At 40.9% G+C, this 219632-nt stretch overlaps 3 protein-coding genes across 3 annotated transcripts; 1 reads left to right on the top strand and 2 right to left on the bottom strand.

Annotated features, from left to right (window-relative positions):
* Positions 1 to 39388: 39388 nt before the first annotated feature.
* PPIC (peptidylprolyl isomerase C) lies at positions 39389 to 50497 on the top strand. The gene is made up of 5 exons (XM_038403247.2): positions 39389 to 39708; positions 43360 to 43473; positions 44303 to 44396; positions 46651 to 46835; positions 49348 to 50497. The coding sequence occupies exons 1-5, from the start codon at positions 39559 to 39561 to the stop codon at positions 49471 to 49473; spliced, it is 669 nt and encodes a 222-aa protein (XP_038259175.1). The 5' UTR covers positions 39389 to 39558; the 3' UTR covers positions 49474 to 50497.
* A 2577-nt stretch (positions 50498 to 53074) lies between these two features.
* On the bottom strand, positions 53075 to 198623 carry SNX24 (sorting nexin 24). Its single transcript, XM_038403586.2, has 7 exons — positions 198314 to 198623; positions 121659 to 121742; positions 110125 to 110229; positions 64731 to 64825; positions 62753 to 62785; positions 61310 to 61374; positions 53075 to 54070 (listed from the first exon to the last, which is right to left on the bottom strand). Exons 1-7 carry the CDS (start codon positions 198371 to 198373, stop codon positions 54000 to 54002), a joined length of 513 nt encoding a protein of 170 aa, XP_038259514.1. The 5' UTR covers positions 198374 to 198623; the 3' UTR covers positions 53075 to 53999.
* On the bottom strand, positions 189924 to 192392 carry LOC119856255 (biorientation of chromosomes in cell division protein 1-like). Its single transcript, XM_038403591.2, has one exon. It carries the CDS (start codon positions 191992 to 191994, stop codon positions 191530 to 191532), a length of 465 nt encoding a protein of 154 aa, XP_038259519.1. The 5' UTR covers positions 191995 to 192392; the 3' UTR covers positions 189924 to 191529.
* Positions 198624 to 219632: the final 21009 nt, after the last annotated feature.

Genomic DNA, 219632 nt, shown 5'->3' with positions numbered 1-219632 from the left:
CTTTCTACTTATTTCTTATTTCTTTCCCACCCTTGCAGAGCCTGGGAAAGCTGCTGTTTAGATTTTGTCTGTGTCTAAGGCAGGACATTTTAACACAAATTTGAACAGAGCTGGGACAAAAAATGTTTTGACTGGCGTCATTTTGACAAGGTCATTCGTCATGTGCTGTATAGATTGATAACACCTAAGTTAAGGCAAACACAACTAGGGGGAAAGAAGTGATTTTATGGGATATTAAGCTAGTCATAAAAAACTCCACTGTTTTTGATCAGTTCTATTGTGCCAGTTATAATGAAATCTCAGTCATTTTCCTCTATTGATCTACTTTTAAAAGTTCTGAAATGTTGCTATTTAGTTAACAAGAGAAAAGGGTGGAGAGGGAGAGAACCTTTTTATCACTTTCTTATTATTGTGTATGTAAAATGTTGATAGATATACAGAAATGCGTAGGGCTACAGGTTTTCTTTGTTCTCATTTTAACACTAAATATTACGCTTCATCAGTTCTTTCTTGATATAAATATTTTTATTTTCTCATTTGTTTTTACATGTATTTTATAAATTCACGTCTTTGAATGATGATTGTTTTTATTACGAAATGTCTTTACGAATGTTAAATGAGTTTTAATGGCAGCAATCTTTAAAAATTCGTTTCACACTCGAAAACGTGATGAAGTAGTAGGGAAATGCTCACAGCTAATGGGTTGAAGTGCATTATCAACATCTCCATTTGCCTTGGATTGTTACAGAAATAATGCCTGTAGTTTCATATTAGTAGATTTTTATTTGCTATTACAAAACTAGTGCAATCTCGTACTTGTAACGAGGAAAGTCTCCCTTTGAGTGATCAAGATGGCAGAAGGGGATTTGCAAGGGCACTGAATCTCCTACAGGAGGATCAGGTTCCTCCCGAGATTTCTGACAAATGAGAGTAGAAAGATCAAATCCGAAATAAAACAAGGTTAAAAAAAGTTGTCCTTTCCCTCCACCCCCTCAGGGCCGGCTGGAGAGCCTGGAAAGTTGGACGCCTAATGCAGCAGGGCTCAGTGGCAGCACTGTGGGCCCGATCCTTCTTGCACTGAAATCAATGCAGGGAGGGCGGGAGGATCGGGGTCCGCGTCTCTGTCTGGGATTGGAAGAGCTCCTCCGGGAAATATTGCCCCGCTGTCCCTGTCACTCACGCAGAGTCCAGCAATGACCAAGGGACCAATGAGCCTTGTCGATTGGATTTTTTTTTCCAAATGGAAAATAATCCAGTCGGTCTAATTAACTCGCTTCACTCTGGAAGACCGGGCAGGCAATTGCTGTTAAACTAAATAACCAGAGGGATCCCAGTGGTACTAAGTCACAGCGGGGTGATAGCTGCTCCCTGCCTCTTCAGGGATGGGGTTAAAGGAGCTGGCTTTGGAAGAGTCACCCACTTCTTGCGTTTCTCAGTCAGAACAGAAAACACTGGGACACGAGCTGAGCATTTAAAATAACAGATGTGGGGTCTGAAAGAGAAGATTAAGTAAGTGTCAGTCCTGGGGAACAGGGCTTACAGTTTAGTACCAGCTTTTCTCTGAGCTTTGCTTAGCCAAGTCCAGCCTCCGGTTTGTCTTTCTAGGGGGGGGTGTGTGTGTGTGTGTGTGTGTGTGTGTGTGTGTGTGTGTGTGTGTGTGTGTGTGTGTGTGTGTGTGTGTGTGTGTGTGTGTGTGTCTTTTTTTAACCCCTCTCCCCTCCCCCCCGCCGGTTGTCTCTGGAGGTTTATTTGTTATTATTTCTTGCTGTAACTTCTGTGTTTATAGAGGCGGAGAAGAGAGTTTTTAGCCCCCTCCCCCCCTCTGGGTTTTTCATTACTTAGAGGACGAGCACTGAAACAAATCACATTGACCGTTTAGAAACCAATCAAACCTTGATAAAAATCCATCGCTAACGAATCGATTGGTGAATATTTGCTAGGAATTTGTTCAAAAGAAATAAATGAGGGTAGTGTATTAAATGCAAAAGGGGAACACGGTGGTGTTTTTCTTCATTGATTAATGACCTCTAAAATAAAACAAGTAGGAAGAGGAACCAGGATCGATAAATTAACTATCCAAATTCATCATTTTTCCTGGGAATTAAAAAAAAAAATCCTTCGGAAGGTGGGGAACTAAACCCCTTAAAAGGGAGGGGTTGAATCGGGGAGCCCCTATCCGATATCGTTTGGCACACAATTAAAAAGTTTGCCTTTCATATTAATTAATTCTCCTGATCTGGGGAAGACAAATGGTCGGTTGCCTCTGACAGGAGTCCGATAAAGGATTCAGCAGCTTTCTTTCTTGCCCTAGGCGTCTCCTCATTCCAGTTTTAAGGTCACTCGCGGCTGAGTTAATAATTCATTAACATATAGACATTTATTCAGATGGGATTCACAGACATTCGCACTCCCCCTTGCATCGCAGCGTTTAGATTTAGTTTCCCTTGAAGAAGAGAAGGGGCTAGAGGAAGGAGACTTTAAACAATAAGTGGGCTCTTCCTACAGCCTATTCTAGCCAAAGATGGGGCATCCAAACCCAAACCGATCCGGGGCAGGAGAATCAGTTGAATCATCCGGCTCGAAACCCCACGCATTAGGAGGGTCAGACCTTACGCTTTGCCTCCTCGGACCTTTGCTTTGGATGGTACCGTTCTGCTCCGCGACACACTCTGTGCTGCGCTGGGGAAGGGCTGTGCTGTCTGCGCTCCCCACCTCCCGAAGGTTTCTTTCAAAGCCAAGAATTCAGGCTCTGCCCTTGGGGAGGGGATGTTCGCGAATATTACCTGGGGGCGAGGCGACCCACAAAGAAAGCAGCGGTAAAGGGAGCAAATTAGAACGGCCCCGGGCACCAGCCAGACTCACTGCTGTCCCATCTCCGAGGGCTCGCCATTGTTACTGGCTGTAATACAAATAACCCTACATGGCAAAACGTAAACAGCAAGGGCTACATTACAATCACTAATGCTCGTGGCACACGCCACGGGGAGGCGCCTGCCAAAGGAGATCCTGGTTCCGGGCACGGGGAGGAAATCCCACTTGTTAAATCCCAAACTCCGCGTGGCATATTCAGCCCTCGCTGGAGAGTCTCCTCGCTCGGAACACTCGTGAACAGGGTGAGCAGACAGCGAGTGTGAAAACCGGGACGGGGGGGGGGGTAACAGGAGCCCGTATAAAAAAAAAAAGCCCCAAATATCGGGACTGTCCCTATAAAATCGGGACATCTGGTCACCCTACTCGTGAAACACAGACTTGGTTTCGCGCCGCTACCTTCTGTGCCTAGCAGCAAATAGAATCGTCCGTTCTTTACAATACAGTACAGCGCCCTAGAAACGCAGGGGACACCGCAGAGAAAACAGGGAAGTGATGCCGAAGAAAATCAAGGCACGGTGCAAGTTACAAGTCCAGGGGAAAGAAAGGCAGCTAGGAGGCGGTAACAATTCCAGATAATGGAATAGCCCTTCCTCCCTGCTGCTCTCGGAATCAAGCGAGAGCCAGACTAACGCTCTGCTCAAGGCAGATTTGGAAGCTGGGGTTCCGAGCCCTGAGGAGCTCGCAAGGCTGCCCGCAGTGTGGCGTGTGCTTTGGTGAGGTGTAGCTGCTGCTGAGGGACAGAAACCCAAGAGGGCGCCCGTCCTCCTCCCCCCCGCCGGCAGCGCTGGGGCTAGGGGCCCTGGGGTTCTGTCCGATCCGATGCGCTCGCCGGCCAAACTTCCTACTGACTGCCGCAGACCATGAAACCTACCAGCCCCAGCTCCCCAGAGCTGCAGGAGAAAGGCAGTTCTAGGGAAGGGTTTGTCTGACCCCTGCACCTCAGGCTTTGGGATTGTTTTGGGGCAGGGCTCTCCTGAAAGCCAAGTGACGGTCTAGATTGATACATGGATCCTAGGGTCCCCTTTGCCTTGTTTCCAAGCACATATCAACAACCCAAGCTATCTCCTCCCTCACATCCCATCACTTCGAATTTCATACCATTGCCCCCGTTGACCTTTCTCTCTCCCCTTCAGCACCCACAAGGTCGGCAGAAGAGGCCACAAGCTGCCTCCCTGAGAACAGGGGACAAGGGCCCAGACTGCAAGACAAGGCTCTGTCAGAGCGCTAAGGATTGCTGGGTGGTGTGGGGGCAGCTGGTGAAATGGCCTCTCTCCCACTCATCCTAGAGTAAGTAAATAGTGGTTTTCCATCAGGGTAATCAACAACAGACCCTGGATTCTCTCCATTCTTGTCCAACACCACAGCAACTCTAGGTAGACAATGACATTCTGGTCAACCTGGTACTGGAAGGGTCACCTCTAGGGATGGGAGGGTAATTTAGTTCTGTATTCACACACCCCTTAGGTTACCTCTCTTCCCAGACTGTCAAAATATGTCAATTGTGAGCCTTTCCTTTTGGTGGCCTAGACAGCACCTGTCCTTGGAACTGGACTGGGACTATGAAATAATTTGACAACAGCCACCAAACAGATGCCAGACAAGTAATGACTTTTCACCACTATTGACCTGATACTGATGTGAACCAGTGACCTTAAAGGTGAAAGGTTCTGTAGCCTATTACCAATTCCCTGAGACAACCAGTCCTCATAAAACACAGATTAAAATATTTGCGTCCACCACCAAAACAAAATCTACTCTGAGTAAATGTCTGCCATGAGCACTGATAGTCAAATTAGAAAGCAAAAAGTGTTCAGCTGTAAAAAGACAAAAACATCAGACCAGAAGAGTTAGCAGTTAACCAAGCCAAATTAAGGCTAATCTGACTCTTCTTTCAGTTCATAATTCTCATATGGGAGCTCTGAACTGGGGAAGACAGAACAAATGATCCTTTGAAATGTAAGAAAGACACTTGGGAAAGAAAGAGCCTTGGAATTTACAGATAGTGGTGGGTTGTTTTTGTTTTTGTTGTTGTTGTTTTGCCAAAGGCAGGTTCTAATATTATTCCATAAACACATTGAAAACTTAAGAAACAAGAAAACCAATGAAAAAGTTATAAGTAAGAACTACATTATTCACCCAAAGTGTGTTCCATATTTCACACCACATGCATATGAAACACTTAATAAAATTAGTTTATTTACTGACCCAAATTTTCAAGAGTAATTATGGATTGGGTGTGCTATTTTAAATTCCTTGAAGACACTTGATTTTCAGAAAGTGCAGAGGACCAACACTGTTAAAAAAGGTCCTTTTAAAGTGACTCTATTAGATTTTCAAAAACTGAGGTTTCTAAAATTGCTAGTCACTTCTGAAAATTTAATCCACCATGTGCAGGTATTTCAAATAGCAATAGAAACAGGTGAGATGGTTTTTCCTATATTTTAGCTAAAACATGTTTTCATATGTCAAACATCTATGAAAATGATTGCTTGTATGTGATATTAAAATGACAAGGTCAATGTTTGATTCTGTCAGGTGAATACTGTGGTTTCTCCATTACAGTTGGTTCTGTACACACAGTAATAAAAGGGTCTTTTTCTGTTTTAGCTTGAAGTCATAATCATGTGTGGATGTTATTTAACAAAAATCTCACATTCCATCTTTCCCACTTTACAACGGCTTTTTTACAATAACATCACACACTTGCTTACTCCCCAGCTTGTTACTGGGTCTATGGTATGAATATTTTAAAAAGTCATTACAAATTTATTGCTGGTGAAAGGAAACAGATTGACAGCCCTGGAGACCAAAGTTTTTCTTGCTCTTCAGGCCAGGAACCCCATCTTCCTTGGGTTTGTACGGTGTTTTAATAGGCTGGTAGTGTATGTCTGAAACATTCCACCCTGCTAACAGGTTTGGATTCTGTGGGAAGAGGCTAAGTAGGTTCTGCTGACCTACTCAGACAAGTGACTCATTACCCGCTCAGGATATATGGGATTGTCTACACCTGGAAATTTACTGATATTACCCATATAAGACTTATACCAAATAAGCCACATTCCAGAATAAGAGCATCCACACAGGAAGTTACTGATTTCAAGGGGAGCAGTTCACCCTTCATGGCAAGCTGTATAATAATTTCCTATTTTAAAGGTCCAGTCTTGCAGCCCTTATGCATCTATAACTCCCACTGAAACCAATAGTTTTGATGGTGTATGTAATTACGTAACTTATCCCTTCCCCCCTACCCCCCGCATACCGCACCTTCTAGTGTTCAGCAGCCATTTTGTTTTCAGAATTCCTGCACCCTGAAACAGAGGATACGCACTTTCTGATTTCATACAGAGACCTCCCTTTCGTTCCTTCTCGGTTTTCTAAGTCAAAATAAAAAGTCTTTTTAGACTTCAGCACAAATGTACTTTGTGTATAGAACACAACAGTTCTTCTGCCTTCAGCTTCAACAGCACCTTCCTTCAAAATGTTTCTACAACCACTCTGCATCCTGGGGGAAGATTCAGGCTCCCTGGGCTCCCAGCTAGGAACACAGCTTGGCAGTTAGGCTGTGCATTGAATTACAGCATTTGGACCATACTGCGCAGTACTTTGAAAACTAACTATAATGGAGCTAAGAAAATCTGTTGCTTTATATCATTTTAATGAAAACCTAGTGTAAGTTTAAAGTCCGCAATTTAAGTAAAAATGAAACTAGGTAAAAGTCAACATATTTGAAAACTCATGGCGATCAGGGGACGTCCCGGACGACTGGAAAAAGGCTGATGTAGTGCCCATCTTTAAAAAAGGGAAGAAGGAGGATCCTGGGAACTACAGGCCAGTCAGCCTCACCTCAGTCCCTGGAAAAATCATGGAGCAGGTGATTTAGAGGAGAGGAAAGTGATCAGGAACAGTCAGCATGGATTCAACAAGGGCAAGTCATGCCTGACTAATCTAATTACCTTCTATGTCGAGATAACTGGCTCTGTGGATGAGGGGAAAGCAGTGGACGTGTTGTTCCTTGACTTTAGCAAAGCTTTTGACATGGTCTCCCACAGTATTCTTGCCAGCAAGTTAAAGAAATATGGGCTGGATGAATGGATTATAAGGTGGATAGAAAGCTGGCTAGATTGTCGGGCTCAACGGGTAGTGATCAATGGCTCCATGTCTAGTTGGCAGCCGGTATCAAGTGGAGTGCCCCAAGGTTCGGTCCTCGGGCTGGTTTTGTTCAATATCTTCATTAATGATCTGGAGGATGGTGTGGATTGCACCCTCAGCAAGTTTGCAGATGGCATTAAACTGGGAGGAGAGGTAGATACGCTGGCGGGTAGGGATAGGCTCTAGAGTGACCTAGACAAATTAGAGGATTGGGCTAAAAGAAATCTGATGAGGTTCAACAAGGACAAGTGCAGAGTCCTGCACTTAGGACAGAAGAATCCCATGCACCGCTACAGACTAGGGACCGAATGGCTAGGCAACAGTTCTGCAGAAAAGGATCTAGGGGTTACAGTGGATGAGAAGCTGGATATGAGCCAACAGTGTGTCATTGTTGCCAAGAAGGCCAATGGCATTTTGGGATGTATAAGTAGGAGCATTGCCAGCAGATCGATGAATGTGATCGTTCCCCTCTGTTTGACATTGGTGAGGTCTCATCTGGAGTAGTGTGTCCAGTTTTGGGCCCTACACTACAAGAAAGATGTGAAAAAATTGGAAAACATCTAGCGGAGGGCAACAAAAATGATTAGGGGACTGTAACACATGATTTATGAGGAGAGGCTGAGGGAACTTGGATTGTTTAGTCTGCGGAAGAGAAGAATGAGGGGGGATTTGATAGCTGCTTTCAACTACCTGAAAGGGGGTTCCAAAGAGGATGGATCTAGACTGTGCTCAGTGGTAGCAGATGACAGAACGAGGAGTAATGGTCTGAAGTTGCAGTGGGGGAGGTTTAGGTTGGATATTAGGAAAAACTTTTTCACTAGGAGGGTGGTGAAACACTGGAATGTATTACCTAGGGAGGTGGTGGAATCTCCTTCCTTAGACGTTTTTAAGGTCAGGCTTGACAAAACCGTGGCTGGGATGATTTAATTGGGGATTGGTCCTGCTTTGAGCAGGGGGTTGGACTAGATGACCTCCTGAGGTCCCTTCCAACCCTGATATTCTATGATTTCTTAAAAAAAGGAGTACTTGTGGCACTTCATCACATCCAATGAAGTGAGCTGTAGCTCACGAAAGCTTATGCTCAAATAAATTTGTTAGTCTCTAAGGTGCCACAAGTACTCCTTTTCTTTCTGCGAATACAGACTAACACGGCTGCTACTCTGAAACCTATGATTTCTTTGTCATTTATTTAGCTGTATCACACTGAAATATGTAACAGGGTCTTAGAGATCAAAAGGGCCAGCATACATTTATTTTCTCTGTGGACCAAATCCTGTGGTGTTCTTACACACACACACACACTCTCTCTCTCTCTCCCTCCCCCCCCCCCCGAAGTTAATGAAACTATTAACCTGTATAAAGTTAAGCATGTCCATAAATGTTTACAGGATCAGGGCCTAGCTTTGTTTGGGGGGAGCAGGGGAAAGTATTTCCAAACTACCATTGGGAAATGCTGCCTGGCAAAAAGATACTTATTTCACAGTGGAAGTGCTGTAAATAAAATTAAGAGTTAATCCTATAGGTCTCACTACATCTGGAAGTAGTGCTGATTACCTGTCTCACTTCAAATGAATTATTAATAAAGTATATACCTCTGTTGTAACCAAATGTGTCTCTCTCTGCTCCTTCCTGCTGCTGGACTACAACACCCACATTCCTCCCTCTTTGTACTTCATTCTCCCCCTTACCACAGTTCATGAGTTCTACCTCAAACTGAGGTCCCCTCCGCTCCCCCGCACCTGTTCTTCAAGATTGAGTGACAGGGTTTTCTGCCTCTCTGGGCACTGTGCCCGCTCCTGCTCATGTTGCCTATTAGAAGTGTTCATCTTAGGCCAAAATAATCAAATACACACCCACCAAGCATACCACAGAAGGCATGAAATAGGACATCATGGAGCTAAAGAATCCTACAGCCGTATATTAATGAGCAAACTAAAGCCTGAAAATTAAGAGAGAACTTTTGCTTCTCCCCTATAGTATTTTTGGTAATTATTGCACGTGTTGGGTTCCTGCAACTTTGTCAAGGAAAGTAATAATTTCTCTCATTTTATTTTAATCAGACATTTGGTATAATTCTTTTCATAGCCAAATATTTCCTAAAAATAAACCATAACAATTGGGTAATGGGAGAAAATGTAGACCCAGTGCAAGCGGTGCAACTCCATGGTCCCCAACATATAGTACCTACACTTCAACTATGAGGGTGTAAATCAGATACAGTAATTGGACATGCAAGTGCTAAAATACACACTTGCAACCAGGGAAGTCAGGTCTAAAACCAGGCAAGGAATTTTTTTTTGTTTGTTCTTATTCAGGCAAAATTCCCAGTGCATCACTGGGCCTGAAGTTAATAATACAAAAGGTGTCTGTTTCCACATCAGGTTCAGATATGCTAAATCTGGAGAGAGACAGAGAGAGGAAAGCTGTAGTACCAAGCCAGGTCCACGGATACTGTTGCTCAAAGTATGTATGGGTAGGGTCAGCAGGTGGAATGGATCAGTTGGCTCTTTAGTGAAGTTTTTCAGCAGCTTTCCTCCACAGGGTTTTATTCTTGATGTCTTCCAAGTGAACTATTTACAACAAGAGAACCAAAACAGTTTACATAACCTACTAACAAACAGAACATTACCCAGCATGGGCTAGAACCCAGCCTGCAACAACTGGCTATGGAGTTTTGCCTTCTCTCCTTCTGACTATCAAGAGACTTTTTTAGTTTCTTGTTTCCCTTCTGACAACCGGACTGGTATTATTACTTCACTCTGTGTAGCTATGCAAAATCTGCAGAGTGAGCTAACTTCCTTGTTTGGAAAAAACAAATAGGTCTTCTGTACCTCCGCACAGGCAATTACCCTATGCCCATCTGAGCAGACATATAAAAAAGAACTAATCTGCAATCCAGAGCACTCAAACATACCAATATTTTGTTGACTATTCTGCAATTTGGCTGAAAGGGGCTAGTTGTTCTGCTGAACTGCCAAAGTAGGTGATGTCCAATGGGGAAATGGAAGAGGGACAGATGGGTTGGTAAAAGAAAAAAGAGCAAGAGATTCCCATTGAGAACACTCTACAACCTAGGGAACGTGCATTGAACTGGGAGCTTGGAGACCATGAATACAAGTCTCAACTCTGCTGTTCGTATTTTTATGCACTTCATAGCCTTTATTATTTAGCAAAGCCTCCCATCTGATCCTAGAAAGAAGTCATATATATGTTCCCTATTTTACAAATAAATTAGTTGAGTGGCTGTACAAGATCACTTCAAGCAGAGCTAGTAATATAATCCTGTTCTTTAATATAGCAGATTAAAGCCTCTTCCATTTGGCCACACTATCTTTCAGAGTGAATGTGCACCAAATGTGTCTCCTTGGCTATAATCATTGCTGTAACCATTAGACCACAGTTCTCTCCCAGAGCCAGGAATAGAAAACAGAGTTTCTGTTCCCTTACATTTTACTACTACCTAGTAAATAGCTATATAACCCACTGGCAAAATATGTGTCATGCTTCCCTCCAGTGGCTGGTCCATAAAGAGGATAACAGTTAATCTTTTCGTTTAAGTGGTGAAAACCTATGCTGGAGTTCTGCAGATCCAGGATTCAAACCTGATGACTACTCTGGAGGATGGCAGGGGTCTGTGTGGTTGCATAATATAAAATATGTTTTTCCAGTTTTTGTTTTAAATTGATTTCATTCAAAATTTGAGAAAAACACCCTCAAAAAAGGTTTCATAGTTATAAGCCATTATAATCTATCATTCCTGTGGTAACATGACAAAACACAGGTGTTCCATATTTTGGTCATTTGCTATACATTGTGATTTGTTGTGTTACATACTGGCAAATTTGAAGGTTAAGATGTATACTGCAATCTGTCCAACCAAAAAAAAGAGATGTGGATATAAAGGAATCACCCACTGGACTACCTTCCCCCATACCCAGCAGGAAAGACATTTGGACATTAAACTTATGTAAAAAGAGAATTCTTATCAAAGATAGCATGTTTACCTACTATTTTAAAATGTGGCTATTGCTACTATGCTATAATTTAATTAATTATAAAATATTTTTTTTGCCCATTGTTTTATTTGCTTGTAAAAACGGCTGATTCCATTAAAATTTTAACAGTTTTGCATTTTCAGAAAGACCGCATTGTCATGCTATTCCTTATAGGGAATACCACAAATATGAAAGTTATGTTAATACTTGCAATGTATGGTGACCAATGCATGCAGATAAGTAGGGTTTTTTCAAATTTGGATTACCTCAAGCATAATAATGCTTTTCTATATTAAAAAGGTTAAGTTAACTATTCAATATTCATTATTTGTGTTGTTTCTTTTTAATTGAGGTTTGCAAATCTGTATTCTTAAAATGTGAGCAGGTTAGTGGATAAATAAATCTGAAATGGATTCATTGCAGTCTCTCTCTAGAAGTTATTACTATGTTTTGGTAGTAAAGCCATATCTTTAAATGTGTCAGCCATGTCAATTATAAAGTCTGATTTGGTCTAATAAATCTCAATCCCTTTAGGGCAATTTACTAACCCTCAGTTATGCTCCTGGGTTGCACAGATGATCTAGAATGTGCTCAGAGCTCTAAAGTAACATATTATTCACAATAAATGCTTAGGAAACATTAAAAATGTGCAAACATTAACAAAGATTTTTACTGCACTATGCAAACCTTGGCCCAAAAGATTCCCATTAAACTCATGGTTCAAGTGCAGTTCGTAGAGATTGTGAACTGGTTCATAAAAAAAAATAATCTGAACTACCTAAAACCTTAGACCCTTCCCAAGATTTCTGAATTAAACCCGTAATATGTTTAAAGTTCACATTGGATTCCAGAAAGAAACTGAACCCACTTTAAATTATGTTTTCCCCTTCATGCCACCCCTGCATAGGTCCTTCCCCCTACGTACAACAGATCTCAGTTACATCTTGATGAGGGGACTCTTTTCTCCTACCCAATTAACCTTCCCTTTCTTTCCTTGAGATAATCTTGACAACTATCTTTCAAAATGTCTCCCTTCTACTATTACCACTGTTGTCTTGAGCCATCTGCTGGGAGATCTTGCATTCCACAGAACTTCCCATTATTTCTCCAGTATGGGGAACCATACAAAAATGGAACCGCTTTCACAGAAGCAGCGTCATTAGCAGCTGAGCCAGGAAGTTTCTTCAGAGAGTAGGATCAAGAATGGATTAAAACAGTAGAATTTACTTGACTTACTACCTTTTATGCAAACAATATCCTACCATAAATGTTTTACAGAGTTAGATAATACATTTGCAACATTAAATATTAAAGGAGAGATAATAAGAGAGAGAAATGGGAGAAAATATTTTTTCAAAAAGTTACATTTACAATTTAAGCAAATGATTTACATTCTCCTCTGCACACCCACACAAAGGGATCTGATTATAAGCACACATCGGGAAGCTCCATTTCAATGCTACCATTTTCTTTTTTTCTGTACAATAAAGTATTTGATAAGCAAGATCTATGCAAATTTTCTTTAGGAGTAACAGGCCAAATTCTGCTGTCCTTAACACACAATACAACCCCACTGATTTCAGTCAGTGCAAAAGGTAGCCAGACAATAATTAAGTATTCAGAGTAACAGACACCTTCATTTTCTAAATGAAGCTTTTCTTGCTGATATCATTACTAGGATGCACTGGAGAGTTGCATACTTGGCTAATGTGACTAGACAGAATAAAACAGTAAGAGTAAAAACTGTGAAATCATTTTAATATAGATTTTCATCATGGCTAAAGATGTCGCTGATCTACACTGGGAACTTATATGGGCATAGCTATGTCTCTCAGGGTGTGAAAAATCCACGGTGTAGACACTGCTAGCCCAACAGAAGAATTCTTCTGTCAACATAGCTACCGCTTCTTGCGAAGTGGATTACCTACACCAATGGGAGAACCCATCCCATCAGCATCTGTGTAGATAGTGTCTCCATTGAAATACTACAGTGTAGCAGCTGCAGCAGTCTGCTGAGGCAGCGACTTAAGCATAGACACACCCTTTGATATGTAAGTAACCCCTTTAAGGCCCTTATCCAGCAAAGCACTTGAGAACATGCTTAACTCTAAGTGTGTGAACAGTCCCACCGATTATTTTCAACATTTGTTTTCTTTAATGTTCTACATAAGAAATAGTTTTCCAGGAAAGGAGAACGGCATATCCCCGAGACACTATCTTTTACACTGAATCCTGTTTGAACTGGATTCTCAAGCTGGGAAACAATATTTTCCCATTCACTTCAGCATACACTTACAGATCCATACCTATAACAGACCTGGGCTGATGTGATCTGAACACTGGGCCTTATCCTGCTGAGTATGATTTGGCCATTTTACCACAAAAACTAAATTATAAGCATGTTGAGAGCAAGTTTATGCATGTAATATAATATGTTCTTGAGTACGTTTATAGGAAATTTGGAATCTATTTCTGCTTAATAGAAGAATAATTAATATGTTTGAGAACGGGGAAAATCTGGTCAGATCTAGCACGTTCTAGAAGCATGTGCTTTTAATGGTGGAAATAAAGATGCTCAATTAATTACACTCATGCTTACTTAGTATCAACCACTTAATGGAAAACTTCACACCACATTGAAAATGTTTCTAAACCATTTTGCACTAAATCAGTACAATTGTATCTGATTAATATCAAGAGTTATTAAAATGTAGTTGGAAAAATAACCATGTAAAAATGGTGGCATCCAACAGATTTGCTCCCTGTGTGTACTGAGTCAGAGCAGCTTTTCCTTCTTTTGTTTTTTGTGACTAAAAATACATTTTACAATTCAACTCCTCTTTGGTGTGCAGAGTCAACACAGCTGTGGAAGTATGAACTGGATTCTCTTCTGGTTTGTGCATCATAAAAGAGATCTGTTAGCTACATTTCAATTACAGAATCTTTATTACATGTGATAATGTTAAATCTGAAAAAACACTGCTTTACTTTCAGACCGCAGGCTGGATTTGAAGGACTAGCACTAAATCAAAACCATCACTTTATTTTCAAAGAGAGCAAATTTAATATAAAACATCAAGAGACAATGAAACGTGGAAGGGAACATAGAACCCTCATTATGCTATTTTTACAGTCATTTAAAAAAATCACATTTTAAGCATTTTCCCATTTAATGTCAATTCAAAAATCTGTATTTATTTCTCCAAACAACACACAATGTTAATTACTGCACTCAGCACAAGTATCTTTTCAATTACCTACACTAATATTATTTTATGTATTCAGCCTACAACCATGGATTGCATGTAAAACAATGGCACAAGCAGATTGGAATTATGACTTCATTTTTTAAACTTTAAAAAAGTGGAAGGAAATGTCTCCACTTTGGTGATTTCATTTTCAGCTTGATAAAAGTCAGATCACTTATTGGAATATTCCGGATAAATTTCAAAATATTTTGGCAAACTGATGTTGACATTAAGAGGAGTTCACATTTAAAATAATCTAATCTTCAAGAGGAATGAATCAGTATTTTGGCAGTCCTTTCAAAAAAGCACAGCTCTAACTAAGGTCCCTAACGTAACCAAAAAGAGATCTAAAAATATTACCTATGCAAAGTCTACAGCATATAAATGTGAAACAATTGGGCACTTAATGGGACAGGAATACCTAGGTCAGCCTAAAATAATCTATGAAGAACGCAAATAGAAATTAGCAGCACTTGTTTCTGGAACCAAGGACTAAAAATTTAGCTTTCTATGTCTCTGTGAGGAGAGCTGAGTGAAAAAAACAATGCTAACAGAAACAACCTGGGAAGAGGAACAGATTTGTTACCTGCATACCAAAGCAGAAACGGCAAACCGTGTAGTATCAGAGTACATCATGAGGCAAATACAAGCCAGTATCGAACACACTTCAAAGAATATGGCCTACAATTGAACTTTGAAGAACATGCAAGACTTGGATTGAGGTAGACACAAATGATCCTACGAAAAAGAATTATATTGTATATCAACAGCTCAGAAAAAAAAACATGCCACAAAGTATATATGAAACTGTTGAGGAAGGGTGATTCAATGGACAGGGCATGAGACCGAGAGTCAGGAATTTGGATTGTGTTCCAGCTCTGCCAACTGACTCAATGTTTGGTTTCAGAGTAGCAGCTGTGTTAGTCTGTATTCACAAAAAGAAAAAGGAGTACTTGTGACACCTTAGAGACTAACAAATTTATTTGAGCATAAGCTTTCATGAGCTACAGTTCACTGTGTGTGGCCTTGGGCAAGTTCTCTGTGACTCAGCTTCCCCATTTATAACATGGAGAAAGTGGTACTTAACCATCTTTGTATCTTTGTAAAATGCTTTGATATCCATGGATGGAAAATCTCATGTGCTAGATATTAATTACACTATTATGATTAGCTCTATTTGTAGTATGGTGAATTAATTTATGTATTTTCTTGTAAGAGAGGATCATTAATCTTTAGACAATTGATATTACACAGACTCCTGTAATATTTGATTTTTGTAATTGTATCTTATAATGTTGTTCACTTTATCCTACATTGTATCCGGATTCTCTCTCTCTCTCTCTGTAAAAGAGATAATATATGTATACTAGACTCAACAAAAAGAAAAATTAAATCAATCTTGGTTTTCAAGAGACCCAATATTATGATCAAAATAACATCAGAGGTAGTAGAAAGGTCAAGCAGCAGCAGCAAAAAATTCATCAACCAGCGTCTGAAGATCAAAATAAACTCTTAAGAGGGGTGTTTCAAAGTACGGAGGACAAAATCCAGACTGCAAAGAAGCCTAGTAATCTTGATTTAAAAGATACTGCCACAGTTGCAATGTGTTACTATCACTGAGAAAAAGTAAAGTTTGACTATTGGATGGCAACTCATTGGGACTTCTATTAGTAAGGTTTTTTTCTTTAAAAATGGATTGATAATAGTTGTTTTATGACATTATTAAGCTCCCCACCATCAAATCAAGATAAACAATATAAGAACCCAGAGGGATTAGAGAATGAAGAAAAAACATAACTATTTACACCAGAGATCTGGCAAAGCATAATAGTGTCCTGAGGTGTTAGAGCATAAAATGCTGAAAGTACTTGTGGTTTGAGAATTGTGACAAGTTCAGTATTTGGTATTACAAAACTGTTAGTGTTGGCAGTGTCATTGGAGGGCAGCTGATTCTCAGCGATCTTAATTTTGTTCTCAATGCAGAACATGAACGGTTCATAAAGTTCTGTTGATGGAGGAAGAGCCAGATTAGACAGCTTCCCTGCAATAAAAAGTTACAAGAGAGCAGGGCAGTCTGCCCGTTCTGCAATTAAGTTGGAATAGTAAGCAGATCTGGTTTATTTCAAAGCATTTCTGTATGCATTTATATGGTCCAAACCTGTAAGTGTACACGAAGTCAAGAAGTCCTCAAACAGTGTTTAACTTATGGCCTGTAACCTTCACATTTTAAAGATGCCCATTGTGCCAAGAAGCAAATGAGAGTAATGGCAAGGGCAATTACAGGTGTAGTTAGGGTCAGTTATTTAAGAAAATGAGGAATTTCACTTGGTTGGGCAGTAATAGAAGCAAAGATTGTATTCATGTGGTGGACCACTGTGTTCAGTTAACAAGGAATATGAAGGTACTGAGATCCTTACTCACGTTTTACTCTGATTTTATTCAAGGTTTGGTCAAGAGTGAACAACTGAAAGTGCAGGTTACACAGTTAATTATATTTTTCACTTGAATAGCAATTTTTAAAATCTCCATAGCACTTTACACATATTAATTGATCCTCAAACTGCTCTCCACCAGATGGGGAAAGTGACATGTAGGCTTCAAGTCTGTCAGCATTATCGCATATGTTTGACTTTATGCACATGAATATTCCCCTTGAAGTCTGTAGAACTACTGAGATGTGCATAAATGTGTAAATGTTTGCAGTTTTGGGGCCCAAGAGATTTGTCCAAAGCCACAGAAGGAGTCAGTGTGAGTCACAAGATTAGAACTCTGAATTCATGACCCTGATTCTCTTGCTTTAACTGTTAAACTTCAGCCCTCTCTTTTACAATCAATTATAAATAGAGATTAGATTATCAGAAAAAAAATCCAAACAAACAACAGTGGTGAATATTACATTTACTAGCAACTAACATCACAATTTCTGTAAATTCTTATGGCACTGCTTAAGTAACATAAGTTCAAACAACTTTACTTTGTATAGTGTCTTTCATCTAAATGATCTCAAAACCAGCTAAATAATGTGAGTACAAAATTAAAATAAAAATTAGCAGCAGTGGGAGAAAGAAATGAAAAAATACAAGGGAGAAGAAATGTTTTCAGATGAGATACTTGATGGTATTCAAAATAAAATAGAAAATCAAATGAGGTGAGAAGGTAAATGAACTGCAGAGTCAGTGAGGTGAGAATAGCTCCAGAAAAGCTATTCTTCTTGACAGGAGCTGCAGAGGAGAAGGTTCTTGCAGCAAGAGCTAGATTATGTGACTTTTCATACAAGAAGTGCATAAACTAGCAGACTGAACAGGAAAGAGGTGAGTAGGCTAACACAGACCACGAAAAGGAAAGAAGGAATGCATGCCAAAGGGAAGCCTCAGTTTAAAACTAGATAAGAACAAATTCAAGGGGCAATACAAATAGATCACGAAAACGCAGACTGCCAAAATTACTTCAACACCATAGACGTATCTCCTTCTATCCCAGGGGACACTACACTCCATACGGGAGGGAGGCAGGATCCATGGCCCCAGGATATTCTGTGGCTATTCTGGCTTTGATGTTGCACCTGCAGAGGGTTAACCATAATAGTTATCTGTGAATTTATGAAGATTGTTCAGAAGAGGTGGGGCACAACAGCTTCTTCTAAAGGTGTGAGTGAAAGGAACCAACTGGGCATCTTACCTGATTATATGCTGGCAATAGCCAAAGAATGAAGTGGAGCATTCAGACTTGTTTCTCTTTTTTATGAATTTTGCTGTGGAAAGTCAAACTGGTCCAGAAATGAATGAATTTCCTTTGCCTGTGCCCTTAAATTTGACGAATAGAGCCACTGAAAGTCCTATTCATGGCAGCTAGGTCACCGAGTACAACGTTGTTCTTGGACCTACTTCTGAGAACAGGAATGGTAAAGATTTGGGTGTCAAATGGTGTGTTGCAAAATGTTTCTCAAATTGTCTCCAAATTCATATTGGGCTTTGTCTTGTTTGTCTTATGCTTTTTCCATGTTAATAAGTATCAGAATGTTCAATTTACTGCTGCATCCCGAAGAAGAGAATAAAATATTCCTGCTGGCCCCTATTTTATGAAACTTTCTGAGAAATTCACTTCACCATCCAATGGCTTCAGAGTCAATTTTCATAAGATTAAAGGCAATACAGATATGGTAGTAGCCCACCTGCCCCTGCTTGTGGATGGAGCAGATAGTGTTGTGGGGGATACTGAAAAATTCCACTATTATGAGTTTTATATTAGAAAAGCCCTCAAAGAACCAAAAGTTCAACCCTTAGCAAAGATTTAAATTTGTGGTACATCCCAATCCCAAAATTAGAGGATTACAGTGTTAGCTACAAGATGGATTCCCCTATCATTCATATCTCAATAACAGAAAAGATGAAGGGAATGCCACAAAGAGGGACTTTGAGGTGAATAGCAGAGGGAGACAAGAAACACCCTCAGCTGACTGTATGAACTATGAGTGCATAAGTACAGCCATATTCTTGAGCTCAACAACCTGAGCATTTTGATAACAGCACTGCCAACACTTAACATTTGTATAGTGCTTTATCATTTCAGTTCAGTGCTTTCCAATGTGGGGGGAATGTTCTCCCAAACCCCCCAGGATAGATACCACACTAGCCTAGGGGATGTGGGGCAGAGCGAAAGGAGCAGTTGTGTTGGGAAAAAACAGATGATCCTGAATGCACTGTGAACTTTCATTGTAAATGTGCTTCTGTGACTAACGGTGTAGGAAGCTTCTTGGAACCTACCTTTTCCCTCTGCTCCTTCAGCAGTCCCTAATATAGCTGGTCAAAGGAGCAGCTCATGTCCACAGCAGGAATAGGCTTAGGGAACAACTTGCTGGCTCTAGTCTCTTGGAACACACAAGTAGGATGGTCACTCTGACAATGAATGGCATGTAGCCTTCTGCAGCAGAACAACTAGGGAAGGGGAGCAAAAGTGAAGAGAGAGATAAAGCAGGGGGAAAAGAAAGGAAATATATATAAGATGAGAAGGAAAAAAAACTGTAAGAGACAAGAGGAAAGGAGAGAATGGCCAGAAACAAGTGGGAATGAGACAATAGCAAAGGTATTTAGGACAAGGAGATCCCAATCCTTCTAGCTAACACAGAGCTATCTGACAAAAAATGTTTGGGAATTACACTGTTACATTATTTTAGTGAATCCTCTTCACAACAGTGTTGACAGGAAAGTATAAAGCATTGTGAGGACCATTTTATGGAGGAGAAACAGGCACAGAAAGGCACATACTGAGCAATCACAAAACTGGGATTAAAACCTCCTAACTGTCCATCCATTCTTCAGTCCACTGGAACATAAACGAAACACAACACAAATCCAGCAGTCTGTAGTCAGGCCAAACTCCCACAGCAGCCATCAGGAAAATGGCCAAAGCAAGAATGGAGTAAAGACTGTAGGAACCTCGGGAAAGTAAACAGCTTTTTCACATTGTGGAAGAAGAGGACAACAATCTATTCTCATCAAGATTATTTATTGTCTTATCCTCTACTAAATGTAGCAACAATCAGGAGACTAACGAAAATAAGGCACTATTGTTAAGGGGAGTCTGAGGAAGTTTCTATGACAATTAAATATCTCCCCTCCCAGTCTGTATTTACCTCAGATACCTAAAGTTGAAGTATTTTTTGCATAAAGGGCCTGACCCAAAGCCCAATGAAGTCAAAAGGAAACTTTCCATTGACTTGAATGGGCTGTGGATGAGACACTATTATGACAGTCCTACCATTGGATATAAGCTTGATTAACAAAACCATGACACCTTTTATTCTGTTGCTGTCTTGCTGACTAGGTCTTCCCTGTTGGAAACAGTTACAAAGATTGCAGTGAGGCTACACTCATGAAGGGGAAAGTGATCAGAAAGAAACTTCAACACTCCAAACCAATTGTTATTCAGACAGTAAAAAATAAACAATCTGTAACTGACCAACAGATTACAACTTTTAAATCAAGCAGTTAACTTCACCTTTGTCTATCATTAGTTCATACTGCCATAATTCAGGATGCGCACTAAATCTTACAGTCCTTACTCATGTAGTCCCATTGAAGTCAAATGTGATTACTCATCTGAGTGACTGGATCCTTTATTTTCACTGTTATTTTACTTTCCATCTTTTTGCTTTTCAACATGATGGTGGCTTGATAACAGACAGGTAGCTTTAAATATCCCAACATAAAACCTATCCAATGTCAGCTGCTGACTACATTCTCCAAGGTAATTCTATCCTACACTTCTTCCAGATAAGGCTGTATCTCCATTATTGAGTTGATGATTTTTGTTGATTTCTGTGTGTCTGTAATTTAGAATGAGTGGAAACATCTTTCTCCAATGAGGAAAGGTCTTTTTGAAGAGGACTGTTTTGCAGTGTTTCCTAAAGACAGTCAGACTCTGGATTTGCCTCATCTCCTCTGCAGTTTGTTCCACAGCCAGATTCCTTTGATGGAGAATCTTTTCCCCCAGGTCTAGGACACTTTGTCCTGAGCTTTGTGATCTGCATTGTCCCAGAGGAGTGCAACTGTCTTGGTGGTTCATAGATCTATATTTGATCTTTGATGTAGATGGGGCTTGATCCATTAATTGCTTTGAATATCAGGACCAGAAGCTGGGATTGGAAGCTGACTGGGAGCCAGCGGAGAGACTTTAGCATAGGCCTGATATGCTCATGGCAGCCTGAGCCACGGAGAAGGCAGGCAGTCATACTCTGTACCAGGGGCAGCCTGTACGTTGTTGCAGGGATCACTATGCCATCTCTTCATCAGGGAGGAAGTTTCCTAGCAAACTGGAGGTGAAAGAAGGCATTTTAGATACTGATGCTAGCTGGTCAACCAAACTTAGCAAGGAGTCGAACAGGACCCCAATGGCACCACTGTGATGTGAAGACAACACCTTAGCCAGGTCTTCAGAGCAATGCCACTTTCCAACCAGCATCTCTCTGGTTTTACTAGGGTTCAGTTTGAGCCAATTGCTCAACATTCAAGAGCCTTTCTTATAGGGATTCTGGTATCTTGGTGGCAGTATTGGTTGCTTCAGTTGAGAATAAAGTATATAGCTAAGGGTCCTCAACATATTGTAGGCAGCTGCACCCAGGGTCTCTCTCTCTCCCCAAAATGGCTTAATGTAGATATTGAAGAGATTATGGGATAATATGTATCCCTGTAGGACTCTTCAGGTGAGGGACTTTGGAGAGAAGGAATTAGCTATCACCAGTCTCTGAGTATCAGGCAGGTATAATAATAATTACGTTTCCAGATGGGGAAACTGAAGCACAGAAAGGGGAAACTACATGCCCAAACCACAAAGAGAAAAGTGGGAAAATTTGGAAAAAAATTCAGAAGTCCTAACTCCATGTTCTCTGTTAAGTACTACTGTGTCTGAGTTTCAGGTTAAAATTGACAAATAATCTGCTTCCTGTCCCAAGTTTCCCATTCACAGAGGTGAGGGGGAAACCCTTCTGCTGAATTAATTTTTAAGCAGTGTTTAAAGTCTTTCCCTCTGGAGATGAAGTAGGTTGCCAGCTGTCTGGTTTTTGACCGGAATGCCCGGTCGAAAAGGGACCCTGGCAGCTCCGGTCAGCACCGCTGACCAAGCCATTAAAAGTCTGGTCAGCAGTGCAGTGAGGCTAAGGTAGGCTCCCTACCTGCCGTGGCTCCACGCAGCTCCCAGAAGCAGCAGCATGTTCCCAGTCTGGCTCCTAGGTGTAGGGGCAGCCAGGGGGTTCTGCGTGCTGCTCAGTCTGCAGGCGCTGCTCCTGGTGCTCCCATTGGTCATGAATCATGGCTAATGGGAGCTGCAGGAGTGGTACCTGCAGATGTAGCAGAGCCACCTGGTGGTGCCTCTGTGTAGGAACCGGATTGGGGACATACCGCTGCTTCTAGGAGCAGCTTGAGGTAAGCGCCACCCGAAGACTGCACCCTCACCTCCCCCCCCCGCATCCCAAACCCCTGCCCCAGCCCTGATCCCTCTCCCATCCTCTGAACCCCTCAGTCCCTCCCAGAGCACCCTCCTGCACACCAAACTCCTCATCCCCAGCCCCACCCCAGAGCCCACACCCCCAGCTGGAGTCCTTACTCCCCCCCGCCTCAGCCCTGAAACCCCTCCTGCCCTCCAAACCAGCCCGGAGCACCCTCCTGCATCCCAAATCCCTCATCTCCAGCCCCACCCCAGAACCCGCACCCCCAGCCAGAGTCCCCTCCCACCCCCGCTCCTCAACCTGCTGCTCCAGCTCAGAATCTCCTCCCACACTCCAGACCATCATCCCCAGCCCAGCGCCCCCTCCTGGACCTCAAATCCCTCATCCCCAGCTCCACACCAGAGCCTACACCCCCAGCCAGAGGCCTCAGCCAGGTAGGGAACCCCAACCCTCTGCCACAGCCAAGTGAAAATGAGTGAGTGAATGAGGGTGGGGAGAGTGAGCAACAGAGGGAGGGAGGATGGAGTGAGCGGAGGACATGATGCTGGAGAAGGGATGGGACAGAGGCGGGCAGGGGTGCTCAGTTTTGTGCGAGTAGAAAGTTGGCAACCCTAAGATGAAGATTGAAGCATTTATAGTCTCATTCATTTAGCCCCATATGATAACATCTTCTCTGGGGAAGACAGTTATTCTCTTATGTACAAAAGCCCCCTGCGCCTGAACGGAGAGAAAGAGGCCACAGAAGCCCTCCTTAACTGATGGGAGAGGCTGAAGTCCAGCAGTTGATCAGCATCACTTCTGAGCTGTGCCCCATGAAATCTATCTTCTCCCCCTCACATACAATGGCAGACAAGATCCTATGCAAAGGCTCACAGTCCCACCCCAATCAAGATCCCTTGCCAAATGGATGGGTACTCACAGACTACCTCAGACACGATCGAATCTAACAGACCTATTCAGACAAACAATGCAATTAATGGGGGAACATTACAGATAGATGGAGAGAGAAGATCAGCCAATAAGGATACCAGTGTTGGAAGGCTTCATAAATGCTCTTGAATAGCCTGCTCCCAAGATTGACAAATACCATTTTGAAAAAACTGAATTTATGTTGGTCTTAAAGGTCTAGTTTCTAATTTACATTTCAAACACCCATTTTGTTTTCCTAAATGGTTTTGCATCCAGTTTCCTAACAACATTATAATTTATGACCCATGTCATTAAAAAACAGTATTTTAGATGAGGATGACATTGTTTATCTTCCATGGGAACATTTGCTTTGTTAGACATATACACATAGCCAGCATGTTTATGAAATGATTACCAATTTTGTCTTCACATTCAAGATTTACTAGTTTTAATTTACAGATTGGTGTCCTGAGTGTGAAAACAGTAGTTTGCACTTCATCTGGTATTTTAGTACGATTTTATGGAAATGTATTAGCATAACAGTTATGAATATAGTCTGATTTACAAAACTACTAAACTCCCCTACCAAGAGGACACCAATAAAAAGCTGTCATTTTGCTGGCTATGCTGTCTGAAGTTAGGGAATTTTGACATAGAACACTGCTAAATCTTAGAAGGCATTGGATTTTACCTCAACTGGGAGCAAGACCAGGGCATTGCCCCAAGAAGGAATGAAAACTTTCTTGGAGTTGGTTTTAAATGTTTACTGTAATTTCTCCATCTTGAGCAGCATTCATTACTGGCAATTTTACGAAAGATTTTTTTCCCCCTCACTTGTCAAGTTGATGGAAGGAAAGATTTGAAAGGAAGAGATCTGTAAAAAGCTAGTTTGCTAGCAGTCTGCAATGGGCCAATGAAATGATAAGAATGTTAATGTTTAAAAAAGCTTGAACATTTTGGAACACAGCAGTATATGGACTTTATCAATCTGATGTTTTAATGAGGAGAAAAATGCCACCAGTTGTTTTGCCAAGCCAAAATCTTTCTGTTTCTAAGGATACCATTGACATGTCCCTAGATACAATCTAGAAACATCTGCTCTGCTTCTAGTCTGATGCTGCTGCTAGAAACCAGGGGCATATTTTAAGACATATGTAAAATGGATTTTGGAGTAAATCATCTTCCATGTAGTCATTTCAGATCTGGTTTGAGTCTCCAAATATCACCATTTTTTAACAGAAAAACCAATAACCGTTATAAGACATTAGGACAGGGCAGGATTGTCAATAATGGAATGGATTTGATAACAAAAGTGAGATTCTCTAGCCTTCCACAATCTAATGGTTTTACCTTCCACAATATAATTAAGGAATGCTTCAAGACATGAAGAAAACAAGGCACCCAGTAAAATATCCTCAATCTTAAGTGTTGGACTTCTTCTAGTTTTGTAAATGGCGTTACAATTAAACCAAAACATTTCAATGTATAAAATACATTGTGAAGTAGGTATCTATGAAAACATATTGCAATAAGAATAACTACATAAAACATAGCTGACTCTTGAGCTCATTATTTCAACTGTCTTTGTTCAAACCATTTAATACATTTATAAATCTCCTCAATTTCGTATTGTGTTTTAATGCCTCACATTAATGGATCACAGAAGTAACGAACAGTAACAAAACAATTTTAGTGGCAGTGTGTTAAGAGCAAATGTTAACACTTAAGGCTGCTCAAAGTTTGGCAGACTTGCCATACAGTAAATACAGAGAGCATGCATGATGGTTGGTATAATGGTTTTACCAGCTTAAGTTTGTGATAAATGAATTATTGAAAAGTGGCAATGACATGACAAGTTAAGCAAGTCATTACAGACACATCACAATTGCCTTCTATCACACTCCATCATTATCCAATATGTATATGCTACATATCTGTCAGAAATGCTATTTTAGAAATGTTTTAGATAGTTTGAAGGGATTTTTTTTTTTTTTTTTTACTGGTACTCTTTCCCACATGTTATCTCCTATATAGGCTCAGGTAAAATTTTCAACAGTACTGAAATGGCTTAAAGTCCCATTTTCAAAAGTGACTTAGATGCCTATGTCCCATTAACTTTCAATGATGCTTATGCCTAAGGGCCTAAGTCACTTGAAAATGGGACTTAGGTGCCTCTATTACTTGAGCACATCTGAAAACATTACTTGTAAGTTGGAAGTGCCTTACTACAAATCCAACTGCACAAGCTCAGAGTGAGAGAAAATTTTATAATTTATTTATATTTATGCATTTTAGAAACCTCTCCAAAAGGCTTAAACAACAACTGACTTTAAAAACATTGCAACAGCCGCCCTGTGTGTCTTCTAAGTGCTACTTCTTTACTTTACTGACAAAGCTAAAGTTGTATTACTGTCAGGATTGCAAAGTCAACATTGCAGCTGAATAGCAAACTACCATCTATCCATGTTTCAAACAAACTAGGCTCCATGGACACCACCACCCTCTTCTCAGTCACTGAGGCCCATACCCTTGGCTTCATTTTTGATATGGCTCTTTCACTGGATCCACATATTTAAGCCATTTCTAAATCTTACTATCTTTTCTTATGTCTAAAAGATGTCTAAAGTCTAGCCTTCCCCCTCTCTGTTCACACAGCCAGAACTCTTGCTCAAGCATGGTCATTTCATATGCTGGTTACTGCAACCTCCTCTTTTCCTACCTGGACTACTACAACCTGGCTCCCCTCAGTCTATTCAGACTGCTGCTGAGATCATCTTTATGTCTCATTGCTCACTGCTCTGAACACATCAGTCCCCTTAGCATCCTTCCATTGGCTCCCCATTCACCTGTGCATCCAAGGCCTTTTATAATTTAGCCCCATCCCACCTCATTGATTTATTAACCTATCATGATATTCACTGTCATCTTTACCTTCACTATATCAGAACTGCCAGCCTTTGCTTTCTGGAAGTCAGTTTCTTCTTTAAACACCTCTATGCCTTCTGCCTTGCTGTTTCTTGCCAGGCCTGCACCACTTCCCGCAGCTCCCATTGGCCAGTAACAGTGAACCGTGGCCACTGGGAGCTGCGGGCAGCTGTGCAAATGTAAACAAACGATCTGGCGACCAACCAGCAGATTACCCTGACGGGCTGCATGTGGCTCATGGGCTGCAGGTTGTCCACCACAGCTTTAGATGGTAAGCCTTTCAGTGTAGGGATTGTCTTTCCTGTCCGTAGAGTGCTCAGTATAAAGGGGCTCCATCCTGATTTGGGCCATTTTTACAACTATTAGTACTAGTCGCTAACAAAGACCCAGCTCCTCCAAACACTTAATGCATGTGCTTAACTTTAAACATGGGAGCTAAACTGATGTCAATAGGACTATTCTCATGATTAAAGTTAAGTATATGAGTATCCAGAGTGTCGAGGCCATAATTCAGATTCTAGAATCTTTAGTGTAAATGATAATAAGTCAGAGCAAAACACTCCTTGCAAATGCCAGAATGAAGTTTTAATTCATTTGTTTTGAAAACCAAGAAATCTGACTGTCTACACTTCCTGAGACCCACAGCTAACATTTTTGTAAGGAAACTTACCTAACTGTGGAGTTATGAGAAATATACTAAAGCACAGAATTCAAATGAATTAGTATATGCTAGATCATAGAATCATAGAACTGGAAGGGACCTCGAGAGGTCATCTGGCCAGTCCCCTGCACTCAAGGCAAGACTAAGTATTATTTAGACCATACCTGTCAGGTGTTTGTCCAATGATGGACATTCCACAATCTCCCTAGGCAATTTATTCCAGTGCTTAATCACTCTGACAATTAGGAAGTTTTTCCTAATGTCCAACCTTGTCCTTACTGCAATTTAAGCCCATTGCTTCTTGTCCTATCCTCAGAAGATAAGAAGAACAATTTTTCTCGTTCCTCCTTGTAACAACCTTTTATGTACTTGAAAACTTTTATGTCCCCTCTCAGTCTTCTCCAGCCTAAACAAACCCAATTTTTCAATCATCCCTCATAGGTCATATTTTTTAGATCTTTAATCATTTTTGTTGCTCTTCTCTGGACCTTCTCCAATTTGTCCACATCTTTGCTGAAATGTGGCACCCAGAACTGGACACAATACTCCAGTTGAGGCCTAATCAGCGCGGAGTAGAGCGGAAGGATTACTTCTTGTGTCTTGCTTACAATACTCCTACTAATACATCCCAGAATGATGTTTGCTTTTTTTGCAACAGTATTACATTGACGACTCACATTTAGCTTGTGATCCACTATAACACCCAGATCCCTTTCTGCAGTACTTCTTCCTAGGCAGTCATTTCCCATTTTTTATATGTGCAACTGACTGTTCCTTCCTAAGTGGAGTACTTTGCATTTGTCCTTATTGAATTTCATCCTATTTACTTCAGACCATTTCTCCAGTTTGTCCAGATCATTTTGAATTTTAATCCTATCCTTCAAAGCACTTGCAACCCCTCCCAGCTTTGTATGGTCCGCAAACTTTATAAGTGTCCTCTCTATGCCATTATCTAAGTCATCGATAAAGTTATTGAACAGAACCAGACCCAGAACCGATCCCTGCGGGACCTCACTCATTATGCCCTTCCAGTATGACTGTGAACCACTGATAACTACTCTCTGGGAACGATTTTTCCAACCAGTTATGCACCCACCTTATAGTAGTGCCATCTACGTTGTATTTCCCTAGTTTGTTTATGAGAAGGTCATGCGAGACAGTATCAAAAGCCTTACTAAAGTCAAGATATACCACATCTACAGCTTCCCCCCATCCACAAGGCTTGTCACCCTGTCAAAGAAAGCTATCCGGTTGGTTTGACATGATTTGTTCTTGAGAAATCCATGCTGACTGTTACTTATCACCTCATTATCGTCTAGGTGTTTGCAAATTGATTTCTTAATTATTTGCTTCACTATCTTTCCGGGTACAGAAGTTAAGCTGACTGGTCTGTAATTCCCCAGTTTGTCCTTATTTCCCTTTTTATAGATGGGCACTATATTTGCTCTTTTCCAGTCTTCTGGAATGTCTTCCATCTTCCATGACTTTTCAAAGATAATTGCTAATGGCTCAGATATTTCCTCAGTCAGCTCCTTGATGTAAGCAGGGGAATAGTCCCGCTATTGTGGGGAACTTTCATGGCTTCTGCACTTCCCCGATGAAGTGGGCCTGCGAAAGGATCCGAGTCCTCGCTCCCACTTCCTTTACCCAGAGGCCTCCCTGCCCTTGAGGATTCCCCTTCCACTCTCCTGTTTGGCAGAGGCCTTGTAACCCCAACAAGGCTGGGCCCAGGATTCCTGGGGGGCTCGAACCCCAACCCTGCTGTGGTCACCTAGGACAGGGGCTAGGGGTCCCCATTCCGGGGTGCTCTCTCTGCACTGGGCACTTCTCTGACCCACTGACCATTACATACAAGTTAAAGCAAATGCAAGTTATTTATTCAACAATTAATTTCAAAAAGAATAAGGAAAAATGGGAAAGGTTAAAGGAAACATCACCCCGCTCTGTGTCAGGGAACATCACAAACAGTGTCTCTGGAATGTCAGGGCAGTTCACAGTCTGTCCCTTGTAAGTCCCAGGCCTCCTTCTCAGGCCCTGGCTGTGCTGTAGGGATGCTGTGGGTTGGACACTCGCTCTGGTGGTGGCCACACGCTCTCAGGCTCTAGGTGGCAGGACCCTTCTTCCCAGCATTGCCCCCGCCCTGTCAGGGTTACCAATCCCCCCCCCCACGAGTCTGGCCTGCAGAGCCTCCTGGCTGAGGAGTCTCCCTGTGCTGGGCCCGCTGCCCAGGGTCCCCCTCACTCTCCCCCAGCTGCTCACGACACCCAGCTCCGGACTGCTCCAGCCCCAGCTCCAGCCCCACTCTGCCTCAGCATGACTGCTGCTCTGCCTCCAGCTCCCTGGGCTGCTTTTCTGGCCCCTCTGTCTCTGGTTGCTGCAGCTCTCCTCCCAGGGCAAGTCTGCTCTCTCTGGGCTGTGCCTCTGGCCTTGGGGCTGCAGCTCTGGTCCCAGGACAGGGTCTGCTCTCTCTGGGCTGCTTTTCTGGTCCCTCTGGATCTGGCACCGCTCTGCTCCCCAGCTCAGCTTGGGCCCCTGCTTTCTCCTTAGCTCGGCCCCACTCTGTCTGACCCAGGCAATTCCAGCTCACACAGAGGACAGGACCTCCCTGGCCTCCTGACTCCCTGATTAGCCTGGCCGCCCTGTCATTCAGGCTGACCTGGAGCATTGGCCTCTCCCCATTGTTCCTGGGGACTGTCAGTCTCAAGGTTCTGATTCTCCAACGATCCTTACCCCTTTTAGGATTGGGAGCTAGCAACTAAAACACCCCCACTGAATATTAGTAAGGGGCCAACAGTCCCCTTACATTGAGTATTCTAGGATGCATTTCATCAGGCCCTGGTGATTTGAAGATATCTAACTAACTATGCTCACAACTCCAGCAATGGGTGTAATTACAGATGGATCAGATGTTTTGTAAATAATTGTGCTCAAAGCATAAAGGTTGCTTGCTCCAGCTGCAATATTTTTGAAACATACTGCTTGGATCACCTAAATAATTTTTGACTATTAAAGGGGGAAGGGTGACAGCTAAAATTGTATATGGATACAGAACTTAAAAACCTTAATAACTATCCATGAGAAGGAAGGCACTCATCTGGAGCAAAGGACACATTTATTTTGCAGTAAGTGCACCAGATGACAGGAGAAGTCTAAGACAATTTATGAGTGATTTAGTAGAACAGACAGTAAGTATGATATATACCCCCACCCTGCTGAAGCCACATAAAGGAAAGAAAAAACCCCCACACTTCTTTCACCATTATCAATGAAGACCATATATAGTATCTTGGTTAGATTTTTTTTTCCCTATTGGTTCTTACAAGTATATAAAAAATATACTATGACCCTGACTTTTTACAGCTGTTATTCTTATTATGGACACAGAACATACATAAAAAGAAGTGGTGTTAACTTCTTAGGACCCAATCCTGCAAACACCCATACACACACTTAACTTTAACCACACGTGTAGCCTTAGTGAGCAATACACTAAAATCAAATACAAATAAGATGTAATATGGCAGCTTGAAATTATAAAAGGCGAAATTCATGACTGGAGTAAGCTGATACAACCCCACTGACTTCAAGGTTCAGAATTAAACCCACATGAAAGTTAGGAAATTCCACAATAAAGGCTTGATCATGGAAACACTAATGGACATAGTATTTTCTTTCAAGCTTTATTCCTGGCAGCTGTCAAGCAGTTAATGACGACAAAAGGAGCTATAGAAGTGCACAGTATTATTATTATATATGTTGTGCCCAGCATTCTTTTTACCTGTGTAATGTGATATATTAGTACATTATATATACAGTACATTAGTTTGTGTATGAAATATTCCTAAATCTCAACACTAAAATCATAACGCACTAGTATGCCATAGTACTGAAAGGAAGCCATGAAATTACTGCCAATACTAGTACTACTAGAAATCAAAATCTATCAGTTGCTATATGCTTAGCTCTGTTTACAAATTTTAAATTGTAAAAAAAACCAGTCAGATGCTATGAAACACCTCCTTCCAGTCCCGATTGGTTAAATTGAAGGATGTCAAGCAGTGGAAAACTATGTTTTTAAATGTTTCACTGATTGCACCAGAGGACAACAAGCACCAAAACAAAAGAACCAAAGTACATAGTGCACCTCCAATGAGAGTTGAAATGTATTCTTTCAACAGCCTACAGGATTTCTGTCTGGATAGTTTTATATGCCTTGATCAATTTAAAAAAGCTAGCAATGATAAAACATGTTAATATGAAAAACAATACTTCTGCCCACTTTTAAGACAAAAGGTGATATATAAACTAGGGCTTTCAAGCAATTAAAAAATTAATCATGATTAATTGCACAATTAAAAAAAATAATTGCAATTCATCATGCAATTAATCGTGCTGTTAATAACAGAATACCATTCATTTAAACATTTTCGGGTGTTTTCTACATTTTCAAATATACTAATATCAATTATAACACAGAATACAAATTATACACTGCTTACTTTATATTTATTTTTATTACAGATTTGTGCTGTAAAAAACAAAAGAAATATTATTTTTCAATTTACCCAATACAAGTAATGTAGTGCAATCTCTTTATCATGAAAGTTGAATTACAAACGTAGAATTATGTACAAAAAAAACTGCATTAAAAATAAAACAATGTAAAACTTTAGAGACTACAAGTCCACTCAGTCCTATTTCTTGTTCAGCCAATCGCTCAGACAAACAAGTTTGTTTACATTTGCAGGAGATAATTCTGTCCGCTTCTTATTCACAACGAAAGTGAGAACAGATGTTTTCATGGCACTGTTGTAGCCTGTGTTGCAAGATATTTACATGCTAGATGCACTAACGATTCATATGTCTGTTGTCCCTTCATGCTTCATATGTCCCTTCATGCTTCAACCACCATTCCAGAGGACATGCGTCCATGCTGATGATAGGTTCTGCTCGATATCAATCCAAAGCAGTGTGGACTAACACATGTCCATTTTCATGCCACCAGCAGAAGGCTGATTTTCTTTTTTGGTGGTTCGGGTTCTGTAGTTTCCACATTGGAGTGTTGCTCTTTTAAGACTTCTGAAAGCATGCTCCACACCTCATCCGTCTCAGATTTTGGAACTTCAAATTCTTAAACCTTGGGTTGAGTGCTGTAGCTATCTTTAGAAATCTCACATTGGTACCTTCTTTGTGTTTTGTCAAATCTGCAGCGAAAGTGTTCTTAAAATAAAGATCTGCTGTGTCATTACCTGAGACTACTATAACATGAAATATATGGCAGAATGTGTATAAAATAGAGCTGGAGACATACAACTCTCCCCCAAGGAGTTCAGCCACAAATTTAATTAACACATTTTTTTTAAATGAGCGTCATCAGCATGGAAGCATGTCCTCTGGAATGACGGCTGAAGCATGAAGGGGCATACAAATGTTTAGCATATCTGGCACATAAATACCTTTCAATGTCGGCTAGAAAAGTCCCATGCGAATGCCTGTTCTCACTTTCTAGTGATATTGGTAATAAGAAGCGGGCAGCATTATCTCCCGTAAATGTAAACAAACTTGTTTGTCTAAGCAATTGGCTGAACAAAAAGTAGGACTGAGTGGACTTGTAGGTTCCAAAGTTTTGCATTGTTTTATTTTTGACAAACAACAACAACAACAAAAATCGACATTTGTAAGTTGTACTTTCACAGTAAAGAGATTGCACTACAGTACTACAATACTTGTATGAGGTGAATTAAAAAATACTGTTTCTTTTGTTTAAAATTGCGATTAATCGTGATTAATTTTTTTAATAGCAATTAATTTTTTTGAGTTAATTGTGATTAGTCAACAGCCCTAACATAAACTTAAAAAAAATACAGTCAACATACTGAAGATCACACATTAATCTTGTATTCCAGGATCGGCATGAACAGTGCTTATGAAAACAAGATTTAGGGACCAATCCTGCAAAATATAGGCTCCAATCCTGCAATGGGATTACTTACAGTAGCAAATCATGTGCATGTTTGCAGGATTGAGCTCTTACATACAAGTTGCTTGACACATGTGAGCATTCCTGTTTAACTCAGTGGGACTACTCTATGTAAAGTTACTCTGCTGAGTGTTTGCAGGATTGGGGTCTTAAACTAAAATGCACCACAAACCTATGCCTTGATCCTGTAAATTCCTTTGTACAGAAGGACTCCTGTGGCTGTGTGAAGCCCCAGTGACTGCAGACTCAAGGGTCTGTCTGTACAAAACAGCTTCCAGGAAGGAGGCCCTGGAGGACCCCTAACTCCAAGAATTAGTTCAGAATAATCATGCCAGAAATTAGTCATTACAAATTTAAATATAATGATTTCTTTCTTTCCACAGACAATTACTACCAATCACATTTTTTTCTTTGCCTTTCTTGTATCTACTGCCAATTTGATAGTCATGACATACACATTGCCAGGAATTCTACATAGTTGCCTCGTCAGGACCAGAAAGGAATTTTCCGATAAAAAAATACTCCTTTTCAAATGGGGAAAATAAACTTTATGTAGCATCATAGGTTTTTACTTTAGGAGTCCCCCTCTTTAAACATTGTTTAAATTAAATTAATCTTCTTTCAAAAGTTATTTAGCTAAACCATCAATGCTGATAACATTTGCATGAGAATTTAAAACAGTCTGTATCATCTTATTCTTTCATCTCTCTAAAATATTAGATCTTATCCTAATGTTATCTACAGTCCACACAAAACTTCTCTCTTTTTTCTACAACAGTATTCTGTACGTGGATGATAGACACTTGAATATTAAAAAACATTGGCAACCCCTCTCCCTGCAAAAAAAAACCCTTTACTAAAAGGCATAATGAAAGAGTTTAGAGTAATTCCAGATACATAATATGAACACAACTTAGCTCACACTCAACTCTAACTTGACACAAAAACTTAAAAACTGAAAATATGGAAATGTTGCCCACGCTGGTCAAACCATCCTTTCTCCTTCAATGTCACACCAATCCACTGCACTGCCCTTTCTTTGCCCACAACAGTTATATGAAACAAACTACTTATGACGCATATTAAATAACTTTGAGAAAATAATGGTTCATTCGGTCATATTTCTGTTCTTCCAGACTCACACACTACAAACAGAGACTAGGTGGTATGGATTCTTTTTATTGTACTGTCAGCATTCTCCTCATCACTTGCACACATATGTATCTGGATTTTTTTTTAATTTATTTTTTGTTTTTACAGTTAAAGAACAATAATTCCCCTACAATACTTTTATTCCATACAGCTTTTATCTCAACCACATCAAAGCATAAAAACATTAACATCAAAAGTAGACAATAATACTATCAACCACCACTATAAAATTGTAACAAGGACAAAACATATCCAGCCTTGTTCCGTCACCAACATAATTCTTCTCAAAGTCCAACAGCCAACAACACATTTTATTAATAACTATCACTAATGGAAAAAGTAAGTTGAAGAAGATGGATACATTAAGTGATCCCTTCCATATTTTTAACCTTTAATTCTTTTGTGTGTAATTTCTATAGTGAAATTGATTCAGCTGGTGCTATCTGTTTACATTCTTTTTAACATTAACTATTCTGTAACAAAGCTAACATGGCATGGCTCACTGCTCTTTATACCTATGCAATGTAATAAACTAGTACAGTTTTTGTATTAAATTTTGTTATATTTCCACATAAATCCTAACTCAGTAGAAAGTCACATTGCCCAGTATTATATAAAGTAATGAACATAGGGCAGTCAGCTGAACTTACCTCTTTAAGGATCAATGGTTCTTACACCAACATAAAAAAGATGCACATATTCAGTTATTGTTTGAAGTTAAAGAACACTGGCAGAAAGGGCCCAATGTATGAAACTGTAAAGTTTCAAGCCTATTTTGATTTTTAAACATGAATAATAGTTTTGTGCATGTGCAGCAGAATTACCCCTAATGGTATCATTAACAAAATACTGTTACCACCTACAGGAACATTAACAAGTTACCATTTTGTCAATGAAACAAGCAAAACTAACAAGCACAATCCAAACCAAATAAATGTCTTGCCCCATGCACTGAAGCTCACTAGGAATTCTAATCCTCAGCTGATCTGCATGGGTGAAGCTCCTGTAAGAGCCCTGGGCTCTGCATAAGAGCAAGGGCCCACCCATCTTTCTCAGATTGGAAAATCAGGGCTTAGGCTAGTAAGTTTGTCATGGTGATTTTTCCTAAAAATTGTAAGTCATTCTCATTCACCTGCCCACTCCCCAAACTCAACCATTATCTGTAAACTGCAAGAGCCTTACAATCACCCTCACCTTTCATCACTGCAGGGGTCCAGAAGCAGCAGAATCTTCAGCTCACATGCCTTCCTCTCAGACACCTGCTCTCAATTACAGCAGCTCCTCCAGAAGCATTACTAGGAGAAACTGGCTCTCCAGATTCTGAGCCACTACTGTTTTCCCCTTTCCTGAAGAAATGAAGTTTTATGGATCAAATGGTCAGATAAATGTGATCATTTCTTTATGCTTCAGTTCTGCCTTGTAGTTACTGACAACCATTTTCTGTCATGCCAGCTAACTATATTTAGTACTCTTCTTGCTCTGTCAATCTGTTTCTTCACTTCAGCAGGTGGGTATTGTAGTTGTAGGAATGCATGATAGAGATCTTGTAGGTGTTTGTCTCTGTCTGAGGGGTTGGAGCAAATGCGGTTATATCGTAGAGCTTGGCTGTAGACAATGGATCGAGTGGTATGATCTGGATGAAAGCTAGAGGCATGTAGGTAGGAATAGCGGTCAGTAGGTTTCCGATATAGGGTGGTGTTTATGTGACCATCGCTTATTAGCACCGTAGTGTCCAGGAAGTGGATCTCTTCTGTGGACTGGTCCAGGCTGAGGTTGATGGTGGGATGGAAATTGTTGAAATCATGGTGGAATTCCTCAAGGGCTTCTTTTCCATGGGTCCAGATGATGAAGATGTCATCAATGTAGCACAAGTAGAGTAGGGGCATTAGGGGACGAGAGCTGAGGAAGCGTTGTTCTAAGTCAGCCATAAAAATGTTGGCATACTGTGGGGCCATGCGGGTACAGATTGACAGAGCCAGAAGAGTACCCAGAAGTCACCTACTACAGGACAGGCCCAACAAAGAAAATAACAGAACGCCACTAGCCATCACCTTCAGCCCCCAACTAAAACCTCTCCAACGCATCATCAAGAATCTACAACCTATCCTGAAGGACGACCCATCACTCTCACAGATCTTGGGAGACAGGCCAGTCCTTGCTTACAGACAGCCCCCCAACCTGAAGCAAATACTCACCAGCAACCACACAACAGAACCACTAACCCAGGAACCTATCCTTGCAACAAAGCCCGTTGCCAACTCTGTCTACATATCTATTCAGGGGATACCATCATAGGGCCTAATCGCATCAGCCACACTATCAGAGGCTCATTCACCTGCGCATCTACCAATGTGATATATGCCAGCAATGCCCCTCTGCCATGTACATTGGCCAAACTGGACAGTCTCTACGTAAAAGAATGAATGGACACAAATCAGACGTCAAGAATTATAACATTCAAAAACCAGTCGGAGAACACTTCAATCTCTCTGGTCACTCGATCACAGACCTAAGAGTGGCTATCCTTCAACAAAAAAAGCTTCAAAAACAGACTCCAATGAGAGACTGCTGAATTGGAATTAATTTGCAAACTGGATACAATTAACTTAGGCTTGAATAGAGACTGGGAATGGATGAGCCATTACACAAAGTAAAACTATTTCCCCATGGTATTTCTCCCCCCCACCCCACCCCCCACTGTTCCTCTGATATTCTTGTTAACTGCTGGAAATAGCCTACCTTGCTTGTCACCATGAAAGGTTTTCCTCCTTCCCCCCCCCCCGCTGCTGCTGGTGATGGCTTATCTTAAGTGATCATTCTCCTTACAGTGTGTATGATAAACCCATTGTTTCATGTTCTCTGTGTGTGTATATAAATCTCTCCTCTGTTTTTTTCAGCAAATGCATCCGATGAAGTGAGCTGTAGCTCACGAAAGCTTATGCTCTAATAAATTTGTTAGTCTCTAAGGTGCCACAAGTACTCCTTTTCTTATTGTGTGTGCAGAATTTCCTTTCTCCCACAGAAATGGGGTGCAGTGCTGCTAGCCACCACTAGGGGCTGCTGGACCTGGCAGAGCCCAGCTTGAACATAGAAGACACTGCAGGCAGGAGGAGAGGGAGCTAGAGCAGTGGTTCTTCAAACTTTTTTTTTTGTGTGGACCACTTGAAAATTGCTGAGGGTCTCGGTGCACCACTTAATAATCTTTCCAAATGTTGTTTGTACCATTAGCTAACTATTGTAAAGTGCTTTGGATAAAAGCACTTTATATATATAAATAAAATATCTGGTTTTATTCTACAAATAAAAACACACAACTTATATTTTAATATCAGTAGTCTTACCTTTTTAATGCCAGGGATGTGCCCTCCCTCCCCTGCTGCAGCAGCTCCCAAGCTGGGACTGGGAAGGAGGGGGTCTCTCCCCTCTACAGCAGCCACAGAGCTGAGGCTGGGTAAGGAGGGCCGTCTCTCGCCAGCAGCTGCAGCCCTGGAGCTGGGGAAAATCACCTCTTTCTCTGGCCTCCGCAGCCCTGCACATCCCAAATTCCCCCCACCCCCTCTTCTCACCCCACTGCCTGCTCCCACCGACCCCCTATTCCCCCCAAGGCCACCACCTCACCCTATAGGTGCGTCTTCTCCAGGGTCCAGGCACCTAATTAGTGGGGCCCCTCCTGCGCAGCAGGGGAGGGAGGGCACATCCATGGCATTAGAAAGGTAAGGCACATCCATTCATTCTCTCCTGTGCAGCCACCCAGGCGTGCACCTCAGAGGGAACTATCCGCAGACCACCTGAATGGAGTTCACCCAGGGACCATAGTTTGAGACCTTCTGAGCTAGAGGGCTCCTGGTAGCTGCAGATGCCAGCATGCCCTGAAGGAAATTCCAAGCAAGCCTGGAACTGAGCATCAGGCTGTTTCTACCTTTGGATCCCTGGGCTCTGTGGGGTGAAGGGGAAGGTAGTGGGTGTCTGGACAAGGGGGAAGCCCCCACGCCTGGGCTCTGGGGGGGAGGGAGTGTGGGTTTCTAGATGCCCTGCTGGGCTCTGAAAGAGGAAGGGGGTTCAGGTGTATTGGTTGGGGGGGCCCCGCTGCTGGGCTGGTGGGGGGAGAAGGGGGCGGAGAAACAGGAACTGGGTTGCCATAGGGATTTCCTTAACTCTCTACTCCTGGGGGGAAATTTTTGTGTGTCGATATTGTTACAAAAAGAAAAGAAGTACTTGTGGCATCTTAGAGACTAACAAAGGACTGAAGGTAAAAAAAAAAAATTGTTAGTCTCTAAGGTGCCACAAGTACTCCTTTTCTTTTTGCGAATACAGACTAACACGGCTGCTACTCTGAAACCTGATATTGTTACAAACATACTTGCTGAGAGGCATTTTGAAATAAATTACCAAAAAAAAAAAAAATTGAAAGTGGTGTGATGATGCACTGTTACTTTGACAAAATTTGCAGAATTTTTGGTGGAGAATGCCCCCAGGAACATAACAGGAGGGAAAATAAAAATTAAATTACAAAAACGTTTCCTTCATCTCCCTGGTGTGCATCTTCCCAAAGAGCTACACTGAACAGAAACAAAATAACCCCAAACCAGGGTCAGTTTTCAATTACATGCCTCCTTAAATTCTACCACTTCAGCCAAGCTACGCAAACTGAGGATTCCTCTGGAGCAAATTCGTTCCGCAGACAGATGTAGCCCCGTCTCTCAGCGAAGTCCATGGCAGGATGAGCCCGTCAGATTCCCACATAGGAGCAGCGGGGGCTCAGCGTCGCCATTGAAGGAGGTCAGTACGGTTCTCTTCTTTCTACTCAGCCATCACACCTATCCCGGCTAGGGATCACCTAGTCTGTGCTAGTAGCACAAAGCAAAGGAGGACTTGGGGCACCTTAGAGACCCACACATTTATGTGAGCATAAGCGAAGTGAGCTACAGCTGATGCATCCGATGAAGTGGGCTGTAGCTCACGAAAGCTTCTGCTCAAATAAATGTGTGGGTCTCTAAGGCGCCCCAAGTCCTCCTTTGCTTTGTGCTAGTAGCATCACTCGTTTTTATTCAGCCCTACCCCCCCAAGGCGCAACCAAGCGCAGGGTTCCTCTGTGCTGGGTGCTGTACAAACACATTGTAGGAGCCACTCCCTGCTCCCACGAGCCGAGTGTGAAGGCACCTACCCCTGCCCAAAGGGGTTTATACACAAGTTTCCAGCGCACTTGTATGGCTTTCAACAGAGCCTCTGCAGCTAAGAGCCCAGTTTGGCACCTAGCCGCGGCTTCCAGTCTCCGGGGCAGACCGCGGCGTCGCTGCTCAGCCTAAGCGGGCAGGGGCCAGTGCAGGAGCCGGCCTCCCCTACCCGGGCACGCGGGCTCCGCCTCACCAGCGTGGCGGGGCCCCTGGGCTCCTCGCCGCACAGCGGGGCCAGGGACTCCCGCACCGACAGGGCTGGGCGAGCACCGCGGGCTCCTCCTCTCACAAGGCAGCACCTGGAGCCCCAGGGCTGTGGGTGCTGCTGGGCAAAACACAGGGGAGGGGAGGGCCCAGCCCAGCCCGCCCGGCGCGCTCTGGCCGCGCGCCTGCCGCTTTGCCTCGCTCGCTGCCCGGCGCACGTGGGCCCGGCCTTCCCCGCCCCCCGCCACGGGGTCAGCGGGAGGAGCCGGCCCGGGAGCCGGGCGCAGGCGCCCCTAGACGCGTCCCACCCCTGCGGTCCCGGCGCAGCAGCAGCAGCAGCAGCAGGAGATGGGCCGCTCCGCCGCCTGGTCGCTGCAGGCTCCGCGCCGCCCCGGGCTCCGGCCGCCCCTTCTCTGGGCCCTGTTCTGCCTCTGCGTCTTGGCGCGGCCGCTGCGGGCTGGGGGCTTTAAGAAGAGGGGGCCCACCGTGACGGCCAAGGTGACTCCAGCCCAGCGGCAGAGTCCTGCCAGTTGCTGACCCCTCTCCAGCGCCGCCCCCCCCCATTAACCCCTACCCGTGGGGTGGGCAACGGGGGAGTTGCCCCGCTGACCCTTGGCTCAGTGTAAACCCGTCTTCTGCTGTGCATCTAGCTCAGGCTCCGGTGCCCCCTCCGCCCCAAGCTGGGGCTCCCAGCTGTTCTGTGCTTTAACCTGTAACTCGGGCGGAGCAACAGCTGGATCTGATGGGGGGTTGTAGCCCCAGTGCTAACTTCCTGCAGCCTGTCACAGCTCCACAGCCGAGAGAGGGGTCCAGCCCACTCTTGTCGATTAAGAAAGTTGGGAGAAAAGTAGGGAATGATCGTGCTTAGTCGCGGTTATTCGTGCTAAGATCGTGCACCGTGTCCATGCTCTAGCGCCTGTATGAGCTGAGCTCAGGGGTGGGATCTAGGGACTCCGAAGTTCTGTCTAAGGCCTCCTCACCATATAGCCAGCTCATGTCTGTTTCCCTAGTCTATAAACTGGGGATAATGATACTTACCGGTTTCATGCGGGCTGTTGTGAATATTAATCAATCTATTATTTGATGTTTATAAAACCTTATAGATGAATGCTACATATTGTTGTTAAGGATTAAATGACCTTTTTGATGTCTTATTTCTATGGGAGTACATCGCACTGGGTGGAACAGAGAGTAAATTTTCATGGGGTACCCTGAAGTCAGTGGGAGTCCATTGAAGACAACAAAGCTATGGTAACTTGCATTTGGGATCTGCTCCCAGGAGCCCTTCTAATGTAAAGCACTGTAAGAGTGCAACGTTAGCAAGATCCCTGCTGTGAATATGTGTTTGTACATGCAATGAACAGGCAAAATTGACACAGGAGTTAGTACTAGTGCCTGGTATCTCTTGTTGCTTCGGTGGAGCCAGGAAAACACAGGGAATTTCTGGATCAGATCAGTCCAGAAATCCTCTAGGCCAGTATGCTGTCTCAAGCATTGTCAGGAACTTCAGTGGAAGATGCAAGAAGCTCTGCAATGGAAAATTATAGAATAATTTTCTTCTTGGAGAATCTTTTTCCTAGCTCCAATCAGTTGGTGGTTAGCCTATGATTTGAACCATGGAGGGTTATAGCTATAGTTTATTTTACTTTGTATCTTATTTAATGGATGGTTTAATTATCCATATAAACGTTGACTCCTACCAAATGGTTGGCCTTTCGTGGAAATATTATGCAAGTGGAATGAAATGCATGAGGTTGCACTGGTACAACCTCATCTCAGCTTGTTATGGGGAATGGGAGGAAAAGCCAGGTACCTTTAGATATCTGACACAGCTGCAGTTCTTTAAGAATATTTTAATATTTCCATTATATGTGTTTGTAATAACTAGCGAACGAGTCCCAGAATATCCTCTTTTAGCAGCTACCTGCACCATTCAAACTGTCATTAGCTAAACATATTCTGCTCTTCATAATATTCATTTTATAAATAACTTTACAATACTTATTTGTATTCATGCTTTACTCTTCATTGAAGTACTATTTGGACCTGTTTTCTAGCATTTACAGTGACTTGACTAGTGTTTTAATCTGTGAGTCAGAGCTCAGTCCTTCCCTGCCTTCTCCCTCCAGGGCTCAGTTTTTTAAATCTTGCAGTATGAGAAGTTGGATCAGTTTACTGCTTTGCCATCTCTCCGTTGTGTTCTGTTAGAGTGGGTGGTTCTATTCTTACCCCTACTTGCCAAAACTTGAAAAGAAGGTACTATGAGATTAGCCAGATATGAATCAAATGTAAAATGTAGTAAAACACTGACATTCTGGTATAAATTAAGAGAACATTTATCTTAATTTAGTAGGCCTCTGTTGTTGCTTTAAAAGCAGTAGGCAGTCAATGAACTCTGCATCAGTTCTGCAGATCCTCCTCATAAACAGAAAATAATCTGCTTTAGACATGTGTAGGATGGAAGGTAAGTGGAGCTATCTGACAACCAGATGAATATAGCAAGCCATGTGGATGTCTCAGGATGCTCACACCTGTTGGAACTGGTGTACTTCATTGTATGATACATTTGTGCTTCCTTTAAAAAAAAAAAATTCTGTAGGAGCTGAAGGGTAGACAGCATTTCTACTCCATGATGATCAGAAACAAATGTGGAATAGATAATTGAAGGCAGTCATTGGAACAGGAGATAAAAAAAATCCACCCTTTTCTTAAATTTGTCATAGGGCCAGATTCAGAAAAGCGTGCAAACGCACCCAGTTTTCATTGGTACAGTTCTGAAAATCTGCTCTCTAACTAGTATTGAATAATGATTCTGAATACATCCAGAAACTAGGGTGTTCATGCCAAGTGGCAAAAAAATGGACTAGGTGGACCAAAGTCGTCCCCCCCCCACTCTTTGGACATCTCTGTAATCATAGTCAGTCTTCATATTCAAAAGCCCATGTAAGGTCAAGAGATATAACAGAAACAGCTAGTAAGAGAGAATGAAAGACCTATTCACATGGGAAAGAGACCATACTCATTTAATGTCACTACCAAGCTAAATTGTTGGCCAAATAACTTTTTGTTTCAGAGTAGCAGCCATGTTAATCTGTATTCGCAAAAAGAAAAGGAGTACTTGTGGCACCTTAGAGACTAACAAATTTATTTGAGCATAAGCTTTCGTGAGCTACAGCTCACACCATATCACAATATGACACGCAAATGTGGACGGGGGAGGGGCGAAGAGGACAGAATTTTCTTAGCAGGTGCAAGTCTTTATTTAGATTTTTGTGAACTCAGATAGCTCACTTTCTGACAGTTATTCCTATTTTTAATTCCTTTAGAATATCTGCTTATTCAAATAAAATTAATAGATTCTGAACTACATTAAAATACTCTAACCCATTAGCCGTCTTCAAGTGATTTTTATAGAAACATTCTTATGCTGCAGATTCTCTGAAGTGAGATGTCCAACTTCTCAAGTCAACATGTTTATTTCTCTAGGCAGACTTCTAAACTTGTGTTTTAGCAAGGCAACTGGCTTCTAATGGAAAATAATTCTCACCGTTAATTAGCCAAATAAACTACATTGTGGTCACTTTTGTCTAGATGACCAATTGCTTTCAGTGATTTAAATAGTGTCAGCTTTAGTGTAAGTGGGTATGCTTACCTGCAAGTGGATGGAAAACTGGCTTTTGAGAATCCCTACATTGTAATTCCCCGTTGTTGTCCACATATCTGGAATAGCAGCACTGGTTGTTTAAAACTTTCCCCCTACCTTGGTATTCATGAATGCTAAAAGTGAGCATATCTTTACCAGCAAACTGTGGTTATATCTCCATATACATTTCGGTATTGGCACCTGTGAAAAAAGCTCTTGGAAACATATCTACAGGATTGGTATTGTAACTTTATGTAGCTTTCTGTCTGAGCATTTTAAAGTGATGAATGAAACTCCAGAACTGGTATTCACAAAGTTTAGCACATTCTTCTGTATAATTTGTGAATAAAGTGGCTTTAAGAGGTTTTTCTTAAAAGTCATTCTTAAAATGCTGTTTAAAACTCCGTTCACATAATACCATCCAAAGACCATTTGCTTTAACACTTATAAAGTATAGTCTGTTTTTATCATATTTGTATAATTTTGTTTTCTTCTTAAATATCCAGGTGTTCTTTGATATGAAGATTGGCGAGAAAGATGTTGGCAGAATTGTAATTGGCTTGTTTGGAAAAGTTGTCCCAAAGACTGTTGAGAACTTCATTGCACTGGCAACTGGGGAAGTATGTTTGTTTCCTTTCTTTTACACAGTGTACAATTTTGGGTAGAGAATAAAAGGTGAAAAAGTACAGCTTTACAAAATGACATTTCAGTTGTGAACTTTCCACATTAATTGTCCACAAATTTTTCCTTCTAGGGATACTAATGTAAGAGAATCATCTTATGGGCCCATCTCTCCTACCTGTAATCCCAAACTCCTTTCACAGCTTTGTTCTCAAAATTTCATTGTGCAGGCCATTAGATAGGTCTCTGCAGATCTTGGTCCTTAAACTATGAAGTTAATCCATCCCTAGATTGTAGTTGGGACTAGTAAATTTGGGAGGTATAATCATTCAAATAGCAAATAAGGATCTCTTGAATTAGGAAGAATTTTGTAGCTTGCTGTCACTATCATGTAAATAGGTTTCAGAGTAGCAGCTGTGTTAGTCTGTATTCGCAAAAAAGAAAAGGAGTACTTGTGGCACCTTAGAGACTAACAAATTTATTTGAGCATAAGCTTTCGTGAGCTACAGCTCCCTTCATCGGATGCATTATATCATGTAAATAGTATGCTTCTTCCGTCCCTGATTCTGTGGTATCACAGCATAATATGAGCAGCACTCACCCACATCCTACATTATTTTGTTTCATGTATTTTTGTGTCTTGCTATGGTTTTGGAAAGCGGTGGTAGTAGCCTATTTCAAAGTCTTTTCTTGCAATTTTCACGTTATTTTGTTTATAATCTGTGAAACCCTAACATTCAGATTGATTTACTCTTTCCATCTGCCATAGATAAATCTCCTGCATAAAAATGCATATATACTCATTTGGAGCTTTATTGCTTTTCTTAGAAAGGATATGGGTACAAAGGAAGTAAATTTCATCGTGTGATCAAAGATTTCATGATTCAAGGTGGAGACTTCACAGTTGGAGATGGAACTGGAGGTAACATGCTTATTATCCTACAACTCTCCTCCTAATAGCTTTACATGCAAGTTCAGCACAGTGAAAGAATGAACAAAACATTTAATTGAGTTAAAATGGATGCCAAAGACATTGTAGATCCAGAAGTCTTTAGAACAACTGATCTGGTCTGAGGGGTCATGGGATATTAGCTACGAAAACTTCAGTTGCCAGATGTTATGTACAATTAAAGCTTCATAATATCAACTGAAATATGACCAGTTTTCTGCGGTGATAGATCTTAAAAAGGTATGTGCTGAGAATATTTTTTTAAAACAGTGGTGGCCTGCTCCAACTGGCTTAGGAGAATAGTATAGATTTTGAAAAGGATTCTTATGCAAATGCAAATATATGAGATCCATGATATTTGTGTATGTGGTGGGGCAAGGGGTTGCTCTTGTTCCCACCTCCCGCATAAGTATTTTCTTTTTAACTACTTTCTGAGGAAAACAGTTAAATGGCTCTGAACAAAGGCAGTATTATCTACAGGGAGATAAGGTGCAAAAGCCGTAATAAGGGCTGTATTCACATGAGGATGAGGTTACTATACAGCAGGTTTGCCACTTGAATGTTTGAATGCAGCCTACACTCCTGCCTCCATACTTCCGTCTCCTTGGGGCCTGTAGTAATGCTGCCACTTTGCTGTACAGGCTGCTTGGGGAATCTTTTGGAGTCTTTGGAGAAAACTTCTGATAATTTTGTTCATATCCTGGACTTGACCTACAGTACAGCATGCTGGTAGGCAAGTGCAAAGTCAGCACTGCAAGTTTCTGTACAGCTATATGCAGTTGATCATGTAGATCATCTAATTCCAAAAACTGATCCTTGCTCAGTGCTCCAGTGGAAGGTAAACTTCCCATCCTTCTCAGTCTCCTAGGGGAGAAGTTCCTTAAGGACTGCAAAAGGTGAGGCATGGAACTAAATTCTGCATTTTCAGCATCTTATGCCAATTTCTATCCTAACCCATTGGTACCCAAGTCATCCTTTTCTTCCTGTAATTGAGTAAAGTTGTTTGTGCCAATCACATTCTTGAGCAGAAGATTGAAAATGTTGAGGGTGAGAATTGCTTTAACCATTTAAAATAAATGTACCAGAATGGTCATACATCTTCCTGCTGTTACTTAGTTTATCAAAAGCTTCATGCCCAGGTCACTGTGATCGCCTTTAGTTACTTGGATTCGTTTCTGAAATGTGTCTACGTGGGGACCATCTCATACCAATGAAGGATGAAATGTAGGAGATTGTGTGTGGGTTTTTTTTTCTTATTTTTTTTTTTTCCAGCAGATGATCTGGCTATTCACATAGTTCAATCAACAGGAACAGGCTTTTTCTGGAGCTAGCACTTAACTGATAAAGGGCAGTCTCCCTTGTGAAGGATGCATTCTTTCTTCTAGATTTTCCTCTTCTATTGTCTGTACTTTCTCGCCTGCCTGCCTGCTCCTTCCAAGTACTACCCGTTTGAGTTGTCTATATAACAGTGCTAGTGATTCCCCACTAGAACAGATTTGGGGAAAGGGAAAGTACCAAAGATTAGAACACCAAAGACACAATCTAGCAACGCAGTGAGCACTGTCTACTTTCTCACTGTATTACCATTAATCATGTTTATTATAGTAGTGTCTAGAGAGGCCAGCTCTGAATGAGATCCTATTGTGCTAGGCACTGTATATACAGAGTAAGAGACGATCCATGCTGATCCATGTAGCTTTCTTTTCTCATAACAGTGGAGTTTAAACCTACACCAATTATTTTTTTCCCCTCTAAATTCTCTGTTTTCTAAAACAGTGCAGTCTTTTTGTAATTAAATAAATTCCCATGGATGGTAACTAAATTTGGGTTAGCCTAATGGACTCATTGTTTAAAAAAAGTGGTTCAGTTATAAAGTTACATGTTAAAAATGTCACAAGACATGGCTAATTTTTTTCACTAGCCCTTATTATCTTGTTTAAAATTCATTGTAGTGGGCCGAGCACACAGTTGTCACTAAACAAATAGCATTGTTCCACGTCTACTGGTATGTTTTTCAAAGATACTTCTTTGTACATATGAAGTGTTTTGGATCAGAACACCTTTACTGTGGTGTGTGAAGGAGCTGGGATTACCCAACATCTGAATCTTAATTACTAAAAATTTTACTGTTTTTCCTGCTTTCTGAACCAAAGGGAAATTTAATTCTATGGCTTTAATTATCTTGCTGCTGGTACATTTCTAAACCTGCTTTTGTTTTGTGTCACAGGAACAAGTATCTATGGAGAGAGGTTTCCTGATGAGAACTTTAAACTCAAGCACTATGGAATTGGATGGGTCAGCATGGCTAATTCTGGTCCAGATACCAATGGTTCTCAGTTCTTCATCACTGTAACAAAACCTTCCTGGTTGGATGGAAAACATGTAGTATTTGGCAAAGTCATTGATGGAATGGTAGGTTTAAAAAATATAGTATCAAAGTAGATAGATCTGACCAAATTTGGCTGTTGCAACAATGTAAATCTGATTTATACCATTATAGTTGACAGCAGAGTTTGGTCTCTATTATCTATAATGTATACAAGGCAGAGAAATGTAAAGCACTTAACTTTGAAATGTCCTATGAAAAAGCAAATGTTCATTGCAGAAATTTGAAACTAAGTAGTCACTTTGACCTTCATATTTCCTGATGCACGCGACTAGCCTGCTTCTGACTGACTCCTTTAGAGGCTGGTGGCAGGTAGTTAGTGCTATTAGACAGTGTTTGGAACTCGTAGACCTTTGGATGTCCTAAACTGGAAAGTGGTATCTGAGTTCATGTTCCTCTTCTACTAATCTTGCTATCCATTTAATAATGAATTTACTGGTTCCTCAAGCTAACACCCCAGTTTTGTAAAAATGGGTAATATTCTCAATGGTGATGTCTGCTATAATAAGGATGAATCTTAGAATGAAAATAAATTTATTCAGATATGTACTAACATCAGAATATTAAGTACACAGTTACAGAATATTTCATTGACACTTGATTACTGTGAAAAACCACAAAATGCCTAATTACTGTATACAGCACTGCTGTATCACCCTATACCTGACTTCACTTACTGCTATTTGAGTTTACCCTAACACTTTGTTTTCCCACTCTCCTCATTTCTGTTTTGAAGTAGACTGATGTAGAACCTATTCTATAGATATTTTCTATAGAAAGCACTAAGACTTCATTTGATCAAATCTTTTAAGAGCCATAATAGCAGTTGAAACTTTTCTGGAGGATTCAGAGTAAATTTTAAATCAGAACTTCGTTAACTGGCAAAAACATCTCAGACCAGATGATTGATAATCCTAGCTATATTCTGTCCTTCAAAACACTATTTTAAGTATGTGCTTGGTCTCAGGCTTGTGTTTTCCCCCCTACCCACCTGAGTGGATGTCATGACACTCGCTCAATACTTTGGAGTAATCATATAACTCCTTTCATACTCTGTATAAATCCTTTCTTACTTATCTCAAACACAAGTAGGGTTTCTGATGAGAAGAAAATTACTATGCAGTCTTCATGATACTAGGATTCATTTACTGATGATAGATCATGGATAGAATTGTGTGTGCTTGATCGGCTGGTAAAGATATTTTCAGTTCCTCCTTTGCTATGACATTAGATGTTGTTTTTTTTCTAAGAATGGTCCACCTTTGATACCAGGGGACATAACATTTGAGTTCAGGCTTCTCACTAGATGGTGGGTTGTTATCTAAGCAGGCAGCCTGGCTTAGCTTATGTGGGAACTAGTCCTGGGGGAATTCTGCAGCACTGTGCATGTGCAGAATTTATGTCCCTGCAGATTTCTTTACTTCTCTGCAGAAAAATAACTTTCTGATGGGGAAGTCACAAAAACAGGCATGAGATCTTCCCCAGCAGTATGTTTCAGGTGCCCAGGACTGCTGGCAGAGAGGTAAATCACAGTGGGGTAGGGGGAGGGACTGGGAAAGACCCAGCTGCTAGCTCCTACCCTGGGCCAGCCTCAGCTGCTAATCCTGGCTGGGCTGGGGAGGACAGGACTTCCTCTTCCCCTATATGGCAGCCAGGTCTGTGTCAGACCTACCCCCAGATTTCTCCCCTAACTATACAAAGCTCTGCAAACTCTCCCTCCGTGCTTCCTGCACCTATTGCTCTTCAGCTGCAGGAAGAAGGATCGCTGTACAGGGAGCTGCTCTTCCATTGCCCAACCTTTGTGCATCCAGACCCCCTCAATCCCCAGACCCCCTGCACCTGGACCACCCCAATGAGCCCCAACCAGCTTCACCTGGATCTCCATCACACTCCCCCAGCATCTGGGCCCCCACACCAAGATCCCCTGCCAAGCTCTATGTGCCCCACTTGCAGACCCTCCCTCCTCTGCTGAACCCCAACCACCTTCACCTGGATCCCATTGCAGAGTCCCATTACTGTTGCACCCAGAAACCCCCCCCCCCAAGGCTTTGTGCAGCCGGATCCCCCACTGAGCCACCCGTACCCAGATTGCCCCACAGAACCCTCTTAACCCATACCTAGATCCCTGCCCACTAAGCCCCTCCATATTTGGATCCTGCCTTGCTGAATCTGCCTGCTCACACCTGGCACAGAGGAACAGGGCCCTGGGGTGTTTGTGGGGCAGGCTCAGGTGCAGCCTCATCACTGAGTCTATGTGCCGGGGTGGGGAGCTGCATGGAGATCTCCCACCTCTATGTGGCCAGTGCTCCCCAATGCCACCCTGGAGCTTCCACATTTATTTGACAAATAACATTTGCAGAATCTTTCATTTTTGGTACAGAATGCCCTCAGGAGTAGTGGGAACTGAGCAGGAAAAGATCCAAGTACAAAAGCTGTAGAAAATTTATTTTTACATTAAGGTCACTTAGTCTTTTGCCTTGTGTTGGAGATTAGCAAACCTTGTTTTCTTTACTAAATGTAAGTGTTTTGTTTTAATAGTCTGTGGTGCATGCCGTAGAACTTCAGCAGACAGATGAACATGACCGCCCTCTTCAAGACTGTGTGATCGTGAACAGTGGCAAAATAGCTGTAAAAGAACCATTTGTAGTTGAAGTAGAGGATTGATGAACTTAACAGCTACCCTGGAAGAGAAAATATAATGGCTTTTTCTTTTGGGGATAAAATTCGGGTGCAGATATAGATTGTCCCGTGACTACTTCTATATAAATGCTCAATGCTATCAGCAAACAATGTGGTAAACTCAGCACTTGTAAGATGTGCAAAGCATCTATGTATTTATGTTGAAACTTCAGGGAACCAACACTTTTTAAATATAATGGACATCTCACTAAAACCTAGAGCTGATCGAAAATCACAAAAAATTATTTTCATTTAGCAGTGTTGGAAAATGGTTTCATTTTCTGTTTTGTCATGAAATTTTCCACATTTGTTACTGGCATTTTCATTGAAATTATTAAAGACCTGGTTTTCAGTATATATGAAACAAATTTTCAAAATGATTTCTGTAAGAATTTTAGTAAAATCAGGCAAAATTTTGTGAAAAGCAGATTTCGATTTCAATGATAAATTTTTTCAAAATTTTTTGAAAAAGCCATTTTAAATAAAATAATTCTGGGTGAAAATTGTCAAGTGGCTCTACTAAATACACATTGGTGCAGTTTTTCTAGAGATAAGGTCACTATACTAGAGATGGAAGTGGCTTACCAGTTCAAGTCCATCTCCTGAAAGTGCAGGATCAAGTTGTTCCCTTTTCCAGATAAAAGGTATATTAAATACAAGATTTAGCCAAGACACAGCAGATAACTTTGTATAAATAAACTGTGGTTATAGTAACACATTTTTAAAAGGATCCTTCTCTTAATGCATGAGAGATTTTATGTGCACAGCAATCCATGCCATGCAGACCAGAAGAAAACCAAAGTTTTCAACTGAAAGGTTTGCTAAAAGCTAAAGAGACCGCACTTTAGACTTGGATTTTTGTAACCCTTCTCAGCTATTGCTAGCAGACAAAACAAATCTGATAGTTTTTAAACAAGGTATGTACAAAAGCTCAATTAAAGATTGTTATATGGAATTTTTGATGAGCTATATATGTATGCATGCAATATTAAACTTTTTTGTAATATGAGGTAAATTGTTTTTTCCTTAACTTTCACAATCTGTTTTAAATAACACTGTCAAACAATTAAAAAATTGTGATTAATCGCAAGATTAACAAAATTGTGATTAATAGCAGTTTTAATCACACTGTTAAACAATAATAGAATACCATTTATTTAAATATTTTTGGATATTTTCTTTTTCAAATATATTTCAATTACAACAAAGTGTACAGTGCACACTTTATATTTATTTTTGGTTACAAATATTTTCACCATAAAAAAGATAAACAAAAGACATAGTATTTTTCAATTCATATCATACAAGTACATTATTGCAATCTCTTTGTGAAGTGCAACTTACAAATGTAGAGGTTTTTTTTTTTTTTTTTTTTTTAACATAAATGCACTCAAAAATAAAACTGTAAAACTTTAGAGCCTACAAGTCCACTGAGTCCTATTTCTTGTTCAGCCAATTGCTAAGACAAACAAGCTTGTTTACATTTACAGGAGATAATGCTTCCCATTTCTCACTTTCAGGTGACACTGTAAATAAGAACAGACGTTCACATGACACTTTTGTAGCCAGCGTTGCAAGGTATTTATGTGCCAGCTATTCTAAACATTTGTATGCTTCCAATCACCATTCCAGAGGACATGTTCCCATGCCGATGATGGGTTCTGCTCGATAATGATCCAAAGCAGTGCCGACTGATGCATTTATTTTCATCATCTGAGTCAGATACTACCAATAGAAGGTTGATTATCTGTTTTGGTGGTTCAGATTCTGTAGTTTCAGCATTGGAGTGTTTGTTCTTTTAAGACTTCTGACAGCATGTTCCACACCTCGTCCCTCTCAGATTTTGGAACACAATTCAATTCTTAAACCTTGGGTTGAGTGCTGTAGCTATCTTTAGATATCTCACCTTGGTACCTGCTTTATGTTTTTTTTCAAATCTGCAGAGAAAGTGTTCTTAAATCAAACATGTGCTGGGTTGTTCACCGAGACTGCTATAACATGAAACATATGGCAGAATGTGACGCATTATTTTTTTAGCGAGTGTCATCAGGATAGAAGCATATCCTCTGAAATAGTGGGCAAGGCGTGAAGGGGCATATGAATGTTTAGAACCACTAAAAAAGAAAATCAGCCTCTGCTGGTGGCATCTGACTCAGATGATGAAAATAAACATGTGTCACTCCACACTGCTTTGGATTGTTATCTAGCTGAACCTGTCATCAGCATGGATGCATGTCCTCTGGAATGGTGGTTTTAGCATGAAGGGACATACGAATCTAGTGCATGTGGCATGTACATATCTTGCAATACCGGCTACAACAGTGCCATGAGAACATCTGTTCTCATTTTCAGGTGACATTTTAAATAAGAAGCAGGCAGCATTATCTTCTGCAAATGTAAACCAGCTTGTTTGGCTTAGCGACTGAGGACTTGTAGGCTCTAAAGTTTTACATTGTTTTGTTTTTGAGTGCAGTTATGTAACAAAAGAAAACTACATTTGTAGGTTGCACTTTCATGATAAAGAGATTGCACTACAATACTTGTATGAGGCGAATTGAAAAATATTAGTTTTGTTTTTTACAGTGCAAATACTTTTAATCAAAATACACAGTGAGCATTCTACACTTTGTATTCTGTATTGTAACTGAAATAATATACTTGAAAATGTAGAAAAACATCAAAAAATTTATAATAAATTGAAATTGGTATTCTATTATTGTTTAACAGTGTGATTAAAACTGCCATTAATTACAATATTTTTTTAATTGAGTTAATTTGGTTCCAGTTAATGGTGATTGACAGCCCTAGTTTTAAACTTAAGATACAAATGTCTATTGTGAGCTGTGCTGTAAAACTACTTTAACAGAGAGAATGAATCAAGATACAAAATTATCAGCATGGCATAGTAGGTAATACTTTTGTCTCTGCTGCTAAGTTCTGGGCTCATGAGGACTACTGACAGTTCAGTACTTACTACAGCCACTGATGATTCTTTTATAGATCTGTGATTCACTTCACAGGAGAGATCGTTTGGATCACAGTTAAGAGTAAATTCTCAATTTGAGATGCACAAGGTGCTTTATAGGGCTTATACTTGAAAATATAATCTGAAATCAGGCTATTGGCTATTCATAAATACAAGCCGGGTAGAAAGTGACAGCTTTGCATGTACCTAAGTCCCAAATCTTGCACGGTCTCATCAATCATCAAAACAGCTTCAAAATCAGTTTAGTGTTTGGCAGGAGGCACTATTGCTCCCTCAGGACTACACTATTATGTTAGGGCCCAATTCTGCCATGATGACTTGTGCTGAAAAGTCCTTTACTCCAGTTAGCCCTATGAATTTATATATTATATTAATGAAGCAGCAATACAGCAGAACTGAATAATGTGATGTTCAAGACATATTTCTGTATAAACTTAACACATCAAGGGGATGGTGCTGAAAATTGCTGCTAACGAGGTTAAACATTTTCTTACTCTTCTAGTGTTTGTGGGGAGGGGGGAAGATGTGGGAGAAATAGCTGTAGTAAGAAGCTTTGAAGTGTATCCTGTTAGACTAGAAATGAATACAAATGATACATTCACAGTTCATATGCTCCTGTGTGCATGTTCTAGTAGTTTATTTTACAGTGTAATATCCAGTAATGGACATAACAAATTTCAAGTTTATCTGAACACATAATTTTTAGTTATTTTACTAGTAAATTATATCCTTCCTTGATCTAACCAAAAAGTGGTGTAAACTGTGGTCACAAAATATAAGAGATTAAACACAGAGTGTAAATTGGCTTGGAAATTAAACACACACTAGAAGTAACAACTGAATGAGGTTGTTACCATAAATGTTATGCCAAACTTCCAGGTGGTTAGAATGCCATACAAGTTCTCTATAACCAATATCCTGAAACAAAGCTACATTGCAGAAGGTGGAAACTCCCTATCACACAGAACTTGACACTGTTCTACCCAAATATTAAGGTGTAGATTTGAAATATTTACCTTTTGAATACTAATGCAATACTTTAAGTTGCATTTAATTTCCAGTTAAGCAACTTCATTTTTTAAAATTACTTTGTAGTCTCTCTCATACTGTCTTCAGTGCCAGCACTTTCAATGCATTCATTGCCAGCAATGGTTAATGCACTGGGACTATCCTGATGTAAAAAAAGAATTAGTGTAATTTGTAATAAAAAAACCCAAGCAATATTAGTAAAGCTTTTAATTCTTTTCAAAGATTAGTGTAATTCAGTGTATGACTGTCATTCTTTAGTATTAAATATTAGAGTATGTATATACATTAGTTTAAATATGGAAACAAAGGTCTTCAGCTTATCTATTTTTTTTAAAAGCACAAACTGTAGTGACACTGATTTTAAAAGCTATAATGTATGGAATTAAATTAAGTTGGTGACTTCCGCCTCTTAGAATTGCTATCATGCCACAGAATTTTGTTTATGTCAATTTTCTTTTCAAGACTTGCTTTAATTTCTTCTATCCATGCACCACTTCTACCTGGGCAGTAGATGAGGATAAAATATCCCATGGAGGACTCCTTCAATAACTACATTTGGAAAGTCATCTGAAAAACAGAAAAGAAAAACTGCTTTCTTATGTATGTCAATACCATATAAATGCTTTTGTGGAATTTAACAAGGTAAGGAGTAGTATAATTTAGGATATTGCATCACTATAGTGTTTATCCCTGTTGGGAATGTACTATTAGTAATGCTGTTTCAGCACTAAAGCCACTTTAGTATAGCATAGGGCATTGCATAAATGGGCTGCCAGATTTGTAGCTTATTGATTTAAAGGGATGTTCTAATACTTAATGCTGCTAGACTCCAGCTCTTTATCTGAATCTTTTCTCACAAGGAAGATGGATTACACTGGCAATTCAATTTCTAACAAAATCTCAATATACTTGAAGGAATTCCAAGATTGCTACTGGGAATACGTTACAGCAGTTTTTCCATTGTGGTTTATAGCAACGTTTAGTCCAAGTGGACTTGAAGGTGCCTGTGCCATCATAAAAGCTTCTCAAGAGCAGTGAGATTGTAGACTGGCTATTCAACATAAAAGGGCAAGTTCCTTACAAAAAGTGATCCTGTCAAATTTGAAGGGGAACAACCCATACACACAATATTTTCAGTGCAAATGCAAAGGAAACAAGCACCATTTTTTTCATGTTAAATTTACCGTAGTAAATAAAATTGAAACAGATTACCTGATGAAAGAAAGTAATAGACCCACACAGAGGCAGGAAGGCTATGTGTTACTAAAAGAAAAATATTCTCCAAATGTATTAACTCCTACCTGTCTAAAATAGAGTGACTGTCTTTACTCCCTTGACAGAAAGAGTCAGAATTTCTCACTCCATCTTACATTATTGCTTAAAATTGAGTTTCAAACTTGCAGTGCCAGCAAACTAAGAGGTGGGTTAAACTCAGAAGATACAGCTGAATAAACATCCACAGATTATTTCTTTGATGTTTCACACTTCCAAAGTAAGTTTCTCCTTCAGCCACCAGCCTACAGATATGCATGTAGGGCCAGATTCAACTCCATTAAAATCAGTGGAAAGATGATAGTTGACTTTAATGGGAATTGGATTGTGCCCATTAATAACTTTAGGGCCATCAAATAGATTAGGATGTTTTTGCAAATAATGCATTACAAACCTCTGAGTACCAGCATTGTAAATTACTAATAAATTAATTTGATTATATATCATAATTGATGTTAGAGATTTGACCAATAGACTCAAGGATATTTTTAGGTGAATGTATAACTATCAGAGACCTTTTCAATAAGCAGCATATGGGTGATTCTCCTGATTTCTGATGGTGGATAAAGCATTATTACAAATCACTCTGCCATTTTGAGGCCAGTAATGATTCTACAAGTCCTGAAAGCTCTGCACACTCAAATCACTTTTCTACAATAATTCCACAATATTGTTATCAGCAGTATGAGAATACACATGGTAAACGTGATCCAGTGGTTTCACTCTAAATCAAACACTGAGGTTTCAGAAACCTGTTTTTCTGCTAGTTCTATTATATACATGATATACAGTACATATGGGGAAATTGTTATTGATTTTATAAAATGATACCATTTTACAGTGTCAGACTCACTTTGAGGCTTTGTTGAATAAAGCATCTACCATATCATTTTAACTCTAGTATGTAAACATATTGAAACAATCCCACAGACACTTTTGAAAATGCTTGGCTTTAGACATCATTCACCGTTAGACCAATTTTCCATGAAGATATAGGAAGTTTAGGTCTATTATTCAATAGGAACTTTAGCAATTTGGTATATTAGGCTAGTAGTTTAGATTCTGGTCCTTTTAAAACCCCTTTCAACTTTTTGGGTAATAGATATTTTGCACTTTTTTAATTAAAAGAAGAGAACCCATCTTATATGAAGAATATGTTCAGAGAGTTAAACCAATGTTACATGCTTTATGCAATAATGATTCGGAGTCTGAAAGTCAAGACTTGTGATCCTAAATTCATTAGGCAATTTTGAAAATCTCCCTAACAACATTAAAATCCAGTGCTGATATAGAGTTGAGTTCAACATAGAACTATGTCATTATGTGCTATAAAGTTAAGTATATAAAAAGTGCCAATTTAATATTTTTACTGTTGGTTAAGACACAGGAGATTGTTCTCTGGTTTACAAGCCAACATTCTGCAAGAATCTTCAAATTCAAATCAATTAGGGAGTTTGGACAATATAAAGCACCTTGCTTTCTCAGGGTTCCTTTTCATGAATGAGAGAAATGGAAGCAAAAGTGGAGGAACTGAGGATGACTTCCTCCCTCTTCCAGAGAAGTAAGAAACATCTACAAAGAAGCAATCAACCGTTCCTGGTGCGGTTCAGAATATGCAGCTCCTCAGGGATGATTTTTGCCAATTAAAGCACCAATCCTGCAAATGGTTACACAAATGCTTAACTTTAAGCATGTGAGAAGCTCCTGACTCAATGCAGTCAGTAGGATTACCCACATGCTTATTGAAACATATGCACGTGTTTGCAGGATTGAGGTCTGAAGATACGACTACATTGCAAAAACAAAAAAAACAAAAAAAATCCCATAGCAGTGAGTCTCAGGCTACATGTACACTACATACCAGAGTTGGTGGTGTGTAGTCTATGTGTAGCTACATGCCGCCGTGAAAAGCAAGCTGTGTCCATACTGTGTAGTGTGTAGTTACACGTCAGTGAAAGACTCCAGCAGCCAGGAAGCATCAAGGAGAAGCTTCAGCAGCTCCTTGCTGCCAAGAGCCTCTCACTGGAGCAAAGAAAGGTTCTGGCAGGGGGAGGAGCAGGGGAATCCTCCTGCCAGAGCGTTTCCCCTCTGCTGGTTTTTTGCCCTGCGGTGTGGAAGGGCTCTGGCAGCAGGGAGCTGCTCAAGCCTTTCCCCGTTGCCTCCCCCCGCCAGAGCCTTTTCCCCCTACTGGAAACTTTTCCTGTGGTGAAGAAAGACTCCAAGAGCAGGGAGGTAAGCGGGACACTACACTGCTAAAAATAGCAGTGTAGACAGGGAGACATGGGTTAGGAGAGCCATGTAGGGTATGTACGCTAACATTTGGGTCATGTCTTTACTCACCTAAGCTGTGCCTCACCAGCTACTCTGCTATTTATACCCATGCTAGGTGGGCTGTGTGCATATATACACTACATGCTCCCAAAAGAAGCATGTACTGTAGATGTACCTTCAGAGACAAGGTCTACAGACTCAGGCTTGCACTACAGTGCTAAAAATAGCAGTGTAGACATTCCTGCTCAGGTTCTTAGACCCACCCTTTTACCAGGTTTCAGAGTCCATCTTCTAACTCAAGTGGGAACATCTACACTACTATTTTTAGGGCCATAGTGCAGATCTCAGAAGCCCAAGTCCGTCTCGAGACTCACTGCTGCAGGGTTTTTTCCCCCCATGTAGTCCAAATCACTTCTGATTCTGAAAGAGTTTAAGAGTTGTGGTTTATTCAAGGGGGAAAAAAATGAATGCATGTCATTTAACATTCATTTATGATGAGGAGAGGGCTGACTGTTGTCAGTGAGAGTACTAAGATTTATAAAAATCTTTGTAAATATGGGGGATATCGCTTTAGATTTCATTACTTTAGAGTCTCCCACCAGTTTATAGAGCTATGAGCCCCTTTGGGCAATTCACAGTGTTTACTAATTGTGCCTCTTGGCACGTGTATAAAAGTGTGATTTTTGAAAAGTCAAAGATCAAGCTGAAACCAAGAAAGCTGAAAGTCACACTAGTAGCTTCAAACCTTAATAACTAGTAAGTTATTAAAGTTTAAAGCTCTTGAGAGCCTTATTTTTTAAAAAACAAACAAACAAGCAATTCACGTGGTAAAGGTTTCTTTTTGGCAACAGAGATATGATAGCTCCCCTTCATAGAAATTTTAGGTACCTCCAAAAATTATAACAGGATTTTCCAGGTGAGTTTGGCTAGTTTGCAAAAATAAATCCCATTTATAGAAAAGACAGTCTGTAGAAACTGAGTCTAACTAAAATGGAGTCAAATGTTCATGAGTGGTGAGTAAACGGTGAAGTTAAGGTTGCCAACTGTCTAATAGCACAAACCCTTGCCCTGCCCTCCATGAGGCCCCACCCCCACTCACTCCATCCCCCTTCCCTCCATCTCTGGCTCTCCCTCACTTACTTTCACTGGGCTGGGGCAGAGGGTTGGGGTGTGGGCTCTGGGGATGGGGCCGAGGAGTTAAGAGTGTGGGAGGAGGCTTCAGGCTGAGCCTGGAGCAGCAGTTTGGGGAGAAGGAGGGGGTGCGGGCTCAGAGGGAGTTGGGCTTCAGGAGGGGGCTCAGGGCTGGGACAGCGGGTTGGGGTGCAGGAGGGGATGAGGGGTGCAGGTTCCAGGTGGCGCTTACCTTGGACGGCTCCCGGAAACAACGGGCATGTCCAGCTCTTAGGCAGAGGTGTGTCCAGATGGCTCTGCCCGCTGCCCCTGTCTGCAGGTACCACCCCCGCAGCTCCCATTGGCCGGGAACTGGTCCCATTGGTCGGCACTCAGGGCAGGGTTCAGTGGCAGTGCATGGAGACCCCCCTGGCCAGCCCTGCACTTAGGAGCTGGACATGCCTTCCAGAAGCCACACGGAGCCAGGGAAGGTAGGGAGGACAGGACAAACCAGGATATCATAATACTGAGCTTGTAATTTCTAAAACAGGATGGAGAAAATAGACTCTTACAGATTTTTTGAATAAAAATCATGTTCCACATTATGCTGATTCATAGTATGATAAATCAAAAATTGTTCTGAGAGGTGAACTGGAAGCAGCTAAGGGCTGCTGAACAATTAGTATAAATAAAAACTTGTTGCATTGACTTTTTTTTTTTTACCTGCTGTATGAAAACCTAAGATCTATGTTTCAAGGCCAAAAAAAGCGTTGGTGAAGCCCTGAAGAGTTCTTTGTTCTGAACGCCATTAACTAAATCTCAACACATCTCACGCATTAGAACACATTTCAAAAGAAATCACCACTTAAATTCAATATTAAATTCCCAATATTAAATATTTTAAGACAATTGTATACAATTTTCATTCTTTGTCTCTCAAGATTTTGCATGAAATTTAATAAGATTCAGAACTTTTTTTTTATTTTTTATTTTTTTTAAAAAAGCTTAACTTTCAAGTTGCTTATCCAGTTATCCAGAATGACTTTTAAACAAATCTTTGAGGAAATGAAGTGCAAAAAAATGAGGATCTGATTACTTTACTTCCTAGACTTCTTACTTGGCCCCAAAGTCAAAATAAGCTAATCTTATACAAGTATGTCGATAAAATGGAAACGGTGCAGTATAGTTAGGCTTGGAAGCATTTGATTTTTATCAATAAATGTTGGAAAATACTGATTTCACTGTACACACAGAGAAACCAATGAAAAATATTTCCAGATAGTAACTGAAACCAAAAGGCAAAGTAAGAGAAGTGCTGTTTGAAAACTTATTAGAGTTTGATTCAAGGATATTTATTTTGTATATTTTGACATGTGATGTTGACAATTTGTGTTTTAACCATTATAAAGTTTTAACTATTTTCATCTCACTGTCTAGTATCATTAAATAATTATTGTCTGACCCCAGCCAAATTTCCCACAATTGGCGAAAATTTAAAAAGAGAAAAATCTAACCCCTCCCCAAAAAAACCTTAAAATCTACATTGATACGTGTTGAAATGATCAAAAAATCAAAATCAAAATCTGCAAAGCCTAATTATAGTTTGTGGGGAAAAAAAAAAAACACTGTTGAGTGTTGGTTTAGCCATTCCACTCCTCCAGAATAAAATGAAAAAGGCAGAATTAGTTTTTAGCGTCTGCAAAATTCTTCTCCAGTTTTGGGGTGGAATCTTGGATCTCTTAAATTCAATGGCAAAACTTCCATTGACTTTAATGGGCAGCAGGATTTCACCCTTGATGTTTATTGGTATACTATACTTGCTACATACTTTATTTAGTAAACTCAAAGAATGAAAGCTTCAGTAATTGCACTCTGCTCTGCAGGAATTCAGGCCTGAAACTGGAGGTGTAGTATAAGATAGGAATCATGTACATAGCATTCTAGTTCCTATGATTTTATCATGAATGTCACAATATTTGATGTTTAGAGTCCCAGCTCCTGGATTCATGTGCCTTCTTGAGAATCTCAGCTTAAAAAAAAAAAAACTTTTTAGCTCTCATGGTTTTGGAAAAAAATCTTGAAAATGTGAAGGAAGTGCACTCCAAAGGTTGAGAAACCAAAGGCAAATACAAAGAACCCAACCTTTATTGTTATTATTTTAAATTTCCTGATTTAAGACAATCTTATGATTTCTTAATGCATGTTTTGAACACCTGGGGGATTTGAAGAGCCATGTGGGGAAACCTCCACAGTGTCATCTTATTTCCAAAGCTATCTGCTTCATTTTTGTTAGCAGCCTACATTCAGGCAAACAGAGCTTAATAAATAAATTAGAGCAATTTGTTAATTTTTTTTTCTCATGGGAAAATCCTAATTTACAGTTTAAGTGGAAAATTCTCATACTGAAATTTACATATACCCAAAAGTACATTTTCTTGTACAAAAGTGTGGAAAAGGCAAAAGATCTATCAATTCAAATGAACAATGTAGGAATACTGTGCAATATGTGCCAACACTATAATCTCTGAGAAGAAAACACAAAGAAAAAATCCTTGAATTATTTTTACAAAGGGGAGGGGAGAAGAGTAAAAGAGATGGTGGATTACAACTACCTCTTCCAAATGTTCTTTTGAAATACATATTAACCGATCAAGGGTAATGTAAATATCCTCTGAACACATCTAGTACACTCAAAACATACAATCTTTAAAAAAAAACAAACTACCCTACAGTTTAGAAATGAGAAGAAATGACAATAATCCAAGTGGAAATACAAACATGCTCACAGCAGCTTGACTGGTGTTTAGGGAAAAAGCTCTTAAAAAGGACTGTACCTTTAGATCAAACCCTGCAGGCAAAAGAACCCACACAGTCAACAAAAAAAGAGAAGCAGTATTTTAGATCTTTTTATGATTTGAATCTACAGTAGATTTGGTTAGGAGAACAACTGAGAGAAAAAAAATTATATCTTCGTATAAATCATCTGCCCCAATTAGGATTTTAAAGGGCTTTATATAAGAACTACTGGTTTATTGACAGATAGTAGAATTTGGACCAGTATCACTCGGCAAGGCCTGTATTAATAATAATGTGGTTTATGCGGTGCAGGGTCAGATCAGTAAAGTGCTGTTAACAGATGACAACTTTGATTACCGTTGGCTGTAGGCAAGACATATGGATCCCTTAGGAACAGCAGTACAGGCTGGTGGGACAGTTTGCTGGAAAGGTCAAGAACAGGAATGTCAGCATCAAGGGATGGTAAACAGGATATACTACAAACTACCTTTGATAAAGTGAGGTGACCCAAGCTGCTCAGGAATAACGTCAGTACGTTTATATGCCCAAATGCCATGGAAAGGAGAAAATTTTCTGGGAGCAAAGCTCACTATTGCTTATGATACTTAAAATGACAGCTTGAAATTTGAGGTGAAGAGGTCACACTCCACTGTGGTGATGGCAGTGGTGATGATGGCTTTAAGCCACATTGAGCCCTCCTGATTCTGGGCTGTTCTGTGGTACGTAAGAATATTTAGACTACCATGGAGCAACTTCTACATTAGGTTAGCCTCCTGGGCTGCCCAACGGACCAAAGAACTACTTGGAATTTTTACAATACTCCTGCCCCAGACACTACCCCAGCACACCCCTATGCCAAGGCTTCCGAGTGTACAATTGGGAGGCAGCCTTATGGCTGCTGCCAACAATAGCTATGTCAAGGGAACCCTCCCCGGCCAGTAGCAAGGCTGCTAAGGCCCCTTCACACTGCTGACTCTTTTACGTAGAGTAAAGGGGCCAGAACAGGAGTAGGTTTTTTCCTTTTTAAATGAGAGAAGTAATTTCAGGTGCTATATCCGAATGCCCTTGCCAAGGTTTCAGATTTTACAATCATATTTTCCTGGTTTTAGTTTTTATTAAATGTTCATCTCTTCCCATGTGAAAGACCCATGCAAACAACAGGAGCAACTAACTGACTGACTGTATCCAGTGAAACTGAATGTATGCAAAGTTCTGTCAAAAGCCTGGTAACAATCTCAGTTTTTTTTCAATTATAGTCCTGTTACAAACAACACCCAGCATGGGGTAAAAATGTTCACTGAGAGAGTAAAGCTGAAGGTGTCCCTTTAAGTTTCTGTAAGAAATTCCAAAATATAAATTTAAGAGAGAGATGTGCAATTCATACTACAAACAGATCTGGTCCAGCTTATGAAACCAGATGCAGTGTTTAATAAAGTCACCCAAAATTTAATGCCAAGCTATTGCAATTTCGTCAATTGCTGGAACAAACGTAGAATGCCCTTTACGTGTGTGTGTGTGTGTGTGTGTGTGTGTGTGTGTGTGTATATATAATTACTTCGTGCGTCCGATGAGGTGAGCTGTGGCTCGCGAAGGCTTATGCTCTAATAAATTTGTTAGTCTCTAAGGTGCCACGGGTACTCCTTTTCTTTTTGCGAATACAGACTAACACGGCTGCTACTCTGAAACCTTGCAGTGTCCTTGTTTTATATATTAGTAGACTGTCAAAGGAAGCATGGCTTTTATTCACTTACACCAAATTTAGTTGTCTAGAAATGCTAGCTGTAATTGTGAGTTGCTCACCTTGATTCTTCAGATTCTGTTTCATCAAAAGAACTAAAACAAAAATGCAGACAAATTAGATTATGCTTTCTTATAGCAACATTAACATACAACTCCATATACAAAGAAAGCTGTTAATAGCAGCTACAAAAGGAAGGACCCTTTTTCTGGTCAGTGGCTATGTAATGCAATGCAATTAATATGGAAGAACTCTCATGATTTTATTGTGATCACAGCTTGTAAGTGACAATATATATTTCACTGGAATAGATTTACATTCAGAAATATATAGAAGTGATGGGGTACAATTCCACTGAGAGATTCTGGTTGACATCATTAACTACAAGAGAAGAGTGTCAAGTAGCTTCTCCCTAAATCACCAAAGCTGGCATATTTACATTTTTGGGGGGATAATAAAGTTAGCACATTTATGTTTCATATTAATATTGACAGCAGCATAACTGATAACATTACACTAGCTATAAGTGACATATGTTTGCTGTTATATGAGCATTTTCAAACAAATATCAAGTGTATGATAAGTAATCCCTACATATCTTAAAGAGATTCCGTATGTACTGAACGTGAACAATGATTTCCCAAGCTCACAGTTTGGAACTACAGTTACCAGGTATTGTGAAAAATCATGACCCAGATCGAAGTCTTTTTGAAAACACCCATGTCATGGAATACAAAAGGCTGTGAGGCTGCCCTGACAGTTTCCTTTGCATTCTTCTGCTGAGGTGGGGGTAGTGTTTACTACAGCGTGGAAGAAAGCAAGGACCTTACCCACAAACCCTGTCCAAGATCCCTTTGCCTCCACAGTAGTTCTGGTCTGCTGTGGCTCTGGCCCCACTGACCGATAGCACAGCTCTGCAGGCAACTTCCTTGACCCCAGTCAGACTTTGGGAGTGAGATCCTTACCCCCGTTCCAGCCACTTTACACCAGGTAAAAGGGCTGTAGCAGAATAAAGAGGCTCCAAAACCCCCAGATCTGCTTGGGAAGGGTTCCCTGGTGCAGAGGAACTGTGGAAGATAGTTATAAGGCCACTTTCCTAGGACCATCTCACAAGCTCTGGCATGCTAGAGAAAGGGTTGGGGCAGGAGGGTGGGTCAGTGGCAGGGCCACAGCACACAATACTGTGGGGATTCCAGGCAGTGATACAACCTGTAGGGCAGCCAAAGAAGGGCTGTTTAAATTACTTCAGGGACTGTGCTGCCTGCGGGTAGGCTCGGGATAGGGATGGCACAAACAAGGTTTTTAACCTCTTTACCCACCTCCTTCCCCAAGGCTATGAGTTTTGTGTTGCACCTCTTAGAGGCACAGCAGAGAATCGCACCCTAAGAGTGGAAAGTACAGCAGAATCTAATATAATTTGACTATATTATTCTGGAAATCTCTGGTATGCTTAAGGGAGAATAATGTGCATCTTCATGCCTCCTTCATCCAAACCAACCCTAAACCCTTTTCTGGAAGGGAAGTATGGACACCATGGAGATGGCTGATCCCCATTTCCACGTGGAGATGGGGAAAGCCATGCAGTGAGGGTCACTGGTTACAATTTGCCCCCATATAAGTAAAAGCAGATTCCAACCCTCCCTCCCCACACACACGTCACAGACTGAAAATCTTGTGGATTTCTTTTAAAAAATATTTTGGTAGGTGTTTCAAAGATCTGTTAGAAAATCCCATTTTTTCTATCTTTTTTTCATCTAAGCCTGTTTCTGCTTTGCTTTCAATGGATATACAATAAATGTCACCCTTTTGTCTTTGTACAGGATGTATTTTATTTTACCAACTTTTTATAGCTACGCAAATACACCCACAATGAAACTAATGCTCCTTTTAGTTATAGTGGTGTAAGTTAACAGCAAGTCCATTTTAAATCAACGGTGTTAAGTTGTCAGAGAACTAATACAGCGCGAGAGGAGAATCAGCTGCGCCTTGTTTTTCTGTTTTTTGGAGTTGTTTTAATGAGTTAAGTTAATGAGTTCTTACCCATAACTTTCTGCCTTTGGCAGAGAAGGGACATGCCGAACATTCAGGAAGTCTAGAAATATTTTGGGGAGATCTTCATTTTCTAAAATGATAGTCTGTAATACAGAAAATACACAATATCATTCAGTTCTTTTCTCATTTTTTTAATTTATCCTCTAACAATAACTTTTAATAAGCAAACCACAATTACTCCAATTCTTTTCTAATCATGCAAGTTTAGTAAAGTAAACATCTTCCAATACCACAATCCGTGTTACTAAATTTTGAGATTATATCAGATTATGGTGCTGCAGCACTGCCCTTTCCCATGCCAGTATCAGTGACAAACATTTACCCAAGAAAAGGCTTACTATAAGTTTGAATCTTAAATTTGATTTTTGGTACATTCATTTCAGAATAAAATTTTGATTTTATTGTCCCCTTTAAAAATCAAAATCAACAGCAGCACATGCTTAATGACCTCAGCTACTTCATTTCCAGCACTTGAAAGTATCCCATCCATCATGGCAGTAGGAAAAAGGAACTCTCCTGTGTGTTCAGGGGCTTACTCAGTGTTATTAATGCAAGATTTAGGGAATGTTAACAAAGTGAGTTGTTTGTTTGGCTTGACAGATCGGCTTACAATGCACTGGTCACATCTATAGTGTGGTCACGAATGACAAAGGCCTGGTGAAAGAGGTACTATCTAGACCTGCCATCCTGTTCCATATTCATAATGTTTGGGAATCCATTCCCCTTCCCAAATATTTTTCACCATACAGATGATTTGTAGTTTTATGAGTGAATTAGTAAATTAATTAGGAATAGATTTAATAGAAAAGGACAACAGGTAAATGGGATTTTTAAATACCCATTCCCCATGAGAGACAGGCTGATTTTTTAAAAATGCGATAGACTTCCACAGTTTTATAGTAACTGGTATGAGGCAGTTAGTAGCTAGTCTCCACTCCTCACACAAGACAAATAAAAGAGTTTACAAACACATGCCATGGTTTCTCTGGAGGATTAAGGCCCTATTCACTTGTCACTCATACCGCTGAACATCTCCACTTGTTACTACAAAAGTCATACCTATGTACGGCACTTACAGATAAAAGACAGTCACTCTGCTGAGGAGCTTTCCAGCTCAGAGGCCTAATCCAGCAAACAATGCATATGAGTAACTATACTCACATGAGTAAAGTTTGATCAAAATAAACTACTCACACAAGTAAAGCTGCATACTGTGCTTGCAAGACTAGGCCCTGGGTTAGAACAGAACCATTGTGACAGCATGAGAAAACAAGAGGCAAGGGTTGGTAATAGGAGGGAGCATTATACTATACAAGCTCAAAAAAGAACAGGAGGACTTGTGGCACCTTAGAGACGAACACATTTATTTGAGCATAAGCTTTCGTGATGCATCCGATGAAGTGAGCTGTAGCTCAAGGAAGCTTATGCTCAAATAAATGTATTAGTCTCTAAGGTGCCACAAGTCCTCCTTTTCTTTTTTGCGGATATAGACTAACACGGCTGCTACTCTGAAAACTATACAAGCTCATGAGACAACATTCCTATTGTATGTAATCTAACCTTATACATCACAAAAGCTTTTTTCTTCAGTTTGGTTAACGTGGTGCAGTAGTACATGTGGGGCAAGAGCAACTCAACTATTTGTGTAACAAAAAAACCTAGTTAAGATTCACAAACATTACCATAAAATATGGGTAGATTTAAAAATAGAAATACATTTTAAAATTAGCTATCTGCACATCAGTTCTTTTTTTTTATTCTTCTTTCAGGACCTGAGTTCAGGGTTCTGTATTTTTCCAGCAAGAGCTGATGTCATAACAACACGTTTAATAAAAATAACCCTCGATCAGAGAATGCAGCTCCCAAACTGTTTTACTGTGATACCACCTCTTACAAAAGAAACAAAGTTCTCAAGTCTTGGCTGGTACAAAGCCTTTCAGTTCACCTTTAAATGAGGATGCATCATTAACTGCTTCTTCATTTACATTTTGTGAAATCAGCACTATGGTGCTGTAATATTCATCTTGCTCTGCATTCAAGTTATGCATGGGAGGAGGGGTAGAGGGGGATGCATATTCAAAGGACATGTGAATTGCATAATAATGTGCACTATTTGCTCAAACAAAAACAATTTACTAATATTAATCAATTTTGCACCAAAAATCGTGTGTGCAAGAGCTGCTTCAGGGCATCTCTAATTTATGCACAATCCTTTAGTTCCACTTCTTGAGCTTTTCATACACCATGTTAGAGCAATTTCCGTGACTTGGTGAGGTCAGCTGCCAGTAAACTTAGAAGAAAGAAGAGATGGTGGCAGTGAGGGGAAGGACATGTCACTGACAAGAGAAGTTGTTTTGATGATGCTAACATGTTATTGAAGCAAACTTATTTGTTGTTGCTGCTGCTCACTCAGTTATCATTCCAAGTCAAATCAACCCAAGCCTGGACAATAGATATACAGCGCCCTGATTTCATTAAATTTGTTTAACTGCAAGGCTCCAATAAACATTATTTCATTAGACATTTCAGGATCTTACCCCCATTAGTTTAGCACCTGTTCAAGCCCTTTATTTCGATGACCAGCAAACCTGAAACTGCAGAACTGCAAGACAGACATAACCCAACTTGATTTGATGTGGCGTTTTGTCAGACTGTCATGAAGCAATGAAATAAAAATATTTTGATATGGTTTCATTGAACGACAGTACATTTTCCAGATAATGCATGCCAAAAAGTCATAGCTATATTTTACATACAGTACTTCCAGAAACATTAAGGAATAAATCATGACATTCTGGATTAATCCTAATTTGGGATCAAATTTTCTGCTGGCCCAACTTCACTGACTTCCGGTGGAACTGGGCTAGTAGAGAATTTGGCCCTTTGATTTTCTGCTGGCCCAACTTCACTGACTACAGTGGAACTGGGCTAGTAGAGAATCTGGTCCTTTGATTTGTATGCTGTATAAGGAAGGGCTGCAAGAGAAACTGAAAACAGGGAAAGATAGCGCAGATGACAACTGACCAACATATGTAAAAATTCTAATCTTTGCTGTATTTCTTTTAGTTTTGCAATTGAAAAAATTAATCAAATAAGTAGGGGCTGCAATCAAAACTAGTTCCATTTACCTGAAACAACCATCGCAATCATAAATTTTAGATTTCAGAGTAGCAGTGGTGTTAGTCTGTATTCGCAAAAAGAAAAGGAGTACTTGTGGCACCTTAGAGACTAACAAATTTATTAGAGCATAAGCTTTCGTGAGCTACAGCTCACTTCATCGGATGCATTTGGTGGAAAATACAGAGGGGAGATTGATATACACACACAGAGAACATAAAACAATGGGTTTTATCATACACACTGTAAGGAGAGTGATCACTTAAGATGAGCCATCACCAGCAGCGGGGGGGTGAGGGAGGAAAACTTTTCATGGTGACAAGCCAGGTAGGCTATTTCCAGCAGTTAACAAGAACATCTGAGGAACAGTGGGGGGGTGGGGTGGGGGGGAGAAATAACATGGGGAAATAGTTTTACTTTGTGTAATGACTCATCCATCCCCAGTCTCTATTCAAGCCTAAAAGTTAATTGTATCCAGTTTGCAAATTAATTCCAATTCCGCAGTCTCTCGTTGGAGTCTGTTTTTAAAGTTTATTTGTCGAAGAATAGCCACCCTCAGGTCTGTAATCGAGTGACCAGAGAGATTGAAATGTTCTCCAATTGGTTTTTGAATGTTATAATTCTTGACGTCTGATTTGTGTCCATTTATTCTTTTACGTAGAGACTGTCCAGTTTGACCAATGTACATGGCAGAGGGGCATTGCTGGCGCATGATGGCATATATCACATTGGTAGATGTGCAGGTGAACGAGCCTCTGATAGCGTGGCTGATGTGATTAGGCCCTATGATGGTGTCCCCTGAATAGATATGTGGACAGAGTTGGCAACAGGCTTTTGATAGGTTCCTGGGTTAGTGGTTCTGTTGTGTGGTTGCTGGTGAGTATTTGCTTCAGATTGGGGGGCTGTCTGTAAGCAAGGACTGGCCTGTCTCCCAAGATCTGTGAGAGTGATGGGTCGTCCTTCAGGATGAGTTGTAGATCCTTGATGATGCGTTGGAGAGGTTTTAGTTGGGGGCTGAAGGTGATGGCTAGTGGCATTCTGTTATTTTCTTTGTTGGGCCTATCCTATAGTAGGGGACTTCTGGGTATTCTTCTGGCTCTGTCAATCTGTTTCTTCACTTCAGCAGGTGCGTATTGTAGTTGTAGGAATGCATGATAGAGATCTTGTAGGTGTTTGTCTCTGTCTGAGGGGTTGGAGCAAAGGCGGTTATATCGTAGAGCTTGGCTGTAGACAATGGATCGAGTGGTATGATCTGGATGAAAGCTAGAGGCATGTAGGTAGGAATAGCGGTCAGTAGGTTTCCGATATAGGGTGGTGTTTATGTGACCATCGCTTATTAGCACCGTAGTGTCCAGGAAGTGGGTCTCTTGTGTGGACTGGTCCAGGCTGAGGTTGATGGTGGGATGGAAATTGTTGAAATCCTGGTGGAATTCCTCAAGGGCTTCTTTTCCATGGGTCCAGCTGATGAAGATGTCATCAATGTAGCGCAAGTAGAGCAGGGGCATTAGGGGACGAGAGCTGAGGAAGCGTTGTTCTAAGTCAGCCATAAAAATGTTGGCATACTGTGGGGCCATGCGGGTACCCATCGCAGTGCCGCTGATTTGAAGGTATACATTGTCCCCAAATGTGAAATAGTTATGGGTGACGACAAAGTCACAAAGTTCAGCCACCAGGTTAGCTGTGACATTATCGGGGATACTGTTCCTGACGGCTTGTAGTCCATCTTTGTGTGAAATGCTGGCGTAGAGGGCTTCTACATCCATAGTGGCTAGGATCAGATATTCTTGTTTACTGCTGGAAATAGCCTACCTTGCTTGTCACCATGAAAGGTTTTCCTCCCTCACCCCCCCGCTGCTGGTGATGGCTTATCTTAAGTGATCACTCTCCTTACAGTGTGTATGATAAACCCATTGTTTCATGTTCTCTCTGTGTGTATATCAATCTCCCCTCTGTTTTTTCCACCAAATGCATCCAATGAAGTGAGCTGTAGCTCACGAAAGCTTATGCTCTAATAAATTTGTTAGTCTCTAAGGTGCCACAAGTACTCCTTTTCTTTTTGCGAATACAGACTAACACGGCTGCTACTCTGAAACCAGTGGCTAGGATCGTGTTTTTAGGAAGATCACCAATGGATTGTAGTTTCCTCAGGAAGTCGGTGGTGTCTCGAAGATAGCTGGGAGTGCTGGTAATGTAGGGCCTGAGGAGGGAGTCTACATAGCCAGACAATCCTGTTGTCAGGGTGCCAATGCCTGAGATGATGGGGCGTCCAGGATTTTCAGGTTTATGGATCTTGGGTAGCAGATAGAATACCCCAGGTCGGGGTTCTAGGGGTGTGTCTGTGCGGATTTGTTCTTGTGCTTTTTCAGGGAGTTTCTTGAGCAAATGCTGTAGTTTCTTTTAGTAACTCTCAGTGGGATCAAAGGGTAATGGCTTGTGGAAAGTGGTGTTGGAGAGCTGCCTAGTAGCCTCTTGTTCATACTCCGACCTATTCATGATGACGACAGCACCTCCTTTGTCAGCCTTTTTGATTATGATGTCAGAGTTGTTTCTGAGGCTGTGGATGGCATTGTGTTCTGCATGGCTGAGGTTATGGGGAAAGTGATGCTGCTTTTCCACAATTTCAGCTCGTGCACATCGGCGGAAGCACTCTATGTAGAAGTCCAGTCTGTTGTTTCGACCTTCAGGAGGAGTCCACCCAGAATCCTTCTTTTTGTAGTGTTGGTAGGACGGTCTCTATGGGTTAATATGTTGGTCAGAGGTGTGTTGGAAATATTCCTTGAGTCGGAGACGTCGAAAATAGGATTCTAGGTCACCACAGAACTGTATCATGTTTGTGGGGGTGGAGGGGCAAAAGGAGAGGCCCCGAGATAGGACAGATTCTTCTGCTGGGTTAAGAGTATAGTTTGATAGATTAACAATATTGCTGGGTGGGTTACGGGAACCACTGTTGTGGCCCCTTGTGGCATGTAGTAGTTTAGATAGCTTAGTGTCCTTTTTCTTTTGTAGAGAAGCAAAGTGTGTGTTGTAAATGGCTTGTCTAGTTTTTGTAAAGTCCAGCCACGAGGAAGTTTGTGTGGAAGGTTGGTTCTTTATGAGAGTATCCAGTTTTGAGAGCTCATTCTTTATCTTATATTGGAAACCTACTGATCGCTATTCCTACCTACATGCCTCTAGCTTTCATCCAGATCATACCACACGATCCATTGTCTACAGCCAAGCTCTACGATATAACCGCCTTTGCTCCAACCCCTCAGACAGAGACAAACACCTACAAGATCTCTATCATGCATTCCTACAACTACAATACCCACCTGCTGAAGTGAAGAAACAGATTGACAGAGCCAGAAGAATACCCAGAAGTCACCTACTACAGGACAGGCCCAACAAAGAAAATAACAGAATGCCACTAGCCATCACCTTCAGCCCCCAACTAAAACCTCTCCAACCCATCATCAAGGATCTACATCCCATCCTGAAGGACGACCCATCACTCTCACAGATCTTGGGAGACAGGCCAGTCCTTGCTTACAGACAGCCCCCCAATCTGTAGCAAATACTCACCAGCAACCACTAACCCAGGAACCTATCCTTGCAACAAAGCCCGTTGCCAACTCTGCCCACATATCTATTCAGGGGACACCATCATAGGGCCTAATCACATCAGCCACACTATCAGAGGCTTGTTCACCTGCGCATCTACCAATGTGATATATGCCATCATGTGCCAGCAATGCCCCTCTGCCATGTACATTGGTCAAACTGGACAGTCTCTACGTAAAAGAATAAATGGACACAAATCAGACGTCAAGAATTATAACATTCAAAAACCAATTGGAGAACACTTCAATCTCTCTGGTCACTCAATTACAGACCTGAGATTGGCTATTCTTCAACAAAAAAACTTCAAAAACAGACTGCAACGAGAGACTGCAGAATTGGAATTAATTTGCAAACTGGATACAATTAACTTAGGCTTGAATAGAGACTGGGGATGGATGAGTCATTAAACAAAGTAAAACTATTTCCCCATATTATTTCTCCCCCCACCCCACCCCCCACTGTTCCTCAGATGTTCTTGTTAACTGCTGGGAATAGCGTACCTTGCTTGTCACCATGAAAGGTTTTCCTCCCTCCCCCCTGCTGCTGGTGATGGCTCATCTTAAGTGATCACTCTCCTTACAGTGTGTATGATAAAACCCATTGTTTCATGTTCTCTGTGTGTGTATATCAATCTCCCCTCTGTATTTTCCACCAAATGCATCTGATGAAGTGAGCTGTAGCTCATGAAAGCTTATGCTCAAATAAATTTGTTAGTCTCTAAGGTGCCACAAGTATTCTTTAAATAACTTTCTAAATAAGAAAGTATAAAATTTATGAATGCATATATTACAAACCATATTCTCTTAAATCTTTACATAACAGATAAGCAGAAGAAAAAGTGCTTCTCCTTGACTATATTTAAAATGAGCAATAAATCACATACAAATAAACCCATTTTTCAGTCCAGGATGTGGTTATACATTTTAGATAGGAGCACAGTGAGCTATGTAATACTTCTGTTACAAACTCCAAGACATATCAATGAAACAGGAAAAGATCACAGTAGGGTTATAAATTAATGTCTGGAATTTTCAATGTATTTGAACTCTACTTAGCAAGACTATAACTAGTCCAATTCCAAACGTGTGCTGTTTTAACGAGCTGATTTAAGGAACAAGAGCAGCATATATGTTCTCTCTCCAAAATGAGAAGAGAATTAAAACACCTAACCCTACTGAAAGCAAATAATTTAGGAAGTGACTCCAGAAATATACTTTTCAAATTGGTCAATACCATCTGTGTTGAGTACTATGTTTTCTTCACACATTTTAAAAAGCTGTTTACCAATTCCTGCCACATTTTAATAAGCTACTGCATGCACCTGAAAAATATAACACTGGAAACACTAGTGTTTACATCATTAGAATTGTCTTTTTTATCAAAAGGGTACAATCATTATTATGTAATACTAAAATCCAGATTTTTCTACTTTATCAGCTTCATAAAATCATGTTCCCTCAGGATGTCATTGATTAGTTGCACATGTTCTTTCAGTGACATCCCAAATACTTAATTGTCAGTTATCTTTTCTCCTTCAGCAAGTAAAACATAGTCACAAAACTGCAGAGGGACTTGTTCTGCCTTAACCTTAGCTAGATGCCATCATGCAGTGGAAAACAGTGCTAAAATATCACAGGATAAAGCTCTCCAACAAGGGAGACATATAAACAGCATAATGATTTCCCACGAGTTTCCTTTTTAGAAAATTGTCACTAAAGCCAGCATAAATGGTGACATATCTTCACAGAGGACACTGTGAAATCGAACACTGGCATTCTAGTTAGGTCCAAACCTACTCATCAGCCAATTATAACAGTAACTGAACATCTTGCTGAAAACTTGGACAAGACCAGTTTGCTAACCTTCCAAGACTGTGCTACAGGAATGCATTATTTTCGATGATTATTTTTTAACAAAACAGTTTTAAAAATTTATTGCTTCCAATCATCTATCTTAGTTTCTCAAGATCTGTGGAACATCTTTTAGTTAGGAGAGTCAGTGTGGAGAGCTAAGTTGCAGAGTTTCTAAGAGTCCTTAAAGCTTTTTCCTTTCTTTCTAGTTTAGTCTGAGATGCCCTATTGTTAGGGTGAAAAAGTTCATGACAGTTTTTCCTCTCTTCACAAGGAAGGATGCCTCACAATACCTAATTCAGTGGTGCAGCTAAAAATGGGGGAGAAAAAAATCAATACATCCTAGCTATAGTAAGTAGGCTGGAGTGTCAGTCTCCACTGGGACTGAAACCTACAAGCTTTTAGAGTGCTTTAGAGTCTATATTCTTCTATTTACCTGCTTTCTAGCAGCTGCTTACACAGTCCCATAAAATGATAAAAAGGTTAGCAAAAGAACATATTAAACTAAAAAGAAGTAGACTACACAAAAGAACCTGGTTTCTAAGAATGATCTTTTCTTTTCCTGCAAAAGCAATAGCAGATACGTTTCTGCTAATCACATCAGAACACTTGCTTCTTACCCAGCATGGTTCCAGAGTGAAGAATTTCACTCATTTCTTCAATAAAGCATATTATTGTATGCTGTTCTGGGTCAATGTTATTTTCACTCTAGATAATTAACATACTAAGAAGCACATGCCCCTCCACCCAAAAAATGTTCTTCAGCAAAATGTGATTGCATAAGAATAAAAAGAGGTACAAAAAGAGGCACTGAAACACTTAAATGTGTATAGAAAATGCAAGAAATATAGAAAATATGCAGCAGGAAGAAGAAGTGATGCTAAATGGAAAGCACAACCTTAGTGGACATAAATTTAACCAGATTTTCACAAATGGAACGTTAAGAGTGATGGGTGCAATCTATGAAGGAGGGACAGAAGGGGAACAAAAGTAGAGGGAGGATACAAGCCCTTAAGCATTTACAAATCCAGTGAGAGATAGTCTGATAATTATCATAGCAGTGATATGCTGTACTTTGAAAATGAAAAATAAACTGCAGGGGGCAACTGACTCAGATTCCCAGGACTGTAGGATAGTAGAAACATTCCTGAACCAACTATCAGACTCTCAGATTACTATACTCTTGGGGAACTTAAACTACCTGCTGGGTCACAAATATGGCCTGACATCAATAAAAAAAAACCCTCTTAGGATATGCAAAGGAGAACTGAACCAGAAAGAAGAGAACCCAAATAATGGTAAGACCATTGCTGGATCTACAGTAATGGTAAGCTGAAAGCTCCATGCTAGTGACCACGAGGTACTTAATAATATTACTTGGCACTTATCTAGACTTTCTAGTTTCAAAGCACTTTACTGAAATGAATTAATTTACTTAGACTAAATACACAAACAAATAAGTTAAGTGACAGTAATAGCTGTATTATGTAGAGATTTAATAGCAGGTTTTTGGCACCACTTTATGTTTAGCTAGTGACTACATAATGGCTGTGTATGCAACTAGTAGTCCAAGTACACTCCACATGTTATCAAATATACAATATTATTTTACGGAAACAGCACGGACAAGAGGTAATATTAAAATCTATGAGTGTAGAAGAACATGAGAGTAGTCTGAAAAGGTAGAAAAGGGAAGGTGCAACAGACAGTTCCTCTGAAAAATAAAACTGAAAGGAACAAAGTAGTCAACATGGCTTCATGAGGGACTGCTCAAAGATTAGAGGGTTAAAACACATCTCTCCTAGAAATTAAGAAGTTGATGGAATCAAGTAAGTAGCTAATGAAAAAAAGATAAAGGCAGCAAAAGAGGAGAATAAATTAATGCTATTCAAAATGGTTAATTTTAATAAAGGCTTTTATAAATTATCCTGGGAAAAAGTAGTAGAGAAAGCAGGCTATTAATGATAAAGAAAGACAAAATCAAGACTGATTTTGCCTGAGCGGCGAACATGGTTTTAAAAGTCAACCTTTGACAACAAAAGAATGTACAATTAAGAAGTAATTAAGAACTTGTCAATACAGCTGCTGACAACAAGCAGGTACTGGAATACATGAGAAAACAATATATATTTACGCATGAGTGAATCCAGAAAATATGCATCCTAGGGTGTTAAAAGAAGTAGGTAATTATGTTTGAAAAGTCATGGGTGAGGTATTAGATGGGAAAACAACAAATGTTTTACCAGGCTTTTAAAAAAAAAGAAATGTGAGAAAAAAACAAAAACACAGAGTAGGTATAAATTTGTAATATTGCATGGAGGCAAAAGAATAAAATAATAACTGCAGTTTTTGCTGAACAGCTGCACAGAACCTTCCCACTATGGAACAGTGCAGTAACAGTACCTCTCCCCAGGGCACTGGTGAGACCATATGCAGAATGTGTGTACAGTTCTGATCACCTTAATATCAAAGATGTTGGAGGGCATTTAAAGAAAAACAACAATGATACATAAGGGATAAGAGATACTGTCTTATGAAGAAAGATTAAAAGAGCTAAATACATGTTACATACAAATAAACTACATTAAAAGAACATTATTCAGGTTGCAAAGTCAAATATTCAAAAATTAGGAAATGTGATTGCTGCAACTGCATGCGGGTCCTTGTCCGCCTGGCCATAAAAAGAGGGGTAATTGCCCCTTTAAGGGCTTTATGTGCAACTGGTAGCAGAGAGGAAGGAAGGAGAAAGTTTACCTGGACAGAGCAGGTAGCAGCAGGAAGCAGTGCTGTTAAAGAGCTGAGGTGTGCCCCCAAGCCCAAGAAAGATGCATCTGTGGTTACAGTCACTGTCAGTGCTGGCTAGAGGAAGGGTACATCTGCCCCTACATTGCGATGAATCTTCCACCAGTCTAGGGAATGCTTCACCCGCTGGGGAACCAACACCTGCTTTTCTAAACTGTTCCTGTTTGGTGAGTAAGCTGTTCCGAGCCATCCCAGAAACAGCGGAGGTGTAACTTCACATGCTCTGTCACGAAAGTGCAAGTGGCCATTACACCCAGAAGTCAAAAGCAGTTTCTGACTGAGGTCTGGGGGCTGTCTTGAGTTGTTCTGATGAGGCTCAATAATGTCTAGGACCTGTCCATGGGAAGAGATGCTCTGGGAATCCAGATTAAGTGCTCCTATGTATTGGATATTCTGAATGGGTGTTATTGTGGATTTTTCTATGTTCAAGCAGGAGGCCCAAGTTCAAAAACAAAAAAGCATTGTCCTTGAGTATCGACTCTTGTACGTTGATATACGGGAATTCCACTATAGTCTGGTGATCCAGGTGGGAAGCCACTTCCAACAGAACCTTTGAAAATACTCTCGGAGCTGAGAAGAGGTTGAAGGGGAGCACTTAATACTGGAAATAATCTTGGCCTACCACAAATTAGAGGAATCTTTTGTGAGACGGGTACTTCGCTATATGGAAGTATTCACCCTGGAGTTCAAGGGCGGAAAACCAATACCCTGAATCTAGAGAAGGAAGTACAGCTGCTAGGATCACCAATCTGAATTTCTGGGGTATCACAAATCTGTTTAGGCACCTTAGATCTAGAAATGGTTTCCATCTTCCATTCTTCTTTGGGACGAGGAAATAGTTTGGATAGAAACCCTTACCCCAACATTGAGCAGGTATTAGTTCTATTGCTCCTAAATGAAGAAGGGTTTTTACTTTCTGCCTCAGCACGGGCTTGTGAGAGGGGTTGATGAAGAGGGACAGGGAAAGGAACGAGGAGGAGGAAGGGAGGTAAAGTGGAAGTTGCAGCTCAATTATATAACTTTCACCATCAATTTGTCTGAGGCAATATGCTCTCAGGCATGCTGGAAGTGGGAGAGTTGGTTTCCAAATGGAGTAAAGTGGGCAAAACACTGAAGCTGGCAGGCTAATAAGGGGTGGGAATTCAAAACCTCAACTGTCCGTTTGATGATATTGCCTGTTATGGAGCCACATCAGTTGGGTTAGAGTCTGTTTCTCTGGAACCTGTACTGGTTGCTGGTGGTGGTGATGGGGGGTCCATGGGTGTCTGGAATCCAGAAAATTGGAATGGGTGGGATCTTTAAGCTGCTTGCGATCTGCTGAACTTCTGTTTGTTTGCAGCAGTACAATTGCCTAATGAGCATACTGTAGCCCTGGAATCTTTAAGGGTACGTGATGACTCATCAGTGTACTCTGCAAACAACTTCCCAAACAAATGGGAGATCCTCAACCACATTTTGAACTTCCCTGGGGAAGGCAGACAATTGCAGCCAGGAAGCCCTATGCAATTCCACTGCTGCAGAAACGGAATTGGTTGCAGTGTCTACAGCCTTGTGTGCCTCCAGTAAAGATGATTGTGCCAGGAACTTTCAGCAACAGTGGCTTGGAATTGTTCTCTCTGATCTGGGGTAAGGTACTCAATATATGACCCAAATTTCATTTGGTTGGTAAAGTTGTACTTTGCCATCAAAGCTTGGTAATATGCAATACGAAATTGCAGCGTACCCAATGAGTAGACCTTCCTTCCCAAGAGATTCAGGCACTTTTGATCTCTGTTGTATGGGTAGATTAATAATGGTGTTGTTTGCCATGCTCGTTCACCATATCAACTAGAGAATTGGGACATGGGTGGGAGAAGAGGATTTAGAATCCTTGGAGGGGACTTAATATTTTTCTGTCAGCCCTCTTACAAGTGGGTGTCACTGTAGCTGGGATTGGCCAGATGGTTCTAGTGGGTTCCAGTAGAGCCTTGTTAATGAGGAGGGCAACTCTAGATGGAGTCGCAGCATTCAGAATGTCCAGTAGTTTGTATTGGGTTTTTCTGATCTCCTCAAGGCATATCTGTAGAGAGTCTGCCACTCACTTCACAAAAATCATCAGCTATTGAAGGGGAGTGAAGAGGCAACAAGGCCTCATCTGGAGAAGAGAACAAGATGGTGGTTTGAGCTGTGGCTTTTTTGTCCACCCTGGACTCCTGCTCCTCAAATGTTTTCTCCTGCTGCTGGGGAGGGGAAGCTTGGATCTCCCTATCATCCCAATGGGATAGGGTCAGGGTCCTAGAGAACTGCCAACAATAGGTTGCCCAGGGATCCCAACATGGCCATGGTCCAGAGGCCCATACTCAAAGAAAAAGGAAGTGATATGGTTATTGGATAAAATAGGATTTAGAGGAAAACATTTCTTCAGGAAGCTGGGGAAGTTGGGTTCAGGGCTCCTACATTTGGTACAGCCACGAGCTGATCCCCCCTCCTTGTATAGCCCTCAGATGAAGGGAGGGCATGGGATTCCAGGACTGGGATGGCTGGGACCAGGTTGGGAATTGTGTGGAAAGGATGACCTGCACTGCAAAATTTATTGCTGGATAGTTTAACTGAATGAAGTTGTGGCCTGATTTAATCACATCCATTGCCTCCTGTCTTTCTTCCAGTGTGGCTGGACAATACCAGATTTATAGTTGTCTGTGCAACCGAATTCTGATTCCTTGTGTGTTCATTGAATGAGGCAGGGGCCTGTGGAAAAAAACAGCGGGTGATCATGTAACTAAAGACTGTCATAATGAATATGCACAAAGGGACCAAATTAAGGTTGTAGAAGAAACCTTAATTCTGGTCGTTCCTAACTTTCAAGAGTTTGAATAAATAATGTTCTTTAATACATTTTGGTAGGTAATTTCCTAGCTTTTTTAATATGCAACTGTAATAACCCCTCCATCATACATATTCAGCTGCCACTATTTGCATGGAGAGAAGCCAAATCCAGGAGAATCACTTTCCTGCACTCAGAAATAGGGAGCTCTCCCCCAGTCTTACAGAGGCTCCTCTGCCAGTGCAGCTGTATTTAGATGAAATATAAATATTGTAGCATGGTGAATATTATTAGTAAACTAATGTGTTAAAATGTGTGAATTCAACTGGACTATAGTTTAAAAATGGCCCTGAAATGACAGTTCTCTCTGATGGGTTTTTACTTCATCAGGAAGATGTTCCACAGCCTTAACTCCACAATATCCATTTTGTGGTTGTGGACCTTGAGGGTCAGGTGGCAGGTTAAAAATGATAAACAACAACTTCTAAGAAAATGAGATTACTCTCCACAATACTGACAACTTCATGTATATACACACAAACATGACAAGACCCAGAAATATCTAATTCACTCATTTACATAGGGACCGAACTATGCTAACCACAAAGCACTGCAGCAAAGATGCAATTCAACTCCACAGTAATTTTTCTTGTTTTGTCTCCCTGATATTTCCTTACTAGAGGTTTTGGGTCAGAGTAAACTTCTGAGAAATGATGTGACATTCCCTTTGAAACTAATTACATTAAGTAGCAGGTGTCCACACCAAGTCAGAACAAGAGAATGCAGAAAGAGTAGGGAATTCACTGCACTTGGGGTTAACATGCTCAGTCCCGAGGATATACTTCAAGCCTGAATCTCCACAACTTCACTAGTTGTGTCATTTGTGCAGAGATAAAATAGGGATCACTCAATTAACAAAAAACATATAGGTGTGTATGAATATTTGCATCTTATCAGGAAAATGGTAGCACACACAGCACAAAGTATCTGGTTGAATCCAGAGTCTGCGTTGTTCATTATCATTTGTAATGTGTTAGGGAATCCACTGAAAGAAAATAAGCGTACCCAGTTTTAAAAATTCTGGAGCTTACTTCAAGTTTTCGGCATCTTTCAAAAAGCAAACTAACACATATGTTGCATTCAGAAAAGGCTACTTTAGAAATTTGTCTGTCTGTGCTAAGCAAAAGTAGCAAATAATTCTATTATTTTGTAAAGTGGAATTTATCACAGTTTAACAGACAATACTTCTGTATAGTATTTTGTGCAATCTGATTTCTGGAGCTCCTTATGTAAACTGTTTTCACAGAAGGAAAGTCCATAGAGTTTTTAAACTTTGGAGAGCTGTAGGAGCTACCAACTTTGGCGAAAACAGAAGTTTTTTTTCTCTTTATACAAATTTTTATGAATCAGAGATATAACAGGAATAAAGTGAAAATGTTTTCGTGGTGAAAACAAACAGTTTCACAGTAGAAAAGAACTGTAACCATGAAATGCCTTTTAACAACATTTAGATTTGTCCAGATATACTGGATCACATTAAATTAGCTCTTGTTTATATTAGTTCTTATGTTTAAAACATTTTCCTTGTCCCATTAGAAAGTGACATCTAATTAAAGTGACAACAATTCAGCAATGCTACACTGACAGCACGAACACTGATTCAAAACCATCTGCTTTCTGAATGACTAAAAAAGGTTTAATCTCTGCACAATAAATAATTTAAAAAAACTGCTAATCACTACAGCTTAACAGCCAAGATTAAAATATTCTCTATTTACTATGATGGTTGCAATCCTTTACCTCTCATAAGTGTTGTGAAACAAACTGCTGACACGAAAGGTTAGTAACAGCTAACTAGTCTGGGATGGACCTTCAGAAACCAGGTATCATTATACAGACAGAGAGCAGAAAGAAAGGTAAAGATGTGTCAAAGCACATGAAGCAATCCTTATTGTTTTAAAAAATTTACTTGCAAGTTTATACATACGGTGTAAAAGTAATAGATTAAAACTCTTTGATAACCAAATAAACCAAATAAAATTTTATTGACCAAAATAAAACTATGCTATGAAAAATTATTTGTCAATACCTGGTTGTGGGGACAGTATAGAAGGCATGATGAAAACACTGATGATTATTTAAATTAAAAAGGAAAAGAATATAAGAGGACATAAGATAGAAGCAAATAACTAACAATTTAGTGGTAACCGCTCAAGTGCTTTTATTCTCCAGGACCAATAATACAAGAGCAAGGAGATAGTCAAAACAACATAGCAATCAATTTCAAATAAAGACCAAAAATGTAATAGTACAGTCAAACTGTGGAAGTCACTGAAGAAAGAACTAAGAGACAAAACAAAAGTTTAGGAAGATTAAAAAAATTAGACAAACATTCATGTTGTGACAGGTGCTGTAATCACATGCAGTATCTTTGAAGACCATATTGTATTAAATCTATGAATGGCTTATGTATGACTGTGTTTTACTCCCTGGGGGAGGGTCACCACAGCTCCCTCAAGAACTAAAAACAATGGGAAGTGATCACTGAGACTAAACGACTCTCGAGACATACCACCACCTGGAGTGGTTTGAATATACTGGTTCAAGCCAGGTTTTCCAGAGACAAACAGACAAAGAAAGGATTTTTGGTATGAAACAATAAGCTTGAACTGACACAGGGCCTTCTTTCTGATACAGCAGATAGACAGAACCTTCTGTCTAAGGGGGAACTAACTCTTGTGGATGTGTTGGAAAGACTTTGGCCTGCTAGGGACCCAGAAGACTGATGGTGTGTTTAAATCTGTTTTTTGTTGTTGGAGGGGTGGGGTTGGTATGTTTTCTCTGTAATACTTTTGCCTGAAGAATAAACATACTTGCTTAGAAAGAGCTGTGTGGTAACTTGTAACTGCAGGCAATACACTGTTTATAGCCCTTGGAGACAGGGGCTGACCTATAGGCAGAGTGGCTTGCTGGAGGTAACACAATGGATGGCAGGTGTAAAGCCTTTGGCTTGCTGGGCATAACACAGTATATTCCGGTTGTAAAGCCTTAACAGCTCTGGTCAGAAAGACGTGATACAAGAGTCCCTGTCCAGAGATGGATGATGGCTGCAGCCCTGAGCCCTATCTGGGCACTCCTAAAGTGGACCATGGTGGGTGGAGGTGGAATACAGGCGCAGTTACCCTGTAACTGTCACACGTTACTTGAAGTAATATGTATCTTCACCAATTAGATCAAGAAGCAGAGGGCTCTTAATACTCATGCCTCTAAATATAAGATAATTCACTAGTGGAGCTTGGAAGGGAATGTTCTTAATATAGTGGCCAGGAACAGACCGGTTTTTGTTCCTCCTTCCTCTAAATCAAGTGTAGTACACAGTCAGAGGCAAGGTCCTGGACTTAGGTGGATGAAAATGTTTTGTTGCAGCATATCAACTCCTATGTTCATGTGATGGAATATTTATTAGCTTCCTTAATTTTAGTTTGTCTTTTGGTTACCTATGCTGCATTGAATGCTGTCAGTTGACACATTCTCTTACTAATATTTGATAAGAAAAACTATCTGACTAAAAAAAACCTCTTCAAAGTAGAATTTTATTCAATTCACTAACACGCAAACCTAATAACTCTCACAAAAAAATCCTGCAGTCTCACCTCACATTTCAGAAGAGATTTGGTATCCAACGGTTTGGTTCTGTGAGGTACTGAGCAGTTCCTGTGGAACCCATGCCACTGAGGTCCGCAGTGTGCATAATCAAGTCCAGTGTGTTGCAGCGTGGTTTTACACTACTAAGGAGTCAATACTTTTGCAAAATATAATGTGAAGCATTTGGCAATATACCGTATAGTGCTATGAACAAAAATCTAAACCACACTGATCAAAATGAATGAACAAAGTAGGTGTTCTGATGCAGCATGCTTGATTTTTAAAAAAATCTTATGCTTACTTATGAATTCAATCTGTAAGGGATCTCTGTAATGCATCTTACATTAGTGAGGTTCTACTGTTTTTAGAAATGCTAAAACCTCTCTTTCTGCTGAAACATATAAATCTAACTTTTCATTTATATACAGCAAGGTTACACTGTAAGGTTTTTCTCTTTTTGGATGAGGAAAAAAAGAGTCATTCTTCTTTTACTCCCAACTCCTTTTTGAAAACATCCCCCACTCTCCCCCACCACTCCTTCAGTGAAATGAGCATGCCTAGTTACATGCTGCTCCGTAACTATAGGAGCAAATCAATAGCAGCTGAATGCCATCTGCTTCGGGCAGCAGAACAGCACCAAAAGTGTGAGCAATGCATCTTCTCTTATTGAAAGGTTATTTTATGCAAGTAAACAATTCATCGTCTTCTTGCACGCTTGATGCTCATTTACCACTTTTGATCAATAAAATATGCAAAACAACAAAAAAATTGAATCCTAGAGTAGTTCTGATGCCAGTGTGATAGTTAATCAATATCAGGTTTCTGTTCAGTAAGGCAAGCAGTGGGGGTACTCCTATTGTATGAGCCCATGAAACCTGAAACGTGTGTTGCCGTCTCTAAATACAATACTTTGTGAAAGTTAGAAACCGAACTTTAGCCAAAACTTTGGCTGCAATGTTTTAATGGTAAAATTTTCTAATACCCAAAGGGTACATGTGTCAGCCTGTCTGGTACTTTTACTAAAACAAAGAACTTGCTGAAATACTGTTGATAGAGCTACGGTACCATTAACATGAATATTTGGTTAGTTCATAGCCATTAAAAGACAAGCTTTGGACAGCAACCCATTCAGTTTCATTCTAAACCTGCTCTGCCTTATTAAGTCTTGGTTTTCAATGTATTCATGTTTCAGGTGAAGTCAGTTTTTCTGTTAAAAACAAACTGCTATGGGAATTTCTTTTGCACTGTGTTTCTTTTAGTCAGACCACAAACTGCCTTATTACATTAAACCTCCTGACAATTGATTCAAGAAGAATACTTCTCTCCCAACAAAGAAAACTACATCATTTTACACATATTGCAGAACAAAACCCTTCAATTTAAGCTGCTTCCTAAAATAATACAGAGCACCCAAAATGACAGAAGTTTTGTTGCTCATAAAAGCTCTCTATTCAAGTGGACAATATATCCTAATGCTGCACAAAAATGAACTTTAACAATAGATGGGTAGATGGCTATTTCAAAAAATGTACTACCAAAGAAGGAGGCAGCAAAAATTAACCATATACTGCAGGCTCAGGTCAGAAATGACATTAGATTTTCTCCATTACACTTTTCTGCTCAGTATACAGCAGCTGAATAAAGGGTAGAAGTATTAATGTTTAATCTTTGGACAGTAATAAACCTTAGTTACATTTGTGTATAAGAAAAAAATTATGCAGTCTAATTATTTCAGAGGATTATCAAGGAAAACAAGTCTAAAAATCTTAGTGACCTTTCTATAATGGAGACCTAGATTATTTTCTTTTATATTAGTAAAGACTGTCTCAATCCAGCCTCCACAAACTTTTCAAAGAAGATTTAATAAAAGACAACTGAACAGTGCTACATAGGAGAGAGAGCCATATAATCAGAAATAAACTTGTACTATTATTACTATAAATTTAGTACTATTGTACTAAACTTGTTACTTTTGTAACTTTCATTACAAAAAGCAGAACATATCATACATCCAAAGAGACAAGGAAAAATAAGTCCCTCACTTGTTCAGTTCTAACCCCCACAAAAGTGAGATGAGTCCATCCAGCTAATTGTAAACAAACTTGTACAGAATGTTTTGTTTTTTAGAATGAGCCTCTGGTAATTCAATAAAAACCTCATATTTGCACATATATAAATGTATCTTTATATATGTACTTACAATAGATCAACCGAAGCAACTAATTAAATGAAAACCTATATTTCTTGAAATCTGTGCCAGTTTTGTGAATTAAATGTTCTGTGAGCAAGAATTAAGAATTTTATTTGTTACAATCTTGCAAGAACTCAAACATTAGGAATTACATGAGCCAGCTCTGATTTCCACTTCATAAGGCTTGGCCTGAATCAATTTCTCTGTCTCTTCTTAAAAATATAAACTTAAAAAAAACCCCACAGGTACAAACTATAGTTTAACCACATTTATATAAACCAAGTGATTTTGATCAAATTAATAATATAGAACATGGTTGTGGAAGTGCAGTAGCTTTGAGTCAATGACCCAACTAGCAGCAAGGGTATAATTTAAAGGCAGAAATTTCCAGTGCATGCACCGTTAGCCACAGTGAACCTGTTACTGCTCTAAAGGGAATTGTTTGCCTCTTATTAGATTTTCTACAGCACAACCATAAGTGATAAATGTACTGCTGTACTCACTGTCAAGTTAATCAATGCTGCCAAAGTTTTGTAGACCTAACAGTAATCCATAAAGTGAGCAGCATTTTCTCTATCCCTATGACATCTCAGTCCACAGTGGGGATAGGAATCCTACAGCAACATCTTTTAAAAATAGAAAAGAAAAGAAAAGAAAAGAAAAGAAAAGAAAAGAAAAGAAAAGAAAAGAAAAAAGAGGAGGGCATTTTCAAAATTTGGCTTTAAATTATCAGTCTGTAAGGATTCTTTACCTATCGGGGAAATTGTTTAAAAACAAACGTTACAAAAATGGATTCAGTTAAAACACTAACAAATTGATAACTTCACAGATGATAGAACCTCATCTACAAGAAAACAAAAACAAACAAACAAGAAGAGCGAGCGAAAAAACCTTCAGAAGTATTCAAAGCAAAATTGCTGTACTTTTAGCACATGGTATGCTTATATCTCTAGTTCAGTGCACTTGCTCAAAAGCACAGTGCAGCAGTAATAAAAATGGCAATGTGGAAACAGAAAAGCTTGTCTTTTGCAACAGATCGGTGTAATGTAGAATACATGAAGAACATGACCATTGAGAAGAAGAAAAAACCTTAAGAAACAAACCACAATAAGAGCTGCCTTATAAACAAACTGCTGCCATGCTTTCACAAGCAATTATAGACATATGAAATATGAATTACAATTGATTTTTCTTCTAAGGGTCACTCTGCGCCATGTTTTACGCATTCTAGGCATTTCTTTGGGCAGCAAGCTGACAAGTTTTTACAGAATGAACTGAGCAATGTAATCCTTGCTCAATCACAGGTACTTCATTGTGGCTTCTGTTCCTTGACACTTGTCCCTCCCAAAACTCGCTAGCAAGGGATTTCTTGATAAAGACATGGAATGATGCAATTACTGGTAAAAAAGGCCCACATAACTTGACTAGCAAGCACTTATTAACCTTTTCTGTGCTGATGACAAATGAATAGCATCAGTCAGAGGACTCCATTTATTACTGCAGTTCTATAGTAACTTCTCTTATTTTTCTATAAGGTTCCACATCCTTATTACTAAAGAGATGTAACTTGTCCAAGCAAGGAATAATTTTGATATCAAATTGTGGGTTAAATCCTATAAAATAATTAGCATTTTTAAAATTAAAATCAAATTGCCCGAACATGAAAAGTTACAATACCCTAAGCTGTTCTCAGTAAGCTGCATGTTTCTGGTGAATACAGAGATGACATTCAATATTTAAAACTAAGAACAGTTTTTTTGTAAACAATATCCATATATTTGGCAATAATATATGTCCTTTACTCAGCGAGGGGAGAGAAATTTGAATCTTCACCAATAATACAAAGGAGGCTGAAGCTGAGATTCACTAAAAGACTGTATCCTCAGGTTCTGGCTGTTCTGGTCACACCTCCTTCTCCACCTGTGTCGCTCACTCTGGAGGCACAGTTTCTGGCTGTGGTTTTCCCAGGCAAAGGAATTTGTAAGTGATTTGTGCTGCAACCTCCCCAGTGAAAATTCTGCCACCAAGGACTCTGGTTTAGTTACTAGCAGGTTTTGGAATTTGAAACTGAACTGAAATTATTATTTTTGCCACATTCCTTGGTATTCTACGGGACGGATGGGGTATTAGCACAGTGTTGTAGTAAGTATGCTTACATGATCCATGGATGTATAAGCTCTAGAATGCAGAGTAGATATAGCTTTAGTGAGACAATAACCAGAATACTGTGTCCAACTTTGGTATCTACATAGATGCTGACAAAGGATTCAGAAGAAAGCTACAAGAGTGATTTAAGGTCAGGAAAATCTGTCTTTACAGTCAGAGTTCTAAGAAGTTCAATCTATTTATCTTATTGAAGAGAATGTTTAAAGGTGATTGGATCATGGTCTATAAGTAATACACATGGGGAGAAGATTTATAATAGTAGAGGGCTCTTTAATTGAGCAGAACAGAGACATAATGAGATTCAATGGCTGAAAGCTGAAGCTAGACAAATTCACTCTAGAAATAAGGCTTAATTTTTTAACAGTAAAGGTAATTAACCATTGAAATAACTAGCCTATGGGATGTGGTGGATTCTCCATCATTTGAAGTCTTTAAATCAAGACTGCATTGTCTTTCCACGTGCCTAGCTCAACTAGAAGGCCTTGATGGCTTGATGAAGGAATTGTTGGGTGAAATTCCATGGCCTGTGTTATGCAGGAGATCATACTAGATTAACATAATGGTCCCTGCTGACCCCAAATTCTATAAATCTCTTACTATTATTTCTTGTTTTTCATTGTGTCTGCATATGGTGTGGCATGGGGAACTGTAGCTTTAAATGGTTTAGCTTCTCAGATAGGAAGTCTGAGGGAGGGGTGCTGCAGAAGCACATGTTCTGTTATGGACAGGCAATTGGGAACAGCATCACCAATAAGGAGGATCTCTAGAATGGAGTATGAACTCCATTGACCACGTGCACATCACTGGGACAACTTTTTCCCACAGTGGACAGAGAGGGTAATGTTGATTTTCCTAGAACAGATACAACCAATATGGTTGCACTGGTGTCACAAAGAGGAGTTTTGTCCACGTAAAAAAAAAATACGTAGATTCCAGTTGAACATTTGCCTTAAAAGTCCTGTTTGCACTACAGAAACGGCTGTTTTAGGAAAACAGTTTTAAAAACCAGTTTCAAGTAGCAGTGCTGCCAGTACAGATGGGCCACAGATAGATAGAGAATTTTAAAAATCCATTCTGGACACTAACTCAAAAGTTGTTTATAACAGAATTCCACCCTATTCACACTGACAGTACATCTATGCTAGCTGAAACAGTTTTATAAAACTGGTTGGAAATAGCAGTTTCTTTAGTGCATATAGGACCATGGATATACTCCGCTCCTTTTTTCCAAATGGAATAAACTACAATAATTTTCCCTCCAGCCCTTGTCTATACTAAAAGTAGAGACACATTTTGGAACAGACCACTTCTTCTGATCTAGTTAGAACAAATGTCATCAGCTTTTCTGTAAATACAATATGTGCCAACTATGTTTATCCATCAGCACTAACCATGCTTCTTACTCATGTTTATATCAGTAGATTCTGGGATAATCTGGGAATTTATCTGGGGCCCAGAGGACATGTATGCTGAGTGACACCAAAAGCAATACAATCTGGGATATCCTGCCCCATGTACAGCTGGGAGGAAGGAGGACCCGCCAAACTGGTTACTTAAACAGAGCTCCCTAACTGTGCTTATGTTGCAGAAACTAAAAACAAAACAAAACAAAACGAAAAGATCAAACAAAACCCAGTGTGCGAAAAAAGTAACAGAAATAAAACCATGTGCCACTTTCGATTCCGGGCGAGGGTGTAATACTGACTAGCTACTATGGTTACTTAACAGCAAATTAACCATGCAATGCACAGATCCAAACCACGTTTACAGTCAGTCACACCCACTAACACAACAAACTCCATTGGTAGTTGTAGACTAAACTGGGCTTTATTGAAAGCTTAAATGCTGTAGGAAGTAATAACTTTTTTGACAAGACCTTAATTGTGAAATCTGTCATTTTCTATGCCTGTTATTTCCTGCACCCTCTGCCTGTTTCAAATCCCCTAAGCCAGTGGTCCCCAAACTTTCTGTGGGAATAGCATATTCCTATTCCCAGAAGACTTAAAACTCACTGCCAAAATGCCACCAAGAAACGATAACGCTTTTCGGCGGCATTTCGGTGGCACGGTGTCCTGCGGGCTCACACAACTGCCCCGGCGGGCAGCAGTGCGCCCGCAGGCACCGTGTTGGGGACCCCTGCACTAAGCCATCCAGTTTCCTACTGGAGTTTACTTCTTTACTGTGTACATAACACATACTGTGTGTTAAGGGATGCATATCCATGATTTATCTTAATGGTGGCCTTCTCTGTACAACCTATGTCCTAACATTCTGAAAAGAGGGACTTAAAGAGGTGAGGTTTAGAACTCTCTTTTCAAAAAGAAATTAATCAGACTAATTTTAGTGCCACAGATAAAATTTCTGTTTTGTGCTAACTAGGGGAATAGGGTAGGGAGTAGGTACTAAAATAGTCCTTATTTGCTTTATGTAAAATTTGCATTCATTGATAATGTTGGCTCGCTCTTTTATACTAAGCCTTGAACTAATTGATCCCAATTAATCTGTTCCACTCTTTGATAGTTTATTTATCAGATTGGGAAAGATAGATTTAATGGTGCCCGCTTGAAACAGGTTCTTTAATTGGAAATACTAGAGTGTTTAGCTTGCTTTGTACTCTAGTAATTAAGGATAATTTGGAAAAGTGTTTTTTTTTTACCCCCAACTATAGTCTCCTTGATTAGATTTCTAAAGAAGCAGACAAAACAAATGACAATACCACCTAACGATATTGGTTCAAATAAAAGCCCAACAGCCAAATTACTTACTATGAGAAATGTGAACCATCCCCATCAATTTCAATGTTGTGTTACATTTATTTCACTGTATCTTTGCTTCCTGTGTAAGTAAATGGCAATGTTTCTTACAAAATGCATAGTTCTATACCTTCCTTTATACAATTATCCATTCCCCAAATAAGCCAAATCAACAGAAGAAATTATTTTTCTTGATTAAGCGCCCACATTTCTCTTGGGATGAAACAAAACAAACAATTAATCTTTCCTTGTTTGTTCTCTGAAGAACCTGCATTCCTTAAATGTACGAAAATCAAGGTACCTGTGGCAGTCAGTTGGCAGCAATTAGGCTTGAGCTGAAAATGAATGGACTAGAGTCAGAGTGCCTAATCGGCTGAGAGTTTCTACAAGAGGGCAAGGTTACGCCAGGAAAATTCCCTTGCTGTGGAAATACTGTTAAGAATTACCATTTGACTTCAGCATAATTAACAAGGTTTGGGAATTTATATGAACTAAGTAATTGGAAAGAATTAGCAAGAGATATATACATTAATCTTTACCACTTACAATGTAGTTAATGAAATTAAAGGTTCCAGTTCTACTTCATGCTTGGTTTAGTTTCTGCAAACTTTTTATTTCACCTGTAGATCAAGAAAAATACACTAGATAAAAAAATATACTAGGCAATGGTAGTGGAGAGTAGAAGACAGGGGATTGTGTTGCAAAAGTGAGAGAGTTTTCACATTTATACTATTTGAAGATTTTGTTATGCATGGATGATAGTATTTACATGTGCACCACTGAACAAACTTCATGACATTTATGGGTGTTAATGGCCACTGAACAATAACTTGAAAAATCCATACCACAATTTATAAATATGGAAGTCATTAAGCTAAGCCAGTGGTCCCCAAACTGTGGGGCATACCCCCCTAAGGGGACACAGAGGAACCTTCAGGGGGGCACATGGTGGGACCTGGACCAGCCTCCACACGGTGTGGGGAGGGAGCATCACCCAGCCCCACTGTGGCCCCAGCCACAACTCCACTCCATCTCCAGCCCAGCTCTGGCCCCAACCGCAGCCCAGCTCCAACTCAGCCACAGCTCCACTCAGCTCTGTCCAAATTGCCTCTCCGCCCTCAGGCCAGCTCTATCCTCGTTCCCTCTCTACCCACAGGCCAGCTCCACCTCTAGTCCCAGCCCCCCCGCACACCTAGTTCAGCTCTCAGCTTTGCCTTCAGCCCAAGGTCCTCTGCTGAGCCAACTGTGCAGTAATAGAGAGGGGAGGGGTCACAGACAGATTCCATTACTATTAAGGGGAGATGGGAGGGCATGGCCAAAAAAGTTTGGGCACCACTAAGCTAAGCATATTTATTTCTCCGTCACATTCAGGTTAATTCAAACCTACCTTAACTAAGACGTGTTAAACCAAAAGGCCTCCAAAAAATGAATTCTGTTATCCTAAATTGTGAATTACTAGTTTTTGGATTAAGCAAGCAGTGAAATGTAAAAGCTACTACTGCAGGTTGGATTTTCAAGGTTTAGATTGAGGAATCAGACACAGTACAGAAATTAACAAATATTTGTGATTCTCCTGTCCTACATTTGAGGAAGAGAATATCTCCCCTTAATTCATCCTTAAAGCCTTTAGCATTTTTCTCAAAAGAAGCTATATATATTGCTAAGGAAGGAAGACAAATACATGTGTATTATGTTCAGGATAAAATGCATAATTTAATAATTGAAGTCCAATTATATTAGAGAGTTCTGGTGACCACAACAGGATTCCTACCTTCTTTCGCACCACCTCCAACTCCAGCTATCAACTTCCCTCACCCACCTGTTGCCTAACTACCACCAGCACAGTTTTCACCTCATGCTCAAGCAGCCTTTCTTGACCTGCAAGGGCACTTTTATGTCACTCATCCAATTTTACATTCACCACTGTTGGAGTGGCAGCACCAGAGTTAATGCTGGCTTGATTTAACGCTTCATGTGTGTTGCATTATAATGTGATTTACATATTTTGTCTTTTAGCATGGCTTGCAATATATTTAATATTGTAGTAAGATGATTATTTATTGTTATTTAATAACACTAAACTATACACACAAAAACTACATGAGTGGTTTTTTTTTTTAATATGCATATTATTAAGGTTGCAAAGTCAACACTCAAAAGTTAGGAAATGCCGGAATTAAGGTTATGTGTGCAACCTTAATTCCACCCTCTTGTACATATGCATTATGACACAGTCTATAACTACATAATCACATGCTATTTTTTCTACATAACTCCTGCTTTAGTCAATGCACAGGGTGGATGGTGCTCAATTAACAGCTAGCTAGTCAATATTTTGTTTCCTCTTCAATGTTCAGTGTGTGGCCTGAGGATGTATTTAGTGCACACTATTCAAACTTCATTCTGAAGACAGAATTATTAATTTCCTCATGAGCTTTTCTGTGACGCTCACCATTATAGTATCTAAGTGTTTCACAAACATTAATAAATTTATCTTCACAATACACTTATGAGGTGACAGGGGAATATTATCTCCATTTTACAGATATGGAGTTAAGGTAGAGAGAGATTAACGTCAAAAGTATCAACTAATTTTGGAAGGCCTACCCGACACATCTAGGATGTGAGTTTCAGAGTATGTGGCACTATACAGTACTTAATATATTCAAAGCACAGATCCCACAAACTTAAGCTGCAGCTATGAGTGCTCAGCACTTCTGCAAATTAGATCCCAGGGTCTCAAGTTGGGCACCCAGAAAATGAGGCGCAAACAATTACTGACCACCCGTAAAAACTGTGGTTTAAGTGACTTGCCTATTATCACATGGGAACTCTGTGGCAGGAGCAGGAATAGAATCCAGTTCTACAGGATACCATTCAACTGCCTCAATTACAAGACCATTCTTTCTTTTCCTGCTATCCCCTGGCCTCATTCACTGCACACCCTCCAACTGCTGCAACAAATGCTGCAGGGGGTCTTACAGACAACGTCTTTCACTACATGACCCTGACTCATCCTAATAGCAAGGCCTTTCTATGCACTGAACAAGGCAGGAATCCTGTGGAAAAAACAGTATGTGATTATGTAATTATAGATGGCAACATAATGCGTATTCACAAATTATCCCAGTTCTCCTCACATATACAATATCCAGCATTAAAGCTGCAAAGAAGAGAATGAAATATACTACTCATTACCCTTAATTTAAAATGCAATATATGGTTTTATACATACAGGAATTTGCATCACTAGCAAATCAACTTCCCCACTCAGCAATAATTCACTTAGAAATGATTCCGTACAGTTACTAAGAAAAAGAAATGAAATTTTAAAAATTCCCCCTGCAAAGGAGTATTCAAAAAAGTAAGAAAGACTACTGAGTTGCCAAACAATAGGAATGTAAGTATCAAAAAAGACAATATATGCCATAACACTGATTGTATTTTAAAATGTGTACATTCATAGTCAGATTGTCTAAAAAGATTTGGAGAAACCTAGTCAATTCCTGCAGTAATACAGCCTGAAAACATTTTTCTCCAGGCAAATTTGTCAAATCTAGTAAACACTCATGAATGGAAGACAGCATGGTTTAGTACATGGATTCTCAATCTGAAGGGTCATGAACACACATCCTTTCTTCATAGCTAGATGGAAGCGGGATCCCAAAACTTTTTAATATTGTAGAACGAGCCACAGTATGGAAAAGGTTGACAGTCATTAGTCATTATTACAATCTACATACCACACAGACTATGCAGACAGCTTGTGCCACACACTCTCAAAGAAACTGCGGAACCACCTGATCAACATCCTCTACAGGAAACAGAGAAAGATTAAGAATGAGCTCTCAAAACCAGGTACTCATATAAAGAACCAACCTTCCACACAAACTTCCTCGTGGCTGGACTTTACAAAAACTAGACAAGCCATCTACAACTTTCTACTTTCAGCCATCTACTTTGCTTCTCTACAAAAGAAAAAGGACACTAAGCTCTCGAAACTACTACGTTCCACAAGGGACCACAACAGTGGTTCCCTTAACCCACACAGCAATATTGTTAATCTGTCTAACTATACTACTTAGCCCAGCAGAAGAATCTCTCCTATCTCGGGGCCTCTCCTTTTGCCCCTCCACCCCCATGAACATGATACAGTCTGACCTAGAATCCTATTTTCGACATTTCCAACTCAAGGAATATTTCCAACACACCTCTAACCAACGTATTAACCCACAGGGACCGTCCTCAACACTACAAAAAGAAGGATTCTGGGTGGACTCCTCCTAAGGGTCGAAATAACAGACTGGACTTCTACATAGAGTGCTTCCGCCGACATGCACGGACTGAAATTGTGGAAAAGCAGCATCACTTGCCCCATAACCTCAGCCGTGGAGAACACAATGCCATCCACAGCCTCAGAAACAACTCTGACATCATAATCAAAAAGGCTGACAAAGGAGGTGCTGTCGTCATCATGAATAGGTCGGAATATGAACAAGAGGCTACAAGGCAGCTCTCCAACACCACTTTCTACAAGCCATTACCCTCTGATCCCACAAAGTAACCAAAAGAAACTACAGCATTTGCTCAAGAAACTCCCTGAAAAAGCACAAGAACAAATCCACACAGACACACCCCTGGAACCCTGACCTGGGGTATTCTATCTGCTACCCAAGATCCATAAACCTGAAAATCCTGGATACCCCATCATCTCAGGCATTGGCACCCTGACAGCAGGATTGGCTGGCGATGTAGATTCCCTCCTCAGGCCCTATGCTCCCAGCATTCCCAGCTATCTTCGAGACACCACTGACTTCCTGAGGAAACTACAATCCATCAGTGATCTTCCAGAAAACACCATCCTTGCCACTATGGATGTAGAAGCCCTCTACGCCAACATTCCACACAAAGATGGACTACAAGCCATCAGGAACAGTATCCCCGATAATGTCACAGCTAACCTGGTAGCTGAACTTTGTGACTTTGTCCTCACCCATAACTATTTCACATTTGGGGACAATGTATACCTTCAAATCAGTGGTACTGCGATGGGTACCCGCATGGCCCCACAGTATGCCAACATTTTTATGGCTGACTTAGAACAACGCTTCCTCAGCTCTCGTCCCCTAATGCCCCTACTCTACTTGCACTACATTGATGACATCTTCATCATCTGGACCCATGGAAAAGAAGCCCTTGAGGAATTCCACCATGATTTCAACAATTTCCATCCCACTATCAACCTCAGTCTGGACCAGTCCCACACAAGAGATCCACTTCCTGGACATTACCGTGCTAATAAGAGATGGTCACATAAACACCACCCTATATCGGAAACTTACTGACTGCTATTCCTACCTACATGCCTCTAGCTTTCATCCAGATCACACCACATGATCCAGCCAAGCTCTACGATATAACCGCCTTTGCTCCAACCCCTCAGACAGAGACAAACACCTACAAGATCTCTATTATGAGTTCTTACAACTACAATACCCACCTGCTGAAGTGAAGAAACAGATTGACAGAGCCAGAAGAGTACCTAGAAGTCACCTACTACAGGACAGGCCCAACAAATAAAATAACATAACGCCACTAGCCATCACCTTCAGCGCCCAACTGAATCCTCTCCAATGCATCATCAAGGATCTACAACCTATCCTGTAGGATGACCCATCATTCTCACAGATCTTGGGAGACAGCCCCCCAACCTGAAGCAAACATTCACCAGCAACCACAAACCACACAACAGAACCACTAACCCAGGAACCTATCCTTGCAACAAAGCCCGTTGCCAACTCTGTCCACATATCTATTCAGGGGACACCATCATAGGGCCTAATCACATCAGCCACACTATCAGAGGTTGTTCACCTGCGCATCTGCCAATGTGATATATGCCATCATGCCAGCAATACCCTTCTACTATGTACATTGGTCAAACTGGACAGTCTCTACGTAAAAGAATAAATGGACACAATTCAGACGTCAAGAATTATAACATTCAAAAACCAGTCGGAGAACACTTCAATCTCTCTGGTCACACGAGTACAGACCTGAGAGTGGCTATCCTTCAACAAAAAAACTTCAAAAACAGACTCCAAGGAGAGACTGCTGAATTGGAATTAGTTTGCAAACTGGATACAATTAACTTAGGCTTAAATAGAGACTGGGAGTGGATGGGTCATTACATAAAGTAAAACTATTTCCCCATGTTATTTCTCCCCCCACCCCACCCCCCACTGTTCCTCAGACGTTCTTGTTAACTGCTGGAAATGGTCCACCTTGATTATCACCACAAAAGGTTTTCCTCATACCCCCCTTCCTTCCTGCTGGTAATAGCTCATCTTAAGTGATCACTCTCCTTACAGTGTGTATGAAAAAACCCATTGTTTCATTTTCTGTGTGTGTGTGTGTGTGTGTGTGTGTGTGTGTGTGTGTGTATATATATAAATCTCCCCACTGTATTTTCCACCGAATGCATCCGATGAAGTGAGCTGTGGCTCATGAAAGCTTATGCTCATATAAATTTGTTAATCTATAAGGTGCCACAAGTACTCCTTTTCTTTTTTGAGTCATTAGACCAGGGGTGGGCAAACTTTTTGGCCCGAGGGCCACAACTAGGTTATGAAACTTTATGGAGGACCGGGTAGGGAAGGCTGTGCCTCCCCAAACAACCTGGACACTGCCCCCTATCCGCCCCCTCACTCCCCCCTTCAGAACCAGTGACCCATCCAACCCCCCCACTCCTGGTCCCCTGACTGCCCCCCTCCCGGCACCCCACCTCAATCCAACCCCCCCCTCCCCGCTCACTGTCCCGACTGCCCTGCTCCCTATCCACACCCCTGCCCCCTGACAAGCCCCCGGGACTCCCGCCCTCTATCCAACGCCACCTGCTCCCTGTCCCCTGACTGCCCTGACTCCTATCCACACTCCTGCCCCCCGGGACTCCCACCCCCTAGCCAACCCTCTCACTCCCCGTCCCCTGACCACCCCCCACCCCAGAACCTCCGCCCCATCCAACCACCCCCTGATCTCTGTCCCCCTGGACTCCCGGCACAACCTGCCCCTTATTCAAGCCCCACCCCGACCCCTTACCACGCCACTCAGAGAGGCAGGAGCTCGCAGCCACACCGCTGCCCTGCTCGGCAGAAGCGGGGGGTCAGAGCACTGGTGGCACGGCGTGCTGAGGCTACTGGGGAGGGAGGACAGCGGGGGAGGAGCTGGGGACTAGTCTCTCCATCCGGAGCTCAGGGGCTGGCAGGACGGTTCAGCGGGCCACATGTGGCCCGCGGGCCACAGTTTGCCCACCTCTGCATTAGACTGTAGTGGCTTTAGAACTGGACTGGGAATCAGGAAACAAGGGTTCTATTCCTGGCTTTACCACTGACATGCTGTGTGGCTTGACCAGATCATTTATCTGTTTTGCCTCCTACCCTTTGTCTTGTCTGTTTAGACTGTAAGAACATCAGGGCAGGAACTGTTTTTTACTATGCACACCACTACCCCAATATAACGTGACCTGACATAACGCGGGTTCGCAAACAACACGGTAAAGCTCCGACACGCTGCTCTGAGCAGCGTGTTAAGGGGGCCGGGGCCGAGGGGTTGGATAAGGGGCAGAGGGTCTCGGGCTCCCCCCCCCAGGTCTGGGAGGCAGAATCTGGGGAGGCACTTTTGGGGGCCCTGCAGTCCCAGAGTGGTCTGGGGGATTAGCGGGGGGCCAGGAGCAGCCCGCTCTGCTTCCCTCGCCCCGAACCCAGTCATGTCGCTCAGGGGACAGGGCTTGGGGGAAGGGATCCCCGCACAGTCACCGGCAATGGCGGAAGCGGAGCAGCCCTGCCTCCGCCCGCTCCACTCCGTCAGCTCCCAGCCATGGCGCTCCGATTCCTGCCGCAGGTGAGTGCGGGGAGGTTGGGGAAAGGACCCCCTGGCAGGAAGCGGAGCGCCGCAGCTGGGAGCTGGCGGAGTGAAGCCGGCTGAGGCCAGGCTGCTCCGCTTCCTGCCGCTGTGTGTCTGTCAGGGGGCGGGGTGTGTGGATAGGAGTCAGAACAATCAGGGGACAGGGAGCAGGGGGATTGGTTAGGGGATGGGGTGTCCTGGGGGTGATTAGGGACAGGTGTCTCTGGAGGGGGCGGTCAGGGAACAAGGACGGGGGGGGGCCAAAGCAAGTTCAATATAATGCGGTCTCACCTATAACGCGGTGAGATTTTTTGTCTCCCGAGGACTGTGTTATATCGGAGTAAAGGTGTATCTATATAGCAACTAGTAATACTAGAATGAAAAGAAAATGAGAATTAAGTATATCAGTAACCTTGTCTCTAAAATTGTCCTGAATTTTTATTAAAATTTTGCTTTTTTAATGAACAAAATTTGCTTTGAAACAAGCCTGAATAAGAGTCAAAAGTAAACCACTCAGGAAATAAAAGAAAAACTTCACAGAGCCCAATTCTGTACAGCAAATAACAAAATAGAGGTTATTTTAAAATATACAGCAAATAAAAAATAAATGAATTGCAAAACACACAGTAATACCACCATTTTTCAAAACTGCACTGTTATTTTCAAAGTAAGCAATAAGGCTAATTTTTTTAAACCACTGCCAGCTTTACTAAAACAAAAACCAAAACAAACAAGCAAACAAAAAAAGCCAGGAAAGTCTCTTCAGGAACTGTTTTCACAAAAGGCATGTTTTATAAATATCTGTCCTTTATGTTACCAGTAAAATTATTTTTACCATACCTTTTACCTCTACCATATGTGATCTGCATCTGCCAACTACATTCTTTAAAACCAAAAGCCATCTAAACAATTGTAAGATTCTGTAACAAGCACAACGAAACAGGTATGCACAACAGAATTTGAAAACAGCTTGTAGCAACAATGATAGATTTAAGTTATTAACAGATCAAAAAAAGATGGATGGTGGTTTGCTTTTCTTAATCTACATCATCATCTAGATCTATTTAAAGATATGTGGTGCACTAACAAACTTAGTTAAAGTTTCGATAAAATCAGTAGAATAATCTACCCTGTTATATTGAGTCTGTATCAATCAATAAAATCACTTGTACTAGGAAAGTACTGTTAAGTACTGACAATCCCAGCCATTAATATTATTTAACGCTCTGTTTACAATCTTTAATGAGGACAATAAACATTTTCTCTCTTTACACTTATCATACCACTGCTTCTAGAGCTCCACATAGCTGGAGTGCAGTCTTGATTACTGAAGACTAAATGGGGGCTGCAGGAGGAAGACTGACTAATTTTGGATAATTGAGGGAATTTTCAATGTGATTAATAGATATTGGGTGACACAATCTTTTTTCAGATAAGAGGGAGTTCCAGATAAAATAGCAGTTAAACTGTATTTCACAAGATTAAAGTTTTATATTCCCTACGTTTTTATAAAATTAGATCTGCTTAACACATGCACTCACCTAGTATTAAAACAAAATCCCATTCATCTTGGCCTCAAAAGCTATGTCTACACTGCATCTGGGAGCGAGCCTCCCATCCTGTGTAGAGAGACTCATGCTAGCTCGCCTTGAGCTAGCACACCAAAAATAGCAGTGTGAACATTGCAGCTTGGGTGGCAGTTGGGCAAGGGAGTCCATCTGACCCTCTAGATCTGAGCTTGAGTGGCTAGCCCAGATCTGTGGGCTATAATGTAAAGCATTTGAATTTATGCAGTGGTCAGCATTTACAAACATCATCACTCAGTGGCATGTGAAATTCCACAGATTCCCTGTGTATTTAGAATAGGAAATAATGGTGGTAACTGTTTGGTATTCTTTTTTGTTTTTTACAGAGGTGATCATTGTACACACCTGCCGCAATTTAGTGAAGCACTTAGGTATACATTTAATGTAACTGAAATGTGCTTAAAGTTACACTTAATCACATGCTTACGTGTTTCGACAAACAGGGATGGTTTCCTGAGCTGGGACCAGTATGGAGTATATGTCTCAGCACAGGAGGGAAAATGTAATGGATATGAACACTCAGAGTTAATACATGTGATATAAATTCTACCTCATGGAAATAGAAGAAAAGATTCTAATGGCTGAACATTTCTGTATTCATGTCCTTGTTACTATTTGATTCTGGAACTGTTACTAAGTCTATCCTATTTCTGACGCTTAAGATATGTTTATTGATTCAACCCAGTAAAAAGTATCTTCCTTTTATTTTTCCCCCAAATACTATAATTTCACATCACTCCACAATACAGGTTAATAGGTTTTCCATCCCTATAGATATTGATGGGCAACTTTAAAAAAAATGTTTAAAGTATAATTAAGGTACAAATGGTGGAGTTGTCAAACTGTTCCAGTTACAGAGGCGGGCTTACGGACTGCTTCTGGTCCTATATGACTATGTAGAATTACAACAACCCCACTCACTAAGTACCATCTCCATTCTACATACAAGGACATTCCAGTTTCTGTTCTGCCTTGGTAGAGACAAGGTTGACCTATACATGCTACTGTGGGTTGACCTCACTGATATTTTTTCCTCAACCATAGGCAGAGAATAGAAAAAAAATGGGGGGGGAGGAGATACCCTACTTGTCACAGAGGACTTAAGTCCTCTATTTTCAGGAATCTTCTGTTCCTTCTGCAATCAAGAAGACAATAAAGCAATATTTCAGCCACAAGCAGTAGCAGAATACTCATTCTTTATTCAGAGACAAAGCCCTAGGAAATGTACAATGTCAAACAATTATGCGTTGGAAGAGATGGACAAGATGACTTTTCTACCGCAGTGCACAGGCCAACCTTTGGTCTCACTCAAACTGAATAGTATACTACAGGGCATTCCACTTTCTTCCCTGCCAGAAGACCCACAGCACTGACTTAAATGGCCAACAGCAACTAGATCTGCTAAGCAATGCAGGACCTATTAAATTCCTCAACAGGCAGAGTGCTGGAGAGCTCTTCCTCTTCACAATCAAATCCAGTGAGAGACAGAATTAAGAAAAGAACTGAAATCAAAGCTTTCTTCTTCTCAGACTCAGAAGCTGAAAAGAGTGACTCTCTTCTGCATGGAATGACTCAAGATATTAATATCTTTAAGTTTGAAATTGCTAATAAAACTGGTTTTTACAAACTCTGAAAAATTCTAGTTCTTCCTGAGATTTTTAACAGAAGGTATGCAAACTTCCAGAAAATAAAGGTGGATCTCTGGGGTGCTGTCCTGAGCTTGAAAAGCTGCTTGCATCAGCAAATCTTCCATTCCTGCACAAGGCTTGGGCAACTCAGCTTGGTGTGAGCAACCTTGGGTGACAATTATTTATGTCTAGAAAATGAGCTCTCTTACTGGTGGAATTCATTTTGACAAGTCAAAATATCCCTGTAGCACATTTAATTAGGTTTGTTTATATTTTCACATAGTTCGGTCTTCTTCCTATACTTAAAGACAGTGAAACAACTTTAGAATTCACCATCTTGCATTAATATTGGTGCCAACAGAGTCATTTTAAAATTTTCATTCACATGCAACAATATTTTCTATATATTTTATCCAAACAGCATTTATTTTTATTTCATCTTTAATATCCTGATGCAATGTTTGTTGGAACAACTCAAAAGAGCCATCAGTTGAAATCAAATTTGGCGCTGAATTTTCAAAAGGGTCTCCAGCCTCCCTTTTGCAGCTGCAATCTGCAAAGTGTGTATCTGCATTTTTCACCAGCAGTTTAATTGTTTCCCAAAAATGGGTTATATAAATGACAAAGAATGAAAAATACCCTCCTTCCTATTTCAGATCGATTTTTTTAAAATTATTTTAATAATTAAACCTAACACTCATAATTCATCCTCTGTTTACAGATCTTGACTCCACCTGTAGGTCTTTTATGAAAGAAACTCTCTAAGACAGTGAACGGGGAAAAAACTGGATGCTTCATCCTTAGCTGCAGAAATCTTGGCATATGTTATCTCACATCTCTTTTGGTCTTTATAAATTGCAGAAAAGACTGTATGTTTATTATCTTTTCAAGGGGAGACCCACATTCTGGAGAATTATTGGGATGTGGCTCAAAAGTATTTGTCAGATTTCTAGACTGTTTACCTAGGTAGAAAACAATCTTGAGTCAACAGTTTTCATAGGATTCACACTTTGTTTTGAAGATTTGGATTCCTGAAACTTCTGAAATGTTCCAGGGTTAATTACCAAACCTTCAAATCCCAAGGGGTTTTGACTCCTAAAATCCATTTCCCCCAGTCTTTTCTCTAGGAGTCATGACTGCCCTCTTCATGGAAGCACGAGATCAAATTAAAGACTAGTAGGTTATTCTTAAACAGTATTAGTTCCTTCACCTCAATCAAAAGAGATGCATTACCTTTGAATACAACCTCTCCTGATAAAAATCTGCATAGCAGTACTAGCTCTTTATTCACTAAAGGCCATTGAGATTTTCTCCATTCTTCACAGTGTGAAAAAAATCAGAGGCTTAGTGTAATTCTAGATTTTAAATGGTCCAATTTCTTCACTGAATACAAGAAGTTCAAAATGATGTTCATCTAGGGAAGTAGTTCTCAACTGGGGTGTGGGGGGGAGCAGCGAGGTTTCAGGGGGTTTACCAAGCAGGGCCGGAATTTCACTTGCTGGGGCCAAAGGCATAAAGCTGAAGCCCTACCACATGGGGCTTAAGCCCGGGGCCTCAAGCCCTGCCACCCAGGGTGAAGCCATAGCCTAAGAAACTTAGCTTTGCCGGGCCCCCTGTGGAATGGGGCCCTGGGCAATTGCCCTACTTGCTACCCCGTAGTACTGGCCCTGGCTTTTATATTCAGAAAAAGAGCTGTGGCACAGGTGGGCTGTGGAGATTTTTTTTTAGCATGTTGTGGGGGCCTCACAAGGAAAGTGGTTAAGAACTCTTGACCTAGGGGAGAGAAAGGATGGATCAGACACTGAAATAGAGAAGGCATCAAAATGGGATTCAGGATACTTGGGTTCAGTTACCAACTCTGCCCCATACTTCTTGTCTGACCTTAGATAACTAAAATGAGGATAATAGTACTTCCCTTCCTCGTGGGTTGTGTGTTGATACATTCATTGTTTGATTCATTCAGATGCTATAGTGATAGGGACCCATAAATGTACTCAAATAAAATGCCAGCACTTGTGTATTTTAACATGAAGTTTGCAAAAAGAAAAGGAGTACTTGTGGCACCTTAGAGACTAACAAATTTATTAGAGCATAAGCTTTCGTGAGATACAGCTCTTTGTTTGCATAATTTAAGGTCACCTACATTACCTCAGCAACCAACCCACTTCACTGTACTTCCTTTCACACATATCTCAGCCCTTGAATTTACTTTAAAAAAAAAAAAGTAATGGTGGTCAGAATTGTTATTCCTCAGCACAAGGACAAAGTAACTGCAGGTTAAGTGAAAGCAGATGCATTGGCCCATGCATAGGGAAAAGTTCAGAAGGTCTATCAGTGCTCCGTTACACTGGATTGTTGTCAGTTGCAAGAGGAGCTTTCTTCAGTTTGTGCACATGACAAGAAATGAGTCAATACTCAGATGTTCATCAGAGGCATGCAGCTTCTCCAATATCCCACTGCCTGACTAAATCCCCTTGCATCTGTGATTGGTGACTTTGTATTTTGATTCTGAACTGCAGATGCAACTCCACAGGCAACCTCTGCTAACTATGTCTGTCATCTTGTAGGGGCAGATATCAGCAAGCGATGAGATTTCTTCTGCACAAGGGAGTTAGAAAATATTTATGCTGTTGAATTTTAAAAAACAACCTACCAAAGGGAAAGCCTATAGGGAAGTAAAACTGGGATTACAGTAACATTTCACAAACGGATCACTCCATATCTCACCTCTCATTCCTTGTCCTCAAAGGAAACCTGCACAACTTCTTCAAAAGACGAGTCTGGGAGCCTAAATTCATATCTTTGCTAGACACTAAAAGTCAATCTCAGTAAAGACTCTGGATTTATGGTGTATTACAACAAGCTGTAATCCACTAATTGTCCTTTTTTGTCCTATGAATGCAGAAGTATTAATGGGCACTTCACCTTAAATCGTCCCTTGGAAAATGTGTTAACTACTTGTTAATCCACAGCCTCAGAAACAACTCTGACATCATAATCAAAAAGGCTGACAAAGGAGGTGCTCTCGTCATCATGAATAGGTCGGAATATGAACAAGAGGCTACTAAGCAGCTCTCCAACATCACTTTCCACAAGCCATTACCCTCTGATCCCACTGAGAGTTACCAAAAGAAACTACACCGTTTGCTCAAGAAACTCCCTGAAAAAGCACAAGAACAAATCCACACAGACACACCCCTGGAACCCCGACCTGGGGTAGTCTATCTGCTACCCAAAATCCATAAACCTGGAAATCCTGGATGCCCCATCATCTCAGGCATTGGCACACTGACAGCAGGATTGTCTGGCTATGTAGACTCCCTCCTCAGGCCCTACGCTCCCAGCACTCCCAGCTATCTTCGAGACACCACTGACTTCCTGAGGAAACTACAATCCATCGGTGATCTTCCTAAAAACACCATCCTGGCCACTATGGATGTAGAAGCCCTCTACACCAACATTCCACACAAAGATGGACTACAAGCTGTCAGGAACAGTATCCCCGATAATGTCACGGCAAACCTGGTGGCTGAACTTTGTGACTTTGCCCTCACCCATAACTATTTCACATTTGGGAACAATGTATATTTTCAAATCAGCAGCACTGTGATGGGTACCCACATGGCCCCACAGTATGCCAACATTTTTATGGTTGACTTAAAACAATGCTTCCTCAGCTCTCGTCCCCTAATGCCCCTACTCTACTTGCGCTACATTGATGACATCTTCATCATCTGGACCCATGGAAAAGAAGCCCTTGAGGAATTCCACCATGATTTCAACAATTTCCATCCCACCATCAACCTCAGCCTGGACCAGTCCACACAAGAGATCCACTTCATCGCTTATTAGCGCTGTAGTTTCCAGGGTCACATAAACACCACCCTATATCGGAAGCCTACTGACAGCTATTCCTACCTACATGGCTCTAGCTTTCATCCAGATCACACCACACGATCCATTGTCTACAGCCAAGCTCTACGATATAACCGCATTTGCTCCAACCCTTCAGACAGAGACAAACACCTACAAGATCTCTATCATGCATTCTTAAAACTACAATACCCACCTGCTGAAGTGAAGAAACAGATTGACAGAGACAGAAGAGTACCCAGAAGTCACCTACTATAGGACAGGCCCAACAAAGAAAATAACAGAACGCCACTAGCCATCACCTTCAGCCCCCAACTAAAACCTCTCCAATGCATCATCAAGGATCTACAACCTATCCTGAAGGATGACCCATCATTCTCACAGATCTTGGGAGACAGGCCAGTCCTTGCTTACAGACAGCCCCCCAATCTGAAGCAAATACTCACCAGCAACCACAAACCACACAACAGAACCACTAACCCAGGAACCTATCCTTGCAACAAAGCCCGTTGCCAACTCTGTCCACATATCTATTCAGGGGACACCATCATAGGGCCTAATCACATCAGCCACACTATCAGAGGCTTGTTCACCTGCACATCTGCCAATGTGATATATGCCATCATGTGCCAGCAATGCCCCTCTACTATGTACATTGATCAAACTGGACAGTCTCTATGTAAAAGAATAAATGGACACAATTCAGACGTCAAGAATTATAACATTCAAAAACCAGTCGGAGAACACTTCAATCTCTCTGGTCACACGAGTACAGACCTGAGAGTGGCTATCCTTCAACAAAAAAACTTCAAAAACAGACTCCAAGGAGAGACTGCTGAATTGGAATTAGTTTGCAAACTGGATACAATTAAATTAGGCTTAAATAGAGACTGGGAGTGGATGGGTCATTACATAAAGTAAAACTATTTTCCCATGTTATTTCTCCCCCACCCCACCCCTCACTGTTCTTCAGACGTTCTTGTTAATTGCTGGAAATGGCCCACCTTGATTATCACCACAAAAGGTTTTCCTCATTCCCCCCTTCCTTCCTGCTGGTAATAGCTCATCTTAAGTGATCACTCTCCTTACAGTGTGTATGAAAAAACCCATTGTTTCATGTTCTCTCTCTCTCTGTGTGTGTGTGTGTGTGTGTGTGTGTGTGTGTGTGTGTGTGTAAATCTCCCCACTGTATTTTCCACCGAATGCATCCGATGAAGTGAGCTGTAGCTCACGAAAGCTTATGCTCAAATAAATTTGTTAATCTATAGAATGCCACAAGTACTCCTTTTCTTTTTTAATCCAATATACAGTCTATCCTGGAGGGAGTGGAGACCTCTCAAGAGATCAGTATTTCTGCAGATATGCCATCAAAGGAGATTTCCATTTCTATACCTCTTTGGGGTAAAGGATAAATGACCAGTCACAGATTGCACAGTAGAGTCAAAGAAAAAGAAGTGGAAACAACAGCTATATTTCTCATTCCCTGGACTAACAATTGGCGCTCTGGATTTCCATCCCTGCTTCTAATTCCTAGTGCTCTGAGGAAAGTAAAGGGTTAAAACAAACCTTGATCCAATCTCACCAGTATAGGTCAGACATTCCTAGTAATATATCAATGAGAAGTGCAGTCAGGAAAGTAACTGAACTACTTTCCTCATGGATTGTATTTTCTAAATGGACAACCTACCCTAAATTCTCAATTACTGAAGGACAATCTTCACTCACTGATATATTTTGCTTTCCACAACCAAATCTCAGATCACTTATGAAAAGTTATAAAACCTGAATACTTGGTTGCTAATATCTAAACTATATTCTTAAATTTATTCACCTAAATTTGGGTTATTGCTGATTATTTACTATATGTATCATATGATTTTTAAAAACCAACTTTGTCTTTGTGAATAATCTAAGCACTATACTCAGATGTACATACACTCTTTTCTCAACTTATGTATTCCATAATATTTTTAACATTAGCTTTAATAAAATTTTAAAATATGTTAAGCTTCCACCCTTTCTGCTCAGAATTAGAGACTTTCCGTATAAGGGACCCATGTGAAATTATATTTGACCTTCCCCCACCTTAAACCCCTGGATTATGAAATCTCCTTTTTATATATCTAACTGCAGGATAAACTGCTCTTCAACAGTATTTTCTGAGACAGTGTAGTCTAGCAATCAAGTGCCCGGACTCTGAGTTAGACTGTGTGAGCTCTAGTCTCAGCTGACTCACTGACTCCCATTTATGCATTGTGTCTCAGTTTCCCCATTTATAAATAAGAACTAATAATTCCAACCTATCTCCTATCAATCAGTCAGTGTGTGCACAGTATTGGCAATGCCATATAATGCTGCTTATTATTACCATTGAAACTACTGAATACATGTTGGTGCTTCTTAGCCAGTTGTTCCATAGTATTTTAAGTGAAAATTGTAACTTCCATTCTTGAACTTGTAAAATGTGGCAGTCATTTAAAACAAAACATAAATCAACCTTTAGCACTTCCAGGCAGAAAATCAATCCATTATGAAAAGACAAAAAGCCTCTCACAGCTTTCAAAATCAAGAAACAAATAAGTAATCCAATGAATTTTCAACATACAATAAATAGGGATAAATATTAAAAGAAATGCAAACATTGGAATTGCAGGATCTCTTAAGAACCTGTGCTAATTAACTATTTTTAAATTCTTCAGAAAAATACAAAAATATAAAAAAAATGAGAACCTGGATTTTTAAAATTTATTCTGAAATAATGCAAGAAGCTGGGTTAATAAAGTAAAGGTGATGGGACATTTTTATCCACTGGAGTGGCAGCTGTAGCATTTTCCATCTCTGTAAGAGAATTACACATAGTTTCTTTTGCTTCACAAAAGACAAACAACAACATTCCATTTTCATGCAATTAAACATTGATTCAAATTTTACTATCTGGGGCCCTCATACCCAGTTATCTGAAGTATACAAAAGAAAAAAAATATAAAGCAGCAACATAAGGCAATGACTGAAACAGGTCAATATTTGTTTGCAGCCTGCACGGTAAAACACCCGTTTTGCCAACTTTGTGTGTTTTAAAGGTGCAACACATATATTGAGAAATTACTACATGAGAGCATAAAGACAATGGTTTGGCAGTAGCAACTGTGTAAACACTCAATCCCCTCATAAGGGCCTGAAAAAATTACTACTTTTTTTTATAACTGTATCATAATTCACTAACAGTCTACTAGTATCAAAAAGATGTTGGAACTCTACACATACAGCAGGTTTAAATTGTAATAGCCAAAGTATACAAATACTAAATCCCTGCTGTTACATTTATACAGATCTCCTTTCAACACTTTAGATTCATTCAGTTTGAAATTAAAGGCCAAGAACTCAAAAAATGAATGCCTAAAGTTAACCACCTAAATAAGTGGTCCGATTGACATCTTTGGGAATGGCCATGTGGTCAGCACTTCTGAAAATCTGGCCATTTATTATTAAATGCCTCAATATGCAATATGAATTTTACTAAAATTCAGCTTATATTTTTTAAAATCTTGTCTAAAATTTCTTTCCCCATCAGTGCACATCAGAATTACTGACAATATAACCAAAGTTAATGATATAAGTAGGAATGTAAGTTAATTAACTCCTCCAGTAGGGGGTGATAGTGTCTTTGTAGTTTCTCAGCAATGAAATAATGGTAGTAATTTCACCTATATCGCACCCTATTCAAAAATATACACCCCTAAATCAATCAATCTCAGGAATGATATTCTGCAACAGTTAATTTTAAGCAGATCACATTTTTATACATGAACAAATTCTAAGCATCTCCTCAAAATAAAACTTACATAATAATTATAGTGTAATAATGTTACAACTAATTGTTGTATCATCAACAAAAAAGTTCTACTGTGTTCTACAAATATGAACATCTTCAAAAACAGAAGCTTGGTAAAAACAAAATAATCCATTAATGCAGGGGAAAACAAAAACTGGTTACTTAAATATCTGCATAGGGAAAGACTAAATAAATCAAGAGTATCAACAATGTTCCACTTCTCTTTGCCATTCTTGAGAACAGCAATTTATTAAAAAGAGTGTTCAAAGTAATCCCACAAACTTTGTATATACACAAACACCCAAGAAATTTACCTAAATTCCTTAACTACTTCTGATACCACAAATATGGTGAAGAGTAAAAAGAAAGACAGAGGGAAGTGTTTGTGTAGAACAATAAAAAAATGTTAAATTAGGAAATAGTCTTCTTACAATGAAATGTCTATTGTCTTTTAAAAATAATCTGAAACAGAACATAATATTTCCCCAAAGTTCTGTGTGCAGTCATCCATTCATTTTTTCTATATGGATGCCCACGCCTGAAAACCATCCCCTAGTTTTTGAATTAGTTTAAGATTAAATCAAAACAAACAATTTAAAGTGTATTTTCCTCCTCAATGCCAAAATTCTTCCCTTTTGGAGATACTCTGAAATTAAAGTATGATTTTTTTCCTTCCCAGCTTCCAACCTTCCCTGAAATCTGGGAGAAATTTCAACAATCTGTATCGTAGGCACTCTTCATTTTCTAAGTAGTGAGTGCTTCAAGTGGTACGTGGTTGCAGTAGGAATTCCCACAATTAATGAATGTCTAAGCAAAGATTAGGTAAAGTCTCATTAAGAACCTAAGCCACAAATGATCACTATTGTTAAGTAAAAAGAAAAGGAGTACTTGTGGCACCTCAGAGACTAACAAATTTAACTGTTAAGTAGTAGGTAATGCATTTTTCGCCTTTTGCCAGTTTAAACAGCTTCCCTAATGGTCAGCCCTAACTTATTACAGTGTAGCTATTGACAGTAGGTGAAATCCTGGCCCCATAGAAGACAGCGGGAGTTCTGCCATTGACATCAATGGAGCCAGGATTTCACCTAATGGATTCAACTATCTGGACCTGCAGTATTTTAAAACACTTCAGTGCTACACCAGTGTTCAGGTGAACTCTGAAAACAAGCTCTTGGTCCAGACATGCAAACGAATGAGGAGATACACAGGAATGTATTTTAAGCCGCAGACCAAAACATAACATCAGAGAGGGGTGCTATCTAATGAATCTTCCATAGCAGGCATTTAAGTGAGGGCAGTGGGGGGCTTACAGGGGACCTATCATATAGCCCATAATTCAGAGTGGACTCCCCATTGCCTACCTCTAGCAAGCTGAATCCTATCCTCTTTCCCCCTGCAAGGGAACAGAAAGTACAAAGAGGGGCCACAGTCTGCAAAGAATTCAGGTCTACCATTTTCCTCTGGGCCCAAACTCCACCAATGAAATCCCAGGTCTCTTCTTTCTGGGTATATTTTAAAATGCTCCAGTGCTACACCAGCATATAGGGCAGCTCCAAAAATGAGCGCTACTTCTCTCTCTCTCTCTCTCACACACACACACACACACACACCTACACCTCTGACAGGGAGCTTACCTGTAAGTATATTTCCAAGCCTTGTCGCCGCTGCTCCAGGACCTTAGGGACCCAGTTTCTCACGTGCTTGGAAGGGATTTCCGGCGTTCTAATAAACCTTTTGAGCTGCAAACAAAACCAAAAATAAAAATATATCCCCTCTTTACAGTAAAAGCATTCCTGCTATAAGTCAGTCAGAACACGGGGGGAAAACGTAGCCATTTAGAAAAATCAGTAACTGCAGTGGATTTATTTACTAAACACCTCATTGAGGAATAATGAACCGACTTTACTATCCCTCTTCAAGTCTACAAGTCGCAGATAAAAGTTATTTCAGCTTAGCTGACCTTTTGGCAATGAGGAATCCAACTGATAATGCTTTGATCCAAAGATTTAAAGCAAAACTGCAGCAGCTGGATGACTCTAATACTTGAAGACCTGGACACCAACTCAAGCCAGGGACTAAACACAACAACATGACAGTTAGCTGAATATTGCTCACTGGACAATCCAATCTACACACCAACAAATAAAAAACACAGCTTTTCTTTGAAGTGTACGCTGCCTCATTTAGGGCCTGATCCTGCAAGATACTGAATACTCTCAAGCTTCCATTAACTTCATCAGTTTACAAGGGTGGGCCCCCGGAGAGTGACAAAAGAGCAGTAAAACCTATGAATCCGGCTGGCTGAGCTACGATTGAATCCTTGTGAATCAGGTTGAGAATGACTAGGTAGGAAAGTTGGTCTAATCTCTAGTGGACAGGGGCACTAGACTGGCACTCTAATGATCTGGATTCAATTCCTGTGTGACTTTGGGCAAGTCACTTAATCTGCCCTATACCTCAGTTCCCCATCTGTAAAATGGGAATAGTACTTGACAGGGATGCTAGGCACTCATATACTATCTTGATAAATATTATATAAGTAAGCAGATAGACAGACTGCAATTGAAACAACTTCCCGATTCAGCATACAGGCATTTGGGGAAAGGTGATGGAAAAGAAGCCTCTTACTAGCTAATGGGTTTTTCCAGAAAGCAGGCACCCTGAGAGATGAAGGGAAAAACTGTAATAGTAAAATGAGTATAATTCTGTAATAATTTATACATACCACTAGCAAAACTCTGCTACAGAATCTATCCCTACTAAGTTTCTATTGTCATTCCTGTGACGATTTATGCAGTATAGCTCAGAAATATTTTAAAAAAATAATTTATACCTAATAATACTTCTTTCACAGAAGATAAAAATTATCCTCATTCCAAAAACAACTAAACTTTTTTTTTCCAGTACTCAAAGGCAAAACAATAACTAGAACGGATTCCACCACATTTTAATGGAAGGTGACACTAGACATTTTTTTAGCTGCATATTGCCTCTGAGTAAATGTGAAGAGAGAACCACAAGGGCAGAAACTCAAAATTGACTTTGACATGTACGCCCATGGGGGTTTGAGAATTTACATTTCATCTCTGAGCTTGCTGAGATGTCACTATAGCAAAAAGCAGTGCCAACATATCACTGTCTCTGTGATCATAAGTTATGAAGGTCCAATAAGTAAACCTCAGCTGTTCTAGAAACATTTTGCAACTTGCTTATTTTTCAAATATACTAAATCACAATTAAATGTGTCCAAGTTCAAGCAGAAAAAAACCAGGAAACACCTCTACTTACTGCTCTTAAAGTCATAGTATAAAAACCCAATTTTTTCTTTAAATTTGTCAAGAGTGTTGAAGAAGATAACATCACAACTGTTGGGGTCTGTGTCAGCTCTTGTAGGTGAGTAATGAACTGCTTTAGATGAAGAGAGACAAACCTGAAACAGTACAAGTTTCCAGTAGGGCTTAGCTGCTTACAAGATAAATATTCTTCAGCTGACACTTCAACTGATGATTACCAATCCTTCTTGCTCTGTGGCCCTGTTACACAACCCATCCAATCAACAAAGACAGCTGAAAGGTGCAAATATATGCAGTGTATGTATGTGCATTTATTATATCGGTATACAGAGAGACAAAATATAAATTATAACACACACATTTCAATATATATTATCCTTATAATAATATGTAAATGTACTATATACATATGAAATAGTTCCTGAGATTGTTGGATACTGTCTGAAGCCAACCATATAAATAAAAGAACTATTTACCTGAGGGTAATTTCTTTTTAATGCTGTCACTGACCTCAGGGTCATTTAATAGTCCTTTTAATATATGAGCTGTTGCCTGAACCATGAAAGATGCGTCAAATTTAGAAGTATGGAATCATTTCCCAAAATGATGTGTCAAGACTATTTTTGTCTATTTTAAATTATTAAAACAAAACTTTGTAGATAATTTTGCCAAATGTAAATTTTCATATTTTTATGGACTCCAGTTTAGTAATGGTAATCACATCTACTCCTTACGTTTTTTTTGTACTGAGAAAAGCAAGTGAATTTTTTAGAGATTTTATAATTTTTTATATGTTTCATAATTTTATTTTATAATTACATATATTTTTATATTTTATATTAATATTAATATATGTTGATGTATAAAAATAAAGCATTTCAATCCCTCTGCAGATTGACTAGGTGAAAATAATTAAGATTCTAATCAGAAACAAATACCATACTGCATTTCCAGGTGTGTAAACCTGCAAAGTCTAGTTTGTCACTTACATCAGTGGCATAGTAATGCCTAGGCCAACAAGGCCCAGGCCTAGGGCGGCAAATTTGCAGAGGCAGCAAATTTATAACAGCAGCCAGAGGCTGCTTCCCCCGGCGCCGGTTCACGCCCTCTACTGCTGGTGAGAACAGAGAGCTTGTGTAAATGAGCACATGTACTCCATGAGATTTTAGGTCTTCTCTCTTTCTTACTTGGCAACACAGGAAGCAGGATTTATCAGCTCCTTTATGCAACTGGAATGTCAGAAGAGGGGGACACAGACAGGAGGGTAATCAAGCCACATTTCTTGAGAACTTTTTTATTATTTTGTTTTTAAAAATGGACATTCATTAGTGTTTTGAGTAAGGAATCTCCTATTCCAACTTGGAACTGGAGTCCTTCCTTCACACATTGCTGGTATGGTCTAGTTTCATCAATATCTCCTCTTGTCTTTTCTAGTCATCCACAATGAGGGAAAGAAGTAGGGTTGCCAATTTTCTAATCACACAAAACCAAACACCCTTGCCTTTCCCCCTGCCCCCATCCCAAGTCACTGGGAGGGACTTTGGGTGCGAGAGGGGGGTCCGGCCAGGCAGTGCTTACCTCAGGTGGCTCCCGGAAGCAGCCAGCATGTCCAGCTTCCAGGCAGCAGTGCGGCCAGGGGGCTCTGCGTGCTGCCTACGCCCACAGGCACTGCCTCCGCTGCTCGCGTTGACCACGCAGAGCCCCCGTGGCCGCCCCAGCGCCTGGAAGCCGGACGTACTGGCCACTTCTGGGAGCTGTTCAGAGCCAGGGCACACAGGAAGCCTGTCTTAGCCCTGCTGTGCCACCAACCAGACTTTTAGTGGCCTGGTCAGCAGTGCTGACCAGAGCCACAAGGGTCCCTTTTCGACCAGGCGTTCCAGTCGAAAACCATTTGCCTGGCAATCCTAAGAAAGAGGGAAGCAGAAAATCATCATTCCTGATAGGCCTCCTTACTTCCACTTGGCTCAACTCCTTTGGGAAAAAGTCTATATAAGCCAGGGCTTTGGGCTATGTGACACCTTTAAAAGACACCTTCACAGAAGTCTTGTTTTCACAAATCTCATACCATACCTTAAAGATTCTAGATATGCAATGATTTTTGCAAAGGAAAGATGGAAAAACTGGACTATAGAATAATTGATTCACACACTGAAAACATGGGCACTATTATACAAAGAAAACCATATGACAACCAGTTTGTTTACATTACAGTGAAATACAGGTCTAATCAAGTGGAGTTACTTTAAAAAAATTCCCTTTACAGCAAAAATCGACTGCAAATGGTACAATGCGACAACAGGCTCTGCCCTGAGGGAACTGCAAAACCTGTAAGTATGGGAGTTTGTTTTCAGTCTGCCTTTATGGCTTTATCTTTACAAGTTGTTAACTTTAATATGGGACAGCTGTCAAGAGAAGAAATTTCAGTTTTGCTTTAAATGATCTTCATGATGTTATTTAAAAATAAAACTATTTGTAATAATTATTCAGGTTAGGATTATCAAAAATCTCCAAGAGGAGTGAGGACATTTTGTTATTTATGGAAAGTAGGGAAACGGAGGCAGATATTTAAGAAGGGTAGAATCCACAGAATCTGTATTGACTGAGCTTTCTCTGCCAAAGGGTTCACAGTCTGTTGGTGTCAGTATAGAAAAGGCAAATACACTGATTTAGTACATCAATATTCCTCTATTATGAGCAGAAGAGAAAAAACTAGTTGAGAAACCAGCTAGTGCATTATTGCTAAAGGAGATCAAGATTTCCACCAAGGTTTTTGGAAAAGTGGTGGAGGAAGGAGAACTTGCTATAAAAAGTATGTTGTGTGCTTTACCTCTGTAAAGGAAATGAATACAGAAACAAAGCTGCTGTCCTGAAGACCTCACAGTACAATCTAAACAGGCAATGAGCACACCAGGGATAGGAAAAGCAAGTAATTGTTAGCAATGAAGTCTAGAACATGTCTTATTATAGTTTCTGGTTTGGAGGTTTATTTCTTTTGGTAGCACTTCTGGGGAGTGACAAAAGGACAATCATTTACAGACATCCTGGACACAGTGTGTTTTAAGGAAGACTATGAAGGAAAACAGGGTAGAGGCACAGCATGCCAAATCCAGGTATGGAGGACATGTGAAAGGAAGCAGTGAAGAACAACACAGACATAAATGCTGCAGTTATTCCTAAATTTTGAGCAGAGCAAAGAGGGCAATGGGTAAGTAGGGAGGAACTAAATTGTGCAGGGAATAAATTGGCAATTTACAGAAGTTACATTGAAGTTAGATAACCAGAACTGGAGGACAGTTATGACTATATTTAGCAGAGTACTCCTTACACTTCAACAGCTTGATTCTGCCACCATTACCCACACTGAGCAGTACCTTACTAACTACCTGATCCTGAAACACATTACTCACAAATGTAAGGCCTAGGACCACTCAGTGTGTGTAAAGTTAAGCTTGTGAATATATATAGATTTTTTGCAGGACTGGAGCCTCAGTGAGTAGAGTGATTGATTTTGATAGGTATAATCAGCATGAGCACAAGGGGAAAAATATCCCAAATGAATATGGGAGATAAATATGGATTGAAAAGAAAATGTAACTGAAAAATTTTAAATGGCAGCTAGTTGCACAATGAGGCTATCTACCAAGGAGAAAAAAGTTAAGAAATGCATGCACACAGTAACTACTGTGCAAAATCTACACAACAAATCATATTCTTCTTATAGGGCTCTTGAGTAAACAGGAGCTCAGCAGGCGCATTCCACTTTTCTGTCACCTTCAGTGAACTGCTTCTTTTCCAGACTTCTTGTTTCAGAAGAAACTTATGGAATAAGAAGTTTGCCTTTCAGAACTGAAATTTTAAATAGAAGAATCCAGCTCCAACTATTGGATGGGGGACAATCACATTCTCCTTTAACACCCTTCTAAGCAACTCAAAGAGAGTAATGGATTTCAAGTTGGGAAATTAGTGAGTAAAATGTATTATCTCATACATATAAATGAGATGACTATTCTTAGCCTTTGGAAAAGAACAAACTTCGTAACCATTTAGTATTGGATAAATTCAATATTGCAACAAGTGCAGTGGAAGGACTATGATACAATAGGTCTTTTTCTTCTCTAACTTTGTGTGTACATATGAGCCACATGTTTAACTCAACGTACAGGAGTTTGGCCACCCAACTCTCTAGCATTAACAAATTGCATGCTTGACTAGATACAAATGATCTCCTCCAAAAGATTCCTTTTCTACAGAAATATGCATTATTTCATGCTTTTACAAGAATAAATCTACCAACATAAGATTCTACTGATGTTTAACAACAATATGGCAGTACAAAAGAACCAAAAAGAAAGGAAAGCATGAAACATCTGAGAAACCTCCTTCTCCCTTAACAAAACATATGGAATATACTGACATCTCTTTTATGAGAGATGACGTGAAATGCACATAGTTAAGATAGGACATTACCAGTGACACTGTCATAAGAATAAAGGGAAGGGTAACCACCTTTCTTTATACAGTGCTATAAAATCCCTCCTGGCCAGAGGCAAAGTCCTTTTACCTGTAAAGGGTTAAGAAGCTCAGGTAACTTGGCTGGCACCTGATCCAAAATGACCAATGAGGGGACAAGATACTTTCAAATCTGGAGGGGGGAAAAGGCTTTTGTCTGTCTGTGGGATACCTTTGCCAGGAACAGATCAAGGATGCAAGCCCTTCAACTCCTGTAAAGTTAGTAAGTAATCTAGCTAGAAAATGCATTAGGTTTTCTTTGTTTTGGCTTGTGAAATTCGCTGTGCTGGAGGAAATATGTATTCCTGTTTTTGTGTCTTTTTGTAACTTAAAGTTTTGCCTAGAGGGATTCTCTATGTTCTGAATCTGACTGCCTGAAAGATTATCTTCCATTCTGATCTTACAGAGTTGTTCTCTTATCTTTTTTTGTTCTTCTAATAAAGTTCTGTTTTTTTAAGAATCTGATTGGTTTTTTGGGTCTTAAAAATCCAAGGCTGGTTTGTATTCATCTTGTTTATCCTCAAGCCTCCCCAGTAAAGGGGGTGTAAGGGCTTGGGGGGATATTTTGGGGAAATAGGAACTCCAATGGTCCTTTCCCTATTCTTTGTCTAAATCACTTGGTGGTGTCAGCATACTGTTCAAGGACAAGGCGAAATTTGTGCCTTGGGAAAGTTTTTAACCTAAGCTGATAAAAATAAGCTTAGGGGGTCTTTCACGTGGGTCCCCACATCTGTACCCTAGAGTTCAGAGTGGGGAGGGAACCCTGACATGGTGGCAGAAGGGTGGGATCATTTTGAACCAAAAGAACAGACCTGAAAAGGTTTGTTTGTTTTTTAACTGAAAGCACCTAGACCTTTTTCTGTATCTTTGCCTGGCAGCAGAGGTGTTAGTTTTTTAACAAAAGGATTTTTCTGTAGGCTGGGAACAGCTATCAGAGGCAAAGATATCAGGTTACAGCACAGCGAATTGGGAATTCACAAGCAGGTTTTTTTTTTCTTTCTAACTCTCGAGTATAGCTAGGTTAAACACAGAGAGGCTAGGATGACAGAAAGCAATGTCCAACAGAAACTGGAATTAGCCAGATTTGAAGCTGAGGAAAGACAGAAGGAACATGAAAGACAGGAAGAACTCAGACAGATGAAGATTGATGCACAAGTAGCCAAAGAAAAAGCTGCTTGGGAGGCAGAAACAGCCAGAGAAAAAGCCAGGGAAAAGACAGAGGAGGCTGCCCACACAAGAGCTATGGAGGCAAAAGAAAAAGAAATGGAGGAGAGGGAAAAAGAGAGGAAGCATGCACTGGAGATAGAGAAGGCAAGGGTTCGCAGAATATACCTAATAACCCTAACAATCCTTCCCCAACATTCCACAAATGGGAGCGACTATGTCCACAGTATGATGAATCCAGTGATATTGCTGAGTATTTTCTCACCTTTGAGAGACTGTGCACACTCCATAAAATTCCTGACGCTCACAAGATGACCACATTGGTCGCAAAATTGACTGGGAGAGCTCTGGACATATTCAACAACATGCCTATGGATGAGGCTTCTGACTAAGATAAATTCAAGGATTTAGTTTTAAAACAATTTCAAGTTACATCTGAAACTTACAGAGTAAAATTTTGAACCCTTAAGAGAGGGCCTGGACTAAGTAATGTGGCTTATGTAAACCAGATAAAGGATCTGTTAGCTAAATGGGTCAAAGGAAGGGGTGTCACTGGCTTTGAAGGAGTGTGTGATTTGATGGCTCAGGAACAATTCCTGAATATATACAATGATGACATAAAACAGTGTTTATGGGATAAAAAAATGACTCAGCAGAAAATCTTGCCTCTTATGCTGATCAATACGAGCAGTGACAGACTGCCAGAGAGGCGGGGCAAACCGGAACAAAATGGGTGGAGAAAGGAGAGAGGAACAACCCTGGTCGCAGTTTGAGCAGATACCAGACGGGACACCCTCAGACCACCCCCTACTACTGGGTTCATTACATCAGGGTCCCACCAAAGGTCCTCAGGCCCAGATGCCTCACAAATACCCTCAGAGTGGAGGGAAACTGCGAGCATGGGTGGGAAGAAGGTTACAGCGTGGAGGGACACTGGAGCACAAGTGTCGGCTATCCACCAATCCTTAGTGGACCCCACATTCATCGATCTAGAGGTCCAAGTGATGATTCAACCCTTCAAATTAAATTCCTTTGACTTGCCTACAGCCAAGTTGCCTGTCCAGTACAAGAGCTGGTCAGGAACGTGGACTTTTGCAGTCTATGATGGATTATCCCATTCCCATGCTGCTGGGGGAAGACTTGGCCAGTCATGTGAAGCTAGAGAAGAGGGTGGGAATGGTTACCCACAGCCAGGCCAAGCAAGCTGTCACACCTAGCTCTGTTTCAGAGACTTCTACCAGGACCCAGTCAGAGGTGATGGAATTGGACCCCATGCCAATGTCTGCGACAGCAGTAGTGGATCCAGTCCCAGAGACCCAGACAGAGCCAGTCCCAGAACTGGAACTGGCGGAACAACCAGCACCAGAACCATTGCCAGCACTGAATCCAGTGCTTGCAACCCCAACACCAGAGGGCCCCACTGAACCTGCACTGGCAGCAGCAGATAACCGTACACAAGAGGCTCAGCCCGAGCCTGAACCCCAACATAGTGCACCAGCGGAGAGCAGTTCACAGTCAACGGAAACAGCCCCATTACCTGCATCGCTTCCAGAGGGACCAAGCCCAGGTCCACAATCCAATGAGGAACTGATGTCTCAGGCATCAAGGGAACAGTTCCAGACCGAAAAGGAAGCAGATGAAAGCCTCCAGAGAGCTTGGACAGTGGCACGGAGCAACCCACCACCTCTCAGGCCTTCTAATTGATCCAGATTTGTTGTAGAAAGAGGACTTTTATAGAAGGAAGCTCTTTCTGGTGGATACCAGGAAGACTGGCATTCTCAGATACAGTCGGTAGTTCCAACCAAGTACCGGGTAAAGCTCTTAAGCTTAGCCCATGATCATCCTAGTGGCCATACTGGGGTGAACAGAACCAAAGACCATTTGGGAAAGTCATCCCACTGGGAGGGAATGGGTAAGGATGTTTCTACCTACGTCCGGTTTTGTGAGGTGTGCCAAGGAGTAGGAAAACCCCAAGACCAGGTCAAAGCCCCTCTCTAGCCACTCCCCATCATCAAGGTTCCATTTCAGGAAGTAGCTGTGGATATTCTGGGTCCTTTTCCAAAAAAGACACCCAGAGGAAAGCAGTACACACCGACTTCCATGGATTTTGCCACCCGATGGCCAGAAGCAGTAGCTCTAAGCAACACCAGGACTAAAAGTGCATGCCAGGCACTAAGACATTCTTGCCTGGGTATGTTGGCCCTCCGACATCCTTACAGACGCAGGAACTAATTTCCTGGCAGGAACAATGGAAAGCCTTTGGGAAGCTCATGGGGTGAATCACTTGGTTGCCAACTCTTACCACCGTCAAACAAATAGCCTGGTGGAGAAGTTTAATGGAACTTTCGTAAATGAGCACTCCAATGATTGGGACCTAGTGTTGCAGTAGTTGCTCTTTGCCTACAGAGCTGTACCACATCCCAGTTTAGGGTTTTCACCATTTGAACTTGTATATAGCTGCAAGGTTAAGGGGCCATTACAGTTGGTGAAGCAGCAATGGGAGGGGTTTACACCTTCTCCCGGAACTAGCATTCTGGACTTTGTAACCAACCTACAAAACACCCTCCGAACCGCTTTAGCCCTTGCTAAAGAAAACCTAAAAGATGCTCAAAAAGAGCAAAAAGCCTGGTATGATAAACATGCCAGAGAGTGTTCCTTCCAAGTAGGAGACCAGATCATGGTCTTGAAGGCGCTCCAGGCCCATAAAATGGAAGCATCGTGGGAAGGTCCATTCACGTCCAAGAGCACCTGGGAGCTGTTAATTATCTCATAGCATTCCCCACCTCAAACCGAAAGCCTAAGGTGTACCATATTAATTCTCTAAAGCCCTTTTATTCCAGAGAATTAAAGGTTTGTCAGTTTACAGCCCAGGGAGGAGATGACGCTGAGTGGTCTGAAGGTGTCTACTATGAAGGGAAAAGTGATGGTGGCGTGGAAGAGGTGAACCTCTCTATGACCCTTGGGCGTATGCAGCGACAGCAGATCAATGAGCTGTGCACTAGCTACGCACCAATGTTCTCAGCCACCCAAGGACTGACTGAACGGGCATACTACTCCATTGACACAGGTAATGCTCACCCAATTAGAGCTGAACCTTAGCGGGTGTCTCCTCAAGCTAAAACTGCTATAGAACGGGAGATCCAGGATATGCTACAAATGGGTGTAATCTGCCCCTCTGGCAGTGCATGGGCATCTCCAGTGGTTCTAGTTCCCAAACCAGATGGGGAAATAAGTTTTTGCATGGACTACCATAAGCTAAATGCTGTAACTCACCCAGACAACTATCCAATGCCACGCACAGATGAACTATTGGAGAAACTGGGATGGGCCCAATTCATCTCTACCTTGGACTTAACCGAGGGGGGGTACTGGCAGGTACTGCTAGATGAATTCGCCAAGGATTCATCACACCTTCATCACACATGTCAGGTTGTATGAATTTAATGTGCTCCCTTTCGGGCTACAAAATGCACCCACCACCTTCCAAAAACTTGTAGATGGTCTCCTAGCGGGATTGGGAGAATATGCAGTCGCCTACCTTGATGATGTGGCCATATTTTTAGATTCTTGGGCAGAACACCTGGAACATCTACGAAAAGTCTTCGAGCGCATAAAAGAGGCAAGGCTAACTGTTAAGGCTAAGAAGTGTCAAATAGGCCTAAACAGAGTGACTTACCTTGGACATCAGGTGGGTCAAGGAACCATCAACCCCGTATAGGCCAAACTGGATGTTATCCAAAAAGTGGCCTGTCCCAAAGTCAAAGAAACAGGTCCAATCCTTCTTACGCTTGGCCGGATATTACAGGCGATTTGTACCGCAATACAGCCAAATCGCTGCCCCACTGACAGACCTAACCAAAAAGAAACAGCCAAATGCAGTTCAGTGGACTGAAGAGTGTCAGAAGGCCTTTAACCAGCTTAAAGCGACACTCATGTCTGACCCTGTGTTAAGGGCCCCAGATTTTGACAATCCATTCCTAGTAACCACAGATGCATCCAAGCGTGGTGTGGGAGCAGTTTTAATGCAGGAAGGACCGGATCAAGAATTCCATCCTGTCATGTTTCTCAGCAAGGAGAAAGAGTTCAGAGTGGGGAGGGATCCCTGACAGACACATTCAAAAGAAATGAAACAAACATCAACTAAGGTAACCTGAAGTTATATCAACTAAGTTACACACCTAGAAAGGAGAGTGATAATTTACCTTTTTATGGAGGGCATGAAATTCACTATATCTCTTTTCAACAAAATGTTTTCTTCCACTCATCAGCACCTCTATCTTAAAGACCTGTAAAAATATCAATTAAAAAGAGATTAATTTCACCCACTCAAAACATTCAGTCATCTAACACATTAATTTTGTGACCATGATGTATTTCATTCCTTTAATTACAGTAGCTGATCCCCCAAAATCCAGAAGACTCAGGAGACACAGGAGTACAACATTGATTAATGAGGACTCTGACTAAATGCTCTACTAATAAGTTTGTTCAGCAAACACATTTAAAGGCAATTAAGCTTTGGATTTTTTTTAATCTTTAACTTTTATTATACAATAATAATCCCTTACAGAAATTATTTCACTGAAGGGAGAAGAAAACAAAATGGCAATGATAACATAAACAGAACAAATACAGGGGTTTTGTTTCTCTCTCTCTCGCTTATACAATGCTGCAGGGTAACAGCCACACATATGTACAATATGTTCCTCATGACAGAAGTAGTATGTCTTCTACAACAGAAGAGAAATAAATGTGAACAGTACATTGTAGGTTAATTTCTTCCTAACCTGCATATTCATCTCTAGTTTCAGCTGGGCTTGTTCTACTGTTTACACCATGGAAAAAAATGTGGTAAAGGCTCGTTTTCTTTGCATGATACATATGACAGCTTTTGCTGCTGCCTGTGGAAGGTTGAAAGGCCAGACAAAGAAGCTCTCTCAATCCACTAATTAGTAGCTACTAACATGACATTTGCTTGATTCTCAGGTCACTGGATCAAATTCTGAGGGCAAGTGATGAGAAATATTTTGAAACGCTTGTGAAAACATGGTCTATTAAAGGAAGACAAGATCAGTAGAAAAGCAATGTAAAGAGGGGTGTCTGCTGTTTCCATCAGTTCTTACACTTGTTCTGTTTTGCTTAGGAAATACTATAAGTGATTATTTCCAGGATGATGAGAGGCTATACAAAACAGTATGTTACATAAGGTCCCAGATTTTGGCCCACTCTACTGTCCTTTAAAATGAGTTTGGAAACACTATTCACACTCAGATAAAATGATTTCTACCAGAGTTTGGCCAGATAGCATGGCTCAGACTAAGCTATTCAGGAGTGAGTTGGAACCCATTTTTCAGTGTATGGTGGGTTCTCTGCTAGAACTTGTTTTTTAAACATGATTCAAATATGCAATGATTTTCATTGGTTGCCCAAACATGTTAAAAACCAATTTAGTTAGAATCTTACTGAAGCCATGTTAAACATGGGCTTTAATTTGGTTTGAGCCATAATATGAATAGATCCATAGTGAAGACAATATTTAGCAGGGCAACTTCACTATATACAGATCTTCATTAATACCAGAATTAGTTTGTACATTATAATCCATTGAAACAATTTGGGATTTCATTCTACTTCACTATAACAGGAGTTTTACTATATCCAAGTCACTCTGAGCAGCTTAACCCATTTTTTGGCTACCAGAAACTCTGTCCCCAGAAATTATTTGCTCCTTGCAAAGCTTCAAGACATCAGCAGATATATTTTGCAAATTCACAGCTGTAAATGAAATGATATGTATGGAGAAAGGTTTTAAAAGATCAACTTAAAGTTAGCTGCCAATTTAACATATTTTTAATGTCTAAGCTATAAACACTAACTTTTAAAATGAGCAGTAGCTGGAAGGGAAATCCTGTCTATATAATGTGCGTGTAAATCAGTTTCAATTAATTGCACCACTTCACCAAAGTAGCATTTCTTTCAGAGAGCATTCCAGAAATACAAGAGACAAAATGCTTTTGAATATGCAGAAAATGAATCATCATTAGATCTGAAGAACTCTGGAGAATTAAGTGGCTGAGAAAATTGGATACTGGAACATGAACCTGACCAGTTCGGTAGTGATCAAAAATCATTACCTTTTAATTGCTGTGGTGATCTGTGTAAAATTAATTGATAGTCTCCATTCATAGATTCATAGATACTAAGGTCAGAAGGGACCATTCTGATCATCTAGTCTGACCTCCTGCATAGTGCAGGCCACAGAATCTCACCCACCCACTCCTATGAAAAACCTCACCCATGTCTGAGCTATTGAAGTCCTCGAATCATGGTTTAAAGACTTCAAGGAGCAGAGAAGCCTCCCTCAAGTCAACCATGCCCCATGCTACAGAGGAAGGCAAAAAACCTCCAGGGCCTCTCCAATCTACCCTGGAGGAAAATTCCTTCCCGACCCCAAATATGGCAATCAGCTAAACCCTGAGCATATGGGCAAGATTCACCAGCCAGATACTACAGAAAATTCTTTCCTGGGTAACTCAGATCCCATCCATCTAATATCCCATCTCAGGGGATTTGGCCTATTTACCCATTCAGTTTGGCGTGACTCATGTCCTTGTCACACACATGCAAAAAAAATTGTCTCAATTGGCATGCTGGTTAGCATGCCTCAACACACAAACTAAGGAAGGAATGAACATGAAGACTAAACAACACTCCATGTGAAGGCTGAGACACATTGGTGGGGAAGTTTAAGCTGCTGCTCCTGGGTACTACAAGTCCCCAGGGCTGTCCATCAGATAACTTTCATGAGAATTACAAATTCACGTAAGTCAAGTTTTGCCCTCAGTCACACACGTGCAACTTCAGTGAAGTAAATTTGTTTTCCTTTGAAGTCAGTAGGGTTGAATGGTTCTTGCAGGAGGTCAAATTTTGACCCAAGGTGGGGAGGGGGGAAAAGGAAATGAAAAGCTCTGGGCAGACTGTTTTTTCAGTGTATATATCTATTTTATTCCCAACTGATCTATGTTTCAGAACTAGTTTATGAACTATGTAAATAGTTCCAGGGTCCCAGAATTGGTATTTCATTTTTAAGCTCAGATTTTCTCACCAGGGAAGAAACAGGAATGTTTTAATAACTATGCATATAATTATTGGGAATCAAGGAGGCAGCATCCATCAGTTGCAGAACAGAGTAGCTGGTAGCTTTCATAGAGGCTATAAGAGATTTGCCCCAATGGTGTCTGTGCATGATGCTGCTGCCATTTCTACTACAATGAAATCTGCTGCCTTCATATCATCTGTTACTTACACCAATATGCAGGCTTAAATGTTAATAATGGGAACATATACAGTGGATCTTACAGCTCCAGTGCACTGATTTCATTTAATGCAGTAGCCTAAAAAATCTAAAAGACATACAATGTATCTAAAATGAAATAAAATTCAGAAATTACTTTTCTCCCTTCCACATAACTGGCATTTCTGAGCCTACTCATTGTAGCACCTATGTTGCAAAAATGTAAAGTAATTTATGATTCTGTTACTGTTATAATAGTGTGATACAGCATGGTCAGAGGGCAGCAGGAGTGTTAGAAGGGAGCCTTATTCCCTGTAGGGGGAAGAAAGTTTGCTATAAATTAATTAAAGCACCTGAAGCCAATTAAAGCACCTGAAGCCAGTCACATGATAAAAACCTCCCTGCTTCAATCAGACAGGAGGAGGAGTTGAAGCAGAGAGCAGTTTGGAGGAGTTGAAACAGAGTGGATTGGTGTTGGAGCAGAGAGCAGTTTGGAGGGAAGCAGAGGAGAGTTTGGAGAAGTGCCGTGGTGGGCTAAGAAGACCAAGACCCTAGGTAAAGGGAATCCTGGTTTGTGCAGAGGGAGGACAGGAAGCCCCACAAGCTGAAGGGCAGGAGAGAGAAGTAGCCCAGGGGAAGGAACCGCTAGTTCTAGTGCTTTACCGCTATACCTAGGGCTCCTGGGATGGGACCTGGAGTAGAGGGCGGGCCCGGGTCCCTCCCTCTCCACTCCCCTCCTCTAGGACACTAGTGCGGCAGTTAATACCCCAGTTCAGGGGCAAGAAACAGTGCCCTGAACCCCCATCCAAGAAGAGAAAGCGCGAGACCCATCATAGTAGTGCCGACAATTTGCCACAGTAGTCAAATGTAGGAGTATATAAAAGTTTTCATCTTGCTTCCATAAATGTCTTAACAATCTCCAAATGTTTACAAGTTAAATATTTTGCTTAAATGTAAAAGTTTGAGCAAAGCACCCCATAAAGCAGAAATTAATCTGAATGAATAGAAAAACATTGTACTTATGAGTATTGATTGTTAAATTATTTCATGGCGGTTGCAGAAGTTCCAATCTTATCTCATCATCATTTACTAGATCACTACTCACAATCTTAGCACAGAGATGAGTTTTGTGTCACTATTTTCAACAAGGGTCTAGCGATGTGCGTGTGTGAGAGAGAAATCTTTGTAGAAGGGAAGGGTGGAATCTCCTAACAGACACAAAATACCTAGTGAATATAGACAAGTCTGACAATTTAACTGAGCAATTGCAGGCACTGACAGAAAAACAATGTGAGGAAACTAGTGCACCTAGGTGAAAGTGCCAAAATAAAGAAGGAAGAATTATGGACGAAATTGTAACAGTACAAGGAAATTACTTTTCTATGTAAGAATGTTCACATTCTGTTGACCAGATAACTCTGAACAGACATATCACTTTTTATATGTGAGGTACAGCTAAATGCCATGAGAATGAAAAATGTAGTAATTAATTATGGAATCAGACAACTAATGCTACTCTTACAACAGACAAATTATACTTACAGTGAATGATCCACATTTAGTCTTGGATAGGGCAATAAGTACAGTAGGTTTACAGTGATGTTACTGTGTCCTTTATTAAATGCACCCGGTGACAGGCAACCAACCCATAAATTCTGCCACTAAATACAATGTAACCTTTCTCTCTGGTACCACAAAAAAGCCTGCTCAACCATTACCAAAGCTGTTTGCACAGAGCTTAATGCAGGAGTGATTGTTCCACACACTTTAATCTGTGCAAAACTGGATCTGAAGTCAGAGCACAAGATGCATATTTTTCTCCAACTGAAATTGTCATCTCTGCCAGAAAAGATGACACTCCAACTCACCATCAAAATGTTGGAGTGGGAGAACTGGAATCAATTAAATCAAATACTGTATTAAGAACTCATTGTAGGAAGTCCTAACAAAGTTAGACACATCTACATAACTACCTCTTTAAAATTAATTTTTTAATATGCAATAATAATACAAGCTACAAATTAGTAAGACACCAACTGCTTCCCTTTTATAGATTTTATAGAATAGTGTCCCAATTCTTGGTTCCCAATTGGCCCCATTACACTCCGCTGATGCAGCATAAAGTGGCCATTAATGGGGTTTCTCAGACAACGCAGAGCTGTCAGAATGGCTCTCCACTGGCTCTCAGCTCACTGCATTCTCAGTTATCCCAGAGGGACCATTGCAGCCATATTGCAAGCTAAGATAGCCCTCAGATTGCTCTAGCTTACACCAAGGAGCACTGAGTGCAGGAATGGAAAATCAGATTCAAGGTGACACAAATCCTTTTCTCCCTCCAACCTTTCTCCCAATACCCGTGAAAGTAAATTGTGTGTTTACCACTCTCCTCTGGTGATACAGAGGTGACTATGTCCAATACCAACAACTCCTTCTATATACTGCTCCCATCTAAATCAATGGGACTGGAACAAGGATCAGAGATCTGTACTTTAACTTAAGAATATAAGAATGGCCATGCTGGGTCAGACCAAAGGTCCATCCAGCTGAGTATCCTGTCTACCGACAGTGGCCAATACCAGGTGCCCCAGAGGGAGTGAACCTAACAGGTAACGTGCAAGTGATCTCTCTCCTGCCATCCATCTCCAACCTCTAACAAACAAAGGCTAGGGACACCATTCCTTACCCATCCTGGTTAATAACCATTAATGGAGTTAACCTCCACGAATTTATTCAGTTTTCTTTTAAACCCAGTTATAGTCCTAGCCTTCACAACCTCCTCAGGCAAGGAGTTCCACAGGTTGACTGTGCACTGTGTGAAGAAAAGAGCTTCCTTTTATTTGTTTTAAACCTGCCGCCCATTAATTTCATTTGGTGGCCCCTAGTTCTTATATTATGGGAACAAGTAAATAACTTTTTCTTATTCACTTTCTCTACACCACTCATGATTTTATACACCTCTATCATATCCCCCCTTAGTCTCCTCTTTTCCAAGCTGAAAAATCCTAGCATCTTAATCTCTCCTCATATGGGACCCGTTCCAAACCCCTGATTATTTTAGTTGTCCTTCTCTGAACCTTTTCTAATGCCAGTATATCTTTTTTGAGATGAGGAGAACACATCTATACGCAGTATTCAAGATGTGGGCATAACATGGATTTATATAAGGGCAATAAGATATTCTCCATCTTATTCTCTATCTCCCCCCCCCTTTTTTTTTTACACCTTGGACAACAAAGTAAAAAAAAAAACTCAGCTTTTTACATAAAATTGTTTACAAAAGTTGAGACAAATGGATTGACACAAACTGAACTGTATAGGTTAAAAGAACTGTGATAAGACATCTACCAGGCTCCTGGTAACAAATAATGGTGTTGATAGGACAGTGAGCTAAAAGATTCCAGAAATGGGAGAAAGTGTTTAAAGTTGAAAGCATCAAAATGCGTTTTAATTGGTTCATGTTAATGCTAAATGGCTGTCACCATTTTTGGACATTGTTTATTTGGGTGTCACTGAAATGGAGTGGTGGGGGGACAGCTGGACTGGAAGGAGAAAACTCCACTTTTCTATCTCTTCTTGGACCCTGGGATCTACCTTGACACCTTTGGGTCTTTATCATCTTGATCCTGAAAGGCATCCTGACCAGACTTGGCCAGAGAGAGGAAACTGATGACATCGTTAAATACTTGTAAAATGAAACTTAGGTTCCTGTACTTACACCCACCTACCCCACCCCTGTGACTTTTTCCTTCCCCGCCATATTTCTTCTCTTTCCTTCTCTCTTTTTTGCCTTCTGTCTAACAGTCTGGTTTAGCCAGACAAGACAGCATCCTTTGAAGCCCTGCTGTGAGCCTGTGACCACTGAGGCTGCTAAAAGCAATGCCCTAAACCAGAGGTTCTCAACCATTTTCTTTCAGAGCCCCTTCCTTCCCCCCCCCCCCACCCGAACATGTGATAAAAGCTCCACGGCCTACCTGCACCACAATAACTGATTTTCTGCATATAAAAGCCAGGGCTGGCATTAGGAGGTAGCTAGTAGGGCAATTGCCTGGGGCCCCGTACCCTGGGGGCCCACACAAAGCTACATTGCTCAGGCTTCAGCACCAGGTGGCGGGGCTCAGGACCTGGGCTTCCGACCCATGTGGTAGGGCTTTGACTTTCTGCCCTGGGCCCCAGCGAGTCTAATGCTGGCCCTGCTGAAATCTGCTTGCGGCCCCCTAAGGGGCCCCGGATCCCTGGTTGAGAACCACTGCCCTAAACAGCCTGAGATTGTTTACCAGGCCCCATAGAGGCTGGTATGACCAAACACAATACCCATGTTTCTCCAGCAGTGATGGTGCTGACTTTTAATTGCAACAGTGACAGGAGCTCCATTTTCTATCTTTGATTTTCTTTTCTGTCCCATTTTGTATGTGTTTGTCTTGTTTTATCTTAAAGGAAATGGGACTGGACTTCTACAACAGCAAAGCAGCAGTAGCAGCTACAGCTGCACACCATCTCAACTAACTTCTTTTCTTTTTCCCCAAAAGGACAGTTAATACCAACTGCCCTACAAGGGATTTTTCCCCTAAAAAATGTCTACAACTAAAGGAAAGGGAATAAAGTATATTCTTAAATCTTACTTAAACAATTTGAAATATGAAGTGTTAACTGTTTTTCCTTTTTTTCCCTGTGTCTTTAATAAAAAGCTAAAATGATTGTTAATCGTTGGTTGTTACAATATGAGTGAACAAGAGATAACCTGATGCAAAACCACACTTAGCTATGTACCAGTGAACATGAGTTTTATTCACATATAATCCCTTGTTTGGCCAGAGACACCCCCTTTTCCACACAACAGGAGGAGACATGGATAGGTTGGAGGGGTTAGCAGGTCGTTAACAATGTTACTATTTCATAACATTCTATTTAGTTTTGGTGCAAGGAAATACACTGTTTGAGACAGAAATTTTAGTTGTCCAAGATGAGGAAATGTAGAGGTATTATACACGCATCTAAATTGCACAATATTTTTAAGTTTGATTAGTTTGTATGCATTCATATGCATTGTATAATATATACTTTTATAAACTATATAAACTTGTATAAACAGGTAGAGGGACAGACTCGTAGCATTCTGGTTTAGAATTTGTACAAGATGAGGAGAGTCGTACAAAAACCAGAAGCACTGAGGAGAAATTTACAAAAGTCATATTTCTATTAAATGAGAAACAAAACATAGGACTGAGCTTACCAATACCATTTAATGTATGACTTACAGAAATAAATACATCCCTTTACGAGTCTCAGCATGCCTGACAGACTTTTTGACTGAGGAATAGCTAATGCATTCAGCTATCAAGCAGCTCAACCTTAAACCTTTGTAATGGCCCTATGGAAGAAATTCCAGAACAAATGAAATGGCAGCCACAGTCCATGAAGCACTAATAGGATTTCCACATGTTTAGTGTTTCATTAACGTTCAGACAATGGCACTTTTCTCTGGTTCAGTTGGGCTATGCTCACTGCAAGACCAGGGTGAGTGGGTGGAGCCAGAGTTGGTTTTATACCTAGACTGCATTTCACTGATCCTGGAGCAAACCAGGGCTGATCCAATCATCAGCATAAATAACAGCAGTTGCATGGCTGCTCTAGCATGTACCTAGCTGTACATAGGTTCAGCACCCAGTACAATGGGTCCTGGTCCATAACTGGGGCTCCTAGGCACAACAGTAATACAAATAATCAATCACACAGGTACAGCAGCTGGTTTTTTGGGTGGGTTAAATACTTATTACTATTTGTATTAAGTATTTTTATAATGGTATTGCTTTGTCCAGAATCAAAACACAAGGAGGTATATCACAAAACTGTTCTGTTAATTCATGGAAAATAAATGTATTCAAATCATTCCCAAGTCTATGAAGCAATCAATGGACATTGACCAGGAGGAACATTCTTATTATTTCTAACAATATAATAAATTAATTTTTATCATTAACTCTAAATCCAACAAGAAGGCTTTGTTGTCTTTAAAATTCCCTCAACAAATCCATACTATCGTAATGCTATCCTGACTGAAATTCTGTGATAACGTATTAAGATATTCTGGCATTTAAAACATTCACAAATATGTCTTCTACTTCAAATCTCAATTTAAAACCCTCTTCTTTTATTTAACCTTCAGGTCACTGATCTAAGCCTCCTACACCCACCTATAATTTTGTATTCACACCAAATTCGACTGTAATCTCTTTAAGGTAGGGGCCTGTCTAAAAAGTGTTTTGTAAAGTACCTTATATGCCAATGGTGTAATAAAATAATTATGGATATTCTTTGTATCATGCTCCTTTCCAATATCAACTTCCTCATCCACAAAACAGACTGGTACCTGCAGCGATTATGTACAAAAGACACAGGACTTTGGGGCAATCTTTGTAAAGATGGCCTTTGAGAGAAAGAGGTAGAACAATATATGTTCCTTGTGTTATCCCAGAGACATTAATTCTCATTAAGCAGGAAACTGTAGGGAGTCTCCTGTGGAACTATCATTGTTACTGCATGAAAAAGGTAGTTGGCATAGAAGAGCCAGCACTCACGCTCTTTTCCCCCCCACTCACTTTCACCAATCTTTTTCAAACACACGCTTCATAAATCCCATAGGAATCTCTCTGTCATTTCCTGAAAAATAACTTACTTGGCTCTCCTAATTACAAAGCTTCTCCTTGTCAAGGTAATGCAGACTACGGAAATACAGCCAAACTAAGATGCTACAAGATCTGACACTTTTGCTGTTTTTCTTTATGAAAAGTACAAATGTTGCACAGATGCCTTCCTTTCAAAATCCAGTTGACACTGCAGTCACCTTCTTGTCAAGATCCTTAGAACCAAATGTAAACAACAATAATGAATAAGCTGAGATATATAGGTCTCAAAGTGCTTTTAGAGTAAGGATTCTAAATTCTGTATTACAAATTGAGCAGGTGAGGCAAAAACTGAGCTCTTGTTTGGAATAATTTCCAAATTATTCCTGTGGTTAAATTGCTCTGATGATAGGATTGCTAGGCGTCTGGTTTTCGTTCGGAACGCACTGCCGACCGGGCAGTTAAAAATCCGGTCAATGACACAGCAGGGGCCTGGGGCTAAGGCAGGCTCCCTGCCTGCTCTAGCTCCGCGCAGCTCCCGGGTCCTTGCACCCCCCTAGGCACATGGGCAGCCAGAGAAGCTCCACGCACTGCCCCCACCCTGGGTGCTGGCTCCACAGCTCCCATTGGCCAGGAACCATGACCAATGCGAGCTGCAGTGGCAGCATCCGGAGGCATGAGGGCAGCATGTGGAGTCTGTCTGGCCACCAATGCACTTAGGGGCTGCAGGGACCTGGCAGCCACTTCCTGGGAGTCGCAGTAAGTGCTGCTAGGACCCCACACCCCAATCACCTGTCCTGGTTCTGAGTCCCCTCCTTCACCCCAAACCCCTCAATCCCTGGCCCCACCCCTGAATGCACACCCCCAGATGGAGCCTGCACCCCTCCTGCACTCTGAACCCTTCAGCTCCAGCCCCACCCCAGAGCCAGCACCAGAGCCCTCCAGCCTGGTGAAAATCAGTGAGGGTCAGGGAGAGCGAGTGATGGACAGAGGGGGATGCAGTAAGCGGGGGCGGTGCCTCAGAAAAGGGACGGGGCAGAGGTGTTCAGTGTTGTACGATTAGAAAGTTGGCAACCCTATCTGAGGAGAGATATTAAAAGTATGCATCTTGCAATACTCTCATAATGATCTTCAAAATGATGTAAATGTCTGTGGAAAATAATGAACTATTTCAGAGCCAAGTGACATAGAACAGAAAACAAACATCTGTTTATTCCTTTGTGGCTTTATGAATAACCAGTACAACTTCAAATTTAAAGAAATGCCCTTTCAAAGAGTTACTCACTTCTGCCTCTTTCAAGCCCTACTATATACTCAGATCTACAATGACACAGCAATCTTCACTTAGGTCTATCAGAAGTAGTGATAGGCAGGGTTTATTTCAAATTGTACAGAAACCAATTTCAGATTATGTTTATTGAATTAACAAATTGAGAGGTCTTCTACTTTTCTGATGCTTGTGCTGATTTTATTAGGTATCCATTTCAAAACAACAGATTACAGTTATTTCCAAACCAGATTTCTCTGTCCATTTAGCAAGTATGCATTTTGCTTTTCTTAAAACTCAATACATAATGAGTAAGATAAATAATAGCATTATAACTTCAAATAAATGTTTTTCCGAATCAGACCTCAGTTACAGCAATTTATGAAAATCAATTCCAGCTAGGCATACCCCTGAAAGCGAGTTACACAGATTTCAGATATACTCTCTTGTTGGCCACTACTATTCTATTCTATTCTCAGTGCTGATTACTGTGGTATCTGAGCATTATCCAGTAGTGCATTACATGATGTGATTAACAATTGTCCTATGTTTGTTCTCTCCCTCCCTCCCTAAGAGGAGAAATGTGTGCGTGGAGTATCTTGTTTTAGTAAGGTGGGAGGTGTTTTTGTTTGTTTTTATTTTGCTCTGTATTTTGTTAGCTTGGTTCTTAATATACATGTTAATACATAGTTAGAGAAGCCAAGATCAAAGAAGTGCATCTTGCACTTGGAGCGGAAGGTGGTGAGATCTGTGATTATCCTTAGTTCCTCGGGGAGTTCATTCCATAGTTTCAGAACAAAACCCCAAGAAAGTTCCATTTCCTACACAGATGAGATTTACTCTTATTGTAAAGAGTTGAAGAAAGACTTCTAAGCATCAAACCCAGTCAGGCCTGCTGAGTATTTATGGTTGATACACAGGGTGCTGTGGCCCTGGGCATGGTCTGAGACTGGGAGAATCATGGGATTCCACCCCAGAAGATGAAGGCAAGAGGCCTACCACCAGGATGGGATGCACTTAGAGAGACCAGAGAGGAGTCAAATGTGCAGCAAATTAGCCCTGCAACTAAGACATTCATGTTATTTCATTTACTCAGAATCTGCCATGGTAGATTCAATGATACCTACCAATGATCTTTTTGAAGGCTATGAGCGGCTGTGATGCATTTTTTTAAATAAGTCCCTGGAAACATCTCCTGACCTTGTTGTTTACAAACTTCCAGTTTCTGTGCCACTAGGGCACTTTTGGAATGTCTAGGAGATTTCCAGCAGTCAAGTATAAGAAAAACACTTGCTCTGGTCCCATTAGTGTCTCCATGATGCAGAATGTGATTCCCTGAAGCTATCAAGGTGGAGTACAGGTACTCTCACTGTAGTTAGAAGTATTCTTTTGCTTCCAGACCATCTGACTTATCTATATTACACCCGTTTTCCTCACGTTGGACAGTTTGATGACTTTTTGGAAACTCTCTACATTAGACTGTCAAGGATTTTGCTAAGCATGGGTGCTCAGTTTTTTCCAACAAAAAATTCTGAATTGCATCAACTTTACATTCCTTTACTAGAGTTTATGTAGGTGCAGTGTTCTCATCATGTGTTTTAAATCCTGCTGAACTAAACAACAATTAGTTTCCTGTATTAGAGAGGAAGAAGATCAAGAACATTCTACATATATCACGATAGGCTTCTGACCAAGTCAGAGCCCTCAAGTAAAGTTCAGGTCCAAGTGATTCAGTGCACAGCAGATGAAAGTCACAGGCGGATGGTTCATGTATGTAATTCACAAAGAATTTTAAGATGTGTTTTAGGAACTTCTTCCAGTAATGGTACCATCCTCTCTTTTCATAGATGAAGGAAAGCAGGAAGCAGTACTTTATGTGGTACTGCATCTTCTGGCCATTACAGTGATAGCTTTGCTGCCATCTTTAGAAATATTTGAAGGGAATTGTTTTGACTTCAGTTCCCAGAAATCTGGAGGAGCTCAACCAGTACTTGAACTCCATTAGCTAAATCCAGTCCTGACACTTCTGGACAAAGTCTGCACAGACAGCAATTTTTTTTAAAAAAATCAGTAAATCCCAGGATCTTTACCACCTCAGTGGATTTACAGTGCTCTTACCTCTATGCTTCTGTGAATCTGTGTAATTAAAGGTTTCAGAGTAGCAGCCGTGTTAGTCTGTATTCGCAAAAAGAAAAGGAGTACTTGTGGCACCTTAAAGACTAACAAATTTATTAGAGCATAAGCTTTCGTGAGCTACAGCTCACTTCATCGGATGCATTTGGTGGAAAAAACAGAGGAGAGATTTATATACACACACACAGAGAACATGAAACAATGGGTTTATCATACACACTGTAAGGAGAGTGATCACTTAAGATAAGCCATCACCAACAGCAGGGGGGGGAAGGAGGAAAACCTTTCATGGTGACAAGCAGGTAGGCTAATTCCAGCAGTTAACAAGAATATCAGAGGAACAGTGGGGGGTGGGGTGGGAGGGAGAAATACCATGGGGAAATAGTTTTACTTTGTGTAATGACTCATCCATTCCCAGTCTCTATTCAAGCCTAAGTTAATTGTATCCAGTTTGCAAATTAATTCCAATTCAGCAGTCTCTCGTTGGAGTCTGTTTTTGAAGCTTTTTTGTTGAAGTATAGCCACTCTTAGGTCTGTGATCGAGTGACCAGAGAGATTGAAGTGTTCTCCAACTGGTTTTTGAATGTTATAATTCTTGACGTCTGATTTGTGTCCATTCATTCTTTTACGTAGAGACTGTCCAGTTTGGCCAATGTACATGGCAGAGGGGCATTGCTGGCACATGATGGCATATATCACATTGGTAGATGCGCAGGTGAACGAGCCTTTGATAGTGTGGCTGATGTGATTAGGCCCTATGATGGTATCCCCTGAATAGATATGTGGACAGAGTTGGCAACGGGCTTTGTTGCAAGGATAGGTTCCTGGGTTAGTGGTTCTGTTGTGTGGTGTGTGGTTGCTGGTGAGTATTTGCTTCAGATTGGGGGGCTGTCTGTAAGCAAGGACTGGTCTGTCTCCCAAGATCTGAGAGAGCGATGGCTCGTCCTTCAGGATAGGTTGTAGATCCTTGATGATGCGTTGGAGGGGTTTTAGTTGGGGGCTGAAGGTGATGGCTAGTGGCGTTCTGTTGTTTTCTTTGTTGGGCCTGTCCTGTAGTAGGTGACTTCTGGGTACTCTTCTGGCTCTGTCAATCTGTTTCTTCACTTCAGCAGGTGGGTACTGTAGTTGTAGGAATGCATGATAGAGATCTTGTAGGTGTTTGTCTCTGTCTGAGGGGTTGGAGCAAATGCGGTTATATCGTAGCGCTTGGCTGTAGACAATGGATCGAGTGGTATGATCTGGATGAAAGCTAGAGGCATGTAGGTAGGAATAGCGGTCAGTAGGTTTCCGATATAGGGTGGTGTTTATGTGACCATCGCTTATTAGCACCGTAGTGTCCAGGAAGTGGATCTCTTGTGTGGACTGGTCCAGGCTGAGGTTGATGGTGGGATGGAAATTGTTGAAATCATGGTGGAATTCCTCAAGAGCTTCTTTCCATGGGTCCAGATGATGAAGATGTCATCAATGTAGCGCAAGTAGAGTAGGGGCATTAGGGAACGAGAGCTGAGGAAGCGTTGTTCTAAGTCAGCCATAAAAATGTTGGCATACTGTGGGGCCATGCGGGTACCCATCGCAGTGCCGCTGATTTGAAGGTATACATTGTCACCAAATGTGAAATAGTTATGGGTCAGGACAAAGTCACAAAGTTCTGCCACCAGGTTAGCCGTGACAGTATCGGGGATACTGTTCCTGACGGCTTGTAGTCCATCTTTGTGTGGAATGTTGGTGTAGAGGGCTTCTACATCCATAGTGGCTAGGATGGTGTTTTTAGGAAGATCACCAATGGACTGTAGTTTCCTCAGGAAATCGGTGGTGTCTCGAAGATAGCTGGGAGTGCTGGTAACGAAGGGCCTGAGGAGGGAGTCTACATAGCCAGACAATCCTGCTGTCAGGGTGCCAATGCCTGAGATGATGGGGCGTCCAGGATTTCCAGGTTTATGGATCTTGGGTAGCAGATAGAATACCCCAGGTCCTGGCTCCAGGGGTGTGTCTGTGCGGATTTGTTCTTGTGCTTTTTCAGGGAGTTTCTTGAGCAAATGTTGTAGTTTCTTTTGGTAACTCTCAGTGGGATCAGAGGGTAATGGCTTGTAGAAAGTGGTGTTGGAGAGCTGCCTAGTAGCCTCTTGTTCATACTCTGACCTATTCATGATGACGACAGCACCTCCTTTGTCAGCCTTTTTGATTATGATGTCAGAGTTGTTTCTGAGGCTGTGGATGGCACTGTGTTCTGCATGGCTGAGGTTATGGGGTAAGCGATGCTGCTTTTCCACAATTTCAGCTCGTGCACGTCGGCGGAAGCAGTCTATGTAGAAATCCAGGCTGCTGTTTCGACCTTCAGGAGGAGTCCACCTAGAATCCTTCTTTTTGTAGTGTTGGCAGGAAGGTCTCTGTGGGTTAATATGTTGGTCAGAGGTGTGTTGGAAATATTCCTTGAGTCTGAGACGTCGAAAATAGGATTCTAGGTCACCACAGAACTGTATCATGTTCGTGGGGGTGGAGGGGCAAAAGGAGAGGCCCCGAGATAGGACAGATTCTTCCGCTGGGCTAAGAGTATAGTTGGATAGATTAACAATATTGCTGGGTGGGTTACGGGAACCATTGTTGTGGCCCCTTGTGGCATATAGTAGTTTAGATAGCTTAGTGTCCTTTTTCTTTTGTAGAGAATCAAAGTGTGTTTTGTAAATGGCTTGTCTAGTTTTTGTAAAGTCCAGCCACGAGGAAGTTTGTGTGGAAGGTTGGTTCTTTATGAGAGTATCCAGTTTTGAGAGCTCATTCTTAATCTTTCCCTGTTTGCTGTAGAGGATGTTGATCAGGTGGTTCCGCAGTTTCCTTGAGAGTGTGTGGCATAAGCTGTCAGCATAGTCTGTGTGGTATGTAGATTGTAATGGATTTTTTACCTTCAGTCCTTTCGGTATGATGTCCATCTGTTTGCATTTGGAGAGGAAGATGATGTCTGTCTGTATCTGTGCGAGTTTTTCATGAAGTTGACAGATTTCCACTCTATACGGCTAAATTCAGTGCCTTGCATAATCACAGGTTTCAGAGTAGCAGCCGTGTTAGTCTGTATTCGCAAAAAGAAAAGGAGTACTTGTGGCACCTTAAAGACTAACAAATTTATTAGAGCATAAGCTTTCGTGAGCTACAGCTCACTTCATCGGATGCATTTGGTGGAAAAAACAGAGGAGAGATTTATATACACACACACAGAGAACATGAAACAATGGGTTTATCATACACACTGTAAGGAGAGTGATCACTTAAGATAAGCCATCACCAACAGCAGGGGGGGGAAGGAGGAAAACCTTTCATGGTGACAAGCAGGTAGGCTAATTCCAGCAGTTAACAAGAATATCAGAGGAACAGTGGGGGGTGGGGTGGGAGGGAGAAATACCATGGGGAAATAGTTTTACTTTGTGTAATGACTCATCCATTCCCAGTCTCTATTCAAGCCTAAGTTAATTGTATCCAGTTTGCAAATTAATTCCAATTCAGCAGTCTCTCGTTGGAGTCTGTTTTTGAAGCTTTTTTGTTGAAGTATAGCCACTCTTAGGTCTGTGATCGAGTGACCAGAGAGATTGAAGTGTTCTCCAACTGGTTTTTGAATGTTATAATTCTTGACGTCTGATTTGTGTCCATTCATTCTTTTACGTAGAGACTGTCCAGTTTGGCCAATGTACATGGCAGAGGGGCATTGCTGGCACATGATGGCATATATCACATTGGTAGATGCGCAGGTGAACGAGCCTTTGATAGTGTGGCTGATGTGATTAGGCCCTATGATGGTATCCCCTGAATAGATATGTGGACAGAGTTGGCAACGGGCTTTGTTGCAAGGATAGGTTCCTGGGTTAGTGGTTCTGTTGTGTGGTGTGTGGTTGCTGGTGAGTATTTGCTTCAGATTGGGGGGCTGTCTGTAAGCAAGGACTGGTCTGTCTCCCAAGATCTGAGAGAGCGATGGCTCGTCCTTCAGGATAGGTTGTAGATCCTTGATGATGCGTTGGAGGGGTTTTAGTTGGGGGCTGAAGGTGATGGCTAGTGGCGTTCTGTTGTTTTCTTTGTTGGGCCTGTCCTGTAGTAGGTGACTTCTGGGTACTCTTCTGGCTCTGTCAATCTGTTTCTTCACTTCAGCAGGTGGGTACTGTAGTTGTAGGAATGCATGATAGAGATCTTGTAGGTGTTTGTCTCTGTCTGAGGGGTTGGAGCAAATGCGGTTATATCGTAGCGCTTGGCTGTAGACAATGGATCGAGTGGTATGATCTGGATGAAAGCTAGAGGCATGTAGGTAGGAATAGCGGTCAGTAGGTTTCCGATATAGGGTGGTGTTAATGTGACCATCGCTTATTAGCACCGTAGTGTCCAGGAAGTGGATCTCTTGTGTGGACTGGTCCAGGCTGAGGTTGATGGTGGGATGGAAATTGTTGAAATCATGGTGGAATTCCTCAAGAGCTTCTTTTCCATGGGTCCAGATGATGAAGATGTCATCAATGTAGCGCAAGTAGAGTAGGGGCATTAGGGAACGAGAGCTGAGGAAGCGTTGTTCTAAGTCAGCCATAAAAATGTCACCTTCAGCCCCCAACTAAAACCCCTCCAACGCATCATCAAGGATCTACAACCTATCCTGAAGGACGAGCCATCGCTCTCTCAGATCTTGGGAGACAGACCAGTCCTTGCTTACAGACAGCCCCCCAATCTGAAGCAAATACTCACCAGCAACCACACACCACACAACAGAACCACTAACCCAGGAACCTATCCTTGCAACAAAGCCCGTTGCCAACTCTGTCCACATATCTATTCAGGGGATACCATCATAGGGCCTAATCACATCAGCCACACTATCAAAGGCTCGTTCACCTGCGCATCTACCAATGTGATATATGCCATCATGTGCCAGCAATGCCCCTCTGCCATGTACATTGGCCAAACTGGACAGTCTCTACGTAAAAGAATGAATGGACACAAATCAGACGTCAAGAATTATAACATTCAAAAACCAGTTGGAGAACACTTCAATCTCTCTGGTCACTCGATCACAGACCTAAGAGTGGCTATACTTCAACAAAAAAGCTTCAAAAACAGACTCCAACGAGAGACTGCTGAATTGGAATTAATTTGCAAACTGGATACAATTAACTTAGGCTTGAATAGAGACTGGGAATGGATGAGTCATTACACAAAGTAAAACTATTTCCCCATGGTATTTCTCCCTCCCACCCCACCCCCCACTGTTCCTCTGATATTCTTGTTAACTGCTGGAATTAGCCTACCTGCTTGTCACCATGAAAGGTTTTCCTCCTTCCCCCCCCTGCTGTTGGTGATGGCTTATCTTAAGTGATCACTCTCCTTACAGTGTGTATGATAAACCCATTGTTTCATGTTCTCTGTGTGTGTGTATATAAATCTCTCCTCTGTTTTTTCCACCAAATGCATCCGATGAAGTGAGCTGTAGCTCACGAAAGCTTATGCTCTAATAAATTTGTTAGTCTTTAAGGTGCCACAAGTACTCCTTTTCTTTTTGTGTAATTAAAATACTTGATGTCTGCACTGGGGTCTGCTCTTCATCTATAATGTTGTGCCTAGCTCTTTTGGCTTGCATGTGGAACTAGAGCATTTAAAAGATAAAGATGGCAGAGACAGATGCTTTGGAGAAAGAAGGGATTTTCAGTCTCCCGCACTTGAACAACTGACTCATACGAGTTCCAGACAAGCTTGAGCAGAGTCAATAGTGAATTGATCATTATAACTATTTTAATTCATAGGCATTATGGTTAACCCACTAAGCCCGCCACCTGATTTCATAACCAATAGGCTTGCAGTTGACCAGAAGGTTCTCGGTCTTCTCCCAGAACATAAGCCTTCCTCTTTTCATTTGTGAAACACAATAAATACAAAAACTTGAATAAATAAAGTGAACTAACCTTAGATGCATCTGTTGCGACTCTGATTTTGTACATTTTTAAAAAATTCCCTTTTCATTCTCACCTTCCATCTTGCACTTCAAACCATTTTTTTGCCTCTTTTCCTCTTCATTAGTTTTTCTCTTTCATCTGTCCATCTTCCCTCTGCTGTTCAATGTTTTCTTTGTTTTCCCTCTCATCAACATTTTGCTCCTTTCCTCTTCTAATTTTTCCCTTGGTTCCTCTCTGATTCTCTTTCTTCCTCTTCCCCCATTTTCCATCCTTTTCCTTCTGCCATTCTCTGGCCAAGGGGTGGCTGTGAGGTTGTCAGGAAGGGAAAGAATGGCTCTCCTTTCCCCATGAAAGTGGGAGGAAATAGGCTTCCTCTTCTTTCCTCTGTGCAGGAGCAGGGGAAACATTTGGCGGTTTATCCAGCTTTTCAATCACCTCCAGCATATACAGCCAGGAGCAAGAGAACCTAATCAGGTGTAGGGGGAAATTACTGCTTCACTGTGTTCTCCCTTATACCACCAGCCCATAGCTCCCCCTGTTGCCTTTCCATGTGTGGTGAACTTTGCTGGCCAAATCACCATAAAGGTGGTGCAGCAATTCTTCTTGTGTTTGAGCAGTGCTAGAGTGGTATGTCAGCCTGCCAAGAAAAAGTGCGGGTGTCATCCCTCCACATTCCTGTCTAACTGAACACTGATGACTGACATCAGAGCGATGTTCTGTGTGCACTAGAACCTTAAGAGATGTTCAAGACAGCTTCATGGATGCACCAATGCATGAATGTTCCAAGCATCCTTTGGCATGAGCTTAAATGCTTCCCCAATTCATTCTGGACCTGGAAGCCACAATGGAAGGGTTGGTGATTGGTCTGACTTGCTGACATGATGGTAAGAGAGAAAGATAAAGAACTAGCTGACTAAAGATGACACAAACAAAATAAGGCTTATTTGATGGCAGTATAGTTAATTTGTAATGTGTTCTCCAAAAATAGAACATAAAATTCCCTCATTGCAGTCAACTTTGGGATCTGCTGGAATTGGTTATGACAGCACCAAAAGTCAAACTGGGAAAGATTTTTTAAAATGAGTGCCTAATGTCAGACTCCTAAATTAATATATAGGCATCTAAATATTAATTGAGGAGCTTTACTTTTGGAATCATTTTTGAAAACTTTAGACAAAGTATATTTTCAGATCCCAGCACTCCTATAAAGGAACAGCATTTTTTCTTTATTATGCCCAAAATAAACACTTGTGTTATACTTTTAGATGCATATGTACATAATATATTTCCCAGACTTCTTCATTAATACTCTACAGTCTGAATGCTAACAAACCTATGCTAACTGTAGTTTTTCCTTAAGTGTTTTTACTTCTTCAGAATCATTGGGTGAGCAAGCTGGAAGCTACAGGTACTGCAGGTTTATTTCAAGCAAGACGTACAAGAGTACAGCACTTATTCCACATTGCAGTCAGTTTCTCTGTAGATGATTCTATTATATATCCTAAAGCAAGGATTACCTCACATAGCAACACCTGCCAGTAGTGCTTTCTGTCATCTCTAGTTGGCTAGGAGACTCCTTCCCATGCTTGTGGATGACGACCTGGCCTCAGTTATTTAGGCCTTTGTTACCTCTTGGTTGGATCACAGCAATGCCATACACCTGAGCACAAAGCTTTCTGTTCTTAGGACACTCCTTCTGGTACAGAATGCTGCATCATATCTCTTCAGCAATACAGGCTACTCAGAACATTAAACTTGTTCACTACTTTCTATACTGGCTTCCCACAGCACACTGAATCAAGGTCTTGGTTCCTAACCAAAATGTCCCATTGCCTGGGCCCAGGTTATCTAAAAGACTGTGTGATGCTCTAGGACATACCAGTAGTGCCTTCTCTAACTCCTCTTCATCTTCCAGCATAGGAAGTTTCCCCAGATTCTTTCTTAACACTCAGGATCTGACTAGTGAAGGGGCTTTTTTTAAAAATGCTTTTGTGGGGTTGGAAAACCTTCAGCAATAAAATATTGGGAGCAGTCTGGGCTCTCAGCTTCCAGAGTGGAAGACTTGTAAGTCTCCCTTTCATCAGTAGGACAGAAGAGCAGACAGGAGGCACACTGTTTTTAGGCACTTTCTTTTTAAGCAATTAACTTGTACAGGCTCTTTGTATTATTTACTTAAATGTTTGTCTGTACTATGTAATTACAGAATGAATTATCTCTGCTACTAGATAATATCTCCATTCCTCTCTCCCATATCAGATATCACCAGTTCAAGCACTGTCATTTGATTTTGGAACGATTACATTACATCAATTGAGTAAAGCCCTGCACCCCACAAAAAGGTTCAATTGGTTAGGTTAACCACTTCTGAGCAACCCAGAGCGGGATAAAGAAATGGCTGCAAAGTGCTGTTCTGTTGTTAGGGGCCAGACAGTCTCATTCTTACTCCCAATACTTGGAAAGGAACCCACCTCTACTGAGGGAAGGTCCTGAAACAGATTACTGGCACAGTGAAGAGAGAAAGACCCCACTATGTTAAGCTAAGTATTTCTTTTTGGGGGGGGCGGATTTCAGGGAATAGAATAAATTGAACACACACTCATTTCCATGACAGTCTTTTGTCAAGGCAGAAGAAACATTGGAAGTTGCATAAACAGCAAGGAGAGTAGCAGGGGAATGGGCCCAAACTATATAGCCACCTGTCATTTGTGACTAAGGCCAGGTTTACACTGGGAGCACTTTCCTGGCACAGGAAAACCAGTATACTATACCAGTAAAGCACTTACTCCAGCCCACACTGAGTGAGATAAACTATACTGGTATAAGCTCACTTGAGTTATTATAACTACACTAAGGGTTTTTGCCAGCATAGCTATGTCTATCAGGGATCACCTCTTCACACCCCTCACCAACACAGGCATGCTGGCAGACAGTCATACATCGCGTAGACCTGGCCTAAGAATGCAAGATGAACATATTGCAAGATGCAATATGAAGATATTAGTGGAGAATAAGGATTCCGACCCAAGTACAAATGAAGACTGATTTGGTTCCACAAAATGTGAATGTGGTGGAAAGTTAGGAGGGAGGAGAGGGAAAACATTTTCTTATGAATAAGGTATAGAGCCAAAATACAAGGCATATTAAATAGATGGACCAAACTCTCTTCTGGCATAACACCATTGACTTTAGTGGAGTTATGCCAGCTGAGAAGGTGGTGTGTACACACACACACACACACACACACACACACACACACACACACACACATCTCCTAGAAAAAAGGAAAATGTGGATGGCTTGTCAGGATTCCAGTGAGTGCATTTATAATAAGGCTATATTTTCAGAATCAGCTGAAATATTAAAATAATGACTTTGCACTACAGGATGTACAATTCAAGCATCATTTCAGCAATTCTATGGTGTGGGAATGAATGCCCTGTCAGAGGTATGACCCATCAGAGACTGCTGCACACTTTATAATTTTGAAGACTGCTAAAACTGATTTAGTGAAAATTACTTTAATTTGTAACTGCCTTCCTGAGGTATGTCTACACAGAAATTAAAGACCTGCAGCTGGCCCAAGTCAGCTGATTCAGGCTTGTGGGACTTGGGCTGTGGGACTGTAAAATTGCTGTGGACATGTTCGGGCCAGGTCCCAGGGTCTGTAGCCAAAAACTCTACAAAGCAATTTTTAGCCCTGCAGTCCAAGCCCCACAAACCCAAGCCAGCTGACCTGGACCAGTCATATTGCAGTGTAGATGTACCCTTGGTGACTCAGCTACAAAGGCAAGAACTGTGTAACTAAATGCAAAGATGTAAATTAAATCATGTTAAGTATTGTACCACCATCACATTTCAACATGTAGTTTTAAATATGTTACGATCAGCTCTGATGCTGAATCACTGTTGAAATCAAAGAAAAATGTGCACACAGCTGGCCCAAGTGACAAGCAACAGATGAATGAAAAACTCTGATGTATGTTTTATTGCTGCCGGTTGCTGGAATTGCAGATAATAAAACACACCCATCTCTTCAAATGCTAACTGGAAGAGTCAAAGTCAAAAGATACAAGTTATAAGCATAAAATCTTTAACTGCCACATTCTCAAAATAACAAAAACCAAAAGACACCACTCTATCATAGGTATAAGCTATAGGAAAACAAATTAAAAAAATAAGATTGCTTCTTTCAATATGGCTTGAGTTCTCTAAAAATAGTAATAAGAAAAATAAAAACTAGAAAATTTCTAAGGAAGGCCTTGTGAGAAGACAACATTCAAAATGTTCAAAATTAAGTTCCTAAAGTTAGGTTCCTAAATTAATCTTTAAGCATTTAAAGAAGTGACCTGGTTTTGGGAGGTGCTGAGCAACTTCCTTTGAGAGATGAGGATGCTCAATACCTCCAGATATTAGATCACTTCTTTAGATGCATAAATATGGATTTAGGTTCAAAACTTTAGGCATCCATATTTAAAAATTTTGGCCAGCATCTCTAGAAAGAGAAATAAGGACAAATAACATGAACAGCTGTTCTGCCCTCATTCCCATACTTCCAAGTTTCATGGGTCTGTCTCATCTGGCTCATTAACTGAACAGAAAACATCTCATCTACACAAACCACATTTGAACCTCGATGTTTTTGTCCTTCTCTTGGCTTTTGTAGAAAAAGACAAGCTTTTCTAACTTTTATCTGCATGAAACATTGCCATGAATTAATAAAAAAAATTGTCTTTGTAATTACAAAGGCCTTATTATTGAGAGATATTACAATCTCCTTCTGAGTAAGCAGGAGTATCAAGTCCACACAGCAGTTGTGCTGTTTAGATGAATCAACTTTAAATACACACACACAAAAGCTGTTCACTGCTTGGTGGGAACTCAACTTACCTTGTGTTATCCCCTGGAGAGAGGGGAGCTGCCATTGTATCCCCCCACTATTCCTCCATAGACAGATAGGCAGCTGCTCCAACTCAAGCCATCTCTTGCCACTCCACGATGTTCATTTGCACCCGTATTTCCCTCCCTTATCCCTCACAGTCTCCTACCCATCACATTCTCCTTCTCCATCACCTCATTCCCTTAACACCTGGGTCTGGTCCAGCCCAAACATGGTATTGCTATTTTTAACTAACTTAGACATCTTGATAATTACATTTGAAATACTGGGTTAATTTAATAAAATGTATTACATGTGGGGCTGGTAGTATTGTATATAATTGAGATTATATAACATTTTACATTAAAAGACCCTATTTTCAGTTTTAACAATTTGGGCTTAAATTTTCCATGCTGGCTGACTGACTCAGACTTAAACATTTTTGGAAAGTTTCTGTTAAAACAGTTCAGACATTCGTAAGAACACAGTTAGAGATAAATATGTTGTTTTGCCCATGTTAAAAAATTCTTACAACCATGTTCTCAAGACCATGCTTTGGAGCAGATACTTTGGGGGTGGAAGGGTGGAATTACCCTGGTGTTAGGGATGTGCCTTTTGCGTGAAAATCCACCCAAATTTAGCCACAGCATAAGTCTCTGAAAAAATCACAGTTTGCATAGGCTCAGTAGAGGTTTGTTAGACGCTGGTAGTATTGTTCTCCAAAGATTCTGTCTGCACTAAGTATGATCCATCCCCACAGTACAGCTCTCACATGCTGACTGGACCGAGCATATGCTGTCCCCACAAGCAGCTGAGTATGCTTCATTCAAGAGCTGCAGGGGCTGAGCAGAACTTTTCCCAGTAACTGCATCACCTGGACACCAGGAGCCGCTCAGATGCTAGGCACCAGAACTGAGAGTAGAGAAACTGTCTCTTATGTGCTCCCAGTACACGCCCCTTCCTCTGCCACCTTGGCAGGGAGGAGGAGGAGAAAGCAGCCTAACTTTCTTGAACACCAAGGAGTAAGGAATGGGAAGAGGAGGACAGGAACAGGGTAGGAGGTATAGACTGTGGGAGAATACAAACAGAGAAGAAAGAGTGACACACCTGGGGACATGTGGGAGTGACACGAGAGGAGAAGAGTAGCAGAGGGCAGGCTGGAAGATGATAGCCTACTATTGCTATCAATCCTGTTAAATCAAGTGATAGATGTCTATGCTGTGGATCTAAAAAGCTTCAATCCTGCTGATGACCTGTGCCGGGGTCAACATGATTCCACATGATGGAATTTCTATTTTTTTCAGTTTGCCTTTTAATTTTTTTTAGGAGATTACATTCATAAAGTATTAAAAGAACATTATGGTTTCAAATTCAAGCACTCAAGGTTAGGAAATATCAGAATTAAAGTTGCCTGTGCAACCTTAATTCAGCCCTCATATACATTATGATACAATATTTATTTAATTACGTGATCACACACTATTTTTTCCACAGGATCCCTGCCTCATTCAGTGCACAGGATGGTGCTCAGCACTGTGCAATTAAGGAGGCTTCTGTCTGCAAGACCTTGTCTCAATTATTGCAGAAGTTGAAAGGTGCGCAGTGAACAAGGCAGGGGACTGCAGATAGCAAAAGAATGATCTCATGACTAAGGCAACTGAATGTCAAACTGGAAAACTGGATTCAGCCCCTGAATTTACCACAAAAGTTCTATTTTATACTAGGCAATCACTTATCCCAATCTTTTCATAAGTGGTCACTGTGTGTGTTCCTCATTTTCTATGTGACCAACTCGAGACAGTTAGGACCTGATTTGAAGAAGTGCTGAATACACTATGCTTGGAACTAAGAGCTATGAAAATGCTAAGTAAAATCAAGCCCTTCGTATCTTAAGATGGACACCCAAAATTAGGGGGCACTTGAAAATTTTGGCCTTAACCTCTGTGTCCCAGATTCTTATCTGTAAAATAGGGATAACGCCACCACATAATTCACAGAAGAATTGTAAAGATTAATTAATTAATGTTTGTGAAACAATCAGATACTATGTTCATCCTTAATATTGGCATTTCCTACCTTCTGTTTGACACTGCAATGTAGGTGTTTTTTATGTAATTTCTATTAAAAAGAAAGGCATAATCTCCTTTCGTATATATCCTAGGTTCAAAGAACACATATCATTATCATCTTTTCCAACGCTGGACAGATGTGTCAGTGCTAGAGCCTTGCAGGTTTAAAGTTAGAGCCCTGACAAAACGCTCCAAAGGAAGAATCACTGTCATTCTACATGTGGATTCAGCATTTTCCAATCTCTTCTTTTAGGGAACGTTAAAAGGAAGAAAAAGATCTGTTCCAAGAGATTTTGTATTGACTCTCCCACAAAGAGACTCTGTGTTACATGATGTATCATAATCAGGTAATTTGTACCTCTGCTATAACAGAAGAACAATGGTCTCAAGAAAAGGTGTTGACTTGCAAAATCATGAACCACTTCCAAGGTGGTTATTTTAACTACTGTTTTCCAAGATGTGATGACATATGTGCAGATGCTACACTATTGAAAATCAATACTATTTGTATTTAAGGCATTCTTAAAATTTTGTACAAGGAGAAAAAAATGTCATTTTGGTCAAACTTTTTTCTCACTGCATTTATAGGGTAATACTGAATGCATCTGTACTTTTACTAGATATCCAGTTAGAATTAATTTCTTCCATTATTCTGTAAGGTCAGAAGAAATAAAATGACCCAATTTAGTATGCTGTATGGATGAAAAACTAAAAGAAACCACACTGCAGTATTTTTTCCTTCATTTCTACATTACAAGTTAACTTTTTCAGCTCCTGGCTTTTTTCTAAAAACTTGCCAGTTATCTCTCTCCACACTAAACCATAGTAGCACAGTAAAGATGAAAATAACTCTAACAGTAATTTGTATCCTGTTTAAATGGTCTTGGGGGAAGGTATAACACTTCTTTGTGGTTGCTACTACTGTGACATGAGAATACTGTAAACAAAAGGGTTTGAGAAAAGATAGGACTGGTTTGGCTTTAGAGAGTTGTTAATCTCTAATGACAGGTTTCAGAGTAGCAGCCGTGTTAGTCTGTATTCGCAAAAAGAAAAGGAGTACTTGTGGCACCTTAGAGACTAAAATTTATTTGAGCATAAGCTTTCGCGAGCTACAGCTCACTTCATCGGATGCATTTGGTGGAAAATACAGTGGGGAGATTTATATACACACACAGAGAACATGAAGGGGGGTTTTATCATACACACTGTAAGGAGAGTGATCACTTAAGATGAGCCATCACCAGCAGCGGGGGGGGGGGGGGGAAGGAGGAAAACCTTTCATGGTGACAAGCAAGGTAGGCTATTTCCAGCAGTTAACAAGAACATCTGAGGAACAGTGGGGGGTGGGGGGGGGAGAAATAACATGGGGAAATAGTTTTACTTTGTGTAATGACTCACCATTCCCAGTCTCTATTCAAGCCTAAATAAATTGTATCCAGTTTGCAAATTAATTCTAATTCAGCAGTCACTCCTTGGAGTCTGTTTTTGAAATTTCTTTGTTGAAGGATAGCCACCCTCAGGTCTGTAATCGAGTGACCAGAGAGATTGAAGTGTTCTCAGACTGGTTTTTGAATGTAATAATTCTTGACGTCTGATTTGTGTCCATTTATTCTTTTACATAGAGACTGTCCAGTTTGACCAATGTACATGGCAGAGGGTCATTGCTGGCACATGATGGCATATATCACATTGGTAGATATGCAGGTGAACGAGCCTCTGAGAGTGTGGCTGATGTGATTAGGCCCTATGATGGTGTCCCCTGAATAGATATGTGGACAGAGTTGGCAACGAGCTTTGTTGCAAGGATAGGTTCCTGGGTTAGTGGTTCTGTTGTGCGGTGTGTGGTTGCTGGTGAGTATTTGCTTCAGATTGGGGGGCTGTCTGTAAGCAAGGACTGGCCTGTCTCCCAAGATCTGGGAGAGTGATGGGTCGTCCTTCAGGATAGGTTGTAGATCCTTGATGATGCATTGGAGAGGTTTTAGTTGGGGCTGAAGGTGATGGCTAGTGGCGTTCTGTTATTTTCTTTGTTGGGCCTGTCCTGTGGTAGGTGACTTCTGGGTACTCTTCTGGCTCTGTCAATCTGTTTCTTCTCTTCAGCAGGTGGGTATTGTAGTTGTAGGAATGCATGATAGAGCTCTTGTAGGTGTTTGTCTCTGTCTGAGGGGTTGGAGCAAATGCGGTTATATCGTAGCGCTTGGCTGTAGACAATGGATCGAGTGGTATGATCTGGATGAAAGCTAGAGGCATGTAGGTAGGAATAGCGGTCAGTAGGTTTCCGATATAGGGTGGTGTTTGTGACCATCGCTTATTAGCACTGTAGTGTCCAGGAAGTGGATCTTGTGTGGACTGGTCCAGGCTGAGGTTGATGGTGGGATGGAAATTGTGGAAATCATGGTGGAATTCCTCAAGAGCTTCTTTTCCATGGGTCCAGATGATGAAGATGTCATCAATGTAGCGCAAGTAGAGTAGGGGCATTAGGGGACGAGAGCTGAGGAAGCGTTGTTCTAAGTCAGCCATAAAAATGTTGGCATACTGTGGGGCCATGTGGGTACCATCGCAGTGCCGCTGATTTGAAGGTATACATTGTCACCAAATGTGAAATAGTTATGGGTGAGGACAAAGTCACAAAGTTCAGCCACCAGGTTAGCCGTGACAGTATCGGGGATACTATTCCTGACGGCTTGTAGTCCATCTTTGTGTAGAATGTTGGTGTAGAGGGCTTCTACATCCATAGTGGCCAGGATGGTGTTTTTAGGAAGATCACCAATGGACTGTAGTTTCCTCAGGAAGTCAGTGGTGTCTCGAAGATAGCTGCGAGTGCTGGTAACGAAGGGCCTGAGGAGGGAGTCTACATAGCCAGACAATCCTGCTGTCAGGGTGCCAATGCCTGAGATGATGGGGCGTCCAGGATTTCCAGGTTTATGGATCTTGGGTAGCAGATAGAATACCCCAGGTCGGGGTTCTAGGGGTGTGTCTGTGTGGATTTGTTCTTGTGCTTTTTCAGGGAGTTTCTTGAGCAAATGCTGTAGTTTCTTTTGGTAACTCTCAGTGGGATCAGAGGGTAATGACTTGTAGAAAGTGGTGTTGGAGAGCTGCCTAGTAGGCTCTTGTTCATACTCCGACCCATTCATGATGACGACAGCACCTCCTTTGTCAGCCTTTTTGATTATGATGTCAGAGTTGTTTCTGAGGCTGTGGATGGCACTGTGTTCTGCATGGCTGAGGTTATGGGGTAAGCGATACTGCTTTTCCACAATTTCAGCTCGTGCACGTCGGCGGAAGCAGTCTATGTAGAAATCCAGGCTGCTGTTTCGACCTTCAGAAGGAGTCCACCCAGAATCCTTCTTTTTGTAGTGTTGGCAGGAAGGTCTCTGTGGGTTAATATGTTGGTCAGAGGTGTGTTGGAAATATTCCTTGAGTCTGAGACGTCGAAAATAGGATTCTAGGTCACCACAGAACTGTATCATGTTCGTGGGGGTGGAGGGGCAAAAGGAGAGGCCCCGAGATAGGACAGATTCTTCTGCTGGGCTAAGAGTATAGTTGGATAGATTAACAATATTGCTGGGTGGGTTACGGGAACCATTGTTTGGCCCCTGGTGGCATGTAGTAGTTTAGATAGCTTAGTGTCCTTTTTTTTTTTGTAGAGAAGCAAAGTGTGTTTTGTAAATGGCTTGTCTAGTTTTTGTAAAGTCCAGCCACGAGGAAGTTTGTGTGGAAGGTTGGTTCTTTAGGAGAGTATCCAGTCCTCTGATATTCTTGTTAACTGCTGGAATTAGCCTACCTTGCTTGTCACCATGAAAGGTTTTCCTCCTTTCCCCCCCCTTCTGCTGGTGATGGCTTATCTTAAGTGAGCACTCTCCTTACAGTGTGTATGATAAACCCATTGTTTCATGTTCTCTGTGTTTGTGTATATAAATCTCTCCTCTGTTTTTTCCACCAAATGCATCCGATGAAGTGAGCTGTAGCTCACGAAAGCTTATGCTCTAATAAATTTGTTAGTCTCTAAGGTGCCACAAGTACTCCTTTTCTTTTTGCGAATACAGACTAACACGGCTGCTACTCTGAAACCCGAGATAGGACAGATTCTTCTGCTGGGTTAAGAGTATAGTTGGATAGATTAACAATATTGCTGGGTGGGTTACAGGAACCACTGTTGTGGCCCCTTGTGGCATATAGTAGTTTAGATAGCTTAGTGTCCTTTTTCTTTTGTAGAGAAGCAAAGTGTGTGTTGTAAATGGCTTGTCTAGTTTTTGTAAATAAATGTCACGATAATGTCACGGCTAACCTGGTGGCTGAACTTTGTGACTTTGTCCTCACCCATAAATTGAATTTTTTTGAGAAAACAAGGCCACTTTCCACACACACAAAATTTGAAAGTCAAAAACCAAATATTTTGAGAAAGAAAAAGAAAACTCATGGAAAATTTTTGACCTGCCCCAGCTTCAATCTATTTCTCTGTGGAAAAATGAGGACATCACAAAGACCACCACCACAACTGGCACACTGGTTGATAGTCTTATCAGAGACGAAAGAGAGCAAGGAGAGTAAACACTCTAGTGACATATGGTCCTCCAAGCCAAGGGCAATGTGGAGAAACTGACACTGCTGCCTCCTGTATTGTAGATGCTTTTTTACATAAACCTGAGTCTCCATTTAAATACAAAGAGAATTCCATCATCATCACAGCAGTTCACTCTTAAATAAAGGCAGATAAAGATAGCTACTTCAAATGCAAAATAATATTCATGAATAAGCAGAATTAACAAAAAACCCACATCAAAAATAATTTTTAAAGTATTTAATGCCATTATATTGTCCCTGAAAACCAACTAATTAAGAAACTAAACAGTAATTTTATATGGACAAGCAAATCACCTCAAGAAGTGACTTCAACCAATATGCACAAATACTTGGAGGATCTGTTTACACCTTGCGCTTCAAATCACTACAAGACACAACTGCTATGAGTATCCATATACTAAGTGGTTAACACTCAGTCTCAAGTGAGATTGCTTGCATGTGCCAAGAAGAATGTAGATATTTAACACCTTATGAAACATATATGTAAAACATTTCATTAGGGAAATAATGACATATAATCTGAAAATCTTCAGGTGTTTTTTGTTTAAGAGTCCCTAAAACATTTTTTGGGGGGAGAAGCATTGTGTCACAGTAATAACTGAACCAATACCCAAATATTCTTTTCTATTCCTCCTGTCTAGTGTAATTGTCTTACACTGCTGTCATAATGGAATCACTGTGAGGCCAGTCCTAGCCAACATTTTTCCTACTGATTTTTCTGGATGTTTTTGTTCAGTCCAACATCTGGCCCCAAACATGTTTTTTCATTTAAAGATATTTCCACTTCATTAACACAATTCTTTACTTTCTAGCTTCTTTGTTAGTGCCAAAGACAAAATTCAGACTTAAAAAATTCAAAAGACTTGTATCCAAATCGGATTTGTATTGTCCCTTCTCAAGATACTTATTTACATGAAATCTCTTACAGTTTCTCTGCTTCTAGAAAATGCAGATGTCACTGCTCATCAGGCCTATGTTTGCCTTTTTGCACAGACAGTCCAAAACAGTTTTCTTGATCTGTTTCAACTTGAAATGTTGTCAATATATGGATTGTCTTGCTTTCTAATTCAGTGAAAAATCTAGTTTTCCATTAGTCTGTACCTTTCTAATTTTCGATACAGCTTTACTAAATGTAATTATTAAAGGCAGATTCAAGAAAGCAATTACTGAACTACTGGTTTGTATCTCTGAAGTCTTAATAAACAAAAAGAAGTTGTAGTGACAGAAACAGTGCAATTTTTTTAAACTAGAGCAGGTGACTATATTATATATATATATATATATATATATATATAATCTTAGATATACAAAAAGAGAATACACCATTAAGTGGTGCAGAATAGAGGAATAGCCAGCACATATTTGGGATGGTCACATCACCTACAAGTGGACACACACACAACATTCCAAACAAGTGTTAATCTACACCACACCTCAATGTATACATTATATGCCACATTTTACTTTAGATACAGTCCTAAAGACGTGTTTAAAAAATTTTTAATAAGACTGGGACTTTGGGGGGGAAGAAGTGGTGTGTTTTGTTTGGAGAGGTTTGGTAGGGTATTTTGGGGAGCTGGAGTATTTTATGAGAACATGATGAACTGTGAGATATCTGAACTTCACTTGTCACTGATTCATAGGCAAATACTGGGCGTCAGACCAATGTAACTGGGAGGAAAATTCCACAGGATACACTTCTCTGGCAAAATGTAGCCTGCACCACAGGCAAACAAAAGAAGCTACAACACAGCCCCTTCCCAGCTGCTGCACCAGCCATAGTGCCCCTCATACTTGACCTGGAGTGCAGCTTAGCAGGATAATCATGTCCAAATTATGGAATTTGTGTATTTAGCCTTGGAAAGAAACCTGTGAGTGAAATCCTGGCCACACTGAAGTCAATGGCAAAACTCACACTGACTTCAATGAGGCCAGGATTTCACTTTAGATGTTTAGGAATGGTTTCCCTAAACAGACTCTATCATGATTTAAATATATTTTTTTGTATGCAGTGTTGTTGTAGCCATGTTGGTCCCAGTATTTAGGGAGACAAGGTGGGTGAGGTAATATTTTTCACTGGACAAACTTCCGTTGGTGAAAGAGACAAGCTTTTGAGCTTACCCACCTTGTGTGTGTCAAATAACTCATCAGTTTATTTATTGGGAGAAGAACGCTATCTTATTTGCAAACAAATAGTAGCACTATCTGTCATATTTTGTGTCAGTGACCCACTAATTGGAAAGCAATTTTCTGATTTTAAAAAAAGAATCTACTTTTAAAGTTTTCCATTGAGGTTCTTTTTATCGATCATAAAACATACCCATGTTCAGTCTCGCCTCTCCCCAAACAGTAAATGAATTTGAATCTGAAAAGTATAAGTGTTATTACTATGTTCAATTTTAGATTTAAAGCACTAATCTAGTTTCTGTAGCATACATAATTAATTATTATTATTATTATTAATGGTAGTTAAGTGCTGGCCAGGTGCTTGTCACTGCACGAGACAAAGATAAAAGCAGTAGCTACCTGAAGAATTCACCATCTAAAAGACAGATGCAGATAAGACCAGATGCACAGGGAAACGGAGAAAGTGATTAATTTGGCATATTTTGAATGGGTTGTTTTTGTGTATGTTCATCCCTCTTCTCTTAAAAGTTGCAATGGAGAAGGCGAGGGGTAGGGTGTGTGGGCCATGAGGAAGTAGGGAGTAGATGAATACCTGTTGCACTGACAGCCTAATCCAAATCCCACTGAAGTCAATAGAAGTCTTGACTTCAATGGGTTTTGAATCAGGCCCTAGGATTAGCAGGTCAATGAATGGGGGCAGCACAAAGAATGGCCTGAAAAGTACAAACAAAGCATTGAACAATGGCCACATGATAGATACATAAAGATATTTTTAAAAAAATGATGTACCCTTTAAAAGACAAGTGGTCCTTAAAAAATTACATTTTAAAATAATATACTTACTGTGGCTGTTCTGATGGATTATTTATTTTTCTATTAAGGTAGTGTTTAGAAGTCTAAACCAACAATGGAGCTCATAGAAGCACAGTACAAGCACAAAGTAACAGAGAGTCCCTGCTCCAAAGAGTTTACACATTAAATAGACAAAACAAGCATAGGAGGGGAAAACGGAGAGGTGACTTGACTAAGGTGACAGAGCAGGTCAGTGGCAGGGCTGGGAACAGAGCACAGGTCTTCTGATTCCTAATCCAGTATTCTCTTTTCTTGACATCACTAGATTATTAAAACAAAGGATTTTAAAATTCTAAATTTTATTTTACAATTTACGTTTACTTTTTCATTTTAGACAGCTGTTCAGTGAAAGTAGACCTCTTTAGTCAGTTTCATTTTTTGTTTCAAGTCAAGTTTCTACTTTTTCTGATCTCAGGTGCTAGCACAATGTTATAAAAGATAGGTTGCAAGCATTTCAAAGGAATGACTAAATCCACACCTCTATCCAAAACAGGAGAAACAAACAAACAAAATCATGACAATATTATTAGAACCGTTTACATGAAATTTATCTAGATTAAACCACCCACTCCAACACAACTCCCAGCAACTTAATCTGGGACCGGTACTATACTCAGTGTTTCTGTAAGGACAAGAAGAGCCTTTCTGTTCACAATGGAATGCTTGCCATCGACCACCTATAAATCCAGTCCTGAAATCTACTCAGCGTTCTCTGTTCCCACCAACATCCATGACAGCTGAAGGCATTCAGCACTTTGCAATATCAAGTCCAACCAAATAAAAACAATTTTAACCAAACAAAAGTGACATATTTCATCTAGCATTCAGTTGCTGAAAAGCAAATAATTCTTCCTGCTACTCGTTTCCCACATGCACTTGTGAGCTTTGACAGTTACTAGTTTTAAACAATTTTACAAGGTTTAAAAAATACCACTTACTCAGTTTGATCCCACGATTAATTATTAAACAAATAAGTTCAGCAGTCCTTTGAAAGAGTATACCAGAATGACCTGTCGGCTCATAATATTGATCCATATTTGGTATACTGCCCAGGAAAACGTTTAAGTATTCCTCTGATTTGTGTCAAAGTTAGCAGCAAACAGGATTTCCGGTTTAATATTAAAAGGGGGGAAGGTGTAATTTTGAAGGTCATCTTACAACCAAACTTGCTTGGACTAAAGGGAAACTAATTTTAGAGAGTTTTATGGGGGTCTTTTGTTGTGTACTGGTTGTCTCCATAAAATATACATATACTGCTTTTATATGTTATGTTTTCATAAGTTTATCACTCTCCAAAAAATACACTCAATATAAAAGTTTTCACTTCAGCAGGAGTTTCCCCCAAGTGCTTAACCACAAATCTTGAATTAAATCAATTCAGCTATTTTTAAATTAGGGGAAAAAAACAAGCAAAAATACTTCCTGGTTTTACACACTTTTGTTCTTCTCCAATATTCAGACTAACAACGTTGATTATTTTCATATCTTCCCCCACAATGATAATTTGAAGAGATAAAAAAATCAATTTAACATATAAAGGTCACTGTGCTTCCAAAATACAAAAACCATCTTTCTCTGCCTTTTTCAATGTTTATTCTGTATTGTGTATGGGCCATGATAATTTTACTGCAGGTTTACAGAAGATGAAAAAAAAGTCTCATCTGTAGCACGATCAGATCATTTATACACAGCAGACATCAGCTGTCATTTCTGTCCATTCCACTGGTTTCCCCCCTCCTCCCTTCCCTGCTTAATCTGGGTGAGCTGTCAAGTTTCTAGTTTCTGACGTGTATTTACATCACTCAATGACATCTGACAGTAGTGAAAGGCCACAGAAAACTGCTTATTGATCAGAGCAAAACTAGTTGACGGAACAGATGAGGTTGTATCAAAGAAATGCAGCCACACTCAGGTGATGACATTTTGCTCCCCTGTATACGACTGCTTAATGGAATACAACTTCATTATATCATGCCACTAGTGCTTAAGGCATTGCACAGATTTCATGACTGTTTTGTCTACGTGGCAATGAGGACAATCTATTTGTACTGGTATCAACGTATTACTAACCCGATTTGCTCATGAATACCTGCAAACTACCAGCCAGTGTGTCCTGATGAATATACCAAGAGACACTGAAGTCTCAATCTTGCCAAAATCTAATTGAATTGACCTTTCAAAAAAAATGGAATTACCATTTAATGACCAACGGCTACTCAGGAGAGTTCCTTTAGAACTTCTGTAGTAAAGACGTTTTAAAAGGCCATTTTTATGCTTGAGACTGGTGGTGATAACCAATCACTAATATATCAGAGGTTATTATATTATTCCAAAAGAGTCTCTCAAACAGTGTTGATTTAAATGCAAAATTGTTATTTGGTTCAGGGTCCCAACACAAACTGTCTTATATCTGTTCTTAAATTTTCTTTGTAACTTTTGATTATTTTAGCATGAAGACAATTATGTAAATGTATATTAGTTTTCACCACAAACAGAAACCTGTAATTACATAATTCTGTATATGCAAACAATTACAGGTTATTTGCATAATAAATAGTTAAGGTACTAAAAAAAAGTAGGTTTCAGAGTAGCAGCCGTGTTAGTCTGTATTCGCAAAAAGAAAAGGCGTACTTGTGGCACCTTAGAGACTTAGAGAATTTGTTAGTCTCTAAGGTGCCACAAGTACTCCTTTTCTTTTTTTTAAAAAAAAGTAGTTGCTTATGTTCATAATTAACTAAAGAATTGATCATGGCATTAACACAATGGGAATTGTAATTGACTGTGAGCATCCTGTCTTTTGGAAACAAGAACCAGCAATGGTGGATTAGCCACTGGGTCAATGGGGCCCATGCCCAAGAGCCCCGGCAATTGGGGGACCCCAGAAAAATGGGCACCTCTGTGCTCGATCTGCTCCACCTGCCCAGTGCTCCAGCCGACAGTGCGTTCCAGTCAGGCAGCCCCTGGGCTCTGACTCTGCTCCCCAGCAGGAGTGCCGGGTGGGTGGACGGGGCAAGCCACCATGCCCTGACCCCATTTCCTCAGCAGGAACGCTGGGAGAGGGACTGAAGGCGGAAGGGGTGAGGAGGGGTCCCCATTTGCTCTGGCCCCAGAGCCCACAAAACCTTAATCCGCCCCTGAGGACCAGCATAATTCAGAATCTTCCTACAGAACATCAAGAACACTGTTGACTGTGTAAGAAGTGACAAAGTTTCATCTAAAGTCTCATGAAATCTCATACTAAGCAGGGATTAACATGGTCATAATTTGAAAAAACAAAAACAAAGGAACTCCAGAAGAAAAACAAAGTTGCAGCTGTTAATACCTGGATCACTTCTGACAACTGATAACCACCTATTACCCACCTCTTCCCAAACTAAGCTAAAAGTTCAGGCTACCCGCTTGTAACCAAGAACAGTTTTCAGACTCAGAATTAAGATGTCTGGCCCCTCCAAAAGTTCAGAGGATTCTTTACATTTAGGTGAGGCAGAAGACTCAGCTTTCAGAGAGGGCTTCTACTAAACCTAGGTCTAAACCTCCAGGGAGAGACCAGACCTTCAGTAGAACTTACTGTGCCTGAGTCATACACATCCAGAAAGATGAAACCTCAAGAATATCAATGAGACACAAATAAAGAGTCTCTTAAAACAACCAGAACACATCCCTCTCCTTTCTCTCGCTGGGAAGAACTCAGACCTTCCTTATATAACAGTACAGAATAAGCACGGAGAGCATCGAGAATATGGGTGAGACAGTCCGGCACCACAGTAGCTCCTAACAGAATCCTGCTCAGTTCCTGGAGCCCTCAATGCAAAAAATCTTCAGAATCATAGGAGAATTTCGCTGCCTGCCTCCAAATAACCTGGACTGAGCATACGCAAAGTGTGATTTTCAGTCTTACAGCTTCAGAGACAAAATTTGGGTCTGTTTTCACAGGGACAGCAAAACAAACAACTCCCATTCCAAATTTCAACTCCCTGCTCTAAAGCACAAAGATGCTTCTCCACAAAATGATTGTCACAATTTTTAACATTAGCAAAACAATGTTTTTCCCTAACCTTTTGCTTAGAAATGGCAAAATGTTTTACTTTAAAAAAAAAATCAGCCTTAGGCAATCACTTGGCATGAAAAATTTCACCTCAAACAGTTAAAATTGAGTAGTTATAAGAAACTGAAAACAGAGTCTTATAATGGAAAGTATTAGGCAACCCTAACTATAGGCACTATTGGCAGCTCTGCCTATAATTGGAAACAACTATGCCGTGGAGTGATAATTATTGTTGAATGCTGACTTTTTCATGGCAGCCACCATAGACATTTGTAAATGTATGTATGCACAGATTTATTTTAAATATGTACAGTTCTATTAATTTTTTTGCTTTAAAAAAACCTAAGATAACTAAAACAGTAATTTATTAAAGGCTTTGGTCCTCTCTCAATTTGTATGACTCCCGAAATATGAAAAATTAGCATGCTTATGAGACTAATTAAAAGCGATGAGAGCATGGAAGTTTTCAGAATATGAAAAGCATAGCTTGGCCAGCATATTTGTGGATAGATAAGACATGCATTTAGCAGTGATCTTCCTTTAAAAAGGAATCAAAAGTATACAGATATGTTTTTCACTTCTGCATTAAAAACCTGTCACTAGTTAGTTCCTTATTCATGAGAACTAAAATTTATCAGAAAAATTTGCATTAGACAAGAAGTTGCAGAAAAATTATATTTTGCCCTTTCCAAATCTTAATCTTGCCCTTAGTGCTTATACAGGAAACAGGAAAATCCTCTTAGCTGTCTAATATGCATAATCAACTGGGCACAGAGCTTTGGCATTGACATAGATCATTGATTCTCAAACTTTTTTTTACTGGTGACCACTTTCACATAGCAAGCCTCTGACTGCAACACCCCAATCAATTAAAAATGCTTTTTAAATATATTTAACACCATTATAAATGCTGGAGGCAAGGCGGGGTTTGGGGCTGACAGCTTGCAACCCCCCCACGTAAGAACCTTGCAACCCCCTGAAGGGTCCCAACCCCCAGTTTGAGAACCCCTGATATAGGATGATGGTGATGGCAACCGATAACAATGACTATGAGAAATGGGTTCACTCTGGTTTGTAAAAAAAATTTATGATGGAACTAGAGACATTTGTTCTATCTGGAGTATGGTGGGGTAGCTAATCCAAAGTGGGAGGTCTCTTCTATTTCTGTACAACGCTGATTCATCCTCACCCATACTGAAACTGAAGAATGTTCCACTATTTAGAATACAGTGTCCTAATTACTGATGGACATACTCTGGATTCAATGCCCATAAAGAAAGCAAGAAACCAACTGTTAATACGGAGGAGTAGTTAGGGAGTTCCAAGCAGAAAACAGGGATTCTGTGACAGAGAGAGATGGTATGGAAAAAGGAAATGGGGAATCTGAATGTGAATTTCATTTCCATATAATTATAATAAAGTTTACTTTGCTTCTTTAATTTTTTAGGATAGTAATTCACATTATCAAAAGTTAGTGACATCTGATGACTACTCTAAGGGTATGTCTACACTACGAAATTAGGTCAAATTTATAGAAGTCGATTTTTTAGAAAGCGGTTTTACACAGTCGATTGTGTGTGTCCCCACTAAGCGCATTAAGTTGGCAGAGTGCGTCCACAATAGCGAGGCTAGCATCTACTTTTGGAGCGTTGCACTGTGGGTAGCTATCCCACAGTTCCCGCAGTCTCCGCCGCCCACTGGAATTCTGGGTTGAGCTCCCAATGCCTGATGGGGCAAAAACATTGTCACGGGTGGTTTTGGGTACATGTTGTCAGTTGTCCCTCCCTCTGTGAAAGCAATGGCAGACAATCTTTTCACGCCTTTTTTCTGGGCGGGCACCATACTGCTTTCAGCAGACGGCGCAGTAGGTCTGCAAATCGCCATCATCGAATGACCGCTTCCGCTGCCACTCTGCTCTCCTGGTGGTCTCGCAGGTCCTCTATATGACCATCATCATCCGCCACTTCTGCTTCAACTCTGCTCGGCTGGTCTTGACTCGCCAGACCACGGCAAGCATGCAGCCCGCTCAGCTGTTGTGTCCTGGCAGCAGACGGTGCAGTAGGTCTGCAAAACTGGCCATCCAACTACTGCTTCCCCTGCAACTCTGCTCTCCTGCAGACGCCATACCACGTCAAGCATGGAGCCCGCTCAGATCTCAGCAGCAGTTATTGTAAACACCTCGCGCATTATCATGCAGTATGTGCAGAACCAGAACCTGCAAAAGCAGGCGAGGAGGTGACGGCAGCACGGTGATGAGAGTGATGAGGACATGGACACAGACTTCTCTCAAAGCCCTGGCAATTTGGACATCCTGGTGGCAATGGGGCAGGCTCATGGGCCCAAGAAACAAGCACAGACTGGTGGGACCACATAGTGTGGCAGGTCTGGGATGATTCCCAGTGGCTGCGAAACTTTTGCATGCATAAGGGCACTTTCATGGAACTTTGTGACTTGCTTTCCCCTGCCCTGAAGTGCAAGAATACCAAGATACGCCCTCATAGTTCACAAGTGAGTGGTGATAGCCCTCTGGAAGCTTGCAACGCCAGACAACTACCGGTCAGTCGGGAATCAATTTGGAGTGGGCAAATCTACTGTGGGGGCTGCTGTGATCCAATTAGCCATCGTAATCACTGAGCTGCTGTTATCAAGGGTAGTGACTCTGGGAAATGTGCAGGTTATAGTGGATGGCTTTGCTGCAATAGGATTCCCTAACTGTGGTGGGGCGATAGACGGAATGCATATCACTAAATTGGGACCAAACCACCAAAGCAGCCAGTACATATAAACTGCAAGGGGTACTTTTCAATGGTGCTGCAAGCACTGGTGGATCACAAGGGATGTTTCACCAACATCAACGTGGGATGGCCAGGAAAGGTACATGACACTCGCATCTTCAGGAACTCTGGTCTGTATGAACAGCTGCAGCAAGGGACTTACTTTCCAGACCAGAAAATAACGACTGGGGATGTTGAAATGCCTATAGTTATCCTTGGGGATTCTACCCCTTAATACACAGGCCATACACAGGCACCCTGGACAGTAGTCGGGAGCTGTTCAACTATAGGCTGAGCAAGTGCAGAATGATGGTAGAATGTGCATTTGGACGTTTAAAAGCGCACTGGTGCAGTTTACTCACTCGGTTAGACCTCAGCAAAGCCAATATTCCCATTGTTATTACTGCTTGTTGTGTGCTCCACAATATCTGTGAAAGTAAGGGGGAGACATTTATGGCGGGGTGGGAAGTTGAGGCAAATCATCTGGCTGCTGATTATGCGCAGTCAGACACCAGGGCGATTAGAAGAGCACAGCAGGGCACGCTGCACATCAGAGAAGCTTTGAAAACCAGTTTCATGGCTGACCAGGCTACGGTGTGAGAGTTCTGTTTGTTCCTCTTTGATGAAAACCCACTCACTTGGTTCACCCTACTTCCCTGTAAGCCGACCGCCCTCCCCCCTTCTATCACCACTTGCAGAAGCAATAAAGTCATTGTTGTTTCAAATTCATGCATTCTTTATTAATTTGTCACACAAATAGGGGGAATAACTGCCAAGGTAGCCCAGGAGGGGTGGGGTAGGAGGGAAGCACCGGGTGGGGTGGGGAGGAGGGAAGGACAAGGCCACACTGCACTTCAAATCTTATTGAATGCCAGCCTTCTGTTGCTTGGGCAGTCCTCTGGGGTGGAGACTCTCCCGCCCTCCCCATTCTTGGGCATCTGGGTGAGGACGCTATGGAACTTGGGGAGGAGGGCGGTTGATTGATTACACAGCGGTTGCAGTGGCTGTCTGTACCTTTCCTGCAGCTCCACCATATGCTGAAGCATATCAGTTTGATCCTCCAGTAGCCTCAGCATTGCATCCTGCCTCCTTTCATGCTGCCACCACCTCTCCTGTTGCTCCAGCCATCTGTCCTCACATTCATTTTGTGCTTTCCTGGACTCTGACATTGTCTGCCTCCACGCATTCTGCTGGGCTCTTGCAGTGCGGGTGGACTGCATGAACTCAGAGAACATTTAATTGCAAGTGAGTTTTTTCACCTTCTTATCCGCACTAGTCTCTGGGACGGAGATGCTAGTGGCAGCGTTGAAACATCTGCAGCTATGGGAGGAAAAAAAGGGAGAGTAAAATTGAAAAAGACACATTGGCCATTTAAAAGGAGGGGCTGATGTTTTCCAGTTAATGTGCAGCACAAACCTAACTAACCCCCCCCCCCCCACCATGTGGCTAACAGCGGGAATTATTTCTTTTCAGCCACAGGCAAACAGCCCAGCAGGAATGGCCACCTCTGAATGTCCCCTTAATAAAATTCCCCTATTTCAATCAGGTGACCATGAGTGATATCACTCTCCTGAGGATAACACAGAGAGATAAAGAATGGATGTTGCTTGAATGCCAGCAAACACCAGGACTACACGCTGCCATGCGTTCTTATGCAATGATTCCAGACTACGTGCTACTGGCCCGCCGTGGTAAAGTGTCCTACCATGGAGGACGCAATAAGGCTCCCCTCCCCAGAAACCTTTTGCAAAGGCTTTGGGAGTACCTCCAGGAGAGCTTCATTGAGATGTCCCTGGAGGATTTCCGCTCCATCCCCAGACATGTTAACAGACTTTTCCAGTAGCTGTACTGGCCGCGAATGCATCCCAAGTCTTCAGGGCAAATTAATCATTAAACACGCTTGCTTTTAAACCTTGTATTATATTTACAAAGGTACACTCACCAGAGGTGCCTTCTCCGCCTTCAAGGTCCGGGATCCTGCGGGTCCCTGTTATGGCCTCTGTCCTTCATGCCCTTGGAGATTTTTTTCAAATATTTTGGCATTTCGTCTTTTGGAACGGAGTTTTGATAGCACAGATTCATCTCCCCATACAGCGATCAGATCCAGGACTTCCTGTTTGGTCCATGCTGGAGCTCTTTTGCGACTCTGGGACTCCATGGTCACCTCTGCTGATGAGATCTGCACGGTCACCTGTGCTGATCAGCTTACCATGGTGGCCAAACAGGAAATGAAATTCAAAAGTTTGCGGGGCTTTTTCTGTCTACCTGACCAGTGCATCCGAGTTAAGAGTGCTGTCTAGAGCGGTCACAATGGAGCACCCTGAGATAGTTCCCGGAGGCCAATACCGTCGAATTGCATCCACACTACCCCGAAATTCAACCTGGCGATGTAGATTTCAGCGCTAATCCCCTCGTCAGGGAGGCGTACAAAAATCAATTTTAAGAGCCGATTGAGTCATATCATCTAACTTTTAGGCATCAAGGTCATCACTGAGATTCAGAAAGCCTGAGTTAGGTGCTCAGGCTTCCTACAATGAACGGAACAGATGAATGGGATTCACAAAATCCAGCATGCTAGGTGGCTCCTTGCCTAAGACAGCTAATGTGAAATGCTGAGGAGCAGGGGGAGTGGTGTGTTAAGGGAGTTCGGTGCCTAAATCCAAGTTGCAGGGAAGGCAACTTCTTTTGCTTGGGATTCTCAGCTGAAAACCCTGTCCTGGAGTCAGCGTCTAGCAGTTTCTTTCAAGAGACTGGAGGAGGAAGTTCCCTCTGTCTCTCCTCTTGACACTGTTCCACTTTGGTTAACAAGTCACCAGATCAGGGGCACTGGATCCTAGGTCTCTCACATCCTGGGTCATTCTCATGCATGCACGTTTTTTTCTCGGCCAACTACTCTCTAATTATTTAATCCAAAATGGAACAGCTTCAACAGGAGAGACTGAGGTAGCTGCACTCAAAATATCTCATAGCCCAGTGGTTAGAACGCTCACCTGAGAGCTGGCAGATCCCTTGTTCCTCCTCAATATAAGAGGTGACTTGAACTAGGGGTGTCCAATATTCCAGGTGAATACAGTAACCACTAAGCTAAAAGTTATGAGAAAGGGCTTTGCCTTCCCCGCTCTACTAGCCGTTCTGCATGGAGCTGGGCATGCTCTGAACACGTCTACCACATCAGGCCGTGCAGGAGGGTTAGCTGAAGGAACGCCTATCTTCACCTGGCTCATGAAACCCTATTGGGCGCAGGCATCTGGACAGCTAAAGTGAGGCAGCAATGTGCATGCTCAGAGGCAGTAACACAGACACCCAGAATATTTTTACTGCAAACACTTAGATGCCAAGCAAGTTTAGGTTCCTATGGGGTTCAGCGGCAGCTGAGCAGGGGTATTGTCAATACCAGTGGCTCCTAAATCTGGGACTTAGGGGCTAAAAATGGCAATTAGGCACTTAAGTCCCTTTGTGAATCTAGCCCAGTTTTCCAGTTTTATTCATTGTATGTTCTGCTTCAATTTACCTACAGCATTTACCAAGTACTAACTGCAGAATGACAATCAAAGTTACTTGTTTGCATTTATGACATGATCTCAATAATCTTTGATTTCATTGTAAAAAAAACAAACACCACAGACATTTTTTTTTTTAAAAAGACAGAAGACTTTTTGTACTTACTAAATGATTCACAGGAAGCCCACATCACTGGATACGACTTCAAAAGAACAGAACTGACTCTTCATGACAGGGATATATGAACTGAGTAAATGCCTGGACCATTGCTCAAAGCACGCCTGCAGCACTATCATTACTTCTTTCCAGAAAGGCACACTAGCTGAAGTAATGACTTTTCTGTTTTCCTAGTTAAACTCTATGGAGTTTAAGTCAAAGTCAAAAGAAAGACTAATATTTCAATTCATTATGCATGAAAGGCTTCTTGCTTTGGTATTAGAAAGGAATAGATTTTAGTGCCATAGGCTGATATCTTATGAAAGGTTTACTAAAACACAAGTGTTCTGCACTACTTTGACTTCTGTTTGATAGGAACTTTTAATAGAGACATAAATAGTGACCCCCTGACCTTCTAAACTATTGCTTTTTAGCTGTGGTACTATTAGCACATGTAAGTTATCTGGGGGGAAATGCCATCAAAATATTATTTAAAACCTGGTAATGTCTGGAATGACTATTCAGGTGGCTGAAACTGTTCAGCATTATGTTTTCATTGCTTAACTGCTACTCTGTAGTAAGCAGGGCAGGAGCATGATAACTCTGAGCATCTCCAAGCACAACTTCCAAGTGGGGGCCCCATGACTCAACTCTAGTACCTTCCTTACATATCATGCCCCTTTGCCCACCCTGGCAAGACCACCTACTCTACTCACCTGGGAGACCCAGAATATTCAGCCACTGTCCTGGTTCAATTACACACCAACCCCACTACCTCAAGAGGCTTAGCATCTTAGAGCAGCTCCAGGATGTAGCAACTCTTCTTCCCTGCCTCAGCCTCTTAACCTGCAGCCAGGTTCTTGGCATGGTGTCCTGGGCGCACCCAGGAAGGACACCTCCTTCAGAGATAGGATTTACATGCTGCAGTTGCTCAGAACCTAGCTTTACCCACTGCTGTACTTTAAAGTGAAGCAGATCTATTCTTGAAACTGAGAAAGAAAGAACGAACGAAAGAACGAACGAAAGAACTGGGACTTCCTAGTGGACCACCTGTTCAACTCTTATCACCCTTAAGACGTCATTTAAAACTAAAAGCTCTGGAAATCATAAAATACTAAATACTTATATTTATATCTCCTCTGGAACCCCGGAACTTATTCCCTCAACTTGGTCCAAAATAGCCCAAATTTGGTGACCTTCTGGGATTGCTGCAAAAGACATCTGCCTTTTGGAGAAGGCTGTGGGTATGCTTCCATCAAAGATGAAGGCCTGGAAAGGAATTCCTTTCCCACTCCCCTCTGGTAGCTGTTTGGCTGAGATCCTATTTGAATTGATATTTTAATGATGCTGGGATTTTGCTGTATTACTAATGATACGTTAGGGTGTCTAGAGCCTTGCATAGGTGTCTTTTATTATTTCAGTCTAAACAAATACACTGGAACACAGTTTCTCTTCTAAAAAACCACTAGGCCTCAAAATTTAACATTGAATAACATCTGGTTAAACACTATTTAATTACTTGGCACCAACTAAATTTAGCAGAAGGTGCAAATAATATCCTAAGCAGAAATCAATAACATTAACTATTAGAGTAAATAATTCAATTGTTCTAACTTAGTGGAATATACTATGTGCGATTATAAACCATCAGTATTACCAGCTACCTGTATGAATTTTTTCTTGATAGTTTTCTGGCATGTCAATAGGAGACCATTAATGTGGGCCAACAGAGAATTCTGCAAATAGCTTCTTGTCTACTGTACCAGCAGTTATAGTTTAAAAATATTTACAAATAAAATTCAATTTCCTGTTTATTTTTGTTGCTATAGCAGGGCACACAAAGAGGGTTTTGACTACTAGTGTCTCATAAATGAACACTTGAGCATGGTGTTCATTTTGAAGAACAGCGCCATAGAGATTAAAGCAATAGTGTCAAGAAATGTGATTTTTTTTTTTAAAAGACTAAAACAAGAGCAACCATCAGACACGGAAGGGAAAAAAGGGAAATCTATGATTTAAATAAAACTCCACGGACAATGCAGACATCAAACAGAAAAGGAAAAACAAAGAAACAAAAACCCAACACCATGATGCTGTAAATCTCACTTGCGAGTTTACATGTAAACTAAGTTTTAGACCCCGGGGCATATGTAATGCTGCATTCTAGGCATCTGGACACCTATTTCCTGCCTAAGACCCAGAGCAATTCACAAACAGGTGGAAGATAAGCATTCACCTACCTAAGTTGTGTGTAGCAGCCTCTAAGCACACCTACCAGATTGGGTCCAGTCAAAATACATCCAGAGTAGCAGCATGAGGCAGCGGTGATGCCCACCTTATAACTTTTAGCTGCCAGAGGGGGAGAAAAGATTTGAACAGGGGTCTTCCACTTCTTGGGCAAATGCTCTACCTCAGTGATATTCAGGCCTCAGTGCTTCAGGAGCCAAATTAGAGACCAACATTACCCAGAAGAGCCATAGTAGTGTGAATTCACTGTTTCGTTTACTATAGCACTATTCATATTTAAACAGTATGACAGGGGAAATATTGTGTGTGTGTGTGTGTGTGTGTGTGTGTGTATAAATAAAACATTCTCACATCATGTAAATTAATAACTTTGTGTAAGTTAATTGGTTAATACCATAGTAAAAGCAGCCTGATTGGTTAACTTAGATTGGTTAATAATTAAATCACACAGTGTTTTAATATGTGCTGCAAAGAGCTGCAGGAGACACATTAAAGAACCACTTGCAGCTCACAAGCTGCAGTCTGAGGATCACTGCTTTACCCACCAAGCTATGGGACTACCTCAGTCCCTCCTGTTGAAGCTGTTCCACTGTGGATAAATAATGAATGATTGGAGCAGGGGTACCTCGTGGTTAGGGCATCCACCTGGGAAGTGGGAGACCCCAAGTCCAGTTCCCTGCCCACAGTGCAATAGCTTCAACAGGAGAGACTGAGGGAGCCCCACATTAAAATATGCCATAGCTCAGTGGTTAGAGCACTCCGGGGTGGGAGATCCCTGTTCAAATTCTTTTCTCCCCTTCAGGCAGGCGGGGAATTGAACCTTCTTCTCCCACATCTTAGGTGAGTACTCCAACCACTGTGCTAAAAGTTATAAGGTGTGTAGCACGACCTCCTTCTCCTGCTGCTGTTTTGTGTAAAGCAAGGCACGAGCCTAACTCATTTCCACAAGTGGCAGCTTAGGTGCCTAAGCCATCCAACTCCAGGTGCTGGGTTCCTGTCATGTTCCTATTTAGGTTTGCAATGGGCACCTCCCAGCAACCTGGACTTAGGCGCCTATCTCTGTGCATACACCTCTCTTGTCAACATTGACCACTAGCTGGCTTAGGTGGCTTTGCACCTAACATGCTGGCTTTTGTGGACTGCATTTTTAGGTGTCATTCATTGTATAGGTAGCCTAGGCATGTAATTCAGACTTTGTGAATCACAGTGTGGTTCCTGTGATTTTCTGGATGCCTAAAAGTTAGACTCTAGGACAGTCAGAGTTGCAAAGCACAAGTCCCTTCATGGATCCCACCTCAAATGACTTGCTAGAGCCAGAAACTGAACTGACATCTCCCAGCTCTCATCCTTTTGCTTTAACCATAAGACTATCCTTTCTCTCTTGCCATGCAAAAGGGGCCTGATCCAAAACTCACTGACATCAAGGGAAAGATTCAAACAGACTTCAGTAAGTTTTGGATCAGACCGAAGGTGTATATGTGAACTCCACGATACATTGTTGCAGGATAGAACAGTGCATATACAAAAACTGTGGCAGTAAGGGTAGAAGAGATGAATGTCCAAGGGATAAAAACAGAAATAGGAACAAACAATACAGATCCTGGAGTGCTAAACAACTTAGTGAATTGTCTATGAATTCCTAATGCCAAAAATATTACATTAAGTAACATGTGGTCCGATGAACGATTTTTCATATCTCGCTCAGAAATAGCCATTAATGGATGGGTGTATATGTGTGTGCGTGTGCACACACACGCAAATGCCTATGCACATAAACATGAGAGGGTGTTTCACACAGAAATTAATTCTAATGTTTATCATCAGAAATTTTTTCTGGGACATTCTTCAAGTGTCACTATTATAGAAAAACTCTGCAAACAGACAGGTCTCACATTTTGCTCTGACATGATCCAGAGTCATCATGATTTCCACTTCATGATCAGCATTAAGGGAGTGAAGACTTTCCATGTTTTCCCAATACCCATCCACTTGGTCTTAAAGGACAGAATACGGCTCTGCATTGTTATATTCTTTCCTAAATTGTGTTCCCTTTTTCACTGGCAGTCCATGTTGGCCAAGAATTAAACCCATATGCTTATTTTAAAAGGAAAAGTGTGTTTAGTGTGTTCACACTGGTTTGTTAAAGAAAATTTTAAGTTTTGGTTTTCGGAAGAGGAGAGGAAGGAAAAAAACAGCACTGAACCATTTGTTTAAAATCTCTACCTCTCTCTCTCCTCCCACACTCAGCATTTGACTCTGCTTGAGCCTAAACATATATGGCTAAAATTTTACAAAATTATCAACGACTTTGAGTGCCCAGAGACACCTTAAAAGCACTTGATTTTCAGCAAGTGCTGAGTGAATTCACTCTCTAAAAATCAGTCACCTTTTAGTTGATTCAAATTGGGCACCCAAACATTGAGACACTCAAACTCTGAAAAAAGAACAGGAGTACTTGTGCCACATTAGAGACTAACAAATTTATTTGAGCATAAGCTTTTGTGGGCTACAGCCCACTTCATCAGATGCATAGAATGGAACATACAGCAAGAAGATATACATACATACGGAGAACATGAAAAGCTGGAAGTTGCCATACCAACTCCAAGAGGCTAATTAATTAAGATGAGCTATTATTTTATGTGACCATGGCTACATTGATGATATCTTCATCATCTGGACCCATGGAAAAGAAGCCCTTGAGGAATTCCACCATGATTTCAACAATTTACATCCCACCATCAACCTCAGTCTAGACCAATCCACATAAGCGGTCTATTTCCTGGACACTACTGTGCTAATAAGCGATGGTCACATAAACACCACCCTATACTGGAAACCTACCGACCGCTATACTTTCCTACGTACCTCCAGCTTCCATCCAGGACACACCACACGATCCATTGTCTTCAGCCAAGTTCTAAGATACAACCACATTTGCTCCAATCTCTCAGACAGAGACAAACACCTATAAGATCTCTATCAAGCATTCTTAAAACTACAATACCCACCTGCTGAAGTGAAGAAACAGACTGACAGAGCCAGAAGAGTACGCAGAAGTCACCTACTACAGGTCAGGCCCAACAAAGAAAATAACAGATCGCCACTAGCCATCACCTTCAGCCCCCAACTAAAATCTCTCCAGTGTATCATCAAAGATCTACTACCTATCCTGAAAGATGGTCCCTCACTCTTGCAGATCTTGGGAGACAGACCAGTCCTTGCTTACAGATTGCTTCAGATTGGGGGGCTAACACTCACCAGCAACCACACACCAAACAACAAAAACACTAACCCAGGAACCTATCCTTGCAACAAAGCCCATTGCCAACTCTGTCCACATATCTATTCAAGTGACACCATCATAGGATCTAATCACATTAGCCACGCCATCAGGGGCTCGATCACCTGCACATCTACTAATGTGATATGTGCCAGCAATGCCCCTCTGCCATGTACATTGGCCAAACCGGACAGTCTCTATGCAAAAGAATAAATGGACACAAATCTGGCATCAGGAATCACAGCATTCAAAAACCAGTAGGAGAACACTTCAACCTCTCTGGTCACTCAATAACAAACTTAAAGGTGGCAATTTTGCAACAGAAAAGCTTCAAAAACAGACTTCAATGAGAAACTGCTGAACTGGAATTAATTTTCAAACTAGATACATACCATTAACTTGGGCTTGAATAGAGACTGGGAGTGGCTGGGTCATTACACAAATTGAATCTATTTCCCCATGTTAAGTACTTCTCACACCTTCTTGTCAACTGTCTGAAATGGGCCATCTTGATTATCACTACAAAATTTTTTTTTCTACTGCTGATAATAGCTCATCTTAATTAATTAGCCTCTTAGAGTTGGTATGGCAACTTCCAGCTTTTCATGTTCTGTGTGTGTGTGTGTGTGTGTGTGTGTGTATTTTTTTTTCTTACTATATGTTCCATTCCATGCATCTGATGAAGTGGGCTGGAGCCCATGAAAGCTTATGCTCAAATAAATTTATTAGTCTCTAAGGTGCCACAAGTTTTCCTGTTCTTTTTGCGGATACAGACTGACACGGCTGCTACGCTGAAACCAAACTCTGTAGTCATCTTATAAAATCTTGGCCATATATACTGTTGTATGTACTATTTGTAGACACCCCAAATTAAAGGACAACAGAAAAATACAAACAAACAAATAAAAGAAGAAAACCAATTAATCAGATAGCTACCTTTTTGTGATCAAAAAGTTCACATCATTTTCTGACAACCTCTAGGATTTTCCCTCCCTTTTATTTTATTTTAAAATGTAATTGAACATGTAATTTTAAAAATTAATTTAAATTACTTAGAAGACTTAAATTCAATGCACACAGTGACCCCTACTGGTCTGTTAGTCAGACACGTGAGTAAGGGCACAACACAGTACAGTCATTCTGTATAGCACACAGTTAATTTGTAGGGAGAGTTTCCACATAAAGATTTTATTTATGTATCTTATGTAACTTGGTCAGTTATAAATAATGCTCTGATTGTTCCATGTGATTAGATCTAAAATTATGTTATAGAAAAATCACTAATTTTAGTAATCTTCTGGAAGATTAAACTAGATAATGAACATAACACTTATCTTATTTTTAGTTCCTGTACACCATATACCAGTATTTACAGTTAAGATATCAGGCATGTTATCACATAGATCTTAAACTAATAACAACTGAACTTTCCTTAAAAATCATTTAATGGAAATAAACGTAATGTTAATTTAATAAAAGCCATTTTAAAATGAGTTTTAGCTGCATGTAATGTATTTACCCAATTAAATATGAACAATTATTACCGAAATCTACCCAGTGAATCATATTAAGCTTCCTATTGTCCATGCTATGCAAATAAATTAGGGTTAAGAATGTGTATAAACATTAACTTATCTGCTTTAGCACACAAATTTGTTATTGAGCCAAATGAATAATAAAATGTTGTCACACACTTACTTCACAACCCATTATGCTGTCTTACTAGTTTAAAAGCAAAGTATTAATTAAAAATTGCTAGATATAAACGTAGTCATTTCTAAAGTCTGAAGTCATCAAGTATTTGACATTTGCTTTTAATGCAATATCCATTATTACAGCCCATCAAACCACTCATAAAATAAATAAGAGCTACGCTGTAATAAACTGTTTCAAGAAATCACACAATCTAGACAGGAAACAGAGCATGGCTGGTTATTTAAAATGCTAAATATTGTTTTTCATTAAAAAAACAATTCCCCAATCCATGGTTAATCCAAAGATGACAAAGTTTTCTACATACCCAAGTCTTCTGAGGGCGCTACTTCTACCATCAGCCTCTCTTCAAAAGCATGCATGTGTATAGTTTACCATACAAGCGAGAAGGGAAAATAGAGGGAAACAGGCCACCAAATAAATCTGAGGGTGAAATCCTGCCTCACTGAAGACAACAGGATTTTTTCCATTGACTTCAATGGACCCAAGTGTCTAGTGGGAGAAAGTAATGTTAAATCTCAGCCTTGAAAACCATAGGCAACTTTCCTACTATACTTTAGGAGAGAGAGGAGTATAAGGATTGAACAGTATTTGCACACAGCAAAAATCAGACTCAGACTTTTACCCCCAGCTTTAAAAACTGTTCTTTTCTTCAAGATGTGGCTACAAACTGGCACAAGAGGGTTTTTTGTTTTTGTTTCAATCTCTAGTGGTAGTGTGCTTGCAGGGGTTATGATACTAGTTTAGAATCAGCCCGTGTCAAGACTGATTCCCCACTCTGGCACTTTGAGTGCAGAAGATGGGGACCCACAAATATTCTAAAAATTAATACAGGCCACTCCAGGCTTGTATTAAACTCCCAAGGTTACAGCTTCTCTCTGCCCTTGGATGGATAGATGCTGCCACCACCCAAATGCAAAAAAACCTCTTTGATTCCAGAAAGGCGCACTTGGGAATTCCTCCCTGTGGGGTATCCTCAAGCCCTTCCACCCCCTCTCTCTGGGGAAGAGCTGAGAAAGAAAAAGGAAATCAGCTGTTGCCACCAGCTAATTAAACAACATATGCACAAACCTCTTAGGACACAAAAAACCCAATCCTGTTCTTAAAAAAGGTAAATTTTATTAAAAACAAAAAGAAAGAAAATGCATCTGGAACTTGGGCTACTGCTAGATTTAAAAAGAGTAAATATAATAATTAAGCATCAAAAAATCGTTTTCTTGAGGTCCAGCTTAACAGTTACAAGCAAAACAAAAGCATTTGGAGTTTAGCACAGAGGAGTCCACAAGCCTTACAGAAATAAAAGAGATAAACCTAATCATGTCTTCTTACACATTTCCTGATCTACTTATATATCTGGGGTTTCAAATAAGTAGTTTTTAGGTATGATTTGATGTTTTTTTAAAACTGGTTTAAAGCTTCTTACAGCATAATCCAGCCCTGTTCCTGTTCTCCAGGAGAACAACCAGACAGACAGACAAAGGGAAAGTTTTTTCCCCCAATTTTAAAAAGTTCTAGCCCTCCCATTGGCTCTTTTGGTCACATGCCCATTCCCTTCCTTTTACCTATGTATTTTTTTTTTAACCCTTTACAGGTAAAGCAAGTAGAGAACAGCTACTAACAGGGATTTTGTAGCTAACTGGCTGGCTGGGTGTCCCTAAAAGGGAGCTTACCCCCTCCCCCCTTCATTTATCACAGCCTGCCCCCCCTCCCAAATTCCTGAAAACTAAGAAGTAAATAAATAATAATAATACATTATAATTACTGACGTTTGAATTGTTTCCACAGATATACACTGCTTAAATTTAGTCAGTCCAACTGCAAATAGTAAACCACAAGCAATCACTATGATCCATGTTAGGTAACTTATGAGTAGTCTCACCAATGATGTCAATGCAAGTTCTCAATGTAAGGAATGCAGAATCTGGACCTCTGACCTTTACCAAAAAACTAACAGAAGTTGGGCCTACATCCTACCGTCTGACCACTAGTCAGACCTGTGAAGCAAACTGCATGGACTGTGGAAACAAAAATATATGTTTTTAAAATGCAACCATACGATTCTAAGCCAGTGCACCAACTTCCTTGTGTCTTCAACAGCAGCTGAACATTTATAAAGATTTTATTTTAGGTATTCATATTTAAATATTTACAAAGTTACAACAAAGAAGAAAACAGAAAAACAGTGACACGTTATAAAACATTTAAGAAGCCTGTTACAGTTTATCTGACATCATTTGTCAGGATAACTCAGTGAAACTCATTACTGATTGCAGTCAAATCTTCTGTGTACCACAATATTAACTGTTAAATACAAATTTTTATACATCCAAAAACCTACAATAAGACAGTGTTAAAGTTGCAAAGTCAAGTACTCCAAAGATAGGAAATGTCAGAATTGAGATTGCAAGGCAACCTTAATTCAGCCCCTTTGTGTGTCTCTATTATGATTCAGTCTTTAAATTACATTATCATATACTAGTTTTTCCACAGGACTCCTGCCTCATTCAGCAAATAGATACTTATTCAATACTTCTTTTTATCCTCCTCAAATAAGGCTTGGGGCCACACATTGAACACACACTATCCAAACCTTACACTGAATACAAAACTAATAACTTCCTCCTTGGCATTTCTATGGTGGTCTCACCATAGCCTCCAAGTACTTCACAAACATTAATGAATTTATCTTCACAATTCCACTGAGATTAGGTGGCATTACCACCCCATTTTACAGCTGGGGAACTAACACACAGCTATATTAAGGCCAAAATTGCCAAAAAGCATCTATCTACTCATTTTGGAAATACCTACGATCTGATTTTTCAGAATACTTGGCCTTTGTAAGGGACATATAAAGCACATCTCCCATTGACATCAATTGCAGTTAAGAGTGCTCAGCACTTCTGCAAATATGGCCCCAGATATCTCATGGCATCCATAAAATGAGGAACACACAATTAGTAGCCAACTGTGAACATTTTGGCTTATGCGACTTACCCAACATCACAAAGAAACTTTGGCAGAGGAAGGGATAGAATGCAATTCTCTTAGGTGACCGTCAACTTCTTGAACCAGAAGACCATCTCTTTCTGTAATGCCCTGCTGCATTTACAAAACACCTTCCCATTTCTGCAACAAATAAGGAAGGGGTCCCACAGACACTAGCATCCCTCACTTTGCAGTCATGATTCATTCTCAGATCACCATCCATCCTGTGCACTGACTGAGGCCAGAGTCCAGTCCAAAAATAACGTGATTGTGTAATTAAAGATTATCATAATGTGTACACAAGGAGGCCGAATTAAGGTCACACAGGCATCTTTAATTCTGAAATTTCCTAACTTTGCAATACTTGACTTTGCAACCTTAATTTTTTTAACATAGTTTTTGTTGTTGTTGCGTTTAATTGCCTAATTAAAACAAAAAACTGAAAAACAATATAAACCAGAAAACACATCATATTACGTCCAAACTTGTGTCATCAACAGGGTTTCAACTTTTAGATCCACAGCACAGTCCTCTACCTCTTGGACTAATACAGCAACTGGCTGTTTTATATAGAGAGTAATAGTAGTAGGCCGTTACCCTCTACATGGATTCATCACAAGACTGAGAGTGAGTTCCCCTGCTATTTGCTTACAGAAGAGAACGTAAGACCAGACCAAAGGTCCATCTAGCCCAGTATCCCGTCTTCCAACAGTGGCCAATGCCAGGTGCCCCAGAGGTGAACAGAACAGGTAATCATCAAGTGATCCATCCGCTGTCACTCATTCCCAGCTTCGGGCAAACAGAGGCTAGGGACACCATCCCTGCCCATCCTGGTGATAGCCATTGATTGACCTATCCTCCATGAATTTATCTAGTTCTTTTTTGAACCCTGTTATGGTCTTGGCCTTCACAACATCCTCTGGCAAAGAGTTCCACAGGTTGACTCTGAGTTGTGTGAAGAAATACTTCCTTTTATTTGTTTTAAGTCTGCTGTCTATGAATTTCATTTGGCGACCCCTAGTTCTTGTGTTATGAGAAGTAGTAAACAAGACTTCTTTATCTACTTTCTCTACACCATCCATGATTTTAGAGACCTCAATCATATCTCCCCTTAGCCGACTCCTTTCCAAACTGAAAAGTCTTATTAATCTCTCCTCATACAGAAGCCGTTCCCATACCCCTAATAATTTTTGTTGCCCTTTTCTGAATCTTTTCCAATTCCAATATATCTTTTTGAGATGGGGTGACCACAGCTGCACACAGTATTCAAAATGTGGGCATACCATGGATTTATATAAAGGCAATATGATATATTCTGTCCTATTATCTATCCCTTTCTTAATTATTCCCAGCATTCTGTTCGCTTATTTGACTACCGATGTAGATTCTCAGATTGTAGATACAAACATTCAATTCCATGTTTTGGAGGGGAATGTGCTTCAGTAGTTATAGGCCTTTCTATGTCTGTACCCACAGCTTCTCTCTGTCCTATGCCACCCACTATCTTTCTGAGGCTCCTGCACCCTTTGCCTTCTGCTGCCCCCCATCCTTGGGCTCCTGCAACCCCCTCTTCCTTCACAAGTTCTCACCTCTCTTCATTTAAATCAAATGCTTCCTGCTCCTCTGCCCTGGGGGAATAGAAAACACAGGAAACAGTTTCCCTGCTCTCAGTTCTGGTGTCACAGCAGCCCTCTGAAGGCATTAGGAACAATTACAGGAAAAGTCCTGCTCAGCCCCTGAATCCCCAGGATGGAACATGCTCCGTTGCTCTGTGCAGATGGCACATGCACAGTCCAGTGGCAATCTTCAACGAATTTTGCTGCCAAACTCTAACAAGCCTCTATGGAGCATATGCGTACTGAGGTTTTATATATATAATATTTTAAAGAGTTATGATTTGGCCACATTTGAGCCAAATTTTCACAGGAATGGCATCCCAGAGAACTTCATGGCAAGTTTCTGCAGCTCATCATGGGCAAGGGAGGATATTGATCACTTCACCATGCATGTCTTGAGACAATGTGCACATATGCAGTTTGTATATACTGAACCTATATCCTGCATTGGTGAAAGGGGCAGTGGAAGCATTGGAAGATCAAGACATGTCAACAGTACCTCCTTGCCTCTGGACATTTGCTTGGATTTTGCTTTGTTTTGCAGGAGTTCGATGGACCTGAATGGGAAACTGAACATACATCCAACAATCGAGAGTGTCCTACAATCTTTACACAGTTAAATCATTTCCACAATCCAGCATCTTCTTTCCCAATGCCACGTGATTTTATTTCATCAGGTGAAAACGTGGGATTACTCAAAGGCAAACAAACATATAATACTTTTATATCTTCATTGTAATCTTCCTTTCCCCTCCAGGATTAGGGACTTCGATCTGCTGTCAGACTCATTTTTCATTTGGCCAACATACCAAGCATAAACTATAAGATAAAATTTAAAAAGATAACTGGCATTTTTTGAGGATAAGGCGGCTTTATTTTATTTTATTTTTTTGGTCAACAGAAATACCATTGTAATCACAGGAATAATGCAATTCTCCCCCCCCCCCCCCCCCACCGCATTTGGCTCAGGGCAAAGCTCGCTCCCTGACCTTAGGGTCAAATTGGGCAAGGCACTGAGCACCTAAGCACCCACTTAAGTAATGGGAGTTAGAGAGGCTAAACACTTCATGGGTTTCAACCTTTAATTATTATTAACAATCAGATTTCAAAAAAGGAAGGAGTTTTTGATTTGCTGCATTGACATTTAGAGATGCAGGGGTCACTTTTTTAAAAAATAAGAAGTATAAAAGGTATCTATACTATCAAAGGGAAAAGTAAGGAAAGTTTCCCTTCCTGTTTTAGTTCTTCAGATTTCCTACTGTTTTTTGCTGTTATAAATCCAATTCTGAACCATGCTGGAGGAACAAATTAATTATTTTGTTTTAAAAAGGCACAAGAAGGCTAAGGAGAAAGACTGCAGGTATTCACTTAGTCCATTAAACATAGCAGACAAAGTGAGATGGCAATTGTATTGCCTGCAGACTCCCACTTGCCATCTAAAATTCCTGCCTCTGCAAGCCATCTTGTTTAGAAAAACTGAGGCAACTGGTAGTGAATATGGTAAAAGTGAGGGGCTACAAAAAGGCTTGGTCACTGGCAGTTTGTAAAGAAAATAGGGCTTTGAGCCTATGGTCATGCAGGTCTGGGAGAACTTGTGATTTGAAAACCAGAATCCTCTGTTCAAAGGAATTTTAGAGCAATTTCTCACCCACACACAAGCACAGCCACATAATTTCCTTCCCTGCCCTCTGCTGACTGCATTACAACCACTCAGAGGTTACCTAAGACATTACCTCACCTACCTTCTCTCTCTCTCATATCCTGGGATCAATATGGCTACAACTACACTGCTTATAACCAGATAGTGAGCTACTACTAATCTAGCCCAGAGAGCACATGGTATATGAGTGTAACTGTTTCAGAGGAGCTAGCACTGGTTGGGAGAGAATGCAGCAGGTGTTATTGCAATAGTCCTGAGCACAAAGGGAGACTTATGGTAGTTGTGTCTGCACTGGTTCCCATTGAGGGAGCTTTCCTCCTCTTTCCCGAACTTGACTGCAGGCTTTGTGGCTTGGTACAAGTGGGGAGCAGACTGAGGGAGTTGTTTCAAAACTGCCTTGCTGCTGTCTCCAAGGTGTTGTACCTCAACGAGAGGCAGGCCAGTGGCAAATGCTAAAACTATCTTGGTGCCCTCACTCATAGGGCACCAAAGCTAGAGGCGGCTAAACCCTTTGCTGCAAGAGCAAGTGAAGAGCTGCTGAATATTGCCGGTGGAGTTCAAGGAATAGAGGAAATTCTTTGATGCTAGGGAAATTTGCTCCAAGCACTGCTCTCAGTTCCCAATGCAAAATTACTGAGGAAAAATAAAATACTCATTTTCCAGGGAAAAGGAATCCATTAGCAAAATGATCTCTTGCAAAGAGCAAAAGAGGAAGCATCCATTCTCCTACATGGAGCTAGAGACACTGAAGAGAGCATGGTTAGTTCAGCAAAAATTCCCATAAAAGGAGCTTTCAGGTTAAAAAAAAGGGGGGGGGGAGAGTAATTCTCCACTCCATTTCACCAGACTGAACATAACTCACGAGATATGAACTCTTCCCAGAAGAGTGCAATCAATGCATGAGAAACATTTTGGTTTGTTCCCTACTCTCCCCTACTATTCAGCTTCCCATGGCTGGCTACTCTGCCTTCCTTCCAGAGTCAATCAGCCTGCCTTAGGGTGACCAGCTATCCCAATTTTATAGGGACAGTCCCAATATTCGAGGTTTTTTCTTATATAGGTGCCTATTACTCCCCACCACCATCCCAATTTTTCACACTTGCTATCTGGTCACCCTAGCCTGCCTCCTTGTCATCAGCTTTCCCTTGTCCTTCAGTAAGACTCAGACAGAGCTGAGGGCTGGAAGTCCTGAGAACCCAACAGGAGGAGAAGAGATGGTGAGAGTGGCAGCAATAGAAATAACAGCAAGAGGAGGAACAGGGAGCCCAGCTCAATGTTTATGTGAAGCATGGGCTGAGTGGGGAGAGGAGGGAATAGAACTACCATGTAGCAGACCTAATAGGCTGCAGGAAGGGATAGAATTAATGAGAAAAAGAATTAACGGAGTGGGGAAGGAAAAAAAAATTGTTGGACTATGAGGGGAGGATTGAGGATTGTGTGGAGATAAACACTGGATTAGGGAGATTGTGCAGTGGGACTCCCACTTTGGGTCTCTAAAACTTCCATAAAGTTTCCATACATACATTTCATGCCATTTTTTCAGTCTGCCAATGTAGCCAGGTCTGACATGCACATATACACTTTCCCCCCTTGCACTTATCAGGAGATTAAACTGGCTGATTAATTGGTTCTTTTGCTGCTTCCTGTTATTCTGTCTCTGATGAAACAGATGTAGTATTACGTTTATAAAGTGATCTTCCATGCTGTGCCTCCCACCACTAGTTGACAGTATAACATGGTACTCTGGTTTGGTATTAGGGAACAAGGAAGAACTGGTTTTATTTATGTATCTATTAACACACACTCTCAATACACATCATACTATAACAACCTGCACATTAATTTAGGAAAACTATACTATCCCTCAAAACATTCATGGAAATGCAATAGAAATGAAAGACATGGAATTCTCCATGCACATCCTACTTCAAACTTAAAGACAAAACACTTCCTTCATCTTTTGCTTTTATGTTACTGAACACTAATTCAGATTGCAATCCAAAATACTTCCTAGGGGCTTTATAATACAGTACAGTATTCTAAATATATTCAGAGTAAATACTAAAGATAGGAAAATCCAACCTCATTTTAACATTCACTTAGATAAGGCAAGCTGCTAAACCCCTGTAGAGGGTGAGGCGGGTAAGGAATTAACAAAGACTCATGAAGACTTGCTTTGCTGCAGGGCAGCTCAGAGTCACTTTCCTGTCAGACATCACCTAGGGAAAAGTCAGAAGAAATGGTCTGTGTCTGAGCACTCCTTGTGTGAATTCCACAGAGATACAATGAATATTAATAAAAACATTTTTGAAACGATCAGATAAAAATTAAAAGTGTGTGTATGTACTCCACACTAATGTACAGCACGAAAACAGAAAAATGTTCTTTCCACAGGACTAAAAGAAATTTGTTTTGCTCTCCAGAGAAGTCCCTGTTCATCAACACTGGCATGTCCAAAACAACAGGAGTCAATGATCTGACAGTTTTTAGCAACAGATTACTGACTCAGTTTTGAATATTTCTTGGATGAAATCACTAACATTAGCACTTTTACGGTAACCAATTGGTGTCAGCAGAATTCTGGAGATTTATGCTGTAGACTCTAACATCATAGAAGTAATCAATTAAGGCAGTCAGTTGAAAAAAAAATGATGCAAAGAACAGAGTTGTCAATGGCAAAATAATTTCATTTTAGTGGTTTCAAAGATGAGCACAAAATATGCCATTTACTTATTTCATTAAGTGGCTGAATTGTTCTAAATAAGTTAAAAGATCCAATTTCTGGAACAATTTCCATAATTACTATATCCAGAATCTATTAAGTGATTAATTCCATGTAATCTCTGCACTACAGTGGGTTAATAAAATCTCAGTTTTATGCGATGCAAATAAGGGGTATTGCAGTGTAAAAAGTTTCTGCAAGGGGAAGCCTGGTACTAATATGCTAGTGAATATATGGTTCACTCAAAAAATCCCAAACCTTTACATTGTTAATATTGACTTTAACAAAGATTTTTGCCTTACATTATGTACCAACACATACAGTTTCAGTCTTTGAAAAATTTTATTTTCTACATCTCAGACTTCAGCAGTTGTTCTGCTTGGGTGGCAAGAGACAATATCATTGATTCATTTTTACAGTTTGCAACTGAAGATGACAAACCATTAACAGAAAAAGGGTTCTTATTTACACATGAGCAAAACTTAAGCAACAAAATAATTGAAAATGCTGAGAAGAGTTACCAAAGCTGTCCATACCAGTTTTTAATAATACCACACAAAATAGCTTCCTTTTTTCTCCATACTCGTTTTGTTTCGCTATCACCAGCCTGAGAGCCTCTACCATGTTACATGCCACAGAAAGTTACCTGACACAATCTACAGTGCATTCTTTGCCTTCCACAAGCAAACCATCAGAATCTATTAAAATTACTTCATGCTGATAGCACCAGAGACATGACAAATCACAGGCCAAGAGTCAGATACCAAAGAATGTGTCTCAGGGCTTTAGGGCTAGGCCCATTTGCAAGCAAATGATATTGTGTGGCGCTGGCATGCTCAGTGCATGACAAACTGATGCAATTTCAGTACTGTCGGAGAAGCTGGGCGAGATTTCTCTGATGCTGGCTATGGTTAGTTTACAGAATTGTGCAGAGTTCCCAGATTTGAATCACTTGGGGACTGAAAGGGCTTCACTTGACAAGCCACAAATAATTACACTACACTCTTTCCATTGTACTCTATTATTCTGCACCTCTTATCTCTAGGCTTCAAACACTCGTGAACAAGCAAGGTCACTTCTATTTTGACCACAATGCAACAAAACATTGTTCTTTTGTGATACGATAAATAAAACACTGTCCTGCAGACTAAACATTTTTATCAGGTCCATTTCCACTTTTATAAGCAAAAACAACGTTGGGAGCTTGTTAGAAGAGTTGCGGTTGGAAATAACCATGCAGGAAAGTCCATGAGCTCTTCACTGAAGGATGTGATACAGCTATCAAGTTATTGTAAAAACTCATTTGAGAAATGGGCCATTAAGTTCTTAGCCCCTAAAAGATAATGGTTACATCTGTCATTACTTCCCCCCACCCCCCTTCAAATGAACAAGTTTTGGCAATTCAGTGTGCAACTAGCAGAAAATAATTTTGAATCTGCTGCATGTTGTTGGTAGCCGTCTTAGACTCAAGGTATTCTTCACAATCAAAGTCACTGTATATTTTATGAAGCATTAAAAAATCTACTACTCCAACCTTGAAGGAGCTCAGGAGAATGTTTTGCTCTGGTACATGTTATGTTGATCATTACTGAGTATTTAAAAAATTGGAAACCAATTAAATTAAAAATGTCATTTATTTGGATGGAAAAAGAAAGAGCACAAGAATAAAGGTAGCTCTTGCAGATTTAACCATGTGACTAACTTACAGAAGATGAACTTTTGGCTTTGAGCTACACTGTATTAATTGACATCAAACTCAAAGGTTCCTGTCAAAATTCCTTACCCTCTATCAAGAAAACAGCAAGTTGCCTTTATTTGGTTCTACACATATTTAGCTCCAGCTCATCGGAAGAGGGAGACAAAATTCCTTTAATAACAACTAATAAAAACCAAGGAAACTCAAGGAAGTAAATTTTTACCAATTAATAAAGAGACCTCACATGGCCATTTCTTTCTAGCAGTTAAAACTATATTTAGAATGTTATTAATGTTGAAATTAAGATCTTAACTTTACCATTAAATAATTTTATCCCAAAATAAAGGGATAACAGAAATGGTAAGGGAAAACAATCTCTTTTAAAATCCAGATTAACAATGATCAGAAGTATCCTCCATATTTATCTTCCATAAATACATATCATAGCAAGCTGGTACCAAGAGTAAAGAAAAAAATAGTTGAGTCTTACTACTGTATAATATATTCCCCACATGTCCGAGTAATCCCAGCATGAAGACTGTTTTATCTTCTAAAATAAACAAACAACTATTACTCTGGAAATGGCCAGCCTTGTTTTACACACATACATGGACCCATACACTTCTCTCCAGCCCCTTTGAAGCTTGAAATATAATATTTCCATAATAAACTCTCCCAGCACACTTTGTATGGTGACCTACACAGAATTATGTGGACTTTGTAAATATATAATGTAAGAAAATGATCTAATTGTGGTCATGAAAGCATTCTGAAATATTGCAATTCAGTGTTCTGAAATAAAAAATTTGAAACAACTTCCACCATGAAACGACTGCCTTGTTAAGTCACAGGTGTTTATGCAACAGATAAATGTAAAAATGTACTATTAGGAATCATCCATTTCATGCATATTTAAAAGCCACAGAAAAACTATGTCATCAAAATAGGTAGCAACACATAAAAGCTTCTTTACGTACTGGAGGCTGTCATGTGAACACAAAACTGCTTCAAGAAATCTTCTGACACTTCAATAATGAAGTCAATTTAACGTTATCATAAAAATAAGTGTTCCTCCAGAAATCTAAGTTCACAGTCCAGAGTTTACATAAAATTCTGATCAATTACATAGGAATGATAAAATATTTTTAAGATGCATCGATGATCAATGAAGAGAACAAGAAGGCTGAATTTAAAATAAACCAGGAATGCACATATAAACCAGCAAAGATTATTGAAGTGTCAGATCTTTTTATATTTGTAAAATTCTATTTTTGGTATCACTTGGTTTGGAATTCTTTTTGTTAAAAGGATATTTTTGACTTGACCATTTTTGGCTCTTGTTATTTAAACATAGCATATTAGGGCTTTTTCCTCACTCTTGAAAATTCTGCAGCTATACCTAATTTCTTCAACCACTGTTGTATCTTTGAAATGCACACCGAAACTCTGTTAAAGTTTTCCTTCCTGCTCATCTGTTCACAGGTAATTTGTCAAAACTGAGTGATATGACATCGGCAAATTAAAAAATATATATTTCAAAGAAGAAAAACTGCCTAGAACTTCATATTTGTGCCACATTTGTTTAGTTCTTTAGACTGGGCACCAGTGGCAAATGCAAAGCAGTAGAAAAACTAAGAAGTCATGTTAGTTTTGCGATGTAGGATGTTTGGAGCGAGAGGCAATTAATTCATTTTGCTGGAAAACCTGGCTTTGCAGGAAGATTATTGAAAGTCTGGGCCATAGACATCAGTGATGTTTGAATAAAAATACTGAAAACCTGCATGGAAGATCTGACAGACAAAGATTTGAGACCTCTAGAACTATTGAAGAACAGATCAAGAAAGAAGATAGGGATATTTGAATCCACAGGAATACTGCTGAGCCATGAGAGACTTGGGAGAGGAAGTAAACATCAAAATATTTTGTCTGGATGCTTTGACACTCAAGCAAGAAGATAAATTGAGAGGAAAAATATTATGGGGGTTAAGGAAACATCTCATTCCTCTTTTCTGTTCAATTCCACAATAACTTGGCCTACAACATCCAAATTTACTTTACTTTGGTCTTTATGAGATGAGTTCGTTTAAAACTTGTAAGCAACTGCAATATTTTTGGAAAACTGAATGACATTACAATACAGCTATTAATCCATTAACCTAAAATCTAAATAAAATTAGCATGTCCATTCTTCTTCCCACCTCAAAAGCATCAAGAGAGTCAAGTCAGATTGCAACAATCACCATAGCTTGGCTTCAGGAGTGGCCAGGCATGCTTCTTCCAGCTCCCGGAGAGATTCTGATGTCAGAAAAGTGGGAAGGGGGAACAAAAAACCCCCAGAGATCTGTGCAAGACCAGGAGTAAAGCCAGTCAGCTGAAATGCATCTGATCACATTTCATAAAAGTAGCTTCTCTGTAATCAATAAATACTCACTGCCACCCAATTGATTGTTTCACCACATAATCAGGATTCTTAATTTGTGCTTATATACACAAGATGATGGGGGGAAGCTTTAAATTTAATTATTCTCCAAACTGAATATACTGCAGTGTATGAATATTTTCTGCACAGGTTTAAAAACTGAATTCCTTTAAACAATGAATCAATTAGACTGAGACAAAACAGAAAAAATAGAATTAATTTATTTCATTAATTTTTTAAACAATTTTCATGCTACTTTGATGGGAGAAAAAAAAATCATCTACAGTCAAGTTCCATACCATCTTCACCTCTACAATAAGTCAAAGCAAAGTATGTTAGGTCAATCTCCTGATATAGCACTAGCTACCACATGGGAAGTGATATTTACGAACATTAACTAATCTTCACAACATCCACAGTGAGGAAGACAAGTATCAACCCCAGCAACAGACGATCATATTTTAAGAGTGATCTTTATAACTCCTATGCCAAGGAAAATGAGACTTACGTGATTCTCATCTAGAGGCCCCTGTCTTAAGTGGGACCTGTAGGTAGTACTGTTATACAAATAAATAATAATATTTAAAAACATGCAGTGTGTCTATGACAGAGTTCTGGTGTCACTTCTCATTCAGTATCTATTCCAAAGTAGACTAGTGATGACTATCGCATTGAAAGTCTTTTCCATTTACAAATCTTGAGTGGTTAAAGTTGATTGAAATATGAGGGGGAGTGCTCATTCCACCAGCAAATCGGGTTCAGTGCAGACTACTACAAAAGTTCAAAGCTCAATTAACATCATCTGTTCTTAGGATTAATAAGCTTAGCTGGCAAGCAGGACACTGTTTTTTGTCATAATTTTTAAAAAATGGATAATTTGTTTCTCTTTCGATTGTATATGTAAGGGTATGTCTACTCTTAAAACAGTACAGCAGCGCAGCTATGCCACTGTAGCACTTCGGTGTAGACACTAGCTAAGCCCATGAGATGGGTTCTCCCATCGACACAGGTAAACCACCTCCCCAACAGGCAGTAGCTAGGTCAATGGAAGAATTCTTCCATTGACCTAGGTCAGCTTAACTATGCTGCTCAGGGGTATACATTGTTGACACTTTTGAATGATGCAGTTAAGCAGACTTAATTTTCTAGTGTAGACCAGGCCTAAGACTGGTATTTTCTCAGTTCTTTTGGGGAAGTAGAGTCCTTAACTGGCTGTATACTAGCATCTGTGTGGAAAAGTCATTTTACTCTTGTATTTCTACTTGATGCTGTGTGGACAAAACGTGCTGGCACAAGTATCTTAGTCTGAACACATTCTGCCAAAATAGTTTTTTGATGGCACTATGCCAACAGTACTTTTATCAGTTCAAACTACAAATACAGACAAAGCCTACATTACAACATGGATTTATGTATTTTTGCTGTCATGCACGCTGAATAGCTTTATTGTTTAATTCTCTGAGCATATCATTTTTTCTCCAAAATACCAACTAGCTATTTCTGAAGAATATTCCTAAGGTTCTACAATTAACAATTGTGATCCATTGTCAGAACATCTGGAATTCAAGGCCTTCCAAACTTTGACTTTGCATAGATGCTGGAACTAAGGGTGCTGCCGCACCCCTTGGCTTGAAGTGGTTTCCATTGTATACAGGGTTTACAGTTTGGTTCAATGGCTCTCAGCACCCTCACTGTAAAAACTGTTCCAGCACCACACTTGATACAAAAAGAAAGGGAGTACTTGTGGCACCTTAGAGACTAACAAATTTATTAGAGCATAAGCTTTCGTGAGCTACAGCTCACTTCATCGGATGCACGAAAGCTTATGCTCTAATAAATTTGTTAGTCTCTAAGGTGCCACAAGTACTCCTTTTCTTTTTGCGAATACAGACTAACACGGCTGCTACTCTGACACTTGATACAGTTAGTCATAGTCTGCTGCTTGTGTATACCTGTTCTGAAATCTCCAAGAACTCACAGTAGTAATCAATTCACAGTGGTTTCTTAAACAAATTCAAACAGGACACCCTCCTAGCTTTTTCACTACAATTTCATGGCATTGTATCAGCTTTGTTTGTGCCTTTCACAAGTGATTACAGATATCCCAGTGAGCTAATGTCTATTATTTGAGCACTCATCCCAAGTCAGAAAAAAATCCCTCTTGGTCTTTAACTGATTGCTATGTATACGTAGATAAATTTTCAAACAGATTTTGTATTGTTTTTGCTTTCATTTCCCCATGTTCAGTGATAGGGGTCTTCGGCAAATTTTCCATGGCATTCTTTAAGGTCTCTTGCCCAAATTAAAATGTTATCTATTCTATCTTTAACAGACTAGCTGATCATAATGATCCCTTTTGACCTTAAAATCTACGAATAAACATGAGGGAAAACTGACTATGCAGAAGAAAGAGTTAACTAGCTATACCGAAACTGCAGCCAAATATCCAAAGTAAAAAAAACAGAGGAGGAAAGAGAGAAAATATTATTTTTGTATAAATACCCACACACACACAGATTTTCTGAAATCTCTTTCAGTCATAGTCATCTTTGGTATAAACTGTCTCTAAGTCAATTATATACAGATCAACTGATTCATATTGTCTTTAGAAATTAGAAATTAAACAATTGTGTTTCATAAGTAGTATTTTTCTGGTGTTACATTACTTTGAGATTGATGTGCCAAATCCTGTTTAGCTTCTTCCTCTTCCCAAATATAACGTACCTACAGTGCTGCTGGGACTGCCAGATGGAGAAATTGTACTCTATGACATTCAGATGCTTTCATTGCAGCTGTGCCTATGAGAAAAAAATGCCCAACTGTTGTTTAAGATGGACTTCATATTTGTGTCATTTTCTTGAAAATCCAATGGAATTGGAGCAAGTAACTTCTCCATTGCTGATTCGTTATAACTTGTAACACAATGTCATATTTAGGGAGCTCTCAGAAGATAGGCTGGTGGAGAAGAAGTCCCAGCACTTATTAATTTAATGAACACTCAAGTCAGACTCAGTCTGCTCAGGCTTATGGCAATATTTTGTTCACACAGCTCAGAGGCTTAATACAAGTGTTAGAATGCTACTTTTACATAAATTAGTATAATCACTCCCACAGAAATCACCTAGGCTTACAAAACCACTAGAGCCTTCCATGTTTGAAAAAAAATACAGAGGATACAATCATGTAAGCAAGTATTTGCTAGCTTGGCTTCTCTATAGTCAGTCTTAATGCAGAGGAATGTTCAGGTCTTCGCTTCTTTGATTCTCATTCAGTCTTTTAAATGAAGGAGTAAGAGCACAGATACACAATATAAAGCATATTTATCACGGTAGTAGTTCCAAAAATGTTAGAGTAAAGCTCAGCCAACTCATCAATAATTTTATAGGCAAGATAAAGGCTCTGGACTTCTTTTTAAACCATCACAATATTTGAAGGCATTATATATTCATATCTATCTTGTTTCCACAAAATCTGTTACTTAAAAGGAATTTGGGGAATAGTATTAAAAAGTTAATTAAAAACACTGTAAGCATATATGTCAGTCAAACATGACCTCTCTGCTCTACAATGTGTTTAAATGGATGTCATCTTGACCTGCAACATACCAATGTAAAATTTTTTGGTCAATATAAATCAAATGTGCACTAATTTATTCAGCAGGTTTCCCAGTATCTGAATCAACATTAGAAATCTAACTAGTATTTGTTATTCTGTTATTGACAAAGGAAGCATATTTAACTGATAACAAGTACTCATGGGTGTCATTTTGAAGTTAAATTGTTCCCCAAGGATATCCTCAGTAAACATCTACATTTAAAGGTCATTCACTGCCAAATTATGAACAACTGTTGCATTTATTAGCACAGGCTCAATAGTTTGGAAGCTACAGCCATCAATTCAAACTGACAATGAAGTTTAATTGTCCCCTAGTATTAAATGAGGAACACAGACATTTTCCATAAGTTTTTTCACCATCTGGGGTAGATTTTCAATTTACTGAAGTATTATGGAAAGATGGCCCCCTGACAAAATTGGGACACATCAAAGCCATTGCTTAATTATAATTTTTTTGAGAATTGTTTTAAAAAATACATCAGAGAGAACAGGTCATATGTTTCAAGAGCTAAATTTTAGTTTGTGGAGTTCGAAGGGGGGTGGATTCTCCCAGTATTCTTGTTGACAGATGTGAGGGGATTCTAAAATTATAGGTGCTGTATTATAGCCTCCGCCTTCATTTTCCTTTCCCAATTGCCTTACTTTCCCTGCAACAAGCTTTTCATCATCATTCCTGCAAGTTCTTCTTCATCCCTCCCTTCTCAGTTTCCTTTCTCAGACTGGGACAGAGTGAAAAGGAGAGGGAGTTTTTGGCTTCTGTGGTGATTTAGTTCTGTCCTTGCCCTCCAAGGTTACTTTATGCCTCCGTAGCCAACTGGCACCACACAGATCATTGTCTACATCTTCCTTCTATTGCTGACAGATTCAGAGAATAGTAGCAAAGGAAGGAGATGGAAACACTGAGTAGTAGCTGCTGGCCAAGGAGACAGAAAGCAACCCTGAAGGGAGGAAACAGAGCTCACACAGCTAAGGTCAAGAGCTCTTCCCACCTCTCTCCTTCCCAACTAATGAGAATAAACTGTGGAGGGATTAAGAAAAGAGGGATTAGGGTTATTCTCCGTAAATGCCAAAAGACAACCTCCCCTCTCAAAGAGGGGGAATTGGGAGGGAGGGGAAAAAGTGCAGTTTGCTGTGTGCTCTATATTGTGAGCAGTATGGAGCTGCCGGAGGATGGGTCTTACACTCCTCCCTTCCTCTCACTTCATATCAGTGATCAATCAATATCACTGTTCACTAGCATCTTTTCTGATGCCATCAAGACTGTCACTACCACTGCATTTCTCAAAAATTCTTCTCAATCTAGTTTCCTCACAGCAGCTAGAAATCTGCCCTTTCTCCACAGAACCTCCTCAAAAAGGTTCGGCCTGCCTTCCATGCCACACTAACTTCATGATTCTCACGCTGATTTTCCTTTTTTCTGATCCACACTACAGCCTTCTTCTCCTTCGCCCTGGTGTTGAAGGTGACACTATTGATCACATCTCTCTCAACTGCCTGAGACAGTTCACTGAAATTATGAGAATCCTTCTCTTTTGATTGGGCTCCTACCAATCCAAAAGTTATTGTTTATAGGGAAGGGGGAGAGTCTGGTAATGAGTAGTCCTATAACAAGAGTTTTCACCATTATGTTTTGTATCTTAGATTTTTAATGAAAAAATTAACACAGGAATTTACTTAAGACTGGCAACACAAGAGGAATAAAATAGAAGTAGAACTTCCAGCACCTTGTCCACTTTCACACTAATAAACACAGTACATCCAGATCAGTTGCAGCATCAGCTGATAGCACCACAAAGGAGATATTAATTTTGACATAATCTAGCCTTCTATCCCTTATTATATCTATCCAATCCCAAACTAACCAAACTTGTATTTTGCAACTGCAGCTGTTTTTAGTACCAGGAACACACTTACGAGGCATATTGGGATGGAACAGGAGGATCCTGATTCTCAGGCTCTGGTGGAAGAGCTGGCACAGTTTCCTCTTTCTTTTGTGGCCTGAAGATGTGGTTTAGTTTTGGATCCACCACCTGAGAAATAATTCTGTCCACTCCAGCTTCCAACATCCCTGACTGAATCACACTCTGTCTCAGACCATTTCGTAACTGGTTTTTGTTCACCGTTGGGTTCCACTCCTGTTTGTCCAGACAGGTCCCCTTCAACATCTCCCTTCCAAATTTAACCTTGGTTGTGATAGATAACCTATCGCTCTTCACTATTTTAGCCCGTTTCTCATCTTCCACCTGCTTCAACCTCATCAACTCCTGACTCTGCCATAACTTTTTCCATATATTTTTTCCAGCATATTTTCCAGCATATTCAGATATCTTGTAATTAGTAAAAAGCCACTTCACCCCAAATTCCAGCATCTCCATCCCATTCAGTATCCCAAATTTCACAATGGCCCCTTTTATAACCCACAGATTCAATGTGACCCTTAATTCTCATGTAACAGAATCATAAAACCATAGGGTAAGATGGGACTGCAAGGTTTAATGCAGGATTTGTTGTGTCTAAACCATTCAACTCAGATGCCTATCCAGTCTCCTTTTGAAAACCTCCAGTGAAGGAGTTTCCACAACCTCCCTAGACAGTCTGTTCCATTGTCCTACTGTTCTTAAAGTTCGGAAATTTTTCTTGAGATTTAACCTAAATTTATTATGCTGTACTTTGAACCCACTGCCTCTTGTCCTGCCCTTTGTGGAGAGAGAGAACAACTTTTCTCCATCTTTTTATGACAGCCTTTCAAGTATTTGAAGACCGCTGTCACGTCTACCCGTCCTCCCCTCTTCCCCCCCCACCCGCATCTCCTCTTTTCCAAATTCAACATACCAGTTCCTTCAGCCTTTGCTCATATGGTTTGCATCCCATCCCTCTGATCATCTTTGTCATTCACTTCTGGATCCTTTCCAGTCTCTCTACATCCTTTCTATACATTGGTGGCCAAAACTGGACACAGTACTCCAGCTGACGCCTAACCCGCACTGAGTAGAGCGGTACTATCACTTCCCGTGACTTGCATGCTATGCCTTTGTTAAGGCTACCTAAAATTGAATTTGCCCTTTTTTTTTTTTTTTTTTTTTTGCAATAAGATCCAAAAGAATGGAAGTAGACATGACTTGGCCACTGAAACTTTTATACTCAGCAGTTCAGCAAACTGTGGCTTCCTGGATCAATGATGCTATTCATGTCGCTTGACTTTTAAATAAACTTCTACAGTAACTGATTATCACCTGTCATTGCAGAAAGTGAAATTGTTTCCTATGGGACATCCCTCCTCTTCAGGATCCATTCTTCTGTCTATTAAAGAAAAGCACTTTCTGTTGCACCTTGTAGCCATGATATCCATCACTGTCTACTAATCTATAACATTTCTAGACAATTCTGCCACTCCCCATTGTCACACTGACCATTACTTAGCCATTGGCCCCATTCCTGAAGCTTCCAGCTATACATGGCTATATACCAGGCTCATGTAGTCATATCAGCAGGAGAATCTCTCATACGGTGAAGCTTTAGGGAGATTCATCCATTTTGGACCACTCTTTGATGAACCATGGATAAAGAATTGGCTCCATCACACAAATACATAAGGCAAACAGACACCTAGCGCATGTCCCACCAATAAGGCTAGATTTAAGTTTGTTTTCTCTTACAGATTTTTTTTTTTAAACAAGCGATAAAAATGATTTTGGTGTCTAAGCATCTGGTTGGATCTCTGAGGAACCTAATGGATTGGTGCAAATGGATACAGCGCTGTGTTGCCAACTACAACAGAGCAAGAACCAGTTGTGCACTTTGTGAACAGCTAGCCAGGAGGTGAGGAAATGTGAAGGGAAACCCAAAAATTTATTACAAACAGAAGTGTAGATTATATTACTACTACTTTGTACTTTCTTATATAGCATCTCCCATCCAAGAATTCCAATATGTTTTACAGGTTGTATTAAGCCGCAGAACACCTCAGGGGGATAGAGAACTATTGTTATTCCTGATGGGAAAAGACACACAGATGTCAGATGCCAGGTCATATATGTCAAATGCTCTGAAACTGAACTTTGTACAAAGAAGTAATACATTAATTTGCTAAAAATGCTTCTAAATTGGTAAAAATTTATGGAAATTCTTAAGGATTCTTATACCATTGCTACTGAAACAGAGCCTGATTTTCAACTGAGCGCTCAAAAACTAGGGCCAAATCAAGGTAACCTGGATCCCTAAGCACACTACATATCTCAACGCTATATTTTGAAGAATGGGGTGGGGTAGGCCAGTACTTACCCCAGCAGGCAGAGTGGATCTGCTTGGGTGGGTGGGCAAGGCCTGCTGCACTCTTCTCCTCCTGCCATATACGGAGACCTCTGTTGGAATGGTTTTGGCATTCCTTCCCACCCCCAGAACAGTAGGTCCTGACGTTACCATCGCATTGAGATCAATATGGCTGTTCGCCCCTCGCTCTCAGAGAAATTACTCCCTGGGGCTGGGATCCACTACCCAAAGTTTAACAAACAATGTTCGTGCATACAGAAACAATATTTGTTGTCAGAAGGAATTTGAACCTGGGACCTTAAAACACCAAGTTATAATTTTCTGGCTTTGAGACGTGTTGTTGTGGAGTTCTGTTTCATTTTCTTTTGTAACTGTAACAGTCTAGTACTTTTTGCTAATGTATAAATTTCTTTAAGAATGTTCATTGTCCAAAATGAACTGTCTTAAAATGAATCCAAAGAGGAGAGAATCTTCCTCCCAATCTAAGAGTCTTGGTAGGGCTGCAGGAGTCAAGTCATGAACTTAAAGGCCAAAATAATTAATATTTCTCCCCACATCCATCTGTTTTCAGGTGAATGAAAGAACATTGAAGAAACAGAATAAATAGGAAACATAGCTGCTAAGTTTTGTGCAGCTCCGTGTGTGGCATTTACACAAATTATTTAATAAGCTAGTTTGCATAGTTGTAAAGATGTAAATAATTTGTAGAACAACAAATTCTGGCTTTAGTGCTCATGCAACCTTGGAAAATGAAGCCTCCTGTTTATCTCCAGGTAGCATCAGGGCAACCTTCCCACACACACACTGCCCTGGCAGTATGCCTGATCTTGTGTGGGTTGGGGAAGGGGGAGTAGAACTTCACCTACAGGTAACAGCGGTAGTTTAATCTCCATTGCCTATGAAGTTCATGGCCTCTCTAATAAGTCCACCAGTTAGTGCAAAGTCTGGTGATTTTTGGAGGTGAATCAAGATAATAAAGGGGCCACCAACATCCATTAGGTGGGAAAAACTTTTAAATCTCATTGTGTTGGGCTGGATTCCTACTGGTGAATGACAGGCAAAATGCAATGAAGTTCATTACCTATGTTCTCAGGCAGCCAGTGCCTTAGTAAATGCTAATTTTATACTTTTAAGATTGAGGTTTGTTTTCTAGAAAGATAAGTTTATTATAAAAAGAAAAGGAGTACTTGTGGCACCTTAGAGACTAACAAATTTATTAGTTAATTTATTAATAAATTTTAATAAATAATTTAATAAAGTTAATTTATTAATAAATTTGTTAGTCTCTAAGGTGCCACAAGTACTCCTTTTCTTTTTGCAAATACAGACTAACACGGCTGCTACTCTGAAACCTAAGTTTATTATAATAAGTTCAGACTTTTTTGGAGCTTACACAAGATAGGGTCTTCCAGTCTCTGCATATGCAAGAACATCTCTGCACACTGCTCTCAGATATTATAGGATTTGTTTGAAGAAGACTATCTCATGTTGTTACTAAAATACATCATCATTAGGGCTGCAGATTTGCCACATTTTTTTTTTAAACCAAAAACCATGGTACAGTCACAGCTTACTACATTACTATGACAACTCTGTGATTTTGATAGAAAATGCCTTCCCCGTCACCTGCGGGGGCACTGACCACCCTCAGCAGTACCTCTGCCCCAGCACCTGAACAACAACCTGAAGACCAATCCGGTGAGGAGGGGCTGGGGAGAGAGCCCATCCCACACTCACTCCTGGTAACAGTGGCTCCTGCAGCTCCTGTTCTATGAGGCTGGGCTGGGGTCGGGCCCATTGTCCCACTTTGGGCATTGTGGCCTAGTGCACAGGGTCACAGAGCCACTCAGGTTTGATTCCCCCCACGCTCCTGTCATGACAGAGGGGCAGGTGAGCCAAGCCAGTGGCACTGCTACTCCATGCACCAGGTTGCAATGCCTGCCTTGTGGCACAGCGTCCAGACCTATGGGACAAGAGCTGCAGGAACCTCTGCTGCAGGATGAGACACAGACAAAACAGGAAAATCATGCTGTGACATTTTCCCACTGTGACAAACCTGTAGCCATAATCATCATCATCATGATGAAGGCAAATCCCAAAGGAAAGACACAGCCTCCTTGCAGATCAAGCAACACCCAGATCGGTATCTAGCTACAACAATAAAACAAATACTAACATAATGTCCAAATTCATCTCTACATGTTTTGCAACATAAAATCATTTCAACAATTATATAAAGCTACTGTGAGGCTAATCAGCCAGAGCTGAATTCATAACACAGAACTCTACCACTTCATCTACAGAAGGTGTGTTGTTATCCTCAGTAAGCAGCCCAGAGAGTGTGAGACAACACATATTTGACCACTGGTTACCCAACTATTTTTGTCAATTAGCACTAGAATGATGGGTCCCAGGATTCATTGATTCTATTCCTGGCTCTAAGAGCAGAGTATGTTCTAGTGGTTAGAGACAATGTAGCGAAATGTAACACTACTCCTATCTGGGTCACCTGTTGGGACTGAACCTGGGATCTCTGGATCAAAAAGCATGGACTTCTATCATGTGATCTGGTACTATACCAATTATCATGCAAATATTAGGAGACTCAAACCTCTGTATATGGTCTAGCCACAAAGGGGCAAAAATTCATACTGTGTTGATATGGGTTAGATAAGCATATAATTTGGCCCAGTTCCTCTGAAAGCCAGTGTTGAAAATAGATGAGACTTATTTCCCCCCTCCCCACCGCTCTGCTTCCAGTGACCTTGTGCAATTTTTCAGTTACCTTAGCTGTAAAATGAGCAAAGATGCTTGCCACCCCTAAGGTAGGTGTATAAGACCTTCATTAATAATAGGTGTGAGGTGCACAGACATACTAAGAACAGAGATTAAAATTGCTGGGATTTGAACCCAAGGTGGCTTGGTTTGTAGCTCAGGGTGCTTACCCCTAAGCTACAGAGTACTACTTGGAGGAATCTCTCTCTATTTTACCAGTTGTGCAGGAATGAGAGACAAGCCTACAGCATATGCCACCAACACACAAAATACATGACATTTAGCAGGCCCAAGGAAGATGAGAATATAGATTCTCTGACAAAAGTGAGAAAATCAACGGTAATCTTGTAACAGACAATAGAAGTCTAAACGTTGCAAAATGAGGTGGCATTATTGGGAAATAAATCATTAGGAGTCCAAGAGCTGAAACTAATTGGCATAATAATCATGATGATGATGATGATGATGCCAGCCTCCATCAGCCACTTATTACATTTTCAAACCAGCACTTTTGTGCTATTCCATCTTGCCCCTTATGCTTAGTAGGAGCTCTCCATAAACATCCACAAAGCGATCTCATTATCCTCTTTCAAATCCCTTATTAAATGTTTTTTTTCCCACAATGCCTACAAAAAACTTGACAGTGGATGGGTCTCTGGTGGACTGAGATCATACATAAGAACATAAGAATGGCCATACCAGGTCAGACCAAAGGTTCATCTAGCCCAATATCCTGTCTTCTGACAATGGCCAATGCCAGGTGCCCCAGAGGAAATGAACAGAACAGGTAATCATCAAGTGATCCATCCCCTGTCGCTCATTCCCAGCTTCTGGCAAACAGAGGCTAGGGACACCATCCCTGCCCATCCTGGCTAATAGCCATTGATGGACCATAGCCTATCGTGTTGTCCAATACTGCCGCACTGTTTCTTTGTATTCCCCCATCTGTCCGGATCCATCTGTTGTCACTTGTCTTATACTTAGATTGTAAGCTATTTAGGGCAGGGACCATCCTTTTGTTCTGTGTTTGTACAACACCTACTGCATCGGGGTCCCGGTCCCCACTTAGTGCTCATAGGCACTACTGTATTACAATTAATGAATAAACAACAGTCACAACAAAACAGAGTAGATTGCAGCTGTCTGCACTGCTGGTAGGGCGGGCATGAAGACAGGGGAGACAGCCTGCCATGCTCCATCTCCTCGTATCCAACAGGTCTTAGCAAGCCACTGACCTGAGCAGCGACACCGCACATGGATGTCAAACGGCACCACGGTGCAGCGCCCTGCCTCACTCCAAGGGGCCGGCCCTACGCGTCTATGAAGAGAGCCAGTTTATGGAAAGGACAGCTGCGAGCTGCCTGGCCACGGGCCTCCCGGTGAGTGGGTGCCAGCCATGCACTGGCTCTCTACGCCCCCATCGGCGATGCCAGCCAGCTCCCTGCTGCACGTCCTCCAGCAGCCAAGGGTCCCAGCGCGGGTGCCCAGGCCGGGGAGACAGAGACCCGCCACCGGTGGGGATGGGGCCCCCGGCCCCTTCGGGAGAGCCACGGGGTGAGGGTGCAGGGCACCAGCCGCACGCAGCCCGCCCCACCAAGCTGCAGAGCCCGCGGCCCTGGGCCTCCGCTCGGCCCCACGCCAGCCCCTCACCGTGTACCCTCGCTCCAGCTCGCTCTCCTCGTAGCGGAAGGACGGGATGTACAGCTCCATGGCGCGCGCGAGCCGGGCCAGCGGCGGGAGCGGGGCACCGCCGCGCTCCAGGGCAGCAGCAGCAGCAGCTCCCCGGGACCGAGCCAGCTGCGAGCGCGTCACGTGACGCGCGGGGAGCCCACATGACGCCAGTACGCGGCGGGGGGCGGGCAAGGTCCCCAGCGCAGCCGCCGGCCTGGAGCTGAGGCGACGCGGGGCCTCCGGCGCGCGAGCCAGGCAGCCCAGCGCAGCTCGCGCGCTGCCCGGCCAGGGAGCTGAGGCTGGAGCGGGCCCCTGGGCTCATCCGGCCCGCGGCCGCAGCAGCCGGCGCGCTGCGATTGGCCCCTCGGCGTGCTCGTTCCCTGGCCGAAACTCTCCGCTCCGCCGCAGGGGGTCCCGGCCGGGTAGCGGCGCTCAGGGAAGGTACCTGCCGGGCGGCCACAGCCGCCGGCGGCGTCCACCCTCGGGCCAGGCAGCTCCCACGGCTTCTCCTCTGTGTGCGCAAATAGGCGCGCTCGCCCTTTAGCTTCTCCAGCTGGGTCAGCGTGGGGTGCTGCTTAAAAGCCCGTGGCTCGCTCACTTCGCCTCGTGCTGGCCTTAGGATAAACATGATGATGCTTTTCTCTTAAATAGCTCAAGGGTTGTTGGGGTTTTCCTTACGGGCATTCTTGTTCCTTCCCCGTCCCCTCACCGCTCCTAGAGATCCTCTCCTTTGTAAACCAGCCACGGAAACAGCGTTGTTACCTCCTGACGTTGAAATGTGCAAAAGTGGTTTTTGGCAACTGCTGCCGTTGAAGTCACCGTTTTGCACGAGTGCTGATCATCTGTTTCTGTTATTTGCTCTCAAATCCAGTGCTGATTGGCATAATTGCTGTAGCAACTGGTTGTGATGTCTGTGTAGAGGAACAAACGGATCACTTTCTAAACAAACAATAGTGGTTTATGGACCTGCTTTAGTAATAGCAAAGAAACCCAAACAAAGACAGCTGTAGCATAGTATCAAAGGTATCGCCCCATAGGTTTTTTTAATATCTACCTCAAATTAGTAGACATTACATTCATCTTTAATGTCTCATTCTCACTTATACACTTTCATGTTGAGAAAGTCCAGGCACAACTTGCAAGAGAAACAGTAAAGAGAAATACAGAAAGTCACAAGTAGGATAGACTAAGAAAAGCAAGTTCAAGAGTTTCTTAGGAGGCATCAGTAACTATTTGATAAATAGAAGGCAGTAGATAGTAGCTATTATCCCAGGCCAGAACAATACTCCTGCATCCTGTTAAATCTTTCACTAGTCATACTATCTCCTGGCACCATTTTCAGTTTACTGTTGACTCTACATCAAGGTCACCCAATTCACATGGCTACCCAAGCATGAAAGGTGACAAGCAAATCAGTGAACAGTTGGAGTTTTAACACTCTATTCAAGAATCAAACCAGGGTAACAGTTACAACCTTTGACTTTGAAATTGTTTACAATTCACATTCTGCTTTGAGTGAAAAAGGTCATTTTTGGCTGGATAGGCTCCTGATAAATGTTTATTAATTATTTTTAACCGTACAAGAGACAGCCTATTTTGGTTTATAAAGTGTGAGTATATTGGTTTCTAGGCCTAGGTACAAGAACTATAAAATCATGTACTGTACACTGAACTAGCATCAATTAACAATAAAGAATCTCCTCCACCTCTATCTTCCATAGGAGAAAAAAATGTCATCTATTCAAACCATGTCTTCAGAAAATAGATATGCCTTGCAACATGCAATTAAGATAATCATTTTTTAAACTCTGTTGCACTAATCAGGGGGGAAAAGGGAGCAAAGTCTCTTCAGAACACCCTTTTCACCAGTCCAACAAACCTAGAGAGCATCTGCCTGAACATTCTAGATCTTAGCTGCTGACGTAGAACATAGAGTGAAGAAAAAATTCTGGCCAGGAGCTTTCCTGTTGACTTCAGTGAATGTCAGGATTTGTAGTTACTAAAATACACAAAACCAAAACAATTTAGTGCATTTCATTTGTAAACTGACACCAAGTGTCTGCTTTAACAGATCCATTAAATTATGATTTTTTTGTACAGATGAGGAAAAAGTGGATTGTGTTCTGAACATTTTGAATAATCAATTCGCCTGTCTGATGAAACTTCCATTAAAATGTCAGTTTTGCTCTACTGAACAAAATACAAAGGAAGGAGCAGATGTTTATTCGAGAGATTAATTTCATACAAATAAAATTTAGCCCAAAAGCAAATATCTGAATTGATCACAAAGTAAATTTTGGAGGCAAGATCTAAGTGAAATATTAGATGCATTTGATGTATCCCCAGGCTGCTTTGTAACTAACCGTTTATATAGCACTTTTCTCTCCCTTATGCAAATCTTACTAGCCCCAAACATCAGCCATCCATCTTGGGGCAATAGAAAACAACAACCACCCCACAACATCACAGGAATCATAGATGCAGATTACAGTCTATATTACCTTTCCTCTTTACAATTATGACAACTTAACAGACTTGAGTGTGCACACACATACTTTTGTTTCCAAGTTTCTCATTATTAAAGTGGTCAGTTTGGTCATTTTCCTCGCTGTTCTCACTTATCTTTGGAGTTTTCCCTGTAATCATTGTGTTTATATAGCATGTTAACACTATGCCCCTGCAGGGCTCTGGTTTCTATATAATGAAATAAAAACAAATTGAAACACAATAACATTGTTGCAAAAAAACAAACACAAAAAACCCACCAAATCCTCCCCCCCTTATTAACTTTCAAACAAATCAAAGTAAATGATCTAAGTATTCATACCACATCTATCCCCATATCTCAGTGCCAAGATTATCAAGTGTGAAGTTCCCTTAGGGTATGTCTACACTATGAAATTAGGTCGAATTTATAGAAGTCGGTTTTGTAGAAAGCATTTTTATACAGTCGAGTGTGTGTGTCCCCACACAAATGCTCTAAGTGCATGTAGTCGGCGGACTGTGTCCTCAGTACTGAGGCAACCGTCGACTTCCGGAGCTTTGCACTGTGGGTAGCTATCCCACAGTTCCCGCAGTCTCCACCGCCCATTTGAATTCTGTATAGAAATCATAGTGCCTGATGGGGCTAAAACATTGTCGCGGGTGGTTCTGGGTACATATCGTCAGGCCCCCGTTCCCTCCCTCCATAAAAGCAAGGGCAGACAATCATTTTGTGCCTTTTTTCTTGAGTTACCTGTGCAGCCGCCATACCACGGCAAGCATGGAGCCCGCTCAGCTAACCATCATCGTATGTCTCCTGGGTGCTGGCGGATGTGGTACTGCATTGCTACATAGCAGCAGTTTATTGCCTTTTGGCAGCAGCCAATGCAGTATCACTGGTAGCCATCGTCGAAGTAATCCTGGGTGCTCTTTTAACCGGGCGCCTGGGCAAACATGAGAGTGACTCAGCCAGGTCATTTCCCTTGTTTCGTCTCATGGTGATTGAGTCCTACCGGCAGTGCACTGTCTTTTAATCTGCAGCTAGCAGAAGATGATGGCCAGTAGTCATACTGCACCATCTTCTGCCAAGCACCCAGTAGGTGACAATGGCTAACGGTCGTATTGCAGAGCCTGCTGCCAGCATGATGTATAAATATAGATGAAGTGGCTCAAAACAAGAAATAGACCAGATTTGTTTTGTATTCATTTTCTCCTCCCTCCCTCTGTGAAATCAACGGCCTGCTAAACCCAGTTTTGAGTTCTATCCTTGAGGCAGACATTCAGTTTCTCGCAAAGCCACCCCCTTTGTTGATTTTAATTCCCTGTAAGCCAACCCTGTAAGCCATGTCGTCAGTCACCCCTCCCTCTGTCAGGGCAACAGCAGACAATCGATCCGCGCCTTTTTTCTGTGCAGATGCCATACCACGGCAAGCATGGAGCCCGCTCAGATCACTTTGGCAATTAGGAGCACATTAAACACCACACACATTATCCAGCAGTATATGCAGCACCAGAACCTGGCAAAGCGAAACTGGGCGAATAGGCGATGTCAGCGCGGTGACAAGTGATGAGGACATGGACACAGACTTCTCTCAAAACACGGGCCCTGCCAATGTGGGCATCATGATGCTAATGGGTCAGGTTCATGCAGTGGAACGCAGATTCTGGGCTTGGGAAACAAGCACAGACTGGTGGAACTGCATAGTGTTGCAGGTCTGGGACGATTCCCAGTAGCTGCAAAACTTTCGCATGCGTAAGGGCACTTTCATGGAACTTTGTGACTGGATTTTCCCTGCCCTGAGGCGCAAGAATACCAAGATGAGAGCAGCCCTCACAGTTGAGAAGCGAGTGGCAATAGCCCTGTGGAAGCTTGCAATGCCAGACAGCTACCAGTCAGTCGGGAATCAATTTGGAGTGGACAAATCTACTGTGGGGGCTGCTGTGATGCAAGTAGACAACCCAATCAAAGATCTGCTGATATCAAGGGTAGTGACCCTGGGAAATGTGCAGGTCATAGTGGATGGCTTTGCTGCAATGGGATTCCCTAACTGTGGTGGGGCCATAGACGGAGCACCGGAGCACCAAGCCAGTGAGTACATAAACCGCAAGGGGTACTTTTCAGTAGTGCTGCAAGCACTGGTGGATCACAAGGGACGTTTCACCAACATCAACATGGGATGGCCGGGAAAGGTACATGATGCTCGCATCTTCAGGAACTCTGGTCTGTTTCAAAAGCTGCAGGAAGGGACTTTCTTCCCAGACCAGAAAATAACGACTGGGGATGTTGAAATGCCTATAGTTATCCTTGGGGACCCAGCCTACCCCTTAATTCCATGGCTCATGAAGCCATACATAGGCAGCCTGGAGAGTAGTCAGGAGCTGTTCAACTACAGGCTGAGCAAGTGCAGAATGGTGGTAGAATGTGCATTTGGACATTTAAAAGCGCACTGGCGCAGTTTACTGACTCGGTTAGACCTCAGCAAAACCAATATTCCCACTGTTATTACTGCTTGCTGTGCACTCCACAATATCTGTGAGAGTAAGGGGGAAGACGTTTATGGCGGGGTGGGAGGTTGAGGCAAATCGCCTGGCTGCTGGTTATGCACAGCCAGACACCAGGGCGGTTAGAAGAACACAGGAGGGTGCGGTGCGCATCAGAGCAGCTTTGAAAACCAGTTTCATGACTGGCCAGGCTACAGTGTGAAAGTTCTGTTTGTTTCTCCTTGATGAAACCCCCGCCCCGGTTCACTCTACCTCCCTGTAAGCTAACCACCGTCCCCACCTCCCTTCGATCACCGCTTGCAGAAGCAATAAAGTCATTGTTACTTCACATTCATACATTCTTTATTAATTCATCACACAAATAGGGGGTAATTACCAAGGTAGCCCAGGAGGGGTGGTGGAGGAGGGAAGGACAAGGCCACACAGCACTTTAAAAGTTTAAAACTTATTGAATGCCAGCCTTCTGTTACTTGGGCAATCCTCCGGGGTGGAGTGGCTGGGTGGCCAGAGGCCCCCCCAATGCGTCCTTGGGCATCTAGGTGAGGAGGCTATGGAACTTGGGGAAGAGGGTGGTTGGTTACACAGGGGCTGTAGCGGTGGTCTGTGCTCCTGCTGCCTTTCGTGCAGCTCAACCATAGGCTGGAGCATATTAGTTTGATCCTTCAGCAGTCTCAGCATTGAGTTCTGCCTCCTCTCATCACACAGCCGCCACCTTTCAGCTTCAGCCCTCTGTTCAGCCTGCAACTTACTCTCTTCAGCCCGCTACCTCTCCTCCCGGTCATTTTGTGCTTTCCTGCGCTCTGACATTGTCTGCCTCCATGCATTCGTCTGTGCTCTGTCAGCGTGGGAGGACAGCATGAGCTCAGAGAACATTTCATTGCGAGTGCATTTTTTTCGCCTTCTAATCTTCGCTAGCCTCTGGGATCTGTGATCCTTGAAACACATGCAGCTGGTGGAGAAAAAAAAGGGACAGTGGTATTTGAAAAGACACTTTTTATAGAACAATGGGTACACTCTTTCACGGTAAACCTTGCTGTTAACATTACATACATAGCACATGTGCTTTCGTTACAAGGTCACATTTTGCCTCCCCCCACCGCGTGGCTAACAGCGGGGAACGTTTTTGTTCAGCCATAGGCAAACAGTCCAGCAGGAACGGGCATCTCTGAATGTCCCCTAAAGAAAAGCACCCTATTTCAACCAGGTGACCATGAATGATATCACTCTCCTGAGGATAATACAGAGAGATAAAGAATGGATGTTGTTTGAATGCCAGCAAACATACACTGCAATGCTTTGTTCTACAATGATTCCCGAGTACATGCTACTGGCCTGGAGTGGTAAAGTGTCCTACCATGGTGGATGGAATAAGGCTGCCCTCCCAGAAACCTTTTGCAAAGGCTTTGGGAGTATATCCAGGAGAGCCACGAATGCCAGGGCAAATTAATCATTAAACATACTGCCTTTTAAACCTTGTATAGTATTTTAAAAGGTACACTCACCAGAGGTCCCTTCTCCACCTGGTGGGTCTGGGAGGCAGCCTTGGGTGGGTTCAGGGGGTACTGGCTCCAGGTCCAGGGAGAGAAACAGTTCCGGGCTGTCGGGAAAACCGGTTTCTCTGCTTGTTTGCTGTGAGCCATCTACAACCTCCTCATCATCGTCTTTCTTGTCCCCAAAACCTGTTTCCGTGTTGCCTCCATCTCCATTGAAGCAGTCAAACAACACGGCTGGGGTAGTGGTTGCTGAACCCCCTAAAATGGCATGCAGCTCATCATAGAAGCGGCATATTTGGGGCTCTGACCCGGAGTGGCCGTTCGCCTCTCTGGTGTTCTGGTAGGCTTGCCTCAGCTCCTTAAGTTTCACGTGGCACTGCTTCGGATCCCTGTTATGGCCTCTGTCCTTCATGCCCTGGGAGATTTTCACAAATGTTTTGGCATTTCGAAAACTGGAACGTAGTTCTGATAGCACGGATTCCTCTCCTGATACAGCGATCCGATCCCATACTTCCTGTTCGGTCCATGCTAGAGCTCTTTTGCGATTCTGGGACTCCATCATGGTCACCTCTGCTGATGAGCTCTGCATGGTCACCTCTGCTGATGAGCTCTGCATGGTCACCTGCAGCTTGCGACACTGGCGAAACAGGAAACTGAAACTCAAAAGTTCACGGGCCTTTTCCTGTCTACCTGGTCAGTGCATCTGAGTTGAGAGTGCTGTCCAGAGCAGTCACAATGGAGCACTCTGGGATAGCTCCCAGAGGCCAATACCATCTAACTGCGTCCACAGTACCCCAAATTCGACCCAGCAAAACCGATTTCAGTGCTAGTCCCCTTGTCGGGGGTGGAGTAAGGAAATAGATTTTAAGAGCCCTTTAAGTAGAAAAAAGGGCTTCGTCATGTGGACGGGTGCAGGGTTACATCGGTTTAACGGTGCTAAATTCGACCTCAATGCCTAGTGTAGACCAGGGCTTAGTAAGATGATGTAGTGAGCCACCTCTTTATTTATCCCCTCTATCTTTCCCTTGTTGTGGAAAAGCTAACTGAACTGTGTTTTACATTTTGCTCTGTAAGGAAAGATCTGTGGCCAAGAGAGTCAAAGACAAAAGCAGAATAAAAATATTTAAATATTATACATTAAATATCTACACAACATAAGAATACACAGTAAGCACTCACCTGAAATCAGGGCTGCCAAATTCATTGGCCATTTCCCTCTGCACAATGGCAGTACCTGAGCTATGTATTGGACTGTAAACTAGAAGCTGTAGTAGTGGCTACAGAGCAACTCTGGTGCTGCTCCATGATGGTGGAGGTGCAGGCTGACAGAAATCCATTCCCATCCACAATGGGCTACCTGCTAGTGAGGTATTTGGGAGGATTTATATTGTAGGTAATTTCATCCAATTTTTTCCAGCCTCATAGACATTAAACACACAGCAGTGGAAAAGGTAAGCTATGTAACAAATCTAAACTGTCCCCAAGTTTAGCACTATAAGATACCTTAATGAGAATAATTTTTATGGTATCAGGATTCTTCAGAAATATTAAGCCCTAAGAGTCCTATAACTGACTTCTAAGTTTTATTCTGATCTCACATGATGTACACCAGAAATGATTCAATTGAAGTCAGAGTTATTAAACCAGTATGAAACTAGTGCAAGAGTTTTGTTATATGGCATTATTTGTGGTTTGTCAGTCATTTATTGATAATTTAGAATTTAGAACCCTACATTTCTTCTTCCTAAAAGCAACAGAAGGGCTATTTTTTTCTCCCAAGAGCAATACAGTTCACTAATGAGAAAAGAGATTTTGAGACATTAATCCAGTTGAAAATTCGATGGTATATAATCAACCAAGAGGACGAAGGAAAATTATATGGTGAGCAGAATTTGAGCAAGAGACATTAATATGTTTTCTAATATTATTCAATTTTCACAGTATATCATCATTAGCATGTGAAGCTTTAAAATTCTAATTTAACATAGAAATCAGGGTTTCTCCGCACGGTTGACAGACCTGAAATTGTCTTGGTTTACTACTAGCAACACGTTTAGGGAACAAGAAGCCAAAAGGACATAATTTATATGATCTACATTACTAAAACTTACAGAATACAAATCATGGACAGCCTGAAGTGAATGGCGATGCACTCTGGGATTCTTATTTCTTCACTTCAGAGAGTCTTCATTCAATTTAAGTGTAAGTGTAAGTGTAAGATCCTCATGAACCAAAAAGCATGGTAACATCTTAGATAATTTGGGCAGTGTATTAATCTTTGTGGCATTGGCCTGCACATCTGAAATTATCTATGTTTACTTTAGAAATGAGCACATGTAACAGATGTGGAGCAAGCACTATGCTAATGTTGGGTATGTTTCTTTCCCCTTTCTGTACCTCAGCTTATCTCTCTGCTACGGCACAGTCCAGAAAATTAGTCTTTTCAGGACTCTGTTATATATCTATATCTACAATTCAGAATTAAACCTCTGATAGGAGAGCAACACAAAATCTCTAAAGAAAAATATTTACTAAATAATTTGCATACATAATTTATTATAACCCTTGAAACAATTGTGAATATTGTCAGTAACTTGTTTACAGACAACACTTTTGGGCTTGAGAATGTTCTTCCAAGTTTTAGTACTTGTTATTATGACAAGTTCAAATGCAAAAGCATAAATTATGGATGCATACATACATACAGCTCTCCTCGCGCTCTTCTCTGGGAGGGTTTACCCGTCTCAATTTCTGTGGAATGGTGTCCAAGTCCACGTCAGGGCATTCTAACTCAAAGTTGGTAAACAAATGATAGTGCCACAGCCTCCTACAAAACTTCGCTTGAGTCTTTGCAACAACAGTCTGCAATTTGCACAGCCCAGAGCAAAATTCTAATCATTCTCTTCTCCACTGGTAGCCTACAGTTTAATCCAACAAAACTGAAAGTCCCTGGAATACAATCATTACAGGAGACCCTTCTGATCCTTGAGCTGCTGTATTGCTGAATCCACCAATTTAGCAGGCTCGCACTCTTATTATAAAAAGAAAAGGAGTACTTGTGGCACCTTAGAGACTAACAAATTTATTAGAGCATAAGCTTCCGTGAGCTACAGTTCACTTCATCGGATGCATTTGGTGGAAAAAACAGAGGGGAGATTGATATACACACACAGAGAACATGAAACAATGGGTTTATCATACACACTGTAAGGAGAGTGATCACTTAAGATAAGCCATCACCAGCAGCGGGGGGGGGGGGGGGGAAGGAGGAAAACCTTTCATGGTGACAAGCAAGGTAGGCTATTTCCAGCAGTTAACAAGAATATCTGAGGAACAGTGGGGGGTGGGGTGGGGTGGGGTGGGGGGGAGAAATAACATGGGGAAATAGTTTTACTTTGTGTAATGACTCATCCATTCCCAGTCTCTATTCAAGCCTAAGTTAATTGTATCCAGTTTGCAAATTAATTCCAATTCAGCAATCTCTCGTTGGAGTCTGTTTTTGAAGCTTTTTTGTTGAAGGATAGCCACTCTTAGGTCTGTAATCGAGTGACCAGAGAGATTGAAGTGTTCTCCAACTGGTTTTTGAATGTTATAATTCTTGACATCTGATTTGTGTCCATTCATTCTTTTACATAGAGACTGTCCAGTTTGACCAATGTACATGGCAGAGGGGCATTGCTGGCACATGATGGCATATATCACATTGGTAGATGCGCAGGTGAACGAGCCTCTGATAGTGTGGCTGATGCGATTAGGCCCTATGATGGTGTCCCCTGAATAGATATGTGGACAGAGTTGGCAACGGGCTTTGTTGCAAGGATAGGTTCCTGGGTTAGTGGTTCTGTTGTGAGGTGTGTGGTTGCTGGTGAGTATTTGCTTCAGATTGGGGGGCTGTCTGTAGGCAAGGACTGGCCTGTCTCCCAAGATCTGGGAGAGTGATGGGTCGTCCTTCAGGATAGGTTGTAGATCCTTGATGATGCGTTGGAGAGGTTTTAGTTGGGGGCTGAAGGTGATGGCTAGTGGCGGTCTGTTATTTTCTTTGTTGGGCCTCTCCTGTAGTAGGTGACTTCTGGGTACTCTTCTGGCTCTGTCAATCTGTTTCTTCTCTTCAGCAGGTGGGTATTGTAGTTGTAGGAATGCATGATAGAGATCTTGTAGGTGTTTGTCTCTGTCTGAGGGGTTGGAGCAAATGCGGTTATATCGTAGAGCTTGGCTGTAGACAATGGATCGCGTGGTATGATCTGGATGAAAGCTAAAGGCATGTAGGTAGGAATAGCGGTCAGTAGGTTTCCGATATAGGATGGTGTTTATGTGACCATCGCTTATTAGCACCGTAGTGTCCAGGAAGTGGACTGGTCCAGGCTGAGGTTGATGGTGGGATGGAAATTGTTGAAATCATGGTGGAATTCCTCAAGGGCTTCTTTTCCATGGGTCCAGATGATGAAGATGTCATCAATGTAGCGCAAGTAGATTAGGGGCATTAGGAGACGAGAGCTGAGGAAGCGTTGTTCTAAGTCAGCCATAAAAATGTTGGCATACTGTGGGGCCATGCGGGTACCATCGCAGTGCCGCTGACTTGAAGGTATACATTGTCCCCAAATGTGAAATAGTTATGGGTGAGGACAAAGTCACAAAGTTCAGCCACCAGGTTAGCCGTGACATTATCGGGGATACTGTTCCTGACGGCTTGTAGTCCATCTTTGTGTGGAATGTTGGTATAGAGGGCTTCTACATCCATAGCGGCTAGGATGGTGTCTTTAGGAAGATCACCAATGGACTGTAGTTTCCTCAGGAAGTCAGTGGTCACTCGAAGATAGCTGGGAGTGCTGGTAACGTAGGGCCTGAGGAGGTAGTCTACATTGCCAGACAATCCTGCTGTCAGGGTGCCAATGCCTGAGATGTTGGGGCGTCCAGGATTTCCAGGTTTATGGATCTTGGGTAGCAGATAGAATACCCCAGGTCAGGGTTCTAGGGGTGTGTCTGTGCGGATTTTTTCTTGTGCTTTTTCAGGGAGTTTCTTGAGCAAATGCTGTAGTTTCTTTTGGTAACTCTCAGTGGGATCAGAGGGTAATGGCTTGTAGAAAGGGGTGTTGGAGAGCTGCCTAGTAGCCTCTTGTTCATATTCCGACCTATTCATGATGACGACAGCACCTCCTTTGTCAGCCTTTTTGATTATGACGTCAGAGTTGTTTCTGAGGCTGAGGATGGCATTGTGTTCTGCATGGCTGAAGTTATGCGGCAAGCGATGCTGCTTTTCCACAATTTCAGCTCGTGCACGTCGGCGGAAGCACTCTATGTAGAAGTCCAGGCTGCTGTTTCGACCTTCAGGAGGAGTCCACCCAGAATCCTTCTTTTTGTAGTGTTGGTAGGAAGGTCTCTGTGGGTTAATATGTTGGTCAGAGGTGTGTTGGAAATATTCCTTGAGTTGGAGACGTCGAAAATAGAATTCTAGGTCACCACAGAACTGTATCATGTTTGTGGGGGTGGAGGGGCAAAAGGAGAGGCCCCGAGTTAGGACAGATTCTTCTGCTGGGCTAAGAGTATAGTTGGATAGACTATACAACATTTTTATGGCTGACTTAGAACAACGCTTCCTCAGCTCTCGTCTCCTAATGCCCCTACTCTACTTGCGCTACATTGATGACATCTTCATCATCTGGACCCACGGAAAAGAAGCCCTTGATAAATTCCACCATGATTTCAACAATTTCCATCCCACCCCATTAACCTCAGCCTGGACCAGTCCACACAAGAGATCCACTTCCTGGACACTACGGTGCTAATAAGCGATGGTCACATAACCACCACCCTATATCGGAAACCTACTGACCGCTATTCCTACGTACATGCCTCTAGCTTTCATCCAGATCATACCACACGATCCATTGTCTACAGCCAAGCTCTACAATATAACCGCCTTTGCTCCAACCCCTCAGACAGAGACAAACACCTACAAGATCTCTATCATGCATTCCTACAACTACAATACCCACCTGCTGAAGTGAAGAAACAGATTGACCGAGCCAGAAGAATACCCAGACGTCACCTACTACAGGACAGGCCCAACCAAGAAAATAACAGACCGCCACTAGCCATCACCTTCAGCCCCCAACTAAAACCTCTCCAACGCATCATCAAGGATCTACAACCTATCCTGAAGGACGACCCATCACTCTCCCAGATCTTGGGAGACAGGCCAGTCCTTGCCTACAGACAGCCCCCCAATCTGAAGCAAATACTCACCAGCAACCACACACCTCACAACAGAACCACTAACCCAGGAACCTATCCTTGCAACAAAGCCCGTTGCCAACTCTGTCCACATATCTATTCAGGGGACACCATCATAGGGCCTAATCGCATCAGCCACACTATCAGAGGCTCGTTCACCTGCGCATCTACCAATGTGATATATGCCATCATGTGCCAGCAATGCCCCTCTGCCATGTACATTGGCCAAACTGGACAGTCTCTACGTAAAAGAATGAATGGACACAAATCAGATGTCAAGAATTATAACATTCAAAAACCAGTTGGAGAACACTTCAATCTCTCTGGTCACTCGATCACAGACCTAAGAGTGGCTATCCTTCAACAAAAAAGCTTCAAAAACAGACTGCAACGAGAGACTGCTGAATTGGAATTAATTTGCAAACTGGATACAATTAACTTAGGCTTGAATAGAGACTGGGAATGGATGAGTCATTACACAAAGTAAAACTATTTCCCCATGTTATTTCTCCCCCCTACCCCACCCCACCCGCCACTGTTCCTCAGATATTCTTGTTAACTGCTGGAAATAGCCTACCTTGCTTGTCACCATGAAAGGTTTTCCTCCTTCCCCCCCCCCCCCGCTGCTGGTGATGGCTTATCTTAAGAGATCACTCTCCTTACAGTGTGTATGATAAACCCATTGTTTCATGTTCTCTGTGTGTGTATATCAATCTCCCCTCTGTTTTTTCCACCAAATGCATCCGATGAAGTGAGCTGTAGCTCTCGAAAGCTTATGCTCTAATAAATTTGTTAGTCTCTAAGGTGCCACAAGTACTCCTTTTCTTTTTGCGAATACAGACTAACACGGCTGCTACTCTGAAACTCTTATTATCAACTCCTTTCCCACCTCCTGACTTCTCATTGCTTCCATTTTCTGGATTTTCACTGTCAAGCAACTTGCCTACAATGGAAGTTGCCTAAGTAGTTTCAAACAATCCATGAGCACACCTAGTGCCTGCCACACCCAATTTCTGGGTGATTCTAGCCTATCCAGTGGAGTCACCATACCTGGTTGTGGTCAGTCTGCAGACAAAAAAAAAAAAAAAAAAAGTAACCCAAAACAAAACAAAAAAAGAGAGGAAACTGTGTATCCTCCACAGTTTCTTCCCTTATTTACACCACTAAATGTTGCAATGCAAATACTTGGATTAGATGTAAAATAGCTTAATTTTTATATTTCTATATTAAAATATATAAGTCCCACTAGTGATTTTTAAAAGCAAAATTGTTAGAAGGATGAAGGACTGATGGGCACCAAAATTTTTGAACCAGAAACAAGGTGACAGCTTTCCTGTTGAAAATGAGCAGGCCCTTTTAAGAATTAGTTTCTACTCTTAATTAAAAATGGCATTGGGTAATTCAATAGTCAATGTTTTGCATTGGGTTCTGGATCAAAGCTGCTGATTTTAGCACAAAGATTTTTTTTCCCCCTCCTGTAGCTGCTAGCCCTACAAACTAGGCCTAGAATCGGAAAGTCAAGTATGAGCCTGCTAATTCAGAGCCTAACAATAAAGATTCTGCAAACTGAATTTACTCATCAATGTTGTTGATACATGACTCTCAGATGCCAGTTCAGTCTTCCATACCCTTATTAGCTATGCTAATAGGAGTAATTAAGAGCCCTCTCTTATTTTAGTCAGTAAAGCAAGCTAGACTTTGAATACCCAGTTGGTTGGGTGAGAAGGTGCCACTTTTACAATCAGTTTTCAGAGCAGAACAGCACTTTAAAACTGCAGATTTATTGATTTTAAGAAAGAAGATAAAGAGGTTTACTTACTGGTAACAGTTGTTCTCTGAGAGTTGCCTTTGGGCATTCACACTAATAGGATTCAGCACCGCACAAGTTGCTGTATAGAAAAGCTGTGTCTGCTGGGGGATGGGGACAGCAGTAAGGTTTTGCGCTAGGATGGCATAATTGGATGCGTCTATATAAGGAAACTCACCTGCCAGGCCTCTTCAGTTCCTTTTCTTAAGGCTGTAATACAAAAAATTCTAAGACAGGGGACAGCAGGCAGGTAGTGGGAGACCACTCTTGAAGAACAGTTACCAGTACATAACCTCTCTTTCTTCTTCTGTGGACCAACTCCATGTAAGTTTATTTTGCAGCTCAGGAAGTGTCTGAAGGTAGCAGAGCATCCCTGACTGCTCCATTGCATAGGGAAGAGTGTAGATTGGATGCAGGTAGAAGAAAGATATATTCCACTACCACCTTAGGCTCCTGTGTGGCAAAGTGCCCAGCAGTTATGTCATGATACTTCTGCAATTTATGGGACTCTATTTAACACCATTTTGGATTATTTACTTGAAGAGCAAAGAGAAGCTGCAAAGTGACTGGTTACTGAGGGAAGACGTTAGTCAGGTATGCTCTGAGGGCAGCTTATGACACCTCAGGTTCAATGTTATGACCACTGGTATAGCTTTGAAAAAGAATCTTGGTTCTGAACATCGGGCCTTGCGCCAGACTCTTAGAAGCTAATTGAGGACCTACCCTTTGAGGGCACTGAACTTTTTTGTTACAAGTCAGATAACATTCTGGAAAAGATCAAGTCTGAGAGTTGTCCCATCTCTGGGACTCTCTTCATTTGCATCTGCTACTAAAAAAAAAAGCCATATTAAACAGGCTTTCTAAAGCCAATCTTCAGCTGCTCAGTAACAGCAGAGTACCCTACTTCAGAGGCGATATCAACCTCTGGCCTCTTCTAAAATGGCTCCTGTAAAAAGAACACAACATAGAAGCAGAATCCTTTGCTGTACATCATCCCAGCCACCAGCTCCCAAGCATCAATTTCAATGGGATGCTCAAGAGCTGAAACTTCTCCCCCTATGGTTTGAACCTCATCTTTCTTTCTTTCTTCATTGTTTGTTCAAGATTTCTGCAGAGCACTGGATATTAGATACCAGGCCCTCTCACTTTCCCTGTCCTCTGGGGACCCCCTCTCACAAGAAACTCGTATTGGAGGGCTAAGCTCCCTTCTTCACAAGGGTGCTATAGATGAAGTTCCTGTGCAGCACCAAGGAGGGGTTTTACTTCAGATATTTCCTAATACCCAAGCAAGGAGATGGTCTGAGACCCATCCTGGACAGCAGAAACCACAACAGATGTATAAAAACTTTCAAGTTCAGAATGTTGTCATCGGGTACATTAACCCATCCCTGTCCATAAGGGACTGGTACGCAGCTTGTGTCTTAAAGGATGCTTGCTTCCATGTAGCAGTAAAACCTGCCCAATCCGAAATACCTCCAGTTCTGTGTGGGATCAAATCACTTCACTATCATCCTTTATGGTCTGTCCACAGCAATGATAGTATTCATAAAATGCCTCTTGACATTTGCAGCTCAATGCTAAAGGGGCTGAATCCCATTACTTGGAATGCACAAAGGCGCTCAGAGAAGAACAGATTTACCAGGGCTGAATTTTGCTGAGCTCCATCAACTTCAGGTCCTGGAGCTGGGGGGGCACTCTGGACCACTGAGGATCAGGTCCCACTAACCTTACTCTCGGGAAGGGAGAAGTAGTAAATCATATACTATTTGCAGTAAAGAAAGTTAGTTCAATTCCTCCTGCCATGACCCAGAATTTTTTCATATAGGATGAGAAGAACTGTTTGCTCAGAACATTAAAACTTTAAATTACACAGATTTCATCATGAGCTGGAAGCAAGATGGCAGGTTCTCTCTCTTTAGTAATATTTTTAAATAGTTGGCAATATACATATATTTATAGCTAGATGATACAATATGTTTTTACAGCTACAGTTTTTCTTAAGGCTGTGTGCAAAGCCAATGCTAGCATTTCTTTGCTAGCCTTTCAAGTATGGCAATCTTAGCCTCACATCTCTTGAAATAAACTGCAGTGGGCTAGGAATACGCATGTCTTTTTTCAGCCTTGAAGCAAAGCAGCAGAAAGATATTGGCCAGATCTTTTGTCTGGATAACTGAAATCCCTTGCTGATAAATCTGTTTTAGACATCATGCCAAGTAGAAACATCCCTTGGTCATAGGTTCATAATAATGACTGATTCACAGCACTGAATACTCAGCTATTCTCAACAGTTCAAACAAACTTTTGGCTTGGAGTAGAGTAAGTTCTGTCACTGTTACAGACTAGTTGCATCTCTGTCTCCATTCTGGTGTCTCTGAGTGCACTCCCACAAGGCCCAGTATTTTGATCAACTGTTCTGACCCAGCAGGTCCAACTGATGTCAAAATACAATATGTAACTTTTAGTGCACAGTAGCAGGGACCACACGGATGGATGACAATAATCCCTGCTGCCTGCAAAACCACCAAAAAAATTCTTCTGTACTGAAGTACAATCTGGGTATATGAAATTCTAGATGTTCTTTGCCTCATACAATTTTCAGTATTTTATTTCTGGTCATGAGAGATTTATATGTAACCAGCAGGATAACTGTCTCAAATCTATCCTGATAATTTGTCTTAAAGGACTTTAAAAAAAAAAAAATTGGCAGGTATCCAAACAATCGTTAAAGCGCTGTCTTGTCAGAGAGCATTCAAAAAGCTGCTGTCTTTGGCTGTTTGAAACGTGTCCCATTTGCAACTCCTTTATGTGTTCTTTCCAAGCATTACAAACAAACAAAATAAAATGGCTTTGACTTAACCAAAAATTTAAGTCTCAATTTATTTTCCCTGGACAACATCACAGAATTTTGTGCCAAACTTTAAGGCTGGGAAACAAATTATAGCTAAATACCATAACAACAAGCAGCAGCTGGTTAATGGACATGTCAAATTTTCAAATAAAGTTGTCTGAAAATTTGGAAGATAATTAAAAAGATCAAATAATGGTTTACAACCTTCACCCTTTGATGTCAGAGGACATTCTCCTTCTGACCTTCTGCAAGATTCCTTAGACTCCTAGTCATGTCTTGGAATTTAAACCAAATTAAAAAAAATTCTTTGGGGAATTCTTGGCCCTGGGAAGTAAGAAATTTAGCCAAACTGGCTGTGCTAATGAAGTCAACATTACGGACCTCATTCAAGCACAGGACTGACCTAGTGTTCCAGCTGGTATATCTGCAAACTGTATTGTACTGGTTCACCCATATCTTTCGATGAGTCATGGCCACAAGTAATTCAAGGTATGTTGATTGGTCCAATCCTGATTTTCATTAAGAAATTTTTAAACAACTAACTAGCTGCTCCCTTGTACTTTGGGATGACAATAAAAGTTTGTATTCAGCAAAGAAATGACGCTCTAATTTGAACCCAAAACTATCCTTTGGTCTTCTGAATTACACCTGGAAGCACTAGGGCTAAGAATGACTATTTCCTTTATTAAAAATCGAAGTATGGACCCATAGGTCATCCGATTTGGAGTTGGATTTTTTGCAGTTAAATTTGGATTAATGAAAGGCTTAGGTCTACTCTAGTGCAATTCTGTACAGTGAAAGCAGGACTCCATATGCCAGATATTATGTCAGGCTAGAGCTGGCTGGAAACTAGAATTCCTATTCTACAGGAAATTCTGAAGTTTTGTTTTTACTAAAATAGTTTAGATTTTACTATCTATGACTTGTTTTTATATATCAGTTTACAATAAAAGTTGAAATATTTCAATATAATATTATGTCATGACAAAGCATTCGGACTTATTATTTTAAGTTATTTCATATTTTGTTACATAAAATCGATTGGTATTTGATAATTGATCATTACTATTAAAATTGGTATGCTAATTGTTTTGGTAACCGGCAATTTCCTATTGAAATTGGTATAATAAAACAAAAATATAGCTAGGGAGCCCACCATTCCCCGGCCTGGGTTCCGTCAAACCGGCATTTTCCAATGGAAAATGTTTGGTTGGAAAGTTTTCAACCAGCTCCACATCAGGTATTATGTGAAAGGGGGAATACTTGGCTTGCAGATGTCTCAGTTAACTGGACAGCAGCTGCGCACAGTGGATAGTCTAAGTCTTTGAAATAGGTTCTTCTATCCCAGCTAGCAGATGAGGAAGCTGATTCCTGTCACAACTGGAGACAAACAGTGTATTTTTGAGCCATCAAATTCATTACATACTGGGTAAGTACACCAAGAAGTTCATTATTTTATTTCCATCTGAAGACAAAGGAACTTTACTCAAGTGTCTGGGCAGATACAGATAGAATAGAGAGCTTTTAAAAAGCACAGGAAAGAAGAGGAAGGAAAGTATTCTAGACAGGATATTAGGGTATTTAAGAATTTAACCTGACAACAAAAGTTTGGCACACTAAACTGTTCTATTAACTTGATACAGTCAACAATTTAATACATTATTTTCTATCACATTCCTGTAACATGAGAATATTATGAATAATTTGTTATAAAGGCTTGATCAGCATCTGTTTGGAATGACTAGATTATTCAAGAGTGGCAAAGTCAAAGTCATCCTAAGTGAGTTAAATAAAATTTAAAATTACCTCTTTTATATTACTAAATATTTATAATGTGGTAGTGCCTAAATGCCCTAATAAGGCAGGGGCCCCATTCTGATGGGTATTGTACAAACACAGAAGGAAGACAATGCTGGCCCTATAATGCATACAATCAATACACTTAGAAAGTTTCAGTGTCAATTGTGGGAAAGGTAGATTAGTGGGCAGAGTACAGGGGAATTATTCAGTGGTGCAGGATAAGTGCAGTCTATTATCAGGATGAAAATTACTACATGGACTACCACCACCAAACATGATATGCTGCTATATAAAAGCCAAATGAGATACAACTACATAAAAAATACAGTCTGAATTATAAATTGGAACAGTAATCCATAATAAATCCTCAAAGTTGTGAGCCTTATATCTAGTGAAATTCCATAGGGGTAAGTAGTAGAACAGGCATACAACAGAAATCAAAATTTACAAGTAACAACAAAAAAATGACAGATGGATAGCCAATAGAAGACACTCATAGACAACTAATGCAAGATGATCAGGAAAGTTTAAAACAGACAGCCATATTCAAGGACAGGCAATTCAGTACACAGATACAAACTGGTAAAGTTGCACAATTACAACAGACCCATGGCTAGTAGACTAAATATGAAGTTTGGATATTAGTGTGAAAAAATACTTGTATAATATTGATCATGGAACTAGGGAGATGACACTATTTAGACAAACATACGGCTCTTGGAATTTTAGAATATCATCAAATGCATCTCTAACTAAACCTTCAAATTCAATATGTATATGAAAAAAAGCCTGAAAACACAAGAGGGGCAGTAAAAACTGTACAAATCTTGGGATTAATAGGCATGCAAAGATTGAAGCTACTAAAAGATGCTGAGAGGAGGTGGAAAAATGTTTAGTGAAAAGGTATTTATTATATAACTACACAGAAGGGAGTTCAGCCTAGATGTTAAAGTTATAGAAGACTTCTGAGCAACTCCCCACTATGGGAGATGGTCAAGGTATATTACTTCAGACATGGTTAAGAAGAAGGGATGATGTTGTAATTTTTAGATTGTAAGCTTCTCAGAGAAAAAAATTATCTTATGTACTGGCACTACATGAGACACCTTAATTATATTATGTAGGCCAAATAATCATAGAATATTAGGACTGGAAGTGACCTTAAGAGGTCATCTAGTCCAGTCCCCTGTACTCATGGCAGGACTACATATTATCTAGACCATCCCTGACATATGTTTGTCTAACCTGCTCTTAAAAATCTCTAATGATGGAGATTCCACAACCTCCCTAGCCAATTTATTCCTGTGCTTAACCACCCTGAAAGTTAGGAAGTTTTTCCTAATGTCCAACCTAAACTTCCCTTGCTGCAATTTAAGCCCATTGCTTCTTGTCCTATCTTCAGAGATTCAGAAAAACAATTTTTCTCCCTCCTCCTTGTAACAACCTTTTATGTACTTGAAAACTATTATGTCCCCCTCAGTCTTCTCCTCTCCAGATTAAACAAACCCAATTTTTTCAATCTTCCCTCATAGATTATGTTTTCTAGACCTTTAATCATTTTTGTAGTTCTTCTCTGGACTTTCTCCAATGTAAATGGGTTTTCTAACCTTATATGAGATAAGAATTTAAAGTTTACTATTTCTTACCGACTTGATTGGATTTAAAATACTAAAAAAAAAAAAAGCCAAATATCAGGCCACAGAAAGTACCTCTCTCTTTTTTAAGTGCATAGTCTCATGGTTTTTTGCCCATTTATTTTCTCCTCAACTCCCAATAATGATGATGGGTCTGCTCAGATAAGGGTATAGTGATGAAATTTGCTCAACTAATGAAAATTCAGCTACAGAGTTTCCTTGTGTTGTGTTTGATTCAGGAAATATCAGCTGAGAAGAAAAACCAGCAAGTGTTTGTATTCATTTTGTTCAAGAATGCAAACTATAAAAATATTGCTTTTTGTTTACAACCAAGTATGGACTAAGTGAATTTGTGGACTGTGATACACAGTCTATAGCATTCTTATGATTAAAATCAGAGTTTAGTAAGTAGGAGGTAGTGAAGTGCACACAGTTTTTTAGTGATCGTTTGACATAACTGTTTAGCATTAAAACATCTACTCTGGAAATGAAAAGCAAGCAG

Source organism: Dermochelys coriacea, chromosome 5 (genome assembly GCF_009764565.3).
Source record: "Dermochelys coriacea isolate rDerCor1 chromosome 5, rDerCor1.pri.v4, whole genome shotgun sequence".
Lineage (NCBI taxonomy): Eukaryota > Metazoa > Chordata > Testudines > Dermochelyidae > Dermochelys > Dermochelys coriacea.
This window is presented reverse-complemented; position numbering and strand designations above follow the sequence as displayed.

What these genes read in the sequence shown, in the direction of transcription:
- PPIC (XM_038403247.2), top strand. Translation starts at nt 39,559, where the DNA reads ATGGGCCGCTCCGCCGCCTGGTCGCTGCAGGCTCCGCGCCGCCCCGGG. An exon ending in GGCCCACCGTGACGGCCAAG is followed by an intron (nt 39,709 to 43,359) that starts GTGACTCCAGCC and finishes TTAAATATCCAG; the next exon opens with GTGTTCTTTGATATGAAGAT. An exon ending in GCAAAGTCATTGATGGAATG is followed by an intron (nt 46,836 to 49,347) that starts GTAGGTTTAAAA and finishes TTGTTTTAATAG; the next exon opens with TCTGTGGTGCATGCCGTAGA.
- LOC119856255 (XM_038403591.2), bottom strand. Translation starts at nt 191,994, where the DNA reads ATGGAGATGCTGGAATTTGGGGTGAAGTGGCTTTTTACTAATTACAAG.
- SNX24 (XM_038403586.2), bottom strand. Translation starts at nt 198,373, where the DNA reads ATGGAGCTGTACATCCCGTCCTTCCGCTACGAGGAGAGCGAGCTGGAG. An exon ending in GCTTGGAAATATACTTACAG is followed by an intron (nt 64,826 to 110,124) that starts GTAAGCTCCCTG and finishes TCTGTATTACAG; the next exon opens with ACTATCATTTTAGAAAATGA. An exon ending in CCAAAGGCAGAAAGTTATGG is followed by an intron (nt 62,786 to 64,730) that starts GTAAGAACTCAT and finishes TTTTTGTTTTAG; the next exon opens with TTCTTTTGATGAAACAGAAT.